At 35.2% G+C, this 288,358-nt stretch overlaps 1 protein-coding gene across 1 annotated transcript; it reads right to left on the bottom strand.

Moving 5' to 3' along the window:
* Positions 1-97,418: 97,418 nt before the first annotated feature.
* On the bottom strand, positions 97,419-285,650 carry LOC150102426 (inactive tyrosine-protein kinase 7-like). The gene is made up of 13 exons (XM_090398809.1): positions 285,520-285,650; positions 231,360-231,677; positions 158,036-158,323; positions 153,928-154,075; positions 147,747-147,886; positions 146,580-146,876; positions 134,189-134,476; positions 129,955-130,224; positions 126,413-126,685; positions 125,604-125,801; positions 116,959-117,171; positions 114,874-115,106; positions 97,419-101,302 (listed from the first exon to the last, which is right to left on the bottom strand). The coding sequence occupies exons 1-13, from the start codon at positions 285,551-285,553 to the stop codon at positions 100,724-100,726; spliced, it is 3,279 nt and encodes a 1,092-aa protein (XP_090254935.1). The 5' UTR covers positions 285,554-285,650; the 3' UTR covers positions 97,419-100,723.
* Positions 285,651-288,358: the final 2,708 nt, after the last annotated feature.

The following is a 288,358-nucleotide window of genomic DNA, read 5'->3' as shown; positions in this document are numbered from 1 at the left end:
AAACCTACCCCAAGCAGAGCCTCTCCCATGCTGAATACGAGAGGCTCTACCCCAAGCAGAGCCTCTCGTATTCAGCATGGGAGGCCGGTTTCAACCTTTATTGAGGGCTCATCAGTGAGTAGGTTGACTTAGTTAATACCAAGTTCCTTATTATCCTTACGAGGACTGGCTTAAAGGGGCAAAGCAAGAATGCTTTTCATCTTCCCCGTTATCTGTAGAGGACAGTGTAGGAAAAAGTTGTTATTGAGCTATTAAAGCTCTGATCATGGCAAGAGGGTAACAGCAATAGCCGAGCCTCAGTTAGAACTTCATTGACGATGTTTAAGTAAAGCCAACGTCTAAAAATTCGGTCGACTCCATAGTGGACAAAAGACCGTCCAGCTCAGCGTTGGTTACACTCAGTGACGGGTTCTCCCACCACCGAGCAGAACCGCTCATACTCCGAAGAAAAGCATTCATCGACGAAGCCCCTCACTGGGCCGTGCCGGAAAACACTTTCCCCGGACACTCAAATTGCTCCCTTAAGGCAAAAACCATAAGAGAGCGAACTCAAACTCTCGAATCTCTACGTCCCCGGGGATAACAGCAACAGCCGAGTCTCAGTTAAACTTCACTGGCTACTATATAAGTAAAGCCATCTCTAAAAATAATTACGATCCCTAGACCACTCCACAGTGGTCGAAAGACCGTTCATCTCAGCGTTGGTTCCACTCAGTGATGGCCTTCCCCCACCACCACCACCACCACCGAGCAAAACCGCTCATATTCCGAAGAAAAGCATTCACCGACAAAGCCCCTCACCGGGCCATGCCGGAGAACACCCTCCCTGGAGAGTCAAAATGCTCTCTCAGGCAACCCCCCCCCTCACCGGGAGCAAACCTAAGACAGTGAAACTCAGCATCCCAGGGGATAACATCAACAGCCGAGCCTCAGTTAGAACTTCATTGGCGATGCGTAAGTAAAGCCAACTCTAAAAATTCGGACGATCCCCAGGCCACTCAATCGTGGGCGAAAGACCGTCCATCTCAATGGTGGCTCCACTCAGTGATGGCCTTCAACCCACACACCACCACCGAGCAGAACCGCTCATATTCCGAAGAAAATCATTCACCGACAAAGCCCCTCAGCGGGCCGTACCGGAGAACACTTTCTCCTGAGACTCAAATTGCTCCCTTAAGGCAAAAACCTTAAGAGAGCGAACTCAAAACTCTCGAATCTCTGCGTCCCAGGGGGTAACAGCAACAGCCGAGCCTCAGTTAGAACTTCATTGGCTACAGCACTGCCATCCTTTACCCTCCAAGGGTAATGCCAAGTTGACTAACAATTGACATTTATGTCTTTACGGGTGAAGCAAGATGCTTTTCATATTCCCCGCTATCTATTGTGGTTACAGTGAAGGTAAAATTTATGAGCAGATTGCTTGCCCTGAATGGGCATGGAGATTATGCATCACTAAAGGAGGCCAATATAGCTTTTGGTCTTCTATATTTGAATATGTCCGTTGGATCGTATGCTACAGCTTGCTGAACGAAATCGTTGGGATGTGTGGACGTCTTTAGGAAAACCTTGGACGCTAAGGATTGTAGAAAAGAGAGAATATAGGGAATATTTGTGTCTCTGTGGAATTGATTGTTTCCAACATACCACGGAGCGTTCAGAATCATTCTTAAGCACTTGTTCTGCACTCGCTGTATTTTGATAATGTTAGCATTAGAGATGTGGCTCCAGGCCGGAGAGGCATAGGTGATTATAGGATGAATGGTCATCTGGTATAGTTGCAATTTGATTCTGTTGCTGAGCTTGCTATTTCTATTAATTAGCGGATAGATCTGAGCTATGGCTTTAGATGCCTTTGTGCATGCAGATTTGATGTGTTGGTTGAAAGATAACTTTTTGTCGAGAATTACACCCAGGTAATTTGTTTCTGTCTGCCAGGGAATTTTAGTATTGAATAGTAGCACATCTCCTGCAGGAGACATTGGCCTTTTTGAGAACCGCTGAGCTTTTCAGGGGGTTGACTTCCAATCTCCACTTGTAGAACCAACCCTCCAGCTTTAGAAGGTTTTCTTGAAGCTTTCTGGTAGTGAAATGGGGTCTGAGAGATCTGGTTAATATTGCCGTATCGTCCGCATACAGGGCCAAAATGGAAGTCATCGGATTGTGCGGGATGTCTGACATGTATATAGAGAACAGCAATGGAGCCAGTAGAGATCCCTGCGGCACTCCAGCAAAGATGTGGCGCTGGGAGGATGTAGAACCGTTGATTTTTACTTGCATTGATCTATTCTGAAGATATGAATGGATTAAGTGAACCATTTTTAGTGAGGTACCGGCTGAGATAAGTTTGTGCAGGAGGTCAAAATGCCAGATTTTGTCAAATGCTTTGGATAGGTCTAGGAAAACAGCGCCTGTGCACTGGTGTGCCAGTTGTAGCTGGTTGTGATGTATTCAACAATTCTGTGGATTTGCTGGGTAGTAGTATGGTGTTGCCTGAAACCAAACTGTTCTTTAAGGAGGATGTCTAGGTCATTTACTGAGGTTTGGAGTCGTGAAAGGATGACCTTCTCTGCAACCTTACCCAGATTTGAGATAAGACTGATTGGACGATCATTTTGCGGTAGGTGTGGGTCTTTGCCTGGCTTATGTATAGGAGTTACGTCAGCCAGTTTCCAGGTGGAAGGAAAATAGTGAAATCTTAAAATTTGATTTATTATACTGGTCAGGTGCACTACTGTTTTTTGGGACAGAAGTTTAATCACCCGATTAGTAATGCCGTCTGGCCCAGGAGATTTTTTGTTCTTTAATTTTTTAATAATGTCATATAACTCAGCAGGTAATGTTGGTGCAATATGGTCAGTGCTGGAGATAGAAAGTTTGAGTGAGTGTCTGACCTAGCTGTGAATCTTATATATGTGGTCAAAGTCAAAGTTTCCATATACGAAGGCCTTCATTGCTCCTCTAAGTTGTGTGCTATAACTTCTGCTTTGTCTACATCTGTGTGAGCAAGGCCCTGGTCAGAGAATATTGGGGTAAGGGATCTGTCTTTGTTTTTGATATTTTTCAGTAGTCTACAGATGGAGTGATCAGTAGGAGAACTGGAGGATAACTTTTCATCCCATACTTGGTCTCTATGGGCTCTGAGTGCATCTCTTACTGCCCCATTTAATCTGTTTAGATTTATTTTACCTTGTGGTGCACACGTGTTACGGTATCTTTTCCTAGCTCTGTTTTTGTCTCTGATCAAGTTCATGATGTCTTCAGGCAAACGATATGGCTTGCGGGCAGATTTGTAGGAGGTAGCTACCTTTATAGCAGAATTAATTTGTTGTGTGAGATTTGTAACTGCAGTTTCTACTTCTTCTTTTGTGCGTATGTGAGGAACAGGTCCAATATAATCATTGAGTGCTGTTGACAGTCTTTCCCATGCAATGTAGGAGTGAGAAGGAGGACAAAGGTATTCTTGATTTCCCAGCTGTAGTAGAATTGGATTGTGATCGGATGATAGTTCATCCATTGATATGATGCTGAATTGAAGTTTAATACCCTGAAGGATAGCTACATCCAGGTTGTCAGCAGTGCCAAACGCACTGAAATGAGTTGGTTCCTTGGGCCCCGCCACAACAGCGTTGCTTGATCCTAAGTAATTGTAAAGGATGCAACCATTCTTGTTTGTGGTTGTACAATTCCACGCAGGATGCTTGGAATTCAGATCCCAGGCAATAATGGTGGGCTCTCTGGTGCATAAGATGGCATTTAGATTAGAGTGAAGTAGCGATTTTTGGGGAGGGTTGTAAGCTGAGTGGATTTTCAGTTTGCCAGTGGAGCTGGTGACTACTTCCACTTCTGTGATCTCAAGGTTAGTGGTTGAAGGAATGCTCACAGAGTGGTGCTTAATGTACTTTTTTATAAAGATGGCAGTGCCGCCGCCTCTGTAGAGTAGTCTGTCCTTTCTGTATAGGTGATAGCCCCTAATTGTAGGATTGTCTGAGGGTTTTAAATGAGTTTCACTGATTAAAATAACATCTGGTTGATACCTAGATGTGAAGTGTCAGAGTTTCAGAATTTTGTTTTTAAGGCCATTTGCGTTCCACGCAACTATCTGAAGAGATGCTGGAATGAGTTTGTTACTATTCATTTATGAGAGCTGTGAGGATGACCTGTGTTTCACGAAGAAATCTTTTAGTGGAGGTTTCAGTAGGGTTTGATAGGCTGAAATTTTGTAGCATGTTTGCTAGTGAGGCCGTAATAACAGCTGTTAGGTTTTTAGGTGCTGTTGGTTGATTATGTTCTGGAATTGGTCTATTTGTACGGGTCACATCAGCATAGCTTTTTGTTTGCTTTCGGGTGTCTCTATTATTGGAGGTCTCCGACTGTGGCCGCTGAGTCTCCGGTTTTGATGTCTGGGCCTCTGGTGTTCTTGTGCTGAAAGAGGAAGGCTGATTGATTGCCTCTATCCGTCTGTTCTTTGGGTGCTGAGTACATCCTTTGTAGTTCGCGGGATGAACGCCACTGCAGTTGGCACATTTGGCCGCGGTAGTCCTCGGCTTTGTGCAGGTATTGGTTGGGTGGCTGTCTCCACATTTTAAACATCTATATTCCGCTCTGCATAGATTCTGGGCATGGCCAAACTTCTGGCACCTGTGGCACTGCCCAGAAGATGATCTTTTACGGAGTGGTTCCGGTGTGACGATGAGACCACAGACTGTTTTTAAGTTGTAAATATCCTTGTATATTTTATGAATCTCAACTAGGACTAATGGCATGGGAGTCTTGTCTGCTTTGTACATTCTGCTGACCTTAACTCGAGGCAGATCCTGAGAATTCAGGTCCGCAGCGCTATTTCTGCAGTGTCAATGTCTTCACAGACAACACGAAGGACCACTTTTAAGTTTTTTTCCGAGCTGAGCACAAAGGTATGATACTGGATGCCTCTATCGTCCAGTTCCTTGGTCAACCTTCTATAGTCTGTCACTGTTGCTGGCTGAATTTTTATGCCTTCATCCATGTTTTTGGCCTTAATGAAGCCAATATGCAAATTGGACATTGTCGGCCTTAAAGCTGCCCATTTCTGCTTTTCTCTAAGGATGATCGGAGGCACCTTTTCTTTGGGAGAAATAGCGGCGTCCGAACCCTGTTCCATTTCACTGTTGTCATTGTGCGGTTCATCTGTTGTTCTTCGCGTTTTGCGTGCGCGCACTTCTACAAAGTCTGAAGTAGAAGGCACCGATTCTAAATGATCTTCAGCGGCTACGTCTGAGACACATTCGGGGGGAAACGTGTCATACAGTTTCACTTTTCCCGGCCAATTATCACTCAGCAGCTTTCCCAGTCTGAGGAATTCCTTATATACTTCCTCGAATTTGGTTTCATTCACAAGTTTAGCCATTTCAAGACACAGATGGAGAAAGAGTAGAGATTTCTCAGGTGTCCCGAGCAGGTAAAGATAATCCTGTGGACTTTTGAGGGTCCACTAGCAAATCCCGTAGACACTCTTAGGTGTCTACCAGCAATAAAATGTCACTATAAGAAACAAACAAAGGCGATACTAGCGGCTGTAGGCCTAGCGAATCGCCCTTGTAATTACAAATGACTTACCTGGATAAAGTGGAAAATAAAGTGACTGTTTATGGTAGCAAGCAATTAACTACTATTACTAATGAATAAGCATAAATATAAATCGCTAAAAACATATCAAACCAATTCATAATTCATCATCAATAATACACGACACTTAATTTTTTTTAATTTTTTAACAGCGTCATTTGGCACTTATATAAGACACTTTCTCGCCTGAATGGAATGCTCATAAATGCATGTATTTACCAAGAAGGTGTCTTAATAAATTACTAATTATATGAAGAGCCAAAGGCTTCAATTCGGCGACTTGAAATTATTTAATCTAAGGGCTATTACATCCCATATTGTTTCATAGCCGAATAAGAAACTCAAAGAGTTTCATGCCGAATATAGTAAATATATAAAGTTCGGCGAGTCCAAGCGTAAGCAAAAACCTGGATAGTGCAACTCATAGTTAACTTATATTATCATAAGCTCTCTGATAAATTTCGAATTTTTTAAGTTTTTCTCTATATTCGAATATTTTGCTATAAAATATGAATGAATACATAATATTCTTATTTGACATCTTTTTTATTCCAAATAAAAGCATTTCGGCTCTTGATTTGTCACTTCCTTTTTTTTTTATTTAGGAGGGAACTACATTTCTCGTTTTCAATCGTACTTCAGCGCCCTCTGGTATTAGGAAATGATACTGTTAACGAGAACATTCTCAATTTGTAAGCACGTCAAGAAGTATTTTGAGTGCTTCCTAAACACTGATTTTCCCACGTCATCTATTGTTAGAAATGTCATGTTTCGCAGCGCGCGTCGGTGAAGGGTGCCACGCGGAACAAAGCGAAATTGACAAGAAAATATGGAATCAGTTACAAGGCATGACAGAAACGGTTCTTAATTCGCTTTAAATGGGAAATAATCACAAATGATTAGCTTGCCATCTTACGGAATTCACAATACAAATGCGAAATGACTTTAAAATATCATAAGAAAATTCCATAATTAAGACTGAAAATTATGTTGCCGGATTTATGGAATGAAGAAATGAATTTATACCACTTTCATTTTTTTAATTATCTTAAAAATGTAACAAAAGTTTTTAACCATACTATTTTTACACAGTTTGTTTTTAATCTTTCTTTCTTTTATTTTTGCTTTTTTCATATTATAAACAAAAGCATAACTTATGTTTTAAATAAAAATTATATACTATCGAAAAAAGATTAAAAAATATTTCCTAAAAATTTTAAATACAAAAAACACCTTTAAAATTTCCAAATCACAGAACTACAATTAAATTTAGTTTTCAACTATTGTCATCATTCCCGTGTGGTTGCCGGGATAAGAATAGCACCAATGTAGCTAATGCATGTCGTACGAGGCGACTAAAATTGGTACCCTTGGAGGGTAATGGATGGCAATGCTGTAGCCAATGAAGTTCTAATTGAGGCTCTGCTACTGCTGTTACCCTCTTGCCATGATCAGAGCTTTATATTTATATTTATAGCTCAATAACACCTTCTCCTTACACTGTCCTCTACAGACAACGGGAAATATGAAAAGCAATATTGCTTCGCTCCTTTAAGCCAGTCCTTATATAAGGACTATTGTCATCACGAGAGGGAAGATTCAATCCAATACCCTTGGAGGGTAATGAATAGCAATGCTGTAGCTAATGAAGCTCTAACTGAGGCTCGGCTATTGCTGTTACCCTCCTGCCATGATCAGAGCTTTAATAATAGATCAAGAACCTTATCCCTACACTGTCCGCTACAGATAACGGGGAATATGAAAAGCATTCTTGCTTCGCCCCTTTAAGCCAGTCCTTATAAGGATAAGGACTATTGTCATCACGAATATTAATCGACCGTGAGATGCGGTGATTGATTCATTCAATCCAATACCCTTGGAGGGTAAGGGATGGCAATGCTGTAGCCAATGAGGTTCTAACTGAGGCTCGGCTATTGTCGTTACCCTCCTGCCATGATCAGAGCTTTAATAGCTCAATAACACCTTATCCCTACACTGTCCTCTACAGATAACGGGTCCAACGTTATGATAGGACGCTTTTAGTGACGTTTATTATACGGTTGTGAATTTTCTTCTCGGTAGAAAGTGTTAATAAGAATAATAATAAGAAACTTTGGTTTTGTAGTGTAGCAGCTAGATTAACTAGCAGAGACGTGATTAAAGTTATTAAATTACGGATCATACTGTATTTAAGAACAGCAGCAAAGTTAAGTGGACTGTAATTGCAACGAGGGCGATTCGTTAGGCCTAACAGTCGTTAGAATCGCCATTGGTAGCATATCTATTTCAGATCCATATACTTGCAGGATTTACTTGCGTTTATACGCAAATCGTTAATGATGAATGTGTTTGATTTGGACGCCCTCACAGATTCTCTGGATGAAGAGCCAGCGCTTATTCTTGTAAATAAACTTCAAAGGAAATTTAAGCTCAAATGGCCATCAAACATGATAGATCCTGACATCATTATAGACTCTCTAGATAAAGGACTGGCTTTCAGCTTCATAAAGAAACTCCTTAAGAAAATTAAATCTAGTAATCTCTGACTCTACTCATTCAGATCAAGGAGAGAGGCACGTGCGCAATAAACGCAAAACTCTCGCCTCAGAGTCAGCAAACGAAATCGCATGGATGAAGATTCCTCCAACACAGATTCCTCTGCCTCCACCAACGAAAAGGTGTCTCCTGTCATTCTCAGGGAAAAGCAGAGATGGACAGCCTTAAGAACCCCAATGGCCAACCTGCAGATCAATTACTACACTGCCAAGAACAGAGAGGAGGGCATCAAAATTCAGCCCACTACAGTGATTGACTATAGAAATTTAACCAATGAGTTGGATGTAAGAGGTATACAATACCATACTTTCGCACTTACATCGGAAAAAAAATTAAAAGTGGTACTCCGAGGAGTATCTGAAGACATTGAAACAGCTGAAATAGCTGCTGACCTCAACATGCAAGATCTGCCTCCCATAAAGGTTAGCAGAATGTACAGATCAAACAAGACCCCTATGCCTCTGGTATTGGTGGAAATACACAATATCTATAAAGATATTTATAACTTGAAGACAATTTGTGGGCTTAAGGTCTCACCGGAGCCACTTAGGAAGCGGGCCTCTTCTGGGCAGTGCCATAGATGCCAAAAATTTGGTCATTCCCAGAAGTTGTGCAAAGCTCAATACAAATGTTTAAAATGTGGTGACACTCACCCCACACATACCTGCTCCAAGACAAAAACCATCCCGGCTAAGTGCGCTAATTGTGGTGGGCCCCATCCTGCAAATTACAGAGGGTGCATTTGCCACCCAAAAAACAGGCAAACTGAGTTAATCAGTCAATCTACCTAACTATCAGAAACGAGAGCCCCAGAAGCTCAAGTTCATCAGGCTCCTATTAGTTGATGGTGGGTGACCCACCATCAACTGAGCCTCCCCCCCCAAGAAAATAAATCTTCAACACCAAACAAGAACATATGCTGACGTGGCCCGCCCCAAAAAAGCAATCCATGACCAGAATATGCCAAATCCACATTCAAATATAACAGCCATCATCACCTCTTCTCTTGTAAATATGTTATAGGATTTCAGTAACGCAAATCCATCGCTAAGCACTACAAAAAGTTTCTTGCAGCAAACACAGTCCATTTTATCTGCACTCTCCAATGCATAGGAAAAATTTACCCCAGATTCTCTAATGATTATTGGATGGAATGCCAACGGCCTTAAAAATAAAATACTAGAAGTGCAGGAATTCAATGACAGATATAATCCGGATATATTATTAATTAATGAGACTCACCTAAGACCTGCTGACAATCCTAAATTCAAAGGATATCAACTCTACAGGAATGACAGGCTGGATTACAGAGGTGGTGGCACAGCCATCCTCATCAAAAATCACATCAACCATTGTGCTGTAGCCATTCCCACAACCACTAATCTCGAAGTCACAGGTATCAATGTCATCACAAACTCTGTCGGAAACATAAAAATCTATGCTGCTTATTAACCCACCATATAAAACATTGCTGATCACAGATCTGGATGCTATCCTCGGTGTTAAACTGCCGGTTATTATTGCCGGAGATTTTAACGCAAAACATCACGCCTGGAGCAGTAGGTTTATAAATAGGAATGGCCGCATCCTCTTTAACTACACAAGCTCAAATTGAGCAACTGTGGCTGGCCCCTCAGTACCAACTCACCACAGTCCTACTGGCTCATCCGACGTCTTGGATATAGCTGTCCTTCAGAATGTCAACCTACAGTACACCCTGGAATCATCGAATGAATTATCAGACCACAATCCTATTCTGCTCCAACTGGGTTATCAGAGGGTCTTTCCCCTTCGCCTCACACCTTCATTCCCTGGGAAAATCCAAAATGCTTCCAAACTACATTGATCGCATCCCTCATATTAATTCCAAGGAAGAAATTGATTCTGCAGTCAATAAACTTACTGATCAAATCAACACAGCCATAGCATCTATCACCTCAAATTCAATTGCTTTCAAGCCTAAACGACTACCAGATGACATAATGAACTTAATCAGGGAAAAAAATAAAGCAAGAAAAAGATACCACAACACCAGAGCATCCCAAGACAAAAACTTTCTCAACAAAATGAACAGTGCAGTGAGAGATGCACTTAAAGTCCATAGAAACAAACTATGGGAAGACAAATTAGCCTCCATATCACCTGGTGATCAAACCGTTTGGAAGTTCCTGAGAAACATCAAAAACAAAAACAAATCTCTTCCGTCTCTCAAATCTGACCTAAACATTGTTTACACAGATGCAGAAAAAGCCGAAACTATAGCTAAAAATTTAGAAAAACGGTGTAGCCCTTCATACAATAATCTAAATTTCAATCATATTTACAAAGTCCACCGCCACGTCAGACACGTGTTAAAACGGCCTGATACCTGTACCAGCCAACTCACACCTGCTTCACCTGCTGAAAGTTATGACATTACAAAGAATTTAAATAATAAAAAAGCTGCAGGGCCTGATGGCATATCCAACAGAGTTATTAAACTGCTACCCCGAAAGGCTATCGTATATCTTACAACAATAATAAATGCTATGTTCAGGTTTATTTAAGTACTTTCCCTCTGCATGGAAGTTGGCAGACGTAGTTCCTATATACAAGCCTGGAAAGGATCCTCAGCAGCCTCAAAGTTATCGTCCCATAAGTCTGATTTCTAATTTGGGCAAAATAGCAGAAAAAGCTATCCTTTCCAGAATTCAACTTTCAGTAAAAAAATTAAACATCCTTCCTTCAGAACAGTTTGGTTTTCGCTAATTTCACAGTACCACCCAACAAATTCATAGACTAATAGAATTCATTATTACAAGTTACAATTGGCACCAATACACCGGAGCAGTTTTTCTCGACTTAGAAAAGGCGTTCGACAAATTATGGCACTTTGGACTACTATACAAGTTAATTTTAGCTGGCATTCCATTAGATCTAGTCCAAATTATGAAGTCATTTCTTAGTGACAGACTAATGCAAGTCAAACTAAATGATATGTTATCTACCCAGCGACGCATCTTGGCAGGAGTTCCTCAAGGGTCCCTACTGGCACCGATACTTTTCACGATTTACATGGCGGACATTCCGCACAATCCAATGTCATCCATCATTGCCCTATACGCAGACGACACAGCTATACTAGCCAGATCTATTAAACCGCACCTTGTCACCAAGAAACTGCAAGAAAATCTGCAGAGATTAGAGCACTGGTTCTCGGAATGGAGATTGCAAGTAAACCCTCAGAAGAGTATCGCCATGCTCTTCACTAAAAACTCAATATCTCCAAAAGATGACATCTTCATATTTAATACCAAGATTCCCTGGAAAGCAGAAGACAAATATCTGGGTGTACTGCTGGACAGAAAACTAACCTTCAGTTCACATATAAAAGCCTCATGTACAAAAGGATCAAGAGTCATTGCACATCTTTACCCTCTTATCAATAGGAATAGCAAGCTGGATACCAAAATAAAACTGCTCCTTTATCAGTTGATGATTCGACCGATTATTACTTATGCGTCCCCAGCCTGGAGCCACACCTCAAGTACAAATATCCTCAAACTACAGAGAGTGCAAAACAAATGTCTCCGCATGATCTTAAACGCACCATGGTATATCAGAAATGTCCAACTCCACCGGGATACAAATATCCCCTACATCTACTCTTTCCTGCAGTCTTCAGCAGTAAAGATCTTCTCAGCATCCTCTTCACATCCAAATGAATTAGTGCAACAAGCAGCAAATTATGATGAAACAGACTTCTCAAAATACTTTAAATTGCTCCCACTCAGGCAGAGCACTTAGCTCAAACTTTTCCTCACACAACAATCCTTATCAGATAGAAGGGATTATAAAAGCATTTTGCATTTTGCTTCACCCTTATAGTCAGCAACGTCTTGCGTATTGTCATCACGACTTAAAGCCAGTAGTAACTAATTAAATGCATTATATATATATATATATGGAGTGGATTTTGATTGAGATTCGCTCAGCGAAAGGTAAGATTTCGCTATTAATTTTCAGTTTTAGTAATTAACCCCCCCCCATCAAAACGTACTAGACGTAATTATGACTGAAATAGACACTGACGCTCTGATAGAAACACTAGACAAAGGTCTGGGGCTAAGCCTACTCAAAAAATTACCAAAACATTTTGAAGTGGAATGGCCAGGCAGGGCCGGCGGAAGCGGGCATGCGGGAGTATGAACCGTTCCCGCCGCCAGGGAACGGTTCATAAGTTAATTTTTCTGGAAAAAACTACCAGAAGTACTATCGGAACATATTGGACCTGTCCCTCACATCAGATCCATAAAAGAAATTGAAAATGCTGTCAAAAGCCTGACTTAGCAAATCAACACAGCCATAAAGGTTGTCACCTCTACCATATCACTCTTAAGACAAACCGACTATCCGAAGACATCATGGATTTAATTAGGGACAAAAACAAAGCAAGGAAAAGGTAGCACAACACCCGGGCACCTCGTGACAAAAAGATCCTCAACAAACTGAACAATGAAGTTAGAGAAGCACTTAAAACTCACAGGAACGAAACATGGGAAGCCAAACTAGCCTCTGTATCACCCGGCGAACACTCCATCTGGAACATATTAAGAAGCCTCAGAAACAAAACCAAATCTCTTCCCCCACTCAAGTCAGACAGGGGCCTACTACACACGGACGCAGAAAAAGCTGAAGAGATAGCAAAGAACCTAGAAAAACAGTGTAACCCCACATACGACAACTTGGACATCAAGCATGTCTATAAAATCCACCTTCATGTCAGACATGCACTAAAACTCACCGGCACCTGCAAACACCTCACCAGCGGAAATCTATGAAGTTCTAAAGAAGTTAAAGAATAAAAAAGCCCCTGGCCCAGATGGCATAACAAATAGAATAATTAAACTACTGCCCCGAAGAGCTGTAGTACATCTCACCACCATAATCAACGCCATGTTCAGATTTAACTATTTCCCCAGCTATTGGAAAGTCGCAGATGTGGTCCCAGTGCATAAACCAGGTAAAGATCCACACCTGCTTGAAAGCTATCAACCCATCAGCCTAATCTCAAACTTAGGCAAAATTGCCGAAAAAATCATCCTCTCCAAACTCCCAGCCTCAGTAAACGAGTTAAATATCATTCCTAAGGAACAATTTAGCTTTAGACAACATCACAGTACTACTCAACAAATTCATAGGATAATTGAGTACATCACCACCGGCTACAATTGGCACCAACACACTGGAGCAGTTTTCCTTGACATAGCGAAAGCTTTTGATAAGATATGGCACTTCGGATTACTACACAAACTCATCTCAGCAGGCATATCATCCAGAATCGTCCACCTAATTAAATCTTACTTCCAGGACAGACACATACAAGTCAAAATAAACGGTACAGTTTCCAGTCAGTGACGGATCTCTGCGGGAGTTCCCCAAGGTTCCCTACTGGCACCGATCTTATTCTTGATATATATGGCAGACATCCCACACAACCCAATGTCAGCCATCTTAACACTCTATGCGGATGACACAGCAGTTCTTGCCAGATCTCTACAACCACATCTCGTCACTAAAAAACTCCAAGAAAACCTACTAAAACTAGAACAATGGTTCTCCATATGGAGTTTACAAGTGAATCCCCAAAAGATTATAGCGATACTTTTCACCAGAAGATTGGCAACTCCCAAGGGGGACCTTTATCTATTCAACACCAAAATCCCCTGGCAAACAGAACAAAATGTCTTGGGGTAATTCTAGACAAAAGATTAACGTTCAACCCACACATCAAAGCCTTATGCGCGAAAGCATCTAAAACCATCGCACAACTTTATCCTCTAATAAATAGAAAAAGCAAACTAAATACCAGAATCAAAGTACTCCTCTACCTGCTGAGGATCCGCCCCATAGTGACATATGCATCTCCAGCCTGGAGCCACACATCCAACACCAACATCCTCAAGCTACAGAGAGTGCAAAATAAGTGTTTGCGCATGATATTAGATGCACCGTGGTTTGTAAGGAACGTCCAACTGCATAGAGATACAAACATCCCTTACATCGACTCCTTCCTACTAACTACAGCGGAAAAATTCTTCTCAAAGATCTCTACACACCCCAACGATCTAGTTAAACAGGCAGCAAACTATGAAGAAACTGACCTCTTCAAATACAAGGGGCCCAAAGCCATCCTAAATACTAGCAATAATGACTAATCTCCGTAACCCCCCCCCCAGGGCGAGCTCACAGCTCATAAATCTTTCCTTCAATTCATCCTCCTTATCAGACAACAGGGAATAAAAGCATCTTGCTTCACCCTTCTGGCCAATGATGTTATGTTATGTTATGTATTTTCATCACTTGAATTTCGGAATCCGAGTTTTAAGTAGCATGTTATAATTATAGTTTGAGTTAATACAATTTAATGTAATTTTTAATAATAAACGCAAAACAAATTTGAAATAGGATAATTAAATTAAAGCTTATGATGCTGGATTTCGATAATCTACAATTCAGCTTCGTAAAGAGTTTGATATTTTCAAAAAAATTTAAGAACAGTCTACAGTTTCTTAACTTATAGAATCGTGTTAAAATGCCTCAACAGATATATCTTGCTACCTGAAAGCTAAAACTATTTTTATAGAATTCTGTTCGCTGCTCATCGAAGTCCGATATTTTATTCGCTTTGAAAAATTAAATCTTTCTTGAATTAAGTGTTGTAATAAGTAGCATAAGGTGGTTTGATTAGAATCCTTAATAATAATCCTAGTTACATTTACTGGAATATAATTTTAAATTACAATAAATATCACCTTACTTTATAGATGGGAAATAACATTGGGTTATATTTGATTAGCAAAGATGAATAAGAAAAAACTGAAGATCTGGGATGATACAATCAAAGAAATGATCAAAAAGAAAAAACAAGCCTATCACAAATGGTTAAGCAGTAAAAGATTAGAAGATGAAATAGAATATAAAAGAATAAGAGCCATACCTAAAAGAGAAGTCAGAAAAAGACATAGAGAATCATGGAATGAATTTGTTTCTAATTTAGAACATGATTTATATGAAATAAGACCCAATGTACATAAGATTTTGAAACACTTAAATGCAGATACCAAAGAAAACATAAAATTAAACACTGAATTGAAATTAGAAGAATTTCTAAATTACTACACAGAACTGTGGACAGACAAATATTTAAAAAAAGACAACTGGCAAACAATTAACAAAAATGAAAAGGAAATAACTGAAGAAGAACTAGAAATCAGCCTGAAAGATACAAGAAACGGAAAATCACTTGGAGAAGATAAGCTAGGTTCAGAACTATATAAATACGCAGGAACAAGATTCAAAGCAAGACTCTTATTATTTTTAAATAAAATTTACTCAACTGGTATCTCCCATCCACCCCCCAGTAGAATGGAAAAAAGCAATTGCGATTCCTATCTTTAAGAAAGGTAATAGAGATGACCCTAAACACTATAGAGGAATCGGTATACTAAATTCCTGTTACAAAATATACAGCAGAATCTTAAATAACAAACTAATGAAATATTCCGAAAACTTTATTCTAGAGGTACAAAATGGATTTAGAAAAGGACGATCATGTACAGACACAGCCTTCTGCCTAAAATTAATAATAGAGAAAAGAGGAGAATATAATTTAGAAACACATATTGCATTTATTGACTTTGAAAAAGCATTTGACAAAGTTAAAAGAAACATATTATTTAACATATTAAAAGAAAGACAAATACCAAATAATATCCTAAAAGCTGTCACAAGTATATATGAAAATAATCAAATACAAATAAGATTAAATCATGGGCTATCATATACAAGAGAGATAAACCAAAGGGTCCGACAGGGATGTCCCCTCTCAGCAACTCTTTTTAATATCTACTTAAATGAAATAATAATAAAATGGAATAAAAATTTACATCAAGGAATTAAACTTTCACCTACAGTTAACTTAAACACTCTCCTCTTTGCAGACGACCAAATAATAATTACAAATTCTGAAGATAACTTACAGAAAGCTATTTTAAATCTAAATGAGATATCCAAAGATTATGGTATGATAATATCAACGGAAAAATCAAAAACTATGGCCTTTAAAGGACAAGATCCAGCAAGAACTAAAATAGTAATAGATAACAAGATCGTAGAACAGGTGAATTCATTTAACTACCTAGGATGTATGATCATTTATGAAAATGAAAAAGATATAAACGTAAAAATTGCAAAATATTTAAAAATAACAGGAGTAATTAACTCTATATTTAAACCAAACCTAGTTCAAAAACAAACCAGGCTAAAAGTATACAATACATTAGCCCTACTAGTCCTATTGTATGGAAGCGAAATCTGGACAATAAAACAAAAAGACAAACAAAGATTAACAACAGCAGAAATGAAGTTTATGAGAAAAACTGCAAAGTATACCCTATTTGATCACAAAAGAAACGAAGATATTATGAAAGAATTAAACCAAGAACCAGTAATTGAAAAAATTAAAAAAAAAAAATACATATACATATATATATATAAACATAGATGGATGGAACACGTTCAAAGAATGAAAACAGAAAGATTACCAAAACAAGCCTTAAAGTACAAGCCATCAGGAAAAAGAAAACCAGGACGTCCTCTTAAACGATTCAACGATGACTTCTAAGGCCGGAACAGGCCATACTAGGCCTAAATCCTTGATACGTATGATGATGATGAGATGAATAAGAAAACAATTGGAATCATACTTCCTTCTCTATAAGCTTTTAGCTTCTCCTCATTGTAAAGGTATTTTTGTCTGTCAACTGCGTATATTCTGCTGGCCCTGATATTGGTTCTTCACGTTCTGCACGAAATTGCATTGTTTCATATTAATGTTTTACGAACTTGAAATAAATAAATATTTGTAATCTGACATTTTGACTAGTTGGGATATGAAGACCTGATAAACATAGAACTACCAATGAGGTTTTAGGTCTTCTGAATAACGAGAAATCCGTTGCCCATTGAATAATAACTTAACTTTCTACACATGACATTTCTATATCGACTATACATGACAGGAAACCAGTCATGTATAGTCGATAATCAGTAACGTGGATGCATGCAGATTTCCAAGTCTTGGGTTGGGATAGAAGAAGATGATTTCTTTGTAATATCAAAAAACACAAACTAATAATGCATTTTAAATGGAAAATAAATAAATAGCCGCTATTTCAAGTTAACAGTAATAATAATAATAATAATAATATTATTAAGTAGCATGACTTTGAGGACTGAACTTATGAAGTTCAATCCTTAAGTAGCGTAACTATTCATAAATAATTTAAGGGTGACACGTGAACATTATGATGAATATGGTACGATTCTAAAGAAAAAAGAAAATAAAATATATATAAATGAATAATATAAATTAATATATAATTTAAAATCAGATTCTAATATTTTTATTTAGATAAACTTAATTAATTGTTTTATTTTATTTCACACCCAAAACATTTATAAATAAATTGATACATAAACCTGTCAAAGTAATGTTAGAGTCAACGATGTTTGAGTATCATTATATCATTATTGGGCACCTGGTTTTACGTGTTCGTTTGTGTGTGTGTCAGTTTCAATTGATGGTTTCTGCGTTCAACCTTTCGTCGACTTAATAATATTCTCTGCGGATGACACCCACATGCAGGATTATTAAGCTAATTCTTGATGATGTTGCCCTGCTTAATGCATGCAGCACGATTAAATTTAACTTCCGTGTTACGTAGTAAAAATAATGACAGGCGAGGAATAGTGAAAAGAATCTTTTTGCCCATGTCTAATAAACAGAAAAGTCGTTAATCACTTACAAGAAATCAAGGCTAATGCACGTTGCTGTGAAGATATTTGATACTTAGCAGGAGGTAAAGTTGTGTGCGTTGAAGCCGTAGACATATTTGCAAGCAGAGGAATTTGGCATGTCAAAAAATGCATTTAGTTAATGAAATTATGTTCATTTTTTTTTCTTCTTGAGAAGGTTGAAAAGATTGGCGGGGGAGGGAGTAGAAGGAACATGGAGAGTTCATGACATTCATGTAGGCAGTTTGTTCTTTAACAGGGTTGCCCGTCTGTCCACACTATGTTGGATATTGATTTCCAATTAGGCCTAACGAAGCAAGAACGCACAGCTAACAAAATAAGTACTTCACCAGCTTCTTGAGTGGATAATTCAAACACTGCTTCGTTTACTTCTAATTTTTTTTCTCTTGTTCTTTCTTGTTGTCTCTAAAGGATGCTGACGAAAGTAGGAAAAATTACATCGAGTATCAGCTTACAAATTTATAGTAGATTCAGTTTTTTGCTCTCTTCTGTTTGGCCCTAAAGGCAGTCTAATTTTTGTTCAACTTTCTTCTTCGACTAATCCGAGGACACCCTTTTAAATGATCGCTGACTGTAATTGCATTACTTTGTCCGTATCGGATTAGAGTAGAGAGTTAATTTTTCATCTGTTGAATAAAGCGAGACACGTCTGTTGTCAACCAGTTGGAGTAGTTTTCTAACAAAAAAAGACCAGGGGGGGAGGGGGGGGGGAGTTGTCGTACGTCCAATTAGTTCATCTTATCTGACGGTTTATGTCTTCGTCATTTGACTTGTCTCCTTTTACTTTTCAATGAGTGTCACTTTTATACTTTATATTACTTAGTTTCTCTAATAAATCCCTTTAAGCAATTCTCAACACAATTGCTAACAGCATTATTAATTTTATTATTATTTTTTTTGTGCCAGATCAATAATAGTTATATTCAAACAGTAAATTATTACTTGGCAGAGTACGCATGCGCCTAAGACGCCACCTATTTCAAAAATAGCTACTTGGATTTGCTAATAAACGTTTCCATTTTAAAGATAAAAATAACAGCAATGTTTATCCAAACATTTATACAAAAACTCTGTTACATGCTACGTTTAAAAAAAAAAAAAAAAAAACTGTTACCTAGGTTATTGTCAGAGTGTTGCCATAGCAACCTAAAGAAATATACAAGACAAACACTATGGTTCGTCAATTCAGACACGTGGTCAATTCCTGGACAAACAGAATAATAATTTATATATATATATATTAAATTCCACGAAATATTTTACGATCAATTTTATAAAAGACTGAAGTTTGAATAAGGATTGTTATAGCATCCAACGAGAATACATTTTGTTGATCGAGTGGTAAACTCGGTTACTATATCTTTCATATCAAAAAATTCGCCTCGTTGAAAAAGACGAATGCCGTTATTTCACTTCTTTACTCCATTCACTACTAATGTTACCATTCTGAATGTCGAGCATCGTTGAAATGTTGCCATGACAACCCATTAGATAATCTCTCTCTGGATAGATCTGCGGACTGAGATGCATGTTATTAAATAACCAATAATCTAGTAAACGCTTTAAAGAATTTTAATTAAACTTGGATTTTATTCATATCTAAATTTTATTTGTATTGACAGAATTTTTTTTTTTAATTTTTGCATTGTTTATCGAGTACTTTCTTTGAGCTTATTATAGAAACATCGATCACAGCGCCCTCTAACGAACTTTTATTGGTTAAATTGTTTTGCAGGTTATTTTTTAACTGTAGCTAAGTTCGTACGAAATTGAAATAAGATTCTAGTTTTATCTTGTCTTTCCTAAGTAATTTTCACTTGCGTGGTTCGCTATAATAACGCAAAACAAACATTTATTTTGTCATCTGTCAGTGACATAGTATCTGTAAATGCATGAATTGGTGCGACTGTCTATTTTTCGTAAGAAAACACCCTGCAATCTAAGTCATCTAGAAGCAGGTTGGCTTTATCTGAGGCATTTACATCGCAAAAGGATTTGAAGTTATCTTTTTTAATATGAAATACGGGAAGTCTGTCTTAATGCTCAATAACGGACGTATACTCTAGCTTATGCATTTAGGGGGGGGGGGAATAATAAATAAATAAAAACTTTGTAAAAAAAAAAAACAGGTTAAGTGAAAAATTCTTCTGGTTCGCGTAGCTTACATTAAATTCGAATGAACATATACTACAATTTAATGTTAGCTATAAACTTACCGCCAGAGCGTAGTTTTACAATGTCAAGTGGATTGTCTACCAACTGAGTCTAAATTCTATGACTGTTTCCCCCCCCCTTTTTTTTTTACGATGAAAATCCAGCTCGGCCACTGTCAGTGTTTTTTCTCTTTTGCGAACCAGGTAACTCACCACCAGTTGAAAAGTACCTGTAAATGTTCTTCTGTTACCAATAGAAATCGAACCCAGATTTTTTTTTCAACCAGAAGGCGTCATCGCTACCGACTACACCTGTGCTTCCCAAACTTCTGGATGTCAGGGCTCCCTTTGGAAAAATTAAAATATTTCAAGCCCCCCCCCCTTCGAAAACAAAATCGTAATATAGACATATATTATTATAATATTTATTGTATTTATATTCAATATAAAACATGCACAGCGAATATTGCAAAAATCAAATGCAAATAAATATTATATTTTTTGCATCTTACATACACATTTGACATTATCTCATATTTTTATATAGATTTATTGTACATTTGCTGTACAAGCACATGAAACGTAAAACGATTAGTAATAAAGAAAGAATTAAAAACGTAAAAGAAGTTTAATAACAATTTAATGTGATGAATGTGTTTCAATACTGCTACACCAATATCAGGTGAAATATTTGCAATTCTTAGATTTCTGCTTTGAAATGAAACTTCTATGAATAAGCATATATTTACTAATATTCATTAAGCGCTGATATACGCAGGAAGCAAAATTTGTAAACCGACACCAATGTGTGAACTTTTCCATTAAAATATAAAAAATGACAAAAAAGAAATAATAAAAATGAAATACGTTTCTTTTAAGATAAAAAAAAAATCTACTTAATCTTAAAACATTTTCAATTTGTTTTCATTATTTCACGGGCCCCCTCAACAAAACCTGCGGCCCCCAGTTTGGGAAGCGCTGGACTACACCACAGAGGTGTCTCCAACGTACAGACATAACTCATTAGATAAAAATGTATCTGATTTGATTTTCCCTTTCAGTCGTTTCCGACTTTGTAGGTGACTTTGTAGTTATTGCCCACAAAGTATTCCTGGTGAGATTTATTTTTTAAAAGGTAGTTCACCATTGCTTCCCCCCAACCCCTCAATTTTATCCGAGCTCGGGACCGGCATATGGCTGGAACGTATTCATGATTGTAATCCATGTGTGTTCACGGAGCTGGTTTGTCTGTTTTGGGGAACGAAACACCAGAGTTTCCGGGTGATAAAAACCTCCCCCTCCGTATAAGACCGGCTAACTCACCTTTAGTCGAAAGAGACCAGATAAAGGTTTCTCAAGTCACTGAGAGGGGGGGGGGGGAATCGAACCCAGGTCTTTCCGACTAACGGATATCGTCTGTACCGACTAAGCTAAGAAGGCTCTAAAAATATATCATCCTACTAATTATATTAAATATATTAATGGAATTTTGATACACAAATCTAAAGGCGTAAAAATGAGAGAACAGAAAAACAGAGAGTGTGTTAGTAAAATTCTTGATGTAACTGCTAATCGTAAAAATAAAAAATAAAAAAAAAAGCAATGAAACTTCATCGAATGACAAAATCAACATACACACGATACAAGGCTGGTTCATTGTTCCGTCTAACTTCTTTTCATGCGTTACTAGATAGAAAAATTGTCCGAGTCTGTAGTCTCTTAGCAAACAAGAGTTGTCTGCGAAAACTCGAGTGACTTATCTCCCGCGGCACCACAAAAGTACGGTACATACTGTTATCATTTCTATGTGCTTTCCCCCCTTTCTCTTACCCCCCTCCCCCTTGACTAATGGAGCCACTTTATGACGGCCATAGTGATACGATTTCACTGTACAAAAGACATCAGTCATAAACTTGGTAGGTATTCTTAAATATTTCTTCCTATCTTTAAGACTCTTATCTTGCTCTTTACGTAATGACCACAACCACGTGCTTCAAGTAAGACGCTCTTGTTCGTCGCTTTATCGCCAATTTTATTGGCTAAGATTTCAAAGCACAAGGAAAAGAAGAAAAGAAAGAAAAAAAAAAAACCCTGATAGTTGAACAAGCATTGAATCAGAATATCAATAGAGTCAACCTAGTTTTATATTCGTAGTTGGAATGCATTTTGTGCGTTCGTGCATAGGGGGAGACGTGGGGGGGGGACGAATATCAACGTTCCAGTTCCTTACAACATTCCTTTATTTATTTTTTTCCTGCTTGATGTTTACATAATTTTCTTTATAAAATTTGAGTCGAAGTCCTATCAGACCGGTTTTTTTTTCGGGGGGGGGGGGGGGGGAGTTATAATCCACATCCCCCTTCCCATTTCTCCGAGCGATAGAAAACACTTCTCTCCAATCTCGATCATGACGAATGAAAAAGGCTTACGAAGGAATGTTTTTCTTTTTTCCCTCACAAGGATTAAGATAGCCTCACCTATAAGGTAACTTATAGCACGCGCCAAACTAATACCTCTATTGAGACACGCATCCTTCTTTTTTTTTTTTTTTCTGCCTATTATTATCGATGATGAGGCTTAACGGTAATCTCTGTTGGGAAAATTCTTTTGCATTTCCTATGTTGCTACATCAATTCCCCCCCCCCTTCAACCCTTTTTTTAATGTCCGTTAATCTGGTAATTGAAACTTTTCCCAATTACAGCGGTTGTGGGCGTCTAAGGAAGAAGAGGATAATAGAAACGTACAGAGAAGGGAGACACTTTCTATCTCTTTATATTTTGTCACAGCTTCATTTCGTTCATATCTCGGATTAGCTTTTTTTGGCATTCGCAAATGTTCAAAAGGAACGTCTAGTGATAAGTATAAGATCAATAGACGTAATAGAAAGAATGACTACCCTCTCTATGTACAATATCGCTCTTTTGAATCTACTTGTACTAAGAATTACGTTGATTATAAAAACATCTTCCTGCTCTAAATACTAAAGAATCTGAAGACTTGATTACTGCTTGTTTATATAATGCTTTACTAAGTTTCTCTTTGTTACAGGAAAAAACGGCTACTAGATGGCGCAGCTGGTTGTGGATTAAATTTGGTGAAGGATATGGATTTCATTGCTTTTTAAAAATATTCAGAAACATGACTGCGTACCTTAAATACGGCATAAACCAACGTTGAGAATGAATTCGAAATAAATAACATATTTGGAACCATTTTTGAAGTGAAGTGGATGACTTAGTGGCAATTACAATGTTCGTAATTGTAATTGCTACTAAGTCATCCACTTCACTTCACCTGAAAAATTCCTGGTGATTCATGTCTCGTGTACGATACACACCTACTTTCTATTCCGAACCACTGCTACCATCTACATGCCATACGTCTATCTCCAGATATCCAGCATTAGTGAAATAACGGTGTTCCCGCTATTTTCTTCTTTCTTTTCATTATGATTTTTGTGTTTCAGTCCACCTTTCATCAGAAATATGGCCATAGTGCTTTAGTCGAATATTTGGGCTTAAAAGCAACATGAATTTTCATAAAATGAATCCTCGAAACATTCTGTACATATCGCTGCAAGAAAGTGAAGTAATTAGTGTAAATTATTACATACAAAAAAAAAGCATTTGTGATCAAGTCTATAATTCATTTCCTTGCTCGGCGCCCATTGATTGATGAACTTCATAATAAATCTTATATACTACTTTCTGGTCCTTATAAGGACTGCTGAAAGGGACAAAGCAAGAATGCGTTTCATCTTCCCCGTTATCTATAGAAGACAGTGTAAAGATAAGGTGTTATTGAGCTATATAAAGCTCTGATCATGGCAGGAGGAGAACAGCAATAGCTGAGCCTCAGTTAGAACTTCATTGGCTACAGCACTGCCATCCATTACCCTCCAAGGGTATTAATCATCACCGCATCTCACGGTCGATTCAACATTCACTTTTTCAGGTCCTTAACTTAACTGAGCCATTAGTAGCAGAGGCTCTACCAATCGATCAACCTTTGCCGGTCCTTATAAGGACTGGCTTAAAGGGGCGAAGCAAGAATGCTTTTCATCTACCCCGTTATCTGTAGAGGACAGTGTAGGGATAAGGTGTTATTGAGCAATTAAAGCTCTGATCATGGCAGGAAGGTAACAGCAATAGCCGAGCCTCAGTTAGAACTTCATTGGCTACAGAATTGCCATCCATTACCCTCCAAGGATATTGGATTGAATGAATCAATCACCGACTATGTAAGTAAAGGTGAAATCTCAAAAATACGGACGATCTCTAGGCCACTCCATAGTGGGTGAAAGATCGTCCTAATCTCAGCGTTGATTCCACTCAGTGACGGGCTCCCCGACCACTGAGCAGAACCGCTCATATTCCGAGGAAAATAATTCACCGGCAAGTACCCCTCAGCGGGCCGTGCCGGAGAACACTTTCCCCGGAGACTCAAAGTGCTCCCTTAGGGCAAAACCTAAGAGAGCGAACTCATTAACCCAGGATAACAGCAACAGCCGAACCTCAGTTGAACTTCATTGGTTCAGCATTGCCATCCGTTACCCTAAATGGGCATCTCATAAAATCAATCACCGCATCTCACGGTCGATTGCTTCTTTTTCCCTCTCCTTAACCGGTCCTTATAAGGACTGGCTTAAAGGGGCGAAGCAAGAATGCTTTTTATCTTCCCCGTTATCTGTAGAGGACAGTGTAGGATAAGGTGTTATTGAGCTATTAAAGCTCTGATCATGGCAGGAGGGTAACAGCAATAGCGAAGCCTCTGTTAGAACTTCATTGGCTACAGCATTGCCATCCATTACCCTTCCTCCTTAACCGGTATTTTCATTTCAACATTAAGCAAGAATGCTTTTTATCTTCCCCGTTATCTGTAGAGGACAGTGTAGGATAAGGTGTTATTGAGCTATTAAAGCTCTGATCATGGCAGGAGGGTAACAGCAATAGCGAAGCCTCTGTTAGAACTTCATTGGCTACAGCATTGCCATCCATTACCCTTCCTCCTTAACCGGTCCTTATAGTCCTTATAAGGACTGGCTTAAAGGGGCGAAGCAAGAATGCTTTTCATCTTCCCCGTTATCTGTAGAGGACAGTGTAGGGATAAAGTGTTATTGAGCTATTAAAGCTCTGATCATGGCAGGAGGGTAACAGCAATAGCCGAGCCTCAGTTAGAACTTCATTAGCTACAGCATTGCCATTCATTACCCTCCAAGGGTATTGGATTGAATGAATCAATCACCGCATCTCACGGTCGATTGATTCCTCCTCTCACCTCCTTAACCGGTATTTTCATTTCAACATTTATTAAAAAGTGGAATATAAAATGACAAATGGTGTATTTGGTATTCTTAAAAATATTTAAAAAATTTTTGAAATATTATAATAAAAATTAAAATTTTAAATTATTATAAAAGATATCATTATTTTTTAATAAACTTTTGTAAATTTTCTGAAACTAAACTGCAACTGAAGATATTACACCGTCGTTTCTAAATCGATTTACAAAATATTAAAAAGTAACAAAATCAATTATTATTAATTGCTCCTATATATACCTTTTCATATTTTCCTAAGTTTTCTTAACTAAATGTTTTTTTTTTTTACAAAACACTAAGGATTTTTTGTTACTAAAAAAGTAATGTTTTTCTTTGCTTGAAATACTAAAATTAAAATTGAAAATTAGCATGATGCGCGTGGCTTCCGTGAATGTAAACATAGTTCAGTGCAACGAATCATGTGACTAGATTCTAGCCACACGATTCGTTGTCACTAGAAGAACATCAGTGAGTTTGGAAAGTCGGTAACACTAACGAGAATATCTTTCAACAGTTGTTATTACTGCAGTTGCTAGTACATGTTCCTTCCGTTTGGGGGTCACAGTACGTCTTGCGTGTCGCTTTCTTTTATGAATGTGCACAACCAATGAAGATTGCATGTTTAATTAAATACGGTACATGTTTGTAATTTTGTGTTTTTTTAATTAAAAAACACAATATTTGCTACTCATTCTAATGAGTGTTCTAATATTTTATATAAACGAAAAATTGAAAATGTTTTTTTGGACTTTAAATAATTATAGTTGTTAAATTAAACCAGAGATTTCCAGTTTAAAATGAAAAAGTGAGCAGTTTGTAATTTAAAACTGAAAAGTTAATATTTTAAACTTAGCAGTTCACTGTATTTAACGCAAAATCTTTCAAATAAATCATAGTACACAACAAATATAAACTCTTTGTGAATGTGTACTTTAGGTATATCTTTATGCAGATATACGTAAACGTCATTTACGTAGCGTATATGCAAAATATTTGGTCACGTGCGTCACCATGTGTTCTGGGCATTCTGTTTAAGAATGCTGTCAGTAATCGTCGCTAATGTTGATCACAATGGGAAAACAAAGGACCTTTCGGAGTTCGATAAAAGGCTTATTGGCTGGAGTCACGATTTTGAAAACAGCAGAGCTGACTGGTTTCTTTAAAGGTCAGATTTCTTTCTCTCTTTAAGATGTCTTTACTGTTTTAACTTTTATTAATTAGCACGACCGTTTATCATTCTTTTTTTTACACTTATTTCTTGTTGTGTTTCACTTTTATTGTTGATATTTTTTTTATTAATATGAAGATCATTATTAGTATTATTTCGATATTCAGTATTATTTCAGTATTGTGGCATTATTGGTATTATTTATATAAATAGCCTATTTCACTATTACTCGTATTGATATTCTATTTCAATATATTCTTAATATTAATAGCATAAATAAGCTCATTTTATTTTAAATATTATTAATATTTTTCATATATATAGATATATGTGAAATTATACATATGCGATTTATCATTTCTGTTTATATAATTATAAACAGAAATGATAAATTTCTGTTTTGGTCTGGTCTGGTCTGGTCACAGGTCTGGCCTCCTGTTGTGATTCTGATACAGTGGAGAGAGTGTGCAAAGGAGAGTGTTAAAATGATTGTGGAATACTGGTTACGAAGACAGATTGAGAATTTGCAGACTGCAGACACTAGCAAACAAGAGAAAGAGGAGAGGTGATATGATTGAGACTTACAAACTAGCAGACTTTTGTGGACTTTAAACAAGCTTTCGATAGCATGAACAGAAAAATCCTTCTTAAACAGTTCTACTAGAAAAAGCAATAGACAAATATATAATACAGTTTCTGATAAAATATTACTCTAAGACAAATGCAATAATTAAAAAGGACACACTCACAACAGAACCCATAGAGATCATAAAAGGAGTAATGCAAGCATGCCCATTATCCCCATGCCTATTCAACATATATCTAGACGAAGTTGTAAAGAAGGCAATAGACAATGAACCTAGAATCGATGGCAATGGTTTAAACATAAGTAATATCAAATATGCGGATGATCTCGTCCTTCTTGCAAGAACCCCAAATGAACTACAAAGGTTGATAAACAAGTTAAACGAAACCTGTAAAACATATGACAATAAATATACAAAAGACAAAAGTGATGAAAATAGGGAGGAACAGAACTACCATCTCATCCACCCTAAATGGAGAACAAATAAAACAAGTAGATGACTTCATATATCTCGGATCAAAACTAACAGAAACAATAGATGAACTCAAAACAATCAAATGCAGAATAGCTATAGGATGGACCACCGTGGGAAAATCTGGAAAAACAAACAAGATATCTGAGCAAGCCAAAATAAAATTATATGAAGCAATAATTATACCATCAGTCATCTATGGAGCAGAAGCGTGGACAGTTAAGAAAAGAGAGGAGAAACATCTGCTGGCATTTGAAATGAAATGCTTAAAAGTCAATAGAAAATAAAACAAACAACACAGTCAGACAAGAATTATTGTATAAAAAGAGAATAATAGAAAAAAATTAGAAAACAATTGAGATGGTTTGGACACACTGTACGCATGAACGCAGACAGACTTCCTAACGTCCTAATCAATACTTTTCCAACAGAAAAAAGAAGACCCCGAAGATCAAGAATTACCTGGCTGAAAATAATAAAGAACATCTCAGGATGCAGAACATATAAGGAACTTTTTCGAACAGCAAGGAATAGAGAAGACTGGAAGATCCTGCTCAAGAGAAGACTCAACCCGTCTTAGACGGAAGAGAAGAAGAAGAAATATTTTTAGTAGCTCCACGCTAATGTGCAATCCCACACACACTAAACCTTTATTGTGCGTGGGACTGATATTATTAAGGGGAAAAAAGTTACTAAGAACTAAATATCGATTTCTTAATGAGCAAAGGCTACCTTTTACTCTATCTGAACACCAAAGTATTATTTTATTTTATGACTACTAGCAAAAGTATAGGAGCTCGCTCTGCCTGTGTCATGAGTGGCCTTTTTATCATTAAGTTGATAAAAACATCTTATAAAATATTTCAATAGGTGTAGTTATTTATTTTATTTTTGTTGTTGCGTGGGGTTTCCCCCAGTTTTTCCTCATCCGTCCCATGCACAAAATAAATTCATACAATTTAATTATCTTAATTAATTAAACTGTTGAGATAAATAAAAATTTCAGTTTAGCTGGAAGTTTCGTAATTGCGAACGGCGTTATCTGTGGAGTTCGCCATCTTCTAACGTTTCCTAAATTCTGTCCTAGATGGAGCCACTATAGGATTATCAAAGCTAATAGGAAATTTAATTTGTAAAGTAGGTAAAAACTGCACAAATTCAAATGAACGAGGGAAAAAGACTATCAATTACTGATATAAAAAAACACTTTACTTTAAATAGTCATTTATTCTATTTTATGTTGGGGAAACCAACAAAACGAGTATCAGTAAGAAACGACTATTTCTGCTCATATTAATTCTAATTAAAGTGAGTTAATTTAGGCCATTGTTCACTCTAGTATGAATGTAGAATACCACAGTTTTTCTGCTCGTCATATGTCTTTCTATTAGATGCTTCTGGCTGCTTTGATTCCGATTTGATTTATTCAAAAGAAGCAATTGCCTTAGAAACGTTTTTTTCTTGCATTTTTTTTTTTGATTAAATCGAGTTAACTTATTTTGTTTGAATCATTTAATTATCATACAATCTGGTTGCGTTTTTTGTCAGCAATTAAAAAAGTTTCTCTTTTTTTATTATTTTAGTTTTTATAAGCCATCGGCATCTATCGCGACGTCATTTTGGAAGTTCCCCATCATGCAATTTCGCTGAAAAAAAAAAAAAAATAGAAAAAAACCTAATTACATATTACGGTTTCACTTTCACTCCGACTGATTCATTTAAGTTCTTGTTTGTAAAGATATCAAACCAAATACGGAGCGGAAATTTGTTTACGATGGTTTGTTTAGAACCAATGGAAAACAGATCGAGCTTTCGATGTATTGCAGCAAGCAAGTTTAAAATTAATTACATCGAAGTATTTGCAAAACTCAGTTATTTATAATGGGGAAAAAATAAAACGCAAAATAGTATACCTCCTGTAATAAATAATTTTAATAGCAATGCAACTTCTATTATATCCAGTTTATTATTTATTTTATACGATATTAACTTGAATGTAATGACGATATATTTTTATGAGGGATGATCATTACTAATAAAAACAATGAAAAAAATTAATGGAAAACCAGTAAGTGTTTAATTTATTCTTTCGAGTTAATACATTTAGAGGAATTATGAACTTCAATTTTTATCATATTTTATTATACATATTCAGTCTATAAATAGTTCATATCATTCTAAGTTTTCGCCAAACTGAAACAACGTAAATTTTAAGAACCTTAAAAAGCAAAAATTAATTAAATTACACTCGATACAAAATTATCGTGACTTCGAATCCATTCTAAAATCCAATAAAAATCGGTTAAATTAAAAAAAAAAAAAAAAAACACTTCAATTATTTACTGGAAGCTCTCGATGCTTAATCAAATATACCTTGTTTGTTTATAATATTTTCAAACAAATTTGATAATTTGTGTATTACAAAACTTGCATTTTTTTAAATAACGTGCATTATATCGACCATATTATAGAGTTAAAACTTTATTGTTACATTTATCGTTCAACACGTAAATGCTGAGAGCATTCGTTTTTGATCATTATCCAGGTTTTTTATTTTGCAACAATTGTAATCTATTGAGTTTGTAGTCTGCGCAGAATGCATAGGATGTGGTTGCGTATCTTAAAATGTTTTCACATAATGCTTCATAGATGAGTATTTTTATGTGTGTCGGAGCAATGTCTTTTTAATCGGTCTCGTTTGCTTGCTATTATTCTGAGTTTGTCGTGTAGATAATTTGTATGGCTGTTCCAACTTTGATCAGCATAGAAGTGGAGTCCGAAATAACGTGTTGTTTTTACCTGTGTGATGGTTGTGGTTTTAGGTTGATCGGCGCTTTGCGTTTAGGAGTATGGATGTTAGATAGATGCTTGGTTTCTATGGGTTGGGTCAGGGGGTAATAATAAAGGAAAATTCAGTATACATAATGGGGATGAATGTGTACGGTTAATGATTCATATATTTGGAAACCATGATAAATTCTTTGCCGTTATTAATTATTAACGGCAACAACAATAATAAGGACAATATTATATTAATTTTTTGAATTTGCAATAATAATAAACTGAATAACAGTAACAGGTCTGCAATTTTATCAGTTAAAACATTATGAAATGTAGAATTGTACAATAATAAATCATCATTAATATTAATGATAGGATTTTTACGTGGTTCTGAAATTTAGTTGATATTTATTCATTTGAATAAATATCAAATAAATATAAATATTCTAAGTTTCACGTTACTGTTTACACCAAGTAGACAAATTAGGTTTGCTCAAGAAACCCCAAAGAATTTCGAAAAAGATTGGTGTTATATGGGAAATATAACTTTTAGGTATTCCAAGATTTCTCGATGCCTCTAAATAATGGTTGAAAATCTAATCGATATACTAATAAAATACAATATGTATACACTGTTCGTGTGTTTTTATCACTGTGATTCCTCCCTAAAAAGATGCTATCTGAAGAAATATTCCGCTAAATATGTAATCCCCCCCCACACACTTTTTTTTTTTCCAACATGATCACTCCACTCACTTTCTCTTACCGCTTTATCTTTTCTATAAATAATTTCATGAACGCTGTTCTACCGAACTGGCCATCATCTAGCCTCCTGTTTCCTCCAAGCGTTACAAACACGACCCTGCTGATCACCATTCATAACACAATTCAGCTTCAAACATTGAAACTTCTGTTCTTTAAAACAGTCCCTCTTACGTAATTTTTCCCAAAGACTGTGTCCTCCAGCTATTCAAGAAAAACATGAACAGATTCCTTTTTCTCCCCGTAACAACTTAGCATTAATTACACTGTTTTGCTGTAAATTTTGCAATCGTGCTCCCACATGCGGTTGATATATATATATTTAAAAAGTTAACTAATGCTGAAGATTACTTTTCGCATATACCATTAAAGATCCATTTATTCAATTGCAAATCCACGAAATCTGCTTTTCCTTCTACAAGAGCTTTCCTTAGGACATGCTCCTAAGGTAGACTACAACCTCCAACGGTTCAAGAAGAATATCAATACGTTCCTTTTATGTTAATCCTTGATCTCTCTCTCTCTGTTTCACACACACACACACACACACACACACACACACACACACACACACACACACACGCAGCTATTATGCTGTGATTACCCAAAATTCTGCTTTGAGACTAATAAAAAATGGGGGGGGGAGTTCACATTACACCAGGTAACAGATGACGCCTGTTGGGTTGGTCAAGCTTATCCACTTGACGGCCAATGGGTCGTACATTCGCATCCCACTGCAGACATGGATGTTTGTGAATGTCATAAAGTTCCATGTTTAGTTTACAGAGCAGAGTTCCTTGATTATCTAACCTTCCCTCCCCCCTCATGGTACTAATTGTATACGATAAGTTTACAGCCCTCTGCGTGGATCCACATAAAAAAATAATATTTTGCTAGAAAGCAATATATTGTTGTTGTTTTTTCTCACTGTCTTCGTAATGCGTTCGAGATATATCTCTTGACCAGAGCAAAGATTTTTCTACAAGAAACTCAGATTTATCAATTAACACATACAGAATAGCAGTACTTAGTCTTAGCCATGCAATTTCTTCACCGTGTGACATATCTTTTCTTATAATCAATCAGTCACTCTTATACAAAATTTGTTCTACTTTTTTTTTTTTTTTTTTTTTTTTTTTTTTACATTTCCTTCAATAAATTCTGGACACAATGTAATATGTTCTTTTTTTATTATTTTTTTTTTAAAGAAGGAACTCTTCAGGTCAATGTAGTATTGTACCGAGTTTGTCATAATTTCCAGATTTTATAGTTCAGCATACAACTTGTCCTAACTGAAACATCCATATAGTTAGATACTTCCCAGATCTGGAAATAATGACAAACTGGGTAGAATGCTATAGTGGGTCCTGCGATATATCATAGGAAACAGTGAAAAGATGCTTAAATGACGAAGTATTTCACTATATCCCTAGGGTGGGAGCGAAATTGATGCGTAACCTTACTTTACAAGCGATTCATAAAAAAGATGATGATGTAGAATGGATATCGTGAGAATAATGATGAGATGAGTTATGAATTATATAAATAAAGCATACTCGTAGACCAGAAATGTTATAGTATTGCAGGCAAAGTAAAGTCGGAGTATGAAAAGAAACTGATCGTGCAGGCTAAAGGCAACCTAAAAGAATTTTATCGCTATGTTACAAGAAAAAAGGCGTGGAAGAATAACTTGAATGAATGCAAATGGTATCTTTATGGCAGAATTAGATGCAATAGTTCAAATAATGAGTTTTCACTTCGTTAAAGATCTATCAACGAGAAGTATGTACGACGGCACCTAGTGCTACCAGTACATTGGCTGAAGAGAAAGAGCATTACATGAGGCGGAGGTTCTATTACATAACCGTGACAAAACTTCATCAGTAGGGAGAGATGGGATATCAGCACGTATGCTAAAGAAACGTTCCTATGAACTGGTTCGGTCCTTGACCTGGTTGTATAAATTAAGTCTCAGCTCAGGAAAGATTCTACAAGAATGGAAAAAATGCACGATGTCTAATTGTACGAGGACGGTGTAAACGGATGTGTCTAATTACCGACCTATCAGTGTATCTGGAGATGGTGAAGATGTTAGAGAAGTTGGTAAGAACTCGCATGCAGAAATGGGTAGACAAGCATTCTATACTCTGCAGGGAACAGCATGGGTTTACTGAAGGAAGGTCGCGTTTTAGCAATTTGCTCATTTATAACAGTGTTACAGCCGAGTTGGATAAAGGGAATGGATACACTATGATAATTTTTTACATATTTCTAAGGCATTTGATAGGATATCACATGAAAGGCTGTTGCATTAACTAGAGAATATGATATTAGAATATAAAATATTGGCTTGGATTAGTGGGTGACTGGCAGACAGGTATCAGAAACTGGTTTTCAGTGGATGTGAATCTGCCAGATTTAAGGGGACTGGTGATGTACCCCAGGGATCAGTCCCTGGACTTGTTGTTGTTCAATCTATACTTTAATAATATTAGGTAGGACTTAATATATTCACGATGCTGTTTGCTGACGATGCAGCGATTGACAAGAATCAGGGATGCTACTAATATGCAGTCCTTACAGAATAACTTGAATGGGCTGGAAATGTGGACAAATGATAATTGAATGTTGATAAGTATAAAGAATACCAAATAATGATGAGATTTCCACCGAAATATTATACTGATGAGATTATACTTGGGAGGCTAGGTACTCGGAGTTATGATGGATAAGTAGTTAACAGAAGTTACGAAATTACGATTGCAACTATAACTTTGATTATCATTACGATGGTAAAAAGAACATCAATTTGTAAGAATATCAAAGTCATTATTTTCCTCATTACAAGGCTTAATATGACTGACTGTACCTGAACTACCTGTGCACAGATTTGGTCTCCTAGATTCGGAGGGAATTAAGAATCTGTGGAAAAGATGCAAAGATTATGCATATTTATACATATCTAAATACCCAAAACACTCTTTTAAAAATAAATGAAATTTTGAAGTGTTGAGCGCATCTGGTGTAAATGGATTTAATAGAGTATGACAGCTTGTGGAAAAGATGCATAGCCCCTCCCTCCATGAGTCCTTGATTTTTGGAGGTCTGCGTTAATAATAGAATTGATGATAATCGACCTTTTTATTCTAGTAAAATCATCCTTACAACCAACATTTCACGCATGTGTTGATTAACGTTGTTATTATTAATTTGTTTTAATCAGTTATTTACAAAACTTAGTTTTAAATCAATATAGATATGTTCAAGTTATAAATTGCACGCTTTTAGTGTATCTCTTTCTCGAAGATAGTTTTCTCTCTTCCTACGGCATCACTCACCTCAATCAGCCGAACCACTTTACGTTTGGAAAGTGAAAGAAGGAGATAAATGGATTCTGTCAGTATAGCAATTTATCTCGATATTAACGTTTAACTTTAGACCACAAAATTTCAAGCATGAACTTATCTCTGGTGCACAAGGTTCGAAAAGGAATACTAAAACTCTAGAAGGAAGGAAGAATCTTTGCCTTATTTTCGGACAATTGACTTTCCTCGGAATAAATTTAAATTAAGTTAATGCATCTGACAAGGAAATCAGTGCATACATGTTTCCTTATATCCTTTGAGCTGCCTGCAGCGCTACCACGCGTGTTTGGATGAAGATTTTCCTTATTAAGTTATATAATGCTTAACTTATAGTGGATTTCTTTTCTACATTCCTGTTGAGTTGTGGTGGTAGATAAATTAATATTTAATATAAAAAATTAAATAATTATATTTATTTTTTATTTATACATTATACTTTTAAGCATATCTACAAATTATTTAGTAAAAATCTAATAACAAGCAATACACCTTTATTTTATTTATATAACTTTAAATATATAAGAGAAATTAAATTGAATTGGAGATGCGATAGCCATTATTGGTGAACAATCGACCGTGAGATGCGGTGATTGATTCATTCAATCCAATACCCTTGGAGGGTAATGGATGGCAATGCTGTAGCCAATGGAGTTCTAACTGAGGCTCGGCAATTGCTGTTACCCTCCTGCCATGATCAGAGCTTTAATTGCTCAATAACACCTTATCCCTACACTGTCCTCTACAGATAACGGGGAAGATGAAAAGCATTCTTGCTTCGCCCCTTTAAGCCAGTCCTTATAAGGACTATAAGGAATTGGAGATGCGGTGATTGATTCATTCAATCCAATACCCTTGGAGGGTAACAATTAGCAATGCTGAACCGAGGAAGTAAACTGAGGTTCGGCAGTTGCTGTTATCCTGGGTGTGAGTTTTTGAGTTTGCTCCCTTGGGGTTTTTGCCTTAAGGGAGCACCTTGAGTCTCCGGGGAAGGTGTTCTCCGGCAGGGCCCGCTGAGGGGTTCTTGTCGGTGAATTATTTTCCTCGGAATTTGAGCGGTTCTGCTCAGGAGTCGGGGAGCCCGTTGGAGTGCTTGAACGGGGCGGCCGACACTGAGTGGAACCAACGCTGAGCGGTTCTGCTTAAACGGGGAGCCCGTCGGGGTGCTTGGACGGGGCGGCCGTCAATGAGTGGAACCAACGCTGAGACATGGACGGTCTTTCGCCCACTATGGAGTGGCCTAGAGATCGTCCGATTTTTTGAGATTTTACCCTTTACTTACTAATCAGGGTAACAATTAGCAATGCTGAACCGAGGAAGTAAACTGAGGTTCGGCTGTTGCTGTTATCCTGGGTGTGAGTTTTTGAGTTCGCTCCCTTAGGGTTTTTGCCTTAAGGGAGCACCTTGAGTCTCCGGGGAAGGTGTTCTCCGGCAGGGCCCGCTGAGGGGTTCTTGTCGGTGAATTATTTTCCTCGGAATTTGAGCGGTTCTGCTCAGGAGTCGGGGAGCCCATCGGGGTGCTAGGATGGGGCGGCCGACACTGAGTGGAACCAACGCTGAGCGGTTCTGCTTAAACGGGGAGCCCGTCGGGGTGCTTGGACGGGGCGGCCGTCAATGAGTGGAACCAACGCTGAGACACGGACGGTCTTTCGCCCACTATGGAGTGGCCTAGAGATCGTCCAATTTTTTGAGATTTTACCCTTTACTTACTAATCAGAGTAATTTCATCGGCCAGACATCTGAAGAGGTGGCTGGCCGGAGAACGGATGGAGGGAGATAATGTCGGAGATCTGCTTGGTACTGGCATTTAAGTCAGGCCAAGTAGATCGACTGAGGCCTCTTTTAACTATCCACTCTATCTTCTCCTCTCTCACTATCAAGCTGACTCTCAGCACAACTTTTTTATTTTAAATCTAAAGAGGCTAGTGATGAAAGGCATGAACTCCCATTCTACCCTTGGAGAGTAATGGATGGCAATATTGTATACAGCCAATGAAGTTCTGAGGCTCGGCTATTGCTGTTAACCTCCTGCTACGATCGGAGCTTTAATAGCTCAATAACACCTTATCCCTACACTGTCCTCTACAGATACAGATAACGGGGAAGATAAAGCATCCTTGCTTCGCCCCTTAAGCCAGTCCTTATAAGGACTAATTCGGTATCGACTTAGTTTATATATATTATATATACATACTAGCCGTATGCAGTCATCAGCGCAATTGTTATCCAAGGTCATGTTCTGTTTTGACTGGGGAAACCCTTGCAGGGTCGACAGAGACAGATCGATCAATATTCGTTATTTGTATTGTTGGATCTTCCAAGAGATAAAGCCTTCCACGAAAGTTACAAGTAGATAGATAGATGAAAGAAGGCTCTGTCATTCCCCCGTTTCCTTTGCTCTGTCTTTAGTCTATTTTTGCGCAAGATAACGAAAACAAACTGTCTTCCTCACTTATGTCACGTGAAGTTTATTTTGCCCCGGTAGACAGTAGCTAATTAATTCTGGTGAAGGCTGTGAACAAAGAGTAAACAGCTTGCCACTGTTGAAGAGCTAATGAGACAGATAACGTGTACAATATTGCATTGCTGAAAGGTCCTCATGATGGCGAAAGCTAATGAGTACACATGGACATGCCTGACAAACTTCATTTAGAAAAATGACCTGCATGATTCACTGTCGCTCATCGGGATAAATAAACCTCTGCGTCTCTGTATAGCCCCGTAAATTCTTTATCCTCCGTTAATACAAACATTGCCATTACGTTACACAGAACAATCAGTTAATTAATTAAGCTGCCATGTATGGAGTTTTTTTTCAGTTTTTTTAATGATTGATTATCATGAAATAGGATTCCTTTAGTCAATTTTGTTGTATAGAAGTCGAAATTGATTAAGCCTAATTGCATGGGAATCCTTGTTAGAGAAATGGTCGTGTCGCAAATAAATAGTGGGTAAATTTAGGGATGTTAATGCTACCCTGTACGTTTAGTGAGTCCCACTAACTATATTTTTTTGTATTTTTAATTACCGATAGTGACAGTTTTTTTCATTTTTAAATATTATTTAAATCGATTTTTATATTTCTTTATATTTTAACATATTTTTAAGTTTATTTTTTGTTCGTTTATCCCCTGACATAGCAGACCATTGTATATAAAAAAAAAAAAAAAAGTACATTACGATTATGAGATGCATCCCTAGCTGGCGTTCTGAAACAGAGATTTCCATATGATAGTTGACATTCTCGAGAATTGTGTCAAAATGTAACATAACTTTATTGTTATTACTCGCAGAGAGTAATGTAGCATTAAAAGAAGTAATTTTTATGGATAACTACAAAACTTAAAGCAAACTTTTTCTTCTTTCTTAAACTTAACAAAAATATTTTATTGAAAAATTCCTTTTGAAAAAAAAAAACACTACACCTTTATTTTATTTATATAACTTTGATATGAGTAGTCCTTTTTAGGACTTCCAAAGGTAACGAATGGCAATGCGCAGAAATTCGAGAGTTTGAGTCCGCTCTCTTAAGGGAGCAGTTAGAGTCTCCGGGGAAAGTGTTCTCCGGCACGGCCCGCTGAGGGGTTTTGTCGGTGAAAGCTTTTCTTCGGAAGAAAATATGAGCGGTGGTAGCGTATGGGTGGAAGGCCATCACTAAGTGGAGCCAACGCTGAGATGGACGGTCTTTCGCCCACGATTGAGTGGCCTAGGGATCGTCCGAATTTCTAGAGACGGCTTTACCTTTAAATTTACCTTTTAAATATGGCAATGCTGTAGCCAATGAAGTTCTAACTGAAGCTCGGCTATTGCCTTTACCAAGCCATGACTACAGCTTTTAGCTCAATAACACCCCATTCACACAGATTTTCTTCATTCAGATGGCGGGGTAAAGAGTCAAGGACTCAGTCCATCTCCCAGTTCTTTTAAGAATATATATATATACAGTATATATATATATTATATTAGAAATTGAAACTGGGTGAATGATATGGGGAGATATGATAAATCGACCGTGAGATGCAGTGATTAATACCCTTGTAAGATAATGGATGGCAGTGCTGTAGCCAATGAAGTTCTAACTGAGGCTCGGCTATTGCTGTTACCCTCCTGCCATGATCAGAGCTTTAATTTAATAGTTCAATAACCCCTACACTGTCCTCTACAGATAACGGGGAAGATGAAACGCATTCTTGCTTCGCCCCTTTAAGCAAGTTCTTATAAGGGTGATGATATTTCTAGTATTTGCACAACATTCTTACGTGATGTTGTATTCTCCATCTTTGATTTTAGAACAATTAAACAGCAACCAAGTGACCCCGTATGACCTCCTACATAAGACAGCATTACTTGGAACGTCCATATTTTATGACGCTACCTGACGGGCTATTCTTAGATTCTTGGGCAGAATTTGAATTGCGCTGGATCACCAGCAAATTGTTGTTTGAATATCTTGTTTTGGCGTTTCATTGTGTGAATGAAGTCTTGATGATAATAAGTAACCCTAAATGAAGCCAAGATATTCCGATCTGTAATGGGTGCAGGAGGATTTGAATGCTTTATAAGTTGGGTCCTTTAAAGATGGCTATCTGTGATTAAAAATAACATTTATTAATTTAGTTTTAATTTATTATAAATATACACAATGGCCTGATTTTCTATACATCTACTGTACTTAACTGTATACATTCTTCCGTTCAACATATAAACCATCGTGTGTGTGTGGGGGGGGGGGGGGTAATGAAACCCTAAGTATTTTCTCGCTTCTGTGTAAGCAAGGGCTTCGAACCTAATGATTTACTAGTTTAAAGTTAACTAACTTCCTTCAGGATGATATCATAATCCACCAGTCACCTTATCTGCGGCAATTACAGCATCTAAGATCGACAGCGGCAGAAGTCATAAGTTGAAATGGGGAACTAAAAACAGTCAAAGACCACATGAATTGGTGGAAAGAAGATAGGAAAGTACTGATGAAGACCATACCCTCATGGCTGCTCTCAACTAGAGTATCAACATATCTAGAGATTTGTGCCAGAATATTAAGTACTGAATCTTTGTAGCATCGGTTTTCATAAAAGGAAGCTGTGTACAAGCCAAATATCACTCCAAACCATGTCCATATTCGATTTATGTGGCACACACATTTTCAAATTAGATGGATGGGTTTGAATATGAGACGAACACTATTGACCAGAACACATTGTTTTATAACAATGTTGTAGTGCTTCACACAAAACTACTGCAGGAAGTTAACTTTAAACTACACCTATTCGCAGCACTATATGAAGTGAATCATCAAATAGTCATACGCTTGGAACTTCTTTGGGAGATAGACCGAGTCCTTGACTCTTCATCTGATTTTAACTGGTGTATGAGGGGATCACAATGAGCGGTAAATTACCCGCTCATTGTGAGCATTGTAAGCTGCATCATCTTTCTCTTGCGATGGAGGATTTCGGTTTTTTATATTTGAAACGATCTGAGGGTTTGTAGTCCGCTGTCTGTCGAATTAGTTGATTATCTGAAAAATTTTTCTGCGATGCCTATCATGTTGGTCTTGATATCGGGAAGGTTGGCTTCTTGGTGTAACTGCAGGTTTCCGATGAACCAAGGGGCATTAAATGCCATTCGTTCTGGATCGTCTGTAATCTGTGGATGTTCTGTTGAGACGTGTGTTCCCAAGTTGCTGAGGCGTAAGTTATCTGAGGTCTTAGCTATATCCACTGATGTGTAGAGGAGAATTTTGTTGTTTATGTTTAGGAAGCTGTTCCTATTCAAAAGTGGATATAGCTGTGCAATAGTCTGACTTGCTTTGGTGGAGACACTATTTCTGGGTGTCTTGAAATTTAGGCGCTTATTCAGATGAACTCCTATATACTTGGTAGAGTTGTGCCAAGGGATGACTTTTCCAAACATTTGTCTGCTTGTGTTCGGTTCTGCTTTACGTCTGGTGAAAAGTACTGCAGAGCTTTTTCCTGGGTTGATCGCGATACGCCATTTTTTTTGTACCAATTCGTGAACTGCTCTGTGCAGCTTGTTTGAGGCTAGATGTGGACGGACGGATCTGGCTATGATGATTGTGTCATCGGCATAGAGAGCGGTATGGATGGGGACAACTTGAGAAGTAATCATACCGGCATAAACAGTAGTCATAAGCTTATATCCTTATAAGGACTGGCTTAAAGGGGCAAAGCAAGAATGCTTTTCATCTTCCCCGTTATCTGTAGAAGACAGTGTAGGGATACGGTGTCACTGAGCTATTAAATTAAAGCTCTGATCATGGCAGGAGGGTAACAGCAATAGCTGAGCCTCGGTTAGAACTTCATTGGCTACAGCTTTGCCATCCATTACCCTCCAAGGGTATTAATCACCGCATCTTACGGTCGATATCTCTCCCCACCGGTAATCATAAGCTAATAGTTCTAATAAGAACTGGGCGATGGACTGAGTCCTTGACTCTTTATCCCGTCATCTGAATGAAGAAAATCTGTGTGGATGGATTGTTATTGAGCTAAAAAGCTCGAGTCATAGCTGGGTAACGGCAATAGCCGAGCCTCAGTTAAAACTTCATTGGCTACAGCATTGCCATTTGTTACCCGGGAAGTCCTAAAAAGGAAATGATCACCAACCCTCGGGCTATATGTCTAATCATAAGCTGCTGTGCATATAACTACTTCTATAATAATTATTTAAAAAAATAAAAGGTGTCATTATTTTTTGAGCTTTTTAAAAAAGTTAAAATCTTAAAGTTTTTATTATTTTCTAAGATAATATATTTTTCATTTTTTAAAATTACTTTTCTCAGTTTTGCTTCTTTCAATATCACAGTTTTTTAATATATGTTTGTATATTTCGTTGACCCTCTGAAAGTCGTCGTCTCCCTACATATAACTGACAGCCCTTTATGATACACCAGTGTGTGTGAGTGTGTGTGTGCGCGCAACGCATTGAAAAACTCGCTCACCTAAAGACAGCCGACGTACTATTAACTTGTGACTAGACGAACGTGCTCCGACATACTTAATGCATTCACGCGAGAGTGAAAAGAACAATCGATTTGCTGTCAGACTCGTGCGTGACTACTGGTTGCTAAGCGACAGTTATTCGTTTTAGATTTTTTTTTTTTTTTTTTTTTTTTTTTTTTGGTAGAGGACAATAAGAATAACATTCGAGAAGTTTTTTTTTTTTGCTAAAACAGTGCTTGAAAATATGTACGGATCCTGTATATATATATATATTGAATTTTTTTTTAACTGAATGATGAATTTCTACAAGAGTATTATAATTTTTATATTTATTTTGTGGTTTTATAAATTTAAAATAAAATATGACAAATTATAATGGCAAGAAATGTTTTAATTTTAATATATATATATATATATATATATATATATATATATATATATATATATATATATATGTATGTATATGTATGTATGTATATATATATGTATATATATATGTATGTATGTTTTAATCTTAAAAAAAAATATATATATATATATATATATATATATATATATATATATATATATAATGGCAAGGAAATGTTTTAATTAAAAAAAAATATATTTATATATATATTTTAAGATTAAAACATACGTGTGTGTGTGTGTGTGTGTGTGTGTTAAGAATACCAAGCAATTTTTAAACCTGGTTTTACTCCATATATATATATATATATATATATATATATATATATATAATAATAATTAACATTGACAGTCTTTCAAAAATTCACCAACATAATCCATCAAATTTCTTATCAGAAATTTGATGTTTCTTGATGAATGTTTTAATTTTAAAATACATTTCTGATAAGAAATCAAATATCCTTTGAAATTCGTATTAATCAAATTTCTTATCAGAAATTTAATAGATAATGTTGGTGTATTTTTTTCTGATAAGAAAAAACTTTCTAAAAATTTAAAAGGTGTCTTATAAAATATTAAATTAATTTTTTATTTTATAAAAGAACTTTAATAAAATAAAACAATTTTTCTTTATCATTTATTTTCTATGATTTTCATAATAAAATATTTACACAGAATGTAAAATGTCTATTTTATTGTAGCCATGGTTACATACGTCACAACCATAAACACCTATATAGAGAAAAATAAACTTGTGTTGATACCATGTCTAGATTTCATCGTGTGTGTGTCCATGGTGCGCTTGCAGACTGAATCCCAAGAAGTCGACGTTGATATGGGCGTTACTCACACACGCTTCAGACAGCGGATGATAAGGAACCTTTGGCTACACTGTAGCGTATTAGCGGGGATAGAGTTTGATTGACGCATTGATTCTCTGATTGATGAAAGGATTTATTTTCGTCTCCACCCTGCAATACCAACTCTCAGAAAGGGAGTCGTCATTTATATTTAGCGTGGAGTTATCTCGATTCTCGTCTCTAAACACCCTGGCTCAGCTTGTAGTTTGGAAGCAAGTGCGCTAAATACTTTGAGTGGATTGTTTCGTAGTGTGTGTGTGTGTGGACACATTCATGTGGAGTGTGCCATCCGTTTTGTATTTAATACAGTCGACCGCAGCCATACTTCAATCATAAAATGGAACGTTGGATGTAATAAAAATAAAGATGGTATATAAAAGAACGATGCGAACGAAGAAAACAATCAAAAAAAATATTCGAATGGGAAAAAATCATAAAAAATATTCGTATCGCGACAAAGCATTCTACTGTAATATAATTATCATAGTAATTAAATATTCTTATTTCAACAATGGCTCTGCTTAAATTGAACTGAGAAAAATTAAATACTCTGTTATAGATTAAAGGATGAATTTTAAAAATGATTTCATGTAGCATTGTTTATTGCATGACTATGTTTAAGAGAATCCTGATTTCAGTAAGCCTAGAACTCGCTGCGTTTTTTAACTTTTTTGTTTATTAAAATCAACAACAACATATACCTTTTTTTGAATATTGATTTTTTTTATTAAAATCAACAACATATACCTTTTTTTGAATATTGATATTAAAACTATCAATATAAACACTTCCCTAAAACTATTCAGTACCATATAACGTTGATAAATTTCGCCCAAAATAACAAGACCAAAAGACAACCATTAACGATTTGTTACTTGGCAACCATTGCTATGGAAACCGTAGTTACACTATATAAAATATATAAATACTTCCCTAAAAACTATTCAGTACCATATAACGTTGATAATTTTCGCCAAAAATAATAAGACCAAAAACAACCATTAAAGATTTGCTACTTGGCAACCATTGCTATGAAAACCGTAGTTATAAAAATAAAATAAAATATATATAAAATATATTTATATATAAAATAAATAAATAAATATATATATATATATATATATATATATATATATATATATATATATATATCGAAACTGTAGTTATAAAATAAAAAAAAATAAATAAATAATATATAAAATATATAAAAATATATATAAATTAAATTTAATATAAAAAAATATATTTAATTAAAACGTTTTCTTGCGATTATATATATATATATATATATATATATATATAAAATAAAAAACAAATATATATTTATTTATAATCTAGACGGACTATTTACAATCTTGAAAAATAACTTTAAAAAAAGAGGAAGGGGGGGGATATGAGTTGAATAAGAATACAAGAAAAACCGAAAGATGTGAACAAAATATAAGAAAACCAGAAAGTAGTTGTAGTTCGAAAAACTTTCTTTTTTTTTTGGAAAATGTGAAGCAAGTCTCCGTTAGAAATGTATGCAAGGGGTAATTTATGTGTGTAGATCTCATACGGCGCAGAAATGGAAAACATCTCCCCCCCCCCCCGGCTCTCTCTCTCTTTCCGCTGGAGCTCCAATCATGGAGTCAACATATATCACGTCTCAACAGTAAGCAAAGCCTAACAGCCCCCTGTGGGATAAGAAATAGACAGAAGAGCGAACAATCGTGCAATGTATTACGGCTGTAAAGTCGGACCATTGCCGTATCATAAAGTTAGGTGAATGTTGAGGTAATATCCATGCATCAAAGCACTGGTCTCGATTTGAACTCGGGAACTGTGGATGATCTATACATTTCAGACATTCGATCGTTAGACGGTACGATCGAAGATCGATGTTCTTTCCTTCTCTCTCTCTCCCTCCGTCATGCACAACGCGATTTTGTTATAAACTCCCTCGTTAAACTTGTATCTACGGAAATGGAAAATATTTGAATTTGGTACTTGTAATGTTAGGTATGTTCTGTATTAATAACAATTGACACCCGAATTTTTTTTTCATTTTTTAATGAATGCCTGAAAATTAAGGTTTAGCCTTCGCTATTAAAACACCATAGCTAGACATAATAATAAAAAAATAATAATCGGAATAAAATATCCAGTAAATATAATTGGAAAATAATGTCCAGATGAAATAATAGGAAAGCAATAGGTAGATAAAAATTATAATAAACAATAGACCAAAAGTATTTTTTATGTTGCTCCCACTGACCAAAGGTTATTTGCAAAGCTATAGTACATTTTGTAGCGTGGATCGGCTAAGGATTTTTCGTCATTGAAATTTCCATTCTGCAGCAATAGATAAATATAATTGTTGAGCAGGGGGAACTCGTGCATAGGCACTGCGGAACTGCAGCACCCCCCCAATTTTTCTCGATATATAAATATATTTATTGATTTATTTATATTTGCTGGTAATATTTAACTTTATCATCAACAATCCTCTTATTTTGTATAAAAAATAATAAAAATCCATCTTGTAGCACTTAGGAGGGCGAAGGACGCTAGTAGCACTGTATTTACCACAGTGTCATATTGCTACGCGCGCAAGCATATGCGAGCTATTAGCGTAATGCGGCTCTGTCCGTCGCGCAGTTCCACTGTTGTTTATATGCAGTTTGCGCCAGTAGTAGAGTGTTCGTAGTGCTTATCGTGTTTACTCTTTAAATGTTTGGACATTACAATTAAAGACATTTGTTATAGTTTTTATTTTAGAACATTATTGGGTTATTGACAATTATGACCTCAGAATTTTTAAATAATTTTGAATTATACTAAACTGTATAATTTTATCGATAATAAACAATATTTTTTCATGTTTATTTTTTACCATAATGTTGATATTTTATCCAAATACGTATACACTGTACTTACAGCGTGTATGTATATTTCGAAAGTTGCAGCACCCCCCCCCCCCACGATTTCAATCTAATCGCTACTGCTGAGGAGCATGAATTAAAAGTATCCGAAGGCCAGCATTGTTGTAATAAATGTTATTTTAACTGCACGATTTCGATTAATGCATTATAAATGTATGGAACTGCTTTATTCAATGGGTTTCTACTTATTTAGCAAGGAAGCACCTAATTTTTTTTTTATTCCTAATTTAACTAGTTCCTAAAAATAAAAGAAATAATATCTAGATAAAAATAATCCGAAAAATCATCCGATAATTGGAAAACTATGTTTAGAACAAAAGATAATTGAAAAGAATAGTTACACACCCAAAAATAATAATAATAATTGGAAAACAATAGTTAGAAGATAACTAAGCGCAATCTTTGGAGGAAACAGATAAAATACTAGAAATTCTCAGTTTTCCATTGTAAAAATAAAAGAATACCAGGAGTGAATGAAGGAAAAATTCGCGGTGCCATTTACCAAACTTCTTACGTAGCATTTTATATTATTTAGACATCAGTTATTCGAAATTCTTAAAGAAAAAATCCTTGTATAGAACTCATTTTTCGACCACATACTCTGCAACAAATCAAAATTTAAGTTTTGAAATGGCCTCTGAGAATATCTAAACACCCATCTAGGAAATAAATATTTGCTGGCATTCTCGCATTTTTGATGGTTTCTATTTCTGCAATTACATTGCTTGTAGTGTTGTGAATGTCCCCTTTATTTCTTTCTAGCAGTCCAGGACCTCTCCGGATCTATCGTTCCCGCTATTTATTCCTCACTTAAACAGGCGAAGAAACAGTTATGGCGAGCTAACATCTTCAAGCTTGTACGTATGTGCGTAATGCGAACCCATCCTCTTTCGTCACAAGTGGTGGCACAAAGGGTGCTTTAGATTTTTTTTTTTCTCTTCAAGAAGGCAGATTTATAGAACTATACGATATCAGACGGGCCGTAAAAGAAGCGAAGGTAGCAAAGAAAAGTTTGAAAAAGAAAATTAAAAAAAAAAAAAAAACCTATCAGAAGATAATAAAAAAACTTCAATTTTTAGGAACAAAATTAAGAGTCGAGCAGGTCTACACATTTATAATGTATTAACTGAAGTCCTCGCACGTTAAAATAGCATTTTATTACACCAATGCGAATTGTATATATTGGTGGCCCCAATAAATACTCGGACAGCAATAATCACAGAAATTCATCATGTTTGATGGTGGGCAGATTCCTTATGACGAAATTCCATCATCTTAAAAATTGCTCAAGTAGAACGCCTGTGGAGTGTTTCCAACTTACCTCGACGTATGCACTATTCTGAAGGAATACATAAGTTATTGAATTTTTTTTTTCTAACCTATTTATAACGATTATTTCAAAAACAGGTTTAATGCAGGCAGGAAATGTAAAAACGAAAGTTTGATTATGTAATTATTTTCTTCTAAGTCTAAATTTATTTTCATTGAGATTCTTAACTTACGTGTAACTCTGTTTAATAATCGTAAATAAAAATATATAAATAAAAAAAATATATAATATATATATATATATATATATATATATATATATATATATATATATATACAAAAATGCCATAATGGATACAAACTTATGAACCTGCGACCAGTTTCAAACAAATGTATTTGTTTATAACGTTACTGGCTGGATGGGTGAAGCAAAAATGCTTTTCTTGTTCCCCTTTATCTGTGTAAGTGATGTAATGGATGAGGTATTATTGAGCTTTCCGCTCGCCCTCTTGGGGCCTGAAGTTAGCTATGTTCGATATGTAGTAGAATTGATTTTGGTCTTCTGTATTTGCAGTGGATTGCTTCACTGTAGTTGTTGGCTTGCTTGATCAGTGGATTTGAGTGCAGGGTTGCCTTGGAAAAGAATTTTTCAGCTAAATCACGGAGATGAGAAGTGATGTTTACTTCTCGGTAGATCTGGGCGTTTCTTATACCATGGAGCATCCAGGATCATTCTTAGGCACTTATTCTGGATTCTTTGTAGTTTGTGTATGTTGGTTTCTGAGGTATGACTCCATGCTGGAGTGGCGTAGGTGATAACTGGGCGAATTACAGTTTTGTACAGAGTTAGCTTGTTTTGTAGATCTAATTTGTTTTTGCGGTTGATCAGGGGGTAGAGTTGCGCAATTACTTTGGATGTCTTCACTCCTGTTAGTGGTTGCTAAATAGGAGTTTGTTGTCTAGTTTCACTCCGAGATATGCAACTTCTGTCTCCCACGGGATCTTGACTCCGTGGAGCTGAATACCGTCCTTGCTGGTGACTTTTCTTCTGGAGAATAGTACACCCGAGCTTTTTAAGGGGTTTACCTGGATCCTCCAATCTGTTAGCCAAGTTTCTAGTGCGCTGATACTGCTTTGCAGCCTTCTAGTTGCCATTTGAGGACTGAGAGATCTTGATAGTATCGCAGTGTCATCCGCATATAGTGCTATGGTGATATTTCTCGGGTTTTAAGGGGGGGGGGGATATCACCTGCGTATATCGAGAACAGTAGAGGTGCTAAGAGTGAGCCCTGTGGCACGCCTGCGCGGATCTTGCGTCTGGTTAACACTATTCCGTTTAGTTTGATTTGCATGTGTCTATCACTTAGGTATGCTTTAATTAGTTTAACTAATTTTATTAGAAACTTAAATTTTATCAGTTTGTAGAGAAGACCCTGATGCCATGGCTAATGGGTCTGTAGCTTTCTAGAAGTTGAGGCTTTTTTATAGGTATGATATCTGCTTATTTAAGTCAAGGGATATTGTTTCTTAGCCGAATAAGAAACTCAGAGTTTCATGCCGAATATAGAAACTATATAAAGTTCGACGATTCCAAGCGTAAGCAAATACCTGGATAGTGCAGCAACTGACCCTTGAAAATAGTGCAAGCTGAGGCAACTCATAGAAAGGGTGGAGCAAGCTCCGATCACTATTCTTGGTATTTACCCATAATGTGAACTTAGCTCCTAGGAGCTGAATGAATTGAATTGACTTTTGGTGCGTAGGATTTTATGGAATTTCCATATGGAGTGATCTTCTGAGTTGATTGTGGTTAATTTGGCTTCCCAAATCTTGATTGCTGTGGTTTTGTAGAGCTTTTCTGTTGAGATTGTTTAGTGTTGTTTTGTTCTGTGGGCCTCTAGTGTTGTGATATCTCTTTCTTGCTTTGTTCTAATCAGGTCCATGATTTCTTCTGGGATCCTGTTGGTCTTGTGGTGGACAGTGGTTTGCGTTACTGAGGTTACTGCTTTTTTTGCATTTGGCTTGTTAGCTTGTTTATGGCTATATCTCTCTCTTCTTTTTTGTGTATGATGGGCGGTGGACCGATGTATTCAGGTAGGATTTTTGTGAGTTTGTCCCATGCTATAAAGGAGCGCTGGGGTGAGAGTTGTTCTTGATTGCCTAGCCTGAGCTGAATGGGGTTGTGGTCTGATGGATGTTCTTCTATTGTTTCTAGTTGGTATTGATATGGGATGTTTTTGAGAATTGCGATGTTCAGAACATCTGAGTTTCCTGTTGGGTTGTGAAGAGTCACAGGTCAAAGGTTGGTAGGTCCAACCACGATGGCAGAGTTGTGCATTGCTTAGTTGTATAAAGTGTGACCTTTTTGGTATTTATGGACGAGCTAAACCAGGCTCTATGTTTGGAGTTGAGATCCCCTGCTAAGATAATAGTCTTTGGATCCGAGGATGGAGTCCAGGTCAGATATCATTAGTGGGATTCTAGGAGGGTTGTAGGCTGTGTAAATCTTTAGGCTGCCTGCATTGCTGATGTGTACCTCCACTCCGGTCACCTCTAGGTTCGTAGTTGGGGGGGGGGGAGTAAGGTACTGTGTTGTGGTTTGGGTAGCTTTTTATATAGACGGCTGTGCCTCCGCCTCTTGTCTTGCGCCAAGTCGATCCTTTTTGTACATGGAAAAGCCACGTAGTCTTGGGTTATTTCCTGGTCTAAGGTGCGTTTCATTAACTAGAATGATGTCAGGTTTGTATCTGGTTGCAAATTCTTGGAGTTCTAGGATTTTGTTTGTTATTCCATTTGCATTCCAAGCTACAATCTTTAGTGAGTTTGGTTTGAATTTTCAACTCATGGCAGAAGGCTGTTAAGATGGACTGGGTTCCTTGTAGGAATCTCTTTCGGGGGGGGGGGGGCTTGTCATGCTGAATTCTTGCAGCATGGTGGCGAGCGAGGCAGTTAAGATTATTTCTAAGTCGGAGCCTCGCTATTCGTGGGATGTGGGGGTCTTAGGTCGTGCTGCCTGGGCATACGTTTTTGTTATGTTGGTTGGTTGAATTCTCTCCTGTGTTGAGGTGATTTGAGATGGTGGTTGAGTTGCCTGCCTGGTAGTGGGGTCTTTGTACAATTTTTTGGATGGGAAGTGCGCCCCCTTGTAATTGGCAGGGTCCTCCGCAGTTAGCACAGCGTGCCGGTGTTGTTTTCAGCTTGGATTAGGTGCTTTTCTGATGTTCTTCGCCACATTTTAAACATCTGTAGGCTGCTTTACAAAGCTTTTGGGCATGCCCAAACCTTTGGCATCTATGGCATTGTCCTGCCGATGCTTTCATTTTTAGTGGCTCAATTGTGATTTTGAGCCCGCATATATTTCTTAGTTCGTATATTATTTTTTGGGTGTTGGATATTTCTACTAGTACTAGTGGCATAGGGTTTCTGTCCGATCTCAGCATTCTGCTCACTTTAACTGGGATCAGGTCTTGGTTTACGAGATCGCCAGTGACCTCGTCGGTCGTAATTCCCTCGGCAACTCCTCTGAGCACCACTTTTAGGTTCTTTTCACTGGCCAGTGCAAATGTGTGAAAAGGCAGCATGGAGTTGTCCAGCATTTTTGTCATCATGCGGTAGTCTGTGACTGTTTCAGGTTGTATCTTTACTCCCTCGTCTGTGTTTCTGGCCCAGGAGAAGTTGATGTTTTGTTCTCTGGGCGATTTCGAGACTGGGGACCACTTTTTTTGTTTGTCTCGGAGGATTATCGGGGGAATCTTTCTTTATTTCCCGAGACTGCTTGTGTGGGTGCCTCTTCTTCCGTGGGGGTTATTCGCAGTCCTGCGCTTTTTGCTTGTGTGTTCTTCTACTGTTGGTTCTGTGTGTCTGTTGTCCTGGGGTGGGGAGAGTGTAATGTTTTGTTCTGTGATGTCTTCAGATTCCTCTGCTTGTGTATACAGTTTCAGGTAGCCTGGCCATTCCGTGTCGAACTTTTGTAGGAGTACTTTAAATAGTTCTAAAGCTTCGTCTGTATTTACGTGTGTTGCAGAACGTCTTTAACGCTCTGCAACACACTGTATATTAGTCTCTGTGCTGTTTTGGTTGGTGGTTCAGGACCTGCAATGTCCCTTTCTTACGTCAAGTGTAGGCCGACAGTTGAAATCTCCTTCGAGAGGCGGAAGACAACTGACGGGCACAAGGCAGGGAACAGGAGAGGGCCTGGGGAACTTTCGTAAAAAGCTTAAAGCTAACCTTTACCTGGGCGGGTGCTGGTAGGAACATAGGCAGTACAATCTTCAAAGTCACTTCGCTATCACTATCAGGTAAAAGAAAGAGAATATATTTGTTTAAAAACGATAATATTTGTTCAGTGTAGGGAGAAGCTGTTATTGAGCTATTAAATTAAAGCTCTGATCATCGCAGGAAGGTAACGGCAATAGCCGAGCCTCAGTTAGTACTCCATTGGCTACAGCATTGCCATCCATTCCAAGGGTATTAATCACCGCATCTCACGGTCGTTTTTTTTCAATCATCCACCCCTAATAAATATTTGTTCCTTATAAGGACTGGCTTAAAGGGGCGAAGCCAGAATGCTTTTCATCTTCCCCGTTATCTGTAGAAGACAGTGTATGGATAAGGTGTTATTGAGCTATTAAAGCTCTGATCATGGCAGGAGGGTAACAGCAATAGCCGAGCCTCAGTTAGAACTTCATTAGCTACAACATTGCCATCCATTACCTTACCCTCCAAGGGTATTAATCACCGACTATGTAAGTAAAGGTGAAATCTCAAAAAATCGGACGATCTCTAGGCCACTCCATAGTGGCGAAAGACCGTCCATATCTCAGCGTTGGTTCCACTCAATGACGGGCTCCCCAATCACCGAGCAGAACCGCTCAAATTCCGAAGAATATAATTCACCGACAAAGCCCCTCAGCGGGCCGTGCCGGAGAGCACTTTCCCCGGAGACTCAAAGTGCTCCCTTAAGGCAAAAACCTTAAGAGAGCGAACTCAACAATTCATCGCCCAAGGGGTAACAGCAACAGCCGAACCTCAGTTAAACTTCATTGGTTCAGCATTGCATTGCCATGCATTACCTCCCAGGGCATTAATGAATCAATCACCGCATCTTACGGTCGATTAACCACCACCTCTCCACCCTAAATATTTGTTCTTAAAAAACTTCGTTGCCTACAGCATTGCCATTTGTTACCCTGGAAGTCATCATTGAATCCTAAATATACACTGGAAGTCATCATTGAATCCTAAATATTTGTTTCTTATAGTCCTTATAAGAAACAAATATTTAGGATTCAATGATGACTTCTTAAATATTTGTTTCTTATCCTTATAAGGACTGGCTTAAAGGGGCGAAGCAAGAATGCTTTTCATCTTCCCCGTTATCTGTAGAGGACAATGTAGGGATAAGGTGTTGTTGAGCGATGAAAGCTCTGATCATGGCAGGAGGGTAACAGCCATAGCCGATCCTCAGTTAGAACTTCACTGGCTACAGAATTGCCATCCATTACCCTCCAAGAGTATTGGATTGAATGAATCAATCACCGCATCTCACGGTCGATTGATTCAACCATTCCAAATATTTGTTTAAATAACGATAATATTACTTATAGGCTTTGTGTACAATTAGAAGTAAGGTATATAAGGTAAATTGTTTATACAAGATTAATTTAAGAAAAACAATAATTAGTGAAGATAAATAATATATTAAAGAGAAAAAAGTAGATCCATTCAAAAATCTAAAAAACATGTTATTATTATTTTTTTTCTTCTGTACAGCTGTCGATTCCAGCTGAAGGCGAGTTCGCTTGTTATTTTAAAAGTAACAAGCGAACTTCAATGAAGTATAACCACAGCGCATGTGTAAAAAAATAAAAATAAAAAAATCTGGGCAATATTTGTTAAAATAGATTATGAAGGCGGAATCGTTGATTGTTGGACAGCAATAATGTTATAGAAATTCTTGTTTATTGGTTCTGACAGCAAAAAAAAAAAAAAAAAAAGAGATTGTTGAAAAGAAAATTTATTTTTATGTGGAAATATAAAATGTATTAAATATAAAGAGATAAAAGTAGGAAGTTATCAATGTCCTCTACCTACATTTGTCGTCACCGGTTGGAATAAATATAATCTTCGAGACATCTGACGCCTCTATTGGCGTGACCTTTGCTGCGATTTGCTGTCTGTAGTTCTCTGCAAGTACCTTGGGATTGCTTCGTTAGGTCCATATGGCAGGTGAAGATTACGACATAGCGGTCAAAGGTAGACGAGATCAGTGAGGGAAATGTCGGAATCGTAGCGCAATGGCAGATTCACTTTCCCTCAACTTAGTGGACTTAGTGGAAAAACCAGATTCGTCCATCAACAGAAAATTGCATCTTTGTTAGAAAAGCTTTATTTTTAGAAGACAGTTTCTATCATTTAAACTAAGAGCGTGATATTACGGCCAATATTTCGGAGATAAACCAAGTCCTGAAATTGTAGAAACAAAATATCTACTGGAAGACCATGAAATGCATGAAGTTGTTTAATTGTCGAAAATCACACTGAAACATGCAATATTTAAATAATGTAAATTTCCACTATTACATGCATTGTAAAATGTATATTTCATTTTTTATTTTTTTTATTTTTTTTATTTTTTTTTTTATTACCGATCGACAAATAACATCAACGTCAATTGACACCAGTTCCCTCATACGGCTGGAACAACACCAAGATGCTGTGATTATTTAGATATCTTAATTGAAATTATCGGGTAATTCTCTAACTAATTCATTATCACATTAAAATTTCCTACTTCTTTAAGAAAAAACTGTTTTAAAAATATTCAACATTAATAATAAAAAAAATTAATAGCGGAGAATTTTTAATTTTGATAAAAGAAATTGAAGATTTAGCAGATCGAGAAAACAACCAATCTTCAGTTCTTTGTCCTGACGCAAGATGGCACCAAGATAGATTTTTAAATAACTTTCAAAAATGTAAAAATTAATTAACTTTTATTAAAATATTTATAATTTAATTAAATAATAAAAATTTTATTTGAATAAAACATTATTACTTAAAATCTTGAAAATATATTAAGTTTAACTTATATACCTTTTTTATATTAATATAATATAAATCTTTATATTACTTGCCAAAAGTTTTAATTTAATGAGTGGGTTGATTGACAGCACACTCGATGGGTTTAACCTTGTAAGATTCAATTACGTGGAAATCTTAAAAGTAAAAACTAGGATTTTTAATCCATATATTTCATTTATAATGAAACATTGAGTCTACGACAAATTTGTTATGTTGATGTGTATTTCAGAACTCTTGTGGCGTGAATTGAGTGAAGGATCGCAGAGTATAAGAGATTGATACAATTAGTGTCTAAAAATCTAGAAAATGTGTTTTCTTCAATATGTTCTGGAAACTTTAGGAACCGCGGCTTATCCATTCGAGAAATAGTGCACAACCTTTCGGGAGTGGGATCTCCATAAAATACTAAGCTACTGCGACAAATAAAGCATGCATATTTGCAACTATGACTTTCAGTTTGTTATCAATTTATGACGAAACGATTGTTGTCAAGGAGATAGCCGAAGAGTAAAACAATTCAGTCAACAGGTACTATTATTCAGCCACTTGCGAAAACTTAAAAGGAAATTAGCTCACCGTATGCAATACTTAATTTAGTCATAAAACGGGACCTCAGTAGCTCCATCTGTATCCACGATGCCTTTTGACCAGGGTGGGAAAAATCTTTATCGAGACTTTTCGAGGTGAGATAGTGAAAGTGAATTGGCCAGAGGTAGAGTGGTTTCCCTCATGGAAACTTGGATTTTTTATTCTGCAAAACAGACAAACCAACCGTAAGAACAATTATCAGACATAATACGTTGATCTCATTGGCTTAGTTGATTCGGCTGTAAATCCAAAGCAACACTACGGATTGAATGAAGAGAAAACAAGGCTCATAGAAAATGGCGTCTTATGATGATTATGTACACAATCTTAGGCATTGTTATTTGTAAAATAATAATAATCCTTTATGGCTTCTTTATATGCATATCAAATATTTCAGCCAATTGATTTGTTTCTAGAAGTTTTTTTTTCACCTGCTAAGTTGTGTTGCTCAGTGACAAAGTTTGACCAAAAGATCGTAACTTCTCACTTTTCTTGTACCCTAAAAAGGGAAATTAATTTAGTGGGCCTTATCTAACACGGGCCTTATCAAAAGTAGCAAATTAGCAAAAGCCAATTTACTACTTTTGATAAAGTAATTGGGTCTTATTCAGTATATAAAATGGAAATAATATTTAAGTCAATGTATCTTTTGTATTTTCCATATCATAAAACTGCCTTATATTCTTTATTAACTCTGCGATAGGGGTCTTTTTACGTGGCCTTAATTATAGCAATGAACATACTTTCAAATGATAAAAAAAAGTATCCGAAGTGCAACAAATGTCTCAACATTAACTTAAACTACAGCCCTGTTCGTAAAGCCAGCAATCCTACCTTGTTTCGAGTCAAATGGTTTTCCTACTTTTTCTTGCTTCGAGTGAACTACTTATTATCATCACTTTGTGACGTCATACCGAGATGATACTGCACTCCCAACTATCAATACTTATAAAATTTTTCCCATGTTTTCTGTGAAAATAAATTTTGACGATCATCGCTAACACCCTCAATAATCAACAGTTTGTTAACGTATTTTATTCGATAAATTAATGACAGAGAACTCGCAATACTACAGCATATGGAAAGACCTCCGGTCGTTACATGCTGTAAGAGACCCCCCCCCTCATCATCTGTCGCTTCTTAGCATATCGAATCATTTCTCTTAGATTCTTTATTGTCGTTTCTTCTATCATTTTTTCTCTATCTCTTTTCTGTATTTTTATAACCTTTTTATGGTTTGCATTCTGTTCTAATGAACACTTTTTCATCCATGACAAGTTTTTGCAAAAAAAAATAAAAAAAATAATAATAAATAAATAAATAAAAAAAATAAAAAATCAATTGATTTTAGCAGTTCTCTTATTTAGCGAAGAAACATAGCTATATTGTCCACACTTCTTTAAATACAGCTTCTCCGATTGCGTACCGCTAACATATTGGACATTTGTTTCTTTAAACATTCGTTCTGTAATATTTATGATGAAGGTGTGACTCGAACGCAGAGTTTTCTGAAGTATTGGCGAGCATCTTATCTCTGAACTTGGGAGTTCGTCAATTTCATTCTTGACTACGTAAGCTGTCAACTATAAGACAAAGACACAAGAAGAACTTATTGCCATGGATACACGAAAGCATAATATAATCCAGGTGTTAATCTAGGGAAAATAAAGTGCCTTCTATGCGGAAAAATCAATAATAAATAAGTAAATAAAACTTCGTTTTCGAAAGCGATAACATTATAGTGACATACGAAACTAGCTCTACAAGTTGTCTTGGTACTACACTACTCAAAGACATGATTCCAAAGTGGATTAGATTTTTCTCCTTTTATTATCTTAATAATATAATATAATATAAAGTCCATGCATTTTTGCAATTTTTAAATGCATTTTTAAACATGGCAAAAAAAAAAAATTAATTAAATAAATAAATAAAATAAAGACGCTGCTATTCTTTGGGATCGTTTTCACATTTTTTTACGTAATGTTTTATTTGTATTTCTTTCCTTCTATCATTTTTCGTTTATCCTTTCCCGTCTCATTGGTGTGGGTGTCAGACCGTTGACGTCATCCCACCGTTAACCTCAATCCTAACTAAATGAGACAACTGCTACTGGAACCTTAATTTAAATTCTCATTATAAGCAATGGTTACCGAACTACTCTATTACTGCACGATTTCAACACCTTTCCATTCTTTAACTTTCAAGCGCATGAACCCCCACCAGCCTATTTTAAAACCACAAGTCACGTACCATTCTGCCTTTTGGAGCGACTGTCCTGACACATGATCGCAAGAGCTGCTAATTAGTGTCTGAAGTCCGATATGTAGATGTGAATTCCCCTAGAAAGGTTGAAACTCATCCAATAGCTACTCTTTGACACCATTAATATTAATTAGCAGGTGTCAAGATAATTTACTTTTAATTACGTTTTAAATTACTGTTTCTCTTTCCTTTCCCCTCTTCCCTTTAGGAAAAACTGCAGAATTTTAATAGAGGAAAGCAGAAAGAAAAACTACAGAATTTTAATAGATGAAAGCAGAAAGAAATATTCTGCCCAAAGTCATAAATACATGAAAAAAAAAATTTATTAATTTTCCTGCTTCAGTAGTTTACCCTATTGTCAGAGGATTACACAGTAATAAATGTTACATACGCCCTACTTGGAAGAATAACGATTTATATTTCATTATTTGTCTTTATTTTATGATTTTTGTTATTTATATTCACCATCTATTTTTGCCTATCAATGCAATATTGTCGCCTTCTAGTCTAGCTAATTCCATACTGCGCCCCCTAGATATTCTAATAAATTCCTGTTTAATTCGATATTAGCGCCATCTGATTATTCTGATGAATTATTATTTTAATCGATATTAGCGCCATCTGATTATACTGATGAATTATTATTTTAACCGATATTAGCGCCCTCTAAGTATTCTAATATTTTTAAATTCCAGTAAATTACCGCTTTATTTCAATAGATCTTATTAGATATTCGCAAAGCAACGTGGAAGTGCAGCAATGGTTTTTAATATGCTTAATGTCACATATCACGCTATAGTCAAATATGTGTCGCTCCCATGGGAGCTGGTAACATGTTTTGGAAAATGAATAACAGGAAGTAAGCAAAATGTGCCCTTCAACTATGATCAACGGTATCCGAAAACTGCTCAGAAATCAAGCACTTGGTATCTCGTAGCAGAATCGAAACAATTTAATGAATTTTTGGCTTTTTTATTCGTTTTTTTTTTCAATCGCTTTGATTTATTTTCTTCCTTTATTTTCTCCTCTCTCTCTCTCTCATCTATATATCTTTCTCTTTTTTCTTGTAATTTATTTATTTTTCTGTTCAGAATCATTTGAAACTCCCACGTGGTATAAATGTCATTATGACTGCAAATAACCTATTATTTACAAAGATTAATGGGATTTTGGTGGGAAGAATTGCACTTTGGAAAAGAATCTGAATCATCATTTATTATCCCTTTTTTACATCCTTTTGTGTGTGAGAGAGAGAAGCGATTGTATATCAAAACTCATGACACTGTTTTGTGTTTGTGCTTCGATAGAAGTCTCATTGCTTCGCACCCACCATTTAGTGCAAAATTAATCACTACTTAGCTCGTCTGTCATATGTCTTGTGGGATACTTTATTTCTCTTTTGTCTCCTTCAAGCGGCGTGTCACAGCGTCCTCCTGACTGGGCAAAGAAACTATGAAAGAAATATTCGCTAATATCTAGAGACGATCAGACTCTTATGCTATAGGGAGTAAATAATTCAAGATCAGCTTTGCTATGACGATAAGTCAAAACTGGGGATTAAAATCCCAGTTTTTGACTTATCGTCATTATTTCGTATGGTTGATTCCTATATCCTGTTTTCGAGCTATTAACTACAATGCAAAGAATGAAAGAACAAGTTAGCGCGCATCATACAGTAGCATGTTGAAATAAAAAAGATTTTTTCAATTGAAGATCAGTTAGCTGGTTGCATACATATGATAGGGTATTTACGTTCTTTAAACACCTCGCTGAGGCGTATAATGGGCTTGCAACAAATGGCCTTAGCAAATGGTGTGTGTGTGTTTGGATTGGTAACATGGATTCAGGAGTTCGATTGCTGATCTCATGGTAAAACCTGAATTTATAAGCCAACGTCAAAAATTAATATAACCGGAGATTACCAGAGCAACGAATCTGAACTTTGAAGAACGATCTAAGAATAACACAAGAAAATTGTTAGAAATGAATTCTCATACAACAACCAGCCCTCGGGAATCGTGATGTGAACATTCCTGCTAAAGCCCCATTTTGTTTTTCTACTTCTGCTATTGATTTTCATAAGTAGGTTGGTTTGGTTTACTATACGAAAAACCCTTCTGTCTTTTATCAGATTCATTTCAATTAAAATGAAATTGTTATAATTCTTCCTGCAGACTGTTTCAAATGCAGGTCTTTCCAATCACTGTTCGTCATTTGTTCAACAGATCCACGGGAAGCTGACTTTAATGGAAAAATAATGAAAAACTGCAGTAACAAATAAGCTGCTTGGGATTTAGACGTATGTTTCTAAAGTGTTACCTTTTAGTAAAAAGAGCTAAAGATTCCATCATGTAATTACATTTAAGTAATCTTCATTTAAAAATTGAAACATATTTTAATGGAGTCGTTAGTTATTATGTAAAGAATAAGTGCTAAATGTACGCTCTTTGAGTACAGAGGAACAAATAATTCCGCTAGACCTGCTATCTACAGTAGGTTAAAATAAAGTATCCTACGTTATAGAACTAGAGATTTGCATACATAGTACACTAATTTTGGCGATATCGTCGATTTTGTTCTTCCACCTCGATAGAAGACCGCCTAAATTCTTCTTCTCTTTAGATTGAAGCCCTTTTACTAGCTCTGCAACCTGATATACGCAATTAGAATCTATTATTACCATGGAAACATAGCAGTACAAATTCACGTCCAAACAACACATCTTATTTTTATCATCTAAATATAAAAGTAAGCTATTTTTCTAGGTTGATTAATTGGTAATAATGTAAACGAGAACTGCGCTCTGCACATGAAATTTTGCTTGCGCAACCAGATAATAAATTTCAACTTAGTCATTGCAAAAAAAAGGTTTGTTGATAAAAGCTAAGACGAAAATGTAGTATCTGTTCTTGCAAAAAAACTATGAGTTTCACAGTGCAAATGGGTAGGAAAAAATAGCACATAAATACTAGATTTACTGGAGTAGCGACTGCAAAGATCACTCCGTCTCTACCCATCTTCTAACCTGACACTGGTTAAAAAGACCACGTCTCTTACTTCGACGTGTCACTCGTTCAATGGTATTTCAATCTTCTTCCGTAAATTCGGATCTCTGTCACGTAGCACTTGGAAGTGTCTCCTTAAACAGAGGTCTCCTCCATTTCCGGTAATATAAACGGCGGTTTAGGAATGCCAACAGATAAAATTCTTTTTGTATCGTTTTGCTATTCCACATCTTCGCTTCGACTGCCTCCCGGAATCCAACCTGTGACCTATATCTTTATAAAAGCCGGCATGACAGATGGTCCGTCATCGCCTTACCGACTGACATCCGGCCATATACTCTGTCACTCTTGACAACCGACCTCCGAACACTGACGAATGCCTTGTTTTTAAAGAGATGAAAGGTCATTAGTTCTTTTCTTTCTTTGTCTTTCTTTCCCCCCCCCCCCCCCATCATGATACAAAATGTTATTGTATTGATATGTGGAGTAATACTTTTAGCACTTTTTCCTCCCCGGGAAATTTACATCCAGGTATTTCGAATATACAGGGATGTAACGACATTCCCCCCCCCCCCCCCATTTTTTGGTATCTACATTACACATTTTTGATCCAGCACAGGATCGCCACTAAAACTTATTGTTGTTGTTGTTATTATTCGATAACCTTATTTTTGACATAATGCTCTACCATTGTTTTTTTAAGTGAAAAGGGACGTTAACGAAGGATAAAAAAAAAAAAACTCGTTTCATATATCAACAAATATCAGTAAGATATTGACTCCGTTAGCAAACTCTATCTGAAATCCTCTGACATAATCCTTGCCAATGAAAGAAGACATGAATGACGTCTAGACAGAGACAATTGGGCTGTGAAAAAAGACACAAATTTAAGCAGCTTACAAAAGGATTGTAGTCTTATTTCTACTACATAAAGTCTCCTGTTCAAAGCCAGGGATGAACTCTCTGCTAACGTTACTGAAATGTCAATAGAAACAAGAATTCGTTCAGAATATTCTGTTGCTAAGCCTCCTGCAGGAAATTGCTTCAGATGTCAGTAGTTGATCACCTGGGAGCCCTCTAGCGGATAAAGTTCTGGGAAACAGAATGCATTTAAAAAAATAATAATAATATGTCTACATCACTGGCATTTTCTCTTCCAGATATAAAAGTGGAAATAAATTCAAAAAAAAAAAAAAAAAAGCGAAATGAGTAAAGAATGTTAAGGGATATTAGGACATTCTCCGCTTGATTGTTTTAGTCCTGTGAATCAAATATAATTGAGAAACCTTAAAACTGAGAATCAAGTATACCGTTTCGGATTTCGAATTATCTATTCATACGATGTAATCGCAGTTTTTTCCTTCAGAAATGTTTCAATTAACTTTCACAATACTCTTAAAATTTGACTATCTAATTAAAATCACAGTTTTTATTTGTTTGAGCCTTTATTTCGTTTAAAATTCTAAAGTAAGTGAAATATTTCTATTTATTGTCATAATTTGTTAAAAAATATTTAAATAAAAATTACATAAATGAATACACCTTTAAATAAATAGATTGCACTCCTTAGTAAAGACACAAGATAAGAGGATGTTCAAAAGAATTGCATTAGAGGATGTTTCTTTCAGTGAGTTTGGGAGTTTAATTTGGAATGGAGAAAATGAAAATCAAAGGAAAAAAAAAAAAAAAAAACGAACTGATCTTTGAAGTGAGAACTGACTATGTAGATTTTCGAAGCAGATTACGAAAGTATTAATATGATATGTACTTCTGTTTCCTAAGCTTTTTTTTATGGCTGCTGTAAGCAAAAACTATAAAAAATCATGCAAATGTGAACTGAAATTGGGACAGGTATTAAATATAGAGTATAATAATGGATTCTTTAGTATGGCAATTACGTAAAAAATTTCATCGAACTCGGTGCAAACCATGGCTTAACAGTAACTTTCCACATACAACTGATCAAATTTCCTTCACGAATGCTTGGCAGAATACTAGAAGTAGGGGGAATTCGCAAGCTTCCAGTCCATTTATACTATTTATTGGCCGGTCTGCAGAATAGCCGTCTTAAAGCTGTTTATCTCGAAATTGTGTCATTTACAGTAATGATAAATATTAATTAATAGTAATCCAATAAATATACTTAGTATTTTAATTTTGTTTAATGAATGTGATCTTCTAAAGCCATTTCACATTATTCAGTGGGTTCCTATAAAGTGCTAGACAAGAGGGAGGCTTCGTTCCGAATTAAGTAGAATATACTCATGTGCATTGTGCAGGCCATTTTGCTGACTTGCCGTATTAAAAACTCAATTTTCTTCTTGGAGGAGAGAGAGAAAGAGAAAGAGACTGCCTTGCCTGCGCCAATGATTCACGAACTCTGTAATTGAAAAAAAAAATAAAATAAATTCTCTGGTCTTTCTTCTGCAAATGTAGCGCCATACAAGTTATTATTAAGCTGCCTAAGCCAAACGATAGTATATATATATATATATATATATATTAATATGAATGAAATTATTTTAATTTCATACCTCTTGGAGGTCCTTAGGCGATGGCTGCTTATAATTAGATTTTATTTTGAAGTTTAAGAATCTGATTTGTTAGATTTCTATAACTCACGCTTTACTTTTTTTTTTTTCATTCATTTTGTAAAATAATTACAAAAATTATTTTACAAAATAAAATTATTTAGAAAATAAATATTTTCTAAATTCAATTTGTTTTACACAATAAATTTGTGTCTATGATGAAAATCACTGGATCCTCAGTAGCCTAATCGTTATCAATAATGCCCTATGATTGAGAAAAAAAAAACCCTGTGTTCGAATTTTGTTTTGTCTAGGGACATAAAAACCTTTCTGTCAGGGCTTTAGAACTGAATCTGAGTTAGCTGAACTCATACGGAGATGGTAGGATTCTATTCTCCCTCCCAAAAACTCGAATTTTTCATTCTGTAAAATAGGTAAAACAAAATGGGCGTTTGTAACACACACACACACACACACACACACACACACCAGTCAATGTCATGAGAACTTTTGGGGGGGGGGGGGATCGCGTACCTTTATAGGATTTTGTGGATGAAGTCTCTGCTAAATTCCACAAACAGAATTAATGAATTGGACAATCAGAAATGTTCTTGCCTACGGCGAGATTGGAACCTGCAGCCTTCTTGGAGACAGGGTATGCTAACTGCTCGGTCAACGGTCATCAACATAATCACAAGTTGTTAAAACATTAAAAAAAATCAAATTTATTTCACATAGTACAATTTGCCTTTCCAATGGATACCAAAAGTGAATCTGGTTCACGTTTCAAAATATCCTGAGCCAACTCGGATCAATTAATATGAAACTTGAGCAAGAAAACATCCAAATAATTTCGTATTCAATTCATTAGCCTAGTAGAAGCACTTATTATGAGTGTGTAGGCTGCATGAAACATTTCTCTAGGGGGAAGTAATAAACTTGGTTCCAACTTACTTTTTTTTTTATCTTTCCCCTATACAGGAACATTGGCAGAGACGTGTTTCCGTGATGTTTCACGAACAGGTATCGTAATTTCTATTGCGGTGCAATCTAGCGAGACTGGGATCCCACCAGAGTCGAGATAATCTCCATAGGAACTGTGTGAAAACACTACTTTTTCGTTTTATGAAACACTTTTATTAGCTTCCTATGGATTTCGACCTGTATTTCACGTGCTACCCGAACTTGTTTTTATTGCTTAGCTAGGTTTATAGCTTTGGCATGCAATCAAGTACTTTTGTGAATATTTTCTGAGAACACGACTTTACGAAGAAATATTTTCTTCATTCATTTCAAATATTTTCAATTCGATTTTCCAGTTATAAATTCTCTCATGAGGTTATCGAAAATTGACCGCTTTAAGGTAAACATTATAATTGTCTCTCTCTCTCTCTCTCTCTCACACACACACAAGAAACACAAAGTGGATTAAAACCCATTCTGTAGGACTCTCTCATACTGGCCTATTAGCATACAATGGTTTGTTTCAGCTGCAAGTGCTCATTATTAACGTAAAATGACAGATGGTATTAGCTAATGATCGTCGGTGGAAAGAGAAAATGGTGAACATCAACGTGCTAACAGCCATTATTATTATGTAATGGTTTATATTAGCATATTAAGAGTAGCATTAAAGTAAGATAATGTCTATCCAAGCCATGATCACGAGTTAAACACAGCCGGTTTGCCTTTTGGTTTTCACACTTGCTTCTAGTTCTGCTTTTCTCTTGTTACATGTTGAAGAAAACTTCGTAGAAAGTATATAGTGCTATTACTGTACTTTGTGATGAGTAATTATCCTAAAGTATTCTTAACATGTTATTCAAATTATGGTAATTTACGGCCATTATTTTAACATATTTAAATTATTTAAATATTTTATATAAAATAATGAATAATTCGTTAATTAATTTATTTTTTGTGTTTTAAAAAATTTCAAAATAAATTAAAACACACCTTTAATCGGAATAGGAATATAATAATTATATGTAATTGATATCAACTAATTGATATTGTGTATACGACCGTGAGATGCGGTGATTGATTCATTCAATCCAATACCCTTGGAGGGTAATGGATGGCAATGCTGTAGCCAGTGAAGCTCTAACTGAGGCTCGGCTATTGCTGTTACCCTCCTGCCATGATCAGAGCTTTAATTGCTCATTAACACCTTATCCCACACTGTCCTCTACAGATAACGGGGGAAGATAAAAAGCATTCTTGCTTCGCCCCTTTAAGCCAGCCCTTATAAGGATAAGGATCAACTAATTAGAAAGATATTTGAAGGAGATACGTTAGACCGACGAGATTAATACCCTTGGAGAGTAATGGATGGCAAAGCTGTAGCCAATGAAGTTCTGAGTCTCAGCTATTGCTGTTACCCTCCTGCCATGATCAGAGCTTTAATAGCTCAATAACACATTATCCCTACACTGTCCTCTACAGATAACGGGGAAGATGAAAAGTATTTTTGCTTCGCCCTTTTAAGCAGTCCTTATACGGACTAAGGAAGATATTCAGATAATTGAGTGAGTGGTTAGAAATACCACACATACTTTCATCCAATACATTTTTGTATGAAAAAGAAAATAATAACTAATCGAGCACCAAATAAATATAATAGTAAGTTCATCATATAAAAAGGATGCAAATTACAGTGCGTATTAATTCAAACTCCAATCATTACTACGCTGCTGCATTATTTGTGTGAACACGAAAAGCTAGTGATGCACTGCATGAGAAAACACCCCACAAAATCATCAGTGTGAGTGACATCCGCAAAGCCTGGGTCAACGGAGACAACGGAAGCTTGTTAAAAGTGCTTTTCTTTCTGTAAACTTGATTGGCAGGTTGGACCGAGCAGGAGATGGGTGCGCCAACTTCACTCCGTTTCCTAACACAGTGGCGGGATTAAGGAGGATTCGGCTGTGGTCTCCCTCAGGCATCATCCCTTCGACTGTCTGTCCCTTTATTTATCTTCGAAGAGCTTAGCACAAGAATATTTTCACTCGTAGGTGGCAACTGAACACAACGTAGTGCCACCTGGTGTCAAAAAGATGAACTAAAATGATTAAATGGAACGATATCTATTTGCTATGCAATTACAAGCGAAAATATTTATAAACAGATTTAATTAATGAGAAATCAGTAGCGTGTGATAGTAGTTATTTAAATTTAGCTGTTTCATGTACAGATAAATTAAATACTGAAATACTTTGTATTTAAGGTTTGAGAAACTACATTTTCAAACATTTGGCAGAAGCCTAAAGATAATGTAGTTTCTTGTATAAAATTTTATTAAATTTAGATTTTTTAAATTATAAATAAATAATAACAAAGCAATTGAAATATAGATAATTAATTTAAAATTTAAATTAAAATTATTTAAATTACTCAAGAAATAATTAGTTAAAATTTGAACACCTCTTATGAAAAAGAAAGAGTTTTCTATAATTTAAATGCACAAGGTGAATTTTGTTCATGCGAAATTATTCAGGATTTCTACAATAGGTGAAGGATGATATTATTGTTGTAACTGAGCGATCCTATATACCTGTGAGTGGATTTTGTGATTTCTAGAAAAACCCGTCCCTTCCACCGCTTGTTCTCCCCCCCCCCAACCAGATCACATAGCGGAAGATACGAGAAGTGGGGGAGAATCAGTCGGATGCGGGCCAATTCGCAAGGGAGATATCTATGATCGTTAATCTTTCCAGATGGTCATTGTTCCCTCATCGAATCCGCACTGATCCTTTGACAAATGGCTCACCTGGGATACCTCTGGTGATCGATGATAAGATAATACCAGGAACTATAGAGGCTATCTCTGAGAGGGTCATGTGACATAGGAGGCTTGCTGACAACGACAGCAGAGAGAGAGATTTCTGTAACTAGCCTGTGCTATCACTGCTCACATCACAACACTGATGGAGAAGTGAATATCGATTCATTATGCTTAAGAGAACGATAGGAATTCGTTTCGGACGCTGAATCTCCAACCATATATAAAATTATTACAAGCTCTTTACTACTAAATTCTTAATCTATTTCAAATCTATGTTGATAGTAAAGTCAATTACATAAAACAAACTTTGGCTATAAAGCAGACCTTTACGTATTATCTATAATTGACTAATTTTAGTACTATATTAATATGTAATGCTATATAATGCCATTAAGTAATTTTAGGGTTTCGTCCCATTGTAGTTATTAACTACAGATGTTAGTGATGACACATTTAAGAACATAAAAATAAAATGTTGAAAGTTTTCTTCTTTACTTGATTAGACTATGAATTAAAGATGCCAAGAAATTATATTCTTGGCTTCATCCTTTATCCAAGTGTAAGAAAACAAAGTTTGCACGTGAAGGAACTTCACGACTAAGTTACTTGTATATAGAGGCTGATGACTTCACATCAGTTGCCTTAGTATCCCATAATGCAAAGCATATATCCTTACGGACAGGTATAATGCTATGCCTTATGGGAAGGGTCACTACCCAGACCGGTTTCGACCTTTATTGCGGTATGTCAAAGTGTGGGACTTCTAAAACTGAGTGATCTACAAGATCACTCTAAATCCATGACTCCTGACCAGGAAACTCAGCGGTGGTTCCACTCAATTACAGGTAAAAACCAGACCAAAAAACCCCAAAACGAACATGTCGTCAGTGAGAGCCAGACCCAGAAGAGATACCAACTTCGAAGTAATGCAGAAATCTTATATTTCTCATATGCAAATAGTGAAAAGGGGTCTCTTTGTATATCCTTATACACCCCTCCACAAAGGTTGTGTACTTTGCATCATGGAATACTAAGGCAATTGATGTGAAGTCATTAGCCTCTATATACAAGTAGTCCGGTTACTTCGCGCATTTTTAATTAATAATAATAAAACATAAATTCTTATGCATTTTTCAATTTTTGTGACAGGTTGCGGCATTGTACTTTCTCTTACGGAACTGCAAACATGGCATCTCTCCTGTTTGTGTCTATTGTGCTGTGTAGATCCCCCCCCTCACACACACACTCAAGCAAATGTTAGCCATTGAGTAACATTTATCAGCATTGTAATGTTATGGCAGATGACGAGGAGGTGCCGAAACCAAATCATTTGTATATGTGGAGTCAGGAGTTGTCTTTGGATAGACACTTTAACGTCCAGCGTAAAAATATTTATTTCTCATATACGGGGACTATTTGTAATAATGTCACCTCATTTGGCATTTGGGAAACCAAAAATCATACAGCATGGTTGTTTCTTTGGCATATATATAACAAGAAAGACACCATGTGTGGAATCCCATAACACAACCAATGCAATGTCGTTTGCACTGCCTGTGATCAGCTTACGAATACATATTCGTCAGTTAACGAATTTGTCGTTTTTATAAACCCATTGACGTGCCCTTCCATTGTTATTCCGAAAGAGTCATAACAATATTACAAGTTTAAAATATGTAGTAACTTTTCGATTGATCCTGTGTGGAAAAGCAACAATGAAATAGCACGTGCCACTAATCACCCCCTGTGATGACGCGCTCGTAATTGTCATCAAAAGTAATGAAATGATTAGCTTTCTAAAGGTGATGTAAAGAACTATTTCCCACATTGGTCAAATCAGTTTGTTTCAACTTATCAATTCAGATTTGAAATTTTTACCGGATTTAAATTACTTACGATAAATTTGAGCTTACAAACACGTGCGTATTGAATGAATTTGTCGTTCTCATAAACCCATTTATCTATCCTTACAAATGATAAACGATTATTATAATCCCCTTGAATTAAATGAGCACTAATTAAAATAGAAAACAAAGCGCAGGATGTTCACATGACGTTTAGAAACCAGGACACATTTTGAAACTCAAGTTGCCTTTTATTTTCAAGGTTGGACATGAGAGACTTCGTCGGAGTCAACCGTCCACATCTATTTCCACTCACTGCACTATCGTAATCCCTCTAGAGATGACGGGAGTTCATCCGAAGTCGGTGTATCTTCATCAAAGCACCTTTAGCCTGCACATCGCATCTATAGAAACTGCTTAATTCCACTCGTTCTGCCCCCCCCCCTCTCTCGTTCCGCCTGCTACGACTGAGATCTCCGCTACCGCATTCAATAGAGACGTTAGATCGTCGGCGCTACCGGAAGTAAACATTTAGCATTAAACTATCCGCTATCGAACTTCTAAGAAACCCCGCACACGAAGTCGAAGGCACATCTGATGCTGCGGTAACCATGACAACGAACGTACAGTTGTAATAAGGACAAAATGCGATATTTTGAGGTCCTACTTGCACGCATTCGGGTTGTAATTTTTCGTGTAAAGCATCTTAAAGTAGGGGAAATAACAAAACTCGAACATTATACACAGCTAAGATGGTACCATTAAGGGGGGTTACTGAAAAGCGAGTGCGTGGAATAGCGAGGCAATGATGCGACGAAGTGCCTAGCGAGCGATGTAATTAACATCGTTCTTAAACGCTTGCTTTTAAATGAAGATCGACTCCGTAATAACAGTCGTCAGTTGTCTCCCATTCATTCCCTCCTTAAGTCTTTTGAGTACACTGCATTTTCTCCGTATTTTGTACGGTGTAAAGTAAGAGCAAAAAACCGCATGGTGGCTTGAACAGAGATCAACTATGCAAATTCAAGTTAAAATACTTTATATTGTATTTGTAATATAAAAAATTAAAGTAAACTTATACTTTAAATGTTATCATCAAAAAAATATTAAAATATAAAAAAATTGCAAACAATATTATAAATTGTAGAAGGACACCTTTTTTTAAAATTAAGTTTCCAAATTAATTAAAAGAGTGATGTTTCCCTACATATACTCTACTCCTACAGATTTATCTAGTCAGTTCTGCTTAGTCCTATTGTAGATTTCCCTTTTTAAAAAAAAAAAAATTGAAAACTCCACGACCGTTATTATAGAAGCACCCCGGGGGGGGGGGGGGGTCAACAGCTAAAACTCGTCAGCTGAGGCCTCTTTCTCTACTCTACCGCTATACACCTCTATCTTTTTCTCTTCCTCTCCTAGCTGAATCGCGGCGCCCTTTTTACTCCATAGGCCGATGATGAGAGATTTTGAACTTACAAAATATGTATATATAATTACATGAACATTGAGCAATTTATTTGTTACCTTAATATACGTATATTATCTTATTAATATTAACCACTTTACCGGCCATTATAGATCAAATACTCATCCTTATACGCTTCGTATTATTATTAATACCGCTTGCCCTCACAACATCCAATGGCAATCCATTCCAAGCACGCACCACCCTCTGAGAGAAAAATCTAGCCCTCACACCCTTCTTGGCGGCCTTCATTCTCAGCTTCCTAGGATGTCCTCTCGTCCTTCCCCACCCTCCATAAATTGAAAAATTCCATCATTTGAAATTCTGTAATGACCCTTTCAGAAGTTTGTAAGTCTCAATCATATATTTCAATCTAATATCAATGGTATTACAAGTTTAATATGCACTTCTCATCCATGATATTAATAAGTATACATTTTATCTATTAATTTAGTATAGTTAAGTCTTTTAGAAAAGCACTTAGACTGTATTAATTTCTTAATTTATATGTTAATACATTAATTTATTATTAGTACAGTTATATCTCTCAGAAGAGCACTTAATATTAATAAATTGTAGAAATACACCTCTTTTCTATTCATTTTAAAGAACGGGTAAAATACTCCAATGAGTGTAAGAATTACGTCACATCCTGATAATTGACGTATTGGATACTATTCCGTCACATGCTTTAAAATAAAATACTGATATTTTGAAGCATGAAGAAAAATTTGTGAATGAGATTCTTAATATTTCTGACAGTTCTTAAAAGAACTGGGCGATGGACTGAGTCCTTGACTCTTTATCCCGTCATCTGAATGAAGAAAATCTGTGTGGATGGAGTGTTATTGAGCTAAGAAGCGCTAGTCATGGCTGGGTAACGGCAATAGCCGAGCCTCAGTTAAATCTTCATTGCCTACAGCATTGCCCACCATTTCTGACAGTCCTTATCCTTATAAGGACTGGCTTAAAGGGGCGAAGCAAGAATACTTTTCATCTTCCCCGTTATCTGTAGAGGACAGTGTAGGGATACGGTGTTATTGAGCAATTAAAGCTCTGATCATGGCAGGAGGGTAACAGCAATAGCCGAGCCTCAGTTAAAACTTCATTGGCTACAGCATTGCCATCCATTACCCTCCAAGAGTATTGGATTGAATGAATCAATCACCCAACTAATTTCTGACAGTGAAAGTTTTAAAAAATTGCTGTAATATTCTGATGAGAAACATTTAAAGGTGTATTTTATAATTTTATAATTTTTAAAATAATTTTCCTTACAAAAAAGATTTAATTTCAATTTAAAACTAAAATATAATATGCATTATTATTTCAAATAAATAAATAAAATAAATCAAGAGTAGTAAATCGTATAAAACGAGTATCTGTACATTGTTTATAAAAAGGACATGAAAAATAGAAGTGCTACGGTACCGACCTCTATCGAGCAGATAGGTAACTAGTTCACTAATAAAACATTCGTTCTGTTTTCATTGCCTGTTGGTAGCAAAGTTGAATTCTGTTGACGTTCATCCTTATAAAATGGAATGAACTCACCTGGGCGTAAGCCTATAATGATCCGACGTTTATCCGTATCACGGTTATCTCTACTGCAGAGTCAACAAACACTTCGGAAGTATACCGTGGAAGTTTCAACTGGGGGTCCTTTGAAATAGTGAAACGGATGGGATGGAAGGAAGGCCGCTATAAACTGCGTAATGAGTACGTTGGCCTCAAGAAAAACGAACTCATCTGTGGGTTAGCATAACAAGCACGCCACATGCATGTCGTATGATAAAAGTTAGAACGAGAATAGATAGATGCTGTTCGTGTAATGCATCCAGTAAAGCAGGAAACATGTTTTGAAAAAAAAAAAAAATGGATTCGTGATAAGGGTAAAGAATTTGAATGCTTCTGTGGATCAGAGACAGGTAATTATTTTCACTGGCAGCCAAATCACCAGTTTTATTTTATTTATTTTTTTTTCGTTTTATTTATTTTTTATCAATGAAAAGATGTGTATTTTCAATGATCACACGAAAGGTTCTCGGCCTCAACCATAGATGGCAACACTATCGGCAAGATTTTTTTTTTCTGAGTTGGTACATCTATCATAAGCATCCATGTGAAATTGCAAGTCATTCTATTAAGTAGTTTGTTTTAAACAGCCGTCTGAAGCAAAAGCATTGCTTGTATCCCTTGAAATGGATAAAATTGAGTATCGTGCGGTTACAAAATTCTTTTGTAAAAGAAGGTTTAACGCCAAAAGAAATTCATTCGAGGTTCATAAAAGTTAATGGGCACTCTTCTCCTTCGTTTTCGACAATTAAGAAATCGGCTGCTTTAAACGTGGTCGTACCAGCCTTGAAGATGATCTACGTGAAGGACGTCCAAAAAGTGTAAAAACACCAGAAATCATTGATCGAATGCACGATATGGTATTGGATGACCGGCGAGTCAAAGTGCGTGAAATTGCTGAGACTATAGGCATTTCAAAAGAACGTGTAGGATATATTTTGCATGAAGAATTGCAAATGAGAAAGCTTTGCGCAAGATGCTCGCAGCGGATCAAAAACGCACTCGCATTAAAATATCTGAACAGTGCTTGGAACGTTTTAACAAGAATTAAACTGATTCTACGCGTCGATTTATTACTACGGGTGAGACTTGGATTCACCATTACACACCAGAATCCAAACAGCAGTCAAAACAGTGGGCAGAAGCTGGTTGTTCAGCGCCACAGAAGACAAAGTCGGTTCCATCAGCAGGAAAGGTCATGGTATCGGTGATTTGGGATGACATTTTGTTTCTTAATTTTCTTGAAAAGGGTGAAACAATAGCTGGGGAATATTATTTCAATCTTTTAACCTAGACGAAAAAATTCGTGAGAAAGGCCTCGGTTTGCAGAATTAAACCTTTGTGGACAATGCACCTGCCCACAACGGTGTTTTGGCAATGGGAAAATTAAGGGACTGCACTATGAATTGTTGGAACATCCACCCAAGGGAGAAGAGGGGTATTTTGCAGATCTTACTGAGAACCACTACAAGGACGGGATAATGACCCTGGAGCTGGAATAAATGTATTAGTCTTAAGGGAGATTATGTTGAAAAATGAAAATAATTTTGAAATTATAAATTCGTTTTTTCATTGTTAGGCCGAAAATTTTGCAGACCACCGTCGTATAATAATAAATTATTATTATTATTATTATTATTATATGTACGTGTGTGTTTTCATGGCTCACAAATTAGCCGAAAAAACTGTTTGCTTAGTTTCATAGAAGTTCATAAAAATGTCTGCTTTATACGCAGGAAGAATGGAAGTATAGACGGGATTAATGGGACATGAAAATGCTTTTTATGTTATCTTAACAAACAGCCGTAGCACGCAAGCGTCGAAGAAACATTCGAACGCTAAGAAACCGACTTACAGTCGTTAAAATAATAAAATTTCCAAACCGTTAAATTCGCGATAAGAAAGAACTGCAACCAATTGTGTGGACCTCGAGTTGACTTTCGTGCAGTCTATTGTTGCTTCTGATGCCTTGTTAAGTAACAATGGCAACGTTTGTCAGCCCAGTCAGGTGACCAAGCACCCATTGTTAGGATATTTTCGTTTGTTTCGTCATGAAGTTTATTAAATCTCAATAATTAATTTTTTTCCTTCTTTTTTTTAGTTGTTGCAAAGAATTAATGATTCTCCTGATTTGCTTTCAGCTATGTTTTCTTGGCAAAGAGGATAAGAAGTGTGGATTTTTTAATATACTTTTTTTTTTTTTTTTTTTTTTTTTTATTCAGCCACTGAAATAACTTTCAAGTAACTGCGTTGTCTAATAAATAATGCATGCATGCTGACGGTAATGGGGCAAATAACAACTGCTCACATTGACTCCCTAATCACCTGCTTCGGGCTCTTTTACACGGAGACGTTAAGATGAAGTTGTTAGTATTATAAGTTCGCTGATATCTACGGCAGTTCGTAAAACAAATACCCAAGCGTTGGAAGTTTTTGCTTCCCCCCCCCCCTTACTTCGCTTTTCTTTTTGTTATTTCTCTTTTTCGATTTTTTTTTTTTCTGATTCATTTTTTTTCTCTGACACTTAAGGATCATAAAAGTTGGCAAAAGGAAACAGCAGAAAATTCTCTAACAATTTCGGAGTGCATGTTTCGCTTCTTCTCTCTGATATTATATTTTTATCCGTCAGTTAAATTCAATAGTTTCCAAATCACGACAACGAAGCGGTTAGTGTTTAGTCACGTGATATTTTAGATAAATAAGAACACGAATGGGTAAAGGATTGATTCGATTTCAAGGCGGTTTGGTGTTGAAGTGCAAGACGCTCCGTATTGGAATCCTGATGTTAAAAGTTCTTTACTGCAAAATATGGAGGAAACATTGATTTAATCCTCCCGTATCCCTCTTGCAAAGGCAGTAAACTAAAGTGATACTTTTTATTTAATAAATAAATGACATATAATGCGATTTATATGTTGCTAATACCGTTGCTTACTATTATACAATATATGATGCGAGATACGGTTTTTTGATTAATGTGTACATGTTTTGTACATTTTGTACGACTTGTGTACCTACTTGAACTGTTTGTCTTCGACATCAACTGATATTTTTTAATTATCCCAACCAGTTTATATCGATTAATCGCAAATGGCCAGCTGTTTTTCTGAATTCGCTTGTTAAAATATTTATGTCCAGTAATTACATGTTATACCTACGATACATTATAAAAATACTTTGGCGTAGCTTCCATCTAAAATCGAAAATAAATATCAAAATCCGACACACATCATATAATGCAACATTTCCCATCCAATTTGCACATACATTATGTACACAGCCGATTCTTTCCTTATTATATTAGAGCTAATTTTTTTTCTTTAATAATATGATTTCATTTATTTTTCATATAAAAAATAAAATGGTGTATTGATACAAATGTAGTAGAAGTTTACAAAAAGCTTTGCATTAAAAAAAAATTCTTCGTTTGTACGTATATAACAGGGCCACCGAAGATGAACGAATTTTGATAAAAAGCGGTATTTGGGATCGTTGCTCGCTATTACTGCGTAGGCTATAAAGCATATATGCTAGATTAGCATAAGATTTTTTTAATTCTTTAGAATCAAATCAGTTCATTTCTTAATTTTTTTTTTTTTTTTTCTTCTGGAAGCTGGAATGCTAACACTTGCAAATTCTTCTAATAATATGCAACTGGCGAATGAAACGAAGATCCTTCACGCCCTGGATACAATCAACTCTAATCAAAGACACTCTACGGGAAAATCTATTGATATGCTCAAAGTTTCTCCAATGGTTCGTTGTACTACAGGTGTGAGTACAATGAACACAAAAACACCTTTTGGCCGCTGCACAATGAATCAGCACACTTCTATTCCTTCCCAATTGCATTCTGACAAGCTGCACTTCTCGCGCTACTTTACTTGTGCGTCCTGCTGACCCTTCTCCTTTCTCCCTCCCTACAACTGAATGAACCCACTGGAGTTCCATCCCTCGTGGTCCTTTTCAATCATCCTTCCCTTCCGACACGTAAAATGGGGGTTGACAAAAAAGCCTTTTAAAGTGTCGCTCTTTACACGAATCTCCAATCGATTGGTTACGATCTGCCACTTCATGTTTTACCTGCAGATCCCGTGAGGGGGGTCCCGCTAGTCCTGGCGACTGTACAATCCTTGTGCCGTGCTTTTTTTTTTTCGGGGGGAGGGGGGAAGCCATGGTTCGTGCAGCAAGCTAATATTGTCCCAGAGAAGCATATTTATTGCTCAGTGATGCTTCAAAAATTTTTTTTTTCTGTCTTCACAACGCAACCTATTTTTCCAGTCTTCTTCGAGGATATTGAAAAACTTTTTCAGATTTTCTTTACGCCTTGCTGCCTCCACAGCTAAGATTTCTGTCTTCATGAAATACGTTTCGTTTGTACTAGGACGAAAAGGTGCGATAGCAAATCAAATAGGTTCTTCTCCAACACCCCGTAAATATGTTAGATAATAAATCTAGTAAGAGTGGTTATTGGTTATTAACACGATCGTATTTTACGGACCAAAATAACGGTTCAGTGTTGTTAATAAACAACGCCGACTTGCAACTATTCGGATTGCAGGGAATTTCTTCAAGAGGACATTTAAAAAAAAAAAAAATGGTTACAACTTTTATAAACTGTCATAGAATAACCTAATCCTTACATACGTTTTTTTTTCTCCAAATTATGAAGTCATAAATAATGTCCAAATAGCAACATTAATACCGTAATTTGCACTGCTGTAATATATGTATTATTTACTGCTCTCTCTGACATTTATTAATGACGTCATTTAAATCAAACAGATGTTTAAGTAAAAATGTCTATTTGCTATATAATATACAAGTGGAATCCTAATATAACTAAATATTTTATTTGTAATGCAGTGTTTATACAACAAAATTAGTGCAAGTACCTAACTGTTTATATATACGAATTTATATTAATCTTAAAATGGATTCATTTATTAATACATTTTAAATCAATAAATACTCATTTTGATGATTATTTGTAATAATTATTTAATGAAAAAGTAAAGCGCAATGAAAATTTCCTTAGGATAGGGGGCGCCACGATGGTTACTTTGGAAACTATGATATGAATTGATTGGTTCTCGTATATATACTGTATATATATGTTAACCACTTGTTAGATAGTAGCAAAATAAATATATTGCTTCGCTATTTAAAGTTCATTTTACTAAACAGTTAATCATTCTAGTTATACGCATGAATTCTACTGCTTTGTGCACGTATTTGTAAGTTAACAGCGCTATTAAGAACACTTTGCCTTTTAAAAAACAAGTCCGATTGACGAAAATAATAAGTGTGATTAGTGCGACAAGCTATTAGATCATTCGAAGCACGTGATGTATTAATTTATATGTGTATCTTAATACTGCCTTAATTCTAAAATGAATTCATTTATTAATACATTTTAAATCAATAAATGCTCATTATAATGATTATTTGTAAAAATTATTTAATGAAAAAGTAAAGCGCAACGAAAATTTTCTTAAGATAGAGGGCGCCACGATGGTTACTTTGGAAACTATAAGATACGATCTAATTGGTTCTCGAAACAATATGAAATCATTTATTAATATAGTTTAGATAAATAAATACTTATTGTGATAATTATTTGCAAAAATATAAGTTCAAAAGAAGATGTTGAAACCGCAGTCACAAGCCCTCACCCAACGAATTAAGTGCCCCACAAGATAAAACAGTTCTTAACAGATTAAATGGAGCAATGAGAGATGCACTCAAAGCTCACAGAGACCAAGCATGGGAAGAAAAGTTAGCCTCTATCTCACCTGCTGATCACTCTATCTGGTGACTACTGAGGAATATCAGAAACAAAGGCAGATCCCTTCCCCCTATATTTTCTAACCAGGGCCTTGTACACACAGACGTAGACAAGGCAGAAGCCATAGCAAAAAATTTAGAAGAGCAGTGCAAACCCTCATATGAAAACTTAGACTTCGATCACTTGTATAAAATTCACAGACAGGTCAGACACTCACTCAAACTTCCTGATACCGGTGCTGACCATATTGCACCCACATCACCTGCTGAAATATATATTATAAAAAACTTAAAGAACAAAAAAGCTCCTGGTCCAGATGGCATCGCAAATAGGGTGAGCAAACTGCTGCCTCGAAAACCTGTAGTGCACCTGACCATAATAATAAATGCAATCTTAAGGTCGCATTATTTTTCTCCCACCTGGAAACAGGCTGATGTAATCACAATTCATAAGCCAGGCAAGGACCTGCACCCAATGGTGAGTTACAAGGGGCTCGCCCGAGCCCTTTGTTAAATTTTTCTCAAATTTGCGAGTCCCTTGTTCTTCTTGTTTACTTTTTTATTTTTTTAAAACAAAAACAAAAAAAAAACATAATTTTTTGAAATATATTAAGCGACAAACTCATATGGTAACCTAACAAAGTGATTTTATTAAATAAATATTATAGTTACTGTTACTACCATTTTACAAATAAGAATTCACTTTTGGTAATCGCATAAAAATAAATAGGACTATAAAATAATGCCACTTGATTATCACTTGAAGTATAAAAACAAAAAAGAAATTAAACGTACTTCAATATTATTGTGTTTAAATAATATTTATTTATTATTTATAGATTGTTTGTCATAAAAACTTCTATCACAAACAAAATAAATTTATTTTGTTTATAAAAAATGAGAACTATTTCATATGTGCGATTATAAAAGATTTTATTCTTATTATATTTTGATAGTTAATGTTTTTCTTATGTAAGATAAATTAACACAGATGATTGTGTGCTAATATTTCATGTTTAGATCATGAAATATTTGTTTAAAAATGCCTTTACAGGTTGATTGTCCCCTCATACTTTTTGATTGGCATTTGTACACCAGCTGTATTAATAAACATTTTGTGTGAAATCCGTCTTTTCTTTTTTTTGCTCGACGATGCGAGCTCTTTGTTAAAATTTTCATAACTCACCACTGCCCGCACCTGCCTCCCAATTATCGTCCTATCAGCCTCATCTCCAACTTGGGTAAGATTGCAGAGAAGGTCATCCTCTCGTGACTTCAAGCTTCAGTAAATGAACTAAACATCCTTCCTAAAGAGCAATTTGGTTTTAGGCAACACCATAGTATTATACATCAAATCCTCAGAATAGTTTGAATATATTACCACCAGCTACAACTGGTGTCAATACACTGGAGCTGCTTTTCTTCATCTATCCAAAGCATTTGACAAATTATGGCACTTCGGATTGCTACATAAACTTATCTCAGCCGGTATCTCACTGAAAATGGTACATTTAGTTAGATCATATCTACAAAACAAAACCATGTAAGTCGAGATCAATGGTACTACCTCATCTCAGCGCCATATCTTGGTCGGAGTACCGCAGGGATCCCTGCTGGTTCCATTGCTATTCTCTATATACATGTCAGATATTCCGCACAACCCAATGTGATCCATCATGGCCCTATACGCGGATGATACAACATTATTAGCTAGATCTCTTCGGCCACACCTCATTACTAAAAACCTTCTCCAAATGGAGACTACAAGTGAATCTCCAAAAAAGCTCAGCCATTCTCTTCACGAAAAGATCGATATCTCTTGCAAGAGATGTCTTACTATTCATACCAAAATTCCCTGGCAGAAACGAAATACCTTGGTATTTCGTTTGTCAGACATAACGTTTCGTGCTCGACAAAAAATTAACTTTTAATCAAGACTAAGTGTGCAAAGGCATCTAAAGCCATCGCCCAGATCTATCCCCTAATTAACAAGAACAGCAAGCTAAACGTCAGAATCAAATTGCTTTTATACCAGCTGACGATTCGTCCCATAGTCACTTATGCTTCTCCTGCCTGGTGGTATACAACTACAAATATTATCAAACTGCAACGTGTACAAAACAAATGCCTGCGAATGATTCTAAACACCCTATGGTTCATCAGAAACTGCTCATAAATTTTACCTTCACTGTAGCCGTAATGGATAGCGGGGAACATGAAAAGCATCTTGCTTCACCTCTAAAGTCATCGATGTTGATTGTTAATTATTTGCAAAAATTATTTAATGAAAAAGGAGAGCCCAATGAAAATTTCTTAAGATAGGCGACACCACGGAAACTATAGGATACGATCGTGATTGGTTTGAAAAACAAATCTAAAATCAAAGGCGGATGTTTTTCTTCTCGAATAGTAACAAAAATATGCAATGCTTATTCTGACAGGTGAAGCTTTCACAAATTAAAGTACTCGAGTGGACTTTTATTTGAATAGTTCGAAAATGTTAGTCAATGTATTTGTAAGTTTCGGAACAATGGGGCTGGTAAAAAAAAAAAAAAAACAATTTGCTTATGCTCTATAAAAGTTCGTGTTTAAATTGTGTTCGAAAGTAGCTCTCATTCACCAGCAATTTGATGAAGGGAACTGGGAAGGACTGAAGTATATGTGCAAGTGCTGCCATCTACTATCTAAGAGACGTACTAAAGTTAGAATTTATCAAAATGAAATAAAACTTTTAAAGTAAAGCGAAATATTACAATTGACAGGATAATGTGAATAAAATATTCTCTTAATAACCAAAGTATTTTCTTCTTCTTCTTCTCTCTCTCTCTCTCTCTCTCTTGTAATTCTGCAGTATAATTTTTTGGATATTTTTGGAGAAGGATTGGCCAGATTTTTTTTTTTTGCAAGATTTCTTATTTGATTCTTTGGCTTAGAGTAAATGAGTTTGAGTGATACAAAATCACTACTTAGAGTAGTGAATTTGTATTTTTAAGAACTCAAAAAATAATGCTAAAACTGCATGAAATTCAATATAGTGACAGGTTTTAAACATATATTTATCTGAAAAATATATATAATTTGATTATCTGTCCCGAAAAAATAATAAACCTACCAGACTAGTACCATAAGTGGAGCATGTTGGAGTACATACATGTTTAAACTTCAGACTTCTAAGTAATTTATATTTATTTATTTTAAATAATCTAAATAACTGTCCATGTAGAAAGAGATTACAAACATCACCTCCCCATCCATCCTGGAGTAGGGAAAGTAGAGGCTTTTACTGGCTACATCACTAAAGCAGTCGGTTAAAAATTTTCAAGTGTATTATACATTTTAGAGAATGTATCTTTTTGATAAAGAACTCTTCCTAAATAGCAAAAGATCACCATATTATTTTATACAACTTCCTAGTTTCAAAACTAGGAAGTCATTAGTTTTCCTATTAACTTCATAAAACAAGACTTCTACAGTTTCAAGTTACTTAAATGAACACTTTAAATTATTTTATCACAATCTTTCTTTATTATACCTATATGGTAAAGCATGACAGAGTTATTATGAGAGGAAACAAGCTGATGAGTAAAAACAAATTTCAGAGAGCTCTTTCACTGTGTCAATTGCATAAGGATGAAGAAGTGGTGAAAGGGATCCAGAGGCAAGTAACCAAAATTGTGGGAGGTCTGTGGAATGCTCCTATAAGAATGGATTGAAGATATGTGGCTTCACAAATCAGCTCATAGGGGTGAAAAATTATCAATGCTGATGGATTGATACTCGAAGACATTTTTCAATCAATGATAGGAAGGGAGAGAACAAGCAGTTGCCACTTCTTTTAACATGAGAGCTAAGCTTTTATTACTATTGAGAAATTATTATTATTATTATTATGTGATACCTCCAAGAGTCCAAGGACTCATCAAGGGAGGACACTCTACAACTTTCCACCATTTAATTCACTAACTACACAGAACCACTACTACCATCATGGGAAATTTTGTCTGTATGTGGGATTAAAAACTAGAGTTTCTGGGAGAAAAAAAAACCCTGCTAACTTCATATGAGATCAACTAACTCACCAGTTGAAAAAAATCCATATAAAGATTTCTCTCATCATAATGACAATCTAACTCAAGATTCCTTGCCTCATTTTGTTGTCTTCATTTTCTGACTTCACTGCTTTTCTAATTCTGATAACAATACTGACCTTTTTGATTATGTCTCTGAAAATTGATTACATGCAGGCTAATTATCTAAACAGTGAAATATTCTTCCTCAAAGAGTTCACGCACAATTCCAACTGGCTTGTCCATCTCTAATTTCACAGACCAAGCTGGAAGAGAAACGGAACTGTTTGTTGTCAGTAATGAGTAATGCAAGGTTAACTTATCTATCAGAATCCTAGATAATCCTCATATGTCCAACATCCTTGACTTTTTAACCATCTGTCCCTCCAATAGCAATATCTTAAGATAAGGCAGATCTGTTGGCAATCTTCTACTATTACATAACTCATCTTTAGTGTGTCTCCTTTGGTCTTTCATGAGGACATCAGAAGAATATCCAGTAGCCTTAATGTATTGAATATTCTTGTGCTAGGAGCTTATACTTCAAAACAAACGCTCATCCCATATTGCATTTACAAGCTGTCCTCCTCATCTAGTATTATCGTATTATCCAACATCATGAAGCAAGCTTTTATCCTGCTTATTCCTAAAAATTGGGGTAAAAGCCAACATCAAATTGTCATCCCACTGCCATTACCTCATTTTCAAAATCATGGAGAAAGTCAACAGCCAGCCTTTTCACTACATAGTAGAAACCCATTGGTTAATTAGTAATCACCAATATGGATTCTGCTATTCCCGTTCTACAGTAGACCTCCTTGCCAACCTTATATTTTTTGGACAGAGACTATGGAAAGATTTGGAGAGATTTATGTGGTTACTCTTGATATTTCTAAGGTGTATGATCAATTATAGTATTGTGGCTTTTTTGCCCAGCTACCATTTTATGGTCTTTTTCCTTCCCTTTGCGAATGGATTGCTAGTATCCTCTTTGGTTACTCATTGCGCATGTCTGGGTGAATGTTCCCTCTAGTCAGATTTTTCTATCAATGCTGGAATTCACCAAAACCCTGTGCTTTCACGAACTCTTGCTTCAATACATCAATGATCTTCTCTTGCTAACATTCAATCCTATTCATAGCTTTGCTGATGATAGTACACTCCATTTCTCTTCATCATATTCTTCAGCTTGTTGATTTAAGCTGAAGAATCTGCTATGGTCAGTACATCGCTGATCTACTAGACATTCTCAAGTGGGGTGATGATAATTTAGTGACCTTCTTACCAAACTATCGTATGGTCTCCCTCCTTTCATTTTAATGCTATCAAAACATTTCACTTACCAACTAGGATGGGTTTTTTCATGGACTGATTTTCATGTATAATCTATTTTAACATAAATACTTCTCCACTAAGCTTTGTAATCTTTTTTGTTCTAAATGTTGCTTCTCTTCTGTTCTACTCCTCACACTTTTATAAACCCCAAATCCAGCTAAACTTAGACTAATGTTCTCACATCTTCAGTTGCACATCAAAATATCTTTTTCAGAATGTTTGCTGTATCCAGAAGCAAGCTATTCACTTAAATAGATGACCCTTCTCTCACTGACTCCATCTTTGTTTCTGCATTGTCTTTTTTGTAGGCATTCCCATGGACACTGTTCCACTGAACTGTCCACCACCATTCCTTTTGTCTAATCATATACAAACATGGACAGCTGCTACTGATCAACATCCACATATGGTTTAGCCTCCAGACCCACTGAACTCTCATCCTCTTCCTTCATTCCTTATACCTCTCTCCTTTGGAATAGTCTTTCCCCACACCATATTCTTCAGCAATATTAAAATTTAAAAAAAAAACAAAAAACTCTAGACTCTCTCTTTGTAGAGTTCCTATATCACAATGAAAAGTAGGTGATCAAATTTGAGTATCGTTGTTTGTATGTTTGGTACTTACAGTGTGTCTTCTGAATTTCAAGCCATAGATTCTCATCCACCAGATGAAGCACAGTTCTACAGTACACAGACTTATACCTCAGCACTATAGATGGCAGCACTTTGCATTTATTAATATTACAATTATAACCTCACTAATTCATCCAAGCTAAAAGTGTGTATAAATTTTCCTGATTAGAGGTACGGTACCATCAACATTTCCTAATAGCTCTCCCAAGCTCTTCATTATCAGCAAACATCTGATGATCTCCTGTCCTGTAACTGTTTTCTTTTTTTTCTTGGATTGCAACAACATGCATAACTTGCTAGTATTATTCTGATGCAGTGATATTTTTGGCAAAATCCAAGAATATCACTGTATATTCTCTTTTATCTAGCATGTTTGTCATTTTATCAAAAAATGCAGATATTTTGCCACTAAATGCAGAAGTTGTTGTCATGTGTGCATTGTGTCATGCATACATGTTGCTTTTGGAATGTCCCATGGGTGTGTAGAAATGGGGGAGAGGATGGAGACAGACTTCATATCTCCTCCCCATCAGTAGTGTGCCCGTTGATCCTGGGGTCACATGAAGCTAATGTCTCCAATGGCATCCCTCCTGGACTTCTTTATACTCAGCTATGTATTGTCTCACTACTCAGCCTCATGCTGCCGTGACTGTCACCCAGAATAACAAGGATCACGAGACCCTGTTTAAGAGGGCAGACCATGAAAAGTGTACTACAGTCCCCACATCAACCAAGCCTCAGGATTTGTTCCCTGAACATTGAAGGTCTCTCAAGATTCAAAACCAAAGTCATTGTCCCAAAATAAGAACATCGATGTCCTGTTACTTCAAGAGACGACACTACCCAGATAGGCTTAAGATATCTGGCCTCATTTAGTGGTCCAGAGGTTCCATCCCGATCATGCACCCAGGCCTACTTAACTCAACTCAGTCATTACCTGACTTGGGATATGCCATTGGAATAAAGGTGGACAATCTTAAAATTTACGGTGTCTACAAACCTCCAGCTCAGCCATGGCTAAACCAAATATTAAGTATCCCCCTCACATCCAGTTATTTAGTTATCCAGAATGATTGACCAACTGGTTAGATATCCACAACCTTCACCTGATTTTTTATGCCAAACAACTAGGAACCTTTCACTCTGCCAGATGGGAAAAGGCATATACTTCTGATCTATGCATAGTCTCGAGATACCAATAAATACATCTATCCTTGGCAGCTTTCCAAACAGCCAACATTGCCCTTTCTTTCTAGAGATTGGTTTATCTATTCCACTTATTAAAACTGCTCCAACCCCTAAATGGAACCTTTGGAAAGTCAACTGGAGGGAGTTTGGTGAGAAAATTGATCAAACCATCATTGCCATCCTGCCTGTGCCCAAAAACTATACCAGATTTGTCAAATTGGTAAAAATCAGCAGCCAAAGCAACCATCCCTTGTGATTTCTGCTGCCATGGCAGAAAGAACTTGAAGATATGCTAGCTCTGTATGAGGAATCTAGTGACCCATTAGTTGCTAAAGAACTAATAAAGCTTCTGAAAAACAATAGAAAAGAGAGATGACTATCAGCCATGGAAGAACTTGACTTCTCTAAATCTAATTGAAAAAGCTGGTCACTATTGAGAAAACTTGGAGGAGTGGAACTTAAAAAAAAAGTTTCAGAAATGACTCCAGACCAAGTTGCATCACATTTATTTTCAGCATCTAAGATCAATCCAAAGACCTTCAGAAAGAAGGACGTGCAAACTACTCTGAGACACAACTTAGCTTCAAGCCATGAAACTTCAGGCCTCTGTAGCCCTATCACTTACCAAGAATGGCAAGGCTGCTAGAGTCGATGGCCTCTTCCCTAAGTTCCTTTAACACCTTGGTCAGCATGGAAAGGCATGGCTGTCAGTCCTTTTTTTCCACTAGAGATGAGGCCACCATCATCTCTACTGGAGAACTACCAGTTCTCTGGCAGGAATCTAAGATAATTGCAGTTCCCAAGCCAGAGAAAGACCCCAGCTCTGTTGGAAACCTTTGCCCAATTGCCCTTCTGTGCTCAGCCTACAAGCTCCTGCAAAGAATCATACTGAAAAGGATTCCTGCTTATTGAGATGGCTCTCCCTATAGAGCAAACTGGCTTTAGGTCTGGCAGGAATTGCTATGATCAAGTCTTGGCTTTAACAGCTCAAATTAAGGCTGGCTTCCAAAAGAAATTAAAATCTGGAGCTGTCTTCATTGACTTGACATCAGCCTATGATACAGTCAGGATCGGAGGCTTGCTCTCAAAGCTCAGTTTCATAATAAAATGTAAAGCAACTTTACACTTCCTACCATCCGTTTCAAAAATATTTCTGTCACAAATAAAAATTCAGGTCCATATTGGAGGAAGGAAAAGCAGACTCAGATTCCTTCAGAATGGCTTGTCCCAGGGCTGTTTTGGCTCTGACTCTTTCTAACATCTATATCTCGGATATTCCCTCAACAAGATCAAGCAAATATATGTACGCAGATGACATGGCGATACTCCACCAATTGCCTTAAGTGCAATTGCTGGATATTCCACCAATCGCCTTCAGGGCAACCTCCAGATTTGCCCTGAACACAGATTTGGAGATTCTTGGGGAATATTTTGAGCAGTGGCACTTAAAACCAAACCCTACCAAAATGGTATCCACACCTTTCCATCTTAACAACAAAGAGGCAAACTGCCAACAACCTAATTTTCTGCAATACCTGAGAGTGAACCTGAATAGAAGTTTGACCTACAAAAATCATATTTGTAAAGTAAAAAACAAAATAAAATCGAGAAACATCTTTCAAGACTAAGTGGAACTAGCTGGGGTTGCAGAGCTTGAGGTACTTAGGATCTCAGACCTGGCCCTTGTTTACTCTAATGTAGAGTGCTCATACAAACATTATTAATTCCCAACTGAACATGTGCACAATTAGCGAGACCTCCTCTGCCATGGCTACCAGTGCTTTCCAACATAGCCCCACCAAATATACAAAGAAGATGGGCTTCATTAAAAGAAATGGAGAAGATCACAAATAACTCCCTACTGTTTCTCCACTCAAACCTTATAAAATCCCCTAGAACCTGGCTGAAATCAAGTATCCATTTTGGGATATAACTAGAGTTCTCTGGTCCAGCATCTTCAACTCATGATGTATGGAACCAACAATGGGCTATGAACTTGCCAACAAATGGCCCTCTTGTGAAAGACCCCTGCAGCCACCAGCCCAGCTTCATCCTTCCTAGAAGGCTATGGACAACTATTAACAGAATCAGGACAGATGCGACTATCTCCTATATCAGGGGTTCCCAACCCTATGCCCGCGGGCACCATGGCGCCTGTCGACCAATTTGTGTGTGCCCGCCGCTGTTCAACCATGTGCCGTATAGTTTGAAATAATCATGCAACAATTCATGGCATGCTATATGACGCATGCGTTAATGACACATGACGAGTATTAAATGCATACAATGTAAAGTAGACGCACATTCGAAGTTGTTCATTCCAGTTTAAGAACTGGAATATCATCATATTCTCCTAATTATGAAGCACTGACCAATGAAATGGAATGCCAAAGATCACACTAACTTACATATATATATATATATATATATATATATTTAAATTTTTATATAATGTAAACTTTTAAGTAATAAAACATTTGATTATAAAGTAAACTTTGTATGTATTCATTTAACAAACGAATTCAAAAAATAAATTTGCTTGAAAAAATAGATGGTGCCCTTCGCCCTTTAGAGCACATTTTTGTTTCCTAGAGCACATTTTAGAATGTGCTCTAGGAAACAAAAAGGTTGGGAATCCCTGTCCTATATAAATGGAATATAGCAAATAGCCCTTACTGTGACTGCACCCATATTCTACAGACCATCAAACATATCATCAGTAACTGCCCCCTTTTGCCGTTTCCATGGCAAAAGGGGGGCAGTCGGTGATGGTTTGTCAAAGGAGGCTCTAGAGCAGTGTTTTTTAACATTTTTTGGATCATGTCCCACCTCGACGTCTCAAAGATTTTGATGCCCCCCCCCCCCCAGCATAATAGTCAGCCAAGTTCTGAAAAAGTATAATATAAATATGTACATGTACATTTTCTAATTGCCCCCCTGTGGGGCATACGCCCCCACGTTGAGAAACACTGCTCTAGAGTGACTTTCAACATTGAACATTGAATAGCTGTACTCTGCCATAAGAATAAATAAATAAAAATAAATGAAGAAAAAAATGAATTCTTATGGAATGAAACATAAATAAATTATTTTAGAAATACTCATATATATAGAGTAATATGGTTTTTATAATTAAATTAAAAAAAACTGTAGTTTTTAATTATTTTGATTCGTGCAACAATTTTCTGTAATGAGTGTTTACAAATATATTGTTTTAGATAGGACTTTTTTTCGAAGTAATAAAGAGAAGGGGAGAGAGAGAGACAAAAAAAAAGCTACTTATGAAAATTTTTGCTGCCTATCAATGCATAAAATATATGATGTGATCCAGCTAAACAAAGTAACTCAAAAGAAAGGGGGAAAGATATATATAATTATTATTATGATACAAGCACCTCCATTGCAGGGGTGTGCTGGCCATATGTGCAATGTGTGCGACACACACAGGCACAAGATTTGGTCATCATCATCATCAAATTCCTGCCATGTACCCTCAAGGGGTGTACAGGATATGACAGTACTACACGAAAAAATTACATCATTACTAACTTCCTATCTACAATTTTCCTCCAAATCAGTCTGTTACTTGTCAAGACTCCAACATTATCAGATCTTATATTTCTATCGTCTAAGGCACTTTGTACCGTATCAATCCACCTATATCTTGGTCTTCCTCTGGGTCGTTTTCCTGCCAACCTGGCAGAGAACACTTGTTTTGCTAATCTTTCCTCTCCCATTCTATTTAAGTGACCATACCATCTGAGATTAGCTCTGCTAACGCATTCCTGGATGCTGACAATGTCAAGTTCTTTCCTAATATCCTCATTTTTAATATGATATTGCCATTGATGCCATCTGTTCACGCCTCTAATCTTTCTCAGGACTCTCATATCTGCGGTCTCTAGTCTTTGGTCAAGTGTTTTACTTCTGACCCAGCTCTCAGATCCATAAGTTAAAATTGGTTTGAACACAGTCTTGTATACAGCTAATTTAGTGTTCCGACTAATTTCTTTCTTATTCCATATGAATTTATTCAATTGACTTCCCACCATACCAGCTTTGCTGATTCTGTTGTCTATTTCTATATTCAGTTTACCATCTTCAGTAAAAATTGTGCCTAAGTAGCTGAAATGTTTTACTTGTTCCACAGGTTCTCCATTCACAACACAGTTGACATTTTCAATGATTCTGCCTATTTTCATTGTCTTTGTCTTTTTATTGCTGACCTTCATACCATATCTATTACAACAGCTATTCAATTTAGTCAGAGAATCTTGCAGACTTGTAGCGGATTTATTTAGAAGTATAACATCATCCGCATAAAGCAAAGAGCTGACATTAACATCTCCAATTTTGATATCATGTTTAATACCACATTCCTTCATAATGTGATCCATATAGATAATGAATAACAGAGGGGATAATGTACATCCTTGTCTCACACCAGATTTAACATTAAACCATCTTCCTGTACTTCCTTCAATTCTAACTGCTGACTCACAACTCAAATAAAGACTAAGTATTGCTTGATATAATGCCCCATTGACACCATATAACTGCAGCGTATTGAATAGCTTCTCTCTTGGCACCTTGTCATATGCCTTTTCCAAATCGACAAAACTTAAATACAGATCTTTGTTATATTCCCATGCTTTCTCGACTATTTGTCGTAAAGTGAAGATCTGATCCTGACAGCCTCTATTTGGCCTGAATCCAGCTTGTTCTTCACCAAGCTTTTCTTCCACAATTCTTCTCAACCGTTTCTCAAGTATACTTGCATAGATCTTGCCAGGAACACTCAGTAGGGAAATACCTCTGTAATTCTCACATTCAGTTTTATTTCCCTTTTTATATATGGGTACTATGAGAGCTCTACTCCAATCATCGGGAATTCGTCCCTCTGTCCAGGCTTTCTGAACTATGTAGTGCAGCCACTGTAAGACTCTTATACCACCATACTTCAGCATTTCTGGTCGAATATCATCTACTCCTGCTGCCTTTCCACATTTCAAGCCTTTGATGGCTTTTTCTACTTCAAGTATGGATATGTATTCCTGACTGCATGCCTGGTCAGTGTTTTTTATCACTGTGCTGTCATCACTGCTTGTTTCATTTAGCAGTTTTTCAAAGTAATTACTCCATACTTCAAGGATATCTTTTTCTCCTGTTTTCATTTCACCTTTATCATCTCTAATTCCTTTTACAGCACTCTTTCCTCCATTCCTAAGCTTCTTCAACAACCTCCAGAATATTTTGCCACCTTCTTGATATTTATTTTCTATATTCTTGCCAAAGTCCTCCCATGACTTTTGTTTAGCTAGTTTTACACACTGTTTAGCTTTCTTACATTTGTCTCTGTATTCTGTAAGAGTAAAAGCTGACTTATTTGCCAGGAACTTTTGATATGCTTTCTTCTTTTCCTTCACTGCCTCTTTAACTTCCTGTGTCCACCAGGGAGTTCTGATTTTTTTATCTTTGCACACAACCTCACCACATGCCTCTCTGGCAGAATCAATCAATGTTTCCTTCAGAGTTTGCCACTGAATCTCCAAGGTTTGATTCCTGTTCTCAAACTCTTTCATTTTCTTTTCAATAATATTTCTGTATTTTAGTCTACAGTTCACATCTGAGAGCTGCTCAACTTTTATTCGCTTTAAAACTTTCTTACATGTTATTCTTTTCAATATGAAATTCAATTTTATCCTGCTCAAGACTAAATAGTGATCACTTCCAATTTCAAATCCTCTGTACACTCTGGTGTCCTGCACCAGGGAGAAAACATCACTATCAACAATAACATAGTCAATGAGACTTTTCTTATTCCTAGCCTCTTCTCTCCATGTGAATTTGTGCACATTTTTATGTTGGAACATGGTGTTAGTAATAACCAGTCCATGTCCTGAGCAGAAATCCAACAGATATTTGCCATTATTATTAGCTTTGCTCTTTTCTCCAAATTTTCCCAAAATATTTTTGTATGTCTCACAATCATTTCCTACTCTACTATTTAGATCCCCAACAAGGACCAACTTTTCATTTTTCATTGTGTCAGTTGCTTTTTCTAAAGCCTCAAAAAATTCCTCCACTTCTACCTTAGTAGAACCTTCTGTGGGACCATAGGCACAAATAAGTCTCATTGTCCAGTTCCCCATTCTCATATTTGCCCACATTACTCTACTTGAGACTGACTGCCATTCAAGAAGATTAGCCTCGTATTTTGTGTTGAATACTATGGCTACTCCTTCTTTTCCTTGATTGTTATTGCCTGAATATAACATTTTGTATTTATTGCTCAGAAAGATCTCACCAGTTTTGGTCTTTTTTGTTTCAGTCACCCCTATTATGTCGATCTGGTACTTATCTAATTCCTCAGCTAGCTCCATTTCTTTGCCATTCAGGCTTCTTACATTGATAGTACCGATCTTTAACTCTGGTGATGTTGAGTTGGGGTTTGTTTTCAGATTTGTTCCAGTAGCTGACTTTTCGCTGTTCGCCCTGGTTCCCTGGCAAAAACAACGGGGGCCTTGTTTAACCGGGCGACGCCCCAGCCGGCATGAAATTTTGTCATGTTGTACCATCATTTTTTATTTTGGTTTAACCAATAAGAATACAATTTGGTCGGCTAAATCCCAAATTGCCAGCCCATCCTCGTTCGTTCAGTATCAAAGTAGATACCCAACAGGGTGCACCACGAGAAGGTGAGGATTGGACATTAGGTCAGAAGCCCTGGTCGGTTCTCCGCATTCCTTTAAAGGCTATGTGGAGGTCTCCTCTCAGTTATACAGCTTTGACCCTTAAGCACCCCACAAGATTTGGTATGATATTTAAATAAAGTGAATTTTGTCAGCAAAATACTGCAGTCTTCATCTATGAATCTCCAACTTGCTTTAGATGCATTGAATGATCTAAATCAATTTTTAAATGATTATAGGTCTGATGAAACTTTCAAAGAAATTGTAGAAAGCTCAAAATTAATTGCAGCAAAATTTGATGCAGGATCTGTATTTTGTAGTAGTAGAGCACTAAGGCAACGTAAAAAGACAACACAATTTGATTACGAACATGAAAATGAAAATATAGTAGATCTTAAATTTCATTTAAATTCTGCCTAATAGATCAAACATTACAATCTTTGCAGGAAAGATTTAATTTATTAAAAGAATATATGAATTCATTTTGGTTTTTGTATTTGTTAAGTACTTCACAAAATAAAGAATATTTATTATCTTGTTGTAAAAAGTTGCGACAAAAATTAACACATGAGAATCATTCAGACATTGACACAGACGATTTATGCAAAGAAATTTTACACTGCCAACCATTTATTTCTAATTTTAAAAACGATATATATCAGATAATTCAGTATATTTATTCAAATGACTTAATCACGGTTTATTCAATTTAATCACGGATTCTTTTGTCATTACCAGTATCTGTAGCATCTGCGGAACAGTCCTTTTCTAAACTTAAAATTATTAAAAACTACTTGCGCTCCACAATGGTACAAGACAGACTTTCGAATCTTGCCATTATATCAATAGAGTCAGATATTTTGGATCAACTTGATATACATATTATTATTCGAGAAATTTCATTAATGAAAACTAGAAAAGTTCAATTCACTAAGTGATTTTTCTTTCTGTTTAAATATTTACTTAACTATTTCTTTATCTAATAATGTTTAATATGTTCCTATTTTATATACTTGTAAGTTACTATTATTTATTTACTTTATTTTTTTCCAAATTGTTTTTGTACCCTTCTTGTTTATTTTTGTAATTTCTGCTTTTTGTTCAATAAACTTATAATTAATATATTTCGAGTATTTCATTTTTACTCACTGATACGTTTTTATAAAGTGATTTTTTATTGGGGCGAGGGGTATAGGGCCAACTAAAGTTTTGCACACAGGCACCGGACACTACTGGTGCATCCCTGCCTCCATGATGTCCAAAGACTCATCGCAGGAACCCAACCTATCATATCATACCTCTCCTTGAACCCATTAACAGAAAAAGCGCTCACAGCTGACTCTGGCAATCCATTCCACCCATTCACCACTCTCCAAGCAAAAAATCTTGTCCTCACACCCCTACTAACCAGACTTTTATTCAACTTCCAGGGATGACCCCTTGTTCTGGTCCCTCCAGTGAAGTACTGAAACATTTCCCCTGCACCTATCCTATAAAATCCCTTAAGCAACTTATATGTTTCTATCATACCTCTCCCCCTCTTTTTCTCCTATCAACCAACTTCTGCAATCTGCACGCCTTCAATCTATCCTCATAGGGAACATTTCACAGGCCACTCATCATCTTGGTCTCTTGCCTCTGAATCCTTTCCACTGCTTCCTCATCCCCAGGAAACCCAGACTTGAACACAGTAATCCAGATGTGGGTATATCGAGACATTATAAAGAGGAATAACAACTTCCTTATCTCTAATTGTTAACGTGTTACTTCAATTGCTCCAAGTAATGTTATTGGCTACCTTAGCAATATGTCCTCTAAACTAGCGTTTCCCAAACTTTTCTGATGACGGAACAATTCACAAATCCTGAAATTTTCACAGAACACCTTGGTTATTTAGGAATGTATTAATTAATAATTAATTGTTAATTTTGCTGATTTTTTATTGATTAATAATTGATCACTAATTATTAATTAATAATTAAACATCATCATTAAATTAATTTGTGCTGATTTTCATTGACATATCCCATTCTGATCACCAAAAATTTATATTATTATTATAAGTACTTAAGAGAATGCAGACTTTTTCTCCTGTGTGCTGGTAGTTTTCCCATCCTGGAGATTGCTTTGTAGGCTGGTGGTGGATGACTCACTATCTGTTGCGTCACAAACACCTTCAATAAGAGATTTCTTAATACCAAAATTAAACAAAGTCCCTTGTCTCTTATTCATATTAAAATTTAAATCTGCAGGCCTATTACTTTTAAAAAATCACGGCACTATGGTTTCGAAACTTTCACCCTACAATACGAACTTGCGAAGAAAGTATTCAGTATTACTAGATTTGAGAACCGGATACAGACTATTTTGATCTTCAATTTTAGTGGAAAAATTTTCTTTATACTTCCTTGCTGATTGGTCACTAACATTTGCAACACAGATGTTATTTCTTTCAGTTTTGAGAACAGAGGATATGATGCCCATTATTATAATCCACTTACAGGCAATTTTTATGACCAGTCATACACAGCGGTATTCCCTTTCCCAAACGTTAAAAGGTTTCGATGTGTGAAAATTAACGATAATTCATGAATACTTCCACGTTTAAAAATACACAGCTTAGTCACTAACATTTGCTACACAGATGTTATCAGGCGTTCTGGGTCTGAGCTTTTCGACATATTCACGAATATTATTCTCCTCAGAATATTTCCACTATAAAATACTTATTCATGAAAAATGCTTAGAAAACTAAAATGACAAATTCCAGGAGAACTTCTCATGGAACACTTATTCACCTTCTGCAGAACAGTTTGGGAAACCCTGCTCTAAACTTGACTCTGTCTACCACCAAACCTAAATCTCTAGCTTTATCTATTTTCTGGAGTATATTGTCATCAATGTGGCACTGTACTCCAGGAAATGCATAACTTTATATTTCTCAATATTATGACACCCATTAACTTTTGCCTATACTGACAGCCTATTTGAATCGTTCTGCAAGCTCTCCACATCGTCTTGATTAACGATTATGCTACCTAATGTTGCATCATCAGCAAACTGAATATTTCCTTTCAGGTCATTTCCTATATCATTTATGTACAAAATAAACAGCAATGGTCCCAGCACTGAATCTTGTGGCACACTGATCACCAGTTTTTGCCTCAATCCTGCCCCTCCATATACCACTTTTTGATATCTGTCCACCCTCTTATCCACTTAACCAGTATCATATCCATCCCCATTTGTTCTAATTTGTGTAGCATTGTTCCATGTGGTATTCTGTCAAATGCCTTTGCAAAATCATCATGTAGCCTATCCAACTTAACTGTTACCCTATTATAAAAAATTAGTAAATTACTAAGGCATGACCAACCCTTCACAAAGCCATGTTGACCCTCATACAGTATATTTTTATCTACCCATTCTTGAATTCTTTTTTACCAATTTTTCTAGTACTGTTACCATGCCCGAAATACTGATTGGTATATAATTTATATACCAGTCAGTATGTAAATATATACAAAGGAATAATTTTTTCCTCTTTTCACTCCCTTGGCACTCTACCAGAGCTGAGACTTAAATTAAACAGCTTAGTCAAAGGCATTGCCAGTTCCCTTGCACATTCTCACAAAACCCTAGCTGATATCCAATCTAATCCCACAGCTGTATTTACATTGAGATTCTGCAATGTCCTAAGAACCTTCAATTCATCCACCTCTGTTCCCACATTAGTGTCTGTCACAGAGGTTAAAGCAGTAACCTCACTAGGGAGATGATGCTTGCAAAGTGGTCACTCAGTAACTCAACTATTTTATCTGATTCTGTCTCCTCGTGACCATCATCACTCATTAAGGTTAATCTTCCTCTTACTTGCTGCATAACGAAATAATTCTTTGGGATTTCCTTTAGCCTGCTCGGCTAAATTCTTCTCATAATCTGATTTTGCCTTCCTTTCCATGCTGGTTACTTTTCTTGCCTAAACCTTGTACTGATCATGAGTTTGTTGGTCACCTTTCTCTTATATATCTTCCACATTTTCTTCTTCTGCAGCTCGTGCTTAATGATATTACTCATCCATCTAACTCCTGCTCGATTAAGCCCTCCTTACCCAAGGTATACAATTTAATACTGCTTCCTCTAGATGACCCTTAACTATATATATATCCCATGCACTACTAACATCCTTACCCTGCAGTGTTTTATGCCATGGTATAGATTTAAGCTTTTTCCTAAGCATGTCATAATTATGGATAGCTCTTCTGATCCTATGATCAGGTCCAATAGTCTTTCACCAATAGTCCCCCTCCATCACATGCTGCCTTAAGTAATTATCCCTCAGCAAGTGTATAAATTCTATTTCCTTTCTACCATGTGATCTTTCTTCCTTCCGGTCTATATCTCCATAGTTGAAGTCCCCCAACCCCGCCACAATAATTCCTCGATCTGTACTCATTGTACTAATTTGGCAATGCATGTCTTCCAGATCATCTGTGGAACACCCTGGCCTATAACAATAACCAACTGTATATTTTGTCTTGTTGGTCTTAATCTCACATCAGATTGCTTCAAATGAACAGCCACCCTCCTGCCTGTCTCCTATTCTTTTTGGTTGCAATTGATCTGCTATCATCAGCAGTACTCCCCCCCCCCATCCTATCTTCTCTATCTTTCCTGAAAATACTAAACCCTTCACATTTTATTAATGTGACTACATCATCTACTGTTAGTCCTCACTAATACCTATAACTTTTGGCAAGGTTGCAGTAACTAATGCCAAAAACTCCTCCCTCTTGTGCCTCACACTTCTGGCATTAGTATATAGAAACTGTAGTATCCCTTTAGTCCCCCACCCACCTTTACTTTCTGAATTGACTACTCTATTCAATATTTTTGCTTGAGAGACTGGATTCCTCACTTGGTCATCTCACACTTACTCACTCACTTCATGGGTGCCTTCACATAAACTCACTTGCTTCCACCCTAATTGCTTAAGTTTCCCTGAATTTGCACATCAGCATGCTCAGTGAACAAAGCTCTCTCTCTCTCTCTCTCTCTCCAGACACCTAACACCAAAACCATTCAGATGCAGTTCATCCACATTGTACAAATCCTTTCTGTCAAACAGAGACCACAAATTTACATCATTCCTTTTGCACAATTTACATATAGACTCATTGGCTATCAATGCCCTCCTCCCCAGTTTGCCTCTATCATAGCATGGTGGGAGACTTGCATCCTCCCTCATAGAATATTTCTTGCCTCTGAAATCATTGGTGCCAAACAAGACAATCATTTCCTTTGACTTACCTTTTTGCATCCAGATGGCATGGCTAATGTAGTGAATTTTTGCTCCTGGAAAACAGGATTTTGTCATACATTCATTAAGTACTCCCCTGATTACTAAGTCTCCATACATAATTTTCTCCTTAAGCTGATTTTCTTGTTTGTTTTTGGTCAGTCTTTATTATTCTTTTGGATCACCTACTTCTTTCTTTTTTCAGCCCTGCTTAACTATTGCCGCTTCTGCCGTTTTTCAATTTCGCACTTTGTCCTATGAAAGATAACATTTAAGCACACTATATCTTTATTGATATCCATTTCGTTCTCCTCTATATATTCCACAGCTACATGCTCAACATTGTTAACATCATTTTCCATCTTATCGTCAGTATTTGTTCTGCTCTCATCACCTAACAGACACCCACTTTTAAAACACTTAATACATACTTTCTCTCTCTCCAGTTTCAATTTCCTTCCGTGTATTCTTTAGTTTTCTTGTTGATGCATACATTTCACATACACTGCACTGAATAATATCCAGCAAATTCAAATCGCGGACAACGTGGTCTTTGCTGCCATTGTTTCTCGCGTTAGTGCCATGCTGACAATATCACAATAAAAATGTTATAAATATACTAATACTCTAAAAACACAAAAATCTACACTAATACCCTATAATACTCTAATTTTCTGATGAAAAAACACAAAACTGATAAAAATCGCTAATTTCACAGAAGCGCTAAATTACATGACTACTTGCAATATGAAACTGAAACTAAAACCCCAATTTTATATTCTTTTATATTTTAGTGGAGAATAAAGATTCCATATATAACAGGCCATACATAGTCCTCAAAAAAAAAAAAGGGAGAAAGATATATATACTTATATTTTTGGGATGTTTTCGTTTATATTTCAGTGGAGAATAAAGATTCATATGTAACATGTTCAGTGTATATTTTTATTATAACTAATTATCCTAATTAGCATCTGGCTTGCAAACATCAGGAAAACCTCTGGCCCACTAATCAGAAAAAAAAAAAGTTTGGAAATCCCCTATATCAGTACTATGTGTTTCAACTGGTTTTGGTCTCTGTTCCAAGGATATTTTCAAGTAAAACAAGAAATATAGGTAAATTATGTATGTACAAAGAACAGTAGTAGATTAAATTGTCTTTCTGTAGATGTAATGTAATAATATGATGATTTAATAAAAGACAGCTATTGCACAGTGGATGCATCCAATATTCATTACAAAATAAATTTCAAAAGAACATTTCCTATAATTGCACAGCTGTGGATTATTTAGAAACAATAAATAAACAACTGGATCAAATCTTAGTTATTACTGAGTAATAAATTAATGCAGTAAAGTACTGAATTTTTGTTACATTAAAACACCGATGAAGAAATAAATTTCACAAATGTATAATAACAAAACTTGTCTATTTTCTACATTCATACACACTTTTATACTATATATCTATTTACAAATAAATACAACTGGTATAGTTCCAACACAGTGCTACATTCAGTGATCTGATGGATTCTGTCTAGAAAAACACCTAAATCTTAAACACATACTTAGCTTTCTATGAAACCAAATCACATTATTGCTTGCAGTTTCATGTTTAAAGAAAATAATATCTCATGGTAATTTGACCAAAATAATTAACGTGATGTTAATATTTTTTTATATTTAAATATGAACACTGAGGTTTAACATAAAAATTAAGGATCAATATTCAAGCATTGTATTACAATTTTTAACCTAAACAAAACTTAAAGGGAAAAAAAAATCTTTTATTCAGCATAGGTAAATCCTACTCGCCATTAGTTTAATCGTGCTTCACTAAATTTTATAATTATTACACTTTTTTATTTTTTGATACACTTTTTCCATTATTTGATTATAGTAGTGAGAAAATAAAGCTTATATATAATTTCTCAGCTGCTTAGTCAACATTATGAACCACTTCAATTTGCAGTCAAGTATGACGATAAATCAAAGTCATTGCCAGTGTGGCATATGGTATTGTTATGAACATGTCATAATATACAAATAAGAGAGATTACTGTTTTTCAACAAAACCTCCACAAATGAGTTTAATTTTATTTTTTAATGTTACAAGTATTTCAATGTTGTGGGTGCTGCTCAAACCATCTCCACTGACGGCTAGTGGCTCTTTGCCACTTATAAAAACTGGCCAGTGAGGTCCTTAAATGGATTGGGCAGATGAAAATCACCAGGAGTTATGCGAGGACTATAAGAAAAATGATGAACCTTCCTCTCTCGCTAAGCAATTGTGATGCTGAACTCAATCAGTTGTGGGTGTATGTGTGTGCAGGTAGGCACTGTCTCAAAGCAGAAGCATTTCATTTTTTTTTTTTTTTATGTGGCTCCCACCCAAGAAAGGGTTTTTATATAAACCTATAGTACATTAGTACCATGGGTGGGCTAAGGATTTTTTTAATTATTTTTGTATTTTTTATTTATTTTTTACAGTCTAAAGACCAAACATGGAACTGCATAATGCAACAGATATAAAGATTTCTTTTTGGACTATCAATACCAAATCACATGCACTGCAATATGACTTGACATTTATAATTGCTTGACCAGGGCATTTTTGGCAGTTTCTTATAGTGAGAGTTGACATTAGTTTATTATTTTGTGTATAGAAACATATCCTGTTAGACTTTAAAATAGGTTTAGGGAATATCATTAGAGCAAATAATATTAGGCGATGAAGGAAATTATTAACTACATTTATTCTTACAGAAAAGTGCTCTGCTATTTATAGCTTTTTTTTCATGCACATATTCATAATGAAGAGTAGGAAAAGCCTGTATTGGATTTTTTCATAATCCTTTAAATTTCAACAGAAATTGCAAAATACAAAAGTACAAAGTCATCAGGTAGCATACAATGTATTTTGTTCACTAATTTAGGTAACAGAAATGTTCTGTTTATTTTCTGACAAAAAAATAATAATTCTACTTCATATAAACATCTAATTTGTTGCTGCTTTTTAACTAACTTATGCATTTTTTGTTTAAATAAAATGATTTCCAGGCATCTTTATTATACAATATTTTGATTCAGTTTAAGAAAAATAACTGGTATCTTGTTTAAAGACATTTAAGTCACTGTTTAACAATAATGTTAATAACTTTTAATAATGATAAATATTTAACAAGGTACAACAGTAGTACCTTATTTAACATCATCTTGTTAAATATTTACTTATTTTATGTTTTACTCAATAAATTTACATAGATCATTTCTCTTCAAAAACTCACATAATGTTCCCATCAGGAAAAAAAAAATATTGAAACACAATGACATTTAATACAGTAAGTGAAGGATTTCCACTGTTTCATGTAATTAAGAGTTAAAAGTGGAAGAGCTCATCCTCATTAAAAGAAAGACTTCTTTCAAAAGATGTAATGTGGGAAAGATAACTTTTAACAAGAATGATGTATAGCATATAAACTCATGTAAAAAATTTTTGCTTTAATATTTTCAAGGATATCATTTCATTTTATCTAAAATCATTTATTTTCATTTACATTTTGTATAAAAATCCCACTGTTAGTCTGTAATTTATTTCATGGCATTATGCTATTAGATAAATTATTTTTTTCTGATTTAGTTTTATTACAAATTAAGTATACCAAGCAGAACTGATCGTATTGGACATAATACTTACATATTTTTTGTTGTTTTAAGTTTTTTTGTTATTTCCTAATATATATTTCATTTACATACACATGTAGTAAATCTACAATTTTAAATCATGAACAAGTGCAATTTATAATTTCCTTGCTGATGTTAGAAAGATTTGCAATTCTTATGATTTAAGTTGAAGAGCAAAGTAATAATAACTCATTTCTATTCCAAACTGAGACATATTTCTTAAACACTGGATTCTATAATCTGAAGTTTTGTTGACTAGATAAAAAAAATACGTATCTTCAATATTTCTTCAAAAAAAAAAAAAAACTTGGTTATGAAAGTTAATATACATGCATAGTAACTTTAGAAATTAATAACAAAATACAATGATTTGATTACAAATTGAAAAATTACTGAAATTCACAAATACCATGATATGTTGTAAATGTAGAAACTATTACTCTAAAATCATTTCTGGATTTTAAAGAATTAAGTTGATAGCAATGTGCCTCAATATTGTTCTTCACACAAATTTTTCTATGCATAGAATCCAAGCTGAAGACAGCTTATAAACACCTGTCCCAAATGTGATGATATTTACAAAGCCTGTATTGTATAAAAACTGGATAATTCCACCAGCTAGAATTTCAGCATTACATTCTTCTCAAATGCTAGTCTCCTCAAAGTTCATGAAATGTTGATTTTTTTTTTTCCCAAAGAAGTCCCGTTTGGCAACAATTCAAGTTATAGTTTTCCATTGCTCTCATCACAAAGTCAAGGATTTTTGGTTGTATTTTGTTTTTTTAATGTAGGAGTGAAATCATTCTTTGGGCCACTGGTAAAATATTCAGACCTAACTGGAGAGGGAATCTATACATGACTAACTACAATGATTTCACCAATCTGAAGTGCCACTTCACTAAATGATGGACGCTCTTTGGGACTTGGGCTCCAACAATGGATGAGGACCTCCCTAAGAAGTTCAGGAGCACCATCAGGTGGTGACCATTTTAATTCTTGGTGTTTCAAGAGCTTCAACACTGTATCATCTAACATTTCTTCTAATGGTAAGCTGGCCTGGGTAAACAGCTCCCACACTAATACTGCAAAAGCCCAAACATCACTTTTGGTAGACCATTCATCTTCAAACACAGCTTCTGCAGGAGACCACCGTAATGGGATTACCTTGTTGTGATAACAGCAATATTCCTGTGCATATGTATCTCTTGATAAACTAGGGTTGCTGATTTTTATATTCAGACGGGAAGAAATAAGACAGTTTCTTGTTGCTACATCTTTGTGTATGAATCGATGATTGGATAAAAATTCCATTCCCAGAGCAACTTGGTGGCATATTCCCAGTATCTGAGAGATTAATAATGGAGGTGGTCTTGGTCCTTTCCTTGGATTATCTTTTCTAGTTGCAAGAAGAAACTGCTTTAGATCACCCTAAAAGAAAAGAAAAGGTTAATTGAACGTGTCATGAGATGGATGAATAATTGATAGAATTAACAGTACTTCCTACCATATAATTGCTGTAGCACTTTATAATATAAATAGTTATGTATATTATAGTCAAATTTATACTATTTAGTCAAATGTTATCCATGTTTTATATATGACAAAAGTGAAACTGTCTCCAGGACAAAATGAGTATATGCACAAATATGTCCCATTATGAAATATTTTACTAACTTCTTTACTAGTTTAATTACTGTAAAAAAAAAAAAAAAAACCTTTTGTTTCAAAAAACATCTCAAGTTGTACATCTTTCTTGTTTTCCGTTTTCATTATTTATTTGTAAAATTGATAAAGGATGTTGTTTACATATATATTGTTTTCAATGGAGATTTGTTGATATCAACAAACAGTAAAAAAGGCTAAAAAATTCATATTTGTAATAAAAATGCACAAATGCAAAAGGCTTATGATTATCTCTCAGTAACATATATACAGTAAAAGCCTGTTTTTACATTCCCGCAATTTACATTTTCCTGCCATTTACGTCATTTTCCATTGCTGCGGAAATCTGCGCATTTCTGTTCCCAGATGGCGTTACTGCTGTAATTTCGTTTCCACAATCACGGTGACCTGCATGCTTGCCACAGCTAATGTAGTGATGAGCGATACCATGATTTTTCAATCACAGTACGAATTGATATTGCAGAATTTCTGCTATGTAATTTAGCATGTGAAAGTTGCTTTCAAGTTGCGGTGGTGGATTATCCATGTTAGTAACATGAAGAAAAAAGACAGAAAATGTATATTGGTAGAAGAAAAGATGGCAATTCTGTGACGTGTAGATTGGCATTCCGGAACACGTGTGCATTTAGCAAAAGATCTTGGACTCCCCGTGTCCACTTTGAACACGACAGTAAAAAAACAGGTCAAGCACTGAACTCAATGCAAAGCAATCTGGCACGATGTCAAAAAAAAAAAAAAAAAAAAAAAAAGGAAAAACAATCAACAACAAATAAAGATTATTTTAAATAGATAAATGTAAGTAATTGTAAATTCATTTATTTTCAGTTATTAAATTTTGTAATCTGGTATGTAGACTCACATATTAGCAGTAAGTCATCTTTTAGCCTTATTTAAACGTTTTTTTACATTTCCTGCTATTTACAATTTTTTCCATCAGTCCCCTGAAAAGTGCAAAAAAGGAGTTTTACTGTATGTTAATCTTTGATAATCTCTGTTAATCTCCAAATTCTTATCTTTTCTTTCCCTCTGTTAACTTCTAAATTAACAGGGAGAAGTACAGTTGTTCTTCCTCCCTCCCACCATGACAAAAAGAAATTAATATCTGGAGCAAGTAGCTAAATGCTAATTTCCTAGTTTAACATAGTTAAACTAAGCAATTTAGTATAGAGTAAAAATTTGTTTGGCACTGATTTTACATAGATTCTCTTTTTCAATTTAAGACTGACTGTTTAGTGCTATTATATGCTGGACACTATGCAGCAATACTGATCACGGTAACAAGATAACAAAAATTATATCAGGACCATACAGTGTTTAGTTATGAGGAGAGACCAGGAAGAATGTGAACTGCAAAGTTAAGTAGATAGGAGAAGAAGAGGTGATGTGAATGAGACATTTAAATTATTGAGGGATAGTTACAGGGTTGACATTGGGGAGTTCTTTTGTATGGTAGAACAAGGGGAGGGAGAAAGGACAATGGGCCAGCCATCCCTGGAAGTTGTGAACAAGAGAATGAGGAGTAGTTTCTTTGCATGGAGGATGACTGCACTGTGGAATGCATCACCTGATAGGATGGTGAGAGCATGAACAGTGAATGAGGTCAAGGAGTGGTATGATTGGCTTTGTGTTATCTAGGATGTGCCTCCTACAATGAGTCTTGTGACTCCGGGGCAGTCTTGAATGATGATAATAATAATAATAATATAAAGCCATTCTAGTTGTTCAAAAGAAGTGCAAAAAAAGGTTTTATACTCTGATTTGCCTCTTCTGATTATTTACAAAAAAAAACTTAACATTTAACACTTAAATTAATCTGATGTTCTTAGACAAATCAATGCAGTAAGCATTAAACTCATATCTATGACATAGCATTTAAATGTAATTTTAAAGCATCTTTCTTTCAAAAAGTTCCTCTTGAAGAATATTATGAATTTTGAATTTCTTTTTATCCTTGAAGAATTAAAACGCTCGTACCCTCCCTGTCCTATTAATTTGCCATACATATTTTACATTTAACATGATAGAACTGAAATGAAATCTAAGTCTGAAAACAAACATTAGACTACTTGAAGTTTAAATTACATATAATTATTTAATGCAGATATTGGCTATAATATAGACATTTTCAGCTCAGGCCAAAAATGAATTCATTTCATAGGACAAAAATTAGGATAAGGCCATGGAGAAGGATAGTCATAAAACTGCCTCCCCCCACACACACACACTTTGATATAGGTTACTACTAATTTCTATATCTATTAGCAGTATACACCACATCAAAAGCATTTCTGGAATAAACTATGCAAAATTACAAATGCAATGTTTAATTTAACTATTACATATACAAGACATTTTACCAGCTCAGGCTAGCCTTTATTTTGTTTGTTAAAATTATGCTAATTAACCTTTTTAAATTGTGTTATTGTAAATATTACGTGCATACAGCCTTGTGACTTCTATAAATGCAAATTAAATTAAACATACAGAAAGGCTTAAGTTTTGATTAATTTCAATTATTTAATGGTGTTAACTCACAATGCCACAAGAACCAAATAAATATAATTTCTCTTGAGCTGCTCTCTTAATTGATAATTTCTCTTAAGAGCACAAAAAATTTGTCAGAGAACAATATGTGCTAAAAATAATATAGTTATAGAACCAATTCAGAAGAATTGTGATCAACAAAAGAACTAATGTTCTATTATTGTATCCCTTGGACTGGCTTTGAATTTTGGAAAATTAAATCCAAAAGAGTGCTTCATTACTGATGCTGAACAACATAAATAGCCTTTCTGATTAGTGAGGGCATCTATACAGTGCTGTTTTTCTTCCATTTAATCCTTGTGAAAGGATATTCAGTGCATGGTCTGTTATTCCTGATGAAGAGAGACATTAGCAACTCTTTCTGTCTATTCATAGCAACCACAAGGCACTTTACGCACTACTGAATGTGTTCAAGGATTGAGTTTGTCTTTAGGAGCATGGACAAGAATTGCTAGTTGAATGTATGGTTTAAAAGTATGTTCTATTTTTTTCTGGCTCTGTGTGCTACTGTTGTTGGGCTGTGATTATTTAGGAAAGCATTTCCAGTGAATATGTATGTATGCTGACTTTCTATAAACAGGAAAAGATAATGCATTTGAAAGCTGTACATCTAACTGTGTCTAGGAAGGACAGAACATTCGATTCTTTTTCTATTATTATTATTATCCTAAGACCCCCATGGAGTCAAAGACTTATCTAGGAGGTCCCCTGTCATATACACAGCTCATCATACCTTGCCTTAAACACATTTAAATTCTCTGCACACACCACTCTCAGGCAAAGGCATTCCAATCATTCATAACTCTGCATGCTAAAAACCTGCTTCTCATACCCTCCAGGAATGACCTCTTGTTTTCCCCTGATCTCCCACCATTTTCATAAAATGGTGGGAGATCAGGGGAAAACATCGATTCAACATCGATCCTATAACAACCACTTACTAACTTGTATGTTTCTATCATATCACCACTTGTCCTTCTATCCACTAGACACAGTAAATTGCATCTTCTCAACCTTTCCTCCATTCCAGAGATCAGAAACTACTTAAGTCAATTTCCTCTGGACTCTTTCTAGCATCTTTGTCTTTTTGAAAACCAGGTGACCAAATCTGTGCACAGTAGTTCATTTGTGGTCTAATCAAAGCCTTATACAATGGAACAAAAATCTCCTTACTTCTACAAATCAGTGTCCTACATATCATTCCCAGAATTCACTATGTTGTCCTCACAAATTCTGGCAATGTGTCCTTTAAATTTTAAATCCTTATCCACCATCACCCCGAGATCTCTTATTTCCTCTGCCTCCAATAATGTGCCCCCACCAAATGTAAATTCTACATCTCATCTTTTTCAAAATTTAAAACCTTACATTTTGCAACACTGAACTGGCATCCCCACTCCAGTACCCATTCGCTCAATGTATTCAAGTCTTCTTGTAAGGCCAGAACATCTGTTCTCGCCCCAACTTTGCATCATCTGCAAACAACTGAATATCCCCATCCAAATCTTCCCCAATGGCATTAACATACAAGTTAAACAGCATACAGCAATGGCCCTAAAACAGATCCCTGTGGCATGCTACTAGTGACTTCCCTCCTCTGGGATATTGCTTCTCCATATATCACTTGATGATATCTATCAGATAGCCAATCTCCGATCCAATTCACTAGTCGAATATCCAACCCCATCTGCTCGAGTTTATCAACTTATCATTCAGTAATCTATCAAAAGCTTTTGCAAAATCTAAGTATACTACTGTGTATCAATCTCTTTTGTCCAATGAAGCTGTCACCTTATTGTAATAAGTAAGTAGATTACTAAAACATGACCTTGAGCAAATCTATGCTGTCCATCAAAGACATAACCAATGTTGCCAACCCAATTTTGGATCCTGGTTCTCACCAGCCTCTCCAACACTTCAACCACAACAACTGACACACAGATAGGCCTATAATTTGATTGAGTTCTATCACCTCCCTTATGAAGCAGGCACAATCTTGCCTTCCTTCAACTCCTTTGGAACTTGACCCATTACAAGAGTCATATTAAACAAATATGTCAAGGCAGATGCCAATTCCCTGGCACATTCCTTCAAAATACATGGTGATATATCAAGTCCCACAGCCTTATTAACATCAGGTTTGCCCAATTCCCCCATATACCTCTTGCTCACTTATAGTCAGTCTCTCCTCCTCATCAACTGCTCTCAGATTTTCCATGATGTCACATTCACAAGGATGAAACCTTTATGAACTGCTCATTAAATATCTCAACTATATTCTCTGCAGCAGTTGTTCTTATAACATATTCTCCAATCAATATCATCCTTCCATAATCATTCTTTCTTTTTGCTGGCTACATATTGAAAGAACTCTGTAGGATTTTTTTTTTGGCTTCATTAGCTTACTGCTGCTCACACTTCACTTTTGATACCCTTATCAACAAAGTCACCCTCCTTGCCTGTTCTTTGTAATCCTCGTGGAATTGATTATCACTCCTCTTATGTTACCTCCATAATGTCTTTTTCTTCTGTATTGTATGCTTAATCTCTTCATTCATCCATTTCACACTACCTTATTTAACCCTCTAACCTTTGGAATACATTTAGACATTGATTCCACTAGATAGTTCTTGAATATCACCAAAACAGCATTGATTTCCTTTCCAACCAACTCCTCATTCCATACTACACCTGCAAGCTGTCTCCTGAGCTCTTCATAATCACCAGCCTTGTAGTTCCACATATACCCTTTCCTCACAGATGTCCTCACACTGCTGGCAACCATCCAGGTAATCGCTTCATGATCGCTCTCGCCAACTGGAGAGATGATGATGATAGTGATGACTATTCTTGACTGCTATAGTGAAGTATATTTTTATTTTGGATGCAGATGTGTTAAGGGCTTTGTTTGTTAAGTGTTCCATGTAAAAATTAGCTAAAGGGAAGGGGAAGAAGCACTACAGCACTATCTAGCTGTATATATATTTATTTTTCCTTTCGAATAATCAGCTTCATCTTTAAAATTATCAACATGAACAGTCAATTTGAATAATTCAGTAATGTTTTGTGGGAGGGAACACAAAGGTAACAAAATTAAGGGTTTCTGGTACATTAAATAAACAGACATGCAATATCAAAACCAAATTATGCAGGGTCTGAATTTTTAATGATTTTTTTTAAGTATTTATGAAATTAAATAGAATTCATTGTAAAAGGAGAGTTTCTTGTGCAGTGGGAAGGTATGATTTTGCTAACTTTTTTTTTACTAACTGTATATCCTACTCGATAAACTAAATACAGAATTTTTTCAAGTCACTTCATGAAGGACTGCCTATTGGGAGAAAGTTCATAAGACTCTAATATCAACTATACTTCTTAGGCATGTATACCTTCTTTTGAGTTAATACAGTGAAATAATCAAAATGAATAAATTAAACAGGAGATTCTCCATAGCTCAGTCAATTGATGATGCCCTTTGATTGAAAAGACCTGGGTATGATCTCTTCTACACTGAAGAATCCTTATAAGGATTTCATCTGAAGGAAATAGGTATTCCAATTTGTTACTGGAGCAAATGCCACATTTTAGTGCATGGTGGCAGGGTGAATTAATATTCAGGTATATAATAATTAGTGTATGCAGGTAGCATAGAAGAAGAACGGAAACCATCTGGGTATATACTGACTGAAGTATCCAAACACAGTAAGCAGTGGTTGTTTTTAATTTCTACTTTAAATTTAATTCTAGGGTTCTAATTCTAAGTAGTTCCAAAATTCACCACAAGGAGATGCTGTATGATGTGCTGGATGTAGATGTAGTAATTTTTCTGTGTGTAAGAAAAATAGAGAAAAGTGATACAAGCATAAATAACACATTTTTATTCACTTCCATTATGCATTCATGGGCTGTACTGTTCAATATGCTGCCCTTCCCAGTGCCACAAACTGCATCCTTTACACAGTGCATTCTATGACAGAATGCAGCAGGTCAGTTCTGATGTACACATGCTCCATTATGCTGTCTTTCAGAGCTGGCAAGTTATCAGGATGATCATGATAAACCCTGTCTTTGAGAAATCCCCAGAGCCAGAAGACACAGGGGACAGACCAGGTGAATGAGGCAGCCATTCAGTGGGAAACGCATGATCACTCTGGCTTCCATGAAATGTTCTTGAAGAACCTCCTGTGTGGAGGAGCCATATCCTCCAGGAAAATGACTGAATCCATGCACAGGTGCTGCTTTAGCTGTAGCATAACAAAATTGTTTATCATATAGCGATACCTTTCAGCAGTAACTGAGCATGTCACTGGATCTGAATGGTGAATGTCCTCAAAGAAGAATGGTCCAATGATAAACACAGCTATAAACCCACACCAGACAGTAATAACTTGGGGTGAATGCAAAGGAATTTGTTAAATTGCATGTGGGTTTTGCATAGCCCATACCTGGCAATTGTGGGTATTCACAGCTCCATTCAAGTGAAAGTGAGCCTCGTTTCCCCACAAAATGTCCACAAAGAATGTCAAAGCGAATGTCAGTCGTCTTTGAAAGTCCAGAAGGTGCAACTGTTGTGTCAGAATTATTTATCTTGAATGGGTAGAAATGTAGAATTTTCCAGACAGTTGTATAAGGCACATCCATGTGTTTTGATACAACATGTGAACTGCAGGAACCAAATAATATTATTCATGGCCTACTCCGCAGTGGCAACTGTATTCACTTGTGAATTGATTGGTTTGCAACCTCTGCCAGGTCTAACTTCCCATTTCTTCAAAACAACTATCATTTGTTGCAGAGCACATGGAGATAGTGGACCACGTCGACATTTGTTCAGACGACAAAATTTGTGGAGTTCAGCAAAAGCATTGCAATTCTTTAGGGTAGTAGAGTTTCACAAGCAAAGCATGTTGGGACAAGGTTAGTGCCATCACTATGGATGGTATTAAGAACCAGAATGAAGGGAAAAAATCCCATGTTCATCTTTTTAAACCTGCCAAGTTGCATGATAAGCAAATTTCATGCATTTGGTGTTTACAATGTCCCCCCCCCCCCAGTAATGAATTTTTGACATGTTGATATTGCATCATGATGCACAGTGGTATTCCTGCAAAGTTTTGCAGCATTTGGATCACTGGATGGATGGTGCTCCACAAGGCCTTAAACAGAGATGCTTTAATTTTGATCACCCTGTATTTTTTATAATTAAAGTTATAATTTCTTTTAATGGGATTTCTGAAAATGATGTGCCATCAAAGTGCATCAGTATGTTGAATTTTTTTTTTTTTTTTTGTTATCAGCATGAATTTAATTAAATTTTTTTTTTTTTTTTGTTATCGGTGTGAAATGGATTAAGTTTTTAACTTCGATTATGTGTATTTAATGTATTGTGGCAGTCTGTGCTGAATATTAGTGCTTTCTAATTAAAACTATCAATTATGAAACACTGTATTCTTTTTATGGATTTTTGGCATGTGTATGGGGTAGATATGTAGGTGGTGGTGATTATATCTGAGATATAATTTCTGTGTCATTTCAAGAGCTAGGTTACTCTTTATTTTAAATAATGTATTGGCTTATTCTGTTGAGAATGATAAGATTAATCACATTGACTGTTTTAACCTTGAAAATGTGATAGTAGGAGATGAAATATTGATAATAAAATACTTATTTCTTTAACCTATCATATGTGATAAGTCATTAAATCATCAAAGCTACATGAAGAACTAACACATTAAGTCTACATACATCATAATCAAGATTTATGCAATAATGGATAATACATTTGGCACATGATTTCCTCTCACCCCCCCCACTACCACCATGCTGATCACTTTTCTAATCTGCATCTTATATTCCTGACTTGATTAATGCTGAAATTTTTTTTCACTTGGTTATACTATAAATTAAAGATGCCAAGAAATTATATTCTTGGTTTCATTCTTTATCCAAGTGCAAGCAAACAAAGTTTGTGCATGAAGTCACTTTGCAATTGAGCTACTTGTATATTGAAGCTAATGACTTCACATCACTTGCATTAGTATCCCATAATGAATAGCACATATCCAGTGATGAGCTATGGAAATTTTAACAAAGAGCTTGCATTGTCGAACAAACAAAAAAAAAAAAAAAAAACTACACCAATGCCATATACCACCGACCGCCACCACTAGCATTTCCACAGACAATCACAAACGTCCATGCCCATGGCAGGATGTTTGTGAACGCGAATGGATGTTTTCGGGGTGTTTATAAACAAAATAAATTTGTTTTGTTTACGATATAAGTTTTTATGCCAAACAATCTATAAATAATACATAAATATGATCTAAAACACAATAATATTGAAATACGTTATATTTCTCTTTTGTTTTTATACTTCAAGTGATAATCAACGGTACCAATCAAGGGGCATTATTTTATAGTCCTATTTAGTTATATGTGATTACCAAAAGTGAATTCTTATTTGTAAAATGGTAGTAACAGTAACTATAATTTTTATTTAATAAAATCACTTTTGAGACCATGAGACGATTTTACATGAAAAAAAAAACTCACTGTCTGGTGCACATTTACCAAGAAAAAAGCTCTCTCCTTTATAGGTTAACATTTACAAACAATTACTTTAAGGAAATACTTATGACAACAGCTGCCACACCTTATTTCCTTCCTGCTTCATGTCGTGTGTTCTTCTAGGAGGATCTATAACTGAGCAATGATTTTCTAGAAAATATCTGACATAGGGATTAGGATTAAATTCATTCAAGGGTTTTCCATTTATACATATTGTCGTTAAATCCAAAATATGTTATAGTGAGAGAAGATCTTTGTCGTTACGATATTATTCATCACACTAAAAGCTCATTTGGCTTCAGCGCTGTTAACTGCAATTGTTGCCATAATTACTTTGGCTTTTTTCACCGTACTGGGAATTTCGTTTTGTAACTTTCCAGTCAAAGCAATTTCCACTAAATCTCTTAAATCATTAATTTTAATTTCATTTAATTTCAAACTCCTTTGCAAGGAGTCGCCCTGGTGTTGCACCACCTTACCCCAGTCCTGAAGATACTTTCAGGCACAAACTCTGTTTGCTCACACTTGGATAAAGGATTAAACTAAATTTATTATATTTAATTTCATATTTCAAAATAAAATTTAAAGATCTTATTCTCTTTTTTTTCCCTTCTAACCATGGACACGTAACTTCTTTCATATTCTATGTTTCAGGATAACATACATTTAAAATGTTTTTCAGTTCTTCATCTTCCAAATCCTCATAATTTTTAAGTTTAAAATTTCTTTGCTGTATTATTCTAACCTTATTTGTATTATTCAAACTCTGATTTGCTTTCACTTGCTATTCCTTCAAATTCTTTTGATTTTAACATGGTATCAATTTTAGATTCACAAGAACCTACAGAATTTTTAAAATCACTAATTGCATTAATTGTTCTCATGATTAAGGAGTTAGCTTTTATAATACTTATATTGCGACTTTGTAGAGCTTCTGACAGATATGATAATTCCTGTAGGAATTATCATATCTCAATCATCAATGCTAGATCTTTTAAAAATTCGAATTGAGAAGTCGGTTTAAAAAGTCCTTATATTTATCGTTCAATGTGAAATGCTTGCATAAAGCTGGGTAATTTCTTCACACAGCAAGAGCCGTTCCTAAATTGCAAGCTGCCCATCATGCTCCAAACACACGGCTGATCTTTAAAATTTTGATACCAAGGTCTTTTGCAATCGTATTTAATTCTCGTTGATTTTTTGGTGATTGATGATAAAAAGCATATAATTTATTCATAAATATTTCAAAATGATTTATTTCTTTAATGTTTTTTATCAAATCGTCTAATGCTAATTGTAAATGATGAGCTATTTAATGCCAAATCGCAATGTTGGGAAATTTTTGTAAAAGTTTGATTGCAACACTTAATTTGTTTCCTAACATTACAGTAGCTCCATCAGAACAAAATGCAATGAGATGATTTTTTAAATAGTTATCAGAAAATCCATATGAATTTAAAGTAGCAATTATAGTAGCATGTATACATTCCATGGTGATATTTTCTAGTTCTACAAGATCTACAAAAATCATACATGGTTCAGTGAGCTCAACTTGTATGTGAATAACTAAAACACTTATTTTCTATAATAGCAGACGAATTGACAACATTATCGATTCGTCTGCTATTATAGAAATTTTGCAATTTTTTTTCTAATATTTTGAGAATATTTCTAATTTTATTTGTTTAGAAATATGTTCACCTATTCTAATTCCTGAGAATCTAGAATGCAATGATAATCCTAGAACAATACCATTTTTAATTTTCAGCTTGATTAAATCTGGCAAATCAGACATTGGTCGGTTTCTCTTAATCAAATTATAAACAGAATTAAACATTTTTGAAGTTATCAAAATTTCTTTTTCATTTAGTTTGTCAATTAAATTTGGTAATATAGATTTGCTACATTCTTCATTTATTTTTATGATTTTATTATGAGCAAATGATTCATTATGTTTGGATAACGTTTTACGCAAACATGTGGTTCTCGAGTCTGTAGTGTTTCCATTCGGTTCCATTTTCATTTCTACCCATTCCTTTGATGATAAAACAACTTTTTTCTCCTTCAACACTTAAGTTTTTATATTTTGAGCAAACACGACATCCTAATTTACCATTTTAAACTTCTAACCACTTATACTGTGTTTAGAAATACGATGCTTGATTCTCATTCCAGCAATTAGGTAAACGATTTTCTTTTTCTCCTCCAACTTGTTGCATATTCATTAAATCAATGTGCGTATTATCTTCAGCTTCATTTTCAACAGCAGTAGAATCAGCAGAATCACTTTTCGTTATTTTTTTCCCAAAAACATTTAATGAATTTCACTGTCTTTTCATGTTTCATGGGTAAAAATACTTTTACAATTATAAAAATAAAATTTGCTGAATATACGGTTTTAAAATTTATTATTATTTTAAAATTTTAAACACAAACAATTGTTGTACATCAGTGTACTGACGAACACAGAACTAATGTCCAGTGGAACAACCCGCTGATGACAGTTTTACGAACATTTGATTGTCTACCAGAAGGGAAAAGGGTAAAGATAGAGCATGCTATCTTTATTTATTTTCAAACTTTCGTTATAGAGGGCACATTCGTTATAGAAGAGTTGAAACAATAATACCAAATAATCTATACACTGCCGAATAGAATAATTTTTGTTAGGTTACCGTACGAGTTTTTGGCTTAATATATTTCAAAAAATTATGTTTTTTTTTAAATAAAAAGTAAACAAGAAGAACAAGGGGCTCGCAAATTTCAGAAAATTTAACAAAGGGCTCGCACAAGCCCCTTATTGCTCACCACTGCACATATCCTTATGGACATGTATAATGCTATGCACTATGGGAAGGGGCACTACCCCAACCGGTTCCAACCTTTATTGAGATCTCATCAAATTAAAGATGCCAAGAAATTACATTAGCCTGTGTAGCTCAGTGGATGTGGCGTTTGCACACCATCGCGCTAGGCCGCACGAAGGAAGTCTTGGTTTCGAGTCTAGTCGGCGACTAGAGGAAATTTTTCTAAGCCTTTTTTCGACCGGTTTCCGAGTTAGTCGATCTCTGGCACGGGCAAGCAGGTTTTTCCTCCCGGAAACTCGGGTTTTTCGTCCTGTAAACTCAAGAAAATCGACCGTAGAACCCACATTATTTCAGACATATAAATATATTGTGTTAGGGTTAGAGACCACGAGATGGCGGCACATTTGAGCCGTCTCTCTTCACTGCGTACCACTTAATTAGTGATAGCCTTGAGCCATCTGTCTCTGATTGGGTACCAGTGGAGATTGAACTGCCCACTCAGTCTCCAAAAGTTAGATAGGGCTAAATGGCCTCGCCTACTCCCGTATATACGGGAATAAAAAGGCGTTAGCTGATAGCTGAAGAAATTACATTCTTGGTTTCATCTTTTATCCAAGTGTAAGCAAACAAATGGTCGTGAAGTGACTTCACACATAAACTTGTTTCTTACACTCAGATAAAGGACGAAACCAAGAATGTAATTTCTTGGCATCTTTAATTTATAGTATAACCAAGTGAAAAAACTTTCAACATTATCTCTAATCCAGAGTATTTTAGTAATAAGGTGTGACACCTTTTGGCTATTTGTATATGGAAATATGACTTCTGCATTACTTCATCCTTGGTATCACTTCTGGATCTGGCTCCCACTGTAGTGACCCTTCCCATAATGCATAGCATTATACGTGTCTGTAAGGATGTGCATTGCATTATGGCATCCCAAGGCAATTGATGTGAAGTCATTAGCCTCTATATAAAAGTAGCCAAATCATGAAGTGACTTCATGTGCAAACTTTGTTTGCTTACACTTGGATAAAGGATGAAACCAAGAATGTAATTTCTTGGTATCTTTAATTCACAATAATAATCCGTGTGATGTCCCATAAGTCATACTCATTAATAAATATATAAACTGATGTGAAATATTTTATATATTTTAATGGCACATTTTGCAATTTTGAATGCAGGGTTCTGTGAACAGAAAAATTAAAACAAATCATGTTTAAGAAGTGAATGGATATAACACTGTTTTTTTTGTTAAAAAGAGGCACTGAACACAAAAAAATCAGTAGCAATCACAAGGCAGTCATGATTGCCATGCTATAAGTGAATACATATTTCCTAGCTATATCATAGTACTGTATATGATAAACTTAAAAATTTAAATAGACTTACCCAGTCACTGTATTCTGTAATCATCAGAAAAGGCTCTGCATCTCTGCACACTCCAAGAAGTTTACTTACATTGTCATGGTTCAGTTTGTGAAACATGTCCATCTCACGCTTAAATTCAAAATGAACATTCTCATCTCTTGTTTGCAGTGCCTTTACCATTGCAACACTTTCACTTTCACCTTCACGAATATTTCTAGCTTTGGCTAGGAAAACTTCTCCATATTCTCCGTGACCTGAAAGTTTTACATTACAATTTATATATTTCTTTTTTGTAATGATTTTTTTTTTCCTTTAATTCAGAACTTTCCATTCATGATAATTACCAGTTTTCAATCTTGTTCACCAAAAAAAACATTTTTAAAACTAAAAATAATTCTTCCCAGTAAGAAAATCTGTATTTTTTTCTGTATTTGAAGGGGATCCTTCATAAAAAGAGCTTTAAGTAGTCATGCTTCAGCATCCTCTTCAAATACAGAAGAAACTACATGTATACCTGTCTCCATGTGCAAGGTGTTAGTGAACACATAGCTAAAGTGTTAAAACCACTAAATATTTGTGTGGCCTGTTGACCCATCAGAAAAATCTCCACATTCCTCACGTCTCCAAAGGACAAGCTCCCACGTCTCAGCTATCCAGGTGTCTACCAGATTCCCTGCTCGTGTGGGTTATCATATTTTGGACAAACAGGAAGATCTGCTCTGATCTGATTAGAAGAATACAAGTTGTATATCCAGTACCTTGAACCCGAACAGTCTGGACTTGCAGAACATGCCATCAACACTAGACATAGAGTTCAGTGGAACAAGACAGAAGTCATTCACAAAAGTCGGTTCCTAATGGAAAGGCTTTACAAAGAAATGTGAAATGTTTGTTACTTCACTCCCCTAACCTAAACAGATCTGATGGGCTACATCTTTCCCCCTTGTGGGAGATAGTACTCTATAAATCAGCAAATCTTTCCTAACTTGTAATTGTATACACATATATAATTTTTTTTTTTTTGAAATAAATTTAGGAAATTTAACCTTAGCTACTTAGGTGGTGCTTTGAGAATATAGCAGCTATTGTTTAATTGGCCTTTGTACTTGTACTGATGATGCCTGTGATACTCGGGTGAAAATTCTATGAATAAAGAATATTTTACGTGAGTTAATTCCATTATTATAATAGTAAGTAAGGAATATGAATATCATCGCCTGGCATGAGGCTATAATTCTGCTGAAAGCCTGAAGTGGCTTGAAAAAAGTGCTAAGTTAAGTGTCCAGAACAGGGCTTGTAAATTATCCATTAGCCCAATCACAGTAATGTGCTACAGGTTAGCAACTTACATGAATATACCATATTGTTATAGAAATTACTAAAGAAAAATTTCCATTATACACCTTATTCCTCACAAATTTCTGATCATTTGGTTGGGATGATCAGATATATAATCAACTCATTAATAATGAAGCTCGCTACTCTCCTTCCTGTTAATGAACTTCAACAATTCCTCTTATTCCTGAATAGCACTATTTCTTAAAAGAAATCTGCATATATTACCTTTCCAGGAAATAGAGAAAAAATAATCTCTCTCTCTCCCTACTTCTTTAATGTTTATAAGAAGCTTGCACCCACTATTATTCATCACAAAAATAAATAAATATCAATAACTGAAAGACTGTTTATTGAAGAAAGAAGAATCAAGTTTAAAGGGGCTTCAATTTTGAATGTTTATAAAAAGTCTGTTACAGCACTGTTTAGTTTGTGTATTTGGTTCGACACCTAATACTGTAATTGTTTTGTACAAGTATTCTTTTTTCTCTATTAAGATCTGTTTTTACAATATATTCAATATGAACTTATTCAGTATGTGCACAAATGTTGATTTTACATTATGTTCTAAATTGGAGAAAGCAGTCTTAAAGAAGTTAGAATGTTTGCCTTTCCATATTCCGATGTAAAACAGAATGTGGAAAAATTGCAAATTTATTAGCTAATATGTCATTTTGGAAATGAAGCAAAAAAAAAAAAAAAAAGAAAAGAAAAAAAAAAAAAAGCACAAGTATCTTTAGGTATTAACACAAATTTCATTAATGAGCATACCTAAAAGCATCATAGTTTGTAGATCTTGTCTTGGAAATTGTAGCTTATCATATGAGGATTTACTTCTCTTGGAATGATGAGAATGCGATCCTGAGCTATGAGACTGCAGTTCACCATCACTTTTGGTGGTTGTGCTGTCTTTGAGATGATTTGGGGAATTTTTATCTTTCATTTCAGCATCTTGAAGAATATCTCCATTATCACATTTTGCAACTAAATACAAATTAAACCAAAAAATAAGGAGGGGGGAATTATGTCTTATAACAAAAAAATCAATCAACGATATGCTAAAAATTTTGTAATAAAGTTTGTGATGAAATTATCTACTTAAAGGAGTCATAAAAATTAACATTAAAAAAGCATATACAGTATGATGGGTGTAAATTCTAATAGACTCAATTACTTTCAGTCCTGCCTTTTTCCTGGATTGGAAGGTGCAAGAATGCACAAGAGGACTAGGACTTATTCATTTTGTTATGTGCTTATAATAACATTTTAGTCATCCTGTACTGATGAAGCTGATAGACTTTGATGCATTGATTAGCAAAGCTGATAAATATATAGAAATAAACTATAAATTGGATGGCTTAAAATATTTGAATCTTAGGCATTAAAATGAAAAATCTGTAATACTGTAATTTATTTGTAATTTAACAAATTAAATTTTGTCTGTATTAGAACACTGCATGAAAAAGTTCTGAAAATAGTAGTTTGAGTAGTCTCAGAAAACCCAGTCACAAAACTCCATTCTCTCCCTATCCCACTGAAACAAAATGCTCATCTGACACAAAAATAACATTAAAATCTCTCTATAACAGAATTATTCAACGATTCTTACTAATATTACTAAAAAGGAACTTTCAATGTCACCAAGGACAGCTCATCTCAAAATTTGTTCCATTATAACAGAACAAGTAGAGCAGATATCAAGCAGTAATAACTTCATGCAAAATTTAGTTGCTGATAAAAATTACAGGTTAAAAAAAAAAAAAAAGGTCAAAATTGAATTTTTGTTCATGGGTGTACTTTGAAGCAAGTTACATTTGAGTATTAGATATGAAAAATTGGGAGAGTACTGTGCACACAGCTCACATAGGAGGATACAGCAAAGTTAGAGGTTGTTGCATCATCAGCTGTGGAGCTTAATGCTGCAAAATTACATTTATTTTTATTTTTTAATTTTTTTTTATTTTTTTACTTTGTCTAGAAGTACCAATATAAAATTAAAGGAAAATGTCACATAATCAGAGCATGGTAAAAAGACACATGAAATTAATGAAAAATAAACCCCTTTTTTATTGTTTTTGTGTTAAACACAAAAATATGTAAAACATATTTAACTTGCACCATGAACATCTTAAGTACTCTATACATTATTTTGCTAGAGTGCACTTGTAGAGTGCACATGATCTGTGCATGTGGTGTAGATGTATTTTTTTTTTGCTCATATTAGAAGTGTTTCTTTAGTCTTATTGTAATTCTTTGAAGATGTCAACCTATTTTCAAACGAAGAATCAAAAACGGTCTATTTTCTATGACATTTATACTTTAAAACTCACTCCACAAGATTAACCATCACCATAATACATTAACTGGATAGACAGAAATTTGAGAGAGAAAGTTTCTGTAAGTGCTTAATTTACAATATCATATAGTGCATTCTCCATTTTGTCATGGGTTGTCTTGGTATTGTGTACTATTTAAACTTAACTGAAACTTTTTATTTAGTGCTTTTGTAAAGTTTCACTGACTTTTGAACTTTTTGATTCTGTTATATATTTTTTGAAAACTAACATAATGCAGTTATTTTCAGAAACTTTAGTTTCTTAGCACAAGTATAGTAAGCACAACACAATAAAAGACAGATGCATTAAAAACAAGCATAGTTTGTCTTCTGGTGCTAGGAATAGGGTAACCCTAAAGTTTTTAGAATTCATATCTTTATATTACAGTTTCGTTTGTATTGTTGTATCATAACAAATAATTACATTTATACCAATTAAAGAGAGCATGTGTGTTTCTTAGAGCAAATTGAAGAGCATGTTTTTTTATAAGAAAAATACTATAGAATCAATTATGAAAATTTCCTTGTGTCAATTCTATAAAATCAACTTGTTTCTGTTATCCCCTCTTTTCTACCTTTTGCACTTGCAAACTCTGTAATCTGGGCACAAAATATACACAAAATCATTTCTGTTCAGATTAGAACAATTTGTTAAAACAAGCCAAAAGCTCCTTTAAAAAAAAATAAGTATTTGGTATTTAAATTTATGGATTGCAGCGTTCATTTTAAAGTTAGTGCTATGGCTCATCTCTAGAGAATACTCCAATCCTAGTTTTTCCAGTGTATTCTTTATGTTCATCCAACATAATAGAGAATCCTGTTCACAAATAATATAAGTAAACATCTTAGAAAGAATTTTAAAAAATGGATATTTTAAATAAAAGAGAGAAATATTTAGTATAAAATTTTCACTTGCATATCAAGAACATCCTCAATGAACCTAATTGGAATACCAGAACATGCATACATAACAGAAATTCAATCATGCTAGTCATGAGTTGAATAGAGCAGTACACTCTGCTTGTACTAAAGGCCCAATAAAGTGTGATACAACAAAACAAAAATCATTGAGGATGAGCAGTATTGAGCACTAGCTTCCATGTGAGGATAGACAGTTCATCAAATCTATTAAGATTAGGATAATGAGCACTGCTTCACAGCTCTCTTTACATATTTTTTCATGAGGATATTATGTCTTGGCTGTTGGGTTGACAAGATCATCAGCCAATGGCCAAGACAACCCAATTTAGTCCACTAGTCGGCACCATTTAGGACTCTAGACCCGACTTCTGTTGCCTTTATTCAGCCTCATTTGTCAGTGTTAGTGCCTGTGTGTATATATCATTGTTTTTCTGATTCCTGAAGACGGCAATGTAATGTTTATGAAATATAGGAAGGTATTAATTAAAGTTTTTTATAATTAATATTCTAGCATGTAATTTCCTGAAAAATTAAAAGCTAATTAATCAAGTAGTATGCAAGACAGCATTTAAAGTTTTAATTGATCAGTCCAGCTCTGAAAGCTGAGTTAAAAACAGTTGATCAAAGACTGGAAATCACAAATATAAGCAGCCTTATAAAACTATGGGCAGTGAACAGATGGCATCAATAGCAGAATCATGTTAAAAATTAAGATATTAGAAAGAAACTTGACATCCGTTAGTACTCAAAAATGCATTTAGAGAGCTAATCTAAGCTGTATGGTCACTTTAAACAGAATGGAAGAGGAAAGGTCAGCAGAGGAAGACTAAGATCTAGATGGACTGATGCAATTAATAGTGCCTGAAAAGCAAATTGTAGATAAGAAGCCTACAACAACTCCATTCCCATCCATTGTGTGTTAGGCATAATAGCTAACTGACATTCACTTAAAAAGTTCTGATAAAGATTCCAACCAAAGAGCATCAATAAAACTGACTGATCTACAGAGACTGATAATAATGATAAACTTAATTATACAGTACTATCAGAGTGTACACATCCCATGAGGATACATATCTGGAATAGATAATGATATTTTTATTTCACTTCTAATAGCTATTCCATATTGACTCTTTTTAAAACTCTCTTGCTCATTTCATTTTTTTAAATAGTAATTTCATCCATGAATGGTTGAGAATCACAACCATTCATATTCATGGATGAAACTTTCCAAAAAATGTTGGAATTTATCTACCACTACAACTGCATACTAAATTCCAACATTTTTTGGGAAAGAATTTTCCAAAAGTAGCAAGGATTTTCAGCATATTCAGTAATTTTGGAAACTAATGTGCTTCAAATGAAACCACAAATCGTGAAATTATGGAACAGGCAACCCAGGGTTGCATGTTCTGTAAATTACTAACATTACTGGAGAGGGATGTTGTCTTGTGGTACAACCTAATTTAAATATAGATGAACTAACCATAATAAAATATTGCAAGGAGAACATAAAATTATTATTATGGGACTTAGAATTTGCTATAACATTGTTTACTATGCCAAGAAGGAAGTGCTTTATGGCAGAACATTTTTTTTTTTTTCTAGGCTGTTATGACTGCAGCATACAGGCCATCAATTTTTTCTTCTGTAAACAAGTTCTATCTTTCACTCTTACATATTATTATTATTATTATTACGGGCAACTCCAGGGAGTCATTAGACTCATCGAAGGAGGCCCCAAATCATTTTCATCACAACTATTCGACATTCATACAGTATCTATCATACCTCGCCTTAAACTCATTCACTGTCACAGCATCCACCACAGACTCAGGGAGCGCATTCCACTCATTCACTACTCTAAAAGTAAAGAACCCAGCTCTAACACCTTTACTAACCACACTTTTGCCCAGTTTCCATGGATGTCCCCTAGTCCTCCCACAACCAGCCCTGTTCTCAAAAATATCTTCTGAATTAATTTTATAGAAACCCTTCAGTAATTTGAATGTCTCAATCATATCTCCCCTCCTCCGCCTATCAACCAATTTTTGCAACCCACAAATCCTCAACCTGTTCTCATACGGTTCATTCCACAGACCTGCTATCATCTTGGTCACTCGCCTCTGGATCCTCTCCACCTCCTCCCCATCAAGAAGAAACCTAGGTGACCAAATCTGAGCACAGTAGTCGAGATGAGGTCTTATCAAGGCTCGATACAGAGGAACAATAACCTGCTTGTCTCTGCTTGTCAACGTATTCTTCAGCAACCAAGTGATTTGATGAGCTGATTTGGCCACTTTTGCAATGTGTCCCCTAAATTTCAATTCCTTATCCACCAACACTCCTAAATCTCGTGCCTCATCAATTTCCTGGAGCACGGTTCCACCAATGCAGTAAACTGCCTCCCATCTTTTCACCCCAAAATGCATAACCTTACATTTTGCCACATTAAATTGACATCCATTCTCCCTAGCCCAGACCTCCAATCTATCCAAATCATCCTGCAAAATTTTGACGTCATCTGCATTCACTATTGCCCTACCCAACTTCACATCATCCGCAAACAAATGAACTGTTCCTCTCAGATCCTTTCCTATATCATTTATGAACAAATTAAACAGCAGTGGTCCAAGAACAGATCCTTGTGGTACACCACTAGTCACAGGCCGTCTTGTGGACTCTACTCCTGAGTAAACCACTCTCTGATATCTCTCCGTCAACCACCCTCCTATCCATCTCACCAACCCTATGTCCATTCCCATATGCTGCAATTTACTGATTAGAATTCCATGTGGTATCCTGTCAAAGGCCTTAGCAAGGTCCAGCAGAATCACTGTAAACCCATTACCCTTATCCAGTTCAGCCGTCACTGTGTTATAATACGTGAGCAAGTTACTGAGGCATGACCTACCCTTCACAAAACCATGCTGTCCCCGATACAGTATCCCATTTTCTTCTATCCAATCTTGTATTTTCCTCTTGACTATTTTCTCTAAGACCTTGATAATGATTCCTGTTATGCTGATTGGCCGGTAATTTTCAACAGCAGCCTTGGAACCACCTTTGTGCAGTGGAACTATTTTCCCCTCTTTCCACCCCCTTGGGACTGACCCAGTCCTGAGGCTCAAATTAAACATAATGGTCAAGGGCACTGACAATTCTTTGGCCGCTTCACGTACGACACGAGCTGGTATACCATCCAAACCCACAGATGTATTGACATTGAGGTTCTGTAATAGACTAGTTACCTCTACCTCATTCATCACAATTCCAGTATAAGCTGTTGGTTCCTCCATTTCCGCAAAGCCACCACTTGGATGATATACTCTTGCAAAGTGCTCGCTCAGTAATTCCACAACATCGACTGATTCAGTTACCTCCCTACCCTCAGCATTTTTTAAGATCATTCTACCATGAGCATTTTTCCTTTTACTTGCAACATATTGAAAAAACTGTTTGGGATTCTCTTTAGCCTGCATGGCCAATTTCCTTTCGTAATCTGCTTTTGCTTTTCTTACCACCCTTGTTACCATCCTGGCCTGAGCTTTATACTGTTCATGCACCTGATGGTCACCCTTCTCCTTAAATTCCCTCCACAATTGTTTCTTTTTTTGCAGCTCAAGCTTAATAGTGTTATTCATCCATTTAACCCCTACCTGATTTATTATTCGGACTCTTGGTATACAGTCAACCATTGCCTCCTGCAAACAGTTCTTAACCACCTCCCATGCACCATCAACATCCAGCCCTTGCAGTTTTACATGCCATGGCATTGAGCCAAGCACACATCTAAGCTTGTCATACTTACCAGCCCGGTAATTCCACATATACCCTGTCTTAATTGTAAATTCGACTCTTTTAGCCACCTCCCAAGTCATGACCTTATGGTCACTCTCACCAATTGGTGGCAACATGGTCATGTTCGTTACAGCTACATTCTCAGTTGCAATTACTAGGTCCAGCACTCTCTGCCCCCTGGTATTTTCCAATACATGTTGCCGTAGATAGTTGTCCCTTAATAACTGCATAAAATCCAATTCCTTCCTCCCATGTGCCCTCTCCTCTTTCCAGTCAATGTTACCATAATTGAAATCACCCATAATAATTACCCTCCTTCCATTCATTTCTTCTATTTGCTTATGCATACTATTCCCACCATCCACTCCATCACCCGGTCTATAGCAGCACCCAATTGTATATTTTGTTCTGCTAGATTGTATCTCACACCAAACAGCCTCAAATGTGCTTTTTTCCCCATCCTGCAGTTCAACTTCTATACTCCTTGGCTGAAGCTCATCAGCTATCATCAATAACACTCCTCCCCCCTTTTTATTCACCCTGTCACTCCTGAACACGCTATACCCATCGCATTCAATCCCACTAGCTTTATCATCTTCTGTCAGCCATGTTTCACTAATACCGACAACCTGTGGCCTGGAAGTGCCAACCATGGCCAAAAACTCTTCCTTCTTGTTCCTAATACTCCTGGCATTAGTGTACATGAATCGCAGAAGCCCATTTGTCCCATCCCTACTTTGATTCCTTATACTAATTATCCCATTCTGATTTGTTGTCCGTCGTACTCGCCCGGGCATAATATACTCATTTATACACTTAACTTCCCCCCCTAAAGTCTGCATATCTACTCCCCCCCCTCTTAATAAATCTAGTTTCCCTGAGTCTGTACATCCACTTCCACATCATTCATCAACACTCTTTCAAGTCTCCGTACACCAACTCCATTCAAATGTAACCCATCCATCTTATATAAGTCCATTCGCCCATCGAACTCATTCCACACATCCACAAATTCCACACCACTCTCCATACATAACCCACGCATAAAGTCATTGGCAATTATGGCCCTCCTTCTAAACACTTCGCTGTCATACCGCGGTAAGATACTCACCATCCTAACTCTCTCACTCTTCTCTTTTGCTACCTCAAACAACTCCCTCACATCCTCTATCATTTCCATTTTGTCCTCTTTCAAATCATTCGTCCCTGCCACTATTATCATCTCTTTCACCCTCTGTTTTTGCAGTCGAATAGATTCGCTGACGTCCTTTATGTTTGCACCCGGCTGGTACGACTTCGTTAAACTCTCAATTATTACGCCTCTTAATAGCGAATCCCCATACAGCACTCGCTCCTTCATTTTATTGACGTTTACGTACATTCTATTATTTGCCGTCACAGACTTCCGCCGGTTATTTGTCGGTACGTTCAACACACATTTTTGCATACGCTCCAGTTGTCGTTTGGCTCTGTGTATCGCGCCATTTAAACGGGCAATTTCGCTACTCGCATTTATCTCACCATTTACGTTATCGATCAAATCATCCATTCCTTCGGTGTTTCTACCTTCATTTACACAAATCCTCAACTATATCATTTTAGTTGAGGATTTGTGTATATCACAACATACTATATCACAAATCCTCAATTTACACAATATATCTGTGAGACACTCCCAATTTTGCCATATAAGTGTTTTATGAAAGGCTTATTCTAAATCTCTTCCAGTTCTTGCCTGGTAGTTTCATAACTTTTCTTTCTAATGTAAGTTGACAAAATGAACAAAATAATCTACAGTATTCTTTATTGAATACTGTAGATTATTTTGTTCTTAATGATCCAAAAAGTGAATACAGTTTATGTTCAGTAAGAATGCCTTTCAAAATATCATCCAATGAACAAAACAATTTATTCACTGTGCACACATGTTGTAAGGGACAATGGATGCCACTTACAATGACCATTTTTTTCCCTATGTACTGTACTTTGTTTTGCATGCAAGATACTTTAACAGATTTGTGTAATTACTTCCTTATATCACAGATTATTTATTAGAATGTATAAAATAAAATGAGGAAAAGAGCTTATACTTTCCTTGTAATATGTGAATAAAATTTTATATTCATTTTTTTAAATTTAAACTGAGATTATCACATGAACGCCTGCTGCAGATTACACCTTTTTTGCTATTGATAAATCACTCGAACAGTTAAATATGCCATGTAACAAGACCACTGATTTTGGACATTCTACTGTTTAGTATTATACCAGAAGAATATGCTTGAAAAGAAATCAAATGCACAGCAGTTTAAATGTACATAATTTAATAATAAATACAATTTATAAAATATTTTTGTACCTTCTTCTGTGGCCTCTGCTAATAATCTTGCCTTTCTACGAGCTCTTCGAAATCTGCACCAAATCATTAATCCAGTAACTAATATCATATACACAGCAGCAGCACCCAATGTGATTGTAACAGTTTTAGTCATAGTATTATCTCCATGGTCTCCATTGAATCCCCTTCCTATATGATTAGGACTATAATACTCAGCACCTGTGTTAATCAAAGATTCAAAGTTACAAATGATATTTCTAAAAGAGAAAAAATAAATAATTCAACAATCACATTAAGACCACATTTACAATGATATAGAAAATGGTTGGTGATGACAAAACATTGATAATATTAAAGACAGAAAATGATGTGCTAAATGTAAATTTTCTATAAGCATTTTGTTATTGATATATGAGTAGATGATTCAATAATTTATCTAGCATTTATCCCTTACCTATACAAAATAAAAAAACATAATTAATGATAATTATCTATCATTTATTTCACATGGAACTGCCATTTGAACTTATGCTTTATTTATTTTTTTTTAAATGTCTTCTTAAATTGCATTATTATGAAATGCTCTTTGAAATGCATTTTAGATAATTTAATTTAAGAATGCTTTAGTTTCACCATCAAACTGTAGGTAGAATACAGATTCCATATAATCTATATATCTTTTAGAAATAATCACTTCCATATTTAAAAAAACAAAACAAAAAAAAAACAGACTAATGACTGAAAAAAATTACTAAAAATATATGATGAATTTTAGAATAATCCTGAGTGTAAGAAAATTAAGTAACTGCTAAATAAAAGTCAAAACTTACTTCTTACTGTCAAACTAACTTCTGCTCTCTTGAATCCTCCGCTGTTTCCAGCAGTGCAGCCATATTTTCCATCATCATCCATATGGACTTCTGAAACATAAAGAGTTCCATTATGGAGAACTTGAAAGCGCTTCTGATCAAAACCATTCAGCACATTATTCTTGTCCCACTGAATAGTGGGAATGGGATCTCCTGCTGATTTACAATGAAGCATTGTTGGATATCCTTCATATGCATCTGTATCCACTGGTTTTATTGTAAACTTGGGCATTACTGAAAATATTCATTAACATAAGAATAGACAACATAATTGAGAATGCTATTCTGTATTTTTTTCTGTGAATATAGTTAAAGAAAGTGAAAAGTAAGCAGAAAATTAATCAAATTAAAATCAATTTCATATACATGTATAATACCTGTTATATTTGAAATCCTATGATCTGAGAATATAGGGTGTTTCAAAAGGAACTGAGCACTTTTACCACTCCAAACATTTATTACTTAACTAGATTTCATAAGAACATGTAGTATATTGAGCATTTCTAAGATTATAACAATAAATGTGATAGTTTCTTCACAAATCAGTTTAAGATTACGTTTCTGTGAAACCTAGTTACTAAGCAATCATAATCATCACCAGTGGTCCTAACAGGCACTTTAGCACCCATGATCCTCCAACTAATTCTTGGACACTTTGCAACCATAACTCGAGGATAAGGTGGTTAGTCCCATACCTCTCAGTGTGTCCTATGTCTGTAGATGCGTGTGTTCACAGGGCCAGTTTGCCTGTTCTGGGGAACAAAAAACCCGAATTTCTGGGTGACCCCCCCCCACATACCTCTATATGAGATGGCTAACTCACCTTTCATTTGAAAGAGACCAGATAAAGGTTCTTCACGTCACTGACCGGAATCAAACCCAGATCTTTCCAACCAAAGGGTTCGTCTATATTGACTGAGCTATGGAGGCTCAGTCACTAAGCAATAAATATTTGAAAGTATTCAGTTCATTTTGAAATACCCTTATGTCAAGCTTTTACTTTGATTTTAAAAGGTATGGCCTGATTTAGTAATCAGAAAGAGCAAATGGCAATTGGCATGATTTGGTTTGATATTACATTGATAATGTGATACTAAACATACAAACTTATTGTTTGAATGCTGACTATATTGTAATGCGCACAAACATCTTACATTCTTTGCCTACCAGTTTCGCTAGCAAACTGTCCAGCTTTTTCAAGGCGTTGATGGAAAAGCATAAAAAAACTAGTAAATGCAAATTGAAAGGAACATAAAAACGTTGTAAACAATCTAGTAGCTAAGGTTACTTAGCTACTAGTTTGTACGTCTGTCACGCGAACGTGACAGACGTACAAACATCTTACATTCTTTGCCTACCAGTTTGCTAGCGAAACTGGTAGGCAAAGAATGTAAGATGTTTGTATGCATTACAATATGGTCAGTATTAACACAATAAGTTTGTATGTTTAATTTTCAAATGACCAAATATGTTTAATTTAATGTGATACTAAGGTAACTCACTGAAAGTTGTATGCACTTCCATTCATAAATGCAATGGTGGATGGCTATCACTTTATTTTATTTAACATTTTATGTTTAAAATAAAAGCTGGATTATATTCATAAGATTATATAATAATCCCAGCATGGGGATTTAGCCCAAAACAGAATTAAAATATACATAATGAAAGCCATCCTTTCTCACTTAAGAGTTTTACTTGCATGTTAGATAGTTTGATGGAAAACAACAAAATGACTTTATTTAAATTAAAACTGCTTCTATCATGGTAAGCATGAGTAATGAAACAAAAGTACACAGCCCACAACAGATCTGACAAATTATTAATGCATTTGAATAAACTTGACAAACTATAACTTGACATCTGGTGAAAAAGAGTAAAAATAAAATTATATTAAACAAGAAGGAAAGCTGTAAAAGGTATTAAACATAGGTTACTGAAACATAGGTTTCAGTAACCTATTATAAAATATCTTTCATATCAAGTGTGAGGTCTCTAATGTGTGTTCTTGATACAAAATGGAAAAAGAACTTTCAAATCCTTCAATTTTCCTTAGTTTCTTGATTATGTAATCATCTGGGCTGTCAATACCCTCCATGATTGGCTGCATATGATGTTATCTGTATGGACTTCTTTAATCAAATTAACTTCTTTAACCTTGTAATATCAAATTCTAATAATTCTCAAGTCTTTTAATGTTGTTCTTTATTAGCTTTTTAGTGACTTCATAGATATTTTTTCTTGATTAAGGAGATCGCTTGAGGGAAGTTTAACAGACTATAATGTGTACTATATATCTAAAGGTATAATTTTTAGTGCATTATGAAAAATTATGGAGACAACTACCGTGTTAGAGCAAAACTTTAGGTATAATTTTTAGGTAGAATCAATTGCTTTCTTAATTATATAAGAAATTAGCATTTTCAATTTACTATGGTATATTACCACGTTTTAAGTCCTTTTTTTGTAATAGCAATAATTGTTTAAGATCCTAAAGATTTTTTTTTATGTGGCTTCTATCCACAAAAGGCTGTAAACCTACAGAACGTCAGTACCATGTGTGGGGTAAAGTTTTTTAATTATTTTTATGTTTTTAAATATTTAATTTTATTACTTTATTTATTCATTTTTTACATATTCTGGAACACTACTCTAGAGATTAAACATGAAACCTTTTCAAATCACTTTCAGGCCTTCAATAAGTTTGTGCTAAAGTCAGTGTTCTTTACCCAATGGATCTATATCTATACAGTTGACTTTCACTAATGCGAAGTCAGTTCTAGAGACCTCAGGAAAAATTTGTTAGGGATGATTTGTTATGGTGCATTTTCTTTAGAATGATGCTGTGGCTATAGGTTACCCTTATTCCAGGAATCAGGGGAAACAGCAGTCAGAGGTCATTTCATCTGACATCCTTGTAATGTCAAAGGACATGATAATGAGACTAGATGGGTAAAGAGTATCATAGAAAAGGAAGAGTAGACAAGTAATATTATAGTCTAAATTACCAAGAGGAAAGTAGACATTTACAGTTGAAAGTTTATTTTTCACTTGGTTAGACTATAATAAATTTAGTTTAATCCTTTATCCAAGTGTGAGCGAACAAAGTTTGCACCTGAAAGAATCTTCAGGACAGTCCTGAAGATACTTTCAGGCACTTTTAGTACTAATGAAATTTTATTGTGATTACTAATTTTTTTTTTCCCTCCAAGGATTTTACATTTAGGTATATTTTGGAGTTTTTGGGTTTCTATTTATTAGTATACAGCATTTTTGTTAACTAGTTTTGTTTTCTAAATATTACTTTTATATGTATACCATTTGTGTTCCAAGATATTCCAGATACTGATTTTCCTTAGAAATTAAGTAGCACAGGAGTAGCATATTATTTTACTTTTTTTTATAAAAAAAATTTTTTGAAGTAAAAAAAAAATGTTCCTTACTAGGTCATAACAAAAAGCACTTTGATAATTTGTAACACCAATAAAAAATGCCATGCTTACCAATAACATCTACATGTATAGTGGCATTGATGATTCCCTGAGAACTTGTAGCTATACATGTATATTTTCCAACATCTTCATTTTTTACTCCATTAAAATGCAAAGTACCGTTTTCATCTTGAATATGTGAAGGCCACTCAAAAAATGGGTGTCCTTCCTTAATCCATCTCACAACTGGTTTTACAGCACCTCTAGCCTTACAATAGATTTTTGTATGAGAGCCAAGTTCTAATTTCTTACTTACAGGTGGAGGAACAAACTTTAGTCTTTCTACATAAAAAATTAAACAAATAAATGAAATTGATCATTAGTAATTTTATTATTAAATAAAGAAATAAATATTAACTGCTTGGTTATACTTAAAATGGATGTTATGTTTCCATAATCACAGTACTATTCATTCTGAATTTAATTTTGGCTATATTTCTTATAGCCAAAATTATGTTTATATAAATTATCAATAGTTATATTGATTATCATTATCAATATAACTATTGATCATATATAATCAAGTCATATTGATTATATAATTATCAATAATTATATAAACATAAAAATTATGTTTATATAATTATCAATAGTATTTAAATTAAAATCCTACACTGGATCTTCCTATTAACTGTTCAGATTATAAGGAATGTCACCATTCTGAATGGCATGAGAGATGAACTTGCTCATTTTATGTTGTCTTTAGCAGATCTCCTCGGCTCACCAACAAGTTCACCATGGCAGCATAAAAGTGAAGCATAAACAGCTGGCTATAAACAAACTACCTGATTCTTCTCTGTCTTCACCAAAGCTCTTAACATCTGCAAATGGATTATCAATAGATTCAACTTGGATTTGAAAGAAAAAAAAAGTATAAAAAGCAAGTGTCATTGGATAGGTTCCTTGTTCAAGTTGCACAAAAAGAAAAAGAGTCAACAGATAGCAGTGATTCCGTTAGTGACAATGAAAGTCGTCCTACCCAATACAATTACTGTAATATATAATTGTAATGTAATTAATAAATTCGATTACTTTATGTATATTACATTTAAATAATAAAAATATAAAAAGATATACATATATAAGGTATACGAAGGTATATGTATTTTGTATTAATAATTTTTATATGAATATTTTTGAATTTTGGAACGAATCATCTGAGTTTCCATTATTTCTTATGGGGAAATTCGCTTTGATATATGAGTGCTTTGGATTACAAGCATGTTTTCAGAAACAAATTATGCTAGCAAACCAAGGTACCATTGTATATGTAATTGTAAGCAAAAAAAAAACTTATTATTATTTTTAAAAAAAATTATGTATAAGTAACCTATGTGCATTTGTGCACACATATATATATATTGTAAATATTATGTATGATGATATTATGTATATGTCAGTGTCCTCCATGTCATTGCCAATTTTTTAATTATTGTGCTGTCCTCACGATTTTAGTAATGTGTCCCTAAGGACCATTACCCTGAGATCTCTTATCTCCTTCACCTTTTCTATGAAATCCCCAAATTGTATGCTCTGCATCTCATGTTTGCTTCCCAAATTTTAAAATCTTACATTTTGCAGTATGGAACTAGTAACTCCACTTACTTGTCCATTCATCCATCCTATTTGAGTCCTCTTACAAAACCAGAACTTCTGTTCTACACATCATAGTTCTCCATCATCTACAAACTACTGCATATAACTATTCAAACCTTTCCAAATATCATGAATGTACAAGTTGAACTGCAATGTTCTCAAAATAGACCCTTGGAGTACACCTAGTAACTTTCTTCTTTTGGGATATTGCTCTACATGCATAACTCACTGATACCTATTAGACAGCCAGTCTCCAATCCAGCACACTAATCGACTACAGTCTGTTAAACAGCATTTGAATAAAATAGTTTCCTCCATATGGACATATAAAAGCTGTAAATGCTTAAAGAAATCAGTTGATAAAATAATTCAAAAACAAACAAAAAAATATATGAAGACATTGGCACAAGAAAATTTATAATAAAGTGTATAACTTTATTATATACTTTATTATAATTTTTTTATAATAAACTTTAATAAACTAATAAAAAATTTTTTATAATAAACTTTATTTATTATGCTTAAAGAAATCAGTTGACAAAATAATTCGAAAACAAACAAACAAACAAAAAATATATGAAGACATTGGCACAAGAAAATTTATAATAAAGTGTATAACCAATTTCAATCTGAATCTTATAGATCTTCCCCAGTGAACTGACAATTCAAAAAAGACAAAATAACAACAATGGATTCAAAAGAGATATGAGCCATGTGCTAGAGTGGTATAGTTTAATAAATAAGGTGGATACTTATATATGACAAAAATACTGAACCCAGAGCCAATGCTTCCTTAACCAAAAATGTGAGAAAGTCTGATCCTTAAACATATATATATATATAAACTATACCACTCTAGCATGTTGCACTTTTGAAAGCCATTGTTGTTGTTCTACCTTTTTTGAACTATCAATTTCTTTTTTTTTCTTCACATTTGACGTCCGTAGACACTGTACGGTCACTGCCGTACCTCACATGGTTTTGGCAATGATGTCTTTTGCTAGAATAAGTGGTAGGGTTGCAGATTCCCTTTCCACACAAAGTTTGTAGGACAATCACAAACATCCATGCCCATGGCCGGATTCGAACCCGCAGCCTCATAAAAATAATCATAATTTAAAATTCGAAATATTTTTGCGTATTGTTTATGTTGGTATGTTTATTAGTTTAGTTTCATAACACGCATTGTCGGCACTTGCGATGTGCCCGTTATTGAAATTATTTTGTCAAAGTGATATGTAAAGGATTTAAAAATTTTATGTACTTACCGGATTTGAATAGTTGTGTTACTTTAAACAAATTTATTGTAATTTAAAATATTAAGTTTTGTGTTTTATGAAGACATTCTCTTGTCGCTAACGGAGACACCGTGTCAGCCATTATATTTAGTTTCTTGCTTGCCACTTTCATGGAGTGCGTATGCTCGCCGAGAAGTTTGATGTGTGATTGACAGCTGACAGAAAGCATTCGGTATCATAGTAATGAAGAGAAAAACAGAGCATTTGGAAAGAAATTAGAACACAGGCCAGCAGACATTTAGATTCAGAGGAAATTGAGTTTTATTTATGTGACGGTTGGAAGAAAATTAATAGTATATTCCGAAAAATGGAATCGTGGAACTATGAAGTTTTAATGTGGAATAAGTATTGATAAATAAAGGGGAATATTGCTATAGATCATTTTAAAAGGAATATTCAAGGAAACGCTAATTGGAAGATTTATAGTAGATTCCAAAAAGGGAATTGTAGAACTGTAAGTTTTTTTAAATGGAAGAGTTAACTCTGTCAATAAGCATTAGTGAATAAAAGAAGAAATTGCTATTTACGTTCTAAAGGAATGTTCGAGAAAACTCTGATTAGGAAGTTTCATCTGTATTCAGGACGCCGGATCTAACTATTATTTCTACCAAAAAGAGACAGAATTGAGTTAGGAAGAATTAATGTGTGCTACATAAGTGATGATAAAGGATCCTATGAAAATGAAGAATAAAGTCATATATCTTCGGAAAAGGGCCTTGGCAGAGAAAGAAACTAGCTATGAACATTTTGTCATTGCGAAACAAAGTGTTTAGTCTAGTCTTAAGTGTAAGTTTATTTTTAAAAGGCCTTGGATCCAATTAATTCTGTAGTTAGTTATAGTTATGTAAAATTTGTTTAAAGTGTATATATATTGTTTTTGTTTTATTAAATGTGTTTATTTTGTATTTGGGTCTTGAGTCAGTGATTATTTGGATTCTGAAAGAAAGAGTTAAGGTCATTGCACCAATTGGAGTGAACCCTTGTGCATATAATACTATATAGGTACACTTGGAAATAGTAAAAAAATAAGTGTTGAACAGAGATCATCTCTATAGGTAGGATTAATATTATGATAAAAATCTAAATATAAAAATCTCTAATTATTAACACATCTATGCTCATGGCCGGATTTGAACACGCAGCCTCTTGGCTGGAGAGCAGACACGCTAAACACTCGGCCAACAGGTCAGCCTATCAATTTACAGAGGATAATCTACAAATCTGAATTGATGAAATCAAAATATTTGGTTATAATACATTATTAATAAAACTTTCTTGTATCTATGCATTCATTCATTTTTTTTCTGTGTCACAAGTGTCTCTTAAAACTCATTTACTTAAAATTAACTTACCTTTAACAATCAAAGAAGCTCTTTCTGAACGCACAGAAGGAAATCCAGTAGTTGTGATTTCACACATATATTCTCCAGAATCAGAGAGCATTACATTCTTGACTATTAGTGTTCCATTGTGTTGATGAACAAGAAAATGTGCTCCTGTTTCTTTTACATATTTATCATTCTTCATCCATTTTACTGATGTTACAGGAAAGGGTGAGCCATTATAATCACATGTCAGACTTGCAATTTCACCCTCATCTACTAAGACACTCACTGGCTGGAGAGTTATGGCAGGAGGTGCTAGAATAATAAAATTATTCAACCTTTAAATTTATTTACAAATTAATCTTATACTTCTACATAATAAATAACATTACAGAAAGGTACATATGTAACTGTACTTTTGGAATTAATTAAACTTCTAATATTGCAACAATATCCATGCAAGTATTTTAAATGCAAAAACATTTTATGTGTATACTAATTTACCTTGCCACTTAGCAATCAATTCTTACTATACCAAATCTGTAACAATAAAAATAGTATGCTAAATTAAGAAGTAGTATTAGTGCTGTGAGATTTTGGCTGAGATTTTACAGCATACGGAATGTTCTGGAAGTCTTTTGGAAGAGATATGTCAGTGAAATAAAACACAAGAGGCAGTTTGAAGTCTCTAACTTGTTGGTGGTTTAAGAAACACTCAATAAATGGCATGAATGCAATTTCAGCATTTTTTTTTGTTCTGTTTTTTCCCCCCCTCCCTTTGGCAAAAGAGATGGAGAGCATAGATGATCTTGCAGTCACTGTTATCTGCAGATCTAATGAATGAACAATTGCATCCTGTTGGCAGGAGTAAATACACTAATGAACTGCACTGGAAGACCTGCATTTGCACCACAGAAACATCTTTCAAGCATGCTAGATCCATTCCAACAGCTAGCAGAGAGAGAGAGGGGGGGGGGGTTTGAGGAATTTGAAATTCTCAAACACTCAAGTAAGGAGAAGGAATCAGTAATGCTGTCTGCTGTCTCCCACATACAGAAGAACCACTATTGCTGAGCAGCTTCACAGCTTACTCAGGAGAGTCTGAGGCTCTCACAAAAACTGCATGCAGCATATGACTACAATATGGACATCAGTAGTCTGGTAACTCACTAGCACAGTTGAGAAATCTTCTGGCCAGAAAAATAGGTAGGAAAAATGTCAATTTCAGGAAAAAGGATTTACTACCTAATTGAAAGCCTTGAATCTCAGTGATAGCATAACTGCCCATAAGCCTCCACGACTCCCTCCAAATTACCCATAATAAGCCAGCAATACCATGAGAACTCCAACAAGCATTCTACCACTAAATGCCACAGGGTGTACTACACAACTGCAAAACAAACTAGTCTACAGCATATACTTGCCCATTGTCCAGAATTAGTTATGCTGTAAGAAACCAATGTTCATTCCATATAGAATCTTCCACTCAGCAGAAGTACTGGCCATATGACTTTCACCACTGTCCAACAATATATATGCATGGATCAAGAGTTACGGTTTGTATCCATGACAAAAGTTGATTGAATCTACAAATCCCTGTCGCCTTTATCCACCTAATGAGTGTGTGTATGTATGTGTGTGTGTGTGTGTGTGTGTGTGTGTGTGTGTGTGTGTGTGTATATATATATATATATACACACACAATAGTATTTCGCTAATCCAAACGAATAAAAACTGTGCTCATTTGGATTAGTGAATTTTCGCCCAAGAGACAACAATAACTAGCGTTTAAGACAAAAATAATCTGATTCTAATGGTACATCAATTTAATTCTGGAAATAAATGAAGTAACTCGTAGAAAAAAAAAAGCTACTGTACTGTAATGTAAAACATAAAAAGTAATATAAGTTTATTTTAGTAAAAAATTTAGTTTGTACATATCTTTATTGTTGAGTTTGATTTAATAAAATTGCATAGTTCAGTACATAACTAACTTAATTTGTGTAAAAAATATCACTTTCTTCTATACAACACACAAAACTTTCACAAAATATCACAAAGTTTCACAAAATAACGCAAAAAAGTTTTTTTTTTAATTTCTCTGTAAAAAAAGTCACCGATTTTCTTTCGCGTCTTGGAAGCTAAACTTTTTTTGAATGCTTCTTCTCAGAGCTGCATTAGCAATAAAACTTTGTGGAATGGTGTATCATTCTGATTAGCCCATTCTATACACACATTAAAACTGTAAATTGCCTCTTCATGTTTAACTTTTTTTTCTTTGAATTCTTTATCGTCATCATTGTCTGCTAATTCATTCTGTATATATATATATATATATATAGAGAGAGAGAGAGAGAGAGTTCTGGACTTCATCCAAAGTCAATTTGGAAATGCTAACAATGACCATATTGTACTTAAAGGTGATTTTAACTGCATTCAACACCCAACAGTGGACTGACATCAATGTTAAGAAGAACCATCAAATGTTAGTTTAATTCTTCTAAGAAATGATCAACAGCCATGAACTTGGTGATATATTCAAAAACCAAATCCTCACAAAAAAAAGGACTTCTGAAAAGCTAAGGGCAGCCCTACCCAAGCAACTATATCAAGCATGCCTTGACAGATATTACTGAGGTAAACAGAGTATACTGATAGAAACAGGAGTTGTGCTTCTTTCGTCACTTGCACCAGACTATGACTCTGTTCTCCTCAGCATCTCCATTCCCAGTATTCTAATCCAGTTGGAAAATGAATTGTGATGATGACCATATATGGTTGGTACTGTATACATAATGGACCAGACCCTTGTTCGAAACAATTAATAATGATCCTAAAATTGTTACTTTCTTCAATCTTTTTATTGATTTCAATGTTTTCTTCAATACAGTTGTTTATATGTGGACTCTGTGTGAATGCAGATAAATTAAATTAGAAATTAGAGAAATTTGTACATAAAAAACTGTTATTTTTAATTTAAAAATGTATGTATTTATTTATTTATATTTAATAAAGAATTTATATTATTTGAAAACCACTGCTGTAGCCATGAATTAAATGGAATAAATAAATATAAAATAGTTTTATAAATTACTCTAATTTAAATTGCAAAGATTATTGAACAAAATATGTGATTAGTGTACTATACACCAAGCGACCACATACATAAACAAAATAGGTGCAGGAGTTGTGGTTAAAGTATCGGAAATGTTGGTTAAAGGTAAACTCCAGCAGTGGGTGGATAGGAATGTGATACTCTATAGAAGCAGCATGGCTTTGTAAAAGATAGTCCCTTAGTACTTTCTTCACATTTCATAAATAAAGGAAATGGCTATACCATGATACTGCCTGCCTTTGCAAAGGAATTTGACAGAATATTGCATGAAAAACTATTACAAAAGTTGGAGCAAATGGGAATGAATATGATAGCTGGCTGTATGGATGGGGACAAATGGCAAAGAGTAGTATATGGTGGAGTGGAATCTGTGAGAATGAGTATGACTAGTGGAGTGCCTGAGGGTTTTGTACTAGGGCCACTATTTCTTGATCTGTATGTAAATAATAAAAACAAAGATTTTAAGGGAAGTGGGTATTTAGTTGTTTGCTGATGATGCAAAACTGTGGAAGGCACGGGGAAAATATAAAAAGGCCAGATCTCTGATTTTAAGGAAGATGGGCTAACAACTTTCCAATCAAATAATTTCAAAATTTATTTCCATGAAATAATTTTTGAAAGAAAAGTATTAAGCTCTGTAGCAAAGCCATTATTTTGCAAATGCATATATCTTAAGAATGTTTTGAGTATTTATTTCTGCAAAATTTTATAGAAAATGCTCAATCTGGCTAAAAGTCAGGCTTTTATTAGGTTGAAATCTATAGATTCCGTTTCCATTTTAAAAAATAAAAAAAAATGAAAAAAAAAAAACAAGCAAGCAATTGGCTAATCTAGTCACTGCCTTAAAAGGCTTCAACAATCAGAGGAAAGCAACACATAAAACTATACAGAATGCTTATCTAACACAACAAAATGAACATCACTATAGATTGCATTTAAAAGCAATAACAGAAATAAGCTCAGTGCAGTAGTGAGTTTAAATATGGGTAAAAATGCAAGAAATTAATGAGCAAAACTAAATAAATAAATATATATATATATATATATATATATAGATTGACAGTTTGGTTAACCAATCAATGGCACTATTCGCAGTAAATGTAAGTTCCTGGGGGCTCCAGGGAAGGAGTCTGTGCAGGGTGGTCATCAATGATAACATGCATAGTCTGCACAGTCACACATGCAAAAGGATGACTGTGAAATTCCCCACAGAGGCAGTAAGTGGGCACAGCACCCTGTCCAGTTCCAAATCTGTGGGAAATTTCATGGTGCTCTATGCTTCTTCACTTCTGAAGCATGGAGGAGTGATGAGCAAAAGAGCAGGCAACCATGGGAGAGGAGTAGATCATAAGCTACCAGAGATGGTTCTTATTATGTTGAGCTGTGTGTCTGCAATAGTCATGCGGTGATCTTGGCTCCAAACTGGCAAGCAATACTCTGCCAATGGGAAAACTAAAGGCAAGGCTGTTGTTCTAAAAGCTGAAGCATTACAATCTCAAGTTGTGCCTGTGAGCTTGTTAATGATGTATGCCTGGCTGCAATCAAGTGTGATGCCAAAGTACAAGGATTACTTTCATGGATTAGAGTCCTATTACAGAAGTTTATTTTCAATTTTCTGTGTGTATCATAGGTAATTAGGTGGAAAGCTGAAATAACAGTTTTGCTGGGATTAGGTGATAGTCTGCAACTTTCAAAGTAGTTTTGCAGTAAGTTCAAATCTTTCCTCAGTGTTTCCTCAAGGCCTTGGAAGGTATTGTCTTGAGGAGGGAAGAGAATTGCTATGTCATCAACATAAATACTTTCGACTGGCTGATGAAGGGATGTCACTTTTGTACAGATCGAAGAGAGCTGGAGCGAGGATTTTTATCCCTGTAGGATAAAAATCTGAAAAGATTATCCTCTCTAGGATTTCTACAAAAATAGAAACTATTGTACCCAATGGATAGGCTGCGTTTAAACCTGGCAGACGTTACCACAACCTGGTCCTTGTACTCTGGTTGGGTCCTTGACCCAGTTGTATAATTTGAGTCTTATCTAAGGAAAGATTCCACAGGAATAGTATTATAAGTCCTGTTGTACAAGGGTGGTGCATAAATTGATGCGTCTAACTGCCAGCCAATAAGTATCTCTGATGTTATAGTGAAGATTTTAAAGAAGTTAGTGAGAACTCACATATAGAAATGGATTGACAAACAAGCTATACCTTGCAAGGGATGGCATGGGTTTAGTAAATGGAGGTTATGTATGAGTAATCTGCCCTTATAATGATGTTATGGCTGAGTTATAACAGAAACCTATAAATTATTAGGAAATTTTTCATTATATGAAAGGTAGAGAGAGGGAGGATAAGGGGCATCCATGGAAGTTGAGTTTGTATGCAGTTAAGAAACATGGGAAGATAGAGTTTATCCTCATAGAGCAGTGAGTGAGTGAAAAAGCTTGCCTCTTGGTGAGTGCATGTAGTCAGAGCCGGCGCTAGGGTCTTTGCCACCCGCATGCAATGTCTATCTAAGCACCCCTGTAATGATCCAGGCGGGTGTGGTTCTTTTACGATAATAAAAACTTAAATTATTTGAAATTTCTTAAATAAATTTTGACAGAACAGCCACATGTTGGTTCGCTAAATGTAATGAACCGGGGGTGTTGACTAGGCAGGATAATCATTAAAAACCCTAATATTCAAAAAAAAATTCTCGAAAGTTATTCTCAAAAGTTAAAGCCACTTCACTTTAATCGTTGAATATAATGATACAGGGATTATAGCCTTCTCACTGACTCGAATCACTAACAAAATTAAAATGAATTTTAATTAAAGTCAAAATTTATTTGAACTAAAGTTTAAAAAATTCTTGCATTTTACTAAATTCTCAGTAAGTTGTAAAAATATTTTAATAATTTTTATAAGTGGAACTATCTTTTAGGAAAATAAAAGAAACTCAAGATAGATGAGAAAATAAGAAAAGAATTCAGAAATAATAATTAGAACATTTTATTAATATTAATATAAGTATTCAAAAAATAAAATCTTTAGAGAATAACAGAAAATAAATTAAATTACATAAATATACTTGAAATTTTTTTATTAAAATTGTAGGGTTCTTGATTTCATATTCACCAAATTAGAAATAATGGTCTTAATGTCTAATTCCGCACATACATCATTTTCAATAGCTATTAACACCAAACTAACAAGCCTTTTTTGTGACATACTTGTTTTAAAGTAGGTTTCAATCAATTTCAACTTGGAAAAGGAACGTTCACCACTCGCTACACTAACAGGTAAGGTTAATAGTATTCATAAAGCAATTGAAAAGTTAGGGAAAGATAAATTATTGGACACAATAAAATTAAGAATATCGAAAGGGTTTTGAATATTTTAATTATCCTTTCAAAAAATATCCCGGAAAGCACATAACTCGTCATATAGTTCTATTGCATTTACGTTTATTGTCGCCATCCATCAGGAGAATATCTAAATCGTCACAATTTTGGGGACGATTTATAGATTCCTAAATCTCTAATTTTTTCGTAAATCTTCGTTATCAATTTGTAGTAATCTATACAATAAATTGAAATTATCATAATATGTTTTTAGTTGTTCAAAACGTTCCATTAGCGAACACATTGCAATGTCTAGAAGTGTATAAAAAACATTTACTCTAAATTTATCTTCTGGAGATTGTGGCGTTTCATCATCATGCTCGTAGTCAAATTGTCGTGTCCTCTTTCGTCGAACTTCCGTATACCAGTTTTAAATTCTTGTTCTCCATCCACCTCTTCACTCAGTTCTTTTGCCGTTTTTAGAACTTCTTTAAAATTTGTATCTGATTGATACTCTTGTAAGAATATTTTTAAGTTTTCGATAGATTCTAAAGCAAGTGTAATGTTCATATTTTTGTATTGAAACATTTTACTCACAGGTTTTATTCTGTTAAGTAAAAATATGATTTTTCCATTTTTTCCCTTTCATATTTTCCCCATTGTCATACCCTTGACCTCGCATGTCTTCAATTGGAATATTCCATTTTTCCAGTTGTTACACTATTGTTGCACATAAACCACATCCTGTGGAATCTGATATATCTGCAAAACCTAAAACGTTTTCCCTGATCATGACAATTCCATTGTCACAAGAAACAAAGCGAATAATAATGGTCATTTGTTCTGTTTTACTTGCATCAGGTGTGCAGTCTAAAATTATGGAATAATATTTAGATTTTTGAATTTATAATAAAATTGTATCCTTGATTGCATTACTTAAAGTTTCCAATATTTCATTTTGACTCGTTACTCAAATAGTGTACTGTATTGTTTCCTTGTAGGGCCCTTTCAACATGATTTTCCATAATGGGATCAAACTTCGCAAACTGTTTGACTAATTTTAAAAAATTGCCGTTATTCCTTTCATATAATTTATCAGATGATCCGCGAAAAGCTAAATTTTGGCTACCAAGGAATTTTATAATTTCAATCAAGCATTCTAAAACACTCGTCCATTGTTTCTTTTCCATTTCATACATGCTTTGAGTCTGGCAATCAACAGTAGTTTTGTTTTTTAAATTTTTATCAAGTTCCTTCCATTTTAAGAAATTTTTCATCTGAGCTAAACTAGTGTCATGTCTATGCAAAGTTGTACTTACATTTCTCCAATCGTTATAACCTTCTACAAGACTACTTGATTCAGTAGGTGCGAAAAGTTTGCAACAAAAGCAAAAAACAGAATTTAAAGTTTTGGAATAAATGAGCCATGTTCTTGGCACAAGCTCCCCGTTTTCCATTTTTCTATTACAATACGTATCACCAAATTTACGACCATATGTATCTCTGGGATATATTATATTTTTCTTTTGAACAGGTGCCATTTCAATTAAAACAACTGGTAATTTTTCATTGATATTTCCCCATTCACCTGGATCTTCTAAATTTACAGAGACTAACAATGTGTTAGTTTCGTGGTCAACTACAACTAAATCTTCTCCCAAATCTTCTGTGTCTTGTTATCTTGTTCAACAGTTGTAATAGTACTTTCATTCAAACTGAATGATGTGCATGGTTCGTCAACTCTGATTTCTGATGTATCGAGTTGGTTACAATCTGCATCAGAATATTTTAATATTTTATCAAATTATTAAGAGCCCCAGTTTGTTTCTTAATATCCGCTTCTTTCACAGCATGACACTTACGATTATGTGCACTAGATAACTTTTTTTAATTTTTGATTCCATTTCTATTTTATACCCACAAGAAATTATTACACAACTTGAGACAGAGACAAAACAATAGTCCGCACTGCGCTGTCAGTAGCCTATTGAGATGCGTACTATTATAAATCTACTGCTGCTATCCTGTCATTAATGCGACCTTATAAAATTTTATTATTATTTTAACTTTGTATACTTGTAATTTCTATTAATTACTTGTGATGTCTTTTTTCTTTACTTTATACTTTATTCTCCGTTATTCTAATGTAGTTGTGCACGCTTTCTCTCTCTCAGAATCTCTCTTGTTTATATTATTACGTGCTATGTTTACAAGAAAGTTAAATAACATTTATTTACATTACTATGAAATGTACACAAATTTAAACATTAGGGAGATTGCTTTCTCTATCCTTCTATAAAAACTCTTTAGCAAAATTTAGAACCTTTTTTCTTCAACTTTAAAATATTTTCTTTAACACAAAACGTTATCTACTCTCAGTTTATAAATTTTACTTATTAACTCCAAGCTTACTTGCAAAGAGGTTACCTAAATCTCTCTGTTAAGTTATCTTTACAAATTTGATATCAACTTCTTAACATGCCAATTGATTCTCTTAAGGACACTTCTTAACCTTATTAAACATTAAACATATATCTTAAAATTCTTTCTAATACAACTATAACAGGAATTATATAAAAGTTTTGAACTTACAAAGGCTCTGTATCTTATCTCACAATTAGTCAAAAGTCTTTCACTAAAAGTTCTATGGCAATTCTTTCATCTCAGATCTTCATCTGGAATTTTGGCTTTGGCTATATCAATTGGGAATGTAGCGGGACTCGTACAGTTCCGGAAAAATGTCATTCTCCCACGGCAAAAAGAAAAACTTACGAGCAAAGGTACTTCGGGAAATTTGCCTCACCTATTTGGGCTCACTGAAAATGCCTGGACAACTGCCGTCTCAAGTAGCTTGAATTGCTGCCTCTAAGAAACTGAAAATGCCGCCTCCAAGAAAAATGAAACTGTTGTCAACTGTCAATCAGGATCCCTCTGGACTGGAAACTTTTCTCTTCTACGGCATTTGGGACTTCCTTTCGGCAATTTGAAAGCCCTGTCTGTGGCCTAGAGGTCGTTTCTCTAGTGACGTCTGGAACCAAGAAGCTCCTTTCTGGAAGCGGAAAACTCCTCTCTCAACTAACATCTGGATCTGGGATGCTCTCTGACGATGTCTGGAACCGAGCAGCTCTGTCTCTCTTCAGCAACGTCTGGGACTGGGCAGCTTTAGCAATGTCTGGAACCAAGCTGCCTCCTCTTTGACAGCATCTGGAACCGGGCAGCCTCTCCTGTCTCTCTGTGGACGTCTCTGGAACCGGTCCCCCTCTACTTCTGCAACAATCTCTGGATCCGTGCAGCCCTTCTGTTTGCTTCAGTCCCTTTTTATTATACCTCCTCTGAGACCTTGCATGAAGTTTGCCAACTCCCAAAGAATCAGTATGATTCTTTCATCTTAAGTTTCAAGTTTGGCACGCCTTTTGTTCTCCTCCGCTTTCTTTTAATTGTAAGTTGCCGGCAATCGGAAAGTTGTTTGAACCTTTCTGACTGACTTAGCAGATGTTTACACTTAGAACCTGCAAGCCTTTCTCATACAAACAAATTTTAATAACAAACTTTCTAATGCCACCATGTAGATCTATTACATGCAGCTTCGGCGATATAAACATTGCCTTTGTTTTTAACACTCTAACATATTCTTATTAAAGCAGTATATACAGTTAACTTCCAGAGTGTTATTTACAATAACATCTAAAACAAACTATACAGAGACAAACAAAGTTTATTTTTACAATATTCACAAGGGACTTAACCTAAGTAAACAATCGAATGTAATGTGCTTTGGAATATTTAAGCTACAATCGAGTTTTTACAGTACCATATGACTGGTTATATAGCAACAAACGTTTTGTACAAAAATTTGTTTCTGCGCATAAAAACCGTTCACCGTTTCACTTTAGATTCTGGAGGCAAGCATTTAGCCTGCTCTCGCTGCAAAATTGTAAACGGCCGGCAATATACAATTTTTTTAAAATTTTTATTCAGTGTATCCGGCCTTATTTATTTTAATATTGATCATTCTAAGAATTTTTTGTTTTTATGATAAAAATTTTGTTTCTTAAAAATGAACTTATGACCCGTGCCCCGGCACCCCCCTTTGTAGAGGCGCCCGCATGCACTGCGTGCCCGCTTCCGCCCGGCCCTGCATGTAGTGTAAATGAGTTGTTTAAGAGAAGTATGAACATCTGGTGTGGGTGATGTGTGGCCTCTCTTGATGAGTTCTTGACTGCCTGAAAGTGTCTGTTAATGATGCAGTCGACTCTCACTATATCAAACACCACTATAACAAACACACACTATAGCAAACTACCAAAAAAAAAGTCCCAACCAAAGCCCAACAGGAACTGTTTCTGTCACTACAAGCTTGCTAAAATGAGGGGCAATGGTAATAATAATAATAATATCTAAAACCTTTTTTGGGTAGTGTCTGCCTTATTAATGTAATACCAAAACATAAATATAACATAATTTTATAACTGCACAAGTTTTATACTAAAATAAGTATGTATATAAAAAAATGTTACTCTGCTGAGATAATATACCTTTACTTGGTCGTAAGAAATCTCCAGACTGAAAAACATATGAAATTAGAATACTGAGGGAAGGGGGAGACTGTTGATAAAGAACACAATTATTTTGGAAATTTATGTTCCACTTGGTTAGACTATAATAAATTTAGTTTAATCCTTAACCCAAGTGTAGGCAAACAAAGTTTGTGCCTGTAGTATCTTCAGGACTGAGGCAACTTGTATAAAATAATATGACCTCTCCATTGCCTTAGTATCAAAACTTCTGGGTCTGGCTCCCACTGACGAGACCTCAACAAAGGTCGAAATATTCAGTCTGGGTAATAGCCCTTCCCTTAATACATACCATTATACATACATGTCTGCAAGGAGATGTGCTTTACATTATGGGTGATACTGAGATAAGGAGTGATGAGACCTTGTCCACCTTTACTAAGAGTTGTCTCAGTCCTGAAGATACTTCAAGCACAAGCTTTGTTTGCCTACACTTGGATAAAGATTAAACTAAATTTATTAAAGACAATTATTTATTTTTTATTTTGGAGTACAAAACTCACATTCAAGTGATATGCTAGTAATATCACATCTATTTTGTTTCATATAGAGGTGATAATAATATCACATCTATTTTGTTTCATATAGATGTGATAATAATATCACATTGTTATGTGATATTATCATCACATCATATATGCCATCAAGAATAATAATATTCTTGATGGCATATTTTTTTTTAGCATTTCAACTAGAAATGTGGATTAGAAGTTTACAGAATCTTATAAATGTCAATATTTTTTTTGTGTGTGTGTGTGTGATATCCAGTATCTGTACATTGCATAAAAAATATAGTCAATATACTTTTTATAATCCATACAGGTTGAATTAAAGCTAATTCAAAATTAAAAATATCTGTAAAGAGTCCAATGATTTGGAAGGTTTTGTAGTATAGTATACATGTCATTTTCATACATCTAAAGTTTCTGTTTTTTTTTTTAATTTTATTATTTTGCTTTAGTCCAAAATGGGGGAAAAAATGAAATACAGAACTGTATTGGCTAACACAGAGGGCTTTAGTTGTCTCAGGTGATGAAAGACCACAAATGTGGGTAATGAAGAAGTGCATACTTAATTTATAATGACAATCTCATCCGTGAAAGATTATAATCTAACCCTTATCCACTAACATTAGCACCACATACAATTCACTCACTGAATACTAATACAACTAGCTCGTGGAACAGAATTTTGTAATCATACAATCAGATAGCTGATTAACAAATCAAATTTCCCAATGTGACTGAATAACTGAAAGATCATTTTATGTGTGTTTTTTTCACACTATAAGAAAAACAGTGTGCATGTATTATATACAAAATAATACAGAAATAATCCATAAACAAACGATTCCTTAGTAATTGCATCAATTAGGTACACATTAGTAATATCTGAATTAATTACTTACTTGATACATAAAGGTATACACTATTTCTCTCTTGTCCAGATAGATTTTCTGCTACACATGTATAATTTCCTGTGTCATCTTTTTTTACACCATCAATAATGAGTCTTGTGTCATCCACTCGGATATGACCGCTATCACTAATCACATGACCTGCTGGATCCTCCCACCATAATCGAGGGATGGGATGCCCTTCAGGTCTAACACAAGTTACTTCAAATGGACTATTTCGTGGTATCACCGTTAACTCATTAGGTACAAGAGGAGGCTCAAAGGAATCATCTTCAAATTCTTTTAAATCTACAAATCATTAAACAAGAAATTCAATTATATTACTAATAATACTGGCCATTTTTAATTAACATAGTATAAATTCTGAGTAACCAACAACTTAATCATATAAGCAAAAAATACAGCAAATTCAAATTTCTCCTGCTGGACAGTTTTGCAACACTAAAACAAATGAAATTGGTGACTAAAATTAAGTTTAAAGACAATAAGTACTAAAATAGATTACTGAATAATTTTATACAGTTTATATTAATTTTTTTAAAACATATGATTTCTAGAAAAAAATGCCAGACAGGTTAGCTTATACTGAATACTGTTTGGCAATAGAATAAATATAAATCAAGGAAGAATGTGATAGAGGTCACAGGGGAAACACCATGATCCCAATACTTTTGGGACCATGCGATTGGAACTTTAAAATACATGTTTTTAAAGTCTCAATTCTGTCTTTCAAAGTATTGTAAGTCTCCCTCACCAAAGTATTTTGTCCTAAGAAGTAATATAAAAAACAATTTAAAATAAAAATAAAAAAACAAACAAACTAGTGATTGAGTCTTAATTGTAATGGACTATCATAATAATCAATAGACTAAAGGTACAATCCAACAAAAGGTGAAGAGAATACGATATTTCTTTCTTGAAAATTGCTGCACTTTATATGAAGATAATATATGTGCCTTCAATTTCTTCAATATATTCCTTCTTAACCCTTGTATCAAACTTAAAAACTGACTTAGTTATTAGTCATAGCACAAAAACGTAAGCTTGACATGTGTGATTTGAACATGGGCTTTCAAAGAATGAAGAAATATTAATTTTTTGCAACTCTCACATGATGACATATTTAATTCTTAATTATTCTCAATTATGAATACTTACAAGCTAAACGAAGCCGGGCTACATAGATCTGTTGTGGTGCTTCTTTACTAAGGGCACTAATTCCAACACAACGATAAACACCTTCAGCCTCTTTATCTACATGTTTGACAATTAATGTTCCATTTGGAAAAACTTTAAACCTGAAATAAAAAATAAATATGAAAAAAAGGGCACAGTTTTGGGCTATAAATATGTAACTTAGCTATATTTCATATAGTTTAAAATATGGTCTAAGTTTCAATTTTAAAACAGGAGAGCAGGATAAAAGAATGTAAATATGTCCATACTAAATCAATATGAATCTTTGTAATCTAGAAGGAACCAAAGGATAATATCCTAGGTTTCTACTTTTGATTAATAATGCAGAAAGGTATGGAAAGAGAAAAACTGTCCCATCTGTATGAAACCAGTGCATCACAGAGATTAATTTCCTATACTGAAACCTACCTAGCAAATATTATTAGATGAAGATAATCAATGAATGGAAGCAGAAGCTAACTAGATTCATATTTTAAACTAACCTAAGCAGATTAGTTCATTGAATTCAATCATTTTATTTGAGATTTTAGTTTGTAAATATCATGCAGAACAAAACATAAAAGTTGGTATTAATTTGAGGAAAAATAAAATTAGTTCCGCTTTTCATGACTGACATAAAGAACTTATTTTTATTTTTTATTCAACAAGTGAAGCTCTTTTTTATTATAATGGTTGAAATAAGTAAACTGCTACCAATTCATTTATTCCTTCAAGTGAAATCTGAAACCTGTGTGATATATTGGAAATATGCACCTTCTTATACCAGGTGGTCATGCTGTTCATATGAAAGAATCACAAAATGATTCTTTCATATGAAAAGCAGAAGGTTGTAGAGGAGCAAAATGGGGATCCCTAATCATCTTGGTCTCCATGCCTCTGAAATCATTAAGTTCTCAAGTACTGTGTGCTGTTGTAGTGCACATAAAAATATCAATGATTTGGAATCCTTATTACAAAAAAAAAAAAAAAAAAAAGACTTAAAACCATAAGATCTAAAAGATTATATGGTTTGAAGGGAACACTTTATTTTCAATTTGCTCTTTTGTCTATCCTTCATATCAAATTAAGTTAAGTTTAACAAAAATATCTTTTTATCTCTCATAACAATGGAGATAATTTGAAAGATATACTCTCCTTTCAACTTCCTCTTAACGTGTTATTCAATGGCCTGTTACAACCAAGTAAATTGGCTTTATAGAAACCTCATTTATGCCTCTCTCTCCTCTCCTATGGATTGCTGCTTTGTTGTTGGAGAGGCTTGGATGTTTCTATGATTCAGAGTTATGCCACTGGGTGGTATTGTATCCTTATAGGGCTAACCATAGGAACAAGATCACGAAAATTCTATATTTCCATCCATCCATTCATCTTCAAGGCCCGCCTTTCCTAATTGGGTTGTGGGGGCAGCAGCTGCAAGAGGAACTTCCAATGGTCATGATCCTCCGCCACCAAGCTCAGGTGTTCTGATGGGACTCCCAGAATTGTCCATCCAAGGTTTTGGATATAATCTAACCAGCAGGTCCTTGGCCTCCCACCCTCTGGCTTGGCAAAGAGGGCCTGCTGGGAGGAGTCTCTCTTGTGGCATTCTGACAGGTGCCCATACCATCATAACTGTGATCTCTCAACACAGAGAAGCAGCAGTTGAGTATTGAGGATTTCCTCAAATTGCAGAGCTTCTGACTCTGTCGAGTCTTGTCAGCCCCGCAACCCCTCGAAGGAACCTCATTTCAGCCGCTTGGATTCGTGTCTGAATTCTTTCGGTCATTACCCAACTCTCATGACCATAAGTGAGGATGGGGGAGATAGACTGTATTGAAGACAGCCAGCTTTGCCATCTGGCTTAACTCACGCTTCAATACTACCAAACAGTCAAGCTCTCGCAATATTAGCCAGCCTGGCTAGCCGAGTGGTTAGCGTATCCGCTCTCCAGCCAAAAGGCTGTGGGTTCGAATCCCGCCATGGGTATGGATGTTTGTGAGTGTCTGTGGGAATACTAGTGGTGGTTGGTGGTAGATGGCGTTGGTGTAATTGTGGTCAGTTGGTGAATTGAATAGTGGAGACAGAGCTGTAGAGCAAGTGCCCTCCCTCGATGAGTCCTTGGACTCCCTGGAGGTGTCAAATAATAATAATATTGCCCTTGCTGAGCCAATTTGAGTATCTAGCTCTACGCCACTTTCCATAACTCGTGAATATAAAACCAAGGTATTTAAACTTCTCTACCTGCCTCAGTGGGACTCCACTCGGATGTAGAGTGCACTGGGATGGTTGTCTTGAGACTACAAATGTTTCTTAAATTAAGGGGATATTAAATCCCACATAGTTTTAAAACCGAATAAGAAACTCAAAGATTGGAATCAGAGAGTTTCTTGCCGAATATAGTAAACTATAAAGTATCGGCGACACTAGCGTTAGCCAATGCAAGTGATCCTAGTACGTAGTACAATACTGGGCAACTCGTTGCAAAGGTGGGAAAGTTCAGATCGCTATTCTTAGGTATTTTCCATAATGTAAAAACACATTTCCTAGGAAATGTATGCTGTTATTACATTATGGAGGGAGGTCACTACCCAGACCGGTTTCAGCCTTTTCTGAGGCTTCATCAGTGAGTAGCTAGACCTAATACCAAAGTGTATAGCGAAAAGAACTTATGTACTCTGCAACATTAAACATTACTTAAATTAAGGGGATTTAATATCCCCTTAATTTAAGTAATGTTTTCATTGCCGAAATGAAGCTTATTAGCTCTTTATACTTAAGTAACTTAATGGTTGCACCTGTTTGGAAAACTCGTTCGCAGAGTACATAAGTTCTTTTTGCTATACACTTTGGTATTAGGTCTAGCTACTCACTGATGAAGCTTCAAAAAAGGCTGAAACCGGTCTGGGTAGTGACCTCCCTCCATAATGTAATAACAGCATACATTTCCTAGGAAATGTGTTTTTACATTATGGAAAATACCTAAGAATAGCGATCTGAACTTCCCCACCTTTGCAACGAGTTGCCCGGTATTGTACTATGTACTAGAATCACTTGCATTGGCTAACGCTAGTGTCGCCGATACTTTATAGTTTACTATATTCGGCAAGAAACTCTCTGATTCCAATCTTTGAGTTTCTTATTCAGTTTTAAAACTATGTGGGATTTAATATCCCCTTAATTTAAGTAATGTTTTCATTGCCGAAATGAAGCTTATTAGCTCTTTATACTTAAGTAACAAATGTTTCTGTTTTGGCCACACTGATCTTTATCCTGGCATCTGCACAAACAGCTACAAACCTATCCAAGGTCTGCTGGAGGCCATCTGTGGAAGAGCTAAGCAGAACTAGGTCATCTGCAAAAAGCTACATTTTCCAATTCTGACACACTCACTGCCTCAGCTGTGCCTATCAATCCAGTTAATAAATATTATGAAAAGAAGGGGTAACAGAACACACCCTTGGCGGAGACCAACAGAGACTGTGAAAGGTTCAGACTTTGTGCTGTTTACTCTGACACAAAACTCCGAGCATTCATACAGGGACTTGATGGCGGCTAATATTTCTATATTTCAATAACAAAAATAACAGAAGGTTACAGAGAAGCAGAATGAGATCCCCAATCATCTTGGTCTCCATGCCTCTGAAATTTAGATCACTAAGTTCTCAAGTACTGTGTGTCTGTTGTAGTGCAGTAACATCCCACATTAAAAGTGATCATACACACACACAGCCATCTTTCAAATAGGGACTCCCATTGGAAACAGAAATGTTAATTAACCACATATCTTGTTAAGAGTTTAATAATTAAATTGCTTTTAATCAGTGTTGTGTGATATAATTTTCCCTTTCGTTCATTATGCACAAGATAACTGATAATTAATGTCTAAATTATACATGTGAATTTGTCTCTTCATAAATATTTACCAAACTCAGCAACCAAAAAATTCAATAGCTATAAGTGCTTCAAAAAAATGCCTTATCCACTTTAATTTAATACATGTACATTTCTTTTTTTATATCATAAACATTTATAATGAAAAAAATTTCTGCATTACTAATACTTAGAGAGAGAGAGAGATATATGCAGAAAGCTCTCAGATAACTCATGTCTTGCATAATACTGTTTTCACAATCAAAATACACCAAAAAAGTGATAAAATCTTCAGAGGATACTTTGGACTTTTGGATGTTGATCTGCAAACCAATAAGTTTAGCCTGTGCCTCTTGTAGACTGAGATGTTTTTGTGCATTTGTTGGTTCTGTATCAATAAGTACAACATCGTCAGCAAAGCTAAGATCGGTTGTTTGCAAAGTTAGCCGAGTGGTTATGCACTCTGCAACCATATGCCTGGGAAAGGAGTGTCCTGCATTCTATTCTCATTGCTGACGTGAGAAGCTTAAGGATCTTTCTCAGACATAGCCAAGTTAGCCGGTCTTGGGCTTGGACTACAGAGTTTTTCTCCCCAGTTTATCTGGGGTTTTTCCTCCTGCAAAACACGCAAACTGGTCTTAAGAACACAACGCTTCACAGACAATTACAAAATGGTTGAGTGTGGGGGTGACGACCCCACCTCGTAGTGAGTTATGAAACCCAAAAATGGGAAGCCAAGGCCCCACATGGGGCTGTAGTGCCGAAGAAGAAGAAGGGGTAGATGTTCTAATGTTAAAACCAAGATCTTCTGTGTCGATGGTCCAGAAGATGTAGTCCAAGCATACCAAGAACAAATAAGGTGCTAGTACATTGCCTTGCAGGACTCCTGTTGTCACTGGAAAGGATTCAGACGTTTCTGTATTAAAGATTACTGTAGCATTCTAGTCTTTATAAGGTGCCGAGATTGCTTGTATGATTTGTGAGGACAGACCATAGAAGCTGAGTATTTTAAACATTGCTTCTTTATTAATGGAGTCAAAGACTTTTTTGAAGTCTATAAAGGTTGAAATGAGTGGTAAGTTTTTATCACGTGAACCTTCTATGATTATTCTGATGCAATGTATCTGTTCTACTCTACATCGTTTTTTTAGAAATCCAGCTTGTTTTTTTCTTAAAAGTGGTGTTAAGTTTAGTTTCTATTCTATTGAGTATTAGCCTATTGTAGATTTTAACTGTGGTTGATAGAAAAGTAATACCTCTGTAGTTATCCATTCTATTGAGACTGCCCTTTTTGAGTATAGGGACAATAAGGCCTTGTTTCCATTGATTCATTATAGCAAGGAGATTGGAATACATGCTATATCCAGATTTTTGAAAGCTTCTGCTCTGATTCCGTCAATCCCTAGGGACTTTCCTGCTTTGGTTTGATCTACTGCTATTTTTAGTTCCTTTTCAGTGAAGTCTTCACAATTTATTGGCAGAGCGGTGGTTAGATGCAGGTCCGCAAACTGTCTTGAATGTTGGGGGTTATTAACATCCAGTAATTTTTGAAAGTAGTTTCTCCATTCTTTCATCAAGTTCAAATTTCCTGATAGCTGACTACCGTTTTTGTCATGTGTGACAATATTTCCACTTCTTTTTGTTTTGTGATGGTAGGTTTATCATTTGATTTTCTTTGTCTCTGATCATTAGTTCACTCATCTTGTTACTTAAAATGTCTAGTTTATCTTTATTTCATTCCTGTTTAAGCGGTAGCCAGTTTCCTTGCTTTATTTCTTTCATCTATATATTTTTCAGTTTCAGGAGTAATCCATTTTTCCAAGTCTTTTTTGTTGCTGTTTCCAAGGATTTTGTTGGATGTTATGTTAATTGCTTCAATGATGCCCTTATACTTTTCATTAACTGGATCTTTAAGAATGTTTTCCATATTGCCTTCTAATGTGCTGTGGAAGGATGCTGCAATTTGTGGGTTATTTAGTTTGCCCCCGTTGTATTGTTTCTTTGTAGGCCTGTTATTTTTAGAGGCTTTTAGTGAAAGTTTAATGTGGGCATCGATTATTCTGTGGTTCAGAGTTTAGTACAACAGTATTATATGCTTGACAGTTCTTGATGGATCTGGTCCACTTTCCATTGATTAGGATGTGATCAATTTGGGAATGAGAACCATTTGGATGTTCCCAGATCCATAGTCTTCCTTTTGTTGATAAAGTGTCAATAAAATGTCAATAAATATTTAAAAATTTAACATTCATTAATTTAGTCCTTAATTACAAACAGTATAATATATTATTACCTAGAAGTGTTAGTGAGAGGAACATCACTGGATTGAGTGTACCACTCAGTAATAGCTGCATTCTCATAAAGGCAGTTAAACGTGGAAGTGTCACCTTTACGCACAGTTGCATCATTAGGCAAGAGAATAATTTTGGCAGCTGTTTCACCTATGAGAAAATACATTAGCTAAGAGTGCTGTCTATAAGATAAAAATACAAATATTTGTACCTTATAAATGTAATAACAGATATTTAAGCAACAATAAAATAACAGATACCCAAAAGTATTACTCAAAATTAAATAATTTTGCAAATAGGATCAACTTCCAATCGTTGTAATGTAATATAAACTACTCATAATGTTTGGATTATATAGTGTAAAATATATGGATATAAAAATATAAATATCAACATGAATATTGATACAAAAATCTAAATATAAATGTTCACCAGTTATGTAGAAGTTACATGTAATATATGCATTGTATGCAAATAGAGCATGTAGGAAATAAATTACCTCCTGGTAGGGTTACTATTACACAAACCAGAGGGAACCCCCCCCCCCCCCACACACACACACACAGGGAAGAACTTCAAAGCAGAAAATATTGTTGTTTGCTAATTTTTTAACCAAAACCCTAATACTATTTTTGAATACTGGATGTAATTTTAAATAATGTTCAGATTTTTTCAATTATCATAAGAATTTTGCCTTTTAAGGGGATTTAATGCATGGCTTGAAAGAAAAACAAAGCAAGTAGAAAGATTATTATTTTAATTTAATTAAATAACAATTTCAGACAAATGGTTAAAGCCTATATAGTACTGGTACCATGAATGAGTTAAAAATTCGTTTGAATGCAGAAATTTATTCCCCAAACAGTAATCTTAAAATGATAATTTCATTTTAAGATTTTATGGTAGTTCATTATCTGCTACATTCAAGCTTCTCCCATATCACTCTCAAAAACAATGTTGTTTCACACTCTCATTATTTTTTAATTATCAAGCAAACATTTTTCCTTACAGTGTTTTCAGTTATAAGTCTTTATACATCATCAGAAATATTGTATCATCATCAAATGTGATATTTGCTACTCACAACATCACTTCTCTGCATTTTAGTATACTGCAATTTCCTGGCTTAGCTTTGTTGTAAATGTTTTTATGAAATGCTATTTATTATTCTCCATTTGATTAATTCAATAAGAATTAAGAAAATATAGAAAAAAAAGTCTGTTAGACTCAGTCTTGCCATGGCCAAGTTGTACTAACAACTGGAAGATCATCCTAAGTAAGTTATATTGCAGGACTGAACAGACAAGATGAGGAAGAAACATTTTAAGAAACAATGACCTTACAAAAGAGCTCTGAACAAGAACCGTGTTGCAATATTAGTAAATACCTTTTTTATACAGGAAGATGGTGGCAACTTTAAAACATGACTTTGAATACCAAAAACCAGTACTTAAAATTTTCAAACTATACTATTTTCTCAAAATACAAAATTAGGATTTAATTATTCATTCAAGGAAGTAGTACTGATGCAGAATACCTACCATTCCATAATGATTATCTTATTATCAGTAACAGTTGGATGTTTATCTGCAATTGAGTAAGACAAGGCTTTAGCTAATTACCTCAAAAGGACCATGTAATAGTTAACTGCACATATGCCAGTTTTGAGTCACACATTAGCACATTTTACTGCACATACTAGGTCTACGCACTTGTTTCCTATTTAACTTATAGTTAATCAAAATATATCATTATCAGCCAAAATATATCAACGAGCCTGGCTGGCCGAGTGGTTAGAGTATCCGCTCTCTAACCAAAAGACTGCGGGTTCGAATCCTGTTGTGGGCATGAATGTTTGTGTTTGTCTGTGGAAATACTGGTGTTTGGCGGTAGATGGCATTGGTGTAGTTGTGGTGAGTTGGTGGATTGAGTGGTTGAGACAGAGTTGTAGAGCAGGTGCCCTCCTCTGATGAGTCTTTGGACTCCCTGAAGGTGTCAAATAATAGCAATAATAATTACTTGTATGTTTATTAATGTATTTTCCATTTTATTGTTTAGCCTTTATATTAAATTAGAGCACTGATAACAAAATGTAGATCTATGCATATGATTTAAAAAAGTCTATGAAGAACATAATAATCACTCTAAAATAGACTGCACTCGCACACCAGTGACTTTCCTCTTTTGGGTAACTTCTTCCTTATACACAATTGCTACTACCCATCAGATAACCGATCTTTTTTCTCAACTCTATTTGTCCTAACTTAAATTTCAACTTGGCATGTGGAAACCTATCAAAGATCTTTACAAACTTTAGATAGACTACTGCACATGCCTTCCCTTCTTCAATACATTTGTCACTCTGTAAAACAACTAAATTACTAAAACACGACTTCCCCTTAACAAACCCATGCATATCCTCAGAGAGAATCCTGGAAATGAAATCAATAGCAGAATCATAATACAAATGAAACTATTAGAAAGATATCTGACATTATTAGCATTTAAGAATGTACAAGCAGAGCTAATCTACTTCTTAAATAGAATGGAAAAGGAAAGATCAGAAAAACAGGTTTTCGATGCATGAATGGCAGGAAAAAGATTCAGAAGATAAAAATTTTTTCACTTGGTTATACTATAAGTTCAAGATGCCAAGCAAGGCATATATATCCTTATAGACATGTAAAATGCTATGCATTATGGGTGGGGCCACTACCCAGACCAAGAATGAAACCAAGAATATACAAATATGTATTACATAATAAGTACATCTACACATACATATATGTAGAAATGCATGTTATTATACTTAAGTTTAAAAGAGAAAATCTATCTATGGAAAAAAAAATGCCTTTTAATAATTAATTTATAAATCAAATATATCATTCTTGACTTGTTCCCTATAGAGTATACTGGATACTATGAGAATCCAATGCAGTTAAGTTTGCATTATTACTAACTTCCATCAGCAACAGTACAATATATACTTCCTTTATATGTTTTCTAAACTGATTTTCATATAGCAGCTGAAATCACTTCAAAAATTCCCTCAACCTTATTAAATAACTAATTAGGCTTAAAATATAAACTCTAACGCATTCTTTAGAATTTATATTTCAAAATTAGCATAATACAAACAATGCTGGAAGGTATTTTTAACCATTAATTAGTAACTACTCTGTGAAGTAAGTGTGTGATTCTTATTTTTATCGTAGCTCCTTATTGCTAGCTTGTAAACTAAGTCCTCAGTACCTTCGAGCAATGTTAAGCCAATTTATTTCTGATCTCTTATGGCATCTCAAATATGGATTATATTAGTGTCAAGAATAAACAAAGTTTTTCTGTCATCTGATAGATGAGTGGTGTTTGTTTATGCAAATTTTCTGCTGTTTTTAAAAATTTATCCTCCCAAAGTAATAGCTACTGCTTTTAAGATTATGCTAAATAATTATAGGAAAAGCTAAGATTTACTTACATAAGAATTAAAAATATTGTTAGATACAAGAGCATAAGTCTTGAAAACAGAAATAAAAAAAACATTTTGGCTATTTTTTTGAAACCATAACCAAAAGTAGTGTATAGTCTATTATTCCATAATGCCTTATATAGTCAATATTTGTTTTTTAAATTCTGATGAACAGATATTTAGAAGAAAAAAAAAATCTGATTAGTACAGCCTCTACAACTCAGTAACAACGTCTTTGGTTAGAAAGACCTGACACTTAAATTTTGTCTCAGATGCCAAGAACTGTTAGGACTCTCCCCCCCACCACTACATCCACTTTCATGTAAAAGTGGCAGAGTTTTCCTCCTGAAACAAAATTATCTAGAAATACAAGCAATTTACAGACAATGCAGATAGGATTAACTGCTCTATCACAGTATAGAAGTTAAGTTATGAAGCCTTTTTTCAACTTATAAAGATAAGATGAGAAGTGTTATCACTATCTAGATCAAACATGAATAAATAATAAAATTAAATTAAATAAAAACTTAAAGATAAATAGTTTGTGAGACAACTAGTCTGCAGTAATTTTCAGAAACTGAGAAGTCCATAGTTAAGGGTTAAGCAAATTTTTAATAAAATCACATGTGAAAATTCTAACATACTTGGTAAAATAAGTGCGAAATTATCAGTACTGTCCACTGAACCAACTTCATTAATGGCCCGACAGGAATAGATTCCATTGTCCATGGCAGTTAAACTGGCAATATGAAGTTTCTTGTTACGGAATGATACCCGTTCATTTCGGAATAGCCGAATCCCATTGTGAAACCATTCAAATCTCACTTCAGGACTTCCTTCTACCTTACAGCGAAGGACTAGTTCATTTCCTGGTTTTAAATCTCGTTCACTTTCAGGACTTTGCAACTGTACTTTTGCACTATCACTAATCCCTGTAGAAAGAAAATAAAAAAATTCACATTATCAGATTCATTATTATTATTATTACTGACAAAAAAAGAAAAGGACTTAATGAATGGAAATAGAAAGTAATTATCATATACTGTACAACTTTAAGGTAGTGTTTTGATCAACACCATTATAGAAGGATATTTATTTTGGAATAACTTAATTCCATTGTGAAATATCATAATATTATACTTATATTATAATAAATATAATAAATATCTTTCTATAATATTATAGAAGGAAATTTATTTTAGAATAACTTAATCCCATTGTGAAATATCATAAAGAATCATTTGAATGCTAAAGTTTACATACCCTGACAAACCGAAATAAAAAAAATTATTTTTTTTATATAAAGCTTTGATGCAACCACATTTGGTTTTATCAAAGATTTTGTTGTTTTGGAGGTAGAGGAAGTATTGAAGGGGATGCAGAAGGGAGAGTGACCAAGATGGTTTCATGTTTATGGTTTACAACACTTGTCTGCTGGGTGAAAAAAAAAAAGGAGGAGATTTAATAGACAGCGTAAATTTCTAGTAGGGTATTACAGGATAGCAGAAAAAATAATAAATAATAGTTCAGTAAAATCTATAAATAAAAGATAAAAATAGTGGGTGAATTATTAAGCTGTATGAAAGGAAACTCACTTTGGCTATCTTGAATGGCTGGTAAAGATCTTTTTTTTACCTTTTTTTTTTTTTTTTTTTTATCTTTCTTTGATAATGAAGTATTTCACTGATACTTATTTTAAGAACTGCATAACTATATATTTTTGTTAATGCGAATCTGATTCACAAAAGATTGTAAACCTATACATTAAGTGCTGTGGGTGAGCTGATGAGTAAAATCATCCAGTTCCAGTTTGATCCTTTCAATTTTTCCTCATCAATCACATTTCTCTCCAGTATTGAACTCTCAAGCCATTAATTGGACACTGAATTTTACCATGCTTTTTTCCCCAGAATTTAATACCAGCTACTCTTGAATTTGCTATTATCTGACTCAGTTAATCAAATATCAAAATATACATTTTCTGCTTATACAGAACCATATGTACTCCTTGGAGGTATCACATAATATAATAATAAACACAAGCCATGCATACAGTGATTATCTCTACAAAACAATTTTTGCAGAGATTATTCTCACAAGAGCATGCAACTAACATAATGGAAAAAATATCAAATGTTTGAAACTCTACCATACTAATATAACATTTCACTTCTGATCACTAATTTACTTGCAGTTGTTCTACTCCTACTTTCTTCTGCTAACTTGAATTTTTTTCCCCTCCTAATTATATGTATTATAGAGTGTTTCCAAATTATCTGGGCAAAAAGTAGGTCTGTAGTCTATTTTGAAGTAAGCACACACACATACACATCTGAATGACTGCAAAGCTTTGGCTATATCGAATGTTTGGCTATAAACACATATCGAATAGCAAGTTGTTAGTGCTATGGATGTTTGCCAGTAAATAAATATATAAAATAAGCCCAGAAGAACTCTGTAACCATTAAGAACTGTGGATCGTCATAATTTTAGTATTATTATTATATACTATATTGTATACCATGTTTATATATTAATGTACTATAAATTTACAAACTTTCTTGGTTGAGAGTCACATTAAACAAATATGAATTTTTAACTGAAAAGAAATCTAAAATGTCCCGTTTTTTATTCCCAATTTTTTTACATTGCCCCACCCAAGAAAGCTTATTTGCAAACTTATAGTACATATTGTACAGTGAATAGGTTTAGTATTTTTTTTTTTCATTTTTATCAATTTTATACATTTTTTTTTATTTATAGTCCATTATAGTCCAGAAACCTTGCTCTAGAGACCAAACATGGAACTTTTTTTCAAACTACTTCCAACCTTCAATAAGCAGGGCAGTGATCTTACACCAAGCAATGAAATTCATCTCCCACCTAAAGACAATCATAAACATCCAATGCCCATTGTGGAATTCAAACCTGCAGCCTGTTGGTTGGAGAGTGGGTATGCTTACCACTCAGCCAACCAGGCCAGCTGGTTGGGAAATGCATGAAATTATGTATATGATTGTTTAGTTCTGTAGATTAAAACTCTATATGTGAATGAAGGTTCCACTCATTCTCATTTGCTTAATCTCCAACTCAAATAAAATTTTAAAAAAATTAAATAAAATATCTTGTGACTAATGTCTGAAAAGTAACAATTTTCATACCCACGCTACTACTAAATTTTGTATAGCTTTTCTTTTCAACTAAAGACCATAGTTTGTTTGAATGCCAAATTTTATTCACCTTTCCTCAGCAAAGCATGAAAATTTAATTATTTTATTCATTCATGTCTGTGCAAATTTGAACAGAAGACATACATTCACTTTTATATACTCTATAACAGACTAGCAAAACTATTTTTTAATGTCAGTCCAAAATCAAGAAAGGTTGATTGCCTTTTGTGGTTTTCCATATTTTGAGTACCACAGATTAATATGGAACACAACGCCATCTACAGTGCTTTTTCTCTGTAAATTGTATACGTTCTCTTGGCCAATTTACCTGTATGCGGATGATAAACCCAAGTTTCTTGGAGGAAAAAACCCTGCTACTCCCCCCCCCCCCGGGATGAGATCGGCTAACTCACCCTCAATTGAAAAAGCCCACATAAAGGTCCCTTTTGTGGAGACAAGAATCAAACTCCGGTCTTTTCCAGTCGAAGTGGCGATTTCCAGTTGTTCTTCCAATTGCTACGGAGACGCTTTTTGCTGCAAGTTAACAGTTATGGTGCAAAAAAAAAAATAAATAAATGAGGTCATATGAATATCACTTTATACTTCCCCTTGATACACTTGTTTCCCTATGGGCGAGTGCCCCACAAGTTTGAAATGGAAAACACTCCAATCATCAATAGAAGTTCTCATGAGCCCACCATCCAAGTACCCTTCGGTTTCGTAACCAAAATTCTGAGATAGGAGCGTTAGCCCTATGCCAATAAGTACTATTATACTACCATTATTATTATTATTATCGGTATGAGACCGGAAGGCAACGTCGAAGCCTACTGCACACTACGGAAGTTCGGGAAAACACATATAAAATTAAATATATCTTTCTGAACAATAGCATAGTTTCGTTCGCTTCAGAAATGTGAATTCATAACATTAATTTTATTTTCTGTTAAATATAAATAATAAAACATCTTCCTATCTGATCTGTTACTTTTTTAAATTTATTTTTATTTATTGTTCGCTAAACTGTCGTGTAGGTAAAATTATTATTGTAATAAGATCTGCGATTTTTACGATAGTAATAATGTGGAATATATAGACGGAAACAGAAATAAAATAATTTGTAATATACAGACGGAAATATAAGCTGTAGTATTTTAAAAGCTCTCCATTAATACTAGCGTTGGAAAGAAGTAAGTGAAACACTATCCCTCCACTGGGATTAAATCAAAAGATTTCTCAGTCACCCAACTCCACGAAGCTTTTCGCTTTGTAGCACTCCTCGTATGGAACATGACACCCGCAGAAACAAGGAGGGAGCTGAAGACGAGCCGTCAATCAACGTCGCACGTGCTTCAGCTACAAACTCCATCTCCCATTACGATCACGCTAATGCGATGTGTCTAGTAAGACAAACATACAGTTCACAGATTACACAGGATCTGTGCAAATCTACCACGAATCTAGAGTACGGCATGTCCATTAAAAATAACTCATTTCTTACAGGGGCGACCCTAAGAATAATAAGAAAAAAAAATGAAGAAACACAGACAAAAATTTTCTTGTTCTTCGGTGCCCTCTTAGCATTCTCTTAAATCATTTTGGTTTAAATTGGTTTATGTGTGCAATATTAATGAACTAAATGACATATAAATGTAGTTATTTCGTGAACCGTAAGTGCAAAGTGCCCTGAATAGAGGTCGAATGATTCATTTTTCACTATTATTCATCTAATACCACTGGTGATATTGATCAGAGGAATGTGTGCGTTTCAGATTACGCATAACATGTGCTTGGTGAACATTACTATACATAAATAAATAAACGTTTACATCTCAAGATTCTGGAACATTTTATAAATTATAAAATGTCATATTTTTCATCGCAATCTAGTTTTTAAATTATTCAGTTGAAAATAAAATTTAACTCTTTCGAATTTTGAGCAAATACGTTTTTTTTTTTTTTTTTAGATACCTTCTGTGCTGTAGCGTCTGACGCAATTCTACAACTTTTATCATATATTGGACACGGCATAAATAACTTGCAGTTAATAAAATTATGCGAATAACTTCTATATACGTTTTTTTTTTTTTTTTAGATACCTTCTGTGCTGTAGCGTCTGACGCAATTCTACAACTTTTATCATATATTGGACACGGCATAAATAACTTGCAGTTAATAAAATTATGCGAATAACTTCTATATTTAGTATATATTTCGGTATATATACTAAATATAGAAACATATATACAAAATATATACAAAAAATTTCAGTATCAATAAATTAAATTCTTATTAGTAGAGGGAGCCACAGTTTGGCCGCGTTAGTATAGAGTGGCATGACTTGTTTACTTGGTATTACCGAAGTTACTGAAAAATATCGTTTCAGTTTATAAATAAATCGTGATTTAAATAGTTTAAGTAGGCTTGGTTAGTTGAATGGATAGGGTTCTGTACACCGTGAATTCACGTTACAACATAGGCACTATAAGAGTTCTTATCTGAGGAGAAGGGAGGGAAATATTTCTGACACAGGCATCAGATTCTTATTCCTCAACAATAAAATAAGTTCTAAAAAGAATATTCGTCAGACTGTAAGTAAACATTAGATAATATTAAGCCTTATTCATTTATAGCGGTAACATACTAACCGGCTATCTTCGCTTTACTAATTACCGCAACGAGAAACATTAGTTTCCGCATCATGTACGTAAAAACAATATTATTAGTAATAATTTAATTTGCATTTTGTTATTTATATTACAAGACTACCCCTTCCCCTTTCTCCGCTTCTTATGGCTTACAGAACAAACGAAGTTGTACGCTATGTTGCAAAAATTCTTCAATCACAGTTTATTCGAATCCTGTGCATATTAGTAACAAATTATATGATACAGAGGCAAAATACAAAGGCTGGAGTGCACGCTAAATAGTTGTACATCATACTGGACATCGGATGTGAATTAGAGTTAACTGACCTCCAGCTACGTTATCTCATCTGAAGGAGAGAATTAGCTGGAATCATACAGAGATAGCCAGGTATTTTCTTCTGGATACTCGGGTTTTTCATCCCGCAAAACAAGCAAACTGGCCAGAAGAACACACGCAATATATATTCGCATAGGAGACTCTGAGAATAAGAATTAACCACGCTATTCCGTCGGATCTAGTTTGGAAAGCCTGCATGGTACAGTTTGGTCTATAAATAAATAAATAAATCTTCTAACGTCTTTTCGTTTTCCAATGATTTCTTATGATTAGAAACTCGAGTTTCTTCCGAAAAAGAAAAAAATGGGTTATGATACTATTTACCTGTGCAAAAGATCGACAGTCAGGAACCAACCGATAACAACAACAACAAAGCTCCTGTAGTCAGTTGATTGAAATTTGACCCTGTAAGTCTTTCTTTTGTGATCTAGCATCATGGAGTACAAAAGCAAACAAAAGAATGGTTTTGTGATATAACTAATTCACATATCGATGCTGTAACTCATGTTTTTTGTTTCTTTTTTAATGTACAGTAAAAACAAATGAACTGTCTTGCTATAATACAAATAAAGTAAACAACAATTAGCTGAACTCAGAAAATATATAATAATTTTTAGCTAAACGAAGGGAAGCTGAGTCATTAAATGCACAGCGTGAAATAAAAAAAAAGGTGCTTTTGAAATAAGAAAGTGCGACACCTGCTTTCTTAGAAAAAGAGAAGATGAATTTAACCTTTTAATGAGACGAGAGGGGGGGGACGCATATCTAACTAGAAAGTATATTTCTATCGTACCAATAAAGACTGCATTAAAATTAAAATAAAAAAAATTGTATAATAAACAGATATAACTTTAACGGCCACTCATTTGTCATAGAATGCGTGTAATTAACTAATTTTTTATGCTTAGCTGCAAATTCTTCACTCTTAAACGATGTGTTGGTGCATCCACAACAGTAATGCATCAGCTGCTATAACTGTGATGTTTAAGTTGTTTTTTAATGGAAAAAAACTGCGCATTTTTCCTGTAAATATAACAATATTTTGCTAACAGTTATTCGGTAATATTCCAGTTTTCCATGCTCAAAGGTGCTGCACCTTTGAACATGGAAAAAATAAATTAAAAAATAGATTAAATAGCGATTTGATAGCGAGGCTACTCTTAAGAGATATTAAATAAATCAAACTACATTAATAAGGTACTTTTTTTTTTACAGGGGAAAGAGGGTAAGGACTTCATGAATTGTATTAACTCCCGGTAGTCAACAAGATCTGATTCCCAGAAATTCTTGTAAATCAGTGTAATGAAACCGAGAGTGAAGGAACATTAAATCTGAAAATTCAGTGGACACGTGATGCCACTGGATTCTTGCATATGTCTCCCCAAAAACTGGAAATTTTCATTTTTTTTTTATCTTTAATTTGACAGTTTGGTTAGCGTACTGTTCATGATTACGATATTATTTTTATCACATGACACCTCCAAAATCCATCGCGTTACAGCACTCCATTCTACGTAATACACAGGATACCTCAATCCATCTATTACACACATCACCAAAAAAAAATACTAATAATAGTATTTTTTGCCTGTAGATGGCGTGTGTGAAAGATCACACAATGGCCAGGAAAATGATTGGAGAAAATTATCTAAATGTATTCGTTAGTAATTCTTTAAAAAGGAAATAAAATAAAATAAATAAAACTATCCAGTTTTGAAAAAAAAAAAAAAAAAAAACTGAGTAATTATTGGAGATAGTAAAACTGAGAAAAATTATTATATGACTATTTGATTGACTAATGAATATCACTTATTTTAAAATGTTTATTTTTGATTAAACTGATATTTCTCTAACAAAACAAAGAAAAAGGTTCATAAAAAGTTGAATTTAACATACACACAAAAAATTGATACCAATGAGGGAAATAATAATAAATAAACATCAGATAAAAATATCAGTAAAAATCAGATATAATTGTGGAATGTTTGGGACACCATGTCGCAAAAAACGCGAAGATATTTGTAAACGCCATCTATTATTCGCATCTTCGTTCGAGATTACACGAACTTCATTTCAGGATAAAAACGATTCCAAATGAAGTTGAATATTAAGATGAATCTGCTCAAAGTAAATATCTGGATTGTGAAAAATATACAGTACAAGCATTCTTTTTATCAGTAATCCTTGATTACTAATAACATCAGTATGCATAATTTTTAGAGTTCCACAGTGCAATTGGAAAAACGATGGGACATTACCCTCTTTGATTGGAAGAGACCTAAGTTCGATTCTCATAGTGACGAGAGGAATCCTTCAATAGAAAGTAATCAGCCGATCTCATATGGATGTAACAGGTTTTTTCTCCCAGAAACTCGAGTTTTTCATCCCGCATACAGGCGAATCGACTAGAGAATACACAGTTTTCACACAAAATCAGTATTAGTGGACGGTAGGTAGCGCAGTGCTCGTAAGAGGTAATAGTGGAAATGTGTGTAGATGGAGGATGTAGACGGAGGATTAAGTAGGGCCGACAGTTTGTTGTGTGGAGCAAGGTGGGCCCATGCAATGAATCCTGGGAGGTGTGCCACGTAATAAGAATGATATAATAATAATAATTTCTTTTCTTTTTTTTTTTTGTTCAATCAGCGCCAATTTTAAGCCAAAATTTTATTTGCACCTAATAAATATGCATAATTAATTCTTTTCGAAGGGATGTGCAAACAGATTATTAGGTGAATTTATGAGCACCTAGTAGATACAATAATGACACACGTTTTCGCATGTATAGAAAAATAAGCCTTTAATTATAAGAATTCCGTTTAATATTTACAATTACGTTTATTTTAATATGCATATAATTTTTTTATAAACTGTACTTCTGCTTCATATATCACTGATTTGATATTAAAAAAAAAACCTCTGAAACATTATAGATTAATAAGCATTCTTATTATACTTTTATTCAAAAACAAATTCGAAATAAAAACAGTCAATGCATACTGAAATTTGATTTTTTATGCGCCTTAAAAAAATTAAGCCTACTAAAAGTTACTAAATTCGAAGATTGGGGTTATTTATTGACCAATACATGTCTTGTATTTTTTGTGGGCTGAGGTCTACCTTTTAAGTGGATTTATTCCAGTCATCAATCATCCCAAACAGTTTAAATTCAGATAGAATGATTACTTGCGGGAAAACTTACCTTATCTGAAATACCGCTCGGTTAACAAAATTCAAGCTATAGAAAGATACTGGTTAAAAAATAAAAAAAAAAGAAGAAAGAAAAAAAAAGTTTAAATTATACAGTAGTAGTAGTGTGGTATTGTCTTATCAGCGGGAGCACCCAGGAATTTTGCTTGCAATAGGGTGATACCCACACAGCGACTTACGCAGCATTTTTTGCACTTCTTTTATGCATATATAAAGTTTTTTTTTTTTAATTTGGAAGGGAAATTAAGCTCATATATCCTTTCCCAAACCATCTTTTTTGAAACACCACCATCGGTTATAATTAATTTTAAAACACCCACTGTATTCCAAAGGACAACATAAACGCAGTAGTTAGTGTCTAGTCTGAAAAGCTTAAAGAAAAGAAGAAAAAAAAAAGCGCTGAATTCTTTCAGTGATAGAAATCAGGAATCTGCGTCCTTATATGCTTCGTATCCTGTAAGATTAGAGGGGGGGGGGAGTTCCACAGTTAGAAAAAATTCCATAAGCGTGATTTCTCTCAGACAGTTCACGTTTGCAAAGATGACATCAGCCAAGCATACTTTCAGTTACAGTTTTCTGTTCAACATGTCTTTCTTTTTATATAGCACGGAATTATTTTAGCAGTAGACTTGGAAACAAGTCAAGTAAACAGAATTTTAGGTGATCTAGCAGACAACGATGAAAAAAAAAAAAATCGTTTGTTGACAGTTAGAATTGACATTAACTAGCATGAATGTAAATAGCAGGGTTGAGTTTATTTAATAACAATAATTATAACATGCAATAATTGCTACTTTACCACACAAGTTGTCGGTTGTCCAACAGGTCACACCAGTTAGTATTTTTTTAATGTTATATTTGACTGAGTAAACATCACAATATGATATGAAATGCTAAGCGTCGATTCCTAAACTGTTAGTTTTTAATATTCATTACAAGATTTCATTAGTCGATATTCCTATGCGGAATTGTAAATTGCAGCGAAGAATGTGAAAATAATGAGAGATTCTCATTTTAACTAACGTTTTCATATTTTCATTCCTCAAATGAAGCAGACGGGCACCATCCTCTAGCTTTTTGTTCATTTTAGAGGGAGGGAAGAGATCTCCACTTCCATCATTAAAAAAAAAATGAGTGCAACATACAGATCAGCCAAGTAGCCATCTCGTGTTCCTAAACCTAAATGGTATTATTGCATAAAGTCGTGCAGTTTTATTATCAACTTTTGAGTTGTAATTTTAAAAACCGAAGTTTCGGGGGGGGGGAGGTATAATCGGATCTCGTTTTACATTTAAAGTATCATATTTCCATATTTCTCATTTTTCTTTCCTACTTTTCGTCATAATATTTTGCAAACGTTATTTCTAGTGAGAAAAAATTCTTCCGTTAAGGAATACACATTATGTTCGTATTGGAGAATGTACCTTGTGCTTGCATTGTTCTCTCTTCATAATTTTCGAGTAATTCATGAATTTGGAAAAAAACAAAGCTAAATTAGGAGCAAGCTAAATTGATCTTTTCTGGATGTCTGAGTAGTGCAGTCGGAAGAATTGCAGCTGCCTAAACCCTGAAATAATCTCTGCAAAAGATGCTCGTCATTACTTCCAAACGCTCTGTGTTTACTTGTTAACCTAAATATGCGGAAATTTTAACCAGTGGCCGCATTTTAAGGATGACTGCGTGGGTAGCGACAGAAGAACAGAAAATGTACAAGCCCCTATAAATTTTCAATAAAAATAATAATAAATAAATAAATAAACAGTCGGAAGCACAACTATGTTGGAAACACTTAAGTTCAATTGCATCTAAGATCTAAAAGAACCTTTTCGTGGAGGGCTTTCTTCCCTTAGTTCAGTAGAGCTGGGAACACACCTAATAGACACGATATGCGTTTCTCTGTAAATATTTTAATAATGAGTATGCAGCATGATTTCTTTTTATGTTTACTACTAATCTTGATAGAATTGAACCTGTTTGCTTATTCAACTGTATACAATAACATTACTAGATAATACGACATTATTGCATAAATACATGAGGATATTAAAGATCCGTCATCTTTTTTATAGACAAACTAGGGGTGATCCCCTCCCCCTGACGCCTACGGCGCCCAACCCCCCGAGTTCCGGACTGGTAGGCCGGTTCTCCTTGAATTCTGATGACTAATTTTGAAGACTCGACACTTAGAGTAGCCCCTGAGTGTCGAGTCTTCAAAAGGGGGGGGTTCCTCCCCCTGGCGCCCAACCCCCCTCGAGTTCCAGACTAGTAGGCCGGTTCTCCTTGAATTCTGATGACTCGAATTTGGAAGACTCGAAAGGGGGTTTCGCCTCCCCCCCCCCCCCCGAGTTCCGGACTGGTAGGCCAGTTCTCCTTGAATTCTGATGACTCGAATTTCGAAAACTCGAAAGGGGGGTTCCTCCCCCTGGCGCCCAACCCCCCGAGTTCCGGACTGGTAGACCGGTTCTCCTTGAATTCTGATGACTCGAATTTTGAAGACTCGACACTCAGGGTAGCCCCTGAGTTTCAAAACGTTTCAAATAACTTGACAAAAAACGTGACACAAAAACGTTACATATAAAGACATCATTTTATATCTATAGGGTAGATAAAATAAATCTTGAAAAATTTCCAGAGAATTTATAAGAATATAACCTTCTACATCTGAGTTTCCTTGGCTTGCACCACTTAAGACACGAACTCTGCTCAGGAGTGTGTTTCGAAGTGTTGGTTCTTATCAGGAACATGGGACTTCCATGAAACTGAACAGAGTTTCTGCCCTTCTCTTTCAGGTATCTTATGAGAACCAACAGTTTGAAAAAACAGCTGTCAGACCAGTGAAACCTGATGCCCTTATAAAAAGCGAATATCCGGGCTCCTGAGCAGAGTTCGTGTCTTAAGTAGTGTGAGCCAAGGCAACTCCGATAAAATTTCGAAACTTTTTAAAGATTCATTTTATTTAGTTATAAAAAAAGATGATGGATCTTTAATATTTTCATTATTTCTTACCTCATTTGCTAAATTGAAGCGTTTCTAGCTTTACATTATTAAGTATTATTACTCGATTGTTGTTTTGTAATATTATATTCCTCTTATAAATAGTGAAATTAAAACTACTAAAGTTTTTCATTTGCTCAAATCAGAAGCGTGAAATAACACTAAATCAATTATCCATCTTGATCTTGATAAGTAAAAGCTCTACTTTGGCAGTCATGAACGTTCCCTTATATAAAACTGAACTGAATGGATTCCAGTCGTTTTCCATAGCCTTCAGTAAAATGTTAGGCTTGACTTCGTTATGCGAGAATGATGGCAACGCCCCCTGCTGTAGACTTACTGAATAGACAGTATGACAGGAACCATTGTTTTACTCCAGAAGTCACCGTCATCATCATCATCTTCCTTATACCCTCTTTTACCTTGCGGTGTCGAGGGTCCATTGATCATCGGACCTCACTCCGTTTACAGGATAAGGTGGTCAGCCTTATGCCCCGGTGTATCCTATGGCCTGTAGTGTTGAGTTCTCAAGGCCAGTTTTCCTGCTTTGCGGGATGAAAAACCCCAGAATAAACTGGAAAAAACCCTGCTGTCCACGCCCAAGACTGGCTAACTTGGCTATGGCTGAGGAAGATCCTTCAGCTCCTCACGTCACCGACGGGAATCGAACCTAGGACACTCCTTCCCCAGGCATATGGTTGCGAAGCGCATAGCCACTAGGCTAACCGCGCGGACTTAGAAGTCACCGTTGCTATAGAAATTGTAATGCCACACTTTCAGATAGGCATGCAAAAATAGACTAGCCTTTAGGTAGAATGATATGGTTTTGAATCCCTTCAGAACTTGAGAAACTTTTATAGAACATTTACAACTGAAGAAGAGGAGTTAGTCATTCCCTTAAGAAGGTAGTAGGTTCTCCTCCTGCAATAGGCATGGCAGACTTTAGAGAGAGAGAGAGAGAGAGAGAGAGAGAGAGAGATTAACTGCCATATTTTCTAAAATCACAAATTAAGTTTATAAAAAAAAAAAGTTATTTCACTATGATAGCCATTGGGACTTAATATGTAAAAGGAAGAGAGGATGGTTAAATGAGATTATTATAGGGTTTAGAATAAAGAAATGGAGAATTTATAATCAATCTTGTACAATTTATAAGCTGTTAATAAGGTATTAAATGTACATAAGAAAAATACCGTATTACTCGAATATAACTCGCCCTCGCGTATATCCCGCACTCCTGATTTTACTTTACGAAACAAAGAAATCAATTCGCAATATACCTCTCGCAGAAAAAAAAGTTTAAAACTTTAAGAAATAGACGGTGAATTTTGTTATGGCAGTTTCAGATATTTTAGAATTTGGTTGAAGAGAATCAGCATTTAGGCTCAGCAATCGTCGGCTTGCCTTTGTCGTTGGATTGCGCATCTTTTGTTAATACCGCAGCAATCATATGCATGTCTTCATAGCTGCTCTATATCTAATGGCCTACCACTGCTGTGTTTCACGCTCTGCTTTCCCTTCTCATTAGTCATTTATGAAGGATTGTTTAAAACGTATCTCAAGTCTTGTAAATTACTGGTAATTATTGCTTGAAATATGGAGAAACGTTCAAGTTATTACAATGCTGGTTTTAAACTCAAAGATCACACGATTTCAAAATGATAAAAGGACAAACAATAATGAAACTGTTCGAATTTAATTACAGAAGCATTGTCGCTAAAAGCTTCAAATATATCGCGTGATGAAGGTAAGCAGCCGATCGCATAAATAACGTTGATAAATTTAAATGCATTCATTTTATAAATAATGCATGCAATTATAATGAATACTGAGGATTTAATTATAAACGTCAATTTAGTTTTTTGCTGAAAGACTTGAATTTGAAAATTCCTGCATATATCTCCCACCACGATTGTTTAACTTTAATTGGGGGAGGGGGGGTGCGAGTTAATATTCAAGTAAATACGGTAGGCATGACCTTTTACAGATCATTCTTCGCATTTCTACGGTCTTCAGTAAAGCATAGTGACCCCGACGATAAATCCAAAATGCTTATGATGCATTCGAATTATATCTTATTTGCCAAGATGGTTGCTTAGCAAACAAAATTCAATTTCTCTCAAGCATTCATATGTCAAGACTTAATAATACTCTCTGAAGGAGAATGCCCCCTGAAGCAAGTCATTCAACTGGAACAAAACGCGCATACATATGAATTAAAAACACCAAGATTAATATTTATTAAGCATAAGGCGACAGTGGGAATAGATTGCTTTTACTTTCTTATCTTGCTGATGTATTCGTATTCTCCATTGTTCTCCTGGCTGATGAATAAAAAGATAAGGAAGGGTCTCGTCCTCTTTTCCATGAATCGAAATCTAAGCGAGTTAATTGTATTTTCATGTAACATGCGAGTGAAGTTTCTTTGCAGCTATTCACTGCATCTAAAAGTCGAGAGCATTTATCCTTTAGTGTAATGAATAAAATGGACTAATTAAAATGATAACTGCGCTGTGTACACAATACAGTTCAAAGAGAAAACTGTGTGTGTGTGCGTGTGCGCACTCTATTGGTATTATACGTTCCCATATTGTAAGCGAACCGCTTTATAAAGAAAGATTCTGCATGCGTAATTCAACCAACGTTGAGTATTCGCGGTCTGTTTTGTGTCTAAGATAGAGTCAATCAAGTCACAACGCATCTTCTTAATCAGTGGAAATAAATAATGCACTCTAACGTGAATATATAAACCAGAGACGATCTTACCAAGAAGATGAGACTTGCAAATGCATACTAAATGCTAATTCCTTAAATGTACGAGTTTCTGAATCACCACGAACCCATCCGCATTTCCAATTATCGTAAACCTCTCTTCGGTGTTTGTTCATTTAAACATTTAGTCTTTCCCTTTATAGCACAGCGGAAAACAGAATTTTCATACAATAAAATTATATGATGTTGATGGTCGATATATTTTACTCGGTAATTCAATGAATTTAAAAAAAAAAAAATCTTTATTTGATAATATTTTAATACTTTTCAATCCGGGTTTAATTTTAATACAATGAGAATAATTTATTTTTCTATTTTGTCTTCTTTCTTTTTTTTTTTTTTATGCTCGGGAATTATACAGTTGGTTAAACGCCTTAAAATCACCTGAATTTCACTTTTTTTTATTTATACAAACAGAATAATTAAGCCTTAAGTACTGGAAACCTTTTTATTTACGAAGTTCTTTCTTGTTCATTTTTGTCATTAGCGGAGGTTTTTTCCTTTCTTTTTTTTTTTCGTCATTTTTTTTATATATTAGAATGAATGAAGATTCTAAAGATATATGACCTACCGCTTTGTAAGAAAAAAAAAAGCTCATAAACTCACAACTTGCTTTCATTTGGAATAAAAGAAATTTTAAAAAAAAATGCGCGCGCACATGCTGTCTTTTTTTTGCAGCGCCTATCAACAGATCTCCTGCTCCGTTGGCGAAAGAAATCACATCAGACGATAAGACTAGAAATAACTGAATACGAGAAAGCATATTAACGTACAATGCCAATACTCAACTTTAAAACTTTCGAATAGTATTATGAGAGTGAGTTACTCTAATGAAACTTTTATTTTACACGGAATAAAACATAATTAACGTCAGTTCTGCATAAGTCAGGGTTTTTTCTCCCGGAAACTCGGGTTTTTCATCCCGCATACATACAAATCGGCCCTTCAGAACACACGCAATTTACAGACAAAAATTACTAGTTGTGGTGGTGTTGGAGGTGGGCGGTAGATGGCGTTGATTCGTAGTAGAGGTAAGATGTAGAGACAGTTGAAGATGTCCTCCCGCGATGAGTCTTCGGACTCCTTGGAGGTATCAGGAATAATAATAATAATAATAAAGTCACCTTAAAATTACTGAAATAAATTCGATTATGAAATTCCATTTTCAGGTGGCGCTAGTGTTTAAATAATTTATAACATAATAAAATTATTGAAATAAATTCGATTATGAAATTCCATTCTCAGGTGGCGCTATAGTGTTTAAATAATGTATAACATAATATTAACTAATTTTAATCATTTATAAATCATTATGAACTGCACTTAATGGTATTATATCATTAAATTATTATAAGCCTTATATTTTACTTGGAGTAAAAATAATTTTCTTCCAGATATGCCTGCACAATTACTGAATTAAATCCGATTAAGAATTGCATTTCTACTGGTCTATAGCATGCAAATGCTACGGTTTATGTTTAAAAGTTTGCAATGCCAATGTTTTTAATAATTTTATAACAGCCAGTCAGAAATTTTAAGTAATTCAATCTAATAAAGATTCCTCTCCATTCATTACATTAAACAATATATATTTTTACATAAAGTTTTGCTTAAATACACTGTCGGTGTCAGGTTATTTTGCGCTCTAGGCAAAGTTTCCAAGTTCGCCCCTTATGTCATAAACTAAAATGTTTCTAATTGACATTAAACAAAATAAAATTGTCTTTCAGGTTAAATTAATAGGGCTTTTTTTATTTTATTTTTTAATTAATTTGAAAATTCTTTTTATAATTCATTTACAAAAAAAAAGTTATAAAATACCGAAATTTAATATTTTAAAATGTTAACGTTTTATCTTAACTGAATTTTAAATAGCGATAAGTTCAAATCATTTAGGTAAGGAACAAAAAAAGAATCAAGAGTTAAATAGTAAAATAGCGTTATGTGTGAGGGATAAGGAAAAAGAATCGATACCTAAATCATATATCAGTATTTAATTTTGATATTTTAGTAAAGTAGGAATAAAGAAAACTTGAAGTTTTGGGGCCTAGGCGGTTACCTAGTTTGCCTAAATGGTAGCGTCGGCCCAGTTTAAATACATAAACTTGTGTCTACGGGAAAAAAAAAAAACGTTTGCGCTTCAAAAAACTCCTGACTTTAATGTCTACATTAGTTAAAAAGAAACTAATAAGTTTAGTTACTATTCTTTTTCACAATCTGGAATAATCAACCTACATTTAAAATAAAAAAATAAATAAAAACGTTCCGTGTCTTTTAATACGCTTACTTCTCCGCAAATACCCCTTTAGATAATTGAATCAATCTGGAATATAGTCATTTCTTACGTTGCTTAAGGTCCACCGAGAATTTTAGAACAAATAGGTGGGAGGGGAATTGTAAGGAAAGGTTCCCCTCCTCGCGCGGATACTTCTGCATTCGCGTCACTGAACCGACTAAATTTGGATTATAGTCATGGCTTGCGTTGTTTAAGGTCCTCTGAGAATTTCGGCACAATCGAACTAGCATTGAGGGGAGGCGGAGAGAGTGAGCGTAGCAGGGGTGTTTCCCCTCCCTCTATACACATGAAATATTACAGATTGTATCGTCCGCCCGATCGACTAGTTTATCTATTTCATCTAAAAAAAATAAGAGATATTATCTATTGTCTTAAAAAAAAAAAAAAAAAAAAAAAAAAAAAAACATTTTATACGAAAATTCCAAGTACTGGGCAAGTAGGATGTTGCTTACAATTTTGAAGCAGGTACTTGAAACCGAACAGTAATACTATTCAAGCAGACATTTAAAAATCTTAAATGAGCAAAAAGCCAGGATCACTGAAGCAGTTCAATTATTAGATTATAAAACGTTAATGAGAATACTCACAGAATTAAGACGTCTTGCGTCCAAATCCCAACCGTAAATGCATACCTAGATTCTATGCATTTTGACTTCAAGACAAACTACATTTAATTAAAGTAATCCACCAGAAGATCGAGGCAATAAATAAGTTTGTATTAGAGTTTATATGTGTAGTGTATATATATATTAGTATATAATTCTGGAGTAATAAAAATGAACCTTCTAATATAACAACAATGAAGTAATAATACGCATATAATAATTTGAAAAATTTTAGAAAATAAGTTTGCATTTAAAATAAGTAAAGAAATATCTTATTAAAATAAAATATTGCCTTTAATTTCTGAAAAATTATGTGATTAATTTAAGCCACCATAAAATTTATTCAATATGAAAATTATATATTAATATTATTACAGAGGTCGCATAACGCAGACGAAATTTCTTAATAATGGGTATAATTATTTGTGCAAACTTGTCTGTGCTTCTAAAACGTGTGTAATAATACACTAGTTGGATAAGTACTCGTTATGTAACTAGTTAAAAATAGTATTATTTTTTTTCCTATCTAGTTCACGTATTTCCTTATGACTGAGAATGTTTTGTGAGCGATGGATGGAAAACTTAGGTCATGACAACACGAGTGCACACAAGGAAAAAAAAAAAAAAAGTGCCCATAAATTTTATTATCCAAGTGCTCTTTGCTCTGTCTTCCACCGAAGCCCACTCCTTGACTAGCAGGCACAGGGATCGCACGTTTACATTATTAAGTTTGCTCAACCCCTACTTCAGGGCCGCATGACCAAGTCAACGAACCCTGAAAGGCAGTATAACAAACTCTTGCTGTACCTTTTCAGATGCACCAGTTAGTCTCGTGGTGGAAACCTGAAAAGACAGGAGAGAAGACGCATATATTTTACTACTACCAAGTATGTGTTTACTTATTCTCGGGAGTCTGTATCCCAACGCTCTCACTCCCTCCCTTGGGTTTATCCAGGAGGCCATGCACACTAATGCGTGGAAAAATACACATCTGAAGGACCTTATGAAAGTTTAAATATGCTGCGATTGGAGGTCGGGTAGAATGAAGAACTAGTTTGGTACTTTGGAGCGCGTATTTTATTCTTGGCTAGGCTGATCACACAGATGGGGGGGGGGGGGGAAGAATGGCAAAACTGGTTGAAGCTTAGAAAGTATGATTGTTGGACAAATGGTGGCAGGAAACTGATTCTGTTTCGTTCCTGAATCTTTCTGCGCGTAAATATAATACGTGATGCGTCATATTATTCTCGAAATTCACAAAAAAAAAAAAATCTCTTGTCGACAAGACAATTCCCGTGAATGAAAATCAATAGTTCAAAATTTGACCTCAAAGATAGACTATGATTATCATCGTACTATTGTCCCTCCGCTAACTGCAATTTGTAACACAGAATTCTCGTTTTAAATTTTTCAAAATAAAGAAAAAAATCTAATGGAGCAAAATAAGTGAGCCAAAACCGATATACATCTTGATTAGGTTTACCAAACAGATCAGTAAGTCTGTCATGATTATATTCCACGCTCTTATAACAGCTAAGTGCATCTTGCAGAGATCGGTTTTTTTTTTTTTTTTTTTTTTCTAGTTTCCCTTTCTGTAGTTAATTCGATCTACGACCTATCTAAAAGCTGTAGAGATAAAAACACAACAGCCAAGTCATTTGTAAAGTCCACCAGCTGGTTTTGACAAGTCATCTTTTCTGGCAAGATGACGTCTCCAAAGTGCCTCACATAACGCCGTAAACGATGAATCAAACTTCTATTTCTCGTTTGGTCTTATTACTTGATGGAACTTAATTTCTTCTTCTCGTATTATGACGATGGCGTCCCATCGTGTAACTAACAGGAGTATTTCTCTTGAGAGGAAAGAAAGAGAGAAGAATGAGCATCATTATTTTCCCCTAAAGTCGCTTCTTATATATATATATATTTTTTTCTATACAATAATTTATTTTTCTGGCAGAATATCGCTTACGAAAAAAGAGAAGTTAATATGAAACAACAAATTCCCAAAGAATTTAAAACCAAACGAAAAGTGACACTTGAATTTGATGGACCGCCATGTTGGAATGTAAACCAAACGATATTGATCGCGTGAACGGCTTACTTGATGTTAACAACAATAAACAGTTTATTGCTGTTAACATAAAAGTAATAAAAGTTCAAACACGTCAAATTTAAAATATTCTCAAATTTGTGCAGGACGAAACAAAATAAATTTAAAAAAAAAAAAACATTCTAAAATTGTTCACTCTGTAATAAATAAATTTCAAAAATCGTTTCTCCGCATAGTTTACCATCATACTATTCACTCGTATTGTACGCTGCACATTGTAAGCCATTCTAGTAACCACACTATTCTATTCGATCCAACTACTACCTTTCTTTCTTCTTTTCTACACATGTTAGGAAGCAAGCTATTACTTGCAGCACGCTGTCGATACATAAGTCACTAGCGCGCAATAAGGACAGAACAGTCCTGTCTCTTTCTGTTTCTCTATGGGTGGTAACATTGTTTTTTTTTTTTTTAGTACATACAAGAGATTATATTGGTGAATATATATATATATATATATTTTTTTTTTTTTGCTGTTTAGTAGTTACCGTATTTATTTTTAGATAAATACGTGCAATGTTCGTACACAATCATTTTATAGCATAATTTATTTTATTATGTTGATAAAAAAATTAAAATGATATTTTTCATATATATAAAAATAGCATTTAAATGTACATATGTTATTCTTATGGTCCGTTGCTTCTTGAACTTGGAATGTTCTTAAAATATTACACACACGTGCGCGCGCGGAATTTATATGATTATAGACTATGTGAGAGAACAAGTAAGGGTAATATATTTTAAAAAAATCTAATTTTATCTTCAAGAATTATGCAAAAATCAACGGGTTTTGAATTTTAATATTTTTTTAAGATTTTAAAAATATATTAAGGCTGCATGTTTCCTTTATAGAAAAATCCAATATATTTTATGTGTAGGACATTTAATTATGTTTCTATTAATTATATTTATAACTTAATTAATACATTTACAGCGCCTTGTTGGCCGAGTGGTTAGCATTCCGCTCTCAGAAGCTGCGGGTTCGATTTCAGCCTAGGCAGGGATGTTTGTGATTGTCCTCCACACTGATTTATCCAAGTGTACATACGCTCTCCCAAGATGGACTGTGGGTGATCATGGGAGAAGTAGACCCAACTCTTCCGCAATGGGGGGAGGTCTTCAATATGATCATCATCAATACATTTTGTACTAATTATTATTTTTATAATTATTGATAATTATGAAAATAATATTTATGTACGAATAGAAGACATTAGAAGCAAAAATAGAATACAAAAGAAAAACAGTGCAGTCGCAAAACGAGAATTATGGAACAATTTGTAACAGAACTAGAAAAGGATAGATATATATATATATCTAAGCCACAACCCAAAACATAAAATAATAAAATACATGAACAAAGAAATAAAAGGTAAGAATACAAATCATAGATTTAGAAAAATGGGTAACTTATTTTCAAAATCTCTGGAGAGAAAAGAATGATCTAACAGAAAATATTACGAAGTCAGAACTAAAAATACAATCAATAAGATGAAAAATAGGAAAACAGCAGGAACATAAATATGGAACTGTTACGAAAAGCAGATGAAAAATCTAATGAAACACTTCTGAAATTCTTTAAGATGATCGATTTCAAAAAAAAAGAAAAGAAACACCAAACTCTTGGGGAAAAGGTGGTTATCCCAATTTATATATATATAAAAAAAAAGGAAATAAAGATAACTGCAAAAATGATATGCAATTAGTCTGCTAAATGCAGGGTACAAAATATATGCGAAAATATTAAAAGACAAACTAAACAATATTGTAGCGGACAAACGTCTAGAACGCCGGTTCCCAACCGCGGGTACGCGTACACCCTGAGGTACATGCTGGACCGTTCAGGGGTACACGAAAAATAATCAGTAATGGTGGAAAAACAAGTAAAGTAAACAAAATGCAAAACGTTAGTCATGGAACAATAAATGTTAAGTTTGAATCACCGCTAATAAAGACACTTCAAAATTAGCGCACATTAGCGAATGATGATTGGTGAGGACATGAACCCCCCTCCCCCAAACCACTCTTCTACCAATCATTACGCACAGTTCGTGCGTCACTTTTTGTCACCCATCCTCCTTTCCAGAATAATCGCGTGTTCGCCCACCGATTTGAGGTCCCTCGACACTTCTGCGCATCTCAGAAAAAGAAGAATCCATTCCGATAATAGGGTAATCAGTCCGTATAGTGGGATGAGTTGTTTATTATTACCGGTCGGAAAATTAACTTCTCTTTTATGATTATTGTAGTTAACTATGTTGCTTGTATAATGGTTGGAAAATTTTACCTATAAAGCACGTGATTTCGCGTGTTGGCGACCAATTTGGACGTCCTTCATTTCTTTCTCCCCTTCAGCATGAATCGACTATTCTTGGAAAGACGCGAAGCAGGGACCTGGAAACGGTGGGCGAACTATACTATGACATGACCTTTGCGATAACGAACCTTCCACTGACTTCCATTTGCGACGTTTCTAGAACTCCAAAAATATAAATACTTCCGTAGCCAGACTGTTTGATCAGTTCGGTTATTGACTGAGTATAAGTAAGTACGTTGTCTTTAATTGTGATTCTTTTCAAGTAGTTTTTTTTTTTTTTTATGTTTAACGTAGTTTCAGTTATTATTGTCAGTGATTTTTAAGCGTGTCAGTTGTTGAAAACAGGAACGGTTAAAAATCAAAACTTGATGTGGATTATAACCCGTCACCAAGTACTTCTCAACACCTGTCCGCAGCTATTTTAAAAACAAGGGATACAATTTATAGAAATGGGTTTAAAAAGGGGTGCACAATTGGGAAAAGGTTGGGGAACCACTGGCCTAGAACAATGTTTCTCAAAGTGTGGCACGCGAAAGATCGTTAGGGGGTACGCATAATTAAATGACTCCTTTAATTATGCATAGCAATTTTCGACTATGCATAATTAAAGGAGTCACTATATTTTTCAACAAACAGTGCAATTAGATACAACCGGAATAAAAACGGCACTAACTAACGAATCGCATCCCCTCTCCAACAGAAACTGCTGTATAGACCAAGCAAAACCATATGTTGCTGGTGGAACATATGGTTTTGCTTGATACCACCCCCGTCGTTAACGTGTTAAAACTAAGAAATATATAGTGAATGTGTTTCAGATATTATGGAATTCGGTTGAAGGGATTAGCATTTCAAATCAACTGTTGAAATGAGTTGAAATGCTAATTTGTCTTTGGTTCGAGCGATCTTTTGTTAATACCACACCAATCATATGCAGTTCTTCGCTGCTCTACGTATCTCAAGTCTTGTAAATTACTGGTAATTTTTGCTTGAAATAATGGGAACGAAGATGACGCTATTTGGGTAGATGACTTTGACGATGCACACATAGAAATTGGTCTCGATGCCAGAAAGTAGTGATAGCGAATAGGAGCTTCTTGGTAAGTCGCACCATTTTGTTTTTTTCTGAAAATTTTAGTTTCCGAAAATCCCCTCACATATCTAACAACACGATTTTTTAGCTTTAATTATAAGGAAAAAAGTTAGTTATATTCTAGTAAATACGTTTTTTTTTTTTTTTTTTTTTTTTTTTTTTTTTTTTTTTTTAGTTTTCAAATTCTTACGTATGGATCATTGGTTAAAGATTGGGTTTATAGCAAATACAAGTAGCTGTAAGCAACAAGAAAACGTTGATATTGAATCTGGATGATCAAATGAAATTGATAAGGGTGTGTCGTCTGACATCTCTAGAGAACCAACTAGGAATGGGATGAAAACTCTTTGTAAGTATGATATGAATTATTGGAAATGTGGATTTTCATGGACGGGAAATGAAGAAGAAGAAACTATTCCAAATTTTGTTCTATTAAAAAAAAAAATCATATTTGTTGTTTACACGAACATATAAATTCAAATAAAATAGACATTTACAATGAAATATACTTTATTTATTTATTTACATAATTTATTTATTATTCTGATAAGGGGGTACTTGTTAATAATGAAAATTGAAGAAGGGGTACGCGGATATCTGAAGTTTGAGAAACACTGGCCTAGAAAGAACAGAATGGATTTCGAAAAGGCCGATCTTGCATTTGGACTCAATTTTCACTCTAAAAATATTAATCGAAAAGCGAAGAGAATTTCAAAAAGAAACACACGTGGCTTTAATTGATTATGAAAAAAGCCTTTAATTAACAAAAATTATTTAAAATAATAACCAATCTAAATATACCAAACCAGCTCTTATTAGTCTATTCAAGAAATGTACACAGAAAATAAAATAGAAGTCAGATTAGAACAAATATCAGAATGGAAAGATATATCAAGAGGAGTATGGCAAGGATATACCTTATCACCCTATTTTTTAATATATATATATATATATATAAAACAATCTGGAAACAGCACAACCCATTTGTTATACAAATAAAGATTAAAGATCACTATTACATTATTATTTGCAGATGATCAAATTGTATTAGCCAAATCAGAAGATGCCAAACAGACATCACTAAAACAAAATCATGAAATGAAATTTCAGAACAATATAATAGGAGAATATCAAAAGTAAAGACAGAAATTATGGCTTTCAAAGGAGAAAACCCCCAATATGAAGTAAAATAGTGATAGATAATAAAATTTCTGAACAAGTAAATACGTTCAAATACATGGGATGCGATTTATCATATGAAGATAAAAAAAGATAATGACTAAAATATTAATTTATTTTTAAAGTAAATAGCATAATAAATAATATATTCAAATCATCCCTGGTACAAAAAACACATCTTAATCAGACTATATAATGTTCTATCTAAACCGATTTTAATATGTGGGAGCGAAACATGGACCATTAAAAAAAAAAGAATGAAAACCGATCAAACAGCAGAAATGAAATTTCTCAGAAAAACAGCTGGATGTGCCAAGTGGGACCATCAAACAAATGAGAAATTTACACTCCCTGAATATAAAAACCAATTAACTACTTTATAAATACGAACAAAATTGATTAGGACATCTGAATCGAATGGATAATAGCAGACTGCCAAAAATACTATACGGACATAAAATAAATGGGAAAAGAAGAGTGGAAGACCGAGAAAACGATGGCATGAGACCGGAACAGGCCACTTGGCCTCAAGTCCATGGTAGGAAGAAGATTTTTTATTCTTTCTCCCCCATCCACACACACACCCACAGAACAGAAAGAACTCCAAGACTGAAAAAAAAAAGTTTCTAATATTTTGCATACGTAGTGTCTATTCAGTCATAATTTTTGTTTTCTTAAGAACAAAAACTTCTGACAGCATCTGAATATCCATCCAGATGTGTGTTTTATTAGGGAAACAAAAAGTGCTAAACATTTCACAAAAAAAAAAAAAAAAAAAATAGAAAAGTTGACAGTATGCAAACATCATTATACTTGAAGCAGTACACACGTGTCTTTCTTTCTTTCTTTCTTTCTTTCTCTCTCTCTCTCTAAAAGCGCGTGAAGAAGTGATAACAGAAAGAACGCAGCATGTGCGCGCGCGCCATTTATCACGGAGAAAAAGTTTTTTTTTTTTTTTTTTTTTTTTATTGTTTGTTTGTTTGTTGCCTTAACGACCAGTTCCTTCTCGTGCTGCCATTTCCTCGGAAGCAATACCTCATAAAGTATCCTTCCTCCAGCAGATGGCAACAAATACTCCGGCAGAGATTGCCACACGAATCAAAAAAGAAAAGAAATATTTTCAAATGAATGAAAATGCGTACGTGATGTTGCAAATGTCATGGTGTCGGTGACTGAGATATGATGGATGAACTGGCATGAAGTTCTTTTTTCAAACGCATTCGCTACGAAGATATTCCCGAATAGATATTTTCCTGACCTGTCGCTTTAGCTTTCGGCGAAATAATGATTGACAGTAGCTATAGCAACTGTCACCATAACGGTTATCATTTTTTGGAATATGTTGGGAAAAATTTGAGTTGTTCCCTTTGAATATTTATAGCATCGAATTCTGGACAGTAATAACTTCCACGGAAATTTCTATTTCAAAAAAGATGCATCAAATGACGAAATATGTATGAAGGAAAGCTTTACAAATAACACCAGACCATATTCATGATGAATCTCGCGTAAATACTACGCAAAATATAGAAATAGTATATCTTCATACAAACAAACCTATTTAAAAAGAAGGGGGGGGGGAGATTATTTTTTTACGAATAGATAATAACAACAAAGGAAATAAAATAAAGCTACGAATTTTACATAAACATAATCTGCTAGTGGCTATAATTAGGGAAAAAAATAATATAAACTATCACATACCGTGCTGCCATCTAGTGTAAATGCAGGTACCTTAATTGGTTTCGTGCGAAGTTTGAAAGACTAATATAATTTAAAAAACACAAATTGGATTGATCAATCTGCTAGGCACAAACATAATAACCAACAGCTGTCTCTAGTTGCTTTAAATGTCAAATAAAATGACAAATGACTTTACTATAAAGATACAAAATGATTTAATTTTTTAATTAAATAGTTATGAATGTATCTCACGGATCGCAGTCTGAAAAAAAAAAACTGGGAGGTGGGGGGGGGGGGTAGCCATCGTAATAGTTTCCCTCCAACAGACATTCTCTAAAACAAATATTAACAAAAGAAAATATATTTCAAATATCAATGTTATTTTATATTTTAATAGCATGTTGTAATGCTTTAAAATGAAATTAGAAAAATTTCAAGTCATTAACTACCATCGCAGCATAGCTATTGGAATTTAACTCATTAAAATTCATCGAGTGGAGCAGTCTCATTATCATTTTATTTTACTTTACACGAGGACTTTTTCCTAACCTGCAAAAGGCAAGACACATCGCTCACATATAATCGAAATAATGTAATGCTTTCTTGCAGCGAGTGATGCGCCAGGAATCATGATAGAGAAAATTCAAGCGACAATTTATGGATTTATCGATCAATAAATGTTTCAGGAAGTCATTTGGATATCGACTGATACATTTCTGTCGAGTTACGACCACACTATATCCGAAAAAAACACAAAAAAAAGGTTCCCAAAACGACCACATTTACAAAATGACTACCTTTTGGCCAAGAGCGATTGTTGCTTATCAAAAGAAACTGCGTGTGGAATCATGGGAAATCCATGCGCCAGATCGTTTGGAAGTAATTTCAGATTCTGCTGCGTGTAGTGAATCACAGCTCGAAAAAAAATAGTTTGTAAGTAGTACAACTTTTAATTCATTAAAAATAAATAAAAATAAATAAAACATTTCGTGTAATGTAGACAGGTTACGTCGCATTATGTTTAAATTATAAAGATCGATTGCAAATAATTCTTAAAAGAAATGGAATGGTGATATTTATACATTTTTCTGAGCGTGTCACTCAAGTCTACGTCATCATCAACACTGATGCAACATAATAGTGAAGAATCGATACACGGCAACAGCTTTCCTAGTTCTTGCTTGCCCACCTTAGATGCCCAATAGCGCACGTTAAGTCTAATGTTCTCTCCACGGTAAAAGCGATATCGGAAACTTGGGACATTAATAACTCCGTGGTGTTCTAACGGTTTTTTACAAATTTTTACGAGAAGAGTTTTTCGTGTATACTCAATGAGAATTCAATAACTGTAGCTTCTGCCGGTTCGTCAGTAATGGAGTTTTAAATTAAAATACGCAACACCCGCCTTTTTATAAATATTCGTCATAATTTTTGTTGCTACACAGTTCTAATAATGCTGTTATAAACTGCTATATAATATCTAGATGATTTTTCTTTTTTTTTAAACAATAAAACCATTAACGGCAAATTTTATTCCATGCACGAGGCCTATTTCGCGAGACCTAATCATTATCGAAGTATAATAAATGCAGATAACAGTCTAGAACAAATCTGTAATGTTAATGTTTTACATAAAGCCATTACCACAGCAGACAAAATAGCCATAAAAATAATATTTTGTTTATATTTTTAAACAGGTAACTACGCAAGCATAAATTCTCATGTGATCTTTCTTAATAGCCAGTTATGGAGGCGATACAGAAATGCTATTATAGCTATTAAATATTTCAGAATTTCTCACGTGATAAATGTGATATTAACTTTCTTTTAGCGAGGACTATTAAATTTATGATTACAAAAGATTCTTTCTGTTTAAAATCAGTACAAAAACAAAGGGGGGGGGAGCAATGAAAATCTTGATGGATAGTTATGACCGTCATAAATCAGTATAAAAAGGAACTAAGAGGCTGTCTCTGGCTGAGTAAAAGGGCAAAAACTGATCTATTTGGAATGTTGTTTTGCAAAAATATAATGTTTAAAATAAATCATGCTTGGATTTAGAAAGAGAGTGATTTGTGTGGCCGTAAATATTTATAACTCAATTTTAACTTGCAATTTCATGACCATAAAATAATAAACAGACTGAGTTTGAATACTGTATTTAAAAAAAATAATAACTTTTTTTTTTCGCGTCCTGTTAAATAATTCTGCATGAATTTAGTTCATTCTTTTCTTCATCTTATCCGTCCTGGCTGAGTGATTGGATAACATACCCGCTTTGGGATTCTAATCCACAATAGGCGTGGATGTTTGGTAATATCTTTAAATGGTAGGCCCCATGATACTAATGCTACTATAGGACAGGTTTACATGTGCGATAGATTTTGCAACCTCTCGCGTTAGTGTGCGTGCGTGCGTCCGCGGGGGGGGGGGGGGGGGTAACATATATACATTATGGCGCAAAAAAAAAAAAAGTACTGAACTCCATAACATATATCGTATTGTAGTTATTCAGTACTTTTTTTTTTGGCGCAAAAAAAAGTCCATCAACAATGGACTTTTTTTTTATAGATGTACGTAACATTTTTTGAAATTTTGGTGATTTGTAGAACAGTTTAATATGCGTTTCTAATTCAAAAATAAAAATAATCAAAATATTTCTAAAAAATGCTTTAACTTCATTTGATCGTGACACCACCAGAGCCAGATTTTTCAGTATCACTTTCTCCACTCTCAAATATGACATCATTCAAGGACTTTTTTGGTGAGGGAAAGGATATTTGCATTAATAATTCAGGTCCGAAGTGTCGTTCCTCCTATAGTCATCTACTCAATGCCATTATATTATGTGTTCTGTTAGAATAGGACCTCCCACTCTCGTATTATCATATCATCGATTGGAAGTATGAATTGCTGCTACCACAAACAGCCTAATTAGTGATGGCATATTCAAAAGATTCTCGATAGATTAAAAGTAAAAGTGAAATAATTAGATACTTATCCGTAAAAATGGAAATAAATTTATCAGATAACATGAAAGAAAAACTCTACAATTTCATTTAAAAAATTTAATTAAAAAAAAATATATATATATATATATATATATATATTTGTGACATTAGCGAGATGTGAAGTTTTGTAAGATTCCCTATAGTCAATGGAATAGTTCTCTTTTGCAGCGTTTTATTATTATTTTTTTTCTCACTAAGTGTCTCTAGACATTTATAACTAATCACCCGACTCACCCACATCGAATAGGATTCGCCACACGGGACTTTTAACGAATTATAACCTTGCTGAAAAACCATTACTTTGTACTCTTTATAAAAAAGCGAACACATTTTCTATAATTTTAAAATCGATTCTGAAACTGTCATTAGGAAGGCTGAAAATAATTGACTGCAATCAACTCACAAGTGTTTGTTTTCAAGAGGGAGCATTTCTAGTGAGGGTGAACTGTTCGAGAATTTTATTTCACTGCGATAATCATTAATATCTCGTTAACAGCATAATTGATGCTAATAATGGACGAAAAAATGTTTTTTTTTTTTTTTTTTTTTTTTTTTTTTTTTTTTTTTTTTTAGCGTTCTTACAGTTTCAGATGCACTGATCTGGTGGACAGTAGAAAACTAATGTTGATATGTAATATCGTAAGGAAGAATGTCAAAGCTAAAGCTGAAATCATTGTAATGCTAACAGCCAAAGCACTTTTATATTTCAAAGAATCAATTATTTTATATATTTTTGATGACAAAGCTCAGTTACCTATTATAAGTAGAAAATTAGTTTAACCAATCAAAACAAATCAAATATCTAAAAAAAAAAAAAAGTTTTATTTAACAATTTCAAATGGTTGTGACAATGTCATGTATACTTTTTTATGGAATTATTAATAATATTTAATTTATTTCTCTTAGAAACAATAATGCAACTTATATTTTTACTTATATATTATATCTTAATGTTTTAAAATGTCTCTAATATTTTCTAAAATTCTAAAAACATAGTATAAATCTTTTCGCATTCCGTATCATAATATTATTATTACGAAATTGAATTAAATTAAGTCATTAAGGGTGATAAACATCCGGAGAGGAGGGAGGAATCAATCGACCGTGAGATGCGGTGATTGATTCATTCAATCCAATACCCTTGGAGGGTAATGTATGGCAATGCTGTAGCTAATGAAGTTCTAACTGAGGCTCGGCTATTGCTGTTACCCTCCTGCCATGATCAGAGCTTTAATAGCTCAATAACACCTTATCCCTACACTGTCCTCTACAGATAACGGGGAAGATGAAAAGCATTCTTGCTTCGCCCCTTCAAGCCAGTCCTTATAAGGATTAAATCATGAGGAGCATTTCGGATTGATTCATTCAATCCAATACCCTTGGAGGGTAATAGATGGCAATGCTGTAGCCAATGAAGTTCTAACTGAGGCTCGGCTATTGCTGTTACCCTCCTGCCATGATCAGAGCTTTAATAATAGCTCAATAACCTTATCCCTACACTGTCCGCTACAGATAACGGGGAATATGAAAAGCATTCTTGCTTCGCCCCTTTAAGCCAGTCCTTATAAGGACTATAAGGATTAAATCATGAAATTGTATCATACAACGTTCCATTGTTGGTGGATTATGTCATGGGTTTGAATTAGGAAACTTTAAAGTTTGCTATTTTGAAATGAAAATTAAGGCAGTATATCTTTCTTCTTTTTTTTTTTTTTTTTTTTTAATCTTAACATCAATAACTAAATTATCCAATAACTAAGAAGGTTCTTTTGAATACTATACCTAGGAGACAGATAAAATTCATCGCACTAATGAAAGCCACCAACCTTCTGCTGTAGACACTTCTACTATAGATTTGCAGTCTTTCTTGGGTAGGATTAATAACTAATAACAATATCGGTTGACATTAGGGTTTCTATAAAATATATGTCGATTAAGACGGATACGATATTTTAGTGGTTACAGTTTAGAACAAAATAAGTCAGAAGGATTAGAGGGATCATCTTACTGCTTGAACGCTACTAAGAAGCTGACGTCACAATGTTCTTTTGAAAGAAGAAGGGAAAAAAAAAAAAAAAAAAAAAAACAGAAAACAGCAAGCCGTGCGCATCGAAAAATCGAATTTTTTTCAAGTATTCATTGAACTTCTCTCGTTCATAATCAAGATAAGGCAATCTTTTTGTATGTGTGTGTGAGAGAGAGAGAGAGAGAGAGAGAGAGAGAGAGAGAGAGAGAGAGAGAGAGAGACGGCACATAACGTTAAACAATGAATCTACCTGGTAAAAAAAAAATCACGAAACTTAGAGAAAACTTTCAAATTAAGTATATCGCCTAAATAATAATAATTTACTTGAAATAATGCTTAAATACTAATGATGACTCATGATCCTCCTCAAATTAATCTTCATTTAATTGTAATAGTGTAACACACACACACACACACATAAATTAAAGCTGTATTGTATTATTATGATTTAATTGAAATTTTACTATTTTAACATAAATAACAATATTAATTGACAGATTGAAATATATTAATTTTAATTGAATCGCACAAGAACATACTTCAGTATTATAAAAGTTCGGATAGGTTTCGTAAAATAGTGATATCACATTAATTACGTATTAGTAGTGTAGAGATGCACGTTCTGAATTGTACTGCCTCGAGGTGGATGGGCAGGGTGACTTATGCTCCCTATCCACTGCTTTACCCTTCCCTTACATTTGATCTACCTCCCCGGTAACTTGGCCATGCCTGTCAATATATCCATCCAGTAAAACGCTACGCTAAAAATGAAACGAAGTTTGATGTTCGAAACAGACCAAAAAAAAAAAAAAACTCCAGCTGCAATATTTAATAACAGCACGAGCCATTTAATAGTCGTAATATTCGCTAAATATATTTCAAGAATTCCGAGATAAATACCAAGACTATTCGCTGATCTTTTTTGCACACATTTCTACCCACACACTGCTATTATAGTTTATACTCCGAAGATGAGGATGAGAGAAGGAAATGCCACACTAAGAATAGACAAAAGGACATCACAATTGCACGTGCTCATCTGTTATGAGGATTAACGTATGGGGTCGTAGCGTATCAAACGGTAGCGAATGAGAGTCGGGGGATACTTCTGCACGACCCAGAAGAATACTTGGGTGAATAATTAAGAAGAGATATCTGTCAAAGTGATGAATGGCAGCTTGGTCCGAAAAGTGGGACGCACATAAGAGAGAAAGGAAAAACAGGGGGAGTCGCTTTTTTCTTTTCTTTCTTTTTTTTTTTAATTCTTTCTTCTTTTGTCGTGTGTGGAGATATGCAAGCTCAGAACGCCTTGTTAAACCCAATTTAGTACTTACGCTGTGTTACACTTTGGACTGTGGATCCAGGGAAGGAGGAAATTGGAGAACAAAGAAGAAACAGAAGTGGTGAATAAAAAAAAAAAAAATCTTTTAAGACGAGTGTGTTGTTTTAACTGCTGTGGAATAATGACTTTCGTGGAATTACCAAAAAAAAAAAAAAAAATCTCGGATGCTTATCGCCCTTTTAGCCATAACCCCCCCCCCCCCCATCTTCATGGCTAAAGAAATGTTCTTCCTCTTATGACTAAATTGTTACTAAATAATACGAATCAATCAGTTTTGGTGGATTAAAATTGAGCTTGAGCAGTCACCTATTATTTGTGACGCGTATCTCTTCAAACACCCCCCCCCCCCTCCTATAATACAAAAACGTATAATGAATGAAGGACATGAACTCCCAACGCCAGCTATTTGTGTATTTTTTTTTTTCTTCCAGTGGTAGTTTCTATTTCGTTTCACTTGTTTTTATTATGGATTGCAGTATAAGTTATAATAAAAACAAAATGGAAAGTCTGCGTCCTCCTTTTACACCAGTAAAAGTTGTTAGTCGGCTCCACATTATGGAGAATATTTATGGATTACAGTATAATAAATTTCAAAACAGTGAAAGAATCTAATTATCATAAAGAGCTGTACAAAACAGAAATGACGTCATATTACTCTCGTATCAGTTCCGTTATTCCCATCTTATAATGGGAATACATTTTAGACATTTTTTTAAAAAGGTGATTTTATCTTTTCCTAACTACGAGATAAATACTTTACATATTCTTCAGTAAATATCTCCGATACACGTGACACTTCGTGTCTGTACTCGATTATAATAAAACCACGTATTGCTACAGTGAGTGCAATCGCAAACATAACATCGCTCTAACGTGTAGTTAACATCTCTTCTCATCGCAAGTCACATCAAACCTTTCGCGAAATTTGGTTAACGATTAACATTTCGGACTCAAAGGGTGAAGCAAAGCGCTTTTCATGTTCCCCGCTATCTGACATGGAAATGTTTGTGAGCTAATTGCTCGCCCTGGGCGAGCTTGGAGGTTAAATGTCAGAGAATGTTTGGGTCTTTTGTATTTGAAGCAGTCTGTGGCATCGTAATTTGTAGCTAGTTGAACCAGTTCATTGGGGGTATGCAGATGCTTTTGTGAAGAACTTTGTTGCTGTAGTTTGCAGAAAAGTGTATATGTAGGGGACATCTGTGTCTCGATGGAGCTGCACAGTTCTAATGAACCATGGGGCGTTTAGGATCATACGAAGGCATTTATTCTGTACTCGTTGTAATTTGAGAATGTTAGTATCAGCGGTATGACTCCAGGCTGGAGAAGCATAAGTGAGTATAGGACGGATCATCAGTTTGTAGATAAGCCGTTTGATTCTGATGTTTAGTTTACTGTTCCAATTGATTAGAGGATAGAGTTGAGCAATGGCTTTTGATGCCTTTGCACAGAGAGCCTTGATATGAGAGCTGAAAGTTAGCCTTCTATCTAGTAGTAAACCAAGGTATTTGACTTCTGTTTTCCAGGGGATTTTTATGTTGAATAGGAAAGTGTCCTCTTTGGGAAGCATCGGTCTTCTGGTGAATAGTATGGTATGCTCTTCTGGGGTTTACTTGTAGTCTCCATTTGGAGAACCACTTCTCAATCTGTAGTATGTTTTCTTGTAGTTTTTTGATGGCTGTGTGTGGTTTTAGAGATCTGGTTAATACCGCTGTATCTTCTGCATACAGGGCCAGGATGGATGACAATGGATTGTGTGGGATAGCAGCTATGCATATGGAAAACAGAATTGGAGCTATTAATGATCCTTGTGGGATTCCAGCCGTGAGACGTTTCTGGGCTGATACTGCGCCTTTGATCTTGATTTGCATATGCCTGTCGGAAAGGTACGATTTGATTAGTTGTACCATTTCCAGTGATATTCCAGCTGAGATCATTTTATGTAGAAGTCCAAAATGTCAGATTTTATCAAATGCACTGGCTATGTCAAGGAAGACAGCCCAGTGCATTGGTGCCAGTTATATCCAGTGGAAATATAGTCTACTAATCTGTGTATCTGTTGGGTGGTGCTGTGGTACTGGCGGAATCCAAACTGTTCTTCAGGGAGAATGTTTAGGTTGTGTAGAGAGGTTTGGAGTCTGGCGAGTATAACTTTTTCTGCGATCTCACCCAAGTTTGAGATGAGGCTGATGGGCCGATAATTTTGAGGTAAGCATGGGTCTTTTCCTGGCTTATGGATTGGGATTATATCTGCCACTTTCCAGCTGGAAGGGAAATGTTTGAAACGGAGGATTGAGTTGATTATATTGGTTAGGTGTACAATGGCTCTTCGACGCAGCAAGTTGATTACTTTGTTGGTGATGCCATCTGGACCGGGAGCCTTCTTGTTCTTTAATTCTTGATTATGTTACATATTTCTGCTGGGGAAGTGGGTGTAATTTGTTTAGAGCAGATTTCAGAGTGTTTTAATGAACATCTGATGGGTCGATGAATTTTGTAGATATGGTTGAAGGCTAGATGTTCATATGAGGGTTTACACTGCTTGTCTAAGTTTTCTGCAATTGCTTCTGCTTTATCTGCATCAGAGTGGATAAGACCCAGATCAGACTGGAGGGGGGGGTGCTTTTGTTTTTGATGTTTCTTATCAGGTTCCATATGGAGTGATAGAAGTCAATCTTTTTTCACGCGTGGTGCACGCGTATTATGAAACCTTTTTCTTGCTTTATTTTACTCCTTGATTAGGTTCATGATGTCGTCTGGTAGGTGGTTGGGACTGACGGCAGTTGTGGCTGCAGTGACTGTCATAAGGGCTGTATTGATTTGTTGGGTAAGATCTTTAACAGCTGTTTCAATTTCTTCTTCAGATTTTACAAGTGGTACAGGACCTATATATTTTGGAAGTACTTTGGATAATTTATCCCATGATATGAATGTGTGTGGGGGATGGGACAGTTTTTCTTGGTTTCCCAACTGTAGCAGTATAGGATTATGGTCAGATGAAAGTCATTTAGTGTCATCAAATGCCGGAGTCTCACATTCTGCAGTATGACTATGTCTAAGACGTCAGCAGTGCCATGTGTGTCGTGATGGGTAGGTTCAGTGGGGCCTTCCACGACTGCGTAGCTTGATCATGTATAGTTGGCGAGTGTATGGACATTTCTATTGGTAGTTCAACTGTTCCAGGCAGGGTGTTCGGCATTCAAGTCCCCAGCAATGATGATAGGCTCCGATGCCCGGGATGGCATCCAAATCCGAAGGCAGTAAAGATTTTAATGGAGGATTGTATGCTGTGTAGATTTTTAGTCTACCAGCCGAGCTTGTGAGAACCTCCACGCCTATAACCTCGAGATTGGTGGTAGTTGGGATGTTTACAGTGTGGTGGCTAATGTAGTTCTTTATAAAAATAGTCATGCCCCCACCTCTGTAGCCTAACCTGTCAGTTCTACTGTATATATGTCATATCCTCTGATTCTGGGGCAGTCAGCCGGTCTTAGATGCATCTCACTTATCAAGATGATGTCTTTCGGTGAATTCCTGGATCTCCAACATTTTGTTTCTCAGGCCATTTGCATTCCATGCGACTATATTTAGGGAAATATGGGGTGATTTTGTGTCTATTCATTAGAGAGTGCAGCTAAGATGGACTGGAATTCATGCAGAAATCTTTTTGTGGAATCTAATGATGGGTTTGCCTTTACAAAATCCTGTGGCATAATTGTAAGAGAAGCATTGATAGTAGCTGCTAGATTTGGGGGTTGATGTCGGGTGGATCTGGCCTTGCATAGTTTTTAATGAGCGGGCCACATCAGCATAGGATCTTGTCTGTTGTTGATGACAGGTTGCGATGATGGAACCCCTATCACTCTTTTTGAAACATCGTGAGACTGTGGAGTTGTAGTTGATGATCTCGAACTGGTAGAGGAGATATTCTGGTTGTTAAATTCTGTCGGTCTGTTTTTTTGGATGTTTAATACATCCTCTGTGGTTAGCTGGGTGGGGGCCACCACAGTTGCTACACTTAGTTTACTTCTGCCCACATTTTAGACATTTGAAATCTGCTCTACACCGTTCAATCGACACACCCAATCATCGCAATTTGAAATTTGATGATTTCATATATCACATATCACATGGATCTGTTTCACATGGATCTGTTATCTCACAAGAATCCGTCATTGGATCCCTTGCGCAGCTCATATTCATGATGACATATTCAACAATGTAAATGGTGTATGTCGTTTTATGAATCAATTCACAGAATAGAGTAAATAATCTATAATTTAAGTTAAAAAAACAATTTAATATTTATAAATAAATCTTATTTTATATAGTTTTACATAATCTAATTATTTAATTTTTATACATTTCAATTTTTGCATATGTAACCGCTTTAATTATTTTTTTTTGCGATAAATTGCATATTTCATTTCAAGCAATTCTATTCGCTGATAATAAAATTACGATCAGTATAAATATTACAAAACAAAGCTTCATATTACATGAATTTTAAATTATTATTTACTAATAAATTCAAAATGAATATACTTTATATAATTCTGTTCAAAAAATAAAAAAAAAACGTCATCTTAAATTGATAGGTGGTTGTTAAGGTTTCCATTTCATGGTAGCAGATGACAGCTCTAAACTGAGCTATTACATGTGGAGTAAAGTACGACCGTTACAAATGATGCTATCGTTCCTATAATCTCGTCAAAGCTTACAATAAACTCTTTACTGTATTAATTAAAAGTGTCACATGCCGACAGTTGTAATCTCTTCATTGGCGGTAGAAAGAGCCACTTCTTAAGTCATAAATCTTCAGCAGATTATTAGTACCATTATGTTGAGTGACTATTTTATGGCGAAGTTTTTTGGCCTTTTTAAACACGGAGAAGAAAACAATGTTTAAAATCTGATGAACAAAGAAATATTTTTTTAAAGGAAGAAATTTTACAAAATACTTCAATTAATAAATGAAAATATACAGAAGACATCAGAAATTTATAAATGCATATCTCGTTTAGGTGGCATCTCCAGTGGTAAACAAATATAAATATTAAACAAATGCGCATGCGTCTCAATGCTTATTTTTTTTTTTTTTATAGTTCGACAATGCATTAGTAAGTCGTCTCAAATATTGATGGTGACTTTACTTTTGTTATTAAAATTTTGCACACTGTCTGTTATGTTTGTAATACACCTTGACTTCTTCCTATCTTATTGGCGTTTTTCCAAATTCTAAATTAGATGGTTTTAAGCTTACCTTATTTTTTTATTTTATTTATTTATTTACTTGCGTCACAGTTCTGAGTAGCTGCCAACATTAATAAGATGAAATACTTACCTCGCAGGCAACTTACTGTAGTTGTTCCTACTGTTTGGCTTTTACAAATATTACAATACTTCTCCCGCTTGTTATTAACAAACTAAATATTGCTCCCAGCTGCTGAGTACTGCAAATCGGTTGTTAGGTATTCTGCAAGCTTTGCACTTATACGACACGAAGGGAAAAACATGCAGCTAACTTCGTTTATAACGAATTTGTCTCTCAATATATATATGGTTTTATAAAAGATATCTGAGTATTATAAAATAAAACCGGATTTTATTTTGTAATACTCATAATAATTGATATTAATTTTTTATTGTTTTATTTATCTATTTCAAAATAAATTTTAAAAGTTATTCAATGTGTTACTGAAAGTTTATGAAACTGTCAGAAGTTCATGTTATGTCGTTCTTCTAGATTTTCTTTTTCTTTCTCATTTGCTCAGGTTTGTTTTATGTGGTTCCAATTCACAAATGGTTTTTGTTAACTATAATAAATTTTTACCACGGGTGGGCTAAAGATTTTTTTCTATTTTTATTGATCTTATTTATTTATTTATTATTAACATCTCCAGAATGTGACTGTGGTGCTCCACGACAAACTTTGCAACTTCCGTGCTTATCAGAATGATTGGAATTACTTTTTTACAAGCGGCTCCTGAAGCTGTGACCTGGATTACGAACGTAGATCTGAATTTATAAGATATATGTTTTTTCTCCCTTATTATAACATATTAAGACTTTTACTTTTAACTCTTATTTTAATTTTCCAACTCCTTGGATTAGATCTATGTTTTCCTTCAAATTTTTTAACTTAAAATATTTTAAATTCTTCAATCCTGTTAATATATAATGACATCATGATTCTCTTTTTTAACATCACGTTTTTGCCACGAGCTATGTATGTTTATTTATTTTTTAGACAGTCAGGAAATGCTGTTTGAGGGATCAAACTTGGAATATTTTTCAAGTCACTTCAAACCTCCAATAATCTACCACAAACCTCAATCCCACAGCGGGATTCGAACCCGCATCTTATTGGATAGAGAGGGAATACGCTAACCGCTGATCAACTGAAACTGCAAAATTCCACAATGCATGTAATTCTATAAAATAAAAAAAAAAGTAAAAGGGCTTTCTCCCTTTAAACTTTTTTTTGTAAGTTTGTAAAACTAATGTTTATTGTAAATATATATATATTTTTAAATATATTTGAAACAAACTATATTACAATTGTTTCGTGCCAATATACATTTGTTTTTAGATGCTATAAGGGAAAAAATATTTTGTCCTTATTTTGTAATCATTTTTGTGATTCAAAATCCTTAGTTGAAACTGATGATGGAATCGAAAGGTTAAGGTCCTACATAAAAGCAAGCATTATAATCTAGTTAAGCTTTTCGATGATTCTTACACGTTAATAAAATTCTCAACCATAACCTATTCTATTCAGAATTATTACATTGCCGATTTCTAATTATTTAGTTTCAATACTACATATTTATTTCACAAACAGCAAAGTCAGACAAGAATTATTGTATAAAAAGACAATAATAGAAAAAATTAGAAAACAAACAACTGAGATGGTTTGGCCACACGGTACGCATGGACGCAGACAGACTTTCTAACTTCGTAATCAATACTTTTACAACTGAAAAAAGAAGACCCGGAAGACTAAGAATTACCTGGCTGAAAATAATAAAGAACATCTCAGGATGCAGAACACACACACACACATATATACTGTATATATACTGTATATATAAGGTATATATATATATATATATATATATATATATATATATAGATATAAGGAACTTTTTCGAACAACAAGGAATAGAGAAGATTGCAAGATCCTGCTCAAGAGAGACTCAACACTCAACCCGTCTTAGACAGAAGAAGAAGAAATTTATTTAAACAAAACGTTAATTACCATTAGCGCTACTGCCAGGATGGGTGAAGCACAAGTGCTTTTTATATTCCCCTTTGTCTGTAATGAGAGTTATTTGAGAGAGGGAGTTTTGTGAGCAATTAAGCTCGCCCTCTGGGGGCAGTTGTATTAGGTATGATCAGTTGGGAGTAGAATAGCTTTCGGTCTTTTATATTTGTGGTAATCTGTTTCGTTGTAATTGACAGCTTGTACGATCAGCGGGTTTGAATGTGAACTTGACTTGACGAAGAATTTTTCTGCGAGATTGTGGAGAAGGGAGGAAATGTATGGAATGCAGGTTTCACGATGAATCTGTGAATATCTGATAAACCACGGGGCGTTCAGGATCATCCTCAGGCATTTATTTTGGATTCTCTGTAGTTTTGAAATATTTGATCGTGAAGTGTGCTGGTGAGGCGTAGGTAATAACTGGACGTATAACAATCCGGTAAAGTAGTCATTTATTTTGTAAGTTCAGTTTGACTTGCGGTTGATCATTGGGTAGAGCTGAGCAATGATTTTGGAAGTTTTGGAACCAATGAGATTGATGTATTTGCTAAAAAGGAGTTTCTTGTCCTATAATACCCCAAGGTATTTGGTCTCTGATTGCCATGGAATCTTTTGACCAGAGAACAAGATGTTTTCTTTAATGCAGACCTTTCTTCTGGAGAACAGCATAGCTGAGCTTTTTTTTGGGGGGGGGGGGGGGGGTACCTGAATCCTCCAGTTGTTGAACCAGTTTTCTAGTGCATTGATACTTCCTTGGAGTCTAGTGATTCCTAGGCTAGGGCTTTCTTGCTAGAATAGCGGTGTCGTCGGCATAAAGGGCCGTAATGGTTGTTCTTGAGTTAAGAGGAATGTCTGATACGTAAGTTGTGAAAAGTATTGCGTTCAGGAGAGAACCTTGAGGTACTCGAGCCAGGATTTTGCGCCTTGATGACACAATTCCGTTGAGTTTTACTTGCATGTATCTTTCACTAATGTATGAGTATATGAGTTTCACTAGTTTAATTGGGATGTTGTTTTCAATTAGTTTGAAGATAAGGCCTTGATGCCAGACCTTATCAAAAGCCTTGGCAACATCCAAAAATACAGCAGCAGTATGAAGGTGCCAGTTAAAGCCATGAGTGATATGTTCTGTTAGTCGGTGAATTTGTTGCATCGGTGAATGCATTGTGGCTGAAATAATTTTTAATAAAAATTGCTGTGCCGCTACCACTAGAGTTAAGTCAGTCTGTCCTATATAGAATATAATAACCTCTTAGTATTGGGTTGTTTGATGGTCTGAGGTGGGATTCACTGATCAATATTATGTGTGGATTGTACCTCTTTGCGAATTCTTGCAGTTCAAGAATTTTATTTGTTAAGCTATTGGTATTCCATGCTGTTATCATTAGGGAATTCAGTTTGAATTTTTTAAACATTATAGTTTTTAAACATTATATATATATATATATATATATATATATGAATATATGTACGAATATTATATAATTTTAAACAAAACTTTTATATATTTCCTTTATAATGAATTATTATTGTAAAATATTTAAGGTGTATTTATTATCACCAGAAGATAATTTTAAATAACTAAAGTTTTAAAAGAATTTTTATCCTTTTCAACAAGTAAATAAATAATTCAAATATTTATTTAAAATAATAATTTAAATATAAGAATTAAACTCGAGTTACCCTGCATATCTTTCCTCGTTGATTTTTTTTGGATCTACATACTCCATTTATCAAAAAAATGAAAAGAGATGTCGTGTCTTTTGCTTCCAAGTTTGGCTTTAATTAATTTTCATTATCTCTCCTGTGCATGTTTTTTTTTTTTTTTGCTGACCGACTTTTAACAAACAGACAAAAACCAATGATTAAATACACAAATTAACTTAAGTCTAGTGTAAATATTTTTTCTTATTCAAGGTAATCCCTTCCTCAAGTAGAATGACAATGTTTGTCCTCGCACTGAATTAATTAAAGATTTTTCAACAGTCCCATCTTTTTCAGTAGACTGTCATAATTTGTTTTTAAATGCGAAATACTTCAAAATAAAAATTTACAAAAAAAAAAAAAAAACTGTAATTTTAATTGCGGATTCTTTGAGCTTAAAAGACTGATTTCTGCAATTATACTTAAATGCAGACTAAAGAGATAGTGTAATAATGATTTTTATAGTCATCTTAAATTCTATAGAAGCGTTATGTCCAATCCAATTAAGAGATTTAGTTAGTAAAGACATTCTGGGATCCCTTTGGTTTGAAAATGATACCAAAACTGTTTTAATATGTGACGTGAATTATCGAATTATTAGCACGAAATGAAACATGCAAGGTCTCATCAGAATAAAATAAATGAAATGAAAAAAAAAAAATCAATAATACGCGGAGAACCTTTATCATTCTTTTCATCTGAGGGTGAGTTGACAAGTCTCATACGGCAGGGCGAAAGTTTTTTCCTCCCGAGAATTCGGGTTTTTCATACCGCAAAACAGGCGAACTGGCCAAGAGAACACACGCAGCATATAGACATAGAAGATTACGGCACTAAGGATTAACCAACCTATTTCGTCGTATTTTGTTTCGAAAGCCAGCATGGTATGGTGTGGTCCAACGTGCACGCGTAAAACAGGATGGACGGAAAGATATACGGGTGGTGGTGGGGGGGACTGAAAAGTTCAGATAAATACCTAGATCAAAAATGATATTAAAGCAACTCTTTTCGTATATCCTAAAAGAAAAAGAACAAATTATTACAATTGGATGAAACATGGGAGTTAAAGGGTTAAAGATGTTCTTGTGGTTATACCAGTTACTTTAATATCAGTTTTTTTCTAGGTGTCAGCTCCCCCTCGTGGCTTGTCATATATTACTACAGGCTTTCAATTCTTTTCTTAAATCCATAATTTTTTTTATCAATTGTTCTTTTAGTTTTTTTTTTATCCTTTTCACGTATTTTATATTTCAATCTCACCATTTTATTTTATTCGTTGATTTTACATATTTCACATTATTTATTATCCTCACAAGGTATGTTTAAAAAATTCCAATTAAAAAAAATTCAAATTAATAATTATTTCATTAGTGGTAATTTAAATTAAGGAAAAAAAATATTAATACATAGCCTACTGTTGGATATAGGATAGTTCTTAAAAAAAAATAATAATAAAAGATAATTCGTTGGTTTTATTGTTTGGGGAAGATAATAAATCGTGCAAAATATTTAATAGAAATGATAGGTTTAAATTTAAGAACTAGACGAAGTTAGCTCTATTTAATAATTAAAAAAAAAAAAATGAAATCACAAACTGGTTAGGAGGCAAGCAGTGAAATATCTTTGCTAATGTACGTATAAATTTATAACAGATCTGTCTTCTGCTTATTTCCTTTACAACAATGAAAAATTGTTTCCTAAATAATTGCTTTTATTTATCGCTACAAAACTACAGTATCTTAACAAATACTGCCACTCTGTAAATGGATAATACTGTTTGTCGAACAGGCGAAGTATTCTCTGTCCTATTCATCCCCCACCACCACCCCCGAAACAAGCAAGCATCGGGTAAGATCATTAATCAACTTGAGGATACTGCAAGGTCCGGAGTCCGTCGAATACCATTCGTGCTAAAGGAAGTTAAGCATTTTCTCACCGTTAATCAACCTTTGCACATTCAACACGATCTACGTTAGACATGACCGTTAAGAATCCCTTCTGACATTCTGGGGATTATCTTTGGAATTTTCTCACACTCTTTCCCCTTTCATTGAGGAAACAGTATTTCATGTCCTGGTGACGTTGATATCCTCGTTTCTGAAGTTCGATTGGAATTAATCATAGAGGAAGTTAACTTCACAAATTAGGGTTAAGTCACTTATGTCAATTATTATGGGGTTTCCGGACTAGATTACGAAAATAAATTTATTAAATGGAAGCAAAGTTTTCAAGTATTTCTGTGCAGTTAATAACAGCGGAGCAGCAATATTATATGCTATTTAATGAATGCCAAATTATACATATTGTTAATTTAATATATATATATATATATATATATATATATATATATATATATATATATATATATATATTGACCAGAGGCGTATATTCTATGGGAGCGATGAAAGTTTTAGGGATTCTGTGGCAGCTGCTTAAATTGTAGCAATAAAATACTATTTAAAATTAAATTGTTTAAAATATATTTTTTATATTCTTTTTTTTCAAAAATAGAGATGTTCGGGACACATAATTATATTTAATTTCAATAATATTTAATGAAGTTATATAAGTAATTAAATTTTTTATTTAAAAGAATTATTTTTATTAATTTATTTCGCAAACTTTTATTTATATAAAACACCTTTAAATAAATTGTATAGTTTACTATGACCACTGGAATACATAAGCGCAATATCATTTAAAAGGTGTTTTATAATCTTTTAGAATTATTTTATCAATCTGCAGTAACTATGCTATATATATATATATATATATATATATATATATATATATATATATATATATATATATATATATATGCTATAATATATATATATATTATATGCTATAATATATATATATATATATATATATTATAGCATATAATATATATATATATATATATATATATATATATATATGTATATATATATATATATATTATAGCATATAATATATATATTATATATATATATATAATATATTATAGCATATAATATATATATATATATATATATATATAATATATATATTATATGCTATAATATATATATATATATATACATATATATATATATATATATATATATATATATTATATGCTATAATATATATATATATATATATATATATATTATATGCTATAATATATCAAGTAACAGAAAACGTCGAAATCTATCGGTTCTTGTTCGTTATTTAAGTAATAATAATATTTTTTTATGAATGCAAGGAAACAATTTATTAACTAAAATGAAGTTTGGGGATGTATGAGGAATACTGAGCCATATGCTGCTCAATGGTATTTTTTAAAGTTTACCATAGTTTTATTGACATTATGATACATCAACAATTAACCAATATATTTAAGTTTACAACAATTCTACAATTATTACAGAATAATTCTATACAGCATTCTACTGTATAACAATTCTAAATATTCTATAATATATGCCTTTAAACATTCTATATTACGATATTAAATTATGAAATAAACTAAATAGGCTCAGGGGCTCACTTTAGTGAGTACAGGCGTGGCAAACCCGTACCTGATGCTGGACCATACCTTACTTCATGTAATATCATCTTTTATATTATCTATAGACTGGTCCCTCCTCTTCCCCCCCTCCCTGCTTCTTTCTTTCTTCTCTTCTTGCTCTTTCCCCCGAATGCTATTAGAGTATTCTAGGGGAATCTTTCCTATTTTGCTGTGTCATTTCGTCTTGTGCTAACAGGACATTATCAAACACTGTAACATGATCAGGCCATCAAAAAATGTTCATACCGCATCGTCCGTCGCGCGGGTTACCAAGGGACGCGTTCGGGTTTTAGGCAAAGGGACCCGTTCGAAAAATATGTTACATTCTCCCTTAGACACCACTCTGCTAGAGGAAACTCCATCAATGGGCCCGCTACCGTTTGGGGAGGTGTTTAAGGGCAGTGCAAAGAAATGGTTCTGCAAAAGGACGGAATTGGCAACGGCAACAGACTATGGCTTTATGCAACTGGAACATCTTCTCTCTGACAGGGAAGGAGTTGAAACTGGTCGAGGAAGCTAAGCGCTACTGGCTAGACTCGGGTCGGGCTTTCTTCGACCAAGAGCAGAGGCTCTGGAATGTTTGCCACCCTGTCAAAAGCAGCATCTGCTTTTGACAGGGTGGCAGACATGGAATCAGTCCTGCTAATGGGTGGCTTCAATACACATGTTGGAACAGATGACCAGACACGGAGGGGTGTGGTTGGGAGGAACGGCGCCCCTGACCTTAACGCGAATGGGTTGAAATTATTCGACTTCTGCTGTACTAACAGCTTGTCCATAATGAATACCTTCTTTCAGCACCGAGAAGTCCATACGTATACCTGGTACAGGGATACACTAGGACAAAGGTCTCTGATTGACTTCTTTTTAGTCTCAGCAGAACTATTTTCCTGTGTTGGACGTTCGTGTGAGAAGAGGGGCAGAACTGTCAACTGACCACCACCTTGTTGTGTGCACTCTACGGCTTCAGAAACCAGATTCTACCATCAACGCTGGTAGGCATTGGAAAATGAGGCTGTGAGGAAGAATTTTGCAGATGACATTTCCTCCAGGTTCAAAGAGATTCCCAAGCATACTGCAGATGTTGAGGAGGAGTGGAAGCTGTTCAGAACAGCTGTCACTGCCTCTGCACTCTCATGCTGTGACAGAAAGCGGCTCGGCATGGCAACGGGCAGTGAGAAAAGGACACCTTGGTGGAACCAAGAAGTCCAAAAAACTGTCCGGGCAAAAAAGGAGTCCTACCTAACATGGCTTAGGGTTAGGTCGCTGAGATGCGTTTGCGGTATGCTGAGGCAGTAAAGACAGCAAAGCAGAAGGCTTGGGAATCCTTTGAAGAAAGATTATGCAAATACAAACAAAGTATTCTGGCAGACCATCCGCTGCCTTCGAGGGAGGAAATCGTGCACAGAAAGGATAATTAAGGCCTCTGATGGTGCACTTTTAACAACCGAGAAGGATATCCTCCACAGATGGAAGGAACACTTTGAGGGCCTTCTTAACCTGGGTCGCCCAGCAGTTGTGGACATCCAAGAGGTGCAGATCGGGCAATAACTAGTCTCACAACACAAGAGGTTCATTTAGCAATAAAATTGGGCAAGGCTGCTGACGATGATGAAATTCGGCCCAAAATGCTAAAAGTCTTAAATCGAGACGGTGTTCTCTGGCTGACTCGAGTGTGTCAGGCTGCTTGGATATCTGGGTGAGCACCAAAGCAATGGCAGATAGGCATAATAATACCAGTCTTCAAGAAGGGAGACCAGAAGGATTGCAGTTACTATCGTGGAATCTCTCTGCTCAGCCTGCCTGGGAAAGTGTATGCTAGGTGCTTGGAAAGACGGTGCAGGAGCATAGTTGAGTCAAAGTTCCAGGAAAAACAATGTGGCTTTCGTCCTGGTAGAAGCATAACTGACTAAATCTTCACTTTAAGGCAAGTCTTTGAGAAATCTTGGGAATATGCCAAGAATGTCTACACATGTTTTGTGGACTTGGAGAAGGCATATGACCGGGTTCCTCGGGATAAGCTTTGGCAAGTAGTACAGGAGTATGGAGGGGATGGCAAACTATTAGCTGCCATCAAGTCTCTGTATGAATGCCCAGAGTTTTGTGTCAGGGTAAACAGCAAAAAGTTTGAACCTTTCACAGTCTCCGTTAGCCTCCGCCAAGGGTATGTTCGCTCACCCCTCCTTTTCATAATATTTATGGACTGGATTGATAGGCACAGCCGAGGCAGTGAGTGTGTCAGAATTGGAAAGTGTAGCATTGGACGTCTGCTTTTTGCAGATGACCTAGTTCTGCTTAGCTCTTCCACAGATGACCTCCAGCGGACCCTGGATAGGTTTGTAGCTGTTTGTGCAGATGCCAGGATGAAGATCAGTGTGGCCAAAACTGAAACATTTGTGGTCTCAAGACAACCATCCTAGTGCACTCTACATCTGAGTAGAGTCCCACTGAGGTAGGTAGAGAAGTTTAAATACCTTGGTTCCATATTCACGAGTGATGGAAAATGGGACATAGAGCTAGATACTCGAATCGGCTTAGCAAGCTCAATATTGCGGGAGCTTGGCCGTTCGGTAGTATTGAAGCGGGAGTTAAGCCAGAAGGCAAAGCTGGCTGTCTTCAATACAATCTATGTCCCCATCCTTATGGTCATGAGAGTTGGGTAATGACCGAAAGAATGCGGACATGGATCCAAGCGGCTGAAATGAGGTTCCTTCGAGAGGTTGCGGGGCTGACAAAACTCGACAGAGTCAGAAGCTCTGCAATTCGGGAAATCCTCAGTACTCAACCGCTGCATTTCCGTGTTGAAGATCACAGTTACGTTGGTACAGGCACCTGGTCAGAATGACGCAAGAGAGGCTCCCTCAGCAGGCCCTCTTTGCCAAGCCAGAGGGTGGGAGGCCACGTGGAAGGCCAAGGACTCGCTGGATAGATTATATCCAAAACCTTGGGTGGACACGTTTGGGAATCCTACCAGAACACCTGAGCTTGGTGGCAGAGGATCGTGACCATTGGAAGTTCCTCTTGTAGCCGTTTTCCCCCACAACCCAATAAAGAAAGGTGGGCCTTGAAGATGTATGTATGTATGTATGTATAAACTAAATGAAAACAAATGTATAAATATCAGTGACATTATAATACAAATAAATAAAGAAAACCATCATAGTTTTAAATAAATAAATATAAATCATGATAATATTGTTACCAAATAGTTTTTCGGATTATGTAAAAAATAATTTTTAAAAAATTAGCACACCTTTACTAATGTATTTATAGGTTGACAATATCTCAACCTATAAATACATTAGTAAAGGTGTGCTAATTTTTTTAATTAAAGACATTAAATTAATTAATGACATTAAATTTAATGCACCATCTCGGTCCCCCCAAATTTTATCCGGGCTCGGGAACCGGCATAGCTGACGAATCAGACCTATAGCTGGGTCAGTATTCCTAACTAATCCGTGTGTGTTCACTGGACCAGTTTGCCTGTTTGTGGGATGAAAATCCCCAGATAAACTGGTGGAAAAAACCCTGCTGTCCACGCCCAAGACCGGCTAACTTGGCTATGGCTGATAAAGATCAGCCCGTCGTCGACGGGAATCGAACTTAGGACACCCCTTCCCCAGGCATATGGTTGCGAAACGGCATAGCCACTAGGCTAGCGGCGCGGATGATAATAAATATAGTAATAATAATAGTATAATAAAAATATAAAAACTAACATATAATTATCATAGTATAAAACTTTATTAAAATAAATAATCCATATAAAAGAAAGGTGTAAATATAATAAAATAATTGAAAATATATAAATTATGTAAATTTTAATAATTTTTCTTTAAAAATTGTTAAATGTTTTGATACAGTGAAATATAAAGATAATGATATAATTATAATAGGCATAAATATTATTGTAACGTTGACACTTACATCTAGTCTTTCTGGTCTAGTGTTATTAAAATGTATTAATAATAAATATTATTATTATCTTTCTGTTTAGGAAATTAAAATTAAGTGATTTAATTTAACTTGCTTTCATTTACAGACTAATTAAATATATAGACTAAACATTTTTCATGAAGAATTGCATGTTCATAATTCCATCGGTTGGGTTGCATTCACGGTTAACTAAACACATGATGAATACATAGTAGGCAAAGATAATTTATGATCGCAATGATAACACAACTTCGCGTGTTTAGATGGGATTTATTTTACACAATTTCGCTACCGCTTTTCTACTGCAGATTGATCTCAAAATTAACTGCGACTATCCTGTGCAAGCATGCACGTTTAATAGATAAACATCGTGTCGTTTATTATATTAAGGATGAACACCCAGAGATCTCTTGAATCACACTTGAGGCAACTGCATGTGTGTGGGCTCCAACTCAGTCGTCGGTGTAGCCATCCGCTGTTGATTTTGGCGGACTTTGTTACTGTAATGAACGAACAATTTCTAGCAGCAGATAAACCCCTTGTTTACACATAAATTGTTCCAAGCGTTTCTAATTTCCTTCCGGAAACCCTGCAGATACTAAGATAGAATTTTACATGCATCAGGCGTGTTCTACACTACTAGGTTATACGGAAGTCAAATTTGGTGCGTGCAAAATGTTCCGCACGGAAGATTCTAACACTCCGCCCCAAGTTCCGACTGCCCTTCAAAGTCCAAGCGTGACATAGACTTCCCTTGCAGTCTCATTTTCGTAGGGAGCTCATCAATAGGTGTACACAAGACAAACCCTGGATAAGAGTGCTTTCTTTCTCCCCCCCCCACCCCGTATGCCTTCTTGAGAACACGTACAAAGACGCCCGTCTGACTTGACACTCCCCCCCCCTCCCCGGTTCTAGGCAGCCTGCAAGTACGACATGACAAGTAGCCTCTGTCTCTTTGCACCATCCGTAGAGGAAAGAAGGGGGGGGGGTTGGAAAATAGGCGGGATCCAATCATTCCCGTCACTGACAAGGCTCAGCTGAAACTAATCAACGAATCTTCATTTCCCTGAGAGAAGTGGAAGTTGCCAGGAGGGAGAGAAAGACGTGGGATTGAGAGGACAGAAAGGAATCGACGAAGAAAGGACGTCGGAGGCAGCCGCGCTAGCACTTAATTCAATTCGCTTGCACAACGAAGATCCATAGACTTTATAGACACGGTGTCCATTAGCGGCCAAATTTCTTCTTTACCTATAATCTGGTCTTTTTTGCTCCTTCCTTTTACCTTGCAGGGATAGCTTCACGAGCTGAGAGTGGACTGGCGAGAAAATCATTCACAGGGCTATTTATCACGTGCTGTACTGACTTGGGAATGAATCTCATCTCTAGATTTCTGTCTACCTGCCTCCGTTAGCAAATGTGGGTATAAACTAGCGCCATCTAGCGTACAACATAGGACACGATTCTTTCTACATCGGAAATAACACTAATGCGTAAAAATATTTAAAAGTCAAAATTATGCAAAGCTCTAAAAACAATCGCCTGTAATTTTCAATTAACAAATCATCTCTGTGCAGTTTGAAAATTAAATCGGATAGAGGGAAATGGAAATGAATATATAATAGAACAATGCACGCTTAGCTAAGGTACACTGGAAATTTAAAATAATAATAATAAATTTATTTATGTATTTAGGATACTATTTATATGCAGGAACTAAACATTATATTGTTGAGAAAATAATATTATAATATACCGAAACTGCCTTTAAAACTTCAAATTGTAAATAAAAAAGATTGCCACAATTCATTACGACAAAAATGTCTCAGTTTCAGAGTATTTTTATTTTGTTTTACTACTTTTTTTTTTAATTAGAACGTCTTATTGAGCGCCTGAGGCAAATATCCATTCACTCGCCAAGCAACGATCCTCATTAGGCAGACTGTTGATTTAATATCAACCGAAAGACATTCAACTTGAATATTTGATTATGCACTGCATGTTATTAGTGTTGGGAGTGCTATTGATTGGCTTACTAGGAAAGCTGACATTTATTCGTAAATATTATTCAGGAAAGAAATTGATGTACGGTTAAACAAAACACACACACACAAAACATAACAGCAGAAACCTTCGCGTGTAACGAAGGAAGATACACAGAAAAGCCTCAATAGTGAAGTGACAGTTAAGACTGAAAGCAGTTTACTGGCTATTAGAGTAAAAGATCTAGTTTGAAATGTACGCACAGCGACCTCTATACTAGACAATAAAGGCGAGAGGGATAGTTGCGAAAGGCATTAAAAATCAATCAACTGAAGGTTTCCAGTAGACTTATCACCCATCATAAATAATGCCTTAGTCCTTATAAGGACTGGCTTAAAGGGGCGAAGCAAGAATGCTTTTCATCTTCCCCGTTATCTGTAGAGGACAGTGTAGGGATAAGGTGTTATTGAGCTATTAAAGCTCTGATCATGGCAGGAGGGTAACAACAATAGCCGCGCCTCAGTCAGAACTTTATTGGCTACAGTAAGTCATCCATTACCCTCTAAGGGTATTAATTACCGCTTGGCATCCCCCATAAATAAATATAATGTCCTTATAGTCCTTATAAGGACTGGCTTAAAGGGGCGAAGCAAGAATGCTTTTCATCTTCCCCGTTATCTGTAGAGGACAGTGTAGGGATAAGGTGTTATTGAGCTATTAAAGCTCTGATCATGGCAGGAGGGTAACAGCAATAGCCGAGCCTCAGTTAAAACTTCATTAACTACAGCATTGCCATCCATTACCCTCCAAGGGTATTGGATATTGGATTTCAACCATATATCAATCTAAATATAATGTACACTTACAAAAATTTAATTATATTATTTTTATATTAAAATCCAAATAGTGCATTATTAAATTTGATTAGAAATTCGGATATAGAGAAAGAAAGGAAAGATTACTTAATTAATTGAATAGTATATTATAGTTTAATGTTTATTCTATTAATATTCATATTTTATTGTTATACACAATTAAGAATTAAAAGCATTTATATAGTAACTAACTATCTTAATTTTGGCAAGGTTCATAAAATATAGTGAGATAAAAATGGTTAAAATAAAAAGGTGATAAAAAGAAATTAATAAAATAAATTAAAAAAAAAAAGATCGGATTTCCATTACAGATTGTCATTTAAACTGTTTTAAATATATCATAAAATTCAGCAAATGATGTTTTAGATGGATTACAGCGTGATCTTTAGTTTGTTTCTCATTGGACTGCATGTATAATCAAGGCCGGCGGAAGCGGGCATGCAGAGCATGTGGTGAATACGGATGCCGCTTCCGGTGCACGGTTCATAAGTTCATTTTTAATAAACAAAATTTTTATCATAAAAACAAAAAATTCTTAGAATGATCAATATTAAAATAAATAAGGCTAGATACACTGAATAAAAATTTTAAAAAAATTGCATATTGCCGTCTCTTTGATCAGTCGGCTGTTTACACTTTTGCAGCGAGAGCAGGCTAAATGCTTGCCTGCAGAATGTTGTGTCTACTGCAGTCTATCTAAAGTGATACGGTGAACATGCGCAGAAACGAATTTTCGTACAAAACATTTGTTGCTAGGCAAACCAGTCATATGATACACACCTCAGTAGGCTAATGACAGTAGCTCAGTGCGGACTATTATTTCGTCTCTGTGTCGCGTTTTGTAATAATTTCTTGTGGGTATAAAATAGAAATGGAATCAAAAATTAAAAAAAAAAAAAAGTTAATCGGTGCAGAAAATCGTAAGCGTCATGCTGCGAAAGAAGCAGACATTAAGAAACAAACTGGGTCTCTTAATAAATTTGTTAAAATATTAAATATTCTGATGCAGATTGTAACCAACTCGATACATCAGAAATCAGAGTTGAAGAACCGTGCATATCATCCAGTTTGCATGAAAGTATTATTGCAACTATTGAACAAGATGCAAGGTTTAAGTGAAAAACAGTTAGAAGAAGATTTAGTTGTAGTTGACCACGAAACTAACATTGTTAGTCTCTGTAAATTTAGAAGATCCAGGTGAATGGGGAAATATTGATGAAAAATTACGAGTTGTTTTAATTGAAATGGGGCCTGTTCAAAAGAAAAATATATTATATCCCAGAGATACATATGGTCGTAAATTTGGCGACACGGATTATAATAAAAAAATGGAAAACGGGGAGCTCGTGCCAAGAACATGGCTCATTTATTCCGAAACTTTAAATTCTGTTTTTTGCTTTTGTTGCAAACTTGTCGCACCTACCGAATCAAGTAGTCTTGTAGAAGGCTATAACGATTGGAGAAATGCAAGTACAACTTTGCATAGACATGAGACTAGTTTAGCTCACATGAAAAATTTCTTAAAATGGAAGGAAGTTGATAAAAATTTAAAAAAAAAAACTACTATCGATTGCCAGACTCAAAGCATGTATGAAATGGAAAAGAAACAATGGACGAGTGTTTTAGAACGCTTTATTGAAATTATAAAATTCCTTGGTAGCCGAAATTTAGCTTTTCGCGGATCATCTGATAAATTATATGAAAGAAATAACGGCAATTTTTTAAAATTAGTCGAACTGTTTGGGAAGTTTGATCCCGTTATGGAAAATCATGTTGAAAGGGCCTTACAACGAAACAATAGAGTACACTGTTTGAGTAAAGACAGTCAAAATGAAATATTGGAAACTTTAAGTAACGCAATCAGGGATACGATTTTATTATCAATTCAAAAATCTAAATATTCTTCCATAATTTTAGACTGCACACCTGATGCAAGTAAAACAGAACAAATGACCATTATTATTCGCTTTGTTTCCTGTGACAATGGAATTGTCAAGATCAGGGAAAACGTTTTAGGTTTTGCAGATATATCAGATTCCACAGGACGTGGTTTATGTGCAACAATAATGGAACGACTGGAAAAATGGAACATTCCCATTGAAACATGCGAGGTCAAGGGGCAAATGGGCAAATATGAAATATGAAATTTGCCCCAATGACAATAGGACAAATATGAAATGGGAAAAACATGGGCTCCAAAATTTGCTTTTGAACAAAAATCCTCGAGCTTTTTACGTGCCATGTGCTGCTCATACTCTAAATTTAATCATCAACGATGCAGCCAAAGTGAATGCAGATACAATTAGTTTCTTTGCAATTATTCAAGAAATACACAATTTCTTTTCATTCTCTTACAAACGTTGGGCAATCCTTTAAAGTTCGTAAAAAATTAACATTGAAACAGCCATCAGAAACGCGATAGGAAAGTAAAAAGAGAAATTTACGATGCACTTTTTGAAATTTTAAATAATGAAAATTTTAATAAAGAAACTCAGAATGAAGCACAAACATTATGTGCTAAAATGAAGGACTACAAATTTATTTGCTCACTTATAACTGGGCATGATTTAATTAACAGAATAAATCCTGTGAGTAAAATGCTTCAAACAAAAATATGAACATTACACTTGCTTTAGAATCTATCGAAAACTTAAAAAATATTCTTTGATCAGATACAAATTTTAAAGAAGTTCTAAAAACGGCAAAAGAACTGAGTGAAGAGGTGGATGGAGAACAAGAATTTAAAACTGGTATACGGAAGTTCGACAACGAAGGAAGACACGACAATTTGACTACTAGCATCATGACGAAACGCCACAATCGCCAGAAGATAAATTTAGAGTGAATGTGTTTTATACACTTCTAGACGTTGCAATGTGTTCGTTAATAGAACGTTTTGAACAACTAAAAACATATTATGATAATTTCAATTTCTTGTATCGATTACTACAAATTAATAAAGAAGATTTACGAAAAAATTGTGACGATTTAGAGATTCTCTTGAAGGACTGCGACAATAAAGACGTAAATGCAATAGAACTATATGACGAGTTATGTGCTTTCCGGGATATTTTTCGGAAGGATAATTTAAATATTCAAAAGCCCTTTCGATATTCGTAATTTTATTATGTCCAATAATTTATCCTTCCCTAACTTTTCAATTGCTTTAAGAATACTATTAACTTACCTGTTAGTGTAGCGAGCGGTGAACGTTCCTTTTCCAAGTTGAAATTGATTAAAACCTACTTAAGAACAAGTATGTCACAAAAAAGGCTTGTTAGTTTGGCGTTAATAGCTATTGAAAATGATATATGTGAGGAATTAGACGTTAAGTCCATTATTTCTAATTTTGTGAATATGAAATCAAAAACCCTAAAATTTTAATAAAAAAATTTCAAGTATATTTATATAATTTAATTTATTTTCTGTTATTCTGTAAAGATTTTATTTTTTGAATACTTTTCTTATTTTCTCATCTATCTTGAGTTTCTTTTATTTTCCTAAAAGATAGTTCCACTTATAAAAATTATTTAAAAATTTTTACAAGTTACTAAGAATTTAGTAACTTGTAAAATGCAAGAATTTTTTAAACTTTAGTTCAAATAAATTTTAACTTTAAGTAAAATTCATTTTAATTAAAGTTAAAAGTTTGTTAGCGATTCGGGTCGGTGAGAAGGCTATAATCCCTGTATCATTATATTCAACGATTAAAGTGAAGTGGCTTTATCAAAATTTGCTTTAACTTTTAAGAATTTTTTGAATATTCGGGTTTTTTAACGATTATCCTGCCTAGTCAACACCCTCGGTTCGTTACATTTAGCGAACCAAGGTGTGACTGTTCTGTCAAAAATTATTTAAGAAATTTCAAATAATTTAAATTTTTATTATCGTAAAAGAACCATACACGCGGGCGCCAAAGACCCTAGCTCCAGCACTGTGTATAGTAGTTAATAATAAAAATACTTTAATGAGATTAAATAATAATTTGGCTGTTCATGATTTTTTTTTAAACACCATTCCAATCCTATTGTACACTCTACGGTACTAAATATAAAATCCTCGAAGTTTTATTCGAGACAGCGAAAGCACGATTGCCTCTACTCAACAAACAAGTTGGCATGAGTTAAAGTGAGCTACGCGAATGCCGCTTCATCCATAATATCGAGGAACTAAAGCGTAAAATTGCTTATTCGAGCATGATACTGGAACACTTATACTAGAAATTAAGTATCTATTCAAGACTAGCTTCTTCTTTTGCAACGACATCATTTGTATCTCTAGATACTTTTTTTTTCCTCTGTGGTGTTGCCATCGTCTGCACGCTTCGGTAAACTTCACCCCACATGCGAGAATTGTTAATGAGTGTCTTTCACCTCATCCATCGCTCCTTTTCAAACGCAGACACGATCAACCAAACGTCACAGTACAAAAAAAAAAAAAAAAAAACACTTTTCCAAACTCCTATAGCACTATCATTCGTATTACGTCAACTATTAAAAGAACAGACACGCACATACACGTCAGTAGCGAACTATATTTTTTCTCTCGCTTCCTCCCCCCCCCTCCCGTTTCTTTAAGAAAAAAAAAAAAAAAAAAAACACGTAAAGAAACCATTCTCCAAGATTACGTAGGACCATTGGGAGCCGTATTCGGCAACCTCTGTCACTCCTGAAACAAACCTTTTCGGTCTTAAGATACGTCAACCGTAACCACTAATGCCTCTGCGTTCGGTTTTTATGACGGCTCCGAAGCTGCAGTGTGTGTGCTTTGGCCCAACATAACCCAACCATCGATCAAGTAATGTCTGTGACAGCAGGTGGTAATATGCAGTATAATACTCTCTCTCTCTCTCTCTGTGTCTTTCTTTCTATCTTTTTCTGTCCGCCCCGCCGAGCTCCGGTCGGATACAACAAAAGGATTACAGGAAACGGTAACATAAAAATATGGCGCTCAATATTGACGCTCAAATCTATAACGATTTCCATCTTTCAATAAGAAAAAAGAATAATAAAACTAATAGCGAAATGTTCTGAAATATTAAGGTTTTTTTTTTTTTTGTTGTTGTTGTTTTGTTTCTTCTTCGAATGTACGTCTTTCAAGCTAGGCTACTTTTATGTCTGTTCCGTAGCGCGTGACTATGGCACTAATATAAGTCACGTGCATTGTAAAAATCTTTCAAAACCGAGGTAAGTTGCACATCTGTTAAGAGTTACCTGAATGATGTGCTTCGCGAACAATGGGGAAAAAAAAAAAACGCGTTCTTTGCTTCCCTCTTACAATTCTCCAACTCAATCCACGTCTCCACAAGCATTTTTTTAAAATTATTTTTCTGCTACTATGTAATGCACCACTATAGTCTGTGGTGCATTACAGATTTACCCAGTAAATGTTCATTCCTCCTGAACTAATACTATAAACTAAAAGGGAAAAAAAAAAAAAAATTAAAACATCATTGAAAAAAAAAAAGAAGCCTATTTATGTATTTCTATCACATACACGTACTTATTTATTAATAATACCAGCATCATAAATTTTGAGAAGCAAAATAAACAATAAAAAAGATATATTAATAATTTTATACGTTATGTATTAATGATAAACAGGGAATGTGTATTATCGACCACTGTTGTAAGAGGGCGCTATAATCTGCTGTGTATTCTGAAATCATTGTATTTACAAGAACGGATACTTTTTTTTTTTTTTTTTTTTTTGGGTCTTCATTTTCAGGTTTTGGTACGGATAAGATTGAAGTGCATTTGTTTTCACGTACAAGAGGCTTAAGTTTCGCAATGGCTTTGGTTTTTAAATGCATTTCACAAACTACACAAGAACCCCGTAAAAGCTTTGTTGGCATGCAAGTTATTACAGAACTGTGGTTGGCGAATTTCACCAAAATTTGTTGACCTACTATCGTTTTCGTTGCAGGAGCATAAAGGGACGAACCATGAAAAAATTATATATTGCAATAATTCCGCTCCTTAATTAACGAAATGATTCGAAATTACAGTAATATTATCTAGATCTGGCTCCCACCAATGAAACCTCAATAAAAGTCGAAACCAAACTGTACCCTTCGCATAATATTTTTGCATTATAGGATACTTGGCAATTGAGGTGAACTCAACAGCCTCTATACAGGAAGACCAGTCGTGAAGATATTTCATAAATAAACTTTAGTTTGGAAATGATTATATGATAAATAAAAATAAAACCTTTCGTTATTTATAATATATTTTAAAATTGCTTAATAAATCTTAATATAACTGACTCTAATCTGAGATATTTAATAATATGTTAATACATTATTATTATTTTAGTATATAGAAAATATATGGTGCCTACATTTAGTGACGTTTGAGTTGATTTTAGGTGATCGTGCATAAGTTCATTTTTCACCTTATTTAGGGGTTCCACTCGGTATAATTCTTTGAATAACTTAATTTTGTCATTGACTTGTAATATAATACCTGTTCAAAAAAAAAAAAAAACTTCAATTCTGATTCCTATACTGCATAAACCTTTCTAAAAGGTGAACTAACCCTAGAATGGATAAGATAGGCAGTAGTTTTGGTTGTTAAATTGGCCTATAAGAGTTTTTTTTTCTTTCTTTCTTTACATTGCACATATAATTTCCAGTCTATAAAAGTCTTCACTTTACTGGCATCCTAAGAAAGAAAAAAAAATAATAATCCCTCACCTGAGCTTCTAGAAAATATACAATTCCATATATATTGAAGCCGAGTGGTTAGGACATCTGCTCTCCAGCCAAGAGGCTACGGGTTCGAATCCCAGCAGGGACATGGATGTTTGTGATTGTTATATTAACTCTTTGGGGAAAGGGCATCTGCGACCCTACCACTTCTTCTTGATGAAAGCTTCACTCCTAATAAAGGTACAGGATTGACCATACGGCATCAAAATGTCGCATGTGAATAACTAACTATAGATATTGATAGCAAACAGAAACTAACCATAGAATTGATTGATAGCAAACAGACAAATACACTGTGCTGTTTATCTGGACTGAACCCATCACTTGAGAGGCATTCACCAATCTATCGATACAAATCAGTTAACGTAGATCCTTGCAGATCGAATATCTCAGATAGAAAGTGGTAGATTTGTATCTCCCTTAAAACAGACAAAACGGTCAATGATTATATGTAATCGACAGACATAATACACTCGCCTAATGGCTTTAGCTGCTTCATAAGTAATTCTGAAGAATTGTCCAATAGATGGTCGAAATGGCGTACTTAATACTGCGGCTGCAGCCAGTCTGCCAGACAAGTTTATGGGTATATTAAGGAAACCATTTGTATTGTTAGAACTAAGAGCATTGTGAAATATTGCTCTTCTGATATGATCCATATATTTTACATGAAAAACATTTAACAGATAGAAAAATCTCCGTAGGAAAAATAAAAGTTAATATTATTTTTAATTAATACAAAACTAAATGGGCCTTTCTTAGCAACTAATAATTCAGTTTTATTTTAGTTTGAAAGTTACTGATCCTCAAGAATTGTAGAAGTGGCAAGAAATATAATGAACAAGGGGAGATTTTGTACAACCCACAGAAAATCTAACATTGGGTGTTGCAAAAAAAAAAAAAAAAAAAAAAAAAAAAAAAAAAAAAAGGGAAAAAAAAAAGTCACATGACTTGATGAGTAAGTTTCTGGAGCGTTACGATGTTGTGGCAGACTTAAAACAACCACTTCACAAATCGCACGACACTTTCATGTACACCCCATCGTCCAGGGCGCAGGTGGCCGATCATCCTTTGGAGAACGCTTAGCTAACATACTGGAGATTCACAGCTCCCTGGGGAAGATATAACAAATGCCACGAGTCACATAAACATTGGTACCTATCAAGGGAGACCAGCGGTTTCTTGTAATATTGTCGGGAATGACCCGCATAATAAGCTGACACCTCTGACCTTAATTTCTAGAAGTTAATTCGAAGCGATATGAGGAAGCCTATTCAGCAGTTGGCTTACTTCTTACGGCACTGGCTTAAATCATTGAAAGCTCGATATAAAAAAAAAAAGTGGGGGGGGAGCTTTTTTTCCCCCATTGGTTTACCCATCTCTCAGTATTCGTGTATTCATAATTACTATCCAATAATCTGATGCTAAGTCAACAGCTTCTATATAAAATAGTCTAGTCTTAAAAAGAATTTATGAGCAAACTTTTCTAATGTTTAAATAATAAAAGAATATAATATCTTGTCAAATATAATTTACTTTGTAATTATATGAAAAAATATTAAATAATTTATTTTTTTTCAGAGTAATTTAATAATATTTGGATACATATTTCTAATTCTTATGTAAGAAAAATATATGATTTCTACATAATAGTAGTATTGTTTCCGGAAAAAAAGTCCTTTTTAAGACTTCCAGGGTAACAGGTGGCAATGCTGTACCCAATGAAGTTTTAACTGAGGCTCGGTTATTACCGTTACCCAGCCATGACTAGAGCTTTTTAGCTCAATATCACTCCATCCGCACAGATTTACTTCATTCAGATGACGGGATAAAGAGTCAAAGACTCGTCCATCGCCCAGTTCTTATAAGTATTGTTTCCGGGAAAAAAAAAGATCTGGGGAATCAATCGATCGTGAGATTCGTTGATTGATTTTATATGAGATGCCCATGAAGGGTAACGGATAGCAATGCTGAACCAATGAAGTTTAACTGAGGTTCGGCGGTGATGAGTTCGCTCTCTTAGGTTTTGCCTTAAGGGAGCAATTGAGTCTCCGGGGAAAGTGTTCTCCGGCACGGCCCGCTGAGGGGTACTTGCCGGTGAATTATTTTCTTCGGAATGAGCGGTTCTACTCGGTGGTCGAGTTTCACTGAGTAGAACCAACGCGGAGATTTGGACGGTCTTTCGCCCACGAACGAGTGGCCTAGAGATCGTCCGATATTTTTGAGATATCACTTTTACTTAAACATTCGGTGATGATTGATTCATTCAATCCAATACCCATGGAGGGTAATGGATGACATTGCTGTTACCCTCCTGCCATGATCAGAGCTTTAATAGCTTAATAACACCTTATCCCTACACTGTCCTCTACAGATAACGGGGAAGATGAAAAGCATTCTTGCTTCGCCTCTTTAAGCCAGTCCTTATAAGGATATATAAGAGTATTGTTTTCAGATGTTCCTTTTAGTGATTTTTTTTTGTTTGTTTTATCGTATATCAAACGCTTCAGTTCTGTGATAAGCTTTTGTTTTTCACAGATCATGCGATGCTTATGGATCACTCAATGAGATTTATGATATTAATCACTGGAACTTTTCCCAGCACTTCGATAAAGGTTGAAACCAATCCGGGTAGTAACACTTCCCTAATGCATTGCAATATATACTTGTGTACGTGGCATTATTGGGATACTAAGGCAAATGATGTGAAATCAACCGCCTCTGTATACAAGTACCTTAGTTAAAGATACTCCACGCGCAGAGACTTTGTTTGCTTACACTTGGAAAAAGGGTCAACTGAGAAAAATTCCTTGTTTTAAAAGTAATTCCCATGTTCACCACAAGTGCTGTGAACCAGCTTAATATCCATTCCGGGTTTCGATGCTACTTTGATTCTCTATTAGTAGAAATGCAAAGACTGGTGGGTTGGTACATTGCTGCCGAATAAATTTTTACCTTCCACTTATTCTTCTGGTCAGGTTTCTGTTGAAGACCGATTTTGTACGCCATACAGCTGAATCTCAGTACATACAGTCCCAATCAATTAAGTCACCGTCGTGAGTAGGGCAATTCCGTATTCTTTTTTTGTTTTAATTCGTGCTGTCTTAATAACGTGCTACAAATATAGTTTCATTGGCATGAGAAGAAAAGGTGATAAAAGAAAATGACACAGATAAGAAAGGCATTTATGCAAGACAGAAAATAGAAGCGAAAGATAAGAAGAAGCAAAAAAAAAAAAAGTTTTCTTTATGTGTGTGTTTTGAGAGTAATTTACTTGCGCCTGCTCCAAATTGCAATGTTTAGCAAGGTTAAAAATATCACGTGATCGATGTAACTAATGGTTTACGATGCCCGTATTGTGTGTGTGCCAGTTAAAAGAGAAAAATGCACGGAACATCTCGTACAGACTACTTGATAATGCGTTCGCCATCTCTTGTGCGTGCAAGCAGAGAAATACCAGTGGCACCGTGTTCCCAGCTGCCAAAGACCACGTGCATACCACACCCACTTTCCGATGAATCGCAAAGTTACGCTAATCGAAACAGTCAGAAACCCTACTCGCCATTCTGTGTGAAAGCGCTGACGAACAAGCACCGGTTATTTCGGTCCGCATTCGTGGAATGAGCAATAGGGAGGTGTGAGGAAGGAGACTGCTGAATATCTCCCAGATATTGATTGATTTATAGCCATATGTTTTAGTTTTCTTGAAACTCAAACATATAGAGGAAAACTCAACGAATATTGAGTTTAGCCTTAGCATTTTTTAACTACGCTGCCTTTCCCGAAATATCACGAATGCTATAAAGGCTGTATTAATTATAGTAAAAGCTTGCGATGGATATTTCCGTGTTTATGGGAAAACAAAATCAACCATTTAAACAGGTTGTTTTAAATAGCTACTGTGTAATCCTCCCCTACAAACCACTCGGTATTTATACTTACTTCACAAACATTGTAATGATTTAATTATCACAGTTCCCCATATTCAGTGTATATTAATTGACTAAGTTTTTTAACTGTAGAATGTGTCCAATGTTGCGACACTTCTTTCCCTGGGTCATGCAGAGCTGACTGCATAAAATGGCTAATATTTTAAGCAGAGTTCAAAATTTGTGAAAACCAAATACTTGATATAAGAGAAAGATTTGACTTTTTACTCTAAAAGGGAACCCCCCTCCAAGAAAAAAAAGATAAAAAATTAATATTAAAAATGTATAAAAAGCAGAATAACATAGAATAAAAACCAATAATGAACGAAATAAAGAGAAAACTGAAATAATACAGTATCTAGATATTGGCTTTCACAGTAATACTGCTTTGTTTAGGTCAAATGCCCTCCTATCTGACATAAAATCAGATGAAGTCTCGAAAACTTTTCTGATAATGTAAACCATACAGTGAACACCTTATATATAGTCCTTATAAGGACTGGCTTAAAGGGGCGAAGCAAGAATGCTTTTCATCTTCCCCGTTATCTGTAGAGGACAGTGTAGGGATAAGGTGTTATTGAGCTATTAAAGCTCTGATCATGGCAGGAGGGTAACAGCAACAGCCGAGCCTCAGTTAGAACTTCATTGGCTACAGCATTGCCATCCATTACCGTCCAAGGATATTGGATTGAATGATTCAATCACCGCATCTCACGGTCGATTGTTCACATCCCCGCCCAGTGAACACCATCTCTTCATTAAATTTGATATTTCTACGCTATAATAAAAATAAAAAGGTGTGAAAATAATCTTCTGTTTTAGAAGATTCTTTTCTCAAATTATCAATATTTATTAAATAGTACAAAAATATTTTTAATATATTTATTCATATAATAGAACAAGATCAAATTAAATGTCTGTGTTCTAAAAGTGCTAATACAAAACCGTTTTCTGCTTTATGTTAAAAGTATGTTTTTCTTTCAAGTCGCAATTTTTCGCTGTTACTCTTTTGTAGCGAACATAAATTATTATTTAATTTTTTTCCCTTTTATCCACTGCATTCTTTTCACCGAACAGACACAGCTATTTCTTTAAGTAACGCTAGTGATCTTTCTTTTTTTTTTTTTTTTTTTTATTCTAACCGACAACACGTTGAAAATATTCACGCCTGTGTTCTTTTTCAGACAACGGCTGCAAAAGATCCAAATAACGAAAAACACCGTCTCTACCTGTTTCGTTCCTATCGACGCGACTAGCAGCCGTTTTTCGTTTGCAATATGAGCGATTTGTAAAACTTCCGTTTCATCGCATGACTGCATTCCACTTCACATTATTCCAACTGGATGCCTGTGACAGGGCGAGGAAAAACTCACCTGACAGGAAGGAGATTCGGGTCTCTAGTTGAAGGATTTCAAGTTTGGACAGTTTCCCTTTTGCGGTGATCAATCTTGATTTCTTTGGTCAACGACTTTGCTGCACAAAAGTTATCTATGAAGTGAAGAGAGAGAAAGTTGAACGGCGATATTGGCAGAACGAATGAGAAAGTAAACAAAAAAGGAAAAAATCAGTTGTGTAAATTCAGATGCTCGGTTGTATTTGCCTGGTTTTTGTCGTTAAAGAAAAGTGTGAATTTCAATTACAGTTTTGAGAACTCTGTGATCTGATTGGCCAGAAACATCAGCCAATCAGAGAGCATTATTTCGTTTAGCAAAAAAAAAAAAAAAAAAAAAAAAAAAAAAAAAAAAAAAAGCTTTGGATTCTTTCAACAATACAAATACAACGTGTTCGGAAATATCTCCCTATTCGCTACCATAGATGTAAATAGGAACTAAGACGGAAAAATAGAAACTCTTATAAAAGGTATTTCTAAACCGCACTATTCTCTGTTAAAAGTGTGAATAAAAGATACGGTTTCTAAAGGGGACACACAGACTCTTTTCAACCACACCGGTATACGCTTTTATGCAATATAAAAGCACTCCCTGTTTGCCTCTCAAAAGATAAATCAAGGTGTGTGTGTGTGTGTGTGTGTGTGTGTGTGCGCGCGCGCGCTCTAAGAAAGAATAAAATCAAAAGAAAGTGTGGGGAGACTATAACGGAGACTTATCGGGTGGGGATTTGCTATGAACAACTCTCAGCCTCAAATTCGGGTCTAAATGTGACCCTCCCTCCCCCTCAGATGAAAAAAAAAAAAAGAAAGAAAGAAAGAAAAGGCGGCAAGCTTCTTAGAAAATACCACCGCGTGCAAGTAGTGCACGGACGGATAAGACTGGGGTTTACAGAAGGACTAATGGACGCCGGTGGGGGCAGTGACAAATGGAGAGAACGGATTAGCCCTTCAATAGATCTGTTCTCTTGAACATTGACAACAGAACCGAAAACGACCAACGGGTATTTTAGATAGGAATTGCCTTTCTCCGTTCCGTGAGCGTCTAAGATGGTTATTGTACCCCTCAGTATCTAGATAGCTTTCTTGCAGGCGTTATTTCAGTCTTCGCGAATCTTTATAACACCTCAAATTTCGATTTGTCCTTTCAGGGAATACAGTGAAGGCAATCATTTGACGTCCAGTTTAGATCTTCTTAACTTTCTCGAGAGGTTTTTATTTTTCTCATAGATCTGTACCATAGGTGAATAAATGGTTCGGGGTTATATTATAAAGTAAATGTTCCAGAATAATAGTTTTCAGACTTAAGTTTTGGAAAGTGATTAGTTATACAGTATTTATATTTATAATCAGGAAAAACACAATAAACGATCATCCATTAAACCCAAGTCATATGTAACCGAAAATCCATAAAATAAGCAAAAAGCAAATGTTTTTAAAAAAGTTATTCTAGTTGAAACCTACAAATAAATAAAAGGTGTGTTTCTTATATTAATGTTTACAAAAAATATTTAAGAAAAATTTCAAATAAAAACTCTTTATTTAAAGGAATACCAAAATTACAAAATAGTTATATATCATATAAATTAATTTAACACACATTGAGTTAACTGGTCTTATATGGAAGTAACGGATTTTTTCCTACAGAAAAATAAGCAAAGGGTTATACTGAAATGTTTCTAGCTGTCAGAATGAATAGATATTTCGTTTTCAGATATTCGATGCATATCACATAAATGTAAATCACGGAATAAATAATAATAAAGAGCTGAACTATTTGTGTATTCATACCACCCATACAGAAAAGCGTTTCTTTGCGCTATCCCAAACTATTAAGCATATTTCCAACTGATCATTGTTATTCAGTACACAAGGAGATCGACATGACGGTTTTCTTTCGGAGGTGCTTTGTCTCCGGCGTGTTCTATTCACTTGAATGTGTACGATGGTGCTTGCTGAGCGAGCGTGTCTCGGCCATATTTCATTTGACGCCTAAAATGTCGTTGAATAACAGTTTTACATTAATGGGGTCGTGTTCAAGTATCTAATGTTTCGCCTTGGTTACGGTAACCATAGAAACGAAGTACATACTAGCCACAGGGATTTCCCAGGTGGGCGTTTTCACAAAGCCTTATCGTGTAGGCGTGGCAATTCTAAACAGTCTTCATTTTTTTTTTATGGAGATTAAAATAGTATTTTTAAAGCAAATATATATCTCGTGGTTCAACAAACGCCGAAGATTTTATTCGTAATTTTAAAAATGATTTAATAGCTAAAAAAATTCTAAGCTAGTCTATAGCGGGTGCCTCTAGGTAGGTTCTTCTTAACAACCCCCAGTGTAGGCCCCTCAGGTAAGCGGGAACAAAGCTAATTTAAAGAGGAGTGTACTGTAAAAGGTGTGGAGGTAAGAACTTGTGTTAAAGACGCGTTTAGCGGACCCAAGGGGGGAGGGAGAGGAGACCCCTTTCTTGTACAGTGTGCTAGCCAATGCACAAAATAACTGGCATCTCCCTGTGCATGCTAACCAGGTTGTCAGGTCAGGTAGAAGACCAAGACGCTAAGATTGCCTCGGGGTACGACCCGCCGAGATTTTAAACGTGCGTTTTCAGATATGGTCTGCCTAAGGTTAAGGGGGTGCGTCCATCAAGAATTGCAACTTAGAAGCTGTCAAGATGAAGCCGGTATACAAGGACACCTTACAAAGTGAACAGGGAAGTGCCCACTAGGGACGCAACCTTGATTTGCCGTCTTTCACCGACATGTCAGATAAAAATCTGTGTTATCACTTAGATTTTAATTAAGTCAATTTATTATCCTCGCCACGTATTGGCGTCGTTTGACGAGACCACTGCATCCATCGTCAATCAATGCAACAGTGTACAGCTGCATTGTTGGGTATTTAACAGTAGTTTATTTTTTTTTTTTGGCTCCCAGCGACGATTTGTTTTCTTTGTATGGTTTGAGGACATCGAAGCCTTTTAAAACAGTGCAGACATCGGCGTAAGAGTCAAAGAGAATGACAGGGGGTCATGCGACGGAGTGTTCTTCACGGTAATGTCGACAATATCGATCGTGCCAATGAAAAGCTTCTATCTTCGTGTGAAGAACATCAAGTGGGTGCCTTTGCCCGTCGCATATGTCTTGCATGTTTATCCCCCTACGCCTCGGTAGCTGTTGAACAAGGGCTGCCTAACAGCACGTGCACTAAAATCCCTCAAGGGTACGGATGTCTGCTGCTTCTCATCTCCTCCTCCTCCCCCCCCCCCCCACCTCAGTTTCTTTCTTTGTACGCTCGCTAGTCTTTATAGGAGGGATGGGAATGGGAGGGTCTAAAACGACGTACTGCCGGAGAGGCGACAAGGGAAAGAACAATATCGACTCTCTCTAGCCGATAGGCAGATTGGCGTGTTTTGCAATTTCCCAGGCTAATCTTGTTCAGATTCCTTCAGTGTTCGCTGAAAAATAGCACAGGTCGAGTTTTAATCTGATAACAAGCGGTGGGCGTTGTGGCTAGTACTATTCGAAATACAATTACTAGGTACAATGAAGGTTTGAGTTTAATTATATACAACAATGCTTGTTACATTTATCATGCTGGTTTTCCCTTTAACCTTTTTCACCTATAAAACAATACGACAACACTATATTTGATTCTTGATTTAATCTAGTTCAGTTTGAATTAACATTGGCAGCCATAACGGTATTGTTGACAGCGAGCTCAACAATAGTAACCACTGTAGGTTACACTTGCATGACATTTCACAGGCGCACGTGGTTAGTAATCCATTGCTGTCAGCAATCATTTTTATGTCGATTGCACTAATTACATAGGAGTTCGATATTAATTCTCGTGGTTGCAACAGAGCTAACAATGGTTTAGTGCGTCGTATACAAATTGCTTGCAGGAACATTTCGAATGTAATATACCAACATTAATTTAATGATCTAAACATAAGTCATCTCGTGCCATCTCTTGCTTTGGCGAAATAAGAGAGGCACACACACACGGTCTAACATTTGCGTTTTTTTCAACAGATTGTAACACATCAAGTTAAAAACAAGCAAGTAACAGGTCTTTCAACGGGCACCAAAAAAAGGCATAAAAACAAAGCTGTCTAAACAGACATGTCTGAGACAGACATGAAAGGGGTTATGATAAGAACTGGGATGGTATGTAGAGATTCCTATCAACAGCATCGATCAGTTACGGCATAAGAATGCAAGAGAAGTTATTAATACAAGACCCCGCGGGTTTAGGGAGGAAAATCACAAGGGCCGTCACGGCGGCAAAGACTACCTTTGTACAGAGAGATGGGTAATCAGCTTTTAGCTGTCAAATCAACACAAGAACACAGGGTGGAATCTGATTATTTCCAGAGAATGTCCGTGTGGACACAGGAAACGCCTTATCTGCGTTCCCATTATGATTTTGCGTTCTGACAGCTACCGAAGATAAAGCTGACAAGTAGTTTAGACACAATTAATGGAGGCAATGACCTAGTTCTTCCAGCAGACAGAGAGAAACCTCCGGCACTAGAGGGATAATTATATAGCCACCCTGACCACGTATTATGTAGGGAGAAAACTTCGCCGAAATAGCTCGAGGGTAAAACGTGAAGTCTATCTGCGTCGCCGTATAAACCCCCTTGTTGAAAACGAAGGTTTCGGAGAGGCTGATTACGGACCGAATGGACGCCGGTTTGAAGTTGAAGGCTGTAGGTGTGTCATCATTGGTCGTGGAGTAGGAGGACAAGTTATCTTTCACGTTATTTGTAGCGGCAGTTAGAGTGAGTGATGGTGAAAGCTTAGTGAGGGGTTACTAGCTAGTGGAAGCTGTAAAATGTTGAAAGCCGAAAGTAGTTTTTATTAGCTAAATGCAAGACCACCGGAGGTTTCCTTCTGACTTGAGGACCCCAACGTATTCCACATTCAGTGCAAAAGATCTAAGGAATTGTTCGCAAGGAATTATTAGTGATTAAAAAAAAATCTGTAAGCATCTGACGTCACCCAGTATATAACACGTGTCCTAAAAACGTTAAAAAAAATTGCACATTTCCTGCATTGTTGAAATTGAGTATGTACAGCATTTATTGTTTTTTTTTTTTCTGGTAACAATGTCTGTTGGAAGTGCAACAATAGATAAATACACGATTTCAAGAATGAGCGTCCATGATAATCTACAAAGACTAACTGAAATCCACAACATTTTATACATCAAAATCTAATATCTGTATAAACTAAAAATGATATTGGATCATAGAAATTAGATTATTTTTTTTTTTTCCAATATTGTATTTCGGTAGTCTGTTTGCAGTCAGGGACGAATATGCAGTTGCCACTCTAGTCTTGCGAATACAAGAATAAATGGGAAAATAATTCTTCACAGAAATTTAAATATCCAACAAAATAAACCACTTAAGACTTTGACATTCCTTGTATATAATACCAAATGCTTTAAGGAAAAAAGAAAAGAAATAATATATTCAATTTCAAAAATTTACCTTTGTCTCCTGAGGTAAGTATCCCTTTGCCACTGCAGGATACATACATCTATGTTGGCGAGTACAACAACGTAAAAGGCAAGCCTTATAACCTCAAGTTCATCCAGAGGCTTCTACAGCCATCCATGTCTTATGGAGAAATCGAACCAACAGCATTAGCAGACCATTTCCCCATCCCAGTATATCGAGACAGATGTCCTTTGTGCCCATCTGCTTTTAACTGACGGAATCTAATCTTTGAATAGACAAGAAAGCTCAAGAACACATGCAGTTAATTAGGCGCCTCGTCATTGATTCCACGCTCCCCCCCCCCTCAGTAACCAACAAATATATTTAAATAAAATCTTTTCTCATACCCCCATTCCATGGTATCACCTCGGAATGTGCGTCAGCATTTAAATCCTCAACTATTTCAAATTGGGGGGGGGGGATTTTCTGCGACCTGTTCTCATAGCAAAAGAGAAAACGGTCACGATTTGTACTCGTTTTCAGGGCGAAATAAATGGGTGTGTGCATCGTTCTCTGACACTTGATGAAGTGGCTTTCACTCCACAACAAAACTGAGGCTCGTAGTCAACGATCCGGATACATTTTGTAATAAAGCAAGCTAAGACGGTGAGTGGTGTTTCATTTGCAGATCAACAACAGAACAGCGAAAAGGATAATTAAGAGGGAAAAAAATCAATAACCCCTTTGTAAATAATAGTATTTATATTTCTACTGACAATGATGTAGCGGAGAAAAAAACTTTATCAGAATATAACCAGTTTTGTACAAAGAATGATCGTTCTTCGGATCAGCAGTGAAATTCGGAGTTGCAATGTACAAGAGCAGTGATTCGTCGTTAACTAACAATAGAATTATAACGTCACATGAAACAAAGTTAAGTTAATGAGGTTCCCAAACATCAATTATTCATTGAATAAAAATATGTTATTAATGGATTTGGGCGAGTTGCCAAGTGTAATACACCTGAGGAAAGAAAGGAGTGATACAGCTTGTCACATACCATGACATTATTATTAATCCGATTCACGTTTGCATTTTCGATGACTGCACAACGAAAAAAAAAAAAAAACGACTTGTTTGGAAGGAACCGTAGTTTCTACTGAAAGGTATAGGACAACTTTTTCTAACCCAGTTTTGTGTTACAAAACAAAATCTCATACAAAAACACGCGATACTACAAGTTATAAATGCATTTCATTAGACTTTCATTTATATAACGAAGTCTTTAAAGCAGTTTGGAATTTTTACGTGTGTGTTGCTCTACTTTACATTATAAACTAGAGATCTTCGTTTTGTGTATATCGAAGAAAAAGTAAACAAGGTTGGGTATAAATTTCTGGCTTGATGTTCTGCGAATTTAACAATGGCGACTAAGGAAGGAACTCGGTATTAATTCCATTCGACATTTGCTTAAGAATCCTAAGAGAGTATTGTCGTGTGCTACACTTACTGCGTGTGGAGTACAACATTAAGCTAAGTCAAGTGCATTAAGCAAACAAATCCCATTTACTAGTTACGATCTTACCTATAAAAGGCATTTGGGATGCATCATTTGAGATTTGCCAGACCCGACATGGGATTCAGAATGTGCATGGGATAAAAACGAGGCAGAGACGCTAAATTCCGGGAGAGCGTCTTGCAAACGTATTCGATTTTCCCCGTATCATCCCCCCATCCTTCCCTTTTACCCCAGAGGGCCATATTTCTCTTCATGTTGTAGTCAAGTGAAACTTTATCCAGGCCTAGTCTGCTGCGTCTCTTTTTAAAGCTAAAATAATGCAGATAAGGAAAAAGAAAGGCTGGGAGTTTCTTATTTTATTTATTTATTTTTGAACAAGTCTGGTGTCCAGGCTACCAATGGAGACGCAAGTTTTGGAGTTAATAAGAAATTGTCTAGACAGTTCATGTTTTGCGTGAAATATTAAGTACATCATCTCAAGGTGTGCGTGCGTGCGTGTGTGTGTGGCATCTCTTATTTCGTAATCTTCGCAAGTTCAAACTATCGTTCGAAATCACGTGAACTTATCTCATCATCACCAATGGATCAACCAACCAAACATTCCTTGTGACTGTAATTTTAGGTTAGTGTAGATTTTTCTGTCCTTCCTATCCCTCCCCGTGATTGATTGAGAACAAGTGATCGTCGAGGCAGTTCGTGTCCAGGGCCGGCACAAGGTCGCTGGTGCCAGAAGCAAATTATACTTGTGGTATACGTATTGAGATGTTTCTATTGACTAATAAGACAACACAGAATTGGAAATGAAGATATCAAGAAGGAGCGGTATGGCGACAGTATTAAGTGTCTGTAAAATCGGATAAGCCACGTTCATCGGATAGAGGAGGTAGAACTACATCGGACAAAAAAAAAAAAAAAAAAAAAAAAAAATAGAAGGTTCAAATCATGGATGTAGTAATAAGCCTCGAGCTAAGGATCTGAAATACATCGCCTGTTCATGGCTCCTTCAGCGTGTTTGGTGCACACTGTTCTTTCTGCTGCTAAATTTTGTAATTCTAATATACGATACACGTTTGGGTCTATTTCCGATGAAAAAAATAAAAAAAATTAAGTGCAGTGTACCTGCAAGGTGCTGAATATCTCCTTTAAGGTTCGGTCTTTTTAAGTTTAACTACCTAATTACGAAGTTTTTTTCCCATCTTGAAAGAAATCAAAATATTGTAAGCCCACAGTTCATAGAACCGGGTCTGGCAATTGCCAAGAATAGTCAATTCATGCTGAAGGGAAGAAACAAATAAGCGGATGTACGAATTGGTCACCAACAAGCGAAATCACGTGCTTTATACGTAAAAATTTCCAACAGTTATACAAGCAAAATAGTTACCACTTTAAAAACTACAATGATCGTAAAAGAAAAGTTGATTTTCCGACGTGTAATAATAAACACTCATCCCATAAGACGGATTGATTACCCTATTATCGGAATGGATTCCCCTAAGAGACGACAAGTATCTTAAATTTAACATTTGAACAAGTAAATAATACTTGGAATGTGATTTATCATCCAAAAAAGACATAGACACCAAAATATCCAAGTAAATGGCATAATATATTAAATAATATATTTAAGCCATCTCTAGTACAAAAACACACTAGAATCAGACTATATAATGTTTTGTCAAAACCAACTCTACTATATGGAAGCGAAACATGGACCATAAAAAGAAAAGATGAAAAACGAATTCAAACAGCAGAAATGAAATTTCCCAGAAATACAGCTGGATATACCAAATGGAACCATAAAACAATGAAAAAATTTTACAATCCCTGAATATAAAACCAATTAATTACTACGTAAGGCAGTATAAACAAAAATGGCTAGAACATTTAAATCGAATGGACAAGAGGCAGACTACCGAAAATATTATATATATATATATATTCCCCCCCCTCCTTCAAATAAGCCTTTAAATTTTAATTTTTTCTTATCTTGGACAAAAATCTTTTTTTTCTCCCTTAAACAGATAATTTAGGTTCGTCCACCTCTTAAGTCAACCATTATTAACTGCTACGATGCTAATAAAACCATCCTTTTCTGAGAATAACAAAGTCCCAACACACAGCAACAACAATTTAACTGATTGCATACACTTTTGTTTTCTCACAGCACACACACACACACGTACGTGTTTAAAAACCTGGTTTTTTCGTCTATGCGAAGCTATCATTTTATCCTGTGATGAAAGCTATGTTTTTTGCAAAAACTTGTTTCTTTAAAGAAGAAAAAAAAAAAAAAAAAAAAAAGAAAAGAAAAGCAAGCAAGCCAGTCTTCAGTTTCACATCGGGGCGCTCAAGAATGTGTTAACAACACCATTTCTTTTTTTTTTTTTTTTTGACTGCCGAACTCATTGACGAATAAACGACACGCTATGCCATCTATGAAACGCACTTAAAAAGGATAAGGAGATGATAGTTTGTATGACTTTCACTTCCCCCCAACAACCCCCTCCCCCCCAAATACATCGTCATTAGCCACCGGCATAAACCTGACCGTGTATCCTACGAGCGGCATTTTTCAGCGAATTAGTTCCAGATAAGAAGGGAGATAAATCCTTCAACGGCTACTTCGTTAGATGACCCTAGGCGACCTGTTTACGGGGAGCGCCAACTCGAGATGTGTAGTAAGGGAAGATGGGTAGGGACAGACATGATCTGGAACATCTGCCTTGTTGTTTCATTCATGTTGCGACCACACTAGATCGGTGTCTTCCTCTTGGCTACACGAAGTTTTTTGTGTAACCCGGATTGCAAAGCTTACTAACGCTAAACAATACAGCTCACAGTGATACAATTATTAAAACGAATGCGTTGTACTTACATAATATATTCAGTTGCGCCCCCTGGCTGGCAAGAGAGATACCAGTGCTCACGTTCATTGCTATGCATTTAAATTCTCCGAGATCGTGCTGTGGATCGACTCGAGTGATATGGAGGTTGCTTCCCACTTGATAACGGCGTGTGCTATTTTGAATGGCTTCGCTGTCTAGGGTCCAGTAGAAAGTGATGTGACGGCGATTAGAAACGCCACAATTAAGGGTAATACTCCGGCCTTTGATCACATTTTGATCCTGAGGTTGGGGATTGAAGTAGAAACTATCTTGAGTCGCTACCAGCTCCATAACTAAACAGAAAATCACTAGAAAAAAAAATAATAAAGGTTCTATTAAATAATGCATTGGTTAAAAAATCAATAAATAATACATTAATGTAAAAATTACAAGAGAATATACAGTACTGGATTGCTAGAACTAAGTAGTCCTACTAGTTTGAATATAAGATACGAGTACTGTTTTATTTGCTTGATATATGGATGTGATAGAATGCATACTACTTTTACATAGTTTGTTAATTAATTTATTTTATTATTATAAAACAATAACATGATTTAGATTTTACTAAAAAAAACTAAAGTTACCTAAAATATTAAAAAACTTTTCTTAAAATCTAAAAATATATTATACACCTATTATTCTCTAAAATATTACTTCAATTAATTAACTGGTAATCATAAACATTGAAGGGTGGTTTGAGCTTGAATCAATCGACCGTGAGATGCGGTGAGATTGATTCAATATGAGATGCCCATAGATGCCCATATAGGGTAACGGATGGCAATGCTGAACCAATGAAGTTTAACTGAGGTTGGGCTGTTGCTGTTATCCTGGGTTAATGAGTTCGCTCTCTTAGGTTTTGCCCTAAGGGAGCACTTTGAGACTCCGGGAAAAGTGTTCTCCGGCACGGCCCGCTGAGGGGTACTTGCCGGTGAATTATTTTCCTCGGAATATGAGCGGTTCTGCTCGGTAATCGAGTTTCACTGAGTACAACCAACGCGGAGATTTGGACGGTCTTTCGCCCACGAATGAGTGGCCTAGAGATCGTCCGATATTTTTGAGATATCACCTTTACTTACACATACGGTGATTGATTTTATATGAGATGCCCATATAGGGTAACGGATGGCAATGCTGAACCAATGAAGTTTAACTGAGGTTCGGCTGTTGCTGTTATCCTGGGTTAATGAGTTAGCTCTCTTAGGTTTTGCCCTAAGGGAGCACTTTGAGTCTCCGGGGAAAGTGTTCTCCGGCACGGCCCGCTGAGGGGTTCTTGCCGGTGAATTATTTTCCTCGGAATATGAGCGGTTCTGCTCGGTACTCGAGTTTCACTGAGTAGAACCAACGCTGAGATTTGGACGGTCTTTCGCCCACGAATGAGTGGCCTAGAGATCGTCCGATATTTTTGAGATATCACCTTTACTTAAACATTCGGTGATTGATTTTTTATGAGATGCCCATATAGGGTAACGGATGGCAATGCTGAACCAATGAAGTTTAACTGAGGTTCGGCTGTTGCTGTTATCCTGGGTAAATGAGTTCGCTCTCTTAGGTTTTGCCCTAAGGGAGCACTTTGAGTCTCCGGGGAAAGTGTTCTCCGGCACGGCCCGCTGAGGGGTTCTTGCCGGTGAATTATTTTCCTCGGAATATGAGCAGTTCTGCTCGGTACTCGAGTTTCACTGAGTAGAACCAACGCTGAGATTTGGACGGTCTTTCGCCCACGAATGAGTGGCCTAGAGATCGTCCGATATTTTTGAGATATCACCTTTACTTAAACATTCGGTGATTGATTTTTTATGAGATGCCCATATAGGGTAACGGATGGCAATGCTGAACCAATGAAGTTTAACTGAGGTTTGGCTGTTGCTGTTATCCTGGGTAAATGAGTTCGCTCTCTTAGGTTTTGCCCTAAGGGAGCACTTTGAGTCTCCGGGGAAAGTGTTCTCCGGCACGGCCCGCTGAGGGGTACTTGCCGGTGAATTATTTTCCTCGGAATATGAGCGGTTCTGCTCAGTGGTCGGGGAGCCCGTCACTGAGTGGTACCAACGCTGAGATTAGGACGGTCTTTCGCCCACTATGGAGTGGCCTAGAGATCGTCCGTATTTTTGAGATTTCACCTTTACTTACATAGTCGGTGACTGATTCATTCAATCCAATACCCTTGGAGGGTAATGGATGGCAATGCTGTAGCCAGTGAAGCTCTAACTGAGGCTCGGCTATTGCTGTTACCCTCCTGCCATGATCAGAGCTTTAATTGCTCAATAACACCTTATCCCTACACTGTCCTCTACAGATAACGGGGAAGATGAAAAGCATTCTTGCTTCGCCCCTTTAAGCCAGTCCTTATAAGGACTAAACGTTGAGATTAGCTATTAGCAACTGGTCTAATTGTGATTTTTTATAAACCGGATTGTTCGTAATCACATGACTAAATAGAAAGTATCAGCTTTTTATTATTAATTATATTATTATTTTTTAAATCGAAAACTGCGGATTACAAGACTTGAAAGTGAAGAATTTCTATTCAAATTGTGTCAATCACAACGCTTGTGATTTCTATGGAACAGCTAAGTGGGCCTTAGAATGGATTACATTGATTGTTTTGGATGATAGTCGAAGCAACTACGGTTATGAGACCAGTGTATTATGCTTGTAAATTGTGTGTGTTCTGGCAGGTTTCCCCTGTTTTGCGGGAGAGAAAAAACCCTTCCTAGATTGGCTTACTCGCCTACAGTTGAAAAAGTTCACATAACAGTTGCTCGCGTCCCAAATGAGATTCGAACCCAGTTCTTTCTAACCGAAATGAAAGTCCTTAGTTACCTAAGCTGTAGAAACTCAGTCTTAAGATGTAAACGTCTTGGTAAGGAATAATTCAGAGCTCGCGAAGAGGTTTGAATTCAACCAAGATAAAAAAAATGAACGCTTTAGTGAGTTTTTTTTTTTCTTAACTTAATTTTACTTTCTCGTTTGTAAAATAAACTCCTGCCTTTTTTTTTTTTTTTTTTTTTTTTTTTTTTTTTTTTTTTTTAGAAAGGTGTAGTCGACGAACAAAAGACTAAATTTCCAGACTCAATTCTTCGTGAATATGACACCGTGGGTATTATTATATGTATATATTGAAATGATGAAAATAGCAGTAAATTTATCTGACATTTTAAATTTACCTTTTTCTTAAATTTGTTTATTTATTAATAAATAATACTGGGGTCATGGAAATTTGGGACTAAGATGTTTGTCTCATGGGAGGACGGCATCGTAGGCAATACTGCATAATATACTCCTACAAGTATGGAAACGATCCGAGAAAAATAAAAAAATATAAAAAAAGGTGTTTTGTATTTTAGGTTGGGAGATGACTTTCATCGCCCGGTGTAAGCGACCAGCGATGAAATTCAAGTTGGTGGAGGTTTGAAGTGGCTTGAAAAAGTTCCGTATTTGGTTTCGAACTATGTAAAAAAATAAATAAAGTTCAAAAAATATATAAAACTAATAAAAATAATTTCCCAGCTCATATACAGTACGAATCTGTGTAGGTTTACACCATATTCGTACCTTTCGTAGGTGGAAGCAAAAAATAAAAATAAATAAATAAAAAAATAAAAAAATAAATAAAAATAAAATTAGAAGCTGTTTTTGCCTTATGCACAGTAGACTATTTATTTATTGTCCATTTGCCACTCAAGATGATCCGATTTAACTCCAAAGCGAGATGAAGGCAACAAACTTTAGTAAAGATCTCAAATGCTAAATTTCATCAAAATTCGTCCAACCAGCGGAATTTTTGATATCGCGAACTACAACGTGAATCTAATAGGTTTTATACAAAGACACCTAAAATTACTTACTCTTTTTTTTTTTTTTTTGGCATTATTAATCTCACAGTCTTAATTCTTCACGCTAGTTAATTATCTCTTGGTCACTATCGTCATCAGTATCTCCTTTTATTTTTAGTTATATTGACATATTCTTTTCCCTTTATTAGCGAATAAGTTCAAAAAAGCATAGGACACAATTAAGCTTCATAAATCGAAAATTCCAAAGAAAGCCAGAGTAATTCTTGGGCAAAAATTCTGAAAATATTTTATTGAAGCTTAAAAGAGCACTTACAAAATTACTGTAAATAAATAAATACAAATAAAATGAAAAACTAAAAAAAATAAGACGTGAAATTTGGCTGATTTTAGTTGGCAACCCTGGGATCTAAGATATATTGAGAGGAAATCGCTTTAAGGAAATAGTTTTTGTAATCGATGAAATAAAGTATGAAATTTGGCCAAATCCGCTAACTTCACTTTCCAAGAAAACTCATCTACATTGCTGGCGACTTATTTTTTATTTATAATAGCATTTGACTTTAGCGATCTCTGTGTTCCATTTCCCTCATTGATTTCATACAATTGCTACCTTTCACCTTTTACTATTATTTTATGTAGTTATTATTATTATTTTTTTTTTTTACACACGCGAAAGCGGAATACTGCGTTCTGCTGTAACACCGTGTCGGATAGAGGGAAAAACGTCGCACTTCTAGTGGAATAACTTAATAACAATAATCAAGAACTTTGTGTGACGCATTCCGTTACTACGTTCAACCAGCTGTGGTTCGTACGGTCCAATCGAAAGACATTCGCGAATCGACCCATCTTTGCAATGAAGCTAATCTGATAAAACAACCAGATTTTGTAGCATTCGGGGGGGGGGGGCTCCACCTTACGATGACGCACCGGTGTCTCATTCTAAAAGTCGCAGCTTGAAGTTTTTATGTTTAATAGCTCAACCATCTGATACTTGCGGGGAAAAAAAAAAAAAGTGTTTGACGCTGTCAAAATAACGACAACCCACTGTTTTTACCTTGTGGCTAATGGGTTCTTAACGACCCCGATACGGACATCGTTTTACGACAAAAAAACTCATCGATACTTCGATTCAATTCATCGCAACTGGAACACATGGATTTTCTCTTTTAAAAGTCTATTGATGCAATACATCTGTATAGAAGACTTGTTATCACTTTTTTTTTAATGCCCAACATCCCGTAAGGCTGAGACTACGAGAACCGAAAATGTAGAATACAGAATACATCCTTATAAGGACTGGCTTAAAGGGGCGAAGCAAGAATGCTTTTCATATTCCCCGTTATCTGTAGAGGACAGTGTAAGGTGTTATTGAGCTATTAAATTAAAGCTCTGATCATGGCAGGAGGGTAACAGCAATAGCCGAGCCTCAGTTAGTAGAGCTTCGTTTGCTACAGCATTGCTATCCATTATCCTCCAAAGGTATTGGATTGAATGAATCAATCCATGTAGAATACATTAACATTAACATTTCTGGCTAGATGGGTGAAGCAAAATTGCTTTTCATACTCCCCTTTCTCTTGTAATGGAAGAACTTTGAATGGAGTGTTTGTGAGCTATATGCTCGCCCATTGAGGGCAGTGAAGTTAGTTGCGTTCAGCTGAACTTAAAATAGATTTTGGCCTTTTAAATTTGTAGATTTCTTCTTCATTATATTCCGAGGCTTCCTTGATTAACGGGTTTGGATGGTTACTTGTCTTGGTAAAGAACTTCTCAGCTAGATTTATAAGAAAGGAAGAGATATAAGGGATATTAACTTCTCTATGGATCTGGGTGTTTCTTATGAACCAGGGAGCATCCAGAATCATCCTCAGGCACTTATTCTGTAATCTCTGAAGTTTTAGAATGTTAGAATTTGCGGTGTGGCTCCAAGCTGGGGATGCGTAAGTGATAACCGGTCTAATTACCATCTTGAAAATTGTTAATTTTGTTTGCATGTCCAGTTTACTTTGTCTGTTGATCATAGGGTAGAGCTGTGCTAAGACGTTGGATGTCTTTGAGGAAATGTAACTAATATGTTTGCTGAATAGGAGTTTACTATCAAGAATCACTCCAAGATATTTAACTTCAGTCTGCCATGGAATCTTTACTCCCAATAAATAAATATCCTCCATGGTATGGATTTTCTTTCTAGTAAACAGTATGGCTGAGCTTTTCTGGGGGTTAACTTGGATCCTCCAGTCTGCCATCCACTTGTCTAAAGTGTGTATGCTATTTTGTAGTCTTTTAGTTGCCAGTTTTGGGCTCAGTGATCTTGCCATCAGTGCAGTATCATCTGCATATAATGCAGTGAATGTTGTTGTTGGGTTCAGAGGGATGTCTGCTACATAGATTGAAAACAGTAGAGGTGCCAGAAGAGATCCTTGAGGTACGCCTGCCGAGATCCTGCGTCTAGTCGAAACCGTTTCGCCTACCCTGACCTGCATGTATCTGTCTTTCAGATAAGAATGTATTACCTTTATTAGTCTGACTGGGAAATTAAATTTTATCAGTTTGTAGAGAAGACCTTGATGCCATACTTTATCAAACGCCTTCTCTGCGTCGATGAAGATGGCAACTGTATTGAGTTTCCAGTTGAAACATTTAGTAATGATTTCTACCAGCCGGTGCACTTGTTGGACTGTACTATGGGTCCTACGGAAGCCGAACTGTTCATTAGGCAAAATTCCTAACTTATCTGTTTCTGCTTGGAATCTTGAGAGGATCACTTTCTCTGTTACCTTTCCGAGGCTGGATAATAGGCTTATGGGTCTGTAGCTTTCAGGAAGGTGAGCATTTTTTCCTGGCTTCTTCAGTGGTATGATTGTGGCTGTTTTCCATGTAGAAGGGAAATGCTGGAATCTAAAGATGGCATTTGTAATGTTAACGAGATGGACTACGGCCTTTCTTGGAAGTAGTTTTACTATTCTGTTAGTTATGCCATCCGGTCCTGGAGCTTTTCTATTGTTTAGATGGGAGATGATATTTATCATTTCTGTTGGATTTGTAGGAGTGATATGTTCTGAGTTGACAATGTTCTGTCTTAAGGTTGACCTAACATGACGATGAATCTTGTACATAAGGTTGATATTTAAATTAGTATACGATGGGTTGCACTGAGATTCTAGGTTATCTACTAGTGCTTCGGCTTTCTCTTCATCTTTGTGAACTGTCCCTTTCTTGGTTTGGATAGTGGGTATGAGTTGCTTTTTGGTGCGGATTGCTCTTAAGAATTTCCATACAGAATGATCTTCAGTATTGATGTTAGCCAATTTGGTTTCCCATTGATGGTTTCTGTGTTTTTGAAGAGCTTCTCGGACCTGCCTGTTTAGATTGTTCAATACTTTTTTATCTTGTGAGGCTCTGGTATTGTGGTATCTCTTCCTGGCTCTATTTTTTGCTCTGATTAGGTCCATGATTTCTTCAGGGATACGGTTAGTTGGGTTGAAAACAGTTGATTGTCTGACTGATTCAATTGCTTTCTGAATTTGTATGGTTAAGTTATTTATTGCTGTGTCAATCTCTTCCTTTTTACTGATGTTGGGTACCGGACCAATATGATCGGGAAGAACCTTGGCTAACTTGTCCCATGGTATGAATGTGTGCAGAGGAGAGAATTGATCTGATGAACCTAGATTGAGCACTATGGGACTGTGGTCAGAAGATAATTCGTTGACTGATCCCAATTTGAATTGGTATCTTAAATTTTTAAAAATGACAATGTCCAGCACATCCGAGCCACCCGAAAGGCTGAAATGGGTGGGCTCAGTAGGGCCGGCCACTATAACAGAGTTGAGCATTGCATAGTTGAAAAGTGTGTGGCCTTTGGTGTTAGTAGATGAGCTGTACCAAGATGTGTGTTTTGAGTTGAAGTCTCCTGCTATTATTATGGAGTCATTTGGACCAAGTACGGAGTCTAGATCTGTTGTCAGCAGAGGAATGCTTGGAGGGTTATATGCAGCATAAATCTTGAGACTCCCAGCATACCTCCACACCAGTCACCTCCAGGTTTCCTGTTTTGGGCTTGTCTATTGTGTTATGATTCAAATAACTCTTTTTATATATGGCTGTGCCTCCACCTCTTGTGCCAATTCTGTCGTTTCTGTACAAAGCGTATCCACGGATTTTTGGGTTATTAACTGGTCTTAGGTGTGTTTCACTAATCAAGATGATATCAGCACTGAGACGAGTTGAAAATTCTTGTAGTTCCAAAATCTTGTTCATCAATCCATTTGCATTCCATGCTATTATCTTAAGAGCTTTCGGTTTGAATTTATTATTCATGACAGATGGCTGTTATAATGTTTTGAGTGCTTTGCAGGAATCTCTTTCTGGAAGATGTTGAGGGGCATGTCTTGCTGAATTCTTGCAGCATAGTAACAAGTGAGGCTGTTAAAACTGATGTTATGTTGGAGCTTTCTAGCTCGAGAGATGTAGGAGGCTTAGTTCTTGCAGCCTCAGAATGTTTTGGTCATGGTTGTTCCTTCTTGTGAGGAAGAAGGCAAGGTGTTTCGGACTGGAAGACGATTTGTTTGGTTGCTTAAAACGTTGTTACGTGGGGAGCAAGATTGACTTTTGTTGGTCCTCGGTTTTTTGGATTGGAAAGGCATCCCTTGTAGTTGGCGGGGTGAGGTCCTCTGCAGTTTGCACAGCATGCTGGAGTTGTGCGAGGTTTGGTGCAAGAGATGGTCTGGTGTCCCTCGCCGCACTTCAAGCACCTGTAGGCTGCCTTACATAATTTTTGGGCATGTCCAAATCTTTGGCATCTATGACACTGACCTGCAGATGCTCTTTTCCTTAGAGGCTCAGTTGTAATTTTGAGACCGCATACTACAGTCAGTTCATAGATCTGCTTTCGTGTGTTGTTTATTTCCACCAGCACCAAAGGCATATCTTTTATCTGCTCTGAGCATTCTGCTCACTTTAACTGGGGACAGGCCCTGTCTGGAGAGATCAGTGGACACATCTTCAGGAGTGATACCTTCAGCTATCCCACGTAGAACAACTTTCAGGTTCTTTTCACTAGATAAAGTAAAGGTGTGGTATGGAACGCTAGCTTTGTCCATAAATCTGGTCATCTGTCTGTAATCCGAGACTGTAGAGGGTTGTATTTTAACTCCCTCATCTGTGTTTTTAGCCCATGAGAATGAGATGTTTTGTTCTCTTAGGGCTGATGAGATAGGGATCCATTTTTCTTTATCTCTTAATATGACTGGTGGTATCTTTTCTTTAGGATCATTGAGTACTTCTATCCCTGATGTCTTGAGTTCTTCCACATTGGTGGAGATTTTCCTCTTCTTTTTCACCAATTGGAACTCTGTATCAGTTTCCAAGGTATGATGACTGCTGTCTTGGGATGTAGCATCTTCCATACTCGGGGAGTGTGCTAAATCTGATTGCGTCTGAGTTATGGGCTCTTCACTCATGTCAACCATATTATCCTCTGTGACTGCTGTGGGGGGGAATGTGTCAAAGAGCTTGACTTTTCCTGGTCAATTATCACTCAGCAGTTTTCCCAGTCTGAGGAATTCAAAGTAAACTTCCTCGAATTTGGCCTCATTCAGAAGTTTTGCCATGATAATATTCGGAAATAAGTCACGGATGGAGAAAGAGTAGAGATTGCTCAAGTGTTCCGAGCAGGTAAAGATAATCCTGTGGACTTTTGAGGGTCCACTAGCAAATCCCGTAGACACACTAAGGTGTCTACCAGCAATAAGATGTGGCGATATAAAATACAACAATGGCGATACTAGCGGCAGTAGGCCTAGCGTATCGCCCTTGTAAATTCAATAGACTTACCTGGATAAACCAGTATAGAAAATAAATAAAGTGCCTGTTTACGGCAGCAAGCAATTAATAGATTCGATGAAAATAGACGTTGGGTGTATGAATTTAATTACTGAAATAAATAAAATACTAAACCAAATTTTAAATTTTAGAATTTAAAAATACTTAACTATTTAATTCCCAAATTTTTATACATAGAAATAATTTTTAAGCAATATTTTCGGGCGCAAAATTAAGGGAGAAAAAATCTGTAGACATGTATTGTGTACATATAATTCCAAAACAATATCTTTCATTCTCGTTTTAGAGCGCCACCTATCATGCAATTAAGTTGACGCTCTGTTGCATTAACGAAAACTTAGCTAACATCTCACTAAGAATGCCTGAAATATACGAAACTTAGCTGGTTTAAGGCAAACAGGAAATGAAAATCTGTTGCCTTTTACGACCAAGTATTTGTGAAACGGGTTTGCACTGCAGACCTGGCTTTGTCTCCTTAATCACGTTATTTATGTTGGCAGCGAATGTGTGTGCAAGTATGACTAACCTTGCCTTGTGATGTAACGATAGTTTAATTGTCCCTAATGGCCAGGTAAGTGGCGAGTGATGTACTCACAGAAAGGGTCTAATGGCTTAAAGATAATGAACAGATCGGATGTGTCAGTGAAAAATCAACGTGCCCTAAGACCTGACTAATGACTCCAGAAATGTAATAGAAAAGTGGTCGCTCTTTTTCTCTCTCTTTCTTTATTTTTTCCTTTTCTGTGCAAAGAATAAAAGGAAAGATAATGACAGGTGTGGAAAGAAAGAGAGGAAGCACTGAGAAGAAAAAGATAAACAGAACTCGGGAAAAAAGTAGAAGACAAGTGGAATTATAAAAAACAATAATAAAAAACATCGTAAATAGGAAAGAAAAAAACGAAAGAGTAAAACAGATGGAAAGCAAATGAAAAAAAAAAAAAAAAAAAACAGGGAACACAAAAAAAGAATGCTTGGTTGTATAAATCCGATTGCATTTTATGATGAAATTATCGGATAATAACCCTCCAAAGATTTATGTTTTGCTATTTTTACATTTGAATTACTAGTTAGAAGGAATGCAGCACAAATAAATTACTGGTTAGTGCGATCGTCCACTTATTTCGTAAACGTGGATACTGTACTCGTATGTAAGCCTATTTGGGGTATAATCCAGCCCAGAAACCTGCAACATACCTTCGTACTTGCACATTACCAAGATATAATAATATATTCGGGAATGAAAGAAATACATAGATAGATAGTTAGAGAATGGTAAACTGCTTGTGAACATTTTAGTGTTGGTGGGTTTGGAACGAAAAACGAGAAACATTGAACACATTTATCAATCCTTCAACACCATAATTCCTATTCAATAATCTGTATTAAACTAGCCAACTGCACGGTTGTTTTTTTAAGTATTTCTGGACGTCTAAGAAATAAATAATACATACTTTTATTTTATTTTGAAAACTGACACACGATAAAAATGACATTCGCTATATGACTGATAGTTTTGACCTTTGATTCAATAACAGATGGACACGACGATCCCGGCAAATAACTATTTATTCCAGTCGTATTATAACCTGTCATCAAATGACAGAGAAACTAGACTAGCCGAAACCTTTTTGAAGTATTCAGTTTGTGTATAAAAGAGAAAAACGAATAAAAAGTTAAAATGCTAACTAAAAAGATTACATTAGTCGATCTAACGATGAATGGGTGTATTTTGATGTTAGTTAAAAACTGGGACACACCGAGTCCGACTAGATGACCCCTTGGATGAATAGATAAGTACACTACTGCCAGCCAAAAACTGTCTTCATGAGTACTCTCTTAATAGCAGTACGCAGGGAAGACGAGTTGCACCTGTTATGTACAACTAATCATTAACGGCTCCGTATTTGTACAATACGAATATCGTATTATCATTGTTCGCAGTGAAATGAAAATCGTGAATACCACTTACTATACGAAAATCCATCTTCCCATGGTACTAAAAACTATACAAAAAAATAAAGGGTGTAATTCTAAAATGATTTATATAATTTTAGAATTTAGAAAAATAATAATTATTTTAAAGAATTTACATTTAATATATAACTTTATTTTATATTCTAAATAAAGTATGTAATTTAATGAAATCTCTGAATGCTGCCAAACTTTTTTTTTGTCCTAGTAGCAGACAGCTTGTGTAATCAAAAAACAGGTTAATGTGCTATCAGATAACGATGAAAACAAGACTCGTGAGGCTCTTATTAAGAACCTAAATTTGTAGCAAATACATCTATAATATATTCAATCGAGTGGATGAAATTTTCTAGAAGAGAAAATACTCAGCAAATTTCTTTACTGATAATAAATCTAAAGGTGTGAATTCTCTGAAAGAAAATCCTCCACGGAACAAGAAAATAACAAATCACGGAACAAGAAAAATAATTTGTACAAAAAAGGATTTTTTTTTTTTTTATCCCTTCAAAGGGACATGTAGTGGGTGGCGAATCCGTGTTGTATGCACTGCTGTGCTGGTCATTCCCATTATCTCATATTTCTTTTGCCACCTAGATCAGCAGCACTCAGCCTCTTGTCGATTAGAGTAATGGAGAAAACCCCACCCCTAGGTTATGGCACGATGCTGTCAGTGGAGCACACGCCCAATAACACTACCCACCCAAGTCACCAGGTGTCACAGCTCGGCAAGGCCACCTTCTACTCGAACAAGAAATTACGAGCGTGTACTCTAATGGAGGCAGCCACACTGTAATGAACTTGATACGCGAAGCCAAAGACCAGAATACAAAATCAACCATCTAATGACTGAATCCGAACGTTTAACAGGTCATTCAACATTAATACTACCACAAGATGGCGCCAAAGTCGACATTAAAAGGGGAGGCGAAAAGATATAAATATGATTTTAAATTATATTTAAAATTATTTACTTTATGAGTAAAATTCGGAGAGATATTCTGATTTCACCGGTCGTAAGCGATCCATCAAGCCGAATCCCGATGAAAAAGGTTGTCTCCAGCTGTTCATTCACTCCATGATCTGGCGTTTCGAAACCGAAGAAATCAAAAAATTTTGCAATACAAAACACTAAATCTTTCTAGTGTTTTACATATTTGTATAGTATTATTGACACTACCTCTGCACATGGCCCAGCGTGGCCAGTGGTCCCCAAACAGGGTATGAAATATTCAACAAAATATTTAATTAAAATGCTAGCGGGGCGATTTTTGATACCAGTGTTTTCCGTATGGTTCGAACAGTGTTAGTGAAATATGAATATTTTAAGGGACACCCTCCTCGTGTGTGGGGGGAGGAGGAGAGGGGGATACCTGCATACTTCATGTTTCCCGTGGCTCCAGAAGAAGTCAATAGGCTGTCTGTAAATGACTCTACCCCCGTGAGTCTGTGATGTTTAGGTTGACTATGTGTAGAAACATTAGGACTATAATGGTTTTGATGAGTTACTTTTCAGTTATAAGATAGATAACTTAAAAGTGGTGAGTTTGTCGCGATAGGAATTCAGCAGTTTTTGTGTTGGTAGCACAGGACTAACAAGGAAGATGATTCCTAATATTGTTATTGGCCTGGTTAATGGTGTCAAGCTGGCAGGGACAATCGGAATCCTGAATGGTTCCGACAAAGTCTTGATATGTTTGAAGCCTATGGGCAACGGTTCTTAAATTTCTTAAAAGAACTGGACGATGGACTGAGTCCTTGACTCTTTATCCCGTCATCTGAATGAAGAAAATCTGTGTGGATGGGGTGTTATGGAGCTAAAAGCTCTAGTCATGGCTAGGTAATGGCAATAGCTGAGCCTCAGTTAAAACTTCATTGGCTACAGCATTGCCATTTGTTACCCTGGAAGTCCTAAAAATGAATTTAGGTTAATCTCAATTTTCATTCAATTTCCCCATCATGGGCAACGGTCCTTATAAGGACTGGCTTAAAGGGGCGAAGCAAGAACGTTTTTCGTCTTCCCCGTTATCTGTAGAGGACAGTGTAGGGATAAGGTGTTATTGAACTATTAAAGCTCTGATCATGTCATGGCAGGAGGGTAACAGAAATAGCCAAGCCTCAGTTAGAACTTCATTGGCTACAGCATTGCCATCCATTATCATCCAAGGGTATTAATCACCGCATCTCACGGTCGACCTGATGTTCATGGGCAACGGTATTCCTCTCACTATATATATATATATATATATATATATATATATATATATATAAAATATAATATTATTTAGGCTTTGTTGAGGTTTGCTCAACTCAACCATTGAAATTTACATTTGTAAATGTTTTTACAGAATGGCTTCCGGCTTAAAATAACCCTTATGTTCACTCATGTTACACATAAATACGATTTTTTAAACCTTAAACTCTTTCAAAATCTCTAAACACTAAAATCTTTTAAATAAATATATGTATGTATATGTATGTATATGTTTTCCAAGATTTACACTGACTTTATAAAAACTTTAAACACTAACTTTAAAAAGCAAAATTTAAGTTACGTTGCAAATCCTTTAAAATTAAACTTTATTTATTTTTATACAAAAGTTAGAATGGTGTATAAATGTATTATATAACTAAACATGTTTTTTCAACTACAGTATATTTGATATTTAACATAATTAGTTAATTTTAATATACATCATAAGAATCTAGGCTCGTTAATATATTACCGTATTTAGTGACCTTTTGTTCGCTTTATGTAGAGCCCAATAGTCCTCGAATCCAAAAATGTGTGCACTGCCATCGTTCCATCTCCTACCCTAACATTACTGTAACTTCCACAAACTCCCGATATGTCGCGCATTAATATTTTATAAGACTGAAGAGCCAAGGAAAGGACTTTGTCTCTAAGGCAAGTTTGTTCGGTTCTCTACAACCTCCGAATATAAATATGTACACACAAATACAGACTAGGTAGGCAATTGCGTGTGCGCGCGAGGTTGACATTTATTATTTATTACTATAAAAAAAAAAAAAAAGAATGCGTGAGTTATTTGGAACTATGTCCGCTGAAAAGCCTTTCTATATTCACCAACCATTTTTCGTAAAGTGAATTATGCTGCACGAACAAAAGATTGCTCGCTCTCTTTCCGTTTGCCACGTTCCAACTACAAGGAAATCTCCTTAAAACGTGCTATTCTTGTAAAAACTATTTATTTTCTGTCAAACAAAATTTTCACAGATAAAATATTAACGTCCAATTAAATTCATCAGTTTCTTAGGAAATAAGAAAAAAAAAAAAGGTTATTTTTTATTAGGAAACAAAATTTTCCTTATTTCCAAATTTTAAATATCGATCATGTTTGTGTGTTGAACATAGTTTTGAATTCATTTAACGCTCATTTATTTTGTGTCAAACCGAGACGCATTAAAAAAAAAAAAAAAAACTATTCATCATTCCGATTACGTATGTAGTATTTATTGCGCATGCAATAAATGGATTGATGGATTCGCTTTCTAGTGTGAAGGCGATGAGATTTGAATCCCACAACTACATGAATGTTTATAAATATCTTTAGACGGCAGATGGTCATCGCCCACAGTGAGGCCATAATGCTTACTGAAGACCTGAAGTGGCATGTTAAAAAAACGCCATACTTGGCCTAGAAGACTAACCTTCTCTCATTTTTCTAACCGTCCCACTGTTGGCGTTAAATGAGCTATCTAAATATTAGTTAAAATTCACTCACTCTCTCTCTCTCTCTCTCTCTCTCTCTCTCTCTCTCTCTCTATATATATATATATATATATATATATATATATATATATATATATAATAATAATTTGTGAGTTCAACAAATCTTCATCATCGGCCTGTAGAGTAAGATAGGCTGAGAGTCAGCAGATAGTAGGAGAGGAAATAAAGATAGAGTGCATAGTGGTAGGGTAGGTTAAAGAGGCCTCAGTTGACCTGTTTTAGCTGTTTGTCCCCCAGGGGCGTTTCTAAAACGGTCGTTGATTTTTCACTTTACAAAAAAAGGAAAAATCCTAAAAAGGAAACATGTAACAAAACAAACAAAAAAAGTACAGAGAAAAGCAAAAATTGAAAGATGAACTTAGAGGTGGAGGAATGATCTGGCCAGAGTGATGCAGCTCACAAGGAACTGCACCGCCTCGCTGTAAGCCTTCGCCGCTCGGGTTCTCAGGTCCTCCCCCACCTGTGATAGCTGAAACCGGTGAAGCTGTGTACAGAAACCCCACAAGGTGGTTACTGTGTCTTTCTTTTGTTGTGGGCAGTTATTATTCTTTTGGCCACCTCACTTCCCTTGGCCATGTCTAGTTTGCAGAGAGCTATGAAGAACGCCGAAGCTGCCTCCTCGTCTAAATCCTGGGCTACCTCTACCTGCTCAGGGGTGACTTTGCTGATGTGATCAACGAAAATGTCACCCCATTTTGAGCTGACGATGTCAGATCCATGTTCCCCTGTGAGGAGGAGTTCAGGTTCTCCTATTTTTTTCATCGCTTCTTTGAATTTTTCCGCCATCCCTGGGATACCTCTGATGAGATGGCTGAGAGTCTCCCCTGCTTTCGCGTGAGGGACTTCTGGGTGGGCAGTCTCAGATACGTTTGCTGTTTTGGGCGTTACCAACTCTTCTTCCTGTGGGCTTAATGGCCGTTTGGAGGTGTGGGTGTTCAGCTCCATCTTTCCTTCTTCCCTATCTATATCATCTGTATTAGTATCTATATTGGTATTGATGGTTTCAATAACGACTGTTTCTTCTTGTTGGATTTTACTGCTTGTGGAAGTTTTTTTCCCCTTTCGGTTTTTCTTAGACGTGGAGGTATGGATTTCTGTTATATCAGGATCATGAGCAGCCTCGAAAGGAGGAGAAGCTTCCTGTGTTGTGTCATTTCCATTGCTTGGTGGAGTTGCTGGCGTGATTGCACCACCCATCCTCTCAGCAAGGGTTCTGGATGGGCATGTGTCCACTTTGTGGTCAATGACCCCACATTTCATTTCAGGCAAGCTGACTCACAGTTTTCTTGGTTGTGGCCTGCTTTGAGGCAGTTTTTACATTTCACTCTAGGACAGTCCGTCCCAAGGCACCACATCTAAAACATTGCTTTTTTACACCAGGGTAGTTTATCATTACTCTGGCGGATCCAATAATAATGAAGTTGGGAACGGGCGTTTTCATCTCGAGGGAGATGTGGACTTCACCCGACTTCCATTTGGGGTTTACTGCGTCATTTAGGACTTCCACCTTGTGTACAACGCCCCATTTCCCGAATATTTCGTGGATGATCTTTACATCCGTTTCAATATATTCTAAAGGGAATCTGGGGATTCTAAGTAGTTTGGTAATGCTCCCTACCAAAAATGGAACTATTGTTTTTCCATTACACTCGAATCCTGCAAGTAGTTTGTCTCTTGTTTGTTCACTCCTTACTACTATTTGGAAGCGGCCACCACCAAAGGGAGTAAAACCAAAAATCTGCTCAGCGCCGACGCTTTCGATGAGGGCTTTGGCCAAACATCGAGGTCGTAGGTCAGCTTCAACTTCGATTCCAAGGGTCCGCGTACGCGGCAAAGCCATGACTGATGAGGGGGGGGGGGCTAAGCTATTCCCACCACCGAGTGTGTTATTCTTGCCCCAGTCCGGGGCTATTCTGTATCTGCTGCTGTAGTTTATTATTATCAAGCGCCTCTAAGAGACGCTTTATCGATAACAACTAAGCTAACATATATATATATATATATATATATATGTTTTGGTATATATATATGTTATATATATTTGGTATATATATATATATGTTATAGTATATATATATATATATATATATATACTATACTACAATTTGCGTTTAGCTAAACAATTTGCTAATCACCTATGAGAAAAGTTCACAAAAATGAACGCTAACCACACTACAGAAATATATCTATATGAATAAATACTATATTTTATTCACACTTTACCTTAAAAAAGTCGTTTCTGGTATATATTTTATATGGAAAAAGTAAAATAGTGTGTGAAAATATTTGTAATTATATTAGGTTTTAATTAAATATATAAAATATAATCAAAACTGATTAGTTTAAATGAAGTAAATACATCACTATATTTAACCTATTTTCATAAATAAAAAAATAAAACACTGTATTTACATTTAGAATTACTTTTATTTATTTATTTGTATTACTTTTCTCGATAACGGAAAAGATTATACTGAAAGCCCTTTATCATGTGACCGGAAGTAATGATTTGCTTGCGTTTCATTTTCCGTACAGTCCGTTCGTTTTGAATTATTGTATTGAAAATGTTTGTTTTTTAATAAAAATTCTATTGTATGATCTAAGAAATTTGCATATTTTTGAACTGTTAGCTATTATGGAATATATTGGCAATTCTTCTTCGTCTATGAATTATGATTTGAAAACTCAAAAGGTATTTTCCTAGCAAAATGTAATGAGCTATTACTTTGCTACTTCCGTTTTTATGAATTCTAGTGTACTTAGAAGACCGAATATGTGGTAAAGACCTTCAACGATATGCATCACGTTTCGATGTTAGAAAATTTGCAAAGTCGAGCACGGATAGCCTTCAGCAATCTCAAATTTTCAGAAAGAGAGAGGGGGAGAGAGAGAAAAACCTGATAACTCGGTACATAAAACTGTTTACCTGTGTTTGTCAGTTGATAACTTTCCATTAAGTCAAGAATATGCGTGTGCTTTCATTAAACTCGCAATAGACAGCAGCACGGCATTAAGATGGTTTGCCTCTCATGCAGAGAAGTAGTAAAAATCTTTATGACGGGTAATTCGACTGGAAATTTCTAGGAAAAGAAAGTGATAAAATTCGTGTCGTATCTTAGAGGAGTGCAAATTGAGATTGCGACTGCAAGGAATTACTTCTCACAAAACTCATCTAACAAAGAAAAAGAAAACCTTGAAGCTACATCGTTTTCCTTTACCACCCAGGAACATTCTATAAACGTATTCAATAAAGTTTATATCGACGTGAACCCATCAGCATGTCAAGAATGTTTAGATAACCTTCTGAGTTAACTGCCAGATATCACTTTGTTTGTATACATCAGTTTAATAAAACATAAGCGCACTTCAATACTTGAGTTAGGCTCTTCTACTATTTTACGAAAACCATATTAATATGATAAATAAATAAATAAACTGAAAAGATTTCAACATCATTTCGGTTGATGTATTCATTATTATTGATTTTTTTGGACTTATGCTTATTTTTCGAACGGAAATTTCTAAAATATGTTCTTTTTTGTTGTTGTTTTTTCATTCCGAATCGCACGTTATACAATAACGATTGATGCAGCGTACGGACCCCCCCCATCATTATTAATAATCCATAATCAGCTTATTTATAACTTACTCCGGTTATTATAAAATTTCAGAATTCATTTGATCCTTAGTTCACTGCACAAAATTAACATTGCCCGCAATGTTAATTTTGTGCAGTGAACTAAGATGAACTAAAGATGAACTAAAGATGCTGTTCAGAACAGCATCTTTGATCACAACGCCTAAAGTATCGCCGAAGCCTTGAACGTGTGAGAGTAATAGAATATAAAAACCAGAAATGCAGTAATATCATAGAAGATTGCCTCGGCTCGTTCATGTTATCTCTCTATGTTTATGACGCATACACAGGAAAAAAATCGAAGTTTTTTTTTTTTTTTTGGGGAATTTTACTCATATATTATTTATTTATTAATATCTGCCTAAGGCGAATATTGCCTCACGGCGCCGCTTATAAAAGGCGCCAACTTTTCTAAAGATCGACTCTTTTTAGTAGATATTTGGCTGCGGAAGCACTATTTCCTAACCCCCCCCCATCCCAGTGCGGCATGTCTAGTTTCACGACCAGCACACATTCTCCGAACCAGCTTAATTGAATATAGGATTTAAATTATACGCCCTTGCAATTATATTTGAAAAGAGAATGTGTTGAATTAGTAAGAAAATACAACAATAATGGGGGGAAAAAAAAGAATACTGGTTAGTATCATCTGTTTACAGCCTAAGAAAACCCAATGCCATTTATTTAATCATATTTGCTTTTTTGGTCGAAAATTCTACATACTCATCAGAGTGAACAAGGGTTGAGAGTACGTATTATAATATTCACTGAAGTGTCTTTATTATTATTTTTTTTAACAAGAATCTGAAACTACGTTTACGCATAAAAGATAGTGAACTAATGCAACTACAACATAGAGAATCTTCATAAGAAGTTAGTACAAACTACTCTTACGCAGTTTATTAATCAAATTATTAATTTTTTTCTAAACAATAATGAAGTAACTTATATTTTAATTATTATATTTAAAAAATCTTTAAATAATTTAAATATTTTCTAATATTCTAAAGATATAATAATACACCAATAAAATTTTACTATCAATCTGCTATTAAAAAAAAAGGAAAAAAAATAAACAGAAAAATGGAATGAATCGACCGTCAAATGAGGTGATTGATTCATTCAATCAAATATACCTTTGGAGGGTAATGGATAGCAATGCTGTATGTATGTAGCCAATGAAGTTCTGCGGCTCGGCGATTGCTGTTACCCACCTGCCATGGTCAGAGCTTTAATAGCTCAATAACACCTTATCCCTACACTGTCCTCTACAGATAACGGGGAAGATGAAAAGCATTTTTGCTTCGCCCCTTTGAGCCAGTCCTTATAAGGAGAGAAATATTCTATATTTCATTCCAGATTTTAGAACAGTTTCAGAACAAAACTCCTCAAATACAAATTTTGTTAAGCTAAAAATTATTGTAACAGCAACTTGATGAATATTAAGAAAAATGTTTGGTACTTCTCATTCCAAAGCATTCGCACAAAATTGAGGTAACAGTGATGTAATCCGGATAATAAATGTTTTTCCATCGGATAAACAGCTACACTTGTACAAAGCGATGTCGTTGAAAGAATTCCTAGCCATAAGGCTAAACACCAAAAGTCATTCCGCTTAAAATTCCTTTATAAGCTTTCGGAAATTCCATTCTAATTATTTCCCAACTATTTGATCACTAATAACCACAGTAATTAGATAACTTCGTTAACTGGAAAAAGGTGGGTGGGGGAGGGAAGTGGAACACCTAATCGTATGAGACATCAAATTACAAATAATCTTTCTGAGGTTTTTCGGCGCACTCAGATGAAACGATATGTCATTTGCATATGTGCGGTAAATCGGAAATTATTTTCTGTTGCACGGTTTGAAGCGCGCACGCACACACACAGGAATCAACTTACGGCACGTGAACGGCATGTTAAAACACAGGAACCGTAAATAATTCAGGTCAACGAAGGTCATTAGTGGTACGCCAATCAATAAGGATTAGCAATGAAGTGCCGGTACTCATATGAAAAACTTGATTCCCCTTCATAACCGGAAATGAAAAATGGATAACCTCGGGTGACCAACCTAAACAGGAAATACAATACAAGCAACGTTCCACTTGCCATTAATATTGAGCTTGGCTGGCTCTGAAGTGTGGCCGAGAACTCTGCTCTAATCCAAGATACTCCAAATTAGGGGTATTCAACTTCTTTTTTTTATTTTTTGAACAATTTTTAATTTATCTTGAGTAACTGAAGGCTGCAGATACTTGAAATAATATAGAACTACGATTAATTTTGAAATTCGTAACAGAAAAAAAAATTTAAATCGTATTAGAATTAAGGATTTCATATATGTTACATGATTGGTTATTGGTGGGTGGGGAAAGCTAACCCAGAAGCGTAGTTATTTAGAATCCTTACAATAATTTGTCTGCCTGCCTGGTTGTGATCTCATTCGTTCGGACGTAAAATATACACTTTTTCAAGATGGACTGGGAGAAGTAGCCTCAATTCTCACCTATTGCGAGAGGCCTTTCTTAGCAGTGAGAGAGATCACAGGCTTACCTCATGCAATCGTTTGTCGCCCATTCCTTTTGTTTCAATCAAACCAATAGTAGTGGCTGCTGGATATTACATCTTCGCAGTAACTTCGCTCCAACTGCATTCGGTGCTGGAGGGGTGTTCGTTTATTTTTATTGGCAAAATAATTTGCATTGATAATAATAATTTCATAATGGTTGGTTAATTAAATTTGGTATATACAATCCCTATTAAAATTTATCGAATCATTTGAATTTTTGTTTCAATGTCATTTTCAGTTTTGTCATAACTTTTGCCAAATGTGTAGATATGTAAGTCACCAAGAGATCTACGCGTAATCTAAACGCGCTATAACTTTTGACATATTTGTCGAATTTTTACAAAAGGGCCATTGTTTGACAAGAGTTTTCCACGAAAAACTCCAGACAGTTTTGACGAAAGCGATGGAAATTCATTATTACCAAACACACCATTTTATGACTTGTTTAAAATGCGACGATCAATTGGAGAAAGTTGAAGTCCCCTTTTCTAAAGGGGACTTCAACTTTCCAATCGAAATGCAGGTCCCTGATTATAATCAGGGACCTGAATTTCGATGATTGATAATTATCAATCATCGAAAATGTGTTTTTGGTTTCAAAGTTGTTTAGATTTAACATTGTCTATTAATGTCCGTGTGTTCCTCGGCTGATTTGTCTGTTTTTCGGAATGAAAACCTTCTTGTAACGTAAGAAAAGTCACAAATTGGATTCGAACCCAGACCTTTTCGACTAAAAGGCATCGTCGATACCAATTGTAGCAAAATTCCTTTGATATTAGCAGTCAGTCTTCGCTTTTAAGATAGAAGTAAATCAGGGTTGAATGATGTAGGCATAGCGGAAGACTAACGATTCTCAAACAGACGAAAAACGCACAAAAATCTAAGATAAATTACAGGCTCACTCTTACATGTACCCTCCTCCTCCACCTCCCCAACCATTAACAATTCGTAGAAAGAGTATAGCCTAAAGCCGCTGTTTCCAATGACACCTGACAAATGAATGGATTATTAAGTGATGAGATTTAGCGTGGAAATCCATGGCAACCACCACTGGTAAAGGAAATGACCTGTTTGTGTACATCGGGAGTGCCAGCTGTGTACTGAAGTCAAGCCACTGCGGTATTCCCATGTCGATGCGGCAGCGAAGATCTGTCAGAGATGGAAAGCACTTGAAACAAGTAGTAAAGGAGGGAGAACTTCGCCTCGTATTCTGTTTGTGTTCGGCACTGATCAAGTTTGCTGCTGAAGTCTTCCTCCCACGCAAAGAAAAAGTCGAATTGTTTGCCGGTCTTTGGCACCAGAAGAAAACACTTTGCTGCAATGCAGCAAAGTGTTTTCTTCTGGTGCCATAAACGGCTAAGCGAAACGCAACCCCCCCCCCCCAGTTAAATTTGACGGTGTAAGCTGAGTTAGCTTTACTTCAGAAAAGAAAAAAAAAGTTGAGATGTTTTCCTCCGGGCGCTCCAGTTTTCACTTAACAACGTGTGCTCCCTTTGCAAAAGCACACACGTGCATATTGTCCCTATTACACAACATAAATTGGGTTGTCTCGACTTCTGTCATAGAAATAAGCGCGGTTTGCATTATTTATTTTTTTTTTTTTTTTATTTGGGAGATAAATTTTATCTTCTGAGTTTTCACTAATGAGTATTTGAGTTCGTTTAATGATTTCGAAAATTTTTGCATTCGGTTGGTTGGTCCTCGTTTCGTCTCTTTGGAGAAAATGGATTCCTTGCCTTCAGGGGATTTTGGAGAGAATGTACTCTGTGGTCACAAAATCGATGCATGATACATATACATCTGAGCTTGCCAGCGTTTTCTCTCTCTCTCTCTCTCGTTGCTTATTAAAATAAGTCATGAATCACTTTGAAAAATATAAAGAAAGTCTGATTTGTGAGTTTTCCTTCCCAAATAATGATTTTCGACAGTGATTGATCAGGTTAATTTACCTCGCAAGTTGTTCGTTCGAAACAGGTAAGTTGGTAACACGGTACAGCTGAAGTTATTAATAATTCATGAGAAATTTATTATCGATACTACATCTTTCGTAATTATTTATTTCTCCGGGAATTTGTGCTGCACATCCAGAACGCTTAGTGAGTACCACGAATGAATAATAACGGGAAGCGAAGGTCTCTCGCTTAATTGTAAATGGTGTGAGTTGGTTAAAGAAGTTTGCAGAAAATTCTGCCTTGTTTGTCTGTCGTGAAATAGCACACTTATCACGGGGTAAATTATTCCTTGCATTCCCCTCCCATATGGCAGATTTTTCGTCAGTCTGTTCAACTATCCTCCTGCCTATTCAGTTCATGCTTTACGGTGATGGAGTAATCGCTAGTTCTTAGAATATCTTCGCTTGTTTTGAAGAAAGATAGTATCTCTTCAAGATCATTAATATGACTTGTGTTTTTTTTCGTTAATGAGGAGATGTTTTTAAAGACGAGGTTTACAAAGTGTAGAACCGGCAAATTGCAGTAATCTCCTGCCGCATTGTTAATATTAACCTACCGGGAAATTTTTACTTACCAATCGGTAAAGTTGGTGGTAAAAAATTGTCAAATGCAGACTTTCTAGTTATGCGTAGTGGTCAAAGCGTGTTTTGGGTAATTTCCAAAAGTACAAAGAAGCAGAATTGATTAGATATATATTGGTTACAAAGGATTTCAACTTCCGGGATAGGAGGCTTTATTTTACATATCCGTTCTGTAGAATTTTAAACTTATGTGACTGAATCGTGGGAATTATGAACTAACACAACACAATCCCCCCCCCTCCCAGTTTTACTGTAGTAGCTACAGTAAAACTGCGGGGGTGGGGAATTGTGAGTCACCAATCGGTTTTCTTCGAGGTCTATATTACATCAGGAAGAATAAATCGTTAGGATTACAAATCTTAACATTAGAAAATAATACTAAAAAAATCTGTAGTCAATATTCTAATGCCAAAATGTGTTTGAATTTACTTTTTCTGTAAATAAGTTTTCCCTGTAAACGTGCAGTCAGATTTGTACTGGATATTTATGAGTTCCAGGAATCGGCGTAAAAATATACGCGCATACGATCGACCTTTTTAGATGTTATGCGTCAAAAAAAAAAAAAAAAAAAAGTGTAGTCGGTCCATGAAATTTGGAAATCTACAGTCTAATCTACCACCAGTTTTGCTACTGTTTTTTTTTTTTTTTTTTTAATATCCAGTTGACGATAAGTTAAATAGAAGTGAACATAAAAGATTACATTCTTTCATTTCAGCATTTAAATTTATTTTTAAAAAAGTGTATCAGATTCAATTATATACTTCGAAAAAATGAATTAAAAAACGAAGAAATTAAAGAAAGAATAATAATAGAATTTTTGAAAAGTACGAAATTTATACCGACTAATTTTGCCTAATTTCACACAATACGAGTGCTCTGATTAGCAGGATGACGTCATTAATGCTAGATAAAATTGGACTAGAGAGTTGCACAATCAGTCTCGTAAATACTGAAAAAAAAAATGGAATTCCAAAGAAAAGTATATATTAAATATTGTCTCTTAAAAATATGATATTGATTAAAAAAAGTTTTGTATTTATAACTTTCTTTTATATAGTCTTGTTTTGAATAAGTTAGCCTTTATTTCTCTTTATATCTGAAAAATAAATAACACACCTTTTGTTGTTTATCAGAACAGATCACTTAAGCTACAATGGAAAAACTTAAAAAAAAGTTCTCTAAACAATCTCACCTAGACCATCTAGTGGAGATCTTCAACATATCTCCACCATATATATGGCAAGATAGCTTAGAAAACCTAAAACCATTTGTGAATAAAATCAACTCCATACATTATAAGATAAAATTCACTCTGGAAGTTGAAAACAACAACCATCTGCATTTTCTAGACATCTTGATAAAAAGACAATCAAATAGTGTCAATTTTTCTATTTACAGAAAGCCGACAGACACTGGAAGATACCTTCATTATACTTCTAACCATCACAAGACACACAAACTAAGCATTATCCATATGTTGAAAAATAGAGCACGTAAATTTATATCAAAAGAGGATACACAGACTGAAATCTCACTAATAGCCAAAACATTATCACAAAATGGATACCCTCCGAACATCATCAAAAAATATCTATACGGTGACAGCCCCAGACAAGAACCAAACTCCCAGCACATATCTACTGTAGTGATTCCCCTTCATCAAGTCAAATTCTTATCAAACAGCCACAATACTAAAAGCCCACAACATCAGAGTGATCTTCAAACCAACCACCAACATCAAACATTTTTTTGGATCACCAAAAGACAAGGTGCCATTCTACAAATATCCAGGAGTATATTACATTCCTTGCTCCTGTGGTCTCGCCTACATCGGACAAACTTCACGGAGTTTGGAGATCAGACAGAGAGAGCACATTGGTGATGTAAACCACAACGCAAGTATTCCTTCCGGCTTAGCACATCATTTCTGTACGTCTAACCACACGATAGAGTGGCAAAATAGCTCCATGCCATATTTAGACGACGATTATAGACATACTTTATTCAAGGAAGCCGCAGTAGTGTTAAAATCTGGCGGAAACCTCAACAGAAACCAGGGTACTATTCTTAACAGTTCATGGAAAAACTTCTCCTCTCTCTAAATCCATCTGAACTACAGCTAGCTACTAATCATATTATGCGTTTACAACCAACACGCATGCGTGATAATGATTAAGAACAATAAGTCCACTCCGTCTCTGTCACGTGAACGTGCAACCTTAGCTACTAGAGTGTTTACAACGTTTTTAATGTTCCTTTCAATTTGCATTTACTAGTATTTTTTATACTTTTCCGTCAACGCCTTGAAAAAGCTAGACAGTTTGCTAGCGAAACTGGTAGGCAAAGAATGTTAAAATATTTGTATATGGTCAGTATTAAACAATAAGTTTTTTTATGCTTAACTTTCAAACGACCAAATATTTTTAATTTGAGCTGTATATTCCTTCTTATTTTTTCCACGAAATGACTAGAACTCAACGGTTTGTCCCATGACACAGTATCTCATTAAGAAAAAAAAAAAAGCAAAACATGATATATATTGACAGTTATGACAATATATCTTCCTGGAGGGTATTCTAGGAAAAACGCAGAAAAGAAATAAATATTTAATGTAGAACTGTCTCATTTCAATGTATGGCGAAACAAAGTGAGTATTCCATAACTCACTTTGTTTCCACACAGGCTAAGTGACAGCATTAGTATCACTACCTCATTGAGTAAATTACTGACCACTGCCTAGCAGCGTCCCCCTTACCTACAACAACAGGTACTAGCACCAGCACGTGGCTAAACTCCATCCATCTTTCAGATAAAGGTGCGTTTACTAAAGGTAGACATTTACTTCTTAGGCCTTTTGTTATCTCTATGATAATGAGCGTGCATAGCAGAATAACAATGAAAAACTACAGCGGTGAAAAGAAGGTAAGAACCAATCCCTTTCTTCCCCCCGCATCTCTACCGATACCCGCCCCCCCTATACAGGCACGTGCAATGAACAATACTCAGCAGGAGTTTTACTGTCTGAATAGCAAGCAGATGCAATTATACTGCGTTCCCTTTATCGAGATTCATATCACGCTCTTCAAAAGAGCCCCACGGTTAACTTTGAAGTTACCGACACCACCCACGTCTCCCCCCCCCCACCCCCTATCTTCGGAGTCCTTCGTAGGAAACCTAGGTTTCCTTCGTATGTAAATTGCATTATATTTTCCCTACAACTTAATGGAAAATGTTAAATGAAAATGCTTCGCTACCAAGCTTGGTTTGTGTTTAATCATGAATTTACACCCAGCGGTATCTTTTACTAAGCATGCATAAAATTACACGGACGGCCTTCTTGTAAGTCTCCGGATGCATACCAACGAGGCAAATGCTTTTATTAAGTTTGGCGTTTGCACTGTTGGAGAGGAAGATCACTGACGGTAGAAAGGATTAACCGTATCTGCTGGTTATACGATCTATTATAGGTGGTGTTATACATACCGGTGTTGAACGTTGTGTTCCTAAGAGTATTGGGAACAATTGACGCATTCCAGATGTTTGTTGGTCCGTGTTTCTTTAATTACATCAAAATGTTTAGTAAATTATCTTTCCGTAGAGTGCACACTGTTTGTCTCAAAAGGTTAAAATTCCATCAAAAAAAATTGCGTAAAAAATTCGCTTCGTTTCCTTGGTACTTTTATGACCTCGTTGTCCAGACTGTTATTGTCAATAAATGCGTGTCTAGAAGTGACTCATCCACTTTCTATTTCACAACAGAAGCGGTTACTATGACAATGTATCGCGATCACTCGCTGCCATTACTCTGTCACGCTAACATAAGCGCTTGGATAGTTGCCTATATCGAACTAATGGGATGTACAGAGAACTTAGATTTCTTTAGTTTCACAGAAAAAAATGAATACTTCGAAGACCGAATATTTGTTAATTACATTACTCCGATAGGTAAAACCAGCCACCATTTACTATTCTATTAGGCATCAAATAATGGAATATAGTCCTTATAAGGGCTAGTTTGCTATATTCCATTATTTGAATATTTATCATGTATATATATGGATGGTGTATTAAATAGTATTAGTTTATATTCCTATTAATATTTAGAATATCATTTTCAGTTCAAATCCGAACAGAATATATGTTTCACCAAAATTTATTTTAAATAATAATAATCGGTCTTCGAAGTATTTGAATTAACTGAAATAATAATAATTCAGTTAATTCAAACAGCTAGTAACAATAATAACAATTGAAGAAACTCGATGGTTGGCTACGTTTTTTTTTTTTAAATTTATACGAAAGGTATGCAGTTTTTCAATCTAAATATCTTTGCAAGAGTATTTTAAATTTCTAAAATTTAATTTATTTATGTTTTTCCCATATGTAAATCTTAGGAAATATCTTCCCTTTGCTCAATCATTGAAGGAACAGTCTCCTAGCAACGGAGGAACTTTTCCAAATACCTGTTATTCGGTACTCTGGTTTGACACATTCGGGATTTGTTAAGTAATTGGATATATATATATATATATATATTTTTTTTTTTTATCTGTTTTGTATACTTTGAAATGATATGAGGCATCTAAAAAAATCTTAAAAATGAGAAGAATTTTTTTTCTTTATATATATATTTTCTGAACGTAATTAGTTGCTTACTACTTATTTACTATTTGGTATAATTTAAATAAAAATAAATGTAAATATATTGCAGTAATTTTTTTTAACATTTGTTTGTATTAAAAAAAAAAAAAAGGATGACAGAATTACGGAGCAGCCTCCTTAGAAAAAGTCTGAGAAATATTGAGCAGGGATATCCTTATCCTACTCCTCCCTATCTCTCTCTCTCTCTCACTCTCACTCACTCCTGCTAATGTTGGTTTTGTTTGTTCTATGACCATCGATTATAGAGTCCAGACTTGAATATTTTTGTATATAGTTTGTATAATAGCATACTGTGTCTTCATAATCTTGAGACCAAATACTTAAACTGTTATTTCTTTAATTTCAACTGCAGTAAGATGATTTTAATAACTTTTGAAATAGATTTTCTTCATCGGCCTGGTACCTAAACTCGCCATTAATATTGGGTCTATGGAAAATAACGAAATGCGCGAGCCAATCCGTGTAAACACGCCCTGTCCTGGAACTCATTATGCGAATAATTGGCATATTATTTACCTTATTATTATTGTGTGTGTGTTCTTTGTAGTTAGTGTTGAACAGTTTTTTTTTTTTTCAGCATCATTTCTTTGTAAATTATGCAGATTTCAGTTGTGGATAAAAAGGACTGCGTGTTCCGTCTTGGTGGTGGTTTATTAAAGTCTTATGCATTTGCATTTCAGTGATTAGCATCCCCTCCCCCTGTTCTATTCAGCAGTTTTTGTTTTCTCCCATTATCTCACTCAACATCAGAAAGTGAAATACATTTTCGAACCAAGCAAGCAAATTATTTCCCCTAAGAACAGGAGTTAGTGAAAGTGGAATAAGTTGCGATAACCTACTTCCACTTTTGTTACCAGTACTACGCTATTAACCAATGCACCAATAGAAGCTGAAAATACGACCCAGAAAAACTGGCTTTTTTTTGCACATATATTATTGGCAAGTCTTTTCAAAACTACTTCAGATTTAAATCCAATTTGTACTTTTTTTTGGGGGGGGGGAGGATCTAAAATTAATTATTTCTTTCGAAATTGTTCTTAAATTAAATTAATTGTTCTTATCAATGCTTTTTAGCACCTAATTAGACCTAAGGGTAGGATAATTCACACCAACACTGAACAAAGCTTTTCCTCTGCGCACAAGCCACCTAAATACAGATTTTTACAGCCCAAATCTGGAATTTCAAAAAACTGAAATAGTCCAGTTTCGAGCCAAATTACAACGTGACTATTATTATTTATAGGGACTGTTCAAGTGAGGGTTAGTTTAGTACTTATAAGGAGGTGGAAGGATTTTCTCCGAATTTTTTTTTCTTTCGGATCCCAATATGTAACAACACCATCTGTGCTTTGATCGGAAACCAGAATGGTAATGTTCAGAGGCACTGACTTTTTTTTTCCCCTTCATAATTATGAATTCTTATCAAACGACTTCTTATGTCAACTATGGGTTTCTTCTTGTTGCTCAGTGCAAGCCTTCGCAGTTATCCTAAATCGAGCTATAACTTGACAGCTTTGTGCATCTCATGTATACTGAACAACCAATGTAAATTCAATATATAACCGGACAGTCGCCAAAAATCAAAACATATCCTGAAAATTAAATATCATACATTTAAAAAAATCGGTTTAACGTCGTGCATGTGTTTTTATATTTTTCTGGGAATGACGGAACTTTTAATTAATGAAATTAAAATTATTGAAAAATTAAGGATGGACGAGTCATCCTTTAATTATATTAATAGGGATAGAAGATCATGAAAATTATCATTCGATCGCTACCTTGGAAATCTTACATGTCCTCTTCTATTTGAGGGAAAAGAAGCAGAGGAGGAAAAATCAAAATAAAGCAGCTATTTATTTTTGACTAATTATTAGCGAAAAGTTTTTTCGTTTTTTTTTTTTTTTTTACCCCCTGTATCTTTCCTTGTTGGTCTGGGGATCGAAGTATTGACTATCGGATACGAAGTCGAAGTCCAACTCGGCTTGCTGAGCTTGCATTTTCAAAAAAAGGTTGATATTCGTTATATCTTAAATAAATCTGCATTGCTATACGTCAACGTGTATGTTCGAAAAAGTTTTATCGAAACCTTGTTCCTGTGGCATTTTAATATCTACGAAAAAATATTAAAACTCTTGGCAAGAATGATGATTGAACGAAAGGACAAATTATTGAAGTGACTGGGTGAACTGCACAACCACCCAAATATCTTACCGGTTTAGATAATCCACTATACACCAGAGGTGAAAATCATCTTCCACCTGAATGGAGAATACGAGAAATTCAGCAACCAACTAATTGATTTACTCAGAATGGCGACCTCCACCTATTCCTGTTATAGATAGAAGTAACTTGCTTTGCTCGTTTTGTGTAGACTGTTAGAGTCTTGTTATAACATGTTTGTTTTATTTTCCAAATTTCTTTGTATTCAACTATTTTCTTTTCTTTTTTTTTTATTTATTTTTTAAAGACGTTATTCTAAGAAATCCCACTTCACTTAAAAGTCAGAGCCCCTATAACTCAGTCATTAACAATTGCTCTTTGGTTGAAAACACCTGCGTTCAAACCTCATCTAAAACGCAAAGAATTTTATTAGATAAATGAGGGCGAGTTAGCTAGTCTCATGAGGTGTTGAAGGGTTTTCCTCCTGAAAACTTGGGTTTTTCATTCCTCAAAACAGACAAAGCGACCAGAGAATACACGCAATTTATAGAGAAAATTACATTACAACTAAGAGCAATAGCAATGGATTGTTGAAATAAGATGGTACCGTCTGATGTTCCTCAACGATCGTTGTATCATCACATGCTAAATAATTAAATAAATAGATAATCCTGTCTGACACACACACACACACACACACACCCTTGGCCTTTCAGGTAAAGGCTCTCCTTTTTGATATAAAAAGAGAGTAAAAATTAATTACTAAAAAGGGCATTAATACACATTAAATATTCATTTTACGTATTCGTTCAGACTTCAAAACTCCGTGCGAGTTCTGAAACATACCATACTCAGAAATACAAATCTTAAGACAGACTCGATTTACGATCTTCTATTCCACAGACAGCACCAGAACTGTGGCTATCATATCCACGCTTGATGCTTGTCCCTTAATTTGTTTTAATGCAGCGAAATGAGTTCCTACGATAAAGATAATGCGGGTATTAAAGGCCTTAATGAAGTTATCTAACGTTCGTTTCTGAGCTTTTAGGAAACCTTGCTCATTCAACGCAGCAATTGTAAAAGTAAATGCAGGATCCATTCATTTAGGTGTAAACGACTTAATGAATATTTGCATCAATGAAGCAAATACAGTAGTATTAATTTTCTTTTGGGTCTTTTTTCTGTAGATTAAGGAACATTAACTTGCAGGTGCTATCTTAGTTTTTTTTTTTTTTTTTCCTTCTTTAAACGATTTTTTTATTCGGAAACAAGAAATTAGATTAACACTTACGTTCTCTATCACTCCTCTCTCATTACATTTCTATATAATCTTCATTCCCGGGGGAATTGGAGGGAGAGAGAGAGAGAGAGAGAGAGAGAGAGAGAGAGAGAGAGAGAGGACCAGCTTTGGGCTGTAATCTCGCCGGCATCTTTAACAGCCATTGTGTTATGAAGGTCATCGTCTGAATCCCCCTAACCTCAAATATGTGTGTGGATCAAACATTTCCTTCACTGCTTCTATTTCTTTAGTAAATTTTTCAAGATCAGTTTCCCACACATAAGATACTTGTTTAGTTCAATAATTTGGTCCAATCCGGGCAATCCTATATATATATATATATATATATATATATATAAGATTTTTTACCTTGAGAATAATGTATATTAGGGTTAACAAGTAATTTTATAAACTTGGTTATTTTACTCCTAATCCCAAGTAAGCAAACAGTTAAGTTTGCGCCTGAACGTAGTTCAAGTCTAAAGGTGGTGCAACACCAGGGCAACTCATTGTAAAGGTGTATAAAGCTTTGGAGACCTCAACAAAGGTTGAAACCGGTCTGGGTAGTGACCTCACCCATAATGGATTGCAGTATACATCTCTTAGTGAGATGTGTTTTACATTATGGGAAATACTAGGAATAGTGATCAGAGCTTTACCCACCTTTACAATGAGTTGCCCTGGTGTTGTACCACCTTTAGACGAACTACGTTCAGACGCAAATTTAACTGTTTGCTTACTTGGGATTAGGAGTAAAATAACCAAGTTTATAAAATCACATAGGACAGAGAGAGAGAGAGAGAGAGACTCTTTGGTGGGGCAATTCTGATCCTATTTACATGCGTGCTATTTTCATACAAGATCTCGATTTAATTTTCTCACATATCTTGATTTGTCAAACGTTTTTTTTTTAAGTTTCATTTCGTTATTTTAAATGACAGCAATTGTAAAGCATTGTTCTATATCCTTATAGAATATATACAATATTCACTATCATCACTTTCACTTAAAATTAGTGAATTGTAATAATTAAAAAAAAACGGTGTTGGAATATCTACAAGTTTTTATTTATTTTATTTAAATTTTCTTAAATATTTATTACACTTTTTATGAAATATTAAGGTAATAAATAGTATTTCTATTTAAATTTTAATCCAACTATCATATAACTGAAATCGGAGCATAATATTAAAAGCATACAGATTTATTAATGGCGACTCTAGTTTGAATTACCTTCTGAACCATTCCTCAAGTAAACTACTTGTGAAATGTTAATAAAAACTGAGTTAATAAAATGTTAATAACGAATCAGTCATGTTAATAAAATATAATATATTCTAAAACTTTCTCCGCATAATGTCCCTTTTATAGACGAATTAAATTATTTTACATTTTACCGTCTTTCCAAATTCGATCGTGGCGCCATCTTATCATGCATGCAAAAAAAACAAAAAAAAACTTGTCTGTGATTTAATAAAAAATAAGATAAAAAATTGAAACGGCCGACTTAGAGTGAGCTTTAGTTTATACTGTACACATGTGTATTCACTACTTCGAGTTCTCATAGCAGATTCGACCTGATAAGTAAGACAACGAGGAAACTTGCGACACCAGTGGCCAAACTCTCAAATGTTTGCTTAGCTGAATAGGTTAAGTACTTATTAAGATAATGCTGTTTTACGCAGTCTTCACTATAGTACTTGGATAGACAAACAATTACAAATTATTCAAACCAGTTCCATGTTTGGTATGCGCCCGCCCACATTGGAGAAAGAGAAATATTATTTGATTTCTATCAAATAATATTATTTGAGAAATATTATTTGATTTCTATCTATCCCAATGGCTTTAACAGGCCTTTAAGCATGCTTGGATTTCGTAACCGAAATACGAGGATAGAATGGTCACTCCTATGCCTCAAGGTAATCTTGGCTGTATCCCTGTGTGTTCACGGGGCCGGTTTGCGGGATGAAAAACACCAGATAAACTGGCGGGAAAAAACCCTACTTCCCGCGCCCAAGACCTGCTAACTTGGCTATGGCTGAGGAAGATCCTTCAGCTCTTCACGTCTCCGACGGGAATCGAACCTAGGACACTCCTTCCCCAGGCATATGGTTGCGAAGCGCAAAGCCACTAAGCTAACCGCGCGGACATTATTTGATTTGGTTTTGTTTATTTATTTATTTATGACTTGTTGTTCCACTTAATATAGAACATTAGATTACTGATCTAAGGCGCTCTGAGCACACTATTACCTCATTTAAATTTCTATTTACGAATACTGTAGCAAGAGGTCATTACCGTGACCTTAATGAGGTATCCGATTCGTGTGTGGCCTGGCAAAGACAGTCCTACAGTTCAGTAATGTTCTGTTTCACTATTTTACACATGCATTATTCCTACAACAGACTACGTAGAGGTAAAAATTAAGTGCTTATGGGAGAAATATAAGATAAAAATCTTTATTTAAACATAAGATAAAAATCAATATCTCATTTACTTGGGACTTTTATTCTAGTGAATGTACTTGGCTAAATGCAAAATATGAGATGCTTTTGTGGTTTAAATTACTAACATTTAAATTTCTAGTTAAATTATATAAACTATATACACGATATAAATAGTTTTACCCACAAGTGTAAAATGTGCTGTTATCAAATTCAATTTTTTCTATTTGGTCGTGTGCAAACTTGGCCCGGTCGTCAATCCACCAGCTAACCACCAGCAAAGGCAGAAAAAAAAAAAAAAAAAAAAAAAAAAAAAAAACATGCCATTCTTTTGTTCTTGTGTGTGTGTGTGTGTGTGTGTGTGTGTGTGTGTGTGTGTGTGTGTGTGTGTTAATAATAGTAACAACATTTGTAGAAAGTTAAGGGAATTAAAAGCAATCATCAGCTCGATCGCTCCAGCCAAAAATAAATAAATATATAAAAATTTTATAAAAATATAAAAATATATTTTTATTAATAAAAATATATAAACCAAAAATAAATGAATCAGATTACTGCATCTTGGAAACAATAGTACTTTGTTCGAAATTACTATTAAAAAAAAAAAAAAATGATTGACAGAACGCGCGTCGAAGTAATCAAAACGGTGATAGGATAGTCATTGTGAAATTTTACATTTTCGAAGACAGTATTAAACAAATGTATTATTTAAACATTCTAAAATATAAATAAAAATAAAAGAATAATTTTATACGTCATTAATAAATGGTTATTTCAGTTATTCGTTGAAATTCTGATTGAAGCTAAAGCATACAATAATACACCATTTTGGGATATCAATAGATTAACTTAAAATATAATTTTCTATAATTCGGAAACGTATATTTATCATAAGTCTTTATGCATAAAATAAAATAATAGTCTGAGAAATCGGTATTTTGTTGTTAATTAATATTAGGAACTGACATAATTCAATTTATCAACATCATTGTACTTTGGTTTAATTGGTTGCGAAGGCCAACATTGAAACTGTCTCTTGCCTTATTAGGACTAGTAGGTCTCCCCAATTGGTTGTGTCTTGTTTTATTGGATTTTCTAGGTTTTTTTTATTCTAGGTGATACTGGTTTTAATGCAATTTTTAACGTTGATATTTATTTTTACTCCGTTTACACTTCATTTAGTGTGACCCAAATTTATTTATTTTGTTTATAAACGAAAACAACCGTAAATGTTTTAAAATTTACTTCAGTTTTTCAATAACATTTATTTCCAATGTCTAATTTAACTTATAGTTTATATTACTAAAAGTTCACAATATCAATTTGTTCTAATTTCTTGAGTTGAAACGATTCCCACCCCCCAAGGAATTGCCACTGAGACAGGAAGTCTAATAGTTGGCATTTGACGCATTCCAAAGCTGAGCAATTAATAGTAGTGGGTAAAAAAAAAAAAAAAAATCGAATTCCGTCTGGAACGTCACAAACCTTTATAAGGCTTCTTAACTAAAGGTGAGTTAGGCCAGTCTCATATGACAGCTTCAGAATTTTGCTCCCGGAAACTTGGTTTTTGTTTCGTCCGGCAAATTAGACCAACCAACCAACCAGAAGAACGCACGCATCTAACACACACAATACACTGAACTTATAGCTTTGGTTGCTTAGGCCTAACTCCAATGCAATCCAATTGGAATATCTGTAAATAAACACACTTTTTTGTGTGAAGGAAAGTGTTTGGCTATCACAGGCTGTAGATGTATATTTAATTTTTATATCTTCTTATTTAAATTAAGGGGATATTGAATCCCACATTGTTTCAAAACCGAATAAGAAACTCAAAGATCGGAATCAAAGAGTTTCATGCCGAATATAGTAAACTATAAAAGTATCGGTGACTACTAGCGTAAGCTAAAAAGATGGGGAAAGTTCTGATCGCTATTCTTAGTATTTTCCATAATGTAAAACCCATCTCCTAGGAGATGTATGATGTTATACATTATGGTGGGAGGTTTCGATCTTTATTGAGATCTCATCAGTGAGTAGCTAGACCAAATTAATACCAAAGGGTATAGCTATATTCGGCATGAAACTCTTTGATTCCGATCTTTGAGTTTCTTATTCGGTTTTGAAACAATGTGGGATTCAATATCCCCTTAATTTAAATAAGGTTTACATCGCCGAATTGAAGCCTATTGGCTCTTTATTTATGTAATTTTATATCTTCAATTTTATTTTGGTCATTTTTATGGATTAATTAATGGCTGACATACAATGAATAATTTAACGACACTCTAATTCAAGGTAGGTAAACGCAAAAAAAAAACACGAAATCCAAACCACAACAGGTCTTTACCACCCTTCGAAAAAAAAAGCTTTTTCGGCTAGAAGCGTTTTACCAATCCCCTTAGCATTTAAATAAGAAGTCATTAATGACCGCTGGATGGGGAGGGACGGGGGGGGTCAAACCAGTCGAAATACTTCCATTTCCTTTCGTTGTTCTTTAAAGCAGAAATATAAACGAATACTGCATGTCTTAAAAGCTCGGGACATACGTAAAGGTCGTGGGGAAGCTACGGCTCACGTTATAATGAGTACACTGTTCCAAGACATTATGTTGAGCCACAGCAAGAGTAAACTGGAAGTTGGGCGGAACCTGTGGAAATACCTGTGGCAAGTACTGTGTCGGTAGCGAGTCATCGGAGCAATGAGAGACATCCTCGTTAAAAAGATAAGCGACTTTCGCTGAAACTCCAGGGAAGATGGTTAATCGCTCTTTCTTTTTATCCCCCCCCCCAGGAGAGTTGAGGGTTAAGTATTTCCATTAAGACAAACCATTAGACTTCCCTGGAGATTTTTCTGGTTGATCTCCCAAACCGTCTTATGGTTCTCTTTAACAACAAAATAAAAACCTAAATGACGAGAAAAGAGCATCTACGATTCGAGGGTGGCAAGAATTTAGCTGATGCTCCTATTGGAGAGCGATTGTTTATTGTCAACCATCGATAATCTCGAAATGTTTGTACTAATGTGTATTTCACCTATTTTTTTTTCCCCTTGGAAAGTTATTTGTTTTAATAAAAAAAATAAAAAATTCTTAATTGAGTTAGCAGAATAAGAAACATATCTTCTTAAAGCAAGTATATAGTCATACAAAAGTATATAAAAACTTCAGTCTACCTACGGTATTAATATAGGATAGGTTTCTAACCTTGGGTGACAGCGAAGTAAAAAATAAATTAAAAAAAAGAGATAAGTTACTTGTTTGATTACTTTTATTTGAGCGGAAATCTATTACGGCGATATCTGTGCAAACTTTCTTTCTTGTTCCTTGTTCTCCAAATTCAGACTCCTTCTCACTTTTTTTACTTCCCAGCATTGCGAGCCCTTTCACGCCGCTTGTGTATTCTGCCCACAGTTGAGAGAACCGTAGCTGGCAGAGTGCCAAGGAGAGTCAATTCATGTTGAAGGGGAGAAAAGAATAAGGGATGATGTTTTTTAATAGATAGTAAATAGCAAAAGAAACTTTTTTTCTGGAGGGCAATCTTTTATAACACCTTTCCGCGCATCACAGAACCTCATGCTCTCTCTCTCACACAAAGATATTATTACTTTTTTTTTACCTTTAACAATTAGAAATTTATTCGGTACTTTTTATAAAGATATTTAAAACACAAAGAAAAGGATATTCATTGAATTTATGCCAACACACTAAACGGTACTATTGAGATTAATTACGATAGTAACATGGAGGAAAATAGCAATTTCATAAGCAGTCGCTGAATCGTATTACTTCAAAGACACAAACTCCTTCTCAAGAGTTCATAGTTCTATGTATATTCTTATTATATTGTTTAAATATTTTAAGAATTATTCTTTTTTTTTTTCCCCTTAAAGAAAGGTATAATGGAACTGACTTAAAGCAAAGACAACTGGATTTAAAGGCTCCTGGATAGGAGATCGTGCCTAACCGAGAATTATATTCCTTCATATATTGCCTGATTTTATAAACTTAGTTTCAAAACTCAATGGATATATTTTCCTGCTAAACGAGGCCATTTATAAGCTTTATTTTTTGTACTCTCATTTTACTTACGTCAGTGATCACGTGGTTCATGAAGTACACCAATCAAACATTATTATTATTACACGTCAGCTTCTACAGAGTCCGAAAACATCGTGGAAGGTCCACTCGAACCATTAATCAAGCAATTTTTTTACTATGTTCATAAAAAAAGGAATTTTAAGTTAAAAAAATAAACTTAACTCGTATCTATTTTGCAGTTTATTTTCTCCTCATCATCTTCTAATGTTGCATTTGTGGCGTGAATAAGATGAGGATGATTTCTTCTGTAATACGAAACACGTGATAAAAGAGCATACATCTGTTTTTTTTTTATTTTATTTTATTCTTGTGGGGGTTACCCACCTCCGTATGAGACCGGCTAACTCATCTTTAGTCGAAAGAGACCAGATAAAGGTTCCTCACGTCATGGACGGGAATCGAACCCAGGTCTTTCTGACCAAAGGGCTTCGTCTATACCAGTGTTTTGGATCATGTCCCCACCTCAACATCTCAAAGATTTTGATGTCCCCCCCCCCTCTAGCATAATAGTCAGCCAAGTTCTGAAAAAGAATAATATAAATATGTACGTGTACATTTTCTAATTGCGCCCCAAAATATTCAAATTGCCCCACGTTGAGAAACACTGGTCTATACCCACTGAGATAAGGAGGCTCATATGATATCAAAGTAGAACTCAAACAGCTAAAAAGATTCTTGAAGAAGGCAAGTACAAAAGATAACAAAAGATCGTCTTTGCCTTGCTCTAGGAATAAATTTCTCCGTACACATGCTACACAGTCAGCCTAGTTGGCTGACTGCATAGCATTTGTACGGGAAAATGTCTGGTCTCCAGCGCAGGAGAACAGGTTCGTAGACTGTCATAGATAAACTCTTAGCCCACCCACGTAATAACGCAGTGTCCGATGACCTTTCGTGGGTGGAATTTATATTAAAAAAAGAACAATATATATATATATATATATATATATATATACGGATTCCGTTATATATTTTCCTAAATATAGCGACCGTTTAGACAAATTCTCAGATAATAGAGAGAAAGACAAATTAGTAATGTAGATCACGCTTCAGATAAACAGAAAAACACAGACAAGATAAGAAATAAATGTGAAAGGAAGACAAAGCAACAATTAGCGCTGATAAATCGTTCGTTTAATCTGTCTTAGCCGAGCTGTCACAATAGCAAGAATTGACTGTTCTTTGAGATATTTGAAGACTTGGGAGGATTTTGCAAATTTCTACGTAACACTTTAGAAATACAGTGACGACACCTGTGGCCATTAATTCAAATGATAACAATATAACAATATATATATATATATATATATATAATATATATATATATATATATATATATATATATATATATTATATATATATTACCTGTGTGAGATTCGTAGTCTCTAAAAAGCTACACGACTAGACACTCAAACTTTTGTGGGTCACGTGATCGCACCCTGCCAACTAAACGATTTAATCTAACTTCCAAAACACAGACTTTGAGGGATATAATTTCCTTAGGCAACTGACAATCTTAAACGTTGAAATTACAAGCATCTCGGCAAAGTATTTACCAACGAAATATTTAAACAATAAAACGCAAATACCGAGGGAGCTAAAAATAACAATTTTTTCACTTCACGTAAGTGATGAACATTATCTCCCCCAAATTTCCCTTTGGGAGAACCCATTGTAACAAGGATGTCTCTTCCCCTACCCCCCCCCCCAAAAAAAAAAAAACATTTCCACATCACGAATACTACAGCACGTTTTTCTCTACCATAAGGGCAACACATTTCGGCCAGCTCTGGGCGAAGCAGACTAGATAAGGATCAACAGGCGCATTTGGTGTAACAGGACTCGAGTATACACAGTAATGTGCCTTGCAGACGCGCGAGATCCATTACCTTTCATCTATTTGTATTTTTACCGTAGAAAAAGGAAGAGGCGGTTAAACAGCGGGTAGGGAGGGGAAGGAATTAAGGTAGCGCATTCTGAGTGGCGGCAACAGATGGGCCAGGGATTGCCTATACCTGTCATTACTGGCAGAGAACTACTCTATCATGTCTAATTACAAGCTGGTTGATATTCTACGCAGCTGACCCGACCTTCGTCGACTGAAGATAACAGGGTGGATCCAGGAACTCGAGGCCCCAGCCAGAAGCCTACCTCAGGGACCTTGAGACGAAATTATCAAACATCTTGTAAGAGCTGGCCTTAAAGTAGGTGTAATGTTGGTCCAGCAAAAAATAAACATTTAGAATGTATCCAAAACAACTGAAGTAGACAAACTTTAACTTAATACCTGTACAAACATAATTTTTTAAAGAGGAGAGACAGGTAAAAAATAAAATGGTGTATTAACTCTTTTTAGGAATTCAAAGTTAATACATTTTAGTGAAATGAATATTGGATATTAAAAAAATAGCTATTTATGTTTTATTATTATTATATAGATAAAATCAAAATATTTCCAAAACTCTGGTTTCACAATTAACTTTAACTTCTTTTAAAGTTCACTTCACCTTCGTTTCGTTATTTCCGACACAATGATGTGTAGAGGTAATTAATTAAACCAGTTTACATAAACAAAAACGAAAACACTGATTAAAGAGAGCTAACAATAAACTAAAAATTAAAACTTTCGCAAACACACGTCCTGTTTCAACTACAAAACTTCCGGTCGATTATTTTCGACTTAATTAGAATAATGAGGATGTTTTACTTATTGCAAAAACTACCAAATTTTGTAAAACGCTTAAAATGATTATGAAGCGCACACACACACACACAAACCGCATTTTGTTGAATGAAAGTTCTTTTGTTCCCTACAATGAATAAAACCGAAGTTCAGGACCTATTCGCATAAGAATTATAATTCATCAGGGTGGCTCGTTTTATGGCTTGGTAATAAATTTTTTCTGGAATACTGCCAGATGATATGAAACACATATCTGGAAGTTCCCCCCGCCACACACACACACATCATTTTTTTTTTTTTTTTGTCAAAAATCAATAGAATGTATTATCTAGAGATATTGCCATAGTAAGATCATTCCGAATGAGAACATTTCCGTTATCTCAGCTCCAGCTTGGGACGGGGGGGGTGAAAGATAAAAAGAAAGAAGCACAGGGGAATAAAAAGATAATTCTTCAGAAATGTGGAGACGAGTCATTAATGTTATACTCTCTTCGTGATATGCGTCGAAGCAGTTGTTGATTTGTGGATAATTAATTATTATAAGTCCTAATGGGATTTTCATATTCACGAACTGCTACTTTTATCGATTATAGGCATTGCGGACAATTGAAACAATGAAAACAAATGCAAAGTTCTGTCATTACCACTGAAGACATTTGATGCTCATTAGTTGAGCTTTCTCTTATAGTTAAACACAAAGAGAGAGTTTGAATTAATACGATTAAATGTACGTCAAAAACGTGCTTCTAATTAGAACAAATTGTCTATAGAATCTCCTCCAGTCATGACAGAGTAAGCTGTCAGCTCGGCTCCAATCAAATTCAAAATTATTACATCATTGAGCTGCATCCAATAGAATGTGAAGCAACTTTATAGTGCATTATTGAACCGAGTGTAACAGTTAATGAAACATGACACACTAGAGATTTTACAATACAAACAATTAAACACGATGTACGTGTATTTCAATATTAGTGCGATGCACGTGTTTTGTGGATTTCAATAATGGAGGCTGACGCGCGAGAACTTGTAGATTTCAATAATAGTCTGTTGCACGGAAAAGCAGGTATAATTTCAATAATAGTCTGCATATATCAACAGTATAGTAATATACGAGAATTTATATATTTCAACAATTAAAATTTTTTACTTGGCTAGGTGAAAAATTTGTGGGCCACTTACGGTCCAAAAAAATTTGGTAGTAAGCTTTGAGGATTTTTTTAAATGCAATGTCATCAAAGAACAATTTTTTTTGCAGTATCAATTATAATTTACAAAAATGATAAGAAAGAACAATTGCCGACATTAAATAGTTTTTTTTTTTTTATAATTTCCAACTTTGTAAACGATCGTTTAGCTAACTCCATAGCCAAGGTGTGGGTGATATTGTTTTTAGATTTTTTTTATTTAGAATTCCACAGTTGCATTATTCGCACCGCATTCAGACCACGATCGAACAACAAACATGTGTAAATCAATATACAAGTTCTCGTATCTCAGGTAAGAGATGCATTTCAATAAGAGAGAGAGAGAGAGAGAGAGAGGAAAGAAAATAAAATTATACATTTTAATATAGTTCTAGCACACGAAAATTGTGTAGTTTCAATAATAATAGTCTTGTACATTTCGGCAGTAGTCCGATGCACTAAACTTGTACACTTCCACAATAGTCTGATGCACACAAATTGTATACTTCAGTAGTCATCTAATGCACACAAATTGTATACTTCAGTAGTCATCTAATGCACAAAAAATTGTACATTTCAGTAGCCTAGTGAACAAAAATTTTACATTTCCAGTTTGATGCACAAAAAATTGTACATTTCCAACAGTAGTCTAATGCCCCAAAATGTATATTTCCAGGTGTCATCCGATGTACAAAAATGCACATTTCAGTAATCGTCTGATGCACAAAATTGTACATTTCAGCAGTTCACTAGGCTACTAAAATGTACAAAAAATGTACATTTACAGTAGTAGTTTGATGGACAAAAATTTTACATTTCCAACAGTAGTCTGATGCCAAAAATCGTACATTTCAGGTGTCATCCGATGCACAAAATTTTTGTACATTTCAACTATCATTCTATGTGCAAAAATATACATTTCAGCTGTCATCCGATGTACAAAATTGTACATTTCAGTAGTCGTCTAATACACAAATATGTACATTTGAATAAAGTCTGGTGCACGAAAAACTTTGCATGCTAACAATGAAGTCGCACGAGAAGCCATTTCACAAATGGTCTCTGCTGCTTATGCAATTTAATTGACGACAATTGTATGTTTAGGCCTGAGATCGGTATCCTAGTAAACGGTTGCTTTGCCTCACTTACTGTCGCAAGCGAGGGAGGGGAATGGCTCTTCATTACTTCCAATCATAGCAATTCGCATGACCCGCAATCATTCCACGTGTATTGTCTTAAATGCAGGCACTGGGGAAATCTGGTCAACAATCGTAAAGAATTACAAACCAGCTTTTCTGAGTAAAAAGTTATCGCCAGGATACTAATTACCTTCTTCTTGCTGGAAAAATGAAAGAATTGTTTTGTTGTTATTAAAATTCATGTGCTATAACGGACACTTTAGCAAGATGAGTCTGAACTCCCATTGCGCTGATTAGCTAATTATCTTTATGTGGCCCGAGCACCATATTCTAACGACAGCACATCCAAATGACTGCCTAATTAAAGATCATTTCCCAGAATTAGTGAAAACCTCTCATGGCTGCATCAAAGTAAGTACTGCGCCAGTGGCTGAAACCCTTTCATCTGGTCTGAGTGTGCAGATTTCGCTACCCGATGCCGATCTCGTGATGGGTTTCCCTTATTAGTAAGCCCTTGTAATTCCGCGCGTTCTCTTTAATCATTCAGGGATGGAAACTTGGTAGCTTTATTAAGGACTGAAATCTTGGCCCAGTAATGCAATTAGCCATGATACGAACGTCCTGTAATTAAATCTCGAATAATTAAATCGAAAAACTTAAACATTTGTGTTTAAATTGGCAGCGCAAACGAATCATTTTGTATAGAGCGCGCGCCCACACACAAACGACACCAATCTTTTTCTTTGTGTCTGTATATTGATATTTTTATTTTCTCCGCATAAGTCTCAGTGTTCCCTTTTCCCATCTGTTTCATTAATTTTCTTTTTTATTTTCATTTTCATCCTTCTTCTCTTAATGTTACTCCTGATTTTATTATTATTATTTTTTTCATTTCTGCCTTGTTTTCTTTTAATATCACGTTTTCAGTAATCTCCCTCCACTTCGGTCTCTATCCATTTGAACTAGTTGGTTCAAATCCCATGTAGCACGAATACTTGCGAATGTCCGTAGCTTGTAAATGATTTTCATCGTCCGATGTGAGACAACCAACTTGCTTGTTGGAGACCTGAAGTGGCTTGCAAACATTTCATTAGTCGCCTCTACGCAGGGCATTCGGATTATGTAACACTTAGCCCATCGAGGGCACTAATACATCATAGAGTTGTACATGAGAAACAAGTAAAAATCTTTGGTTAATGAAATTAAGTCGGAAGTGACGTTATTCCATTTTTACACGATTAATAATGCAATTTATTCCATTTTTTTCCGGAAAGACCACCGCAATTTGCATTGCACTTATAATCTAACATTCAATATTTTAAATATTTTAAAGAATTCTAAAAACAAAGCCTATACACATTCTTTAATCTCCCGCATCTTCATTTTTTGAATAAATAACGTCAAAATCTCTATTTTTATTTTTAATTAAGCAATTCCATGTCTTAATATTTTAAATAATTTAAAACTATTTTTATAACAAATAAATTAGATTTATTTATTTTCGTACTTATCTAATAAGATTTCTGTTTGTCAGAGAGTCTATTTTAAATTTTAGACTTTATATGCTTTAAAATTATTTCCTTAAATTTTATAATTTTTGCCTTTTTTATTTATTTCTTTTACGTGTCCTACGTCTTGCAAATTGTGTGCTTGCTAAGTGGAATACTTTTTTATTTTTCTACATTTATCTTTATTTTACCCCCACACACACACGCGCGCATCGCTTAATGCCACACGCACACACACACATACACAGTCTTGGGTTCCTTCCTTCCTCTTACAATCGCATCCAAGTTATCTAAAGTCCCTCATCCAGTCAAGAGTCATAGCTGTAGACAAATAAAACCCCAGATTCCTATCCCGGCATTCCAGTATCTCGTGCGGATGAACAACCTTTCCCGTTACGGGCTCTCATTGCATTCCCCATTCAGCTCCAACTCGCATTTCGAGGCGTACAATATTTAATAGCATCACGCACTAGCAAAGGCAGACACATTTCGTCTGCTGTTTTCTTTCCGGGAGGAAAAGAAGAGGAGGTGGGGAGGGGTTACGAGGAAAATTTCGGGTCTCCGTAGCGTCCAAGTCATTATAATTACATTTGCGCAATGACAGTGCCGGCACGCAGCCGGAGGCCAAAAGGTCATTTGGATATTATACGTCCGTTAATTATTCTGTCAAACGAAATTTTTTTCTCTCTCTTTTCTTATTCGTCTGTCTCTAGGGGAACGTAAAAACTCACGCGATTTCTGATTTAGGGGATGATAAATGATTGTGGCGCCCTCTGTGCCATCACGGAACCGGAGGCTCTGCTTCAGCCCTCATTGACTTGATGATTTAAAGATTAAGCCAATTCCTTGAAGAAATAATAATGATAAAAAAAAATACAATACTCAACTGATAAATAAAACTATACGAATAAATAAACAATTTTTATGATTTAAAGCATATTTTTAGTTTAGTAAAAATTAGTTTAGTAAAAGTTTCGAGACTCCATCGGTGGCGACTTAGAACACCCCCTCCCCCTTCCCTTAGCGACATCTCGGCTACAAACTTGACATTTGTAAAGTTCAAACGAAGGCGTGGAAAGCTGAGTTCCCGAATACCCCTTGACTCCCAGCAATCCTTAACAGAAGAATGCCACTCCCTAAAGTGGACGCACAAATGGGAAACAAGACAAGACCACTAGTACCCAGCATGACCCTCTCCTACTTAAGCTGGCCGATAATCTAAGAAAAAGAGATTCCTTCCCCCCCCCTCCCTCCACCAGCGCGCGTTCCTTCTAACATCTGCGCTATAACCTTGAAAGTCCGGTTTTAGACCTTGGGGGGGTGTTTTGTCCTTTCGAATTAACCAACCCCTCTTGAGCTTACCCAGTTTTTCTCGCTAAGCACACCCTTATGACAAATTTCCTGAAATAGGATACCGCAAACCAACCACTTGGTTTTCCGATACTTCCCCCCTCCCCCACCTTCTGAATTATTAGCCTGAACTGTGGAAATGTGTTACGGTTATCATAACAACAAGCAAACACCCTGTTCTGGTAACTACATGGTTGCTATAGCAACCGTGTTCATTGGGTCACGCATTTATCAGTTGGTAGCACAGTTGGTGAAATGTTAGAGAATCGTAACCTCAAAACTTGAAGAGAAATCCATAGAAATTGGGTGATTGTGTCGCAGTGATTACCGCTGAGTTACAGTTGTCATTGTGGAATAGCGAGATGCGGTTCGATGTTGGCGCTAAAAGAGTTCGAAATAATCGATCAGAAACATTTAAAACTACAAAATTATTGTATTTTATAAGTTGAGTGTCCTGTGAATGCTTTGGGACATTTTTTATATATATACCGGAGATATTTGGAATTATTTTTCGTAAATAAACACTATAATGCAAAACCTTAAAAAAAAAAAAACTGCTTTTCACTTTAATCTTTTATTTTTTCTTCTTTTTCTCAGATTTATAGGCGTCTTTTGCGAGAAGAAACTTGTGGCTAATGGATTAGACTGTCTAGGAGACATATCTTGGGCGGTAAGAAAGTTCAAAGCGAAACAAATGCAAGAAATAGATTTTACAAAAATGTTGGCAGCTACTACACAACACATTTTATATGGATTTGAGCAGTTTGACGTCTGGAAAGATGAAATACTTATTGTAACATATTTTCAACTTTAGCACAATGGTAGCATAGGATCAACATTCTAAATTCCACAGTATGGCTTCAGTCATTATTTTATATGATAAAAAATACCGTCTACAATTCATTTAATATATGTTCATTTTTATCTTAAAATTATTCTAAATTTAGTTATAAATCTACTTGTAAACTTAATTTATATTTTGATTTTCTAATAAAATTTTAAAAAATAATAAAATCAAACAAATATTTATTAAAATCTTAAAACGCCTTTTTTATTTAATAATAAATTTTAATATAAAAGAAGTATATCATATTGTATTTCAGTTTTCAAATACTGTTATTCTGTTTGAAATATATTTCTAGGTAACACTATCTTGACGTTTCGGAAACAACATGAATAAACTGAAATTGAAATCAGTATTAAGTATTATATTATATTATATTATAGTGAGTTTAAATTGTCATTTTATAATTGAACTCACTGCTCCTCTATCTTGGTCAAAAACGTATACAGACCATGCAATGTTTATTGTCCATGTTAAGCCTAATACTATTATGTAAGATCATTTGAAATTATGATTCGCGAACAATCCGACTACCTGATGAGAAAAAACTAGATGTTTTAGCTTTCTCTAATGCCTGTGACAACTGTAAATAGCAGAAATAAAATGTGTTTGACTACTTGTAGCTAAAAGCTGGAAATAAACCTCGAGAGAATTCTTATTATATAGTTTATCTTTTGTTGTCATGTTCGTCATAGTTTGCTGTAATTTAGCCACGCATTCCTCTACTTAAGTGCACTTTGTGATGCAATAACCATAACCCGACGTAAGGTAGTTTGTTTCCTAGGGCGCCATCGTGAGTGAGAGATGTGCTAACATAAAAATAACAGAAGCCATTGTTTTAATGCTATGGAAGATTAGACCCACAACTGCAAACGGACGCGGCTCAAACAATGATTTAAAAAAAGAAAGGCAAAACTACATGTCACGGTATCATGCGGCAATTTGGTATTGTTAAGAAGATGCGAAAAGTCATTTGTAGCTTGGGCTATGAGCCTGGTTCCCATCGGCTTTAATCTATCCTGAGATAGGACAGGTCCATTTTCTTCACGGACCATTACACTGGTTACCTACTGCTAGTATTTCCCACGTGGCCACTCACCAGGGGGATGCTAAGCGAATGAAAATAGAAGGTGATGGCTCCTGGTGTGTGTGTGTGTGTGTTGAAACTATTTGTTCCAATGAAAGCCAACATTCAAGATATCAGCTCTTTTCGACGAAATGCCTTTAGATTAATTAATTAATAACACAAATGCTATACAATGTTAGATTATTTTTATGATATCAGGTTACTTACTCTATGATGGGTTGAAGGTTGGGAAGAAGGAAAGTATTAACTTTTTAAGATTTTAGCAGCAGGTTAACATTTTAACTTAGCAATTTCTCTATGGTATTACTGTTAACTAACCTCTTAGTTCTTCATAAAAATGATAAAAATACAGAATTATTAGCATTTTTCAGATCTTTCGTGCTTTATTGTGTGAAGATATCGGAATGTGATTTCCCTCCCAACAGATTAAATATCTGGGATTTCAATAATAATAAAAAAAAAGCTTATAAACTCAGTGAGGTGTATAAGCTTGACTAGAAGATGTCACAACCATCCCTGTATTCAGCTGAATTTTATGACGATGTATTCTCATAAATACACGATCATTTTAACTCCACGTGTAATATGTAACTGGAGCTTGTTTGTTATCCAATTTGTGTCAAAAATTAAATCAAATAAATAAATAAAATGACACGTAATGACTGCATTTTTTTTTGAATTACCGGACACATTCGAAATACAGAAATAAAAAAATAAATTATGTTCAAGCATAGTCTACTTAATTTCTGTAATGAAACGAAGTTATACAAAATTTGATAGTCAATGATCCATATTTGTAGGATTAGATAAAGAATGTGGGTCGTTTCGAGCAACGAGTGTATGGCTCATCAGAAGTTGGCAACTTTTACTTAATGTTTTTATGATTTTCTTTCTTTGTCATTTTTTATTATATTACAAATCTTTAGTTCATATCAACTTTTATATGATCTAAAGATATTAGCCAATGCTTGCCAAGGATCCTTAACTCAGTCTATTCATCATTTAAAAAAAAAAAAAAAAAAGGTTTTCTAGTTCAGTAGTGCTTGACGAAGTGATTTTTTTTTTCACGCTGTTACTTAAATTCCCGATAACGCATCGGAACTTATTTTAATGGTAAAATTAGCCACTGCGTCCTACCAACCCGAATGTCAAATCTGAGTATTTTTTTTCCTTAGAATTTTGAAGGTTGGCAAAAAAAAGAAAAAAAGTTTTTATTAAGAATAATGACAAAAAAGATACCCTTTAAAGAATATTTTTTGTTCTCCATGATCGATTGAAAAAAAAAACACTCCTTAAGGCAAACATACTCGTACTTTAAACCCAAAACTCTTGAAAAATTGACCCTGAGGGAGAGGGTAAAGAATGGAAATTCTGGAGTAATACTTAGTCATCTTTCGATAGTCAAATAAGAGGCTATGAAAAAAAAAAACAAAAAAAAAACCAAGGGATGGAATAATATTCCCTCTGTACCCTCAAACATCCACTAAGTGGAAGTCGCATGACATTTAAGTGTGCGTCTGTGCATGTAATTTTTTTTTTTTTTTGCACTGAAGCATATTCCCAAGTATTTAGCCAGATATCCGCTTAGTTGACCGATCCCAGTAAAAACAGCGAATTTTCTACAAAGAAACTCTACTAATTTGCACAGAAACAAAACAGACGTTCGCCTCCCTATATGAGATATTTAAATTTTAAAATACATTCCTCAGTAAAACTCTTCGAGACCTTCCTATGATTACCCTCTTCCAAACGGGTCCCCAATTTAAATTAACAAACGAACGACACCCGTGGAGTACGCATTAGCGGGAAGTGGTTCTAAAGGAAAACCATAAAAGTTCGACGTATTGACTAAAAGTGAAACGGTGACAAAAATATTGACTGAAAGCTTTCTTCGCAGAGTAGTCTGGAATCGAGTTCTGTCAGTAGATCTACAGCACAGAGACCAATTGAGACAATGCTTTATCAGCAGGCTTTAGGAGCGTAGTGCGTGCTATTGATCTTGGTCGATATGGAGGAACATTCAGTCCAGCGACATCGCACTTAGAGTGAGTGAATGAGAGAGAGAGAGAGAGGGGGGGGGAGGAAAGAGAGAGAACTGCAGTCAGCACAGATGAGTTTTTTTTTTTTTTAAGAAACTGTAAAAGGAAACACTTTAAATTATCAAATGAGAAGCGATTTGGAGGAAGTACTCATTTTGTGACAAAAAAAAAAAAAAAAAATTCCACCCCTAAGCATAGAAGCATATTTTTTTGACTCCCACCTACGCAACATTGTAAACTCATACTACATAAGTGGACTAAGAATTTTTTTTTTTTATTAATTTCATATTTTTTATACTTTTATTTCTTTTTACGTGATCCGGAACTACCCTAGAGACCAAACACAAGGATTTATTTGAAAACAAAATCGCATCATCACCTGACATGTCCGCATACACCTTTGACCTCCGATAACCACAGACAAAAATCTCCAAACTTCCTGACACCTCGTTAACTGCAAACAACGTGAGAATACGAAACAGCAACGCTTTGCCAATCTAGCTTTAAAGTGCGTTAAAACAACTCTTCCGTATTTCCGTTCAAATAGAAGGAAAGGGGCCTTTGGAGTAGTTCACAAGGTCAGCCGATAAACCAAAGCTAACCACCTCCCATTTCGAGGTGCGGTTGGTTGTGCTTGCCGTCCTTATGCGCCTTCGAATATCCCCTTAAGAGCCAAAGACAATAATAAAATTTAAAAAAAAAAAAAAAAAGGTCGTAAATCCAATGGAATTTCATTCGTCTTGATGGGAGTTGTGATAATGAGCAATTTCCTTAAGTGAGACCCCTTTTCGGTCTATTTTGTCTGCTGGAGCTGTCAGGACTTAGCAGACAGCGAGATTAATCACTGACGGGTGTGTCTGTGCCAGACATGAGCAGCATTGGTAATACGACACTAACCGTTCACAATGAAACCTGTTCGCTAATCCTTGACATCAGGTGAAAGGTAGAATTAGTATTGCATGAAATCCTTCAGCGAAGAATTTAAGTAGTAATCGTGGACAGTAGGAGGATAAAGAAAAATTCGTTGAGAGATAGGTAGGAGAAGGCTAGTAATGTTTGCCTACGCGCGCTCGCTGTCTTATCACTGGTTTGCTAACATTAAATAGAAAACCTTATCTGGATTTGTACGCGTAAGTAGGGCTCAGCTACTTCTCCTTCACCATAAAATCACTTGCCAGATGTTGACTTAATTATTATACAACATTCTGAGCGCAGATAATACATCGCAATCGCAAGCCCAAAATATACATCCATTAATGCCTTTAAGGCATGTACAGCATTTGCTGTGTATAAATGCATTACCCTGTACAAAACATCGCGGCAAAGATACCACAGCATATTATTTATACAAAAAACAATTCGTTACCATGGAAATCCTAAAAAGGACTGGTCGAGTAATCTACCTACAAACACAATGCTACGGTCATATTTCTAATATTGTGTTGTGATATGATATACTTAAAGGTGTATGCTATATTTTTAGAATACTAAAAAAATACTTTAAAATGTTAAATTAAAAATTTAATTAATATAAAATTTACAGTAATTTCTTAAATAAATAAAATTGATAAACGGTGCAAAAGTAGTATACATGACGCTAGTTTTAATATAGATCCTTTGAGCTATTAGCAACTTCCACAATCACTGCTGGAAAGTTTTCTAGTTTTAACTTTATATTAATCTTTTTTTTTCTTTTTTTTTACCCCATCAAACGAATTCTTTTCACTCTGTGCCACGTAATTTGATACTCATGTTTTGTTTATTGTCATTCGTTAAAAAAAAGTTGCATTTTCTTCCACGGTTATAGCCATGTGCACCCTTCTGCCTACAGAATTATAGATAAGAATCTCATAATGACGTGGATCTATTTTTGTTTTGAGTCCCGGAGCATTGCTCCAACCACTTCCTCGCGGGAACTAAAAGCAAATATATTGCAAGCGAACCTTTAAGTACTTGAAAACTTAAATCTGTTTTTATGCAGTCCTTTTTTTTTTCTTTTCATCGCCTACTGGTCCCCGCATCTAAATACAATAAAAACGTATATTGTACCAAACAATGGAAATCCCACCGATGCATGCACCAATATGAAACTTTATATTCGTGCATGCATAAATGTCATTTCCATTGTTTGGTACAATACTATTATGGAAAGTATGAAAGTACACGTATATCTTTACTCTGCGTGGGCGCCCATATCTTTTTATAAGCTAGCGTTTTCATTCTTTTAATGTATTCGCGTGCCTGAGAAGGTCGTAAAATTCTAATTGCGCCCCTCCCAAATGTTATAAAATCCTATATGTGCTCTCTTTTACTCCGAATAATTTTTCGCAAATAACAGGATACCGAACATCAGGATTTAATTGCTGATTTGTAACCATTTAGGTTTGAAGATAGGACTTTATATTTAACGACAATTGTTTACAAAGCTTTTTTTTTTTTTTTAAGTTTGACCTTTTCTCAGCAACAGCCTATGACAGATCCAGCGAGTGGATCACCAACTAAAATCCGATTTTTTTTTTATTTACTGAATTTTCAGTAAATAAAAAATATGGTTTCAGAATTACACCGCAAATTAAAAAAAGGGAGTGAATTACATTAAAAATATAAATAAATAAAAATCTAAGTAGTATTTGTCACTTCACTTCTTGGCTTAAAAGCTTTAAATTTTACTATTATCAGTGTGGGGAAGAATGAGCGAACAGTAGGAAAATACATTAAGGAAAAAAAAAAAAAAAGAACACAAGTAACTGCTAAAATAATAATCATTTACTGTTTTAATTAAGACCAGATCGTAACTAGACCACTGCAAAAGAACTGAACGACTAGGGAAAACCATCATACATCAATGAAATACATCAATAGAAGTTCTATTATTAAATTAATATTAATATTAATGAAATTATTCTTTAGAGAATTTTATTATAAATCCTTTAACATTATAAAAGTTTGGTGTAAATTATTAATTAATTAACTCTTTGGGTTTTTTTTAAAAAAAAATCATAAATTAAATCTTTTCTTCTTACTTATTTTTATTTTTTGCAAACTTTTTATATATATATATATTTAATGAAATATTCAAATATGAGAAATGAAGCCACTGTTCAGCCAAAACAAAATGAACAAAAAAGTTACTGCAGGTATATTAAATTCTTTCTTTCATGCTTACACGTATATTAAATTCAGTCTTTTCAAGGTATGGAGTTAAACTGCAAACATTAAAAATGTAGAAATTTAACTTTGCTTCTTTAAATTCCAGAATATCGTTAATCCTTTCTGTTCAAATGACAACTTCCTTGATGATTTTATTATTTGTATTCAAATAAACAAGAGAGAAACAAACTCATTCGTTGATTTGTTTTTAAAGCAATTGCATCAAATCCGCTAGCTGAACTCATTGGTTTAAAAAATAAAAAAAATATCCACAGCACGCGCCAATTCCAAACAATGTCAATTTCACGTTGCGCGAGTTTCACATGTCATATGCACGTGATCTGACTAGTAGCAGAAGTACAATAATAATAATAAAAAAACAAAAACAGCAACGGTACTTACAAACAACAGAAGGACAAAGACAATGAAGATCCATTATAATTACTACGATTCGCTTAGCCCTTCTTCAAGTAATAGTTATGACATGTTTTTCCTCCGTTACCAACACAACACGCACGCAAACAGAAGTTACTGCAACCATCCGCCACGCACACTCCACTGCTTGTTACCATATTGCAGCTATGGTTTTCCGCTTATCAAAGTAACCGCCTCTCTCAGCCATTTTAGTTGTATTAGTCCGCCAGTAGAAGTAAGTGCGTCTGAATAGCGATACCGAATATTGTTAAACGACGATTTAAATTAAAAACACTTAGGGATTAGTGGCAAGAATGATAATTAACGTATAAATTCGCTGTTTATTGTTTAATAAGGAGAAAATTGTTGGTATGCATTAGTATCATGGCGCGACCTACCCAAACCTACATGAAACTGGTGAAAGGAGAGCTTGTTAACCAGACGTCTTGCCCGCTAGCGGTTTGTAACAGGGACGCCACGGAAAACATACGGAAAGCGTGCTCAGTTACTGGCTAATTCATGAGGGAATGTCAACGGCCTTTGTTGCTACGTCAAGAGGGAAAGTTACCTAATGGTCAGTTTAGCCCCAGACGCTCTATTTTTCCTTGAACACACTCCGGACTTGAGAATGCTTTTAATCTCCGCCAAGTGTGTGCTTATCAGGCGAACTCTACGGCAACACACAGTTTTCATCTACATAATATTTGCATAGATAATGTTAGGTAGACGATGTTGATAAGATTTAAATTAGTTCTCCCGTTCTCGACATTGGAGAAGCAGTGTCGCGCTTGTAATGGAAAATTGCCGATTTTTAAGCAGAAAAAAAAGAAAAAGAAAAAAGGATTGTAGATCTCCCAGGAATAATTTTGTGTATAGAATAACGCGTTCTTCTAAACGTCTATTTATTATCCGATAATAATGTGAAGATTGTTGACAACGTTGGAAATAAATTATTCAATGCAAAGGAGTTATTAATAAATTAATATAACAATAATCATCCTCATCGGAAAGCAGCGCCATCTATAGTCACTCCCTTTCAATACGTTTTCGGTATGTCATTCGCATAAAAAGCAAACAGAAGGGTGTAATATAATACAGAACCGTTAGGGGAACACTTGTCATGTTCCCCTTTCAGCCGTTCCTTAGGGGGGATTCGCTTAACAATGGCGGTCATTGAAAAAAAAAAGTATTTCAAAACCTCGCATACAATGACGCAATTAATTATCACTTTTTGGGGGGTTTAATTAAAAGATAGTATATTTGTACTGCTAACAATGCTAAAAATTGTGTTATTGTTAAGTCATAAATGTGATGACACAATCACTCTCCTTGTCCAAACGAGCGTCCCACCCAACTTTACTGTTCCGTTATTGTCAGTCTGATTTTTTTTTTTTTTTTTGAATCTGATCTCCCAATTATAGCGATATCTAAATGTATTAAGAATAATCCACAACATTTTAGCTTGAGTATATTTACATGCAAAATATATATATAAAATAAATAAAATTATTACTTTTTTTTTTTTTTTTTTAATAAAACCAATATGCTTCAGTTTCTACTGAAGGAGTTAGCCTCATATAGATGTCGCGAGGAAAAATCTCGCGATATCTATATGTCGCGAGGAAAAAGAGATAAAGTGACTAAAGGACACACGCTGGGAAGATATTATATTTCTATTAAATATATATATTATATTAAACATATATTTCTATTAAAACATAAATATTTCATAGAAACCTTTCACTTGTATGGACGAAATTTCTCATACATTTAAAATAAAACATTGAGCTAAAAGAACTGGGCGATGGACTGAGTCCTTGACTCTTTATCCAATCATCTGAAAAGAAAATCTGTGTGGATTGAGTGTTATTGAGCTAAAAATCTCTAATCATGGCTGGGTGACGGCAATAGCCGAGCCTCAGTTAAAACTTCATTGGCTACAGCATTGAGATTTGTTACCCTGGAAGTCCTAGTCCTTATAAGGACTGGCTTAAAGGGGCGAAGCAAGAATGCTTTTCATATTCCCCGTTATCTGTAGAGGACAGTGTAGGGATAAGGTTAATGAGCTATTAAAGCTCTAATCATGGCAGGAGGGTAACAGCAATAGCCGAGCCTCAGTTAGAACTTCATTAGCTACAGCATTGCTATCCATTACCCTCCAAGGGTATTGGATTGAATGAATCAATCACCGCATCTCCACCCTTGGAAGTCCTATCCTTATAAGGACTGGCTTAAAGGGGCGAAGCAAGAATGCTTTTCATATTCCCCGTTATCTGTACAGGACAGTGTAGGGATAAGGTGTTATTGAGCAATTATTAAAGCTCTGATCATGGCAGGAGGGTAACAGCAATAGCCGAGCCTCAGTTAGAACTTCATTGGCTACAGCATTGCCATCCATTACCCTCCAAGGGTATTGGATTGAATGAATCAATCACCGCATCTCACGGTCGATTGTTCTTGGAAGTCCTAAAAAGGACTTATCATTATAACAATTAACTATAACTAAATAAATAAAAGGTGTATTGAAAAATTGCAAATAATTGCTAATATCTTTAGAAAAATACTTAAATTTTAATATAATTGGAATTAAAATTTTATTTAAATTTATTTATTATAAATAATGAATCAATTTTAATTTTTTTAAAACGAGAAAATAATGCGTAGAATAATCCATACATAAGATTTTGTGATTTTTTACAATCTCTTTATGTACATTATTTAGTACTACACAAAAGAACAGGCTATAAAAAGGAATATAAAAAGTATGGAATTTTTTGTAGATATGAACGCTCCATTAATTTGAAAAAAATAAAAATAAAAAATTGGG

This window comes from Typopeltis vanoorti, chromosome 10 (genome assembly GCF_054136105.1).
Source record: "Typopeltis vanoorti isolate ZY-2024b chromosome 10, IOZ_Tvanoo_1.0, whole genome shotgun sequence".
Taxonomy (NCBI): domain Eukaryota; kingdom Metazoa; phylum Arthropoda; class Arachnida; order Uropygi; family Thelyphonidae; genus Typopeltis; species Typopeltis vanoorti.
The sequence above is the reverse complement of the archived record's forward strand: the minus strand, read 5'-3'. Positions and strand labels throughout refer to the sequence as shown.

What these genes read in the sequence shown, in the direction of transcription:
- LOC150102426 (XM_090398809.1), bottom strand. Translation starts at nt 285,553, where the DNA reads ATGGATCTTCATTGTCTTTGTCCTTCTGTTGTTT. An exon ending in TTTCGCACTTATTTTACCAA is followed by an intron (nt 154,076 to 158,035) that starts GTATGTTAGAAT and finishes ATTTTCTCATAG; the next exon opens with GTGAAACAGCTGCCAAAATT. An exon ending in AGCAGAGGCCACAGAAGAAG is followed by an intron (nt 117,172 to 125,603) that starts GTACAAAAATAT and finishes ATTTGTATTTAG; the next exon opens with TTGCAAAATGTGATAATGGA.